This window comes from Symphalangus syndactylus, chromosome 11, assembly GCF_028878055.3.
Source record: "Symphalangus syndactylus isolate Jambi chromosome 11, NHGRI_mSymSyn1-v2.1_pri, whole genome shotgun sequence".
Taxonomy (NCBI): domain Eukaryota; kingdom Metazoa; phylum Chordata; class Mammalia; order Primates; family Hylobatidae; genus Symphalangus; species Symphalangus syndactylus.
In genome coordinates, this window is record NC_072433.2 from 26,519,917 (window position 1) to 26,756,505 (window position 236,589).

General features: G+C 48.8%; 14 protein-coding genes across 52 annotated transcripts; 5 read left to right on the top strand and 9 right to left on the bottom strand.

Moving 5' to 3' along the window:
• Positions 1 to 1,669: 1,669 nt before the first annotated feature.
• Positions 1,670 to 6,620, bottom strand: ELMO3 (engulfment and cell motility 3). 3 transcript variants are annotated; one of them, XM_055298544.2, is made up of 20 exons: positions 6,243 to 6,620; positions 6,054 to 6,094; positions 5,891 to 5,963; positions 5,646 to 5,696; positions 5,286 to 5,455; positions 5,097 to 5,196; positions 4,847 to 4,998; positions 4,687 to 4,765; positions 4,222 to 4,272; positions 4,015 to 4,137; positions 3,784 to 3,915; positions 3,579 to 3,680; positions 3,374 to 3,482; positions 3,125 to 3,261; positions 2,868 to 3,031; positions 2,654 to 2,766; positions 2,446 to 2,550; positions 2,270 to 2,352; positions 2,096 to 2,182; positions 1,670 to 2,009 (listed from the first exon to the last, which is right to left on the bottom strand). In XM_055298544.2, the coding sequence occupies exons 1-20, from the start codon at positions 6,477 to 6,479 to the stop codon at positions 1,797 to 1,799; spliced, it is 2,322 nt and encodes a 773-aa protein (XP_055154519.1). In that variant the 5' UTR covers positions 6,480 to 6,620; the 3' UTR covers positions 1,670 to 1,796. The 3 variants fall into 3 exon arrangements, with proteins under 3 accessions (XP_055154519.1, XP_063467812.1, XP_063467811.1); XM_063611742.1 differs by having other exon boundaries at positions 6,195 to 6,620; XM_063611741.1 differs by having other exon boundaries at positions 2,270 to 2,550; positions 4,015 to 4,272.
• Positions 6,621 to 6,726: 106 nt separating this feature from the next.
• E2F4 (E2F transcription factor 4) lies at positions 6,727 to 13,502 on the bottom strand. Of its 6 annotated transcripts, none has more exons than XM_055298581.2 (10): positions 13,265 to 13,502; positions 12,756 to 12,865; positions 12,456 to 12,617; positions 12,111 to 12,154; positions 11,176 to 11,237; positions 10,652 to 10,946; positions 9,629 to 9,847; positions 7,988 to 8,035; positions 7,723 to 7,767; positions 6,727 to 7,626 (listed from the first exon to the last, which is right to left on the bottom strand). In XM_055298581.2, exons 1-10 carry the CDS (start codon positions 13,397 to 13,399, stop codon positions 7,511 to 7,513), a joined length of 1,236 nt encoding a protein of 411 aa, XP_055154556.1. In that variant the 5' UTR covers positions 13,400 to 13,502; the 3' UTR covers positions 6,727 to 7,510. The 6 variants fall into 6 exon arrangements, with proteins under 6 accessions (XP_055154556.1, XP_055154560.1, XP_063467848.1 ...); XM_055298585.2 differs by having other exon boundaries at positions 9,629 to 9,778; positions 13,265 to 13,468; XM_063611778.1 differs by having other exon boundaries at positions 6,727 to 7,767; positions 9,629 to 9,778; positions 13,265 to 13,468.
• Positions 13,503 to 15,428: 1,926 nt separating this feature from the next.
• EXOC3L1 (exocyst complex component 3 like 1) lies at positions 15,429 to 21,308 on the top strand. 7 transcript variants are annotated; one of them, XM_055298551.2, is made up of 14 exons: positions 15,429 to 15,657; positions 15,944 to 15,996; positions 16,424 to 16,584; positions 16,665 to 16,884; positions 17,770 to 18,382; positions 18,469 to 18,586; positions 18,723 to 18,848; positions 18,950 to 19,050; positions 19,260 to 19,370; positions 20,133 to 20,262; positions 20,365 to 20,487; positions 20,566 to 20,721; positions 20,812 to 20,936; positions 21,018 to 21,308. In XM_055298551.2, the coding sequence occupies exons 1-14, from the start codon at positions 15,641 to 15,643 to the stop codon at positions 21,226 to 21,228; spliced, it is 2,265 nt and encodes a 754-aa protein (XP_055154526.1). In that variant the 5' UTR covers positions 15,429 to 15,640; the 3' UTR covers positions 21,229 to 21,308. The 7 variants fall into 7 exon arrangements, with proteins under 7 accessions (XP_055154526.1, XP_063467819.1, XP_063467818.1 ...); XM_063611749.1 differs by having other exon boundaries at positions 20,563 to 20,721; positions 20,812 to 21,308; XM_055298545.2 differs by having other exon boundaries at positions 15,431 to 15,657; positions 20,563 to 20,936.
• Positions 21,309 to 21,435: 127 nt separating this feature from the next.
• Positions 21,436 to 29,961, top strand: MATCAP1 (microtubule associated tyrosine carboxypeptidase 1). Of its 2 annotated transcripts, none has more exons than XM_055298560.2 (8): positions 21,436 to 22,358; positions 23,923 to 24,014; positions 24,952 to 25,577; positions 25,659 to 25,802; positions 26,055 to 26,187; positions 27,114 to 27,419; positions 27,502 to 27,599; positions 28,629 to 29,961. In XM_055298560.2, exons 2-8 carry the CDS (start codon positions 23,939 to 23,941, stop codon positions 28,791 to 28,793), a joined length of 1,548 nt encoding a protein of 515 aa, XP_055154535.1. In that variant the 5' UTR covers positions 21,436 to 22,358; positions 23,923 to 23,938; the 3' UTR covers positions 28,794 to 29,961. The 2 variants fall into 2 exon arrangements, with proteins under 2 accessions (XP_055154535.1, XP_055154537.1); XM_055298562.2 differs by lacking the exon at positions 23,923 to 24,014 and adding an exon at positions 24,440 to 24,564.
• On the bottom strand, positions 29,826 to 36,445 carry NOL3 (nucleolar protein 3). Of its 3 annotated transcripts, XM_063611786.1 has the most exons (6): positions 36,375 to 36,445; positions 35,358 to 35,477; positions 35,144 to 35,239; positions 31,087 to 31,389; positions 30,611 to 30,930; positions 29,826 to 30,511 (listed from the first exon to the last, which is right to left on the bottom strand). In XM_063611786.1, exons 2-6 carry the CDS (start codon positions 35,446 to 35,448, stop codon positions 30,311 to 30,313), a joined length of 1,011 nt encoding a protein of 336 aa, XP_063467856.1. In that variant the 5' UTR covers positions 35,449 to 35,477; positions 36,375 to 36,445; the 3' UTR covers positions 29,826 to 30,310. The 3 variants fall into 3 exon arrangements, with proteins under 3 accessions (XP_063467856.1, XP_063467858.1, XP_063467857.1); XM_063611788.1 differs by lacking the exon at positions 36,375 to 36,445 and having other exon boundaries at positions 30,613 to 30,930; positions 35,144 to 35,393; XM_063611787.1 differs by lacking the exons at positions 29,826 to 30,511; positions 35,358 to 35,477; positions 36,375 to 36,445 and having other exon boundaries at positions 30,613 to 30,930; positions 31,097 to 31,389; positions 35,144 to 35,237.
• HSF4 (heat shock transcription factor 4) lies at positions 35,776 to 41,223 on the bottom strand. Of its 3 annotated transcripts, none has more exons than XM_055298557.2 (13): positions 41,098 to 41,223; positions 40,387 to 40,495; positions 40,171 to 40,298; positions 39,947 to 40,071; positions 39,622 to 39,697; positions 39,395 to 39,459; positions 38,797 to 38,899; positions 38,421 to 38,545; positions 38,072 to 38,299; positions 36,787 to 36,892; positions 36,622 to 36,687; positions 36,375 to 36,444; positions 35,776 to 36,089 (listed from the first exon to the last, which is right to left on the bottom strand). In XM_055298557.2, the coding sequence occupies exons 1-13, from the start codon at positions 41,218 to 41,220 to the stop codon at positions 35,935 to 35,937; spliced, it is 1,479 nt and encodes a 492-aa protein (XP_055154532.1). In that variant the 5' UTR covers positions 41,221 to 41,223; the 3' UTR covers positions 35,776 to 35,934. The 3 variants fall into 3 exon arrangements, with proteins under 3 accessions (XP_055154532.1, XP_055154533.1, XP_063467841.1); XM_055298558.2 differs by having other exon boundaries at positions 38,072 to 38,195; positions 38,421 to 38,559; XM_063611771.1 differs by lacking the exon at positions 36,375 to 36,444.
• An 88-nt stretch (positions 41,224 to 41,311) lies between these two features.
• Positions 41,312 to 42,067, bottom strand: LOC129492991 (uncharacterized). The gene is made up of 2 exons (XM_055298604.2): positions 41,883 to 42,067; positions 41,312 to 41,585 (listed from the first exon to the last, which is right to left on the bottom strand). The coding sequence occupies exons 1-2, from the start codon at positions 42,065 to 42,067 to the stop codon at positions 41,312 to 41,314; spliced, it is 459 nt and encodes a 152-aa protein (XP_055154579.1).
• FBXL8 (F-box and leucine rich repeat protein 8) lies at positions 41,851 to 43,271 on the bottom strand. The gene has a single exon (XM_063611785.1). It carries the CDS (start codon positions 43,269 to 43,271, stop codon positions 42,204 to 42,206), a length of 1,068 nt encoding a protein of 355 aa, XP_063467855.1. The 3' UTR covers positions 41,851 to 42,203.
• A 244-nt stretch (positions 43,272 to 43,515) lies between these two features.
• Positions 43,516 to 65,549, top strand: LOC134731296 (uncharacterized). The gene is made up of 4 exons (XM_063611789.1): positions 43,516 to 43,565; positions 58,829 to 58,957; positions 59,567 to 59,668; positions 63,880 to 65,549. Exons 1-4 carry the CDS (start codon positions 43,560 to 43,562, stop codon positions 64,582 to 64,584), a joined length of 942 nt encoding a protein of 313 aa, XP_063467859.1. The 5' UTR covers positions 43,516 to 43,559; the 3' UTR covers positions 64,585 to 65,549.
• TRADD (TNFRSF1A associated via death domain) lies at positions 46,104 to 51,873 on the top strand. 4 transcript variants are annotated; one of them, XM_055298599.2, is made up of 5 exons: positions 46,104 to 46,190; positions 49,368 to 49,526; positions 50,389 to 50,666; positions 50,749 to 50,944; positions 51,081 to 51,873. In XM_055298599.2, exons 2-5 carry the CDS (start codon positions 49,376 to 49,378, stop codon positions 51,389 to 51,391), a joined length of 936 nt encoding a protein of 311 aa, XP_055154574.1. In that variant the 5' UTR covers positions 46,104 to 46,190; positions 49,368 to 49,375; the 3' UTR covers positions 51,392 to 51,873. The 4 variants fall into 4 exon arrangements, with proteins under 4 accessions (XP_055154574.1, XP_055154573.1, XP_055154569.1 ...); XM_055298594.2 differs by having other exon boundaries at positions 46,162 to 46,203; XM_055298598.2 differs by lacking the exon at positions 49,368 to 49,526 and having other exon boundaries at positions 46,113 to 46,190.
• Positions 54,998 to 58,077, top strand: B3GNT9 (UDP-GlcNAc:betaGal beta-1,3-N-acetylglucosaminyltransferase 9). The gene is made up of 2 exons (XM_055298574.2): positions 54,998 to 55,324; positions 55,519 to 58,077. The coding sequence occupies exon 2, from the start codon at positions 55,698 to 55,700 to the stop codon at positions 56,904 to 56,906; it is 1,209 nt and encodes a 402-aa protein (XP_055154549.1). The 5' UTR covers positions 54,998 to 55,324; positions 55,519 to 55,697; the 3' UTR covers positions 56,907 to 58,077.
• On the bottom strand, positions 57,639 to 94,485 carry PHAF1 (phagosome assembly factor 1). 7 transcript variants are annotated; one of them, XM_055298575.2, is made up of 17 exons: positions 94,402 to 94,485; positions 94,152 to 94,272; positions 83,207 to 83,289; positions 77,735 to 77,818; positions 72,639 to 72,682; positions 71,130 to 71,209; positions 70,744 to 70,838; positions 69,512 to 69,609; positions 69,310 to 69,422; positions 66,023 to 66,156; positions 65,544 to 65,627; positions 61,794 to 61,876; positions 61,293 to 61,336; positions 60,751 to 60,794; positions 60,542 to 60,600; positions 59,834 to 59,906; positions 57,639 to 59,138 (listed from the first exon to the last, which is right to left on the bottom strand). In XM_055298575.2, the coding sequence occupies exons 2-17, from the start codon at positions 94,213 to 94,215 to the stop codon at positions 59,052 to 59,054; spliced, it is 1,269 nt and encodes a 422-aa protein (XP_055154550.1). In that variant the 5' UTR covers positions 94,216 to 94,272; positions 94,402 to 94,485; the 3' UTR covers positions 57,639 to 59,051. The 7 variants fall into 7 exon arrangements, with proteins under 7 accessions (XP_055154550.1, XP_055154551.1, XP_055154553.1 ...); XM_055298576.2 differs by having other exon boundaries at positions 94,387 to 94,471; XM_055298578.2 differs by lacking the exon at positions 77,735 to 77,818 and having other exon boundaries at positions 94,387 to 94,471.
• An 8,799-nt stretch (positions 94,486 to 103,284) lies between these two features.
• On the bottom strand, positions 103,285 to 179,801 carry CBFB (core-binding factor subunit beta). Of its 12 annotated transcripts, none has more exons than XM_063611793.1 (7): positions 179,443 to 179,779; positions 179,119 to 179,205; positions 178,743 to 178,973; positions 172,212 to 172,328; positions 138,364 to 138,480; positions 121,648 to 121,743; positions 103,285 to 105,624 (listed from the first exon to the last, which is right to left on the bottom strand). In XM_063611793.1, exons 1-7 carry the CDS (start codon positions 179,518 to 179,520, stop codon positions 105,556 to 105,558), a joined length of 795 nt encoding a protein of 264 aa, XP_063467863.1. In that variant the 5' UTR covers positions 179,521 to 179,779; the 3' UTR covers positions 103,285 to 105,555. The 12 variants fall into 12 exon arrangements, with proteins under 12 accessions (XP_063467863.1, XP_063467864.1, XP_055153957.1 ...); XM_063611794.1 differs by having other exon boundaries at positions 121,617 to 121,743; XM_055297982.2 differs by lacking the exon at positions 178,743 to 178,973 and having other exon boundaries at positions 121,617 to 121,743; positions 179,443 to 179,801.
• A 22,532-nt stretch (positions 179,802 to 202,333) lies between these two features.
• CES4A (carboxylesterase 4A) lies at positions 202,334 to 224,521 on the bottom strand. The gene is given in 17 exon segments (XM_055299525.1): positions 202,334 to 202,447; positions 202,731 to 202,800; positions 205,273 to 205,345; positions 205,571 to 205,699; positions 206,704 to 206,857; positions 207,237 to 207,317; positions 207,886 to 208,026; positions 208,555 to 208,593; positions 208,748 to 208,852; positions 208,934 to 208,966; positions 208,969 to 209,040; positions 210,949 to 211,108; positions 211,413 to 211,546; positions 211,606 to 211,747; positions 214,779 to 214,780; positions 216,841 to 217,040; positions 224,464 to 224,521. Coding segments are annotated over 17 exon segments (1,707 nt in total).
• Between the last annotated feature and the right edge of the window lie 12,068 nt (positions 224,522 to 236,589).

Consider the following 236,589-nt stretch of genomic DNA (forward strand, 5'->3'; position numbering starts at 1 on the left):
TACAAAAATTACAAAATTAGCCAGGCGTGGTGGCACATGCCTGTAATCCCAGCTACTCAGGAGGCTAAGGTAGGAGAATCGCTTGAACCCAGGAGGCAGAGGGTATGCTGAGCCGAGATGGTGCCATTGCACTCCAGCCTGGGCAACAAGAACAAAACTTCACCTCAAAAAACAAAACAAAACACAGTATTGGAGCCAGGTGCAGTGGCTCATGCGTATAATCCCAGCACTTTGGGAGGCCAAGGCGAGTGGATCATTTGAGGTCAGGAGTTAGAGACCAGCCTGACTAACATGGTGAAACCCTGTCTCTACTAAATACAAAAAATTTAGCCAGGCGTGGTGGCGCATGCCTGTAATCCCAGCTACTTGGGAGGCTGAGGCAGGAGAATCGCTTGAACCTGGGAGGCAGAGGTTGCGGTGAGCCAAGATCACACCATTGCACTCCAGCCTGGGCAATAAGAGTGAAACTCTATCTCAAAAAAAAAAAAAAAAAAAAAAAGAGAGAGAGAAAGAAGAAAAAGAAAAAGAAAAAAAAGATATTGGAGGTGGCACTGGGGAGAGAAGAGGTGAATGGCAGGGAGAAGTCTGAGGGGCGGTGGCTTCAGCCTATCCTGTGAGCTCCACAGACTGATAGGCTCTTCTTTCCTCAAGGGCTTGGGGTCTGTGATCACAGCCTCTGCCCCTGTGACCAAACCTCCATCTGGGCCCAGTACTCCTCGCTGCTTCTGCCCCCAGGGGCTCTGGCCTGTCTATGGCCTCCACCCTACCCATGGTTCTGAGTTAGGTTTTTAATTTGTTTTTTGAGATGGAGTCTCATTCTGTCGCTCAGGCTGGAGTGCAGTGGTGCAATCTCAGCTCAGTGCAACCTCCGCCTCCCGGGTTCAAGCGATTCTCCTGCCTCAGCCTCCCAAGTAGCTGGGATTACAGGTGTGTGCCACCACACCCAGCTAATTTTTGTATTTTTAGTAGAGACGGGGTTTCACCATATTGCCCAGGCTGGTCTTGAACTCCTGACCTCAGGTGATCGGACTGCCTCAGCCTCCCACAGTGCTGGGATTACAGGCATCAGCCAAGCCCGGCCCTGAGTTAGGTTTTAATCAGAATCCGGGGCTTCCTGCACAGAAGTGGCTCTTGCTGGAATCAGCCCACATCATCCTACCAACATGGGGATCTTGACCTTGCCTTTCTGCCTCTCTCTCTTCATCCCTCTCACCAGAGGCCTCCAAGTCCTACAAAGGACAGCAGGCAGGGCCATGCAAGCTTGAGGACTGAGGTCAGACTGTCAGAAGCCTTCTGGAGATGGCTCCCAGACTACGCCCCTGTTAACACTGTCCAGGAAGGCATCCATTTGAGGCAGTGCCTCCTACCCTGCCATTTCTCCTGCAGCAGGCCGGCAGCTCAGCCTCTCCCATGGCAGGTACCCCCAGACCACAGGCCAACCCTCCCCGCAGGCCCAGCATGGAGGGAGGCTGAGGACTCATCTTAGAGAAAGGCAGCAGTCCCAGCCTCTCCCCACCCCCTTCAGAACACCAGCCCCTCAACCGTAGCTGTCAAAATTTGTGGCCTGGCCTGATGCCCTATCTTATTCACCAGCTAAGTTTGAAGGCAGAAGGGGAAGACTGTCACTGTCACAGGCTCAGCCCGCAAGGTTCAGAGCTGGGTCAACATATCCCAAGAGCCAAGCAGACTTTATTTCTGCAGCAATCTCTGCTGGTCAGGGTGTCTGCACTCCTCTACCCACTGCCCTTCATGGCTGCTGCAGTGGCCACAGCTGTGGCCCGTGGCCAGCCACACTATCAAGGTTCAGCGATGCTGCAGTCATAGCAGAAGTTGAAGTTGGTGGGGGGTGGGGGCACAGGGGGTGGCCGCGCGGGGATGGGCACATTCTCCAGCTCCAGCAGACGCAGCTTGGTCTCCATGGTCAGCAGCTGCTCCAGGTCCAGCCGTGTCTGCTCGCTGCCCATGGGACTGCCCAGCAAGGCACTGAGCCCGTCTGTCCACAGGTAGAACTGGGGGTGGCACAGAGCCGTGAGGGTCTGCCTATCTGCCTGCCCTGCCCTGCCCACCTGCTGACCTCAGCCTGGCGGACACTCACCTCCCGCTTGGAGGGGGCAATGAAGTTGAGGTATGCTTCCTCCTCCCCACGGTCATAGCTGATGGAAAAGGCCAACTCATAGAGGTCCTGGGGAAGCAAGGGAGCGGAGACACTGAGCAGGGGACAGGGCAGGCGGGGGCGGGCAGGAAGGAGCCCCCGGCCCACCGTACCCACCTTGTTCTGCTTCCCGGAGCCCTTCTCCCGGACATGGGGGCAGTCCTTGCCTGTCAGGAGTGCCCTCATGTCGGCCACAGGGACTGCAGGAAGAAGGCTGGGCTGAGCACTGCAGCCCTGGCAGCACCGGGGCCCAGGGCGGTCTGGGGTCTGGCCCCCGCCCCTGCCCGCCTTACGTTGCTCGGGCAGACTCTCCAGGGTAGGTGGGCTGGCGCCCTCCTCCATGTCTCCGTACTGCAGCAGCTTGTGGTTGGGGGACAGGCAGCAGAACCACAGCTTATCTGTGTGGAGAAAGGGAAGAGGGCCGGAGTGCTGAGAGGTCCTGACGCCAAGTCAGCCGCCCTCTGCCTGCCCTCTGCCCCCCGCCCATGCCCACTCAGAGACCCTGGCGCCGCCGGCTGCTGATCTTGCGGAAGAGCGTCCCCTCACAGAGGCGGAGCAAGCGCTGCTGGCGGATCAGGCCCATGAGCTCTGGCTTCAGCTTCTCCCGCAGCTCCCTGATAGAGGGGTGTCACTGAGCACATCTGACCTGGGGAGTAGCCCAGGGGGCACCAGGGAAGGTGGGGCTAGGACTGAGGATCCATCCCCCAAAACTCACAGTATAGGGGGAGCCAGTGTGCCCTCCTGGTGCAGCCGTTCAGTCTGCCGCAGCCGCAGCACCTCCCCATAAGTGAGTGCATTCACCTTTGTTCGGAAGAGCTCCAGGGAGGTGGGCTTCAGGGCCAGAGTGCGGGCCAGCTGCTCCCGCACCACCTGCATGACCTGGGGCCGCCCAAGCTCAGCTCAGGGCCTAAGCTCTGTACCCAGATCAGCCCCCTGCCCTGGCCCAGGCCTCCCAGCTCCCACCCCAACCACCTTGTCGAAGTCCTCCTGTGTAGCCCGCATCTCCTTCCAGGTCTTATTCAACAGCTGGATGCCCACACAGAAGAGCTCATGGAAGCTCTGGTCTTGGCCAAAGAACATGGGCGAGAAGTCCTGGGCTGTCTCAGAGCCTGGAGTGGGGGGGCAGGAGGGGCTCAGGGAGAAAGTGCATGCAGCCCCTGGCCCTCTCTGCCCTTCCGCCCCCTGCTCTTGGCCACGCTGTGCCCAGTCCAGGCCACTCACAGGGCTCCCCAACGCGGAGCAGCTCACACAGCAGCACCGTTAGCTGGATGCTGCCCCGGGCAAAGGGGCACTCGTGCTTGTCCTCGCGGCTGCTGTTCTCCAACACAAACTGGGGGGGCAGAGAATGGGGCAAGGAGTCACAGCTAAGCCCATAGGGACCCTGCCTGGGGGATGCTGCCACCCCCCACCCTACCCTGTCACCGACCCGGCTATACGCGCTGGGCGCGTTTCTGGAGAAGTACAACATGTTGTCCAGGGCCAGCAGACCGGGGGGCACGCGCTCCAGGTCCTGTGCTGGGTTGTTGTTCTGGGGGAAGTGGGCACAGGCAGTTCAAGAAGGGCCACGGCCCCCTGGAACAACAGCCCTGGGCTGAGGCAGGGGTGGGGAGTTGGGTAGGGGGAATACTCACAGAGAAGCCCAGTTTGCGGAACTCTCGGGCACAGAGGGAACGGCGACGGTCAGCACTCAGCCCGGCACCCGAGGACTCCCCCTCCACCTCGAAGGCGGCCTGGCGCAGGACCTGCAGCTGCTCCCGCTGCTCCTGGGGTCAGTGTTGGGTGGCAGGGGAGGGGATCAAGATTATAGATTTAAGGCCAAGCTCCAAGCCACCCCCTGCCTTGTCCTCACCAAAGACACACACCTGGCTGTAGGGGTCCAGGGGCATCCGCATGCGCGGCTCCAGCAGCCCCAGCGTGAGGGCCTGCAGTACGTACAGGTGGTGAGCCATCTCGTCGCCCATTGGTGCTGCACTGTGGATGATGTTCTGCAGGACAGCCAGTCCCTGGTGTGAGCGAGGGCTCACGGGGAGGGAGGGCCGGAGAGGTCCCCCTGGCCCACCACTTCCTACCTTATAGATGAACTGGCGAAGGTTCCTCTGCCAAAGATAGTCAAGCATGTGCTGAGGGGGTAGAAAGAAAGGGGGCTTAGGCCGGGCGCAGTGGCTCACGCCTGTAATCCCAGCACTTTGGGAGGCCGAGGCAGGCGGATCATGAGGTCAGGAGATGGAGACCATCCTGGCTAACATAGTGAAACCCTGTCTCTACTAAAAGAAAAAAAAAAAAAAAAATCAGTTGGGCATGGTGGTGCGTGCCTGTAGTCCCAGCTACTCAGGAGGCTGAGGCAGGAGAATGGTGTGAACCTGGGAGGCAGAGCTTGCAGTGAGCCAAGATCGCTTCACTGCACTCCAGCCTGGGCGATAGAGCAAGACTCCATCTCAAAAAAAAAAAAAAAAAAGAAAAAAGAAAGGGGGCTTACAGGATTTCGCTTCAGGGCGGTGGGTGCTGCCTCCATCTAGCCACCGATCGACACTCACCTTGCGTTCCATAGGGCTGGCCCCCTGCAGCAAGGCTGTCAGCAGGGCCATGGCCTTGGTTTGCAGCTGCTGGTTCATCCTATGGCAAGAAAAGGGCTCAGTGGAACATTCAGGCTCCAGCCCTGCTCCCCACATCTGGACCCCAGCCCCAGAGGCTTACACCTGTAGGTGCACCAGCAGCCTATCCAGGGGCACCTCGCTCTTGACCAGCTGGCCCAGGGCTGGGCTGCTCAAGGTCACACTCTCCAGCAGCCCAAGGGCCAGGGGTGGCACGGAGGCATCCATGAGGTTCATGTTCACGTAGCACACCACCTGTAAGGGGTGGGGGTGTCACCACCTCACCCTCATGGAAGGCCAGGTCTACCACTGCTCCACTGCCCCCACCCGCTGCCCTAGGAAAGCTCACCCACCTTCCTCACAAAGGGGATGTTCAGTGTCTCCCAGGACACCACGCCGTGCTCCATGAGCTCCGAGAAGGCCCTCAGGCTGAGGGCCAGCACCTCTCCTAGGCTGGAGGGGGCACATCTGGGGCTGAGCAGGACCAGACCAGGACCAGAAAGCCCCACCATCTCCCCCAGCCCACACATCCCTGTGCTCACTCGTCCCCATCCTCAATGATGGTGCCTAGTCTCTGGAGCCCATTACGGCTGATGACCTCCCTGGCAAAGGTCATGTCCGAGGCCAGCGGAACGAGGCGCCTCAGGGCGTCCCGGCGCCCTTCACGACTGTCACTCTGCAGCCCACCCAAGAGCTGCTCAGCCTCAAGGTCCTGGCAGGAGCGGAGCAGGAGCAGAGGTGAAGACGCTGGGCATGGTAAGGGTGGGACCTGGAAGTGTGCGGCCCCGGGCGTCAACTAGGTGGCGCAAGGCACGGCTGGGGCGGGGGCCTCCGGGGCAGGGGGCCTCCGGACCTGGGGCAAAGGGGCAGGGATGGGGAAGGCGGGACGGGAGGGGCATTACTGGGGCCGTGCTGAGGCACAGGATGCTGCCATTCTTGATCTCCGCGCGGTTCTGGAGAAGACAGCAGAAAAGGCAGCGAGGTCAGGGAGGGCTCCGAGGACTGATCAACTGGGGTGTCAGTGAGAGCAGCTGGGGGTCAGTAAAAGATCGCGCTCCGGTAGTGGGATGAAGAGCCACAGTTATCGGGGCCAGGTGGGTTAGAGGGGTCGGAAGGCGGAGCGTGGAGCTGGGGCGAGGGGACTCACATTCTCGGTGATGTATCTCCTGTGCCCATCCGCAAACTGCAGGGCGTAGCGCTCAGAGTGCGTCAGGCTCCACCTGCGGGGCACGAGGCTCAGCGAGGCCGGCAGGGGGCGCCGCCCCTCCTGCCCTCCCGCCCTCCGCAGGCCCTGGCCCGGCAGCACTCACGCGTCGCACACCTCCTTCAGCACAGCGGCCAGGGGCTTCGCCTGCAAGTGGAGTGGTCATTCTCGCGGCCTGGGCAGGGAGGGATGGGGAGGAGCCTGGGGGGAGGGGTGGGGCGGGCTGCCCCGAGGGCCAGGGGGCTACTGGGAGGTGGGGCGGCGGGGCAGATGGAGGCGGGACCAGCCGGGTGACCTGGTCCAGCTGGATGAGCTGCGGGATGGCGTCACGCATCTGGATGGCAATCTTCACCACGTTCCGCGGAGGCGCCATGGTCCAGCCGGGACGTGGGCGCCTGCACTTTCCGGAGACGATGCACCTACGGCCAAGGGCGCACCTGGCCTGGGGCCCCTGGGGACGAAGAGGTCTTCCCTTTCCGAGACCTGACCTCGGTGTCCCGCACTCGCTGCCCAGACTGCGGCTCCTGGCCATGCAACGCGGCCTTCCCAAGGGAGCCGAGGTTAGTTCCGGGTTGCAGTCTGGGTGTAGGAAGGTAGGACAGCTCCGCCTGCCCCACCCCGCCGAGTTGGCCCCGCCTCGCACCAAGGTGCAGCAGGTGGGGGCGGGGAGGGCAGGCTGCCGGAGGCCGCCCCACCCCCAGTTCCAGCAAGGTGACCCACCCAATCACACTGCCAATCCAGCAGTCCCAAGGAGGGTCCCGAAAGAACCACATCAGAGCTAGCCTTAGGCATGGTTTTTATTCACTTGAACACTGTACAAATATTACAATTTCCTTTTGCTGCAAAAAGTATAAAAATAATCTTTATATAGGAATCCATTCGTTACTGTAAATCTTTCTAAATCTCTGCAAATGGCTCTAAATGAGGGTAAATGAAAAAGCGGAAATGAAGAGAGGGTTATGGGGCAGCAGGAGGTGGGGCCAATCCTCAGGGCTGGACCACCCAGACTCCTCCCCAGAAACCTCTGTTCCTTCTTGGTAGCCGCCCCCACCACCTGCAGGTTCTAGGGCTAAAGGCCCAGCAGAAGTGGGCACGTGAGAGGGCCAGGAGGAGCTGGAGGGTCAGGGGGTGGGGGACAGCAAAGGAAGCTAGGGGTGGTGCTGGCACGTGCCCAGTTCCACCCCACCCTTCCCTCCTAGGGGAAGGAGCTGGCAGGAGCAAGACACTGAGGCTGGACAAGCTGCCCTATGGGGGGCAATGGCAGCTCCTCGGTTCTGTGCCACTGGGTGGCAGCCGAGCCTGGGCTGGCGAAGGCCGCAGAAAGGGAGAAGCAAACACTTTGGCTCGACGGTGATGGGGGCTGAGTCCCGTTCCCCTGCTCTGCGAACACAGAAGTGCCAGCACAGGAGCGGGAGCTGTGGCCAGAACTGTGCAGTGAGGGAAGGCCGGAGAAGCCAGGTGTCTGTGGCTCTCAAGCTGTGTAGGGTCGGGTGGGGGAGGTCCCCAAGCAACCCCCAGGTCAGACAGTCTGGGTCCCAGCCACACAGGGCATGTCCCTGTCAGTCAGAGGTTAAGAACAGGCACATCAAAGAGGTCACAGACACCTTCACTCTCGTCCAGGTTGTAGATATAATCATGGTCGCCGGGGGGTGGAGAAAGACGGAGCAGCGGGGCAAACACTGCAGAGAGCACTAGTCTCAGGCCCTGGGCCAGGGCTCCCCTAGCAGCAGCCCAACCCCTGCCCACACCCACTCCCACCTTCCAGGGCCACCCACCTTCTGAGGACATCAACTCCTCCAGCAGCTCCGAGCTCATGCACTCTGGGAATGGAGGGAGCTCAGTTACTAACATTCCAGCTCCCACCTCTCCACCCACCAAAGCCCAGGAAAGGGAACCCCACCTGCCCATCAGGAACTTCACCCTTTGCCCCAGTTACCATAAGCGCCACCACAAGGTCCTCAGAAGGGCAAGAAAACAGCCATAGGACCCAATGAGCTGTGTCCCTTACCCCTAGCCCCAGGGAGGAATGCAGCAGCCTACCTCGTGTGGGATCAAAGATTTCTGACAGCTCTTTGGGGAGTTCCAAAACTGAAAAACAAGAAAGCCATGCTCAGGGCACAGAGGTCCAGCCTGGCCCCGCTACAGCCCCCTGGCTTCCTCGGATCCTATACCACCCACCCTGAGGTTCCACACAGCTAAGGAGATGTAGGCCCTGCCTAGGCCAAGCTGGCACTGTCTGTTGGCCTCACTTGCTAAACCTGAATTCCTCAGTGCTGAACCCAGGATACCAAAGGCTCACTGCAGTGATTGGTACAGCTTTTCTAACTTGGAAAGGCCACAGAAGCCTCTTTCTGGGCTCAGCATGCACCCCCTGTCTGATAGAAGGTACCCCATCAGTCCCACCCTTGCGGAGCACCTGCTCTGTGCAAGACTCAGAGACCAGACCCTGGGTCAGGTCACCAGGAAGAGGTGGTGGCGCTAGAGGGTGATGACTCCACTACAAACCTCTGGCCAGGAGGACACAGGGGAAGCAGAAGAAAATGCAACCAGAGAGGACTATGAGGGATTTCACTTCACATGCCAGGCTCAGGAGTTCAGATCTTATCTGGTGGCCCTCAAGGAGCCATTAAAGGTACTTTTGCAAACAGAGAAATGCCACATTTTTCTGTCAGGCCTGCATTTCAGAAAGATTAGTCTGTCAGTCAGGGTAAAGAGAAAGATGCTGAAGAATCCAGGACAGAGGTGGCCAGGGGTCATCCTGAGTGCTGAGGATACCAGAGGATAGGAGAGGACGTCTGAGATAGACCTTGCTTAGCTGGCATGGGGTGGGCAGCAGAAGGAGGAGGGATAGGGAACTGGAACTAGAGTGAGAGCCAAGGGTCAGGCCTGGATAACTAGGGCTGACAGCTGGGTGCGCAGAGGTGGAAAGCAAGCTTCGGGAGGAAACTAAGTTCAGTCGAGGGCACGCAGGAATAAAGTGTCCGTTGAATATACATAGGACGGCAGGTGGACACCGAAGTGTGCAGATCGGGAAAAGATCTAGGCCAGGCGGAGGCTGGGGATTCGTTCACCCACAGCTGCAGCCCTCTCCAGGAGTGGAATGGGACACAGCTCTCAAAAACAACAATGTTTAAGGACACGCCAGGGAAGAATTCAAGAAGCCAGTGAGATAGGAGAGCCAAGAGCTGGCATCATGATGCCAAAGGAGGAAAAAATATTGACATGGACCAAGAGAGCACCAGCAAAACACGCTGGAGGCTGCTGGGCTTGGCAGGCCTTCGGCAGCTTCTCAAGAGTAACACTGCTATAACACTGGGGCTGGGGGGGTGACTGCTGCAACCTGAAAGGTGACTAGGAGACTAATGGAGATTACTTTTTCAGGGAGTCCAGACAGAAAGGAGACAGAGAAGATGAGAGAGACTGATACAGAGAAGTGTCACTTAGTGAGGCGGTGCTCCAAGTGGTGGCAGGAAAGGGCTTGAGAGAGGGCAGGGAGTTCTGTGTTAACCTAGGATGGGGTGCTAGAGGGGGCACCAGCACTGACCCAGAGGTGCTAGCAGAGAGCTCTCGTGTCCAGCAGGGTTGACAGGAGAGCTGGGTTCCATCCCCAATTCTGTTTCTGACCTAGGACTGGACTGAGGCTAGACTCTCTCTCTCTGCCCCTAGGGGGCAGGTACTCACCACCTGTGGGGTCTGCCTTGATGGGCTCAAAGGAGGTAGAAGGGTTGGGTCCGGATGAACTGCTGCTGTTACTGCTGTTACTGCTGCTGCTGCTGCTGCTGCTGCTGCTGTCCAGCAGGGCAGAAGACTGCAGTGGCCGGGTGTCCAGTGCTGTTGGGCCCAGTGGGAGTGAACTGAGCTCACCACTGTCCTTGCTATCAGTTCCAGGGCTGCCACTCACTACAATGATAGCCCCCGAACCCAGTCACACAAGGTCAGGAAGAGGTCGCTGAAACTGGCTGTGCTGGAAGCCCGACACAGGAGGACCACAAGCCTGGTTCCCAGACCCAAGAAGAATTAGGCATTGCCAGTCATCCCAGAGGTAGTAACCTGAAATTAGTCACTACAGGAGACAGGGACACAAGACCTACAGGAGACTCGTGGTCAACATGTCTGCTGTGGCCATACTTCAAGATGGGCTACCAGGGCAATTGAGACACCAGTGGATGTGGATCTGGGGGAGAAAACTGCCACCAGCAATGGCTCTTCCCACAGTCAGAGGTTCCCTGTTAAAAAGGGCCCATTCAGGCAGGCATGGTGGTTCAAGCCTGTAATCCCAGCACTACGGGAGGCCGAGGAAGGCGGATCATTTGAGGTCAGGAGTTCGAAACCAGCCTGGCCAACATGGTGAAACCCCGTCTCTACTAGAAGTACAAGAATTAGCTGCGCATGGTGGGCGCCTGTAATCCCAGCTACTCGGGAGGCTAAGGCAGGAAAATTTCTTGAGCTTGGGAGGCGGAGGTTGCAGCGAGCCAAGACTGCGCCATTGTACACTCCAGCCTGGGGGACACAGTGAGACTCCGTCTCAAAAAACAAAAACAAAAACAAAAAAGGCTCATTCATTACCATATCAAGGGAAGGCTAGGTGGTCAGGAAAAGGACAATCCCCAACCTGAAGAGTCTCTTCCAACTCTGAGCGTGGTGTTCCACAACACAGAGATACTGCCTCTTGGGCCTCTGTCACAAGCTCCCATGGTGCCTCACCTGTGATCTCAGCTGCTGGGCCAGCCATTCCCTGGACTTCTGCACTGCCAGGGACAGCAGTGGGAGTGAGCTGAGGACTATTTGGACGTGGGGCTTCCTGGGACTGGGCTAGGGCAGGCTTGGGCAGAGGTGGAGGTGTAGAAACAGCGGGTGGGCTCTGGAGCAGATCTTCAGGTGGTGGCACAGGCACAGCCACAGGGGGTGAGCTCCATGCCTCCTTGTTCACCAGCAGAACCTCAATGGGACCACTCACACTCTTCAGGTGAATCTGGTACTTCTTCTGCCCATTGAGACCCTAGAGATGGGTGGTAAGGGATGGGAGATGGGTAGAATAGGAAGCAGGCTTGGCTCCTGCCCGACTCTGGGTCAGGACCACAGTGTCCTCTCCCACCCAGGATGCCCACCCTCCTAGATTATAACCCCAAACTCCAGGCCTCCCCCTACTTGCCCCACCCAGGACTTATCAGGCTCCACAGCCAGCATCCGCCCTCAGCTGACCCCGCCTGCCTGGGCTAAGCACCCACCTCTGGGATGGGCACCTCCAGGCTGGTGCCTGATGGGGCCCGGATGGCCAAGAGGGTATCTCCTAGAATGACATGGAGAATGGGTCAGAGCCCATGGGCTCAATCTGAGCTGGGAACAGAGGTGCCTGCCTTTTGGAGCAAGGCAGGAGATCATGGTCCCTGAGGAACTAGACAGTGGGCCTCACCCATCCCCCACAGTGGCCGGGCAGAGCTAAACCTCTTCTCTTCCTGAGAGGCCAGAGTCAGTAACCAGGAAATCTGGGTTCAAGTATGTGGAGTGAAAGATCACTGGCCTCATTCCTCTACCAATGGCTGATCCCTAGGTGAAGGTGTTCTAGCCAAGGCCAACATCCCTTTCCCATGACCAGTCAGGGGGATACAAGATGGAGAAGAAACACATCGGCGGGGCGCAGTGGCTCACACCTATAATCCCAGCACTTTAGGGGGTTGAGGCGGGAAGACAGCTTGAGCTCAGGAGTTCAAGACCAGCCTGGGCAACATAGCAAGACCCCGTCTCTTTAAAAAAAAAAAAAAAAAAAAAAAGAACATATCCTGTATTCACAATGCAACTAAACTAACAAGTTGGAAGTGGGCACCCCCATGCCCTGCATGTAAGAGCCTGCACACAAGCAAATACACACATATCCTCTCTCCCTCTTGTGACTCTATCATACCCAAGAAGCCAAATTCAGGAAATAGTACAGATGGAAACAGACCCAGGGACCCACTCCAGAATTCCTGTACCCTTTTGGTATAGCAGACCTCCACAGGGTCCCAGTGACACTCAGACAGAAGACTTACCCTGTCTGGTTCCTCTCTGAGCAGGCCCCAGAAACCCTCTTAAGAGACAGAACTCTCCTGAGACACTGAACCCAGTGCTCAGCTCTTTGGCTGAGGCCAGCCCACCCCCTCACCCCTACCCAGGCTCTGCTCACCAGCAAAGCATCTGCAGATGTCCTCATGAGTGACGTAGGCCAAAGTGTGAGGGTTAAGGAGAATGGCTGATGCCCTATGGTGACAGATGGCAGACTACAGAAAAGACCCAATTCTTTAGCCAAGGTCTGACACACAGGCCCTCAGAGAAAGTTCTAGGGACTCAGGTCCACCGGGGGAGGGATCACAGGCTAAGAGTGGAAGGGCAGGGGCTCTGAGGAGGGAGTCTGAGGCTGGGCCATGGCCAGGGACTACAAGACAAGCTCCCAAGAGGAACAGGGCCCAGGGCAAGTTGAACCAGAGGGCCCCTTGCCCACTCCCCCCAGCAGGGACCGCCAGGAGGATATCAGCTGTTTTGCACGTCCTCTGTGACGTTCCGGATGCTCTGCTGCACCCACACCTTGTGCTGGTCTAGTTCTTGCTCCCGCTGCTGCAGCTCCTCGATCTCTGCCTTGAGCTCAATCAGCTTGTCGGCAATCTCCCGGGTATTGCAGCCAGGCCCCACACCCCTGAGCCCAGGGAGTGGGGCTGAGAGGGACTGCTGAGAACTCTGGGTTCCATGGCCCCTGCCTTCTTCGGCACCCTCCACCCCACGCCCGACACTTCTGGGTGGGACACTCTACTACCTTCCCACTATCCCCACTCACTTCCACTGGATGCTGTTCTTGGACTTTTTCTCGATTAGCCCGATACCTTCCAAAACATTGGTAATGTCGTAAATCCGCCGCTTCTGGCGTACAGCTAGGGTGTCAGCTGCCTGGCAGAGAGAGTGGAGAATGCTCAGCCCCGCTCTCGGGTGTACCCCCAGCCACCCTGAGACGTGGTCTGGGAAGGGAGTAACCTGGATTCCAACCCTGTAGGGCCTCCCAGGCGCTACTGCAGCTCAGGACCACAGTTCTGTCCCATAGGCAGCTCTTCTCCTCGCCAGCCAGGAAGGGCCACGAGGACGAACACCTGCAGCCCCGAGCCTGGCCCATAGCTGTAGCTCAACGGCCTCGGCCGAATGAATGAAACATCCCCCGGCTTCTCTCCTGTGAGAAAGCACACGATGGCGGCCGGCTCTCGGAGGACCCAGCTGGGCCGCCCCCGGGGTTCCCGCTACCGGCCCAGGCCTGGTCCACCACCCTCCCTTGTCGCCCCTTAGCCCGGGCCGCACCAGCTTGAGGTCAAGCACGCCGTCCTTGGCCTCCTGCAGAAGCGACACGAACTTGGTGGTGAGTAGTCCCAGGCTCTTTTCGTGCCGGCTTGGAGTGCCCGGGGGCGGCGGCGCCTGTGGCCCGGCCTCCGCCATCACGCCCGCCCGCCGCCTCCCCTCAGCCAGGCCAGGCCAGGCCGGCGCCGCCGCCACTTCCGCTTCCGTTCCTGGCCGCCCGGCAGCCGGAGCCAGCTTACTGCTTCCGCTTCCGCCCCGTGCGTCTTCCAGGGAACGTGGCGCTGTTGCTGTCTGTGGGTGCAGCCGCAAAACTTCAGGGACCAGTAGCAAATGTCCAGCCTCCGAATAAGACGAAAACTACCTGGGTAGACCGGGAGTTGGGATGAAGTTGGGGAGGAATGAGAAGGGCGTTAGTGGGCCGCCCTGGCAGTAGAGAAGGGCACGCCATCGGAACTTTCCTTGCCATCTGCCCCAACATCACTAACTCTGCCCAATCCCCATCTTGGGAGAGGAGACCACACTACCTGACTAATCCAATCTGTTCCCTCAAACCCGTTCCTTTTCAATTTTTTTCTCTTTATTTATTCTTTTATATATTTCAAACTCATTTTACTGCCACATCAAACCTGTTCCTAAAGGCTGCCCTACTGTCTTGGGGTCACTCCATCTATTCCTATCCCTCACTTCCTGCCAAAGAGCAAGCACTAACTATATCTACCTTGTCCACCTCGTTCCATCCATGGTCCTAGCCTCATCTTTCGCTCATCTTGTCCTCACACTACAGTGCTCAGAGACTATGGGGTTATGAACACTTCAGCCAATGCAAACGTGTTTAACTATGTGTAAATATCAATAAAGCACTCAGAGTCATTCCTGGCATGTAGGAATGTTTGATAGGGTCATTTTGTTACTTTTAACATTGTTACTATTTATTATTGTTTCTTTTAGGTCAGGTTCTCTGGGACATGGGACTCGAGACAGGGTTTTGCAGCAAGTTTGTGGGGGATCCACACTTTTTTTTTGAGACAGGGTCTCACTCTGTTGCCCAGGCCGGAGTGCAGTGGCAAGATCAATGCCGTCTCAGCTTCCTGGGCCCAAGCGATTCTCCCACCTCAGCCTCCCAAGTAGCTGGGACCACAGGCATGCACCACCATGCCCGGCTCATTTATTTTTAGTTTTTTAGAGATGAGGGTCTCACTATATTGCCCAGGCTAGTCTCGAACTCGTGGGCTCAAGCAATCCTCCCACCTCAGCCTCCCACAATGCTGGGATGACAGGTGTGAGCCATTGCATCTGGTCAGGATCCACACCTTTAAGGGAGTAAGACAAGCAGAACTGGGCAGATGTAATTATATTATAGGCCTCAGCCTATCCCACTAGGATCTCTGAAATTGGGGTGGCACTTCTGAAGAGTTCATGTTCACACGATGGTACCATGCTTTTGCACCCCAATATTGCCTGAGAGACTCAGTGGTGTGATCTCAGTAGCCTACACTCCTGGCAGCTGGAGAACGAGCGCTTCTGTCCTGAAGGGTGGATTTGGGTGGTGGACTGAACATCCACTAAATTATTATCACCTTATAGTCCCTTCCCTGGCTCCCTATAACTCTCAAGATAAACACAGCTGCCCATCTGCGGTGACTCACGCCTGTAATCCCAACACTTTGGGAGGCTGAGGCAGGCAGATCGCCTGAGCCCAGAAGGCTGCAGTGAGCTATGATGGTGCCACTGTACTCCAGCCTTGGTGACAGATCGAGACCCTGTCTAAAAAAAGATAAACACAGCTTTCATGACCCTCTCCTTCCACCCCCCCCACCACACCCCTCTTCACAACAGCCTGCCACCTCTCACTCCTCCGCAGAGGTACACATCCTCCTCAGAGGCCGGCCAATACAGTTTTCATCCTGTGCTGTTGATGTTGTCTTCATCCATATCTGCACACTCTGCCCACCACCCCAGGTTGAGGCCAAGTCTAGCAAATCCCTGTCTCCTCTCCTGAGCACTAAGAGGTTCTGGGTAGGCTGGTCAAGACTGGTTGAGTACACGTACACCCCGCCACCACCACCCCCGCCCCTCAGGGAAGTGTCGCCCAGCCGTCCCCACCCTCCGTGCAGACACTCTTTCCTGTTGGGAATAAAATGCCAGCAACTCAGCTTCCTTCCTTTCTGTCGATGGCCTTGGGGAGGGAGGAGCCTTGGTGGGACGAAGGGGCTTCTGGGCTGGGGAATGGGAGAGAGACTTCCTTGGGGAGCGGAATTCAGCTGCACGCTGGAGTCAGCTGGAGTCGCCCAGGCCCTGTGAGCAAATGGCAGGCGTGCCCAGCTGCACTGGGGAGAAGGCTGTTCTCAAGGCCAAGGTCATTTGTGGAGGGAGAACTGGATGCCTGATCAAATCTGGTAAGTTCTGTACCAAACTGTCCTGTGCAGCTCAGAGCAGGACCAGGGTCCAGTGGAGACCTGTGCCCACCCTGTCTCGCTTGACATCTGCAGGGGCACAACTGGGAAACGTAGCAGGCAAAGCCTCCCAGGTGCCCTCCGCATCACACCCCCTCCCTCTCACTTCCTGAGGGGGCCAGGAAGAACCTCCTTCCTCCTCTCAGAAGGGCTTAGACAGAGGCAGCAGCTCACAGGGCATCTACTCTGCCTGCTTGCCCCGGGCCCACCTCAGCTCTGGCTCCTCCAGGCCTGCAATGGACTCAGCAGCCAAGGATGAGATGCAGCTGGCGTTGTCCCCTGGTATGAACCATTTGGGTGGACTGGGGGAGGAATGATGGCAACAAAGATGGGACTGGCTGGGCTCAGTGGCTCATGCCTGTAATTCCAACACTTTGGGAGGTCGAGATGGGCAGATGACCTGAGGTCAGGAGCTCCAAACCAACCTGGCCAACATAGTGAAACCCCGTCTCTACTAAAAATACAAAAACTAGCTGGGCGTGATGGCACGCGCCTGTGATCCCAGCTCCTCGGGAGGCTGAGGCAGGAGAATTGCTTGAACCCGGGAGGCAGAGGTTACAGGGACCCGAAATTGCACCACTGCACTCCAGCCTGGGCAACAGAGCGAGACTCCATCTCAATAAATAAATAAATAAATAAGAAAGCTGGGACTGGGGGCGTTGGGCCCTCCCTCCCTGACTACATGGCTGCCCAGGTTATTCCTGCCCAGGGCCTGAGTGGCCGGAGCAGGAGCGGGCAGAGCAGCTGGCCCGGGGTGCAGCGCTCAAGTGGGCCTCAGGCGTCTTCTACCGGCCGGAGCAGCTGGCCAGGCTAGGCCAGTACCGCATCCGCGAGGTGCAGCGTACCTGCTCCCTGGAAGCACGCCTCAAGGTGGGCATGGGGCAGGGGGTGCGGGTGCTGGGACTGTGCTGCAGGGCTGACCCAGCCTCACTGGCTCCATCTTTCCACAGTCAGTGGTGCAGTCATACCTGGAAGGCGTGCAGACTGGTGTGTGGCAGCTGGCCCGGGCCACTGAGGTGGTGCAGGGAACCCGGGAGGCCCTGAGCCAGGCCCGGGGGGTGCTCCAGGGCATGTCCCAGGCCTTACAGACTCTAGAGCCCCTGCGGGAGCGGGTTGCCCAGCACAAGCAACTGCAGGCCCTGTCTCACTTGCTGCCTCGGCTGCGGGCAGGTGAGCGTGCAGGGGACCCTGGGCCTCAGCCTCCAATAGTCAGCCCACAAACACCCATCCCTAATCAAGGGGCTGGGGCACTAGATGGGGAACTGCATAGAGGAGCACACCAGGGACCTCCCAGACAGTACCCTGGGCTTCCCATGGCCTGTGAGGCAGGGTGCAAATCAGCTCATCCTGGGATTCCCACATGTGGGATGCTTGAGTCAGGAGGGACACCCAGTCACGTGACTCTGGCCACCTGGTTATCAGTATACTGAAACTCTTCCCTAACAGAGTGGCTGAGCGAGTACTGGCAGGACCCCCTGATTTCCTCTGCCTTCCCTCCAGGATCCTCAGCTTCCTCATATTCCATGAGCTCATGGGTTGACCTCTGACTCACCAGGTCTCTAGGACATTGCCAAGATCTTCTTAGATTGGCCAGTACTCTACTGGTTATTTTATTTATTTATTTATTTATGGTTTTTTGTTTTGTTTTTGAGACAGAGTCTCACTCTGTCGCCCAGGCTGGAGTGCAGTGGTGTGATCTCGGCTCACTGCAACCTCCACATCACAGGTTCAAGCAATCCTCCTGCCTCAGCCTCCCGAGTAGCTGGGATTACAGGCATGTGCCACCATGACTGGCTAATTTTCATATTTTTAGTAGAGATGGGCTTTCACCATGTTGGCCAGCCTGGTCTCAAACTCCTGACTTCAAGTGATTCACCCACCTTGGCCTCCCAAAGTGCTGGGATTACAGGCATGAGCCACTGTGCCCAGCTTACTCTACTGGTTGTTAAATATTTTATACATCACCCCAGCCCTGGGCCTCAGTATCCCCTGCTGTGCACATTGAGGCGGTGGGAAGGCTGAGACCCAGGGCTGTCTCCTTTTCACTCTCGTTAGTGCCAGCTGCAGTGGCCCACACACAGACTCTGATTGATGGCCAACAATTCTTGGAGGCATATGTGAGCCTTCGAGAGCTGGAGCAGCTGCGAGAGGATACGTGGGCACCCCTGGGGGGCCTGGAGTTGCCAGTCTTCCAGGGGCTGGACCTTCTGTTCGAGGCACTGGGCCAGGCTGTGGAAGCAGCTGCAGGGACCGCAGGGAAGCTGGCACGGGAGGACCCAGCCCTGCTGGTGGCTGCTGTGCGTGTGGCGGAGGTGGAGACTGGACGAACAACCCCCCTGGGCCAGGTCCCCCGGGACTGGCGTCAGCGCTGTCTGAGGGCACTACAGGAGGGCCTGGAGCGGGCCCACTTTGGGTCACCTCTGCTGCCTGCACCAGGGGCCCTACCAGGGTGGCTGGAGGCTCTGCGAGTGGCCCTGCCAGTCGAGTTGGTCACAGCTGAGGCACTAGTAGCGCCTTGCTGCCCGCCACACTACAACGTGGTCCAGCTATGGGCCCACACGCTGCATAGTGGTTTGCGCCGCAGCCTGCAGAACCTCCTTGCAGGGCCTGAGCTAGAAGCTGCGGATGCCTTCGCCTTGCTGCACTGGGCACTGCATGTGTACCTGGGGTCAGTGCCTTTGGGGCAGCGGGCCATGGGGGATCAGAGGCTGGGGGCCTGGTGGCTTGGTGTGACACCAGGCCACCCATCTCCAGGCAGGAAATGATGGGGAGCCTGGAGTTGGGGCCTGAGGCTGATGTGTCCCAGCTGGAGCCCCTTCTGACCTTGGAGAACATTGAGCAGCTGGAGGCAACATTTGTGGCCAACATCCAGGTGAGTAGTTGGGGCACAGATCCAGAGAAGTCCTACTTATCTGCTGTGGGCCTTTATCTGCAGAGTGGAACGTCTACCCATCTCCTGCAGGGTCAGATCCTTGCTATATTCCTTTGCCCCTGGCCCCTCCCCCCAGGCAAGTATGTCTCAGTGGCTGCAGAATGTGCTGGATGGGGAGGTAGCTGAGTGGGGCCGGGAGCAGGGGCCCAACACAGACCCGTCTGGCTCCTATTACTCACCAATGCCAGCCATCGTGCTGCAGGTAGGTGGGAAGTGGCCAGACAGGCAGGCAGCCTCCATGGGGCAGTGGGGAGGAGAGGAAGGAGGGAGGCTTTGCCGATGGCTGCTCATTTCTGCCTGCAGATCCTGGAAGAGAACATTCGTGTGGCCAGCCTGGTCAGTGAGTCACTGCAACAGCGAGTGCACGGCATGGCACTGTCAGAACTGGGCATATTCTTGAGGAGGTCTGCTGAGGCACTGACCCATTCCTGATCCCTATCCCTGCTCCCCAGGCAGCCCAAAGGGGCGCTGAGTGAATAAGACATGTCACAGGGAAAGGGCTCTTTCAAACAAGGACTTGGGTATCTTGGAGGTGGGACAGGAGTACCAGGGACTGGGGCTGTGGGGGTTCCAGCATAGCAGCAAGTCCAGGAGCCACCTCTGCCCATTGCAGCTTCAGTGATGCTCTGATCCGATTCTCCCGAGACCACTTAAGGGGGAAATCAATGGCCCCACATTACGTGCCCTACCTACTGGCCGCCCTCAACCACAAGTCAGCACTCAGGTACCAGAAGGCCCCCAGGGAACCCCGCCTTCACTAACCCCCTATTGAGTACCTATTATGTATGGGCTCAGCCCACACTAGGACACTAGAGACTTTGGACTCACATCGCCCTGGGGTTCCAATTCTAGTTCTGCTAATTACTAGTTGTGTGACCTTGGATGAGTTACCTAATCTCTCTGAATCTGACTTTTCTCATTAGTATTATGTGGGTACTAATGGAATGTTCTGAGAATCACATGAGATAAGATGTAAAGTGCCCACCACAGTGCCTGGCTCATGGTGTCAATTGTTCATTCGTCCAGCAAATATTTCAAGGCCCTACTCTGTGCCAGTAATGTCTGGGGTTACAGTTCTGTGTACACATACACACACACACACACACACACACACACACACTCCCTTCCTCTTGGGTGGTATGTTCTTTTTGGTGGGGGCAAGGAAAACAAGTGATGATTTTTTACTCCCTCCTCACTGGGATAGTTCCCTTCCTTTACGAATGAGGAAACAGAAACCGAAAGAATGTTTTGCTCAAGGTCGCACCGCGAATTTGAGGCAGGTCCCGCTGGGCTGTGTCCTTTGTGGCTCGCCGAGCGCCCGCCTCCCAGCCCTGGTCCATGCCTGGGACCAGAAGTGCAGGGAGCCGCTGTTCTCGCTCCCTCCCGTCAAACACTTGCCCCACAAGGTGGCGCCGGAGGGGCTGGGCCACCGAGGGCCATGCGGGCCTTGGCCTTGGTCCTGAAGCCGCAGTTTTGCTCGGTCCAGCTCCTCAGGGTCTGTCCTACAGCTGGACGGAGCGGCTTCAGGGGCCTTGGCTCCAGTGGAAGCTGCGCTGGACGAGTTGCAGAGGAGGATCTACCGCCTGGTGTTCGAGGCGCTGCAGGCGGAGCTCCAGGTGAGGCCTCCTTCAGGTCAGGATGGGAGCAGATGGAGAGGTGGCGTTACAGCTACGTATGGGGGTCTCCAAGGCAATGCCAGGTCTGGATCATTTCCCCAGCCCCTGTTCGCGGATCTGCCCTCGCGCCAATGGCTGTCGAGCCCTGAGCTGCTGGAAAGTGTGTGTGAACGGACAGGGCGCTTCTGCCGGGACTTCTGGCGCGTGCGGAACCCCACAGTTCAGGTGCGTTGGGGGAAAAGGCTGGGGAAGGGGCGGCGCGGGTGAGAGGCGACCTGCACCCGCCTGAGTGCCTCCCAGCAGCTGCTGCTGGCTGAGGCCGAGCGCGCCGTGGTGCTCCAGTACCTGAGCGCGCTGATGCAAGGCCGCCTGGTGTGCCGCGGAGCCGACGAGAGGACACAGGCGGCCGAGCGCCTGCGGCACGATGCTGCCCAGCTTCAGCAGCTTTTCCTCAGTTTGGTGAGAGCTTCTTGGGTGGGCAGACGGGCGTGTCTCAGTGGTTGGGTGGGAGACGAGGGCTGCCGCGAGACCCTACCCCGACGTGCTCAGGGCCTGGAGGAGAAAGCGCACTGCGCGCCGGTGCTGCTCGCCCTGAGAGAGCTGCTAAACCTCCGCGACCCCGCGCTGCTGGGCCTGGAGGTGGCTGGCCTGCGGCAACAATTTCCCGACGTGAGGTGCGGACTGGGGGCCAAAAGGGAGGAGAAGCCGGAGGGCGGGAAGGACGGGGCTGACACGCCTCCTTGGTGCCCCTGCAGCGAGGACCACGTCTCCGCCCTCTTGGGCCTGCGCGGGGACTTGTCCCGGGAGCAGCACCTGGCCGCGCTCAGCTCCCTGCAGGCTGCGCTGCCGCCCTCGCCCCGCGCAAGCAGCCGCGTCCTCTTCAGCCTCGTGCCCGCGCCCGCGCCCGCGGCGGCCTCCTGCCTGCCCTCGGGGTCCTGCGCCCGAGCCCTGCTGCTCGCAGAATAAACCACGGCTCCCGGACGCCTGAGTCTGTGTGTGTTGGGGAAGATGAGATGGAATAAAAGTGCCCACGAGGGTTGAGGGAATTCTTGCAGAGTGACACGCTTAAAGTATCCTGGCTCCAGTCCGGGTACACGGGCTGCGCCCCGCCTATGCAGGCATCTACCCTCTGTGCGGACTGCGTTCCCGAGGCCGCGGGCTACGCCCCCAAGTCTACGCGCCCAGGCTGTGAGCAAGAGTCTAGGCCGCCCTGGCCGCCTGGGAGCCCCTGAAGCAGAGTAACTCGCTGGGGCTTTGGGAAGGGGGCGGGCCCAGGACCACGAACACCACCCCTCAACCCTGCCTGGCTTCGCTCCCAGTGGCCTCGGGGGCGCGCAGCCGGGGAGACTGACGCGAAGCCCCCAGCTTTCGTAAGAGCGTGCGCGCGCCCGAGGACGTACGCCATCGGCGTCGGCTCCCGCCGGCTGGGCGTTCAGTGGCCGGTGTAGCAGAGCGTGAGCGGTGGGCGGCGAGCAGAGGAGCGAACAGGTGGGGGCACGGCACGCGGACGGACCCCCCAAAGGCCGGGAGGAGGCGCGCGAGGCGACCTTTCCTGACCTCCCGGAGAACCCTCCACTCCATTGTCTCCTGGCCCCACCCTCCATTGGGCACGCCCTTCACCTTATCCCCCACCACTTATTGGCTGCAGGTCACGCTCCTCCTCAATTTCTGCTTCCCCATTGGCTCTTCACCTTGTCCTCTCCGGGGCTTCTCGTCGGCACAGGCCACACCCTCTCATTTGTCACCAGACCCCGCCTTAATAGTGGGGGGCTCCTCCCCCATCCATCCTTCATTCATTATGCACCCAGTGCTGGGTGCTTGGTACACGGGGGTGAATCAGACCCCGTTCCTGCCTTCGGGGAGTTCAGGGGGTGGTAGGAGGACACGGACCTAGGCTCCGACAGTGACAGCTCTGAGTAAAGAAGTCGCCGAAGCAGTGGGACACTACACGCGGAGAAGGCTTCCTAGAGGAAGTGAGGCCTAAACTGAGCCTTGAAGAATGATTAAGTTTGCTCCAGGAATATATTGCAAAGGCACTCTTGGCGGAAGGACCCGAGACGTGAAAAAAACAGGCGTATTCTGGTAATTTCGAGGAGGTATGTCGAATGAAAGAAGGGGAGATGGAGGGGACTGGGCCAGGTAGAAACCTGTAAAGGGGTGAGGAGTCCAAAAAAGTGTACAGTTAGTTAAAGGGAGTGAAACCTGGGACCTGAAGTCTTTTCAAGCAGCTGGTCATTAGGCAGGGTAGAGAGGAGTGGAGAGGGGGAAGATGAAGTCTAGATAGGGAAGCAAAGTGCAGGGAAGGAATAATTCTAGTTCTGAAAGAAGGGCTCTTGGATTCATTTATTTATTGAGCAATTGCTGTGGGCCAGGCACTGTTCTGGGTTCTGGGGACCCAGCTGTGAATGTTGGAAAAGATAAAACAGATAACTATCAAATATACCTATCATACAAATATAAAGCGTACTGAAGTACACTCCAGATGGTGATGACTGCTACAGAGAACAATAATTTGGGGAAGGGGAGATAGTGGAGAGGGGAGAGGAGATTTACTGTTTTATAGAGGGTGTGTTAGGCTTTTCTAATAACATGGTATTGATGCAGAGATTTGAGGAAAGTGAGAGAGTGACCCATACCATTATATAGGGGGAGGAACGTCTCAGACAGAGGACATATTCTGTTTGATATGCCTGTTAAACATTCAAGTGATGACACTGCAGTGAAGCTGGACATGATGGCATGTGCCTGTGGTTCCAGCTACTTGGAAGGCTGAGGTGGGAAGTTGGCTTGAGGCCAGGAATTCAAGACCAGCCTGGGCAAATAGACACTATCTCAAATTGCACTGAAATTGGCAACACTGGTCTAAAGTTTATGGAAGAAGTCTGAGCTAATGTATTTAAAACCACAAGAGTGGATGAGAACATCTAGGGAGTGAACATAAATGGAGAAGTTTCCATAGGCAAGTCCTGGAGCATTACAGTGTTAAGAGGTCAGGGAGATAGGGATGACCAGCAAGGTAGGAGGAGAACTAAGTTCGACTGTGTTTGGAAAACCAAGTGGACAGCATGTTTCCAGGATGCAGTGATTTTTTTTTTTTTTTTTTTTTGAGACGGAGTTTCGCTGTTGTTGCCCAGGCTGGAGTGCAATGGCACAATCTTGGCTCACCGCAAACTCCGCCTCCCAGGTTCAAGTGATTCTCCTACCTCAGCCTCCCGAATTAGCTGGGATTACAGGCATGTGCCACCATACCCAGCTAATTTTGTATTTTTAGTAGAGACGGGGCTGTCTCCATGTTGGTCAGGCTGGTCTCGAACTCCCGACCTCAGGTGATCTGCCCGCCTCGGCCTCCCGAAGTGCTGGGATACAGGAGTGAGCCACCCTGCCTGGCCTCCAGGATGTAGTGATTAACTGTATCGGGTGCTGATCAATATGAAGGTCATTGCTGGTCATTGGTGACCTTGATCAGATCAATTTGAATGGAGTGCCGGGAACAAAAGGCTAATTGGAGTGAATTTAAGAGAGAACAGGAAAGAAGGAACTGGAGACTGGGTATAGATGACTCGAGGTATGTGCTGCAATAGGAGCAGATGGAGGGAGATGCAGCGGGGCTGTAGCTGGAGGAGTGTGGGTTCTAGTGAGGGTTTTGTTTTGTTTTTTAAGATGGAGAAATAACAGCATGTGTTTATCCTCATGGAAAGACTCCAGTAGAGAGGAAGAGATTGATGATGTAGGAGAGAGGAGAAATGCTGGAAGTGAGTTACTGAGCAGGCAAGGGAGCTTGGCAGCTGGAGCCTCTCCAGGCAGTTTCTGGGGAGAGATGGGACTGGACTGAGTCCTGGAACAGAGTCGGGGTGAGCGCCCTGACACTGGCTTTGGATGACCACTGGAAAGATCCCTCAGATAGGGGACAAGCCAGAGATTGGCTTGGATTTGCTGAAGCTTCCTTCTGCTCCCCAAAAGCAGATTCTAATTTGGATTTCAACAGATAGCTCAGAGGAGAGAGAGCATTCTAGGGGGTACTGGCATAAGCATGGGGCTTTCAGACATTGAAACTGACTGAGACCAAATGGGCAGGAGGATGTGAGTAAAGCCAGGTGGGTGGGCAGGGGTGGCACTGAGAAGATGCCATAGGCTGAAGGCAGTCCCTGAGGCCTTCTCACCTACCTAATCTGCCCAGGCAACTGAAGCTGCACTGTACCACCTCCCAGATTGAGTGAGCACAGAGGTTAGAATCACGAGTAAGGGGCTCAGTCCTTGCCTTCAGGAGCTCAGGCTGAGAGGATTCCAGTAACCACCATCTAGGTGGGTGTTTAAAACTCTTGCTTTCAGCTGGGTGTGGTGGCTTATGCATTTAATTCCAGCACTTTGGGCGGTTGAGGCGGGAGGATCACTTGAGGCCAGGAGTTGGAGGCTGCAATGAGCTATGATCATTGCAGTGCACTACACCTTGGGCGACAGAGTGAGACCCTGTCTCAAAAAACAAAAACGAAAACAAACGTGCTTTCTCCTGGCCCAGCATACTTGGGTGAGTCTGCTGGAGGCAATGGACGCTGCAGCCAATCAGACCCCTGGTAGCAGAGCCTGGGCCCCTACCAAGGGCCCAGCAGAGGCAATGTGGAGTACAGGGCCTGCTGGTCGTTTGGTCACACCCACTCATGCTGGTCTCCACATGCCCTTCTTTGTTCCCAGAGGTCGACAGTGTGGGGAGTTGGAGTGACCCGGCTGGATGTGACCCCCAAGACAGAATGGTGCTGGACTCGGGGGCTCAGGCGTATGATCAGGCACCCCCCAGCCCCCCTACCAGTCCCCCATCCCTGCGCCATAGGCTGAAGCCCTCAGACCGAGATGGGCCACCACTGTACCCCTGGTCTCAGTCCCTGGCCTTGCCCCTGGCTCTGGCAGTCCCCCCAGCACTGCAGCCCCAGCCTGAGCAGCAGCCGTTCTCACAGATGCACCTGGGTCACCGTGGCCACATGCGTCGCAGTGAGAGCACCTACTCTGTAAATAGTATTGGCCGGCAGGGTCGTGGCACCCTGGGACGGCCTCCACTTGGACGGGGACGGAACCCAGGTGGGGGCACCCTGCGGCCTGCAGCCTCCCTGCCTCACATTGCTAAGACTCAAAGGGATGCAGGCCATATTGCCAGCAAGAGCCCCTGCATGTTGGTGGCTCTGCGGCCAACCAACATGGACCGTGAGCGAGACAAGTTCTTCCAGTCCCATTACACCTACAATCCACAGTTTGAGTACCAGGAGCCCATGCCCACGGCTGTGCTGGAGAAGTACTGTGAGGCCTCTGGACAGTTCATCCATCAGGTCAGTCCAGCCTCCCCACTATATCCTGGCCCTGACCACCCAAGGGCTTGTCCTGACCAGCCACTGTGGCCCCGTGTACAGGCAGTTGGCATCATTGAGGCTGTTCTGGAGAAGTTTGGAACCTATGAACACTTTGAGGCTGCCACTGGGGGGCAGCTGCTCACCAAGTGCCAGATATGGTCGATTGTGCGCAAATACATGCAGAAGGAGGGCTGCGTCGGGGAGGTGAGCTTGCCTGCAGAGCCCTTCCTCTACATGCCCCAAATCAGGGTATCTTGTGGGCGGTCCCAGGTCCAGCTCCACACCTGACCCGCCCCTGCCCCTGCCCCAGTGAGGTGGGAGCTGGTTCTGAGCAGAGGTGATGAAGGGTGGGTGCCCTGGCCAATTGTCTGGCCCCGCTGCCCTGTGGCATCATTGGGTCCACCTGCACCCTGGGCCCAGGCTGGTGGCCATGGCTCAGAGCACTGCCACCTGCAGGTTGTGGTGCAGCTGAGTGAGGACCTGCTGTCCCAGGCAGTGATGATGGTGGAGAACAGCCGGCCCACATTGGCGATCAACCTGACCGGAGCCCGCCAGTACTGGTTGGAGGGCATGCTGCGGCATGAGATAGGTCAGGGTGTGGGTATCCGGGCAGATGGGTAGGCATGAAAGGGGCCTGGGAGCTGGGAGGGGTGGGAAGGAGAGGCCCCAATAACTCCCCCTTTTGTTTCTTCCCCATCCCTCCTGAGGTTGGGGCTTTCCTTTCCTGAGCAGCCACCTCCACCCTCTGGCTCACAGAGGTAGGCCAGAACATGCCTGCCCACACTCTGGGCTCACCCTCATCTCTTGGTCCTTTCGGGTATATTTTTCTCTCTCCACTTCCTCTCCGACTTCTCCCGACAGTGGGGGCAAGGCTGATCAGGCCCTGATAGGCCAGAGGGAGAACCCTCAGGGTCCCACCAGGCCAGCCACCACACGGGCCCTCCAGGGTGGATGGAAGGCCAGGTCCTGGGAATGGACTTGGCTTGAGGACACATGGCGCCTGGTTTAGGAGGGGACTGGTCAGGCTGGGCAGGAGGGTGCAGGGCACTAACCACTATTCCTATCTGTCTGTCCCTCTTCCTCGAGAATCCTGTTGCTCTGGGCAAGAGGTGATTTTTACCGGGGGCATCAGCGTGACTGTTCAAGATGATATGGGCACCCAGGATGTTGGGCAGGGTGGTATATGTATTCTTGTGCCCAGGAGGGCTGGGGGCAATGTCAGTTTGGGAGAGTTCGTGCACGTGTGTGGGTGCGTGGGTGTAGGGTGGGGGGCGGATGGGTGGGAGAGGATTCATGTATGTGAGCCTCTATGGATCCTTGGGTGCCAGTCCACAGGAGGAGGAGCTTCACGCTGCCTGGGGCTGGGAGAGCTTCTGTGCGAGCCTGAGTTCGGGAGCATGAGGATGGAAGTGTCGCGGCCAGAGCCCGGGCCAGATGGAACAGGGCCAGGGCTGGGCTCGCAGGCCGGTCCCCGAACGCCCCGCCCAGCGCCGCCTCCCCTCGCCTTCCCCGCAGGCACCCACTACCTGCGGGGCGTGAACAACGCGCGCCAGCCGTGGCACAACGCGGAGGGCCGGCTGCGGTACGGGCTGCGGCCGGCGAACCCCACGGAGGAGGGCCTGGCCAGCCTGCACAGCGTGCTGTTCCGCAAGCAGCCGTTCCTGTGGCGCGCTGCGCTGCTCTACTACACCATCCACCGCGCCGCGCGCATGTCCTTCCGTCAGCTCTTTCAGGACCTGGCGCGCTACGTGCAGGACGCCGACGTGCGCTGGGAGTACTGCGTGCGCGCCAAGCGCGGCCAGACGGACACCTCGCTGCCTGGTGGGCTCCAGCGCCCGGGAGGTGCCTAGAGCCGGGGTGGGGGCGGGGAGGGGCGGGGCTCACCGCCTTCCTGCCCTCCCAGGTTGTTTCAGCAAGGACCAAGTGTACCTGGACGGCATCGTGCGCATTCTGCGACATCGCCAGACCATCGATTTCCCGCTGCTGACCTCACTGGGCAAGGTGAGGGGCTGCGGACCTTCAGAGGTTCCGGCCAGCTCCCTGCCTCGCTGTAGAATTCCCTGAGCCTCGGATTGGTGCTAGACCGAGGGCTGGGTGTCAGGCCTCTGGTGGTGGGGGGCAGCGTGAGTGGAAGTGAGAACAGGAGATGAAATGACTCTGGCAGCAAAATCAGGTGCTTAACGGAGGCTGCAGGTGTATGTAGATACTGCATCTCAAAGGAGGTGAGCATTCCAGGCCAAGGGAGTGATCAGGAAGGCCAGGGGAAGGAGGCTGCAGAAATAGCCAGGGACCAACTGCTTGGCACTGGCATTTGTGCCAGGCCGAGGAAAGTGATTTCATCTGAAGCAACGGGGAGTGAGAGGAGCTTTAAGCAGAAGAGTGACACTGATATTTGCTTCAGAAGGCTCCTTCTGGACATCCTATGGGAGGTGGATTGGAGAGAGGACTAGGGAAGGGAGTGCAGAGGCATGGAGGAGGCTTTACCTGTCACTCCTGCAGAAGGGATGGTGGTCTGGCCTAACCAGACAGTGGCCGCTGGGTTGGAGATGAAGGGACAAGCTGGAGAGCTCTTCAGAGAGGGGAATGCTTTTAACTCAGTGGCTACGCTGATGGGAGGGTAAGAGTCCAAGCCCCCTCCCTAGGATCTGACCTGGGTGACTGTGAAGAGGGTGGAACTGGCATAAGCTGGCACTCAGGAGTTGACTATTGGACATGAGGCCATCCTGAGGGCTATCTAGGGGAAGACATTAAGGAGGCAGTTGGATGCCCATGTTTGGAGGTGATGGGAGAGGCTGGGCTGGAGAGAGAAGTGGGGTTGTAGGGCATCTATGACAAAAAGAAACTTGAGAGAAAGAGCAAAGATGAAGGATTGAGTCTAGAGGTATAAAACGTTGTAACTAATTGTGGATCAGGAGGGGAGAGGAAGGAGTCCCGGAGCAAAGGGCTGTGAGCTGTAAGCAGTGGGCTGGGACCAGCTACCTGAAAGCCAGGGGCCACTGCCTATGCCTGATGCCCAGCTTCCTCCTGCAGGTGTCCTATGAGGATGTGGACCACCTGCGGCCCCATGGGGTGCTGGATAATACCCGGGTGCCCCACTTCATGCAGGACTTGGCACGCTACCGGCAGCAGCTGGAGCACATCATGGCCACCAACCGGCTGGATGAGGCGGAGCTGGGTCGCCTGCTACCCGACTGATGTCCGTTGAGGGCTGCAGAGAGAGGCCCTGGACAGAAGCTCCAGATAGGCCCCCAGAACATGAAGCAGTTTGCTCTGTGCTTCCATGGCCTAGGTGTTTCTTGGGGGTGTTGGGAGGGCAGGAGCATTCCTTGAGGAGGAGTGGCAACATCAAAGTGTTTGTGTCCCTTGCCAGCCTCCCTGGGGCCTGGGGACCTGCAGCAGCATGTCTGGCAAACTGAGTCACCCTCCTGCCTCCAGCTCCCTGTTGAGCAGAGGGAAGGCACGGGGGCAGGAAGAGAGCTGAGCATTGATGGGGATGGGGGTGATTTGGGAATAGAAACTTGTCCTTGCATGAGATGGCTTTGGTTGTCCAAGTACTCGAGTCTCTCCCTTCCCTCACCTGGCCCCTTGGTGCTCCTTCAGCATTCGTGCAGTCTACCTCTCACTGGGTCCTGGTGGGGGTCGGGATCCCTTCTCCTGGGGTGATTGATGGCCTGAGCCTGGGGTTCTGGTAGTAGAGACCCAGCTGGTCTGGGGTCTGCTTTCCAACATTTTGCCTCTCTCACTGGTCATGTATTTATTCCATATTTATATGGTCTACTTCCTGTGGCTGCCAGCAGCAGCTCCTGAAGGTTCTGTGGGAGGGGGTGGGGGTGGACAGGACACTCCTTCCTGGAAGGCACCAATTTTCCCAGCCCCACTCCCATTACACACACACACACACACACACACAGTGATTCAGGCCTTGAGAGTCAAGCCCAAGAGCTCCCTTGGCCCTGTTCCCCACTCCCTCCACTGGCCTCTGCTGTTCTGTCTTTGCTCACACCCTCACAGCTGGTCTCTGGCAGAAGTTGGCATAGCCTAGGAGCAGCTGCAATTGCACCTGAGGGACAGGCCCTAGAGTATGGTGGCCCAAGTCCTGAACCCCTCTTGGACCAGGTGAGGTGCAGAGGTGGTTGCTGCTTCCAGTTTCCCTTCAGACTTAGCTGTGTGACCCCCACTCCTATCCTTTGGCCTTAGTTTTCCCATCTGTAAAACTCAGAAACGCAGTTGGAAAGTCCTTATTCATTTAGTAAGCGAATATATTATAATATGGATAGAGCACCTTTTGTGTAAGTTACTGGTCAGAATCCTCACTGAGCTCCCAGTCCAGAGGGAAGCCAGACAATTAAAACAGTAATGACAATGATGTGTGTGGCCTCTGTCTTCTCAAGGTCCCTTTCTGCTCCCCTCTTCTAATCTCACTTCCCAAGGCTGTGAGCTCTAAGCCCTCCCTATGTGGAGAGAAGTCACCCTCCCCTTGCTCCATGTTCAACTCAGGGACTTGCATGGGGTTGAGCTGGTACCTACACAAGCTGCCAAGTGGCTCATGAGGGGAAATGGGTTGTGTATGCGGGCACAAGGGACAGGTCCTTGTCCCACTAGGGGGCTGGGTCTGGGATCTCCAGGGTGCAGCCTGGACTCCTAAGGGCAGATTAGGGCTGACGACTGGATGATGCTTGTGGTGGGCTTGGGGCTGCCCAGGTCCCTGGGACTCAGAGGTACCCACCCTCAGTTCCTGGGCAAACAGAATCGTGGAGAGAGCCCAGGTCCCGTCCGACCCTCTGGAGTTTATTCACTTCCAGCGGTACTGGGCTGGACCGAGCCTTGGTGGCATCCGATTCAGCTCCAGCAGCATCCCAGGTCCTATCCAGCATTGCAGGGCACCGCCGATCAGAGCTCTGGCCTTCAGGAATCTAGAGATTCAGGAACAGTGGTCAAAGAGGTGGGGTCCGGCATTCGCTTCCCAGGCCATGCCCTCCCACCAAGCCGGCTCAGGGTTTGGGCGGCCTCACACCTTCGGACTCGTCCCCTTCCTCGAAGTCGGGCTCGGGCTCTGGGTCCGGTTCTGGCTCTAGTTCCGGCTCTGGTTCTGCTTCAGGCTCGGGTTCCAGCTCTGGCTCTGGCTCCGGTTCAGCCTCTTCAGAAGCCTCAGCTTCCAGCTCTGGCTCTCGCTCCTCTGGGGTCCCGGATTGCACCGCCTCGGAGCCCTCAGGGCCCCCGGCCTCATCGGGGTCTGAAGCTCTGGGCAACCCGGGGCATGTGGTCCCCGAGCCGGGTGCCTCCGGCGCCCAGTGGCCTGGGCATGGAGGGTCATAGCTGCGGTCCCGGTAGCCTGGGGCGGAAGTGGGAGTGACTGAGGCTCAATTTACCCCTGTGCGGTTTCACACTCGCCTACTTCTAGCGGAGACGACAACCCCGCCCTCCCCGGGCATTTTGTCTGTCCCAGCCCCGTCCCTACTCTGCTCTAGGCCCCGCCCCGCGCGCTCACCCGGACCCACGTGCTGCCAGTCCCAGGCGGGGTCCGGCGCGCCCGCGGTACGCTGGGCACAGCGCAGCAGCTCCTGGCAGGCGGCCTCGCCCTTGCCCTGCACCAGCAGCAGTAGGCGGCGCACCCTGCGCTCGGCATCAGGCAGTGCATCCAATGCCTCGTACTCTGGCCCGGTGAGCACGCCCCGCGCCAGCAGCGCGTCCAACAGCAGCCCCGAGTCCGCCTGCAGCGTCTCGACCAGGCGTTTCCGCTCGCGGTCGATAGTCTCCGACGGCCGCTCCTGCGCGTTGCCCATTGTCGGGGCTGCATGGGGAAAGGGGAGAGAAGTAATGGGGGGTTGCCCTCCCCGCTGCCCTCGCCGCTCTGACCTCTCTCTCAATGCCCCCAGTGAACACCCGGGCTGGGGTCTAAGTTCACCTCGATCCCAGCCGCCAGTCGGCTCCGCAATCACAGGACCTGGAGGCCAACACTGGGAACTCGGTGTCCTCCTGCCTCTCCAGACGCTCTGTCCTGTCTCCTCCTCAGGCTCCTCCTTCTGTCCCCAAGCGTCAGCCGTGGCTCTCCTCTCCTCCCCTGCCTTTCCCAGGACTGGCATCTACTCTCTGAATGCCCTCTCCAACCAGGACCTCATGAGCTCCAGCCCCGGCGAGTTCAGACCCCGTTTATCCAAACTAAGATCTTTCTCTCAAATCTGCTTCCCCACCTAACCAGGCAGAAAAACCTAGGATTGATGCTGATACTCCACACCCAGCTTGCAGACAAGTCCTTTCCAGTCCGACTGCTGAATATTTCTCTCACCATCCTCACCACTTACTAAGTCCAGCCTTCTGCCTCCTGCTTTGGCCCAGCAGAACCCAGGATCAGAGCTCCCCGCTTCCATACTCTACCCTCCAGTCCCCTCTGCACCCAGAGCACAAAGTGCTGAGAGCCTCGCTGCCCCTCTCCCCTTACCTTGACCCTGAGATCCAACTTTCCAGGACAAGCCCCGCCTCTACACCCTCCCACCAACACCACCACCATAGTGCAACCCCAATGTAGTTTCATGGCCCTTCCTGGTCCCCTGATTCCCGAGCAGAGATACCAGAATCTTCTTCAGGCCTAGCTCTGACCAAGATCTCTTGACATCGCCTGAGACCCACCTGTCTCCCTACTGAAGCCCTAACTCCCAATGTGACTGTCTTCCTGCTGACCCACCTGGCTCCCTGCTGACCTGGGAATGACCTACAGACATTTGTTGTTTGATCTTGAAGTACCCAGGGCCTAGCTCATACAGGCTACCGACAAATGCTTGCCGAACTTGGACTGATTTTCCTCCATGGGTCGCCCTATTTTGAGAGACTTTTTTTTTTTTTTTTTTTGAGATGGAGTATCGCTGTTGCCCAGGCTGGAGTGCAGTGGCGCAATCTTGGCTCACTGCAACCTCCGCCTCCCAGGCTCAAGTGATTCTTGTGCCTCAGCCTCCAGAGTAGCTGGGATTACAGGCGCACACCACCATGCCCAGCTAATTTTTGAATTTTTAGTAAAGACAGGGTTTCACCATATTGGCCAGGCTGGTCTTGAACTCCTGACTTCAAAAGATCCGCCTGCCTTGGCCTCTCAAAGTGCTGGGATTACAGGCGTGAGCCACTGTACCCAGCCTTTTTTTTTTTTTTTTTTTTTTTTAAGAGGTGGGGTCTTGCTATATATATATTTTTGTATTTATTTATTTATTTATTTATTTTAGTAGAGACGGGGTTTCACTATGTTGGCCAGGCTGGTCTTGAACTCTTGACCTCATGATCTGCCTGCCTCGGCCTCTCAAAGTGCTGGGGTTACAGGCGTGAGCCACCACACCTGGCCTGGTCTTGCTATATTGATCAGGCTGGTCTCGAACTGCTGGCCTCAAGCGATCCTCCCATCTCAGCCTCCCAAAGTGCTGGGATTACAGGTGTGAACCACCATGCCTGGTTCTTGAGAGACTATCTCTACCAACAGCAGCTATTAGGGAGAGTCAATCTGCTTTATCCATTTTTTTTTTTTTTTTTGGACAGAGTCTCACTCTGTTGCCCAGGCTGGAGTGCAGTGGCACATTCTCCCCTCACTGCAACCTCCGCCTCCTGAGTTCAAGCGATTCTTCTGCCTCAGCCTCCCGAGTAGCTGAGATTACAGGCGCCCGCCACCAAGCTCAGCTAATTTTTTGTGTTTTTAGTAGAGACGGGGTTTCACTATGTTGGCTAGGCTGGTCCCAAACTCCTGACCTCGTGATCCGCCCACCTTGGCCTCCCAAAGTGTTGGGATTACAGGCATGAGCCACCGCACCCAGCTGCTTTGTCCATTTATTGTCAACCAAGGATTATGGCCATTCCTGTGAGTGGCCTGACCCAGCCAGCAAGATCCCCGGCATTAGGAGGCAAAGACATCAGGCCTTGGACCATGCCCTCAGCCCACTCCCACCCCGATAATAACTTCTCCTCTTCCCCGCCTTGGCTTTGTTCACATGGCATCCTCCCACCTCTTCTTCCCTTTGCTGTCCCTCCTCTGCCTCCTTCTCTGGCTCTAGGAGGCTCGGCCTTCTCTGGGAGAGAGGATTTAGTCCTAGACGCCATCCTGCCTCCCAGGTCTCTCTCAGTACCCTGTGGTGTCACACTATACCTCCCCCATCACTTCACACCCTGGCTTCCTCCCATTGAAGCCCTTCCCCCACGGGGCCAGCTAAGACCAGGACTACCCCCCTGCCCCTCCATCTCCCTTTATGTCCCATCTGTGATGAGTCTTGCTTCTCCACTTCTCAGTGAGTCTCCATCAGCTCCTGCTTTGCCACCCCACCATCGTCACCTCATGTCCTGTAACAGTCCCTCTAAGCCCCTCTTACTCCCATTCCACCAGGCCTGATAGCACAGTGACTTTTACAACCCTCTGGGCTAGGACTGCTGTTCCCATTTTACAGATGAGGAGACAGCCTCAGAGATTCAGTGGTAAAACTGGAATCTTACTTGCTCCAGCCTGAACTATGAGGAACTGAACTATATTTTCCTGTCTAGCAGAATTCCATCCTAAATACCTATCTACCTCCCCCCACACCCAACTGCCCATCAGAGAGAACCCAAAATATCTGGTCTGGCTACTCTAGCCTCCTCCCACCACCCTGGACAGCCAGGCCCTTCCCAGCTTCCCTTCACCTGCCAGGGCTCAGAGAACTCACTATGCCTCTGGCACCTCGGAGCCTTTGCTGATGCTGATCGCTAAGACTGGAATCCTTTTCTCCTCCCTCCGTTCCGTGGACCTATCCATCCTCTAGGACTCAAATGTTCCCTTGTCTACACCAGTGCCTAAGTGTCCCAAGGGCTGGTGGTTCCTTCTTCTGTGTACCCCGTGAACAACACAAGCCCTCACTACTGCATTAACTGACATCATTGCACTGTGTACAGGCAGACTGTCTGCTTTCTTCAACTGAGCTTTCCAGAGTGTCCCTCCAATCGGTGGGCAAAGGAAGGGAGAGGGGGACAGCACCTACTCGGGACAGACACAGGGAGGGTGCAGATTGGATTGGCCCCTCCTTCTCTCCAACCTAAGTTGTTTTCATGTTAGCCTCCTCCTCCTATGACCCCAAGTCCTGCCCTTTATCCTGTCTTGGGGTAGAGACTCCAGCTGGTCCGGGCCCTCCCTTTGAGGCTCTCACAGCTCTCAATACCGAAGTTATTTAGCGGCCAGTCCTTCGAGGGTGACAGGTCCGATGCTTCCCAGAGAGCCAAGTGGCGAGGCATGGAGCTGGGTCCTAGCCCCCAACCCTACCTGGCTGCGCGGGTTCTTTGGCCAGGAAGCCAGGGTCTTGGGACAGTGAAGAGCCTTTGCGCATGTGCGACTGCACGGATTCCCCCTTACCTGCCTCCACCCAGTCCCAGAGCTTGAGAGTCCTGCGGCAGGGCGGGGCCCACAGACCTACCCCCTCCCCTCCGCCCGACCCCCGAGCGCCGCAGCCGGTGGCGGGGCGCTGATTCTGCCCAATCTCGGTTTCCCTTCCCTCCCACAGCCGGGAGTGGGGCTCCCGGTCTGGCCCGTTTTGGGCGGCCCCACTCACGGGTCGAGCCTCGGCGGGCAGGAGATGACGGTGCAGAAAGGGCCGGGCAGGGTGGGGGTGGGTGCAGCAGCTGCGGCGGGGGCGGGGCGGCCAGGGCTGCTGGGAATAGGGAGGGTGAGGGTTCTTCCCCGGGCACTAGGAGCCACACCGCGGAGGCCGCGCGCTGGCTGGGGACGTGCACGTAGTCAGCTTTCCCTCCCCACCCGGGGCGCACCAGGAGATGAGGCCAGGAGGGGGCAGTTCGGCCCGCGGCCCCACACGTCCAGTGCCCACTCAGGGCCTGCCAATTTCCAGGTGCTTTCCATCTATCTTGTCATCGACCCCTCTTCTCTGCCTGTCACAGAGGAAGTCCAGAGAAGGATACCAACTCACCAGGATCACAGAACGCATGCATTGCAGAGCTGACTGTGACCCAGAAGCCCCCGCTTCCCAGAGATTGCAGAGGCCCCGTGCCAGCCCTGGATCCGGACCTAAGCAACGGAGCTAGGCACCGGATCCCCAAGCACCTCCACTCTCCTGGGGTTCCTCTATTAAAGATCTAGTATCTGGACGCTTCTACAAATGCGAAATCACCCCCCACCCACAACTCTTGCGCTCCCTGGTCGATAGAGAAAAGAGACCAGAAACAGAAAAAAAAAAAAAAATGGAGTTTATGTGCAGGGCTCGTCGGGGTAGTTGAGAGAGGCCGTTCAGTAGTGGGGGCTTCGCTCACCCCCGACAGGGGGCGCCAGGAAGCCAAGAAGGATGTGCAGCCGCGGACTGGTTCCAAGCCCCTTCAGAGGCGCGGGGTCTCAGGGGGAGGGACTGGCTTCCGGGCCCAAGTAGGAGGCGGTCCGGCTCTCAGGGGTGCTATAAATGGTTAAAGCCCCAGGCAGGCCCAGGGCTGGGCCTCCCAAGGCTGCCTGGACATCCAGCAGGAGTGGGGCCCCGAGTGTGGGGTCCTTCCCTAGGAGAAGTGGGGCTGCGCTCACCAGGGGAAAGGTTCCCCCTCCTTTCTTCAGGGAAGGAGAGCCCTGCCTGTCTGCCTTCTGCTCAGTTAGGATGAAACATCCATTCTTAACCTCCCCACTCTCGCCCAATGGCGAGGGCATGGGTGGCTCAAGGAACACTCTGCAGTGCAGCCTGAACTCAGGATTTCCCTGCAAATTGCAGATTGCCCCCTCAATCTGCAATCAAGGTAGCTCAGCCCAATCACAGCGTCCTCCCGGGTACGAGTCATCACAACCATTACCTGGGCTTGGAGAATTTAACCCCTTGACCGCCAGCTCAGGCTCACCCCGCTCTGGAACCAAGGGCTGCATCTGCGTGAGAACCGCAGGGAGCAGCTGGGGAGGGGACCTAGCAGCTGAGGGGGACAGCTGGGAAATCACTGTGACAATTCTTCTAGAGACATGGCTCTGGCTTACAGAGAACAGCTATGGACCAGAAGGCTTGACTCAGCCACCCCTGGCCTCTGCCCTCCCCGACCCACTTCTTACCAAGGACAGCTCCATGTCCAAGTCCATCAGGGTCCATTCTCGCCCTTGGAGACTGGGGCCCAGCACCTGAGGAGAGCTCTGGGTCAGTGGTGCCCTCCCCAGGCTCCACAGAGAGCTAGACCCCACCAGGTCTCATGCCCCTGTTTCAGCAGAAGGAGTACTCACATCTAGAGGCCCTGCAGGCTCCACACTTTCTTGAGGGGGCTGAAGCAGCATCGGAGGCAGCAGACTCTCTGGGCTCCTGTCCCCGCTTTCCAGGCCCAGAGGCCCCCTGTGCAGAGAGAACTGCTTTTGGCCTGCAGTGTCCACCCCCCATTAAGTTCCCAAGGAACCCAGATGCATCAAGATTTTAATCCCCCAACATTTAGAAAATGATAGGAGAGGACCCCCATCCTCTCTCTACCCCCAACCTCCCCACCCCTGCCATAAACCGCACAGAGAAAGTGCCTCTGCTTTCTACCTGGGACCTGAAGTTTGGGTAGTGGTGCTGGGGCTTTGGGACTCCTCCCCTCCCTATGCAAATGTCAATAATATCAATGCTTCTTTTTTCTTTCTTTCTTTCTTTCTTTCTTTCTTTCTTTCTTTCTTTCTCTCTCTCTCTTTCTTTCCTTTTTTCTTTTTTTTTTTTGAGACAGTTTCACTGTCACCCACTACGTCACTATGGCACTATCTTGGCTAACTGCAGCCTCCACCTCCCAAGTTCAAGCAACTCTCCTGCCTCAGCCTCCTGAGTAGCTGGGACTACAGGCAAATGCCACCACGCCCAGCTAATTTTTGTATTTTTAGCAGAGGCAGGAGGTTTCACCATGTTGGCCAGGCTGGTGTTGAACTCCTGACCTCAAGTGATCTGCCCGCCTCAGCCTCCCAAAGTGCTGGGATTACATGCATGAGCCACCTCATAGCCACCGATGCTTCTTAAACTATTGTGGGCTGGGCGCGGTGGCTCACACTTGTAATCCCAGCACTTCGGGAGGCCGAGGCGGGCGGATCACAAGGTCAGGAGATCGAGACCACGGTGAAACCCCGTCTCTACTAAAAATACAAAAAATTAGCCGGGCGTGGTGGCAGGCACCTGTAGTCCCAGCTACTCGGAGAGGCTGAGGCAGGAGAATGGCGTGAACCCGGGAGGCGGAGCTTGCAGTGAGCCGAGATCGCGCCACTGCATTCCAGCCTGGGCGACAGAGCGAGACTCCGTCTCAAAACAAAACAAAACAAAACAAAACTATTGTGTACTTTGCAGTCACCCCAGGGAACTCATTTGATATGTAGGTTCCTAAGCCCTTCCACAGATGCTGAGTGCCCTGACTGGGAGGCTCTGCTTTCCACAGAACTCTGATGCTGGGGCCAAGAAATCAGGTGAGTATCATGGAGTCAAATGGCTAGGAAGCTTTGTGGGCTGGTAAGGGTTGTTCTATCACAGGGCTTATGGGCCAGCTGGGGCTCTGCTTACCTGTCAGGTATCTCCCTGGGATCCCCTGGTTCAGGCTGTTGGGCATTCCTGGGCCCCTCGGGGCTGAAGCTCCCTTTCCCTTCCAGGATGGCCTGCACCACAGCCACAGGCAGTGGTGGGGGGGCTGTCACGCAGAAGTCACACTCGTTTGGGGCCAGGGCCAGCCCGGCCTCGCCATCCCCCCCTGGACTGGCCGGCTCTTCTTTGAGCAGTGCCAGGCCCTTCTCCCTGCACCGGAGAAAAGCTTCAACCAGACCCTGGCACTGACTTCTCCCTCTACCCCCACAGCCATCTGGGCTGCCAGGCCCTCCCCCACAGGCCCCCCCAGGGGCAGCCCTGTCCCCCTTACCTCCTGCCATCACTGGAGGGAGAAAGCCTGGTCCCCTCAGGGGATGGAGAGTCTTCTGGGATGTCAGAGATGATGGGGCCTCTGGCCCTGTGAGGGCTGAGGCCCAAAGTCGTCTCTGGGAGGGGCTGTAAGTAGAAGGCTAGGCCCAGCCCTTGGCTTGTAGGCACAGGGAGAGCCAGAACCCCACCAACACCCACTGGGCCAGGTCTAAGGGAGAAGGTTTGAGGGAGGAGGCTCAGTCCATGCTGGAGGGCCTGGGTCTGGTTGGGGGGAAGGCTGGCTTCCATCTTCTCTTCCTTTTAGGGGATGGGGAGAAGGCACAGGATCTCCATAAGCCCAGCCATGTCCTTGGGAAGGGGGAAGAAGACAAACCTACCGACTGGATGAAGTAGGGGTCCTGCAGAAGGGCACCAGGTAGAGGGCAGGTGTTGAACTTGGCAGGTGTTGGGCATGAGCTCCCCTCATCCAGCATCAGGGACCTGTGTGGTCGATCCGGGCACAGACAGGGGTGGGGCAAGGTCAGCCCCCATGCCCCTCGGCCTGCACTTCCCTCCCTCCCTCAGGCCCCAGCAGCCAAGTCAGCAGAGCTGAGGCCTGTTGCCAGGGTGTCAGTCACATGCTAGAGGTGGAAGGGGCTCCCCCAGAGATGGGGGCCCTTTGTGGGTAGAGAGGGGAGGGAGGGAACCTGGTTTGAGCCCCAGGGCCTCAGCTGTTGGGAAGCCTTGTGGGAGGGGGAAGGGGCTGCTGGGGTAGGAATTTGGGAATAAGGTCCTGAATGGGAGGATCTGGGAGTGGGGATACCAGGTGGCAGAGTTGGGGGGAAGTGGATCCTAGATGGGGTGGGGAAGCCTGTAGTGCAGGGGGAGGAATGAGGATTCCTGGTGAAGGAGTTTCCAGAGGAGAAGGGGTCCTTGCAAGGGGACTTCTGGAGGGTCTTGGAGGTGGGTGTGGGCCTTCTTGGCTTTCTCACTCACAGCTTTCTCTTGCCTCCTGCATTGCTCGGCCCCGCCTGAAGTGGCCCAAAGAGACACTGGATCAGCTGAAGAGAAAGCAAAGGTTTAATTCATACTTTGGACACACCCCCTCTACCCCGGCACTTCCAGGTGAGGGAGGGAGGCTTAACAGGGGCGCCGGGGGACTGGGCGGTGGAATGGGGTGTCGAGGAGTTGGAGGGAGAAGCGAGGCATGGGGAGAGCAACACCTTGCCAATGACCCGGTGCTGCTGACCGTGGCTCTGCCGAAGTGTCACCACCTCCCGCCACAAGATCTCGTTCTGCCTGAGGAAGGGGTGGGAGGGTGCTGAAGCATCTGAGAGTTCGCCCAGTCACCACCCCCCACAGAATGGCGAGGCTGGGGACCCAGGAGACCACCGCGATGATTGGCCATCCTAGAGATCGCCCATAAGTCTAGATGGAGGCGCCAAGGCCGGAGAGAGGAAGAGGCTGCCCAGAACAGCCGGCCGGCCAGTTATGGTCTCATCCCGAACCTCCCACCCCTGTCCCCTCTTTCCCCGTCCGCCCCCGCACTGCCTGAGCTCCCGCAGCCGCGCCTCGGTGCTCTCCTGCACTCCCCGCAAAGCCTGCACCTCTCCCAGTAGTCGACCCAGGTCCTCCGGGCGCCAGCGGCCGTCGTCGCCGCGCAGCGCGGGCACCTGCAGGAGGGAGGCACCATCGGGACTGGGTCGCAGGAGCAAGGCAGAAAGTCCCAGCACCCCTCCGCCGCTTTGCTCATTCCCGCAGGCCGCCCTCACCTTGCGCCGCACGCGCTCCAGTAGCTGCTCGCGGCCGCGCACGAAGCTCGGGTGCTGGAACTCGACGTGGTCGCGCTCCGGCCTAAGCAGGCCGCCCTGCTCGATGCTCACCACCTTCCGAAAACCGTCTGGGGAGTGGGGCGTGGGGGCGTGGGTCGCCCCATCCCCGGCACCGAGTCCCCCATCCCCGCTCCCCGCCCGGCCGTAGGGACTCACACATGTTGAGTTGGCGCACGAAGCTCGCCATGTTGCTATGCTTGAAATACTGGGGCAGCACTTCCTTGGCGAAGCGGCTCTGGTCGCTTACGAGGAAACTGGTCCCGCTCTACCAAGAACATCGCCCGCCCACCGTGCGGGCGGAGACCAGGAGGGTGAGCGGTGCCTGCCCACGGCCGGTCCTGCGCTCCAGCGCGCGCACACACTCACGCTCACTCTGGGGTCCAGGCCTGCCACTTACGGGATATGGGTCGAGGCCAGGCCAGAACGGGCTCCGAGGCCTAGTCTGGAGCGACCACAGTGAGTCCTTACCCCCAGCCAGACCCTGACTCCATACTCGGTTCTCAGAAAGGAGAGGCTGACGGGGTTCCAGCCCTGGACAGGCCACAGCCCCGCAATGTGACCCTGAGCTAGACCAGCCCTTCCCATCTCCCGGCCTCTGTTTTCCCATCTGTCAGATGGGGTAGGGTAGTAACTAAATGGCCTCGAACGTCCCTCGGGCTCTAGGTCTTCAGAAGGCAGGCTCCTAACCCTTCTTCGGCCGCAGAGGAAACCCCCCTCTCGCACGCCCCCTCCAAGGTGAACTTCCCTGAATGGCCAAATCCGGGGATCCACGGCCCGGTCTCAGGCGGGGGTTGGGCGGGCATGGGTGTTCACTGATGTGGAGGGACCCCGGGACCACAGCGGGAATCGAGGGGCCCCGGCCCTCACCGGGCTCCAGCGGATCAGGTGGTCTGTGCCTGGGTCCCCCACCAGCGCCCATAGCTTGCCGAGGAAGGCAGGCACGGGGCTGGGGCCTGGCTCCGTGGGCAGCGCGGCTGGCGCTTCCTGCATGGTGCAGTCTCGGCCCGGCTCAGTGCTGGAGCCCGGCCGCTGCGTGCTTGTCAAAGCCGCGGAAAGTGCTGCGTTTGCCGCCTGCTCCGCCCTACTCCGCCCCGGGGCGCCGGGTCAGGCGGGGGCCACGTGCGAGCCCGCGGGGCGGGGCTCGGACAGCGGCCGAGGCACCAGCAGGCAGAAAAGGCTGGCTGGATGGGATGTGTGGAGTGGAGTGGAGTGGAGGGGTGGGGTGGGGGGGGTGGGGTGGGGTGAGATGAGTGGGAGACTTGGGTTCGAGTCCCACCCTTCTCAGTCCCTCTATTTCCTTCTTTGTTCTACGGGAGAAATCGCCGGTGCGCGACCTGGTGTGGGCTGGGCAAGTCCTAGAAGGTAATGGCCAGAGGCACAGTGAAGCCCCAAGCAGGGCAAGCAGATAGGAATGAGGGTGCAGGGAAGCACGCCCCCTCCCGCCGAACCCCGGGACGTAGTCATTCCAAGGGCGCGAGTGCCCCGCCCATGACCCCCCGCAGCTGTGTCGTCCAGAGGACCTTGAGGAAACCCAACCTCTGCCGGGATGGCTCCTCCCGTACCCCGCGCGTTCCCTGCCCTTCCCTTTCAGATCCGACCCCGCCTTTAATAGGACGCAGAAACACTGCAGGATTTGTTTATTTCACACTCACCCCTGAGGCCCGGCCCGCGCCCGTGCCCTCCCTATCCCCGCGCCGGGGCCGCGGAGCTGCAGAGTCCGCAGAGGGGTGGAGGCAAGAGAGGGGGGCAGTGTGTCCAGGACTGAGCGTGTGGGGCGTCTGCAGAGGGTGAGAGCAGCGAGTGGTCTCAGGGCGCCCAGGACTGGTCCGGATGCCATCACAGTTCCCAACTCCGTAAAGACCCGGGGGACAACAATCCCAAAATAAGGCACTAGCAGTCGGGGCGCGCCTGGGCACCCCACTTCCCTCTCAGAGCGCTTACGTCCGCGGGGACGAGAGAGAGAAGTCGCCCAATCACGCCACGAGCGTAGGCCGCCAGGGATGCGGCTCGCGCGTGAGCTTGAGGGTATAGGTGCGCAGGCGCGGGCAGTGCGCGCGGAAGGCGTCCAGCACCGAGTGGCTCACCACGCAGAAGCAATGCACCTCGCGCAGGGCCGCGCAGCGCGCCGCCAGCTCCTGCAGCGCGGCGTTCAGCTCGGCTGAAGCGGCTGCGCGCACCTCGAGCGCGCACAGGGTTGCGGCGTAGTGGTGCGCTGCGAAGCGCACTGGGCCTACGGTGTCGCCTGAGAGGTTGAGGCGCAGCGCAGCCACGGGGACCGCTGGCTGCAGGACGCGCGTCACGCTCTCAGCGGGCAGCGCGGGCTCCAGCTCCAGCTCCACTGCCAGCCCAGGGTGGCGGCGGCGCAACGCGATCCAGGCTTCGTTGGGCAGCGGGGGCGCGCGTGCGTCTTCGGGGCACGCGCACCGCAGAGCCAGGAGCGCGAAAGGCGCGCGGTCTGGCGCCGCCAGCGCTTCGAGGATGGCGTGCGACAAACTGGCTAGGTGCAGGCCGAGAGCGCGCAAGCGCGGGCAGGCCTCCAGTAGCTCGAGCACTGAGCCGGGACCCACGCTGCCCACTAGGGTACTGTTGTCCAGAAAAAGGCTGTGGAGCTCGGGACAGCTGCGCGCCGCCTGCAGCACCAGCGCGTCGTCCAGTGTGAAGGGCAAGCGCCGCAGGTCGAGGTGGCGTAGCTGGCTGGCCGCCCTGCATACAGCGTGCACAGCCTCCAGGACGTCGCGGCCCGCGTCGAAGAGCGGCTTTTCTCCGCGGCACTCCAGGCGCAGGCCTCGCAGCCCCAGGGCACGGCCCGCCAGAGCCATCAGCAGCTCGATGGCCGTCCGGCGGCTCGGCTTCCTCGATGGCTCAAATTCCAGCCGTAGGTTGTGAACGTGGTCGAGGCAGACGGACAGATAAGGTGGCAGCATGCCTTCCAGCTCACATTCGCAACTTGGGTTAGAGCCGTGCAGAAAAGGCCTCGGCTGAGTCCCTGCGACCAGCGGAGAAGCCTCTACCCACCCCTTAGCTGGCGTTCCAGCTGCCATCCCATTTCCTGCCTCCCTCCCCACGTCTCTGTTCAGACCACGACTGTTGCCCCAAAGGAGGGAACTCACATCCTATCCTTTTAGAAGATTTCAGTGGCTTCTGCCACAGGATGAAACCTGGACATGGAGAGCCAATGATATTTTAGGAACTGGGCTTTCTCAGCTGTCTCTAAGGAGTCTTGGCGTGGCCTCCGGACTGCTAGGTTCGAATTCTGCCTCTGCCATTCCCTAGCTGAGTGACCCGTGAGAAGTGATTAAGTCTCTCTGCCTCAGTTTCCTATCTGGGCAATGGAGGTAATGATAATACCTATCTACCACACAAGGTTTTCATAAGGATTAAATTAGTTAATATATGTAAGGCACTTAAAAACAATGGTTGGTATATACTAGGCAGTCAATACATGTCAGTAATTATTATTATTATTATTTTGAGATAAAGTGTCACTCTGTCGCCAAGCTGGAGTGCATTGGCGCGATCTCAGCTCACTGCAACCTCTGCCTCCCGGGTTCAAGCGACTCTCGTGCCTCAGCCTCCCGAGTAGCTAGAATTATAGGCGCCCACCACTACGCCCGGCTAGTTTTTGTATTTTAGTAGGGACAGGGTTTCAGCATGTTGGCCAGGCTGGTCTCAAACTCCTGACCTCAGGTGATCCACCCGCCTCGGCCTACCAAAGTGCTGGGATTACAGGCATGAGCCACCGCGCCCGGCCAGCAATTATTTTTTAATATGGGAGAGTCAACCTGAATATCTACCTAGCCCACGACTCCACGGAGAAGGTGAGTGGGCGGTGGGGAGGGGAGTGTGGAGGAGCAGGCTCACCTGATTTTTGTGTCGTGCCACACGGCACTGCAGGTAGCAGCGGCGGCCCAGGCCCTGCAGACCCTGGCGGCGGCAGCACGGTCTCTCAGGGGCAGGTGGCGGAAGATGAGTGCCAGCACCTCCTCTGGCAGTCCCTCTCCAGGCTCGGCCATGGCCCAGATCCGGCTGGGGTGGGAGGATCCGCCACTCCCAATAGCTCCGGCCTGGAAAGAGAGGGACGTCTCTGAGCTCAGGAAGGCGCAAAGTGTTGCAGGAAGACCGAGCTTAGGTGTACAAATGCTTGTGGCCTAAGGAACTGAGGGCCTCTCAGACAGCGTGGGGCATCAGATAACCCCGAAACTTGTTCACAAAGCAGATTTCACCGCCTCACCTACTAAATCAGGCTCTCTGGAAAGGGTAAGGCCCAGGAATCTGCATTTCAACAAGCCTCCGTGACTCCACAGGTTCCACGTTGAGAACTCCCCTCCCACTTTTTTTTTTTTTTTTGAGACAGGGTCTCGCTCTTTACCCAGGCTGGAGTGCAGTGGCGCAATCACAACTCACTGCACCCTCAGTCTCCCGGGCTCAAGCAATCCTCCCACCTCAGCCTCCCGAGTAGCTCGGACTACAGGGGCACGCCACCACGCCTGGCTAATTTTTGTAATTTTATTGCAGAGACGAGGTCTCGCTTTGTTGCCCAGACTGACCTCGAACTCCTAGGCTCAAGCGATCGGCCCGCCTCGGCCTCCCAAAGTGCTGGGATTACGGGCATGAGCCACTGCGCCCGGCCTGAGAAACCCCATCTTAATCCCGCCGGTTAGTAGAAAGTGACTACAGGGTTAATAAGGCGGGAGCGTTAATGTAGGCTTTTCTTTGTCAGGGACCATGAGCCAATCAGGAAGTGCGGCGTGGGCGGGGCAAAGCTGGATCCGCCCCTGGAGGGGAGGCTCCTTCCCCGCCTCCACCTCGCGGGGGAAATGTCCCGGGTGCTCCCGAAGACAGTCCCACTGGATGAAAAAAAACTTGGGTCTCTTGGACCTGATGGTTCTGGCGCCTGAGGGGCTCAGGATTAAAGTTCCGACCCCTGAGCAGCCCTGGCTCCCACTGGGCAATTTGGGTTCGGCTGAAACTCCGCAGACCCACTCTGGAGCGCAGCCTTTAGAGGGGGATGGGTTATTGGAAAGTGTGCGTCCTCTTTGAAGTTGCCAATCTTGTTTGTTTGTTTGTTTTTGTTTTGTTTTGTTTTGAGACGGAATCTAGCTGTGTCGCCCAGGCTGGAGTGCAGTGGCGAGATCTCGGCTCACTGCAACCTCCGCCTCGCGGGTTCAAGCGATTCTCCTGCCTCAGCCTCCCGAGTAGCTGGTACTACAGGCGCGCGCCACCTCGCCCGGCTAATTTTTGTATTTTTAGTAGAGACGGGGTTTCACCATATTGGCCAGGCTGCTCTTGAACTCCTGACCTCAGGTGATCCACCTGCCTCGGCCTCCCAAAGTGCTAGGATTACAGGCGTGAGCCACCGTGCCCGGCCGCCAATCTTGTTTTAAGGTTCTTGAAGTTTGCGTACACAAGGCTTCACACTACTCGCCAGTTAATGTTCCCATATCTTCCGAGCTAACAGTTTCTCCTGGAATTTGTGCCACGTGTTTCCTGGGGCTTCAGATACGTTCGGCCAGGCTTGTACCTGGGACCCATGGGCACTCTGTTTTGAGTGCTCACTGGTAGCAGCGATCTTGAAGCCGGATCCCCAGGGGTACTAGAAAATTCTGGTCTCCAGGGGGCGCCCCCTTGATCTACCGAAGTCTGGCAGCTCTAGCTCTTACGAGCCCCCCGCCTCGTAAGAATCGCAAACCCCCAAAGTCCCGGTCTTCCTGCCGTCTAACCTTGGGCGCTGGTGTCTTACCTGCTCAACGGACCAGATGGGCTTTACCCGGGGCAGAGGACTGGCAGCAGAGGACAGCGGGCGGGAAGCAGCCACGGGGAGCCCGCGGGGCGGGACGCGCGGGCGGACGGGGCGGCTCAGGCTAGGGCACCGCCCCAGCGCCTCCGCGCACACCCGGAAGCGGCGCGAGTAGAGCGGAGCCTGGAGGGCGTGGGAACCCAGGCCCCGCCGAGGCGGCCAGGTTAGTGCAGCAGGTGGGTGGGTGGGCTCCCCGGTGCGGGCGGGAGAGGAGGTGGATCTTGGCTCCGAAACGTGGGCGCGGCGCAAATGTCACCGGCGGCTGCTCCAGCCAGCTGGTGGCGGCGGCCTATTGAGCTGTTCCCGTGGGAGGCGGGGGGCGGTACGGAATTTGGCCCCCCGCAGGCTCCTCGTCCCTGCCAGCACTTTCGAGGGGCAGTAGGGCCCTGCAGGAGAGAGGGCGGGGGAGGAGGGGCTGGTTCTGAATACTTCCTTGAGCGGAGACCCCTCTGCCCACCCCAACCGATCGCACGTGCGAAACTCCAGCTTGAGGGTGGGCTAGTGGGAGCCTGGGAAGCTCCCCTCAAGCGCTCGGGAGCTGCGTAGCTGAGTAGGGGGTGTGCCCGGCGGGTCGCAAGGAGTCACAGGCTTTCAGTTCTGGGCCACGCCCACAGACTGTCTCTGTCCACCCAGCGAGAGGTGGGTCTGCCCCCGGGACTGTTAGGTGTTCAGGGGGCACCGTGCGTGGCTCGTCCCTGGAAACAGGCGCAGACTTTGTTAGGTCGGTACCCAAGCGCCCCACAGTCTCCGGCCACCAAACTTTCTCAGTACCCAGCCTGGAAGCCTCAGCCCCGCCCAAAAAGGGACGACTCCGGGTGGGTGGGGCGCGGGGCTTCCCAAGGAGGGGCTTCTGTGAAAGAACACGTAAGAATAGCTGACAATCGGCGGATGCGAAACTAGGGCCCTGGCCTCTTTACCCTGTTAACTCGACCTCCAGCCTGGCTCACCTTCCCCATCTGCCTGGTACTAGTGAGGGTGAGAAAGCATCCCCAGTCTCCAGGTTCCCAGTACTCCCCACCTCCCCCCCCCCCCGACCCCCACGGACCTGATGGGCAGACACTGGTCCCGTTCGGTCCCCACTTCCACCCCTTGGGGTGGGACCACAACCAAGTCAAGCACTCCCAAGTCAAGGGGCTAGGAAGACATGAAAGAGGGAACGTTTCCAGGGGAAGTTCCCACTCTCTTCTACTCCCCAGGCCACTTTCGAAGGACTCCCCCCTTATCTCACCTCAGTGGCTGGCTCCCTATCATGGACCCACTTGTCACCTGCAGTTTCCTGTTTTTTTCTTGTTTTGCTTTTAAAGAAAACAAATTTATTTTGCTCTTTTAATACAAAGAAAATGTGTCTACTTCACATAAAGCAGAAAATATTGCTAAATACAAAGAAAGTAAAAATCACCCACAATCCTTCCCCACCCCCACCTACCTTCCTCCATCCTGCCCAGAGATAAACAAAATGCAAACTTCCTGTTACTATCCAGACTGTGGTTTGGCGTAAGTACACAAGTATTAAAATGTTTTCTATGAAAAGATTAGGAGGCCGGGTGTGGTGCCTCACACTTGTAATCCCAGCACTTTGGGAAGCTGAGGTGGGCAGATTGCTTGAGCCCAGGAGTTTGAGACCAGCCTGGGCAACATGGTGAAACTCCATCTCTACTAAAAATACAAAAACTAGCCAGGCATGGCAGCGTGTGCCTAAAGTCCCAGCTACTTGAAAGGTTGAGGTGAGAGGATTGCTTGAGCTGGGAAGGTCAAGGCTGCAGTGAGCTGTGATAGTGCCACTGCACTCCAGCCTGGGTGACAGAGCAAGACCCTGTCTCAAAAACAAGATAATTTAAAAAACAAAAGTCGAGAGTAGTGCCTTACTCCTGTAATCCCAGCACTTTGGGAGGCCAGGGCAGGAGGATAGCTTCCTGTTCCTCATGTAAACAGATGGCAGCTGGGCCACCCCATCTGTCCTGCCCCATAGCTAACACTCAACACTCCTCCTAGCCCACCATATATAAATCCTGATGACTGGAGAGTACAGGAGTGTGATTGATGGGGCAGGAGGTAGGGCCTTGAGCCCATGATTCTAGGAAAAGGGTGGGTAGGAAAAGGGTGAAGTGGGGAGAAAGAGGGAGGGCAGTTTCCTACTTGCTGTCTCATGGGGTAGTAACTGGGAGACCACTGAGCTGTGGGTCAGTGCAGTGATTCCTTGGCTGGGAATTTTGCCCCCGCTGGTCCAGGGCTAGGTTTTTGTCAGAAGATGGAGGAAGGAGATACTATACTAGCACCAAGGGGCCCTGGCTTTTTCTGGACAGGGAAGGAATAGAACGATTTGTGTTGGAAATGACTGCAGCCGAACTCCAAGGGCTTTATAACAAAAAGGAATTATTTAGCTCACAAAACTGAAAATCCAGTGTGCAATGGCTTCAGGGACGGCTGGATCCAGGGGCCTAGTACGGTTAGGAGTGCACTTCTCCATCTCTTGACTCTTTCTTTCTGTGTCAGCTTCATTCCCAGCCAGGCTCTTCCCAAGCAGTGCTAAAGGAGAGCTACCTCTTCCTTCCAGTTCAGCCCCAAGGGAAGGGAAAGTAGTGCCTCTTTCCTATTGGCTCAAACAGAGTTGCAGGGTTGATTCTCACGGGTCCAACTTAAGTCCTATACCCCGCCCTGAACTAATCACTGCAGAAATGTGAATGGAATTTGCAGATTGGTCAGGTCTGGTACACAAGCCCGACCTGGAACTAGGGAGTGGGACACAGGCACATGGATTGAGAAGAGGGAGGAGGGAAGTCCCCAAAGGTAAGTCAGGCTTGGGGAGAGAATCTGGGTAGATGCAAACTACAGGTGTCCTTCGAATTGAAGACAGGAGGTTTAGTCTTAGGCTGAGGTCCTCCAGAGATGCTGGGCTCAAGTCTACTCAGAAGGCAAGGCCAGGATATGGGTCTGGTTGGCTTTGGGGCATGGGCACCATCCTGAATGAAGATGTCGCTTGTCTGCATTGGTAAGAGAGACACACAGGCCTGAGGAGGAAGCAGAGAAGCCCCACTGCAGGATCTGCCTCTGCTCCCCTCCACTGTGACCCTAGGCTCTTTCTCCAAGAAGGCAGTGGAGGGACAGTCCTCACTGTAAGCCTGGGGTGGGTGGGACTCTGTACAGAGCCAGGAGCTCAAGGGGCTTCCTGTGAGATGGTGAACTCCTGTCCCAAGTATACCAACCAGTGGTGGGGACAACTGAACCATGTGGGACTTGAGGCTACTGTGGTGGGGACAGCTGAACCACGTGGGGCTGGATAGTTGTCTCCAGGGTGGAGGGAGGGGGGATGAACTGGATACCTGACTGTCTGCATCTCCAGGAGGTGAGATGGCAGCTGGGCAAAATGGGCACGAAGAGTGGGTGGGCAGCGCATACCTGTTTGTGGAGTCCTCGCTGGACAAGGTGGTCCTGTCGGATGCCTACGCGCACCCCCAGCAGAAGGTGGCAGTGTACAGGGCTCTGCAGGCTGCCTTGGCAGGTGCGTGGGTGGGTGGGCATGTGGAGAGGAAGGGGTGGCCTGGAGCATTTTGTGGGTGGGTGTGGGCTTAGCCACCTTTAAGAAGAAGATTTGGGGTGGGAGGAGCAAGACGGAGGACCCCTGGCTGTGCAGACTCTCTTCTCTGCTTGTGGCATGACCTTGAGGGTAGGCGTGTGTTCTCGAGTCTGTGTATGATTTACCAATTTGTGCACTAACGTCCCTTGCTCGATCCCCGCCCCCCTCCACCAGCCGGCTCACTCCTTTCTACTAATTGTGGACGTCTGTCTCCTCTTTTCCTCTCTTACTGCAGCACTCCTTGCTCAAGACCCCTCCCCAGTACCTACTCTTCCAGGCCCCTCTTTCCCATCTCAGGGCAGAGGCCACAGGAGGCTGAAGCGGGTTGGGGGATCTGTGATCTGTTCGTGGCCTCAGAGCAGCGAGAGCCCCTCTTCTTCCCGAGCAGTGGGAGCCGTGCTTGGTGGAGGCCGAAGACCTGAGACCTCCCGCCCTCCTCTGCCCTGCTGGCCGCCTACCCAGACGGCTTGTTTGCCCAGGGCACACGCCCCCTTTTCTGTGCTTGGAAGTCCCTCTCTTTTGCCGGCCCTCATTTGGGGCGTGAGAGCGGGGGCCAGGTGGCACCCAGTCTGTCTTGGGGTGCTCCCTGTGACAGGTCCTGGTCTTCTTTCTGGGTTGTTGCTGTTTGTATCCCAATTTTGCTTCCCAGCTGGGTACTCTGGGGTAACTGCACCCTAGGTCAGGGGATGGGACGCAGGGCTTCACCACGGGCTTCGCCCCTCCTCCGGCCGCTTGGAGAACGGCCGAGCTTGGGGACCGCCCGGCGTCTGACCGCCCGCCTCCGCAGAGAGCGGCGGGAGCCCGGACGTGCTGCAGATGCTGAAGATCCACTGCAGCGACCCGCAGCTGATCGTGCAGCTGCGATTCTGCGGGCGGCAGCCCTGTGGCCGCTTCCTCCGCGCCTACCGCGAGGGGGCGCTGCGCGCCGCGCTGCAGAGGAGCCTGGCGGCCGCGCTCGCCCAGCGCTCTGTGCCGCTGCAACTGGAGCTGCGCGCCGGCGCCGAGCGGCTGGACGCTTTGCTGGCGGACGAGGAGCGCTGTTTGAGTTGCATCCTAGCCCAGCAGGTGCGGCCGGGCTGGGGTCAGGATGGGGTAGGGCGGGGATCCGTGGCTAAGTCCCCCGTGACGGCACGTTCCATTCCCCTAGCCCGACCGGCTCCGGGATGAAGAACTGGCTGAGCTGGAGGATGCGCTGCGAAATCTGAAGTGCGGCTCGGGGGCCCAGGGTAGCGACGGGGAGGTCGCTTCGGCCCCCTTGCAGCCCCCAGTGCCCTCTCTGTCGGAAGCGAAGCCGCCGCCGCCGCCACCTGCCCAGACTTTTCTGTTCCAGGGTCAGCCTGTAGGTGAGGCGCAGGCGGAGAGGCAGGGTCACCAGCAGGTTGGAGTCTGGGGAGGGGCAGGGGTCGTTGCAAGGTGGGGATGGGTGGGACCGGCGCTGGGGGTCCCCGCCCTCACCCCGCTTCCCCACTCCCTCCGCAGTGAACCGGCCACTGAGCCTGCAGGACCAACAGACGTTCGCGCGCTCCGTGGGCCTCAAATGGCGCAAGGTGGGGCGCTCACTGCAGCGGGGCTGCCGGGCGCTGCGGGACCCGGCGCTGGACTCGCTGGCCTACGAGTACGAGCGCGAGGGACTGTACGAGCAGGCCTTCCAGCTGCTGCGGCGCTTCGTGCAGGCCGAGGGCCGCCGCGCCACGCTGCAGCGCCTGGTGGAGGCACTCGAGGAGAACGAGCTCACCAGCCTGGCAGAGGACTTGCTGGGCCTGACCGATCCCAATGGCGGCCTGGCCTAGACCTGGGGTGCAGCCAGCTTTTGGAGAACCTGGATGGCCTTAGGGTTCCTTCTGCTGCTATTGCTGAACCCCTGTCCATCCACGGGACCCTGAAACCGCACTTGGCCTATCTGCTGGACCTGCTGGGGCAGAGTTGATTGCCTTCCCCAGGAGCCAGAGCAGCACCCACCGAGCCCGCTGGGGGTGCATCATTGGGGATTCTGCCTCAGGTACTTTGATAGAATGTGGGGCGCGGGGGGGACCTGCTTTGGAGATCAGCCTCACCTTCTCCCACCCCAGAAGCGGGGCTCACAGCCAGCCCTTACAGTTTCACTGATGAAGCACCTTAACCTTTGGTATCCTGGACTTCATCCTGGGTGCTGCAGATACTGCAGTGAAGTAAAACACGAATCAATCTTGCCTGCCCCCAGCTCACACTCAGCGTGGGACCTCAAATGTTAAGCAATGATAATAAAGTATAACACGGTTTTTGATGTGAGAAATACAAGTAGTAGTTAGTGGCTTACACCTGTAATTCCAACAATTTGAGAGACAGAGATAGGAGGATTGCTTGAGCTCAGGAGTTTGAGACCAGCCTGGGTAGTCCCAGCCACTTACGAGGCTGAGGGTAGGAGGATCCCTGGAGCATGGAAGGTTGAGGCTGCAGTGAGATGTGACTGAGCCACTGCACTCCAGCCTGGGTGACAGAGTTAGACCCTGTCTCAAAAAAAAAAAAAAAGAGAAGTTGTGGAGGATGGAGGAAGGGGCCTAACCTGGGCAGGGGACAGGGGGTAGGCTTCCTGGAGGAGATGAGTGTGAGTAGGCATAGGGGTGGGCTATCGAGAGAAGGGCAGCGTTCGGGGCACTGACAGTCTCAGGCAAGGGCTTGAGGAAGGTGAGAGAGAGGGACGTTAGAAGGACAGTTAAAAGTGGCTGGATCTGTGGTTTGGTGGATTTGCTAAGACCTGGAGCTGAGGCTGATCATGTGGTGGGATCTGATAAGCCATTTTACAGGGTGTGGGTTTTTCAATGAGGCCAGTAGGAAGCCTTTGAAGGGTTTCAGGAGTTAAGACTGGGAGGTGTTTTGTTTTGTTTTTTGTTTTGTTTTGTTTTCAGATGGAGCTTCACTCTTATTGCCCAGGCTGGAGTGTAATGGCACGTTCTTGGCTCACTGCAATCTCCACCTCCTGGGTTCAAGCAATTCTCCTGCTTCAGCCTCCCAAGTAGCTGGGATTACAGGCGCCCACCACCATGCCCAGCTAATTTTGTATTTTTAGTAGAGACGGGGTTTCTCCATGTTGGTCAGGCTGGTCTCAAACTCCTGACCTCAGGTGATCCACCCACCTCGGTCTCCCAAAGTGCTGGGATTACAGGCATGTGCAACCGCACCTGGCCAAGACTGGGAGGTTGATGAGGATGGGGGTGGGGGAAATGGTGGCCCCAGGCTGGGGCAGTAGCAGCAGAGATGGAGGGAAGGGGATGACCACCAAAGAGCTGTGTGGGTGGAAGAGTAACAGGCCTGGTGACACTGGGTGAGGAATGGCTGAGAGAGGGCCCCAAGTTTCTGCCTTTGCCAGCTGGATGGCGGGTAGGACTGCCTGCTGGGATAGGGCCCCGGGGGAAATGAAGTGCTTGCTCTGTTTGGGACAAGTTGAGCATGATGTTCCTGCAGGGTATCCGGGGAGAGAGTATGAGGGCAGCTGGGTCTGTAGTTCTGAGTTCAGGATGAGGGTTCAATCTAAAGATTGATGAATAGACAGGTGGGAGTGGGTGGGGTGGCCCCAGGGGATGTCCTGAAGGACACCAACCACAATGGGAACAGCCAAAGAGGAAGGAGGAAAACCAGGAGATTTGGAAACCAGGGGATTACCCACCCGCTATAATGCAGTGAGTAGTCAAGACTGAGGAGCGTCTGTTGGACTCAGTTAAAAGGAGCTTACCAGGCAGGGGTCTTTCTGAGTCTTGGTGGAGGCAGCCCAAAGCTTTATCACAGGAAGGAATGGGAGGTGAGGCTGCGGAGAAAACTGGAGCAGAGGACTCCCGATTACTTTGTGACCGAAAAGAATGCGGCTCAGAGTGGAGAGTTGGCTTTTTTTTTTTTTTTTTTTTTGGACAGAGTCTCACTCTGTCGCCAGGTTAAAGTGCAATGGCACGATCTCGGCTCATTGCAGCCTTCATCTCCCGGGTTCAAGTGATTTTCCTGCCTCAGCCTCCCAAGTACCTGGGATTACAGGCACGTGCCACCACACCTGGCTAATTTTTGTATTTTTAGTAGAGACAGGGTTTTGCCATGTTGGCCAGGTTGGTCTCAAACTGCTGGCCTCAAGTGATCCACCTGCCTTGGCCTCCCAAAGTGTTGGGATTACAGGGGTAAGCCACCACGACTGGCCCTTTTTTTTTTTTTTTTTTTTGAGACAGTCTCACTCTGTTGCCCAGGATGGAGTGCAGTGGTGTGTTCTTGGCTCACTGCAACCTCCACCTTCCAGGTTCAAGCAATTCTCCTGCCTCAGCCCTTTGAGTAGCTGGGATTACAGGCGCCCACCACCATGCCTGGCTAATTTTTGTATTTTTAGTAGAGATGGGGGTTTCACCACGTTGGCCAGGCTGGTCTCGACTTCCTGACCTCAAGTGATCCACCCACCTCAGCCTCCCAAAGTGTTGAGGTTACAGGAGTAAGCCACTGCACCCAGCCAGAGAGTTGGCTTTTTAAGATTGAACGTTGGTGGGAAGAAGCCATCAGGAGCAGATCTAGCCCTCGGACAGAGGATGGGGCTGGGTTCTTACAGACTGGTGGAGGCTGTCTATTCCAGGCTCCACCACATGGGCTGGGACCAAAAAAGAGAGCGCTGGCAGCTGAGCTGGGTAAGGACTTAGCTCTCCATTGCAGAGCACCTCTGTCCACCTGGATCCCAGAGCAATCCCTTAGCCAAGGCCTCTGCCAGGAGTCTTCCCAAGCTGTCCCCATCCCTGCCAGCCCAGTCTGACCTGCCAGCCCAGTCTGACCTGCAGCGGCACAGTCCTGATCATTTCTACCTGCAGTAGGCTATGCTGGGGACCAGGGGACTCAGAACTGCACCTGGCTTGGGCTCAGGTCCATTAGCCCCCGGGGAGACAGGCTGAAGTGCTTGCCTGTGAAATTAAAGTAGACTGGGTTGGCCCGCTGTTCTGTATCCCAGTGGATGGATGAGCGGAGCAAGGACAGATAAAATAATCCTGGACTGAATTTCAGAAGACCTGGGGGCAGAGCTTTCTGGCCCTTGGATCCTGGGCAAATCACTTAACTCCCCGAGGAGCCCCCAGTGTCCCCATCTGGGCATGAATGAGAGCTGCTGGCAGGGTTGCCCTGAGGATTGGGTGGGCTGCCTTGTTTGTCCCGTGCGTGTGTTTACGGGGGGTGGGGAGTATGGCAGAACCAGGAGTAAGAAGACAGCCATGTGTCTCAGGGGCAGCGTATGCACCCCGCCTGATGGAATCAGGGCTGCTGAGGAGAGGCCCGCCCGGGATAGTGGCCAGGTTCATGCGCATTTGGAACCGGCCTGCTCAGGGGCTCCTAGCAGCCCAGGCTCCGCCCCACTCCGGAGACGCGGGAGTGGGGAGTGGAGAGTTGGGAGAGCTAACCAGAGGAATTGATGCTTCTTCCCAATCCCCGGAAAGGCGTATTTGGGGTGTGAGCACCCAGACCAGCCCTTCCCAGAGGGACTGACCGTGAGGAGGCTCCCTCTCAGGGATTAGTCCCCACTCGGAGGCCGGAGTGCTCCTGGCGCGCCGGGGCGGAGCTGAGCTCCAGATGTCCGGGCGCGTACAGCTGGAGGGTCACGTGGCACGGCCACCGGTTCCCCCCCTTCCTGCCAACGCTGCATTTGGCTCGGGCCCGGTCCATGGCGGCCCCTGGGACCCTGCGCTGAGCCCCGGAGGCCAGGGCGTCCGGGGCTGCGCCACTTCCGAGGGCCGAGCGTGAGTGTCGGGACTCCAGGGCCCGACGTTGAGGGGATGGCAGGGGTGGAAGGGATTCGGTCTCAGCGCGAGGGAGGCGGGCGCGGGAGGGGCCGAGGCTCCCTGTCACCCTGCCTGGCCCTGGGTCGCAGTCCTGGGCCGGAACTGAGGCGGCGGGGGAGTTGGCTACATGGGTGAATTTCTTGTCCCTTCAGGCTGCCCGTCCCGGCGGTGCGACACGGCCGGGAGGAGAACAACGCAAGGGGCTCAACCGTCGGTCGCTGGAGCCCCCCGGGGGTGGCCTCCCGCCCCCCATCTGGGGAGGGCGGGGCTCGCTGCCCCCTGCCGCCGACTGCGACCCTTACAGGGGAGGGAGGGCTCAGGCCGCGCGGAGATGAGGAGGAGGCTGCGCCTACGCAGGGACGCGTCGCTCACGCTGCTCCTCGGCGCCTCCCTGGGCCTCCTATTCTATGCGCAGCGCGACGGCGCGGCCCCGACGACGAGCGCGCCGCGAGCGCGAGGGAGGGCGGCGCCGAGGCCCACCCCCAGGCCCCGCGCGTTCCAGTTATCCGACGCGGGTGCAGCCCCGCCGGCCTACGAAGGGGACACACCGGCGCCGCCCACGCCTACGGGACCCTTTGACTTCGCCCGCTATTTGCGCGCCAAGGACCAGCGGCGGTTTCCACTGCTCATTAACCAGCCGCACAAGTGCCGCGGCGACGGCGCACCTGGTGGCCGCCCGGACCTGCTTATTGCTGTCAAGTCGGTGGCAGAGGACTTCGAGCGGCGCCAAGCCGTGCGCCAGACGTGGGGCTCGGAGGGTCGCATGCAGGGGGCGCTGGTGCGCCGCGTATTCTTGCTGGGCGTGCCCAGGGGCGCAGGCTCGGGCGGGGCCGACGAAGTGGGGGAGGGCGCGCAAACCCGCTGGCGCGCCCTGCTGCGGGCCGAGAGCCTTGCGTATGCGGACATCCTGCTCTGGGCCTTCGACGACACCTTTTTTAACCTAACGCTCAAGGAGATCCACTTTCTAGCCTGGGCCTCAGCTTTCTGCCCCGACGTGCGCTTCGTTTTTAAGGGCGACGCAGATGTGTTCGTGAACGTGGGGAATCTCCTGGAGTTCCTGGCACCTCGGGATCCGGCGCAAGACCTGCTTGCTGGTGACGTAATTGTGCAGGCGCGGCCCATCCGCACGCGGGCTAGCAAGTACTACATCCCCGAGGCCGTGTACGGCCTGCCCGCGTATCCGGCCTACGCGGGCGGCGGTGGCTTTGTGCTTTCCGGGGCTACGCTGCACCGCCTGGCTGGCGCCTGTGCGCAGGTCGAGCTCTTCCCCATCGACGACGTCTTTCTGGGCATGTGTCTGCAGCGCCTGCGGCTCACGCCCGAGCCTCACCCTGCTTTTCGCACCTTTGGCATCTCCCAGCCTTCAGCCGCGCCGCATCTGAGTACCTTCGACCCCTGCTTTTACCGCGAGCTGGTTGTAGTGCACGGGCTCTCAGCCGCTGACATCTGGCTTATGTGGCGCCTGCTGCACGGGCCGCATGGGCCAGCCTGTGCGCATCCACAGCCTGTCGCAGCAGGCCCCTTCCAATGGGATTCCTAGCTGCCCGCTACAGCCCCAAGCTCCTAACTCAGACGCAGGATGGAGCCGGTTTCCCAAATTATTGCCGTGTATGTGGTTCTTCCCTGATCACCAGGTGCCTGTCTCCACAGGATCCCAGGGGATGGGGGTTAAGCTTGGCTCCTGGTGGTCCGCCCTGCTGGAACCAGTTGAAACTCGTGTAATGGTGATCCTTTGAGCGAGCCAAGGCTGGGTGGTAGATAACCATCTCTTGTCCAACAGGTCCCAGAGCAGTGGACATGTCTGGTCCTCCTAGTAGCACAGAGGTGTGTGCTGGTGGGGTGGCAGGGACTCATGGAATCCTACCACACTGCTGGATTTGGAACCCCTAGGCTGACGCGGACGCATGCAGAGGCTCTCAAGGCCAGGCCCCACAGGGAGGTGGAGGGGCTCCGGCCGCCACAGCCTTCATGAACCTGGCAGGCACTCTGCCACAGCTCATCTGAAAACAGACATTATGCCTCCCACAACCTCTCCTGGGCCCAGGTGTGGCCAAGCACCAGGGATGGAGCAACACATAAGGGACAAATGAGTGCACGGTCCTACCTAGTCTTTCCCCACCTCCTGAACCCACACAACAATGCCAGTCTTCCACTGGAGGCTGTATCCCCTCAGAGAAGCCAAGGAATGTCTTCCCCTGATACGCCACCACTATTAATTTCCCCATATGCTTCAACCACCCCCTTGCTCAAAAAACCAATACCCACACTTATCTTAGTACAAACATCCCAGCAACAGCACATGGCAGGCCATTGCTGAGGGCACAGGTGCTTTATTGGAGAGGGGATGTGAGCAGGGGATAAGGAAGGTTCCCCCATTCCAGGAGGATGGGAACAGTCCTGGCTGCCCCTGACAGTGGGGATATGCAAGGGGCTCTGGCCAGGCCACAGTCCAAATGGGAAGACACCAGTCAGTCACAAAGTCATGGGAGCGCCACACAAACCTGGCTATAAGGCCCAGGAACCATATAGGAGCCTGAGACAGGTCCCCTGCACATTCATCATTAAACTATACAGGATGAGGCTGTACATGAGTTAATTACAAAAGAGTCATATTTACAAAAATCTGTACACACATTTGAAAAACTCACAAAATTGTCATCTATGTATCACAAGTTGCTAGACCAAAATATTAAAAATGGGATAAAATTATACATTTCTCTTCTCAATTCTTTTCAAAAGGATTAATATTTTTAAAGCACATATATGCTACTTTCCATTAGCAAGACCCATGAAGGGACTGAGCAGCCCAGGCTTCCTTGAGCCCCCAGAGGCTTTGAGCCATGAAATGGCCCAGCCAGGGGCCAGTGCCCAGGGTTGGGGCAGGGAGCCAGCCCACAGTGCAGAACAGAATGCTGTAACACAACAAAAGCAGGAAGATGTCTTTGGCTAAAACTTTGGCATTAAATAAAAGAGGCAAACAGGATGGAAACATGCAGCCCTGCCAGCCAGGTTGGGGCAGAGCAGGGGCACAGGCAGTCTTGAAAGCTGACTCCAACAGGGGTGAGAACCAGGCCTGGGCACGTACCTGGATGGTAGAAAGCTGTGTTTCAACCAGTTTGGTGTGCCTAGGCAGGGAGTGCGTGCAAGAAAGGGACAGGGAAGGGCAGGTGGGCCACCCTGGCCACAGCCAGCTCATCAAGTAACTAAAGTGGATGTAGTGCAAATGTCGCAACCAAGTACTATGGACACGCTACCTGCTTGCCTTAAGGGTCATGTGGCAATGTGGGGCCAAAGGCAGGACCTTGTCCTTATCCTGGGTGCCTGTGTCCTCAGTCACAGAAAGAGCCCCAAGTCTTCCCAATGTGCATGGGACAAGGGTTGACGTGTCCTGCCTCCTTGCTTGTTAGTTGAGAGCTCCTGGGTCCAGGAATCAAGGCTCAAACTTTGTGCTTCTCTTTGCAGTCTGTGTCCCTTGCTGGCACCAGCAGGCCAAGGATGGACAGAGGAATATCTGGGCCTCTCAGCCCATGGCAGAGCACCCAGCCTGAGCCCAACCTCAGAACATCGCAACAGCCCTTCAACACTGGCCAGGTGTCCAAGAAAACCCACAGGGTGGTACAGAGGCCCACTGAGCAGGATGTGATGCACAGTTCCACGGGACAGAGAGGCATGGGTGGTGATGTCCCTAGGGGAGCTCTGCTGTTCTCAGGTGGCTACCAGGCCTAGGGGGGCCATACAGGGTCACCGAGGCAATGTGGTTGTTCTGCATGACCTGGTGTGAGAAGAGGACAGTGGGTCAAGGGGGGAGGGGTAGAGGGATGTAGGCAGATCCCGTGCACGAAGGCTGGAGGTTGTGTGACATACCTGCACCTAAGGGCTGGGTTTCCCGACTCCTCAACCTCCCCTGGTTCATGCTAAGGGCCCCCCTCTGCCTGAGATCTGCCTGTTTCTCAATGGTTATACACAGCCTTTACCACGGCCATGTGTCCAGTTCTTCTGGAACTGTTAAGTGTCTGCTGGAGATACTGCATCCACAGGGAAAACAAGGGCAGCTCGCTGTTCTCCCAAGTCAGTGGGGCCTCCAGAGCCACTCACTCCCCTACAATGCATTCGTTCACATGCCACTGGAGGGCCCCCAACACCCTCAGCTGGGCCCCACTTGCCCTGTGGTTCCCTTCCCTGCTATAATCATGTTTTCAGATAGAAACTTGGGATCCGTTACCTACCATCTTGTTGGATACAGACCGCTGCTTCGGCCTCTGTGACCCCAGATTTCTCAACATCATTTCTGAACCTTCACTGGTAAGTGTGGGGAGGCCGGGTATGCAGCAGACACGGTTGCTGAAGAAGGATGAATCTGCCCACTATGGCAGTGAGGCCCTCCCCAATTTCCCTCCATCATTCACCTGGCCCTACCATGACCAGCAACCCCCCAGGCAGTTTATTTCTAGGGCTTCCACAGCTTACCTCAAAGATCATTCGCTGAAGACCAAAGCAGAATGTGGAACCAAATGGGTTGGTGTTGTTTGGGGAGGAAGACCTGAGGCCAGAGAATTCAGAATTAGAGAGGCAGACAGAGGCCACGGCCTTGAAGCAAGGGATCCAGTGTTTTCTGGGGTATGGGATACTGGCCAGTAGTCTCTCATGGCTGTGAGTGTATGTCTGTTTCCCACACAGGCCTGCAAGGTCCTAGGGGTAGGGATGGCCTCACTCAACTCAGAATGATACATACAGAGCCCAACAGGGCAAAAAAGTTACTGTGGTACTGGACTAGGGTGGTGAGGAGTCAAGAGGGCCCTCTCGAGTGAGAGAATCTCAGGCAGCATGGCAACCAGGAATGGGGCTGTGGACTTCAGCAGGCAGCAGCTTTGATGGGAAAAAGCCTAGGCCAGCCAGCCAAGCCCCTTATTGAATAACTAAGGGTGAGAAGGCCCCCATACCTGGAGGTAGGGTTGGGAGTGGGGAGCTACCCCTGGGGATATTCTCTCTATCACAGGTGAACACACAGACCAGTTGACTCAGTCCTAATGTGCAGAGTGGGGCAGGAAGTATGCTTGTGGCAATACCAGAAACTTCTGTAATTTTTAAGCAACATCCACTGTGCCAGGCCTCCCTCGGCTTTCTGGGCTCTGAAGAGTCAGCTGGGGTGGCCAGGGACATCAAACTCCCACTCACCTGTGCAGGACAACAGGCTTCTCCACAGGGTGGCCCAGGAGCTCCTGGATGTTGTCCCACTGCAAGAGGGATAGATGGGAGCAGGGGTTAGTAGGGACATGAACATTCCTGTGACCAATGGCTGGCCTAGAGGACACGGCCCCATACTGCCTGCAGGCTCATGTCCACCTCATTCTCAGGCTGTGCCAGGTAGGAAGATAGGTGCTCACCTTGCTGTAGGTCGTGCATGTTTCTGTCTGACCATCTGCGTTTTCTGAAAAGAGAAGACAGCGGGGCAGATTGGTAGCTGGCCCAGCCTACCTGTGGCCCCAGCCCTAGGTAGGATCCAGACCTGGTGTCCCTTTGCACTGGGGTTGGAGTACATGGGGAGGATTAACAGGCTGTTTTGGAGTTCCAGGGTGGAAGAGGATGGAGGGGTGAAGGGAGGTCAGTCAGGTGTGAGCTACACCAATTGGCAGTGGGTGGCAGGCAACAAGGATGGGCTGTGGGCCACTGGATGATCATCTGTAGATAAGAAACTCTCCCCTCCAGAGGCCAGCAATCCCACAGTCATAGGAAAAGGCCTCAAGGGCCTCTAGGAGACTCAGACCAAGAACACTGCAGTCCCCAGAACAATGAGCCCACCCCAGAGGAAGTGAGGCCATGGGCAGAGGCTCCACACACCCAACCACTGCTTCGATCTTTCTCCCTTCTCACAGTGGAAAACAGACTCTAAAACCCCTCCCTTACCCTGAGAGCTTTCACTACTCACCTTTCTTTATGGCTAGTGGGATCTTGAACTCACAGCGATGATAACTAGAGAGAAGGCAGATGGGTAAAGGCTGGGCCTCCTAGAAGGCCTGGCCACTCCCATATTCCAACCCCACACCCCAGGAGAAACAGAACCAAACACACCTGCCCAAAGCTCTGGCTCTGAGCCCCTGACAGTGTTCACTGGGGGAGGCCAGATTTAGGCACGGAAGTCGAACAGAAAAGATCCTGGCCCTGGGTTCTGGAGAGCCTATTACCTTGGATAAGACATCAAGCTTTCTGAACCTATTTCCCTATTTGTAAAATGGGTTCAAACAGAGAGATGTAAGGCATTGGACCCTGTGCCAGGAACACAGCAAGCACTCAGGAAATTCACTTCCCATGAAACAGCAAGAATTCAGGTGTAGATAAATTAGTGAACACCCAAAGCCACAAGCTCTTTCCTGGGGTTTTCAGCCCAAAACTCACTTCACAGAGGGGAGGTACAGACAGATGTACTCACATGTTGAAATTATAATGCCCAGGGTAATTGGTGTGTAGAACAAACTTCTTCACTTTGTGTGTATTCGCATCAAAGAGGATGTCCTGGGATAGAAAACAAGGGTACTCAAGGAAGGAAAGTTACTGAGGCAGGGTAGAAGCCTTTCCAAAGGCATGTCCAACTTCGGACATCCACTGCACTCCACAGCGAGAATGCCTGCAGGCATTACCTTTCTTCCAGGGGACAGGCCAACCAGCTTTTAGACATTTTCCTTCTTTTTTCTTTTTTGAGATGGAGTCTCACTCTGTCACGGAGGCTGGAGTGCAGTGACACTGTGTCAGCTCACTGCAACCTCCGTCTCCTGGGTTCAAGCAATTCTCCTGCCTCAGCCTCCCGAGTAGGTGGGATTACAGGCACCCACCACCACGCCTGGCTTTTTAAAATTTTTTTTATTTATTTATTTTTTTAGTAAAGGCAGGGTTTCACCATGTTGGCCAGGCTGGTCTCAAACTCCTGACCTCAGGTGATCTGCCCACCTTGGCCTCCCAAAGTGCTGGGATTACAGGTGTGAGCCACTGTGCCTGGCCCCATACCTTATCTTTTCTGTCACGTGTGTTACCTCTCAACACACTGTACTATCCATTTTAGCTCTTTGTCCTGCTAAATGGCTTTCTTCCCTCTGAATATAAGCTCCGTGAGGGCAGGGTTGTCCGTCTGTGTTCTTCACTGCTGTATCCATAACTCTTAGAGTAATGCCTGGCACACAGTAGGTACTCAATAAAGATTAATTGAATAAAGGTGCTTTACAAACTTTCAAGGCAGGTTCCTCTTTAGAGATGAGGAAACCAAGGCCCCAGGAGGTCAGTAAGTCACCTAGCATGGTGCCCAGATGGTAAGCAGCAGAACCAAGAGAATCCGAGGATGCAGACTCAGGACTTTGGGAGGCCAAGGCAGGAGGATTCCTTGAGTTGAGAATACAGGTGCACACCACTATGCCCGGCTAATTTGTGTAATTACTATTAGTGGAGATGGTGGTTTCACCATATTGGTCAGGCTGGTCTCGAACTCCTGACCTCAGGTGATCCACCCACCTTGGCCTCCCAAAGTGCTGGGATTACAGGTGTGAGCCACCATGCCAGCCAAGTCACCTGGTTCTTGAGAGGCTCAAGGCCACTTGACTATTCTGAATTCCATGATCCATCAGACCCTCCTGGCTTCCATTACACCCTCTGTGGGAGTCAGCAACCCCAGGAACTGAAGTTTCAGCCTGACCTCTTTCTAGGACTTGGACCTGGATTTGATGTCACCCAGTGAATACTTCCCTCCTATCCCCTACCCTTCCCAGCTTCATATCCATCCAGCTGCTTGGGCCCATGACCTCAGGGTCACCTCTGACTCTACCCCCATACCCACAGCCAACTAAGTCCTACTGAGGCCAGTCCATTCTCTCCATCTTCCCTGTCACCTATTGATGGCAGCAATGGCCCATCTGGAGTGGCCGCTGCAAGGCTGCCGACTGGAGCAGAAGAAGTGTGGCTGGGACCTCTGTTTTCCCACAGAACTATGCAGAGCCTGTGGGAACTGGGAACAGGTGAGAGCCCTGGCCTCTACTAAGTTGGCAGGGCAGGAGTCCATGCTCCTGGGTGTAGCTGCAGCCTCCCAACTGCAGCTCCAGACCCTGGCATCCCTGCACTCTCAGGGGCCCAGAAGGCCCCTTGCCCCGGCAGGCTTGAAAGTGCCTGCTCCCACTCCCTAGCCTCTCCCCACTCCCGGTGCCTGCTCTGGGGAGGAGCAAAGTTGTGGTTGAGCGCAGGCACTGTCATGACCTGGTTGGGAGTGCACACGCTCAGGGCAGCACTGACATGCTAGCCCCCTTGCCGCCTCAGCATGAACAGCATGGGCACCATGGATGGCATGTAGGAAGCAGAAGGGCTCCTAGGCGGAAAGGGCTGGGTCCCAGGTGAAACCCCACCTTCAAGCCAGGGATGGCCTGAGGCCTGGGAGCCAGGCTGCCAGCTCTGGGTAGTCTGTGGGTGGAGTGAGAATTTATGGTGCTTTTTCCGGGCCTGCTCATGGACCAATCGGCATGCACTTCCTCCCTTCTGAGCCCATAAAGACCCCGGATTCAGCCAGACTTGGACAGACGTCAATACTACCAACTGTGGGAAGGAGCTACCCACTTCAGGTCTCCTTCACTCCTCAGGATGACCTGCCTACAGAAAGAAGCTACCCACTATGGGTCTTCTTTCTGCTGAGAGCTGGACACTCGTCAGGACGACCTGCCTGCAGAAAGGACCCACTATGGGTCTCCTCTGAACTGTTCTGTTGCTCAATAAAGCTCTTCTCCTTTTTGCTCACCCTCCAGCTGTCTGCATACCTCATTCTTCCTGGCCACAGGACAAGAACTTGGGACCCACCAAATGGTGGGACTGAAAGAGGTATAACACAAATAGGGCTGAAATGCCCTGCCCTACTTTCCACATTGCGGGTGACAAGGAGAGAAGAGCTGCAGCCCTTCAGGAAGCCCAGACCTAGGAGCTCCCCGACACCCCAGACACCCTGTTTGGGGCTCTGTGGTTCTTGGTGTCTCCAAGCTTCCGGATGCCACCACGTTCTCCTTGTCCAGATATGGGTGCCCACAATGGAAGCCACTTGCGGTACATGTGATCTAGCCTCACCCTTACATGGAGCTGGTGCCTATGCTGGCGCCTGGAGCTGCCTGCCCCACCACAGCAGTCAGCATGCCTGGCTGGGCACAGTGGCCGGAGGCCACATTCACTCGCTCACACATCCCTTGCTGCTCCATGCCTGACTTGCCCTTGGGAGGCATGGGATCCAGGCTGGTAGCGTGAGCCAAGCGCAGCCTGCCAGGCTGAGTGAGCAGAATGAGCCCAGCGGGACCAAGCAAAAACTGGGGCAAAGGCGCCACCGGCCACACTGGAAAAGTGACACCCTAAGGTTCTCGAGATACCATCATCACTGGCTCTTGAACCAGAGGTGCAGCTGCAACAGCACTGTTCCCTCCTGCCGCCATCCTACTCTCAGGAGTTCACAACCCGACAGCAGCTCCCCTACTACTCTTGGCTCCTGTGTTTGGTCTTTCCCACTTAGGCAGACTCAGTCTCTCCTCACTCCCTCTCTGGAATCTACTGTTTGCTGCCTCAGGACCTCAGACCCTAGAAGGCTCAAAGGTTACAAGACCCATGGTCCAGGCCAGCCCGGCCTCTGAGATGTTTCCTGCTGAAACACTGTTTATACAATAATTTCTCATGTCTGCAACTCACCCACCAGCCGGACTGTCCGCACTGGCCAGCTACCAGCTATATCCAGCTCCCTGGGTCCAGAGCACAGGGCTACAGCAATGCCTCTGGGGTGGTCCTCTAAAAATCTACAAGCACACCCCACTGTCTCCAATCCTTTTCAGTCTCCATTTCGTGACTCAAGAAGAGGGTCCTATGCTTTACAAAAGGGCAGTTATCCAAACAGCTTAATCTGAATAATTTCCAAGACCTCCATCTGTGGAACATGTTTCTCTCAGAAAAGAAGTCAACATGTACCAGGGAACCTAGTGTTCCTGAGCAATCCTGGTTGCAGGAAAGGTCTACTTTGGAGTACCAGAGCCTATGCAAAACAACCCTGGGCAAAGCCGGCTGGGACTAGGTTCCCCAATGCCCAGGTATGGTTCCAGCTGCATGTGGACACACAAATCTGCAAAGGTGCACTGCCCACCCCAATAGAAATGAAGGGCTTCTCTGAGGAATCACAACTTACCACTCCAAGAGTGAAGTAGTTAAAAAAGTAGTCATTGCACTTCGATGGAACTTGTTTATGAGGGGAAGGAGAATGAATTTTCATCTGTAGGGAAAAAATAACCATAAATTAAAATCCATCCCTCTAATAGTTCTGGATTAACTGAAAGTCTACAAATTGTGTTCCATGTGTAACATTAAGCTGTGGTAAAACCAAGAGTGTGGGGAGTCTCAGCTGCTGGTGCTGACCAGTCTAGGAGGAGAGGGGGCCAGCTGTCGTTGACTATGGACTGCCTTGGTCTCTAAGGAAAGGTAGGCACTATGGAGAGGGACAGAGTCAGGGTAATTGGACTACAGGGGTTAGAAAAGTTTTCAATTTACTTTACCATTAGCTTTAATTAGAACAAGTTCTATGGGAAAATAGCAAACAGTTTATACTCAATATTAAATTGGTGTTGATTAAAAAAAAGAGGGAGAGAGACTGCAACATAATTCCCCTACCTTGTCTTCTGATTTATAGAAGACTTTGTGTGGAGAGCCAAGCATGCTAAGAACATCTTGGCAGGAATCACCAAAATACACTGAACGTTCAAATACCCGCATCTTGGCATCTGCTAATAGGCCAGGTCCACAACCTGCAAAACACAAGAGAGAGAGGTTGTCAGGTTATGGTTAGGACCAGAGACCCTCTCTGGGAGCCCCAGAGAAGCTACTGGCTGCATGCTACATTATTAGGTCTGGCGAGGGGCAAGACTGCATGCAATCAGAAACATCAGGTCACCACGGCTTAAGACTGTACAAGAGATCACTGTCTATTCAAAATAATGCCAGGGACTTATTCAATCCCCCACATATGACATGAAGCTCTGGATACTTCATTCACTTATTCATTCACTATTTTATTGCCTACCATGGGCTAGGGCATTGTACTAGATGTTGAAGAAACAAAAGTGAACAAAAGCAGTGCAGTTTCTGGCCAGACGTGGTGGCTCATGCCTGTAATCCCAGCACTTTGGGAGGCCAAGGCGGATGGATCGTTTGAGCTCAGAGTTCGACACCAGCCTGGGCAACATGGTGATACTCCATCTCTACAAAAACATACAAAAATTAGCTGGGCATGGTGGTGGGTGTCTGTAGTCCCAGCTACTTGGAAGGGTGAGGTGGGAGGATCACTTGAGCCCGGGGGGCAGAGGTTGCAGTGAGCCAAGATCACACCACTGCACTCTAGCCTGGGTGACAGAGTGAGACAGTCTCAAAAAAAAAAGGCAATGCTGTTTTTTCCCCACAAGCTTATGTGTGCTGGAGAAGACTTTAATCAGATCATCACGCAACTATGGTAAGATGCAAGGATTTATGTTAAGAGGTACTTCTTGGCTGGGTGCGGTGGCTCTTGCCTATAATCCCAGCACTTTGGGAGGCCAAGCGGGGTAAATTGCTTGAGCTCAGGCGTTCAAGACCAGCCTGGGCAACATGGTGAAACCCTGGCTCTACAAAATATAATATAAAAATTAGCCAGGCGTGGTGGCACACTCCTGCAGTCCTAGCTACTTGGGAGGCTAAGGTGGGAGGATCACTTGAGCCCAGGAGGTAGAGACTGCAGTGAGCTAAGATCACACCACTGCATTCCAGCCTGGGTGACAGAAGGAGACCATGTCTCAAAGAAAGAAAAAAGAAGCAAAAAAAAAAAAAAAAAAAAAAAGAACAACCAATGCCTCAGAGACTGATGCAGGAACCCAATTTATGAATAAATGCTAGTTAGGCAATGAGCTCCATGAAGGTTCTCAGCTGTCTTTATGCGAACAAACTCCACGCTGAAGCTCCCAGTCCCGTTTAGCACGATCCACAACCCAAAGCAGCCGATGTTGGCCACGCATGGGAATGTCACAAAATGAGGAATGGATCCTGGAGGGACCAGGTACTGAAGGTGGCAACTCTTTTTTTTTTTTTTTTTTTTTTTTTGTCAGATGGAGTTTCGCTCTTGTTGCCCAGGCTCCAGTGCAATGGCGCTATCAACGCTCACTGCAACCTCCGCCTCCCAAGTTCAAGCGATTCTCCTGTCTCAGCCTCCTGAGTAGCTGGGATTACAGGTGCGCATTACCACGCCCAGCTAATTTTTGTATTTTTAGTAGAGATGGGGTTTCATCATATTGGTCAGGCTGGTCTTGAACTCCTGACCTCAGGTAATCCACCCGCCTTGGCCTCCCAAAGTGCTGGGATTACAGGCATGAGCCACCGCACCCAGCCAACTCTTTCTTTTTGTTGTTGTTGTTGTTCATGGTTGGCAAAACTCTTGCCAAGGTGTGGCCAAACCACAATTCAACAAGTCTCGTCTGCTTGCCTACGTTGAGAACTTGGCATTAAGGGTAGAAAAAGGGGAGCCAGGCATGGTGGTGTATGCCTGTAGCCTAGTCAGGAGGTTAAGGCAGGATTGCTTGAGCCCAGGAGTTCAAGGCCACAGTATTCCATTGCACACCGGCCTGGGCAATATAGGGAGAAAAGCTGGGTGTAGCGGCTTGCACCTGTAATCCCAGCACTTTGGAAAGCCAAGGAGGGAGGACCGATTGAGCCCAGGAGTTCAAGATCATTCTGGGTAACACAGCAAGACCCATCTCCACATACACAAAAATTAACTGGGCATGGTAGCACGTGCCTGTGGTCCTAGCTACTTGGGAGGCTTAGGTGAGATCACTTGAGCCCAGGAGTTTTGAGGCTGCAGTGAGCTATGATTGCACCACCTCACTACAGCCTGGATGACAGAATGAGACCATCTCTTTTAAAACAAAACAAAACAAAAAAAGGTAGAAAAAAAGGGAGAGCTGGCCAGGTGTGTGGCTCATGCCTGTAATCCCAGCACTTTGGGAGGCCGAGGCGGATGGATCACGAGGTCAGGAGTTTGAGACCAACCTGACCAACATGGTGAAACCCTGTCTCTACTAAAAATACAAAAATTAGCCAGGTGTGGTAATGCGTGCCTGTAATCCCAGCTGCTCGGGAGGCTGAGGCAGGAGAATCGTTTGAACCCGGGAGGCAGAGGATGCAGTAAACTGAGATCACGCCACTGCACTCCAGCCTCGGCGACAGAGCAAGACTCTGTCTCAAAAAAAAGAAAAAAGAAAAAAGGGGAGAGCAATAGCACTGCAACCCACAGGATGCATCTCCAGGAAACACTTGGGAACTGTCACAAAGCTATATAAGCACACAGCAGGCCTATGTGCATGCCGAGAGAAGCAGTGCTGTTGCTTATTAAGATTTGCTAATTATAAGACTATGTGCAGCCCCTTGACAAAACTAAACAAAAGCTTTAACCATAAACATCTGCATAATTTGTCTTCTACCAACTATGTGGCAATGGACTGAATGCTTTTGTTCCCCTAAAATTCATATGTTGAAATCCTAATCGCCAAGGTGATGGTATTAGAAGGTCAGGGCTTTGGGAGGTGATTACATTATGGAAGCAGAGACCTCAGGATTGAGATTAGTGCCATTACAAAACAGATTCCAGCGAGTTAACTAGCCCCTTGCACCATATGAGGACACGGGGAGAAGTCTCTTCTATGAACTAGACTACAGGCACATCCAGATACTGAATCTGCCAGTGCCTTGATCTTGGACTTCCCAGCCTCCAGAACTGTAAGAAATAAATTTTTGTTGTTTAGCAGCCACTCAGTTTATGGTATTTTGTTACAGCAGCCTGAATGGACTAAGACACACCCTAAGCACGTGGGATTTTAGACTATCTCAACATGGGTATAATGCGGAATGTACCAACCTCAAAGCCAGTCACTGACCTGCAGCAAGTAGGCGAAGTCGTAAACCTGCAGGTCCAGTTCCGTCTCGAAGAACATCTACACTCTCAGCATAGACATTGCCCAGGAAACAGCTCAGAGGCATCATGGGAGCCCTGGGGACAGACAGAGAAGGAGCAGAGGCTTGGTTCTTTCTCCCAGGCAGCCCAGGCCTTAGCATGAAACTCATGCTCCTTACACTTACTTGGTATCCTGTAGGCTGTTGCCACTGTAGATATACATTCGTTTTACAGTTGCTCCATGGGGTATCTGGAGAGAAGCCAGGCCATGGGCAAAATTGGGCTGCAAACAAAGGTCAAGAGTTTTACTTAGGGCACTACAGGTCATGGGACTCAGGCTCTGGTCTTCCCTGTCACTCATGGTCTTCAAGAGCTGCTCAGGTCAAAGGGTTAAAGTGCACCCTCAAACCTGGCTCTCTGGCTCTGGGTCAGTACACTCCCCAAAACCATGCAAGTCCACCTTTAATTTCGCTTGGTTTTCCTTTTCTTTTCTTTTTTTTTTTTTGAGACGGAGTCTCACTCTGTCACCCAGGCTGGAGTACAGTTGCATGATCTCAGCTCACTGCAACCTCCACCTCCCAGGTTCAAGTGATTCTCCTGCCTCAGCTTCCCGAGTACCTGGGACTACAAGTGTGCACCACCACAACCGGCTAATTTTTTTTTTTTTTTTGAGACGGAGTCTCGCTCTGTCGCCCAGGCTAGAGTGCAGTGGCGTGATCTCGGCTCACTGCAAGCTCCGCCTCCCGGGTTCATGCCATTCTCCTGCCTCAGCCTCCTGAGTAGCTGGGACTACAGGCATCCACCACCACACCTGGCTAAATTTTTTGTATTTTTTGGTAGAGACAGGGTTTCACCATGTTAGCCAGGATGGTCTTGATCTCCTGACCTCATGATCCACCCGCCTTGGCCTCCCAAAGTGCTGGGATTACAGGTGTGAGCCACCACACCCGCTCAGTTTTCCTTTTCTTCATAGGGGAAAATGCAGAAATGCTTCCTTAATTAAAATAAGCCTCACAAAAGCTTATCATTTTCACAGCCCCAAGGATGAATGAAATGTTTGCAAAAACAAAGGTAACTGAAAATCCAGAGGATGAAATCTCCAAATTTTAGGCCACCAGGAAAACTGTTGATTAGGAGCTTGAAAATAAGGAATGAATGAACTTATCTCTGAAAAGTGAGCCTGACCTCACTCCATTGTGGGAAGTATCCTCTTCTTTGGAATGCCAGCCTGAGCATTGTTCTTCCTCTGTCAACCCACCCACTCTATGACTTTACCCTGTAAAGAGCTCAAATACATGGAAACCAAAGAAAGTCTGCCTATCTAATACCCACTCCTCTATTCCCATCCCATGACACTGTCTGCTGAGCCATACCACAGACACTGGGCAACAAACACCAGGGGACAGGAAGGGCTAACCTCATACTTTGGAGCCTCAGTCCATGAGTCTAACTGAAAAGAGAAAGACAGTCCTCTGAAGTTGAGATGGAAGAGCTGCTCAGCGGAGTTGTACACTGTTGGGGGTGGGGGAGAAGAAAATAACATGGTTGACTGGCATCTGAAATGGCTAACATAAACCAGCCTGGCAGGGAGTAATGACTGACAATACCTTCCTTGTGGCTTATTTCTAAACTGGCCTACTAGGTTGAAAACAAGGGGGAGGATGTTTCCTTCACACCCAAGTACCAACCCCACAATCCTATGGGGGCCTGACTCCAGGAAGTGGGGTGGGATGGCACTACCGGGCAGGTTTATTGCTATGAACTGCTACTGATGACCAGAGGAATCAGATGGACTTGGCTTACCTCCAGGATGGGTTGCGCCAAAAGACTGGTCAATCTGTTCAATGGTAGGAGCTATGGCCTGAGAATTAAAATGCACGCCACTGAAAAACAAAAATATTTTTTAATACTAGGCTTCACAAGATGGGCCCACAGATCATGTGAGATAGTAGCTGGGAGAGTTATTTTTAAGACACAGGCAGGTGAGTCTCTAAATACATCAAAATACAAAGTTTAATTAGACAACTTTTATTATTTTTTTTATTTTTTATTTTTTTTGAGACAGAGTCTTGCTCTGTCGCCCAGGCTGGAGTGCAATGGTGCAATCTCGGCTCACTGCAAGCTCCGCCTCCCAGGTTCACACCATTCTCCTGCCTCAGCCTCTCCGAGTAGCTGGGACTACAGGCGCCCGCCACCACGCCCGGCTAATTTTTTGTATTTTTTTTTTTTTTTTTTAGTAGAGACGGGGTTTCACCATGGTCTTGATCTCCTGACCTCGTGATCCGCCCGCCTCGGCCTCCCAAAGTGCTGGGATTACAAGCGTGAGCCACCGTGCCCGGCCAAGAGAACTTTTAAATAAGAGAATTAATGAGGTCAGGAGAAGGTCAATTCTCATGAGGCTAATATACAGAGTTGATCCTCTGGGGCTTTATGACACCAGTGACTCTTAAGAAAAGGGTAGAGAAGAGAAGCCACCAGACGCTGAGGTATGAAGGCCCTAGTAAAACTAAAAGACAACTAGAACCTGCAGGGGCCAGTGGTACCACACATTTGCTTGTCTACTCCTCTATCAGCAAAACTGCCTGAGCCTGCCCCAGGAATCAGGTCCTCTTCACACCCTCAAAAAGGGAAACGGAAGCCAGTTAAGGAGACTTACTGAAAGGAGTATTCTCTCGCTTGAACCCAGGAGGCGGAGGTTGCAGTGAGCCGAGATGGCACCACTGCACTCCAGCCTGGGTGACAGAGAGAGACTCTGTCTCAAAAAAAAAAAAAGAAAGGAAGGAGTATTCTAGATTTTTAGATGCAGGCATGCTGCCTTGCCATAATGGGGGTGCAACAACTTTGGACTGTGCATGTCATCCCCGCTGTAATTCTAAAAAGTACATTATAGCTCTAAAATGGTGGTCTCTTTGGCATTCTCTTCAGCATAGGCTTTGGAGTCAGACCTATCTGGTTCGTCCCACCTCTATTACTCATGAAAACATGAAAAGAGGTGCCAAGAGAGGCTGTCAGCGGGAGGGCAGCTATGACCCAGGAGACTGTCACATCACCTGTGAGCTGAGGTCTGGCTTTGTTGAGTGGATTAAGTTAGATGACATACACGTGAAGTGTTAAACGCATCACATATTCTTAATGAGGTTTACTGCTCTTCTCCAGGAAACTGAGCAGGCTTGAAGGTTGCCTCAGGAAATCACGGCACCAGGCTATAATTCACATCTGTGACAGATGTGAATCTTTACTAACTTAATGAAGGTAGTAGATATGGCCTGTCTATACCAAGTGTGACATATACCAGCAGGGGAGAAAACTTACCAATATTTTAACTTTACTTTACTCAAATCATATACTTCGATCACCTAAAAAAAAGTTTAAGAGTTGTCAATGCTCTGAAGGTGATAACAGACTAAAAATGATTAAAAATACATTTATAGAAGAAATAGTAAAAAAAAAAAAAAAAAAACTATTACCAGTAGAAATTTTATGGAAGCACTGTATATTATCTTTTGTTCTCATTTAAAATTTTTTTTAAAACTTTTTGTCGAGATAGAATCTTAGCAAAACTAAAAAACTATGTTGCCCAGGCTGGTCTCAAACTCCTGGGCTCAAATGATCCTCCTGTCTTAGCCTCCCAAAGTGCTGGGATTACAAGCATGAGCCACCACGACAGTCCTTTGTTATTTTGAAACCAGGGAGAAAACACAGAGCATAACCTCCTAGCTTCCCTCTCCTAGTGGACTGCTCAACAGATGTCCATGGATGCCCTGGGTCAAGGCTCTTACATGCAATCCACTTCTGGGTCAGGCTGGCACACACACCACCCTATAGGACAATGATCTCTTCCACAGACATGAAGCTTGTTAAGGCTCTGCTTTGGACACTAAGCCCCCTTCCTCCCATCTCATATTTTGCTGCATTTTAAAACCCAGGTCGGGTTGCTTTAGAAAAGCTTATTTTAGCCAGGCACGGTGGCTCACGCCTATAATCCCAGCACTTTGGGAGGCCCAGGTGGGTGGATCTCCTGAGGTCAAGAGTTCCAGACCAGCCTGACCAACATGGTGAAATCTTGTCTCTACTAAAAATACAAAAATTAGCTGGGCGTGGTGGCACACGCCTGAAATCCCAGCTACTCAGGAGGCTGAGGCAGGAGAACCGCTTGAACCCAGGAGTTGGAGGTTGCAGTGAGCTGAGATTGCGCCACTGCACTCCAGCCTGGGTGACAGTGCGAGAATCCCTCTCAAAAAAAAAAAAAAAAAAAAAAAAAAAAGGCCGGGCGCTCACGCCACTTTGGGAGGCCGAGGCGGGCAGATCACAAGGTCAGGAGATTGAGACCATCCTGGCTAACACGGTGAAACCCCATCTCTACTGAAAAATACAAAAAAATTAGCCAGGTGTGGTGGTGGGCATCTGTAGTCCCAGCTACTGGGGAGGCTGAGGCAGGAGAACGGCGTGAACCCGGGAGGCGGAGCTTGCAGTGAGCCGAGATCGCGCCACTGCACTCTAGCCTGGGCGACACAGCGAGACTCCTTCTCATCTCGAAAGAAAGAAAGAAAAGAAAAGAAAAAAAAAGAAAAGAAAGGAAAGGAAAGGAACGGAAAGGAAGGAAGGAAGGAAAGAAGGAAGGAAAGAAGGAAGGAAGGAAGGAAGGAAGGAAGGAAGGAAGGAAGGAAGGAGGGAAGGAAAACAGCTTATTTTGAAGTTGATTTTGTTTACAAAACAAAAAGATGGAGGGGGAAGTCTATCCCATTAGAAAGCAAGCCATAATATTTGTCACACAAGTGTGACAGTATTCAGTTATGTCCCTGATGAAGAGGATCTGGTTGAAACAAGAAAGCCTCAGGACCTTTGTGAAGCTTGCTCTTTAATGGGTTCAGCCTCAGATGAAATTCCAAGAACTCAGGGCAGGGCAGAGATAAAGGAAAAGGCATCACCTAACACTCCGCCATCAGTGGTGCCAAGTAATAAGCACTATGAAGTCCTCCATGCAATGGTGTCAAGGGCTTGGCAGCCAGCATCACAGGTAGGGGCTCAGAGCACCATCTACCATCCTCCAGCTGGGAGGTTTGGCTCTCATTGTGGAGACACAAGCAGAGCTGGCTCAATATCTGTTTGTCCTGCCAATCTGAGCCTGATTGTGGAAGAGGCTGTGGGGCATTGTATGCAGAAACATCTGGCACTGCCAAAGAAACTGAGACATAATAGATAGTAGGTTCGCTTTTGGCCAGAGACCCTATCCCTAACTTTATTTAGAGACCACAACACTGAACCAAATTGGAAACCTCTTGACTATAATGTAGCTCTTTTGATCCTATCTGCTAGAAAGAACTGCTCCCTCTGCTAGGATGTCACAGCACTGGAATGAACCCTTTCCTCCATACTTGTGTATTCTGTTAAGTGGTCCACTAAGTTAAGCCCCTTGAGGGACTCATTAATTTGCATAGGGAAGGTGTTCAATTCATGTTAGGCAGTTTTGCCTGGTATGAAGCTTGAAAGCATGAAAAGAAGTGCCAGGAGGGGCTGTGGAAGGAAGGGCAGGGGAACAGCTATGATTCAGAAGATAGCCAGTGTCCCCTACAGAATATCTGGGCATGGGAGTATACCATGCCAAACTGGCATGCCATTTCACTGAGGCCAGAGCCTTGTCTAGCAGACAGCCTCTACCTTCAGCCAGAAGCCCTCCTGCTCATAGCAGGCGCAGGCACTCACCTCCCTCACTTCTATCCCTACAGCTGGCCAATCATCCCCCAAAGTTTCCCACCACCCGCCCTGTGGAAGTGAGCCTGCACGATGTTCCTCCTGTATCACTGGCACCCCACCTGCCAACAGCTATACGGGTCCAACACATATAGGTGCTTCGACCCTGCCTGATCAATGGGAAAACAGTGGACCAGAGCTAATCATAAGGCACGAAGCAGCACTTGTGGCAATGGACCCAGAGTGCTGGCCATCCTGGAGTCCTTCATGTCACTAGGAGCATCAATAAGCAGATTTCATCTCTTGGAGATTGCTGCACTACAGGGACAAGCAGCTGGGAAGGCTAAAGCCTGTGATTTTCCACCTCTGGGCTATAGAAGCTCCTGATTTCCCCAGAGGGGAAGAGATGTGGCAGCAGCCAAGATAACAATGGAAAAGACAGGTGGCTATAAAGGTTGTGACTTATAAAGCCTCATTCCACAGGGCTGTCTCTCTTAGGCTTGAGGCAAGGGGTGGGGAGCAACTGTAGGAGGCAGCATCAGAACAGGTGGATTCTGAAGGTGTTGGATGGAAGGGCAGGAAGATAGGTCAGGTCAGGCTGGTGCCAATCAAAAACATCTGGGTGATTACTTGCTCAGTTTCCAGAAGACTCAGGCAGGACCCCAGTCTCTCCTTCATGGGGATCCCAAAGAAGGCAGAAGAGGATTGCCAGTTCGATTTTACCTCCTTTCCTATCCAAAGGTACTTCCCATTCCTCACATTTCTGTACATTTCTTCAGCTTTTCTCATTTATTTCCCAGATCCATCAACAGAGCCTAAGTGGTCAGCCACCACATATTGCCAATATCTAGTTAAAAGCCTGGCATCAGGTAGACTACTTATCCTCTCTGTCCCTCGGCTTTCTTGCTAGTAAACAGTACCTACTCACAGGCGTGTTAGGATTAAATTAGAAAATGCATGTGAAACACCCAGCCACGTGCCTAGCATGCCTAAGCACTCACTAAACACATGACATTGTCTTCACCATGCTGTGATTCTATGGGCTGCTGGACATCCCTTTTGTTGCCCATTTAGGTTACTTCCAGCTTCTCATTACCATGAAATGCCATTACCTTCCCCCAGTGTTTCTGGGTTACATTTTCTAAAGTGGACTTTTACCAAGTCAAAGGGAAATGACTACTTGTAAAGGCATTTCCATGTTACCAGATTAATTTCCCCCCAATTTGTGATTATGCCATATTGAAGATCATCCTCTGCCCTTTCCCAGTGTGGAACTTCTGGCCATGGAGACGGGATAGAATGAGGAATTCTAATTCCACGTACTGATTCTCTTTCCATGTTTTGTTTTCTCTCCTTAGCAGTTCACTTGTGACAAGGATGATGAGAACTGGGAAGTACCCAAGTCTTTTGGAAAGGCTACTCCATAACCCAAGAAGGACAACAACTCTGGCATGCCACTGCCCAGGGCCCATTCAATCTCATGACTTTGAGGCATGACTCTGGTGTCACATGACTAACCTGTGAGGCCCAGGCATTTGTAAACAGGGTATATCAAAAACAGACTGGACTGGACGTGGTGGCTCACGCCTGTAATCCCAGCACTTTGGGAGGCCGAGGAGGGTGGATCACGAGGTCAAGAGATCGAGACCAGCCTGGCCAACATGGTGAAACCCCATCTCTACTAAAAACACAAAAAATTAGCTGGGCGTGGTGGCATGCACCTGTAGTCCCACCTACTCAGGAGGCTGAGGCAGGAGAATTGCTTAAACCCAGGAGGCGGAGGTTGCAGTGAGCCAAGATTGCACCACTGCACGCCAGCCTGGGTAACAGAGTGAGACTCTGCCTCAAAAAAAAAAAAAAATAGACTGGGCCGGGCGCGGTGACTCATGCCTGTAATCCCAGCACTTTGGGAGGCTGCGGCGGGCGGATCACAACGTCAGGAGTTCGAGAACAGCCTGGTCAACATGGTGAAATCCCATCTCTACTAAAAATACAAAAATTTAGCTGGGCTTGGTGGCGTGCACCTGTAGTCCCAGCTACTCAGGAGGCTGAGGCAGAAGAATCGCTTGAACCCAGGAGGCGGAGGTTGCAGTGAGCCGAGATCGAGCCACTGCACTCCAGCCTCGGTGACAGAGCTAGATCTCATCTCAAAAAAAAAACCAAAAAAAAAAAAAAACAAAGAAAACCAGACTGGACTGAAACAGGTGTTAGCAAATGGCACTCAAATGCCAATTAAGATAGCCCCACATATTAGTAAGTTGTTTTTTTACATTTCCTCCCCAGGGTTAAAGAATCAACTCATTGCTGGTGTTGTTAACCCAAGCCCCAGCATTCTAGGAAGAACAGTTTCCATTTTCTAACCAAATTACAGTGTTTGACAAAAGAATGAAGTAAAACCATCTTGTTTTCCTACTGGACATGAAAGCCCCCTCCCCATAGCATGTTTCCCAAATCTTCAACACTCTTTCACCTCCCCCTCTGGAGCCTGGGAAAGCAGCCCTTCCCAGCCTCTTTCTGACCATCCCAACCCACTTCCATCTTCCCTTTTTTTAGGGGAACAGGCACAGCTTCAGTTCCCTACATTGTAGTGATCTCTGAACCAAAGAAGTCCACACCTACTTATAAGTTTCTGAAACATCTCACAATAGCACATACTAATTAGCTCCAGAAAGACTGGCCCAGCCGGACATGAAACATTAGTTGTCATTTATAGTTACCTTAAGTCTCTGATTGAAAGCATCAAACATTAGTTTGATCCCGTCCTGAGTCAGGTTAAGAATGAGGTCATGGCTTAGAGGAGACTACAAAACAAAAATAAAACACATTCTGAGTAACTGATTTACTCACTAAGCATCTACTAAAAGCCTTACAATATAAATGCAACACACAGGGAATATCTAAGTGCAGGCAGTCCCTCTCTCCTCCAGCTAATGATGCTTGGAAACCAGAAAAAAACTGCTGCATGAACATATGGTGTTTTTTACTTCTAGCCTGCAGCTGCTGTTTCTTAATATCGGCTGAAAAGAGCCTCTCCCTTCTGGGCTTGAGTAAAAATACCTGGGGAAAAGGGACAAAGTTATATGAGTATACACGTCATTCTCCTTTCAGGCTCCAGGGTCCACATCTGCAGTATGAAGTTCACTGCCATCGAACCTACAGAGCAGTTGGTGAGGAATACAGGTCATGTGAAAAGGCCTAGTCCAGGATCTAAACTCAGCAGATACTGCTTATGCCTATCAGCTGAACCTACATCCATTCACACTCGGGCTGTTCGTACCATCCACAGGGAACACATTTTTATTCTTTGATGGTTTAGATCAAATTCTAGGACAAAGAAATACATTGTGATCTGATTATGAGATGACCCTCTTATCCTTTTTCTCTCTCCCCACAACCTCCCATCCCATTTCATATGTGCTTCTTCCTGAAAAGCCGAAATCTAAGATCTAAAGAGTCACATTTCTGCATTTGCCCCTTCTGAATCCTGGAGGAGGGGAGTAGCAGAACAAAGCAGTAGACAGAACCCTGGTGACCTTAGGTAACTCTCAAAACTTCTCTGAGCTCTGGTTTCTTCATGGGAATACCTTCATCCCTTCCCTCCAGGGTTGTTATGAGGACAGAGATAGTAGGTCAGAAAGCACCTAGCCCAATACCCGGCACACAGCACTCTCCTCTTGTGTCTGCCCCATCTGCGTGCTTCTGGTCCAATGCAATTAATTCAAGGATTCAATGTCTGAAGATTCTCCACAGCCCTGATCGAGGCTGCCCAATGGTAGAAGGAAAAACACCATCTAAAACCCCACCCTTCTTTAACACATGGCTACTCAAAAGGTTTAGTTTCTTTTTTTTTTTTTTTTTTTTTACATGGAGTCTCTCTCTGTTGCCCAGGCTGGAGTGCGGTGGCACAATCTCGGCTCACTGCAAGCTCTACCTCCCGGGTTCATGCCATTCTCCTGCCTCAGCCTCCTCAGTAGCTGGGACTACAGGCGCCTGCCACCACGCCCGGCTGACTTTTTGTATTTTTAGTACAGACGGGGTTTCACTGTGTTAACCAGAATGGTCTCGATCTCCTGACCTCGTGATCCACCCACCTCAGCCTCCCAAAGTGGTGGGATTACAGGTGTCAGCCACCGTGCTTGGCCAAAGGTTTAGTTTCTTTATAGAGCTTCTCAAGTTAGACAAACTGAATGATGGAGATACGGCTATCAGAGACAGAGACACAGGCTGGAAGGCCATAAGCCACTGCTGGTGTTGGCCTCATTGGCGAAATTCTCTCCTAAGAGTCTTTTGGGATTAGTGCAGGTTGCTTCCTTCCATCCCAATGATCCCCACAAGGCAGCAGGCCCAGATAGTACCATCATGCTTGGCAAAAACTAAAGGAAGAATGTTGTATTTTCTAGTAGGTCTATATGAATGTCTAAACCATTAGGTCTCAAGCAAGATAATGGAACAATGAACTCTGAACTTGGATTACCAGTATCAACCCAGAACACAAAGTTCCATTTTGGAGAGAGCCATTCCATGGAATAAGCAGAGTGAAGCAACATTTTAGTCTCTTCCAGGAATCTTGCTTGGAGGAGGAATGTGCCAGGATCTGGATTTTCCTATACTTTCCCAAGATCTGATCTTTTTTTTTCCTGGCATTGTTATAATTCAGGATATAACCTAGCAATTTTCAAAAGCAATCAAATTACTCTCAGAGTCAATGTTTTATTAATACTTTGTATCTCTAAAACCAAAATACACATGTACTATGTGGTATTTAAGCAGGTTCTTCCAGTAACCTAGCTGTCCTTCATATGAAGCAGTTCAGTAAAATCATCTGCTACTAGTTGTTAACATCTTTTCCCTCTAAGAAAGATGGGACGTACTTGACATTTCATTTCCAAGGTGTGATTTGCATAGAGACAAGAAGATATTTCTGAAATGTTTAATGCAGACAAAATGTTTTCTGCATTTGGGAAACAAAGAGACAAATGGGTAAGGACGGGAAGAAAGTAGGCAGAAGAAAAGGACAAGACCCAAATTTAAGAAGCATCACATTGGTTGGGTGCGGTGGCTCATGCCAGCACTTTGGGAGGCCGTGCGATGCGGAATGCTTAAGGCCAGGAGTTTGAGACCAGTCTGGGCAAATATAATGAGACCCTGTCTCTACAAAAAAAATTTTTTTGAGATGGAGTCTCACTCTATTGCCTAGGAGTGCAGTGGCACGATCTCGGCTCACTGCAACCTCCGCCTCCCAGGTTCAAGTGATTCTCCTGCCCCAGCCTCCTGAGTAGCTGGGATTACAGGTGTGCACCACCACACCTGGCTAATTTTTGTATTTTTAGTAGAGACGGGGTTTCACCATGTTGGCCAGGCTGGTCTCGAACTCCTGACCTGAACTGATCCAGCTGTCTTGGCCTCCTAAAGTGCTGGGATTAAAGGCATGAGCCACCGCACCTGGCCAAAATTTTTTTTTTTTTTTTAACAGCCAGATGTGGTGGCGCACACCTGTGGTCCCAGCTACCCAGGAGGCTGAGGTGGGAGGACGGCTGGAGCCCAGGAGTGGCAAAACTAAAGGAGGAAGATTAGGGGAGGTTGCAGTGAGCCATGATCATGCCACTGCACTCCAGCCTTGGTGACAGAGCAAGACACTGTCTCAAAAAAAAAAAAAAAGGGCATCAGATCAGAGTTCTGAGAGACCATCTCCTTTTGATCCTCATCCAAAGATTATCCTAGGCTGGGTGTGGTGGCTCATGCCTGTAATCCCAGCACTTTGGGAGGCCAAGACGGGCGGATCACTTGAGGTCAGGAGTTTGAGATCAGCCTGGCCAACATGGTGAAACCCCATCTCTGCTAAAAATACAAAAATTAGCCAGGCGTGGTGGCATGTGCCTGTAATCGCAAGTACTCAGGAGGCTGAGGCAGGAGAATCACTTGAGCCTGGGAGGTGGAAGTTGTAGTGAGCCAAGATCGTGCCACCGTACTCCAGCCTGGGTAACAGAGCAAGACTCTGTCTCAAAAACAAACAAACCCAAAGATTATTCTATTATCAAGAAACTATACTGTTTTACAGAAAGATAACCAGATTACTTATTAATATGCCACAACTCTCATGAATTAGAAATGAGAAAAGCAGATCTCTAAATCAGGATTCAGACTCAAAAACCCATGTTTTTTTTTTTTTGAGACAGGGTCTTGGTCTGTCACCTAGGCTGAAGTGCAGTGATACAATCATACCTCACTGCTCATGATTCTCCCACCTTAGCCTCCCGAATAGCCAGGATTACAGGTGTGCGCCACCACTCCAGGTTAATTTTTTATTTTATGTCGCCCTGGCTGGTCTCGAACTCTTGGACTCAAGCAACCTTCCTGCCTCGGCCCTCCCAAAGTGTTGGAGTTAGTGGTGTGAGCCACAGTGCCTGGTCAAACCCATATTTGCTAATGTGTTAAAGTTGCTTAGAAGATATTGGGGAAAATCAACTTAATGCTAACACTGTTTATACCCAAATACCGGAATAACAGACAATGATGGTGGTGATATAAGAAATAAATTTTGGCCAGTCACAGTGGCTCATAATCCCAGCACTTTGGGAGGCCGAGGCAGGCAGATCACCTAAGGTCGGGAGTTTGAGACCAGCCTGACGAACATGGAGAAACCCCATCTCTACTAAAAATACAAAATTAGCTGCACGTGGTGGCACATGCCTGTAATCCCAGCTACTCGGGAGGCTGAGGCAGGAGAATCGCTTGAACTCGGGAGGCAGAGGTTGAGGTGAGCCGAGATCGCACCATTGCACTCCAGCCTGGGCAACAAGAGCAAAACTCTGTCTCAAAAAAAAAAAAAAAAAGGTAAATAAATTAATTTAATTAATGAGAATCCACTTTGGCACTGATAATCCACAGTGGTTCAAGAAACCCCTGCCCACCTTGGCCGGGCATGGTGGCTCACGCTTGTAATCCCAGCACTCTGGGAGGCCGAGGCAGGCAGATCACGAGGTCAGGAGATCGAGACCATCCTGGCTAACACGGTGAAACCCCATCTCTACTAAAAATACAAAAAAAAAAAAAATTAGCTGGGTGTGGTGGTGGGCATCTGTAGTCCCAGCTACTTGAGAGGCTGAGGCAGGAGAATGGCAGGTGAACCCAGGAGGCGGAGCCTGCAGTGAGCCGAGATTGCGCCACTGCACTCCAGCCTGGGCGATAGAGCAAGACTCCGTCTCAAAAAAAAAAAAAAAAAAAAAAAGAAACCCCTGCCCACTCCTACAAGTCCCCTGTTCCGTCATAGGCACCACATGAATACTCAAGCACTTGCTTGGAGATTAAGCATGTCTTCTATCAGATCCCTCACATGAGGGTCTCATTAGGCTGGTAGAGGGGTACAATATGGCAGAATGTAATCTCTGGGTATAGGTAACAGGCCCAATTCTGATTCTGATTCAAGTCAAAAAGTGAGAAGCCTCTCAGAAATTTTGCCCACCTATAATTTACAACATTCTTCATGTCAGAAATAAACTGTCATTTGCTTTAGGATCTGAAACTAATTGGAACAAATAGAACTGAAATAAACTAGTACTCAAAGGGTCTCAGAAAAGTCATTGGGGACATCCTTTAGCCTCTGTAGGCTCAAAACTATTCCCTGAGGCTTGTGACACATAGGACACCACAAAGGCTGCAACATGGCAGCACATGGTCTGGTCACAGAACTTCAGGTTTCAGAGAATTCAGTGGTGGGAAGATTGCTCTTTGAGAGAGATAAAGGGGTGAATTATATCTGTTTCCTTTCAAATCTGGTATGCTATGCTAGCTAGAGATCTGCACTGCAACAATCCTGAACACAAACTAACCAACAAAGCAGAAAAGACAACTTTAAACACAGAAGTGGAAGGTAAGCACTCTAAAAGACCAGAGACAGCCTCTGAAGCGACCTACTACTGAAAAGTCCCTGTTTAAGGGCCTGTAGGCAGGTTGAGCACAGACAAAACACAGGTTCAATTATTACTGCTCTTCCAAACCTAGCTGTACTAGATAATCAAGAGCAAAAGTTTCAGAATCAAAGAAAAGGTACTTGGTAACTGGCTGGTGCTAGAGATCCTCCCATTCGAACACAGCTATCCTTGCCAGTCAGCCTATCCCAAAGCATCAGCTCTGGAAGTGACTCACTGCCAAGGGATGCTATTTCAATAAACAAATCAGCCACCACTCACCTGTTCACTGTAGAGAACCTGGACGTTTTTGATGATGCGACAGTGCTTCTGAAGAATGGCTACTGCCTGAGCCAGAGGCATTCCTGAAATAAAGCAAGACACCTGTGTGGTTATTTTGGCTATTCATCTATTGACATCTACTACTTCACTAGGCACTGGTCCCTGTAGTAAAGCCTGGGGATGTTTGGGGGCTACTAAGGTCTACAGATACATGAGTAAATAAGAGTTCAATAAGCAGTAAGAGCTACAATAATGTTAAGCAGCAAGCACTAAGAGAATACTTGGACTGTGCACAGGTGTCCAACTCTTCGAATGCAACGACTCTTTTGCTTATCTGTGGTGGTGGATATCACAAAAATCATGCATGGGCCGGGCGTGGTGGCTTATGCCTGCAATCCCACCCAGCATTTTGGGAGGCCAAGGTGGGAGGATCACTTGGGGTCAGGCATTCGAGACCAGCCTAGCCAACATGGTGAAACCCTGACTCTACTAAAAACATATATATATATATTAGCCAGGCGAGGTGGCTGCCCTTGTAGTCCCAGCTACCTGGGAGGCTGAGGCAGGAGAAATGCTTGAACCCGGGAGGCGGAGGTTGCAGTGAGCCAAGATCACGACACTGCACTCAGCCTGGGCACCAGAGCAAAACTCTGTCTATAAAAAAAAAAAAAAAAAAAAAAAAAAAAAAAAAATGCATATGATGCATGGACCTTTTTTACATTTTTATTTTTTTTAAGCTCATTAACTATCATTAGTGTTAGTCTATTTTATGTGTGGCTCAAGACAATTCTTCTTCCAACGTGGCCCAGGGAAGCCAAAAGGTTGGACATGCATGGAAGGAGAGGGGAGGCACTGAATATACAAAAAGTCTTCCTGGAAATAGGGACCGCCACACTGATCTGACGCAGACAAGCGCCCGGAGAAAGCAAAGTAAGTATGAATCAAAGAACCAAGTGAGAAAAGCACTGACTGCATGATTCTGCAGACCCAGGTTTTGGTCCTCACTCTGCCATGGCTTAGGTATGACCTGAGATAGGTCCTTTCTCTTCCTTTCTGGCACCTGTCTCTGCATCTCTGAAATGAAGGCCTATTATAGAGTACATGACTTGTAAGGAACAATTTTAAAAGTTTAAGATCAGGACTTGGTGTGGTGGCTCATGCCTGTAATCCCAACACTTTGGGAGGGCAGGGCAGGAGGATCGCCTGAGGCCAGGAATTTAAGACCCGCCTGGGAATATAGTAAGATCCTGTCTCTACAAAAAGTAAAAAAATTAACTGGGCATGGTGGGATATGCCGGTAGTCCTAGGTCCTGGGGTGACTAAGGTGAGAGGATTGCTTCAGCCCAGGAGGTTGATCCTGCAGTGAGCCATGATAGTGCTACTGTGCTCCCATCTGGGTGACAGACAAGACCCTGTCTCAAAAAAATAAAAAAAAAAAGTTTAAGATCACCCATCCACCAGAATCAATGAATCAACTTATTTTACCAAGGATTTCACTGGATTTTTACTTAAAATCCCACAAATATCTAGTTATTTTTATTTTTTTGTTTAATTTAAAAATAGCGACAGGGGGCCAGGCCTGGTGGCTCACGCCTGTAATCCCAGCACTTTGGGAAGCTGAGATGGGCAGATCATGAGGTCAGGAGTTCAAGACCAACCTAGCCAACATGGTGAAACCCCGTCTCTATTAAAAATACACAAATTAGCTGGGCATGGTAGAATGCACCTGTAGTCCCAGCTACTCTGGAGGCTGAGGCAGGAGAACTGCTTGAACCCAGGAGGCGGAGGTTGCAGTGAACCGAGATAGCGCCACTGCACTCCAGCCTGGGAGAGAGAGCAAGACTTTGTCTCAAAAAAAAAAAAAAAAAAAAGCAACAGGGGGCAGGGTACAGTGGCTCATGCCTATTAAAATACAAAAAAATGGCCGGGCACGGTGGCTCACGCCTGTAATCCCAGCACTTTGGGAGGCCGAGGTGGGCAGATCACCTGAGGTCGGGAGTTTGAGACCAGCCCGACTAATATGGAGAAACCCCGTCTCTACTAAAAATACAAAATTAGCCAGGCATGGTGGTGCATGCCTGTAATCCCAGCTACTTGGGAGGCTGAGGCAGGAGAAGCGCTTGAACCTGGGAGGCGGAGGTTGCGGTGAGCCGAGATAGTGCCATTGCACTCCAGCCTGGGCAACAAGAGTGAACTCCATCTCAAAAAATAAAATAAAATACAAAAAAATTAGCCAGGCAGCTGGGCGCAGTGGCTCGTGCCCATAATCCCAGCACTTTGGGAGGCTGAGGCGAGCAGATCACAAGGTCAGGAGATCGAGACCATCCTGGCTAACATGGAGAAAGCCCATCTCTACTAAAAAAAAAAAAAATACAAAAAATTAGCCGGGCGTGGTGGCAGGCACCTGTAGTCCTGTAGCTACTTGGGAGGCTGAGACAGGAGAATGGCATGAACCCAGGAGGCGGAGCTTGCAGTGAGCCGAGATTGTGCCACTGCACTCCAGCCTGGGCTACAAAGCGAGACTCCATCTCAAAAAAAAAAAAATAGCCGGGCATGATGGTGTGCCCCTGTCGTCCCAGCTACTCAGGAGGCTGAGGTGAAAGGATGGCTTGAGCTCAGGAGGTGGAGGCTGCACTCTGGCCTGGGTGACCCAGCCAGGTGCTGTCTCGGGAGGGGGAAAAAAAAAAAAAAAGCGACAGGGCGAGGCATTACTGAATATCTAATTCTTAACACTTGGTTCTTTAACTCATGGCCCATTATAAGCAGATTGACATATGCCTCTAGTTTAAGTAATCCAAATTCCAATTCCAATGACATCTCCAACATTCTTTTTTTCCTTCTTCTTCTTTTTTTTTTTTTTTTTTGAGACAGAGTCTCGCTCTGTCGCCCAGGCTGGAGTGCAGCGGCGCGGTCTCGGTTCACTGCAAACTCCGCCTCCCGGGTTCACGCCATTCTCCTGCCTCAGCCTCCGGAGTAGCTGGGACTACAGGCGCCCGCCACCACGCCGCCTGGCTAATTTTTTTGTGTTTTTAGTAGAGATGGGGTTTCACCGTGTTAGCCAGGATGGTCTCTATCTCCTGACCTCGTGATCCACCCACCTCAGCCTCCCAAAGTGCTGGGATTACAGGCGTGAGCCACCGTGCCCGGCCCAACATCTTCAACATTCTAAGGACTCACCGAGACCACCAAAAAGTTTGTTTCCAGGCTGGGCGCGGTGGCTCACACCTGTAATCCCAGCACTTTGGGAGGCTGAGGCGGGCGGATCACAAGGTCAGGAGTTTGAGACCAGCCTGGCCAGCTTGGTGAAACCCTGTCTCTACTAAAAATACAAAAAAAACAAAAAAATTAGCTGGGCATGGTGGCGTGCGCCTGTAGTCCCAGCTACTCGTGAAGCTGAGTCAGGAGACTTGCTTAAACCTGGCAGGCAGAGGTTGCAGTGAGTTGAGATCGCGCCACTGCACTCCAACTTTGGCGACAGAGCGAGACTCCATCTCAAAAAAAAAAGTTTGTTTCCAGAGTCCATTATAATTTAAACAAGAAGAAACATACAAAGAGACAGGTCCTGGACAAAAAACAAAGACTCATAGTTTAATGAATACAAAAACAATGTGTCTGCTGTTCACCACTCTCTGGATCCCTTGTACCCTGCTCAGAGCTAACCACCCAGTGACTGGTTTTGTTTTTTTTGTTTTTTTTGTTTTTTTTTTTTTTGAGACGGAGTCTCGCTCTGTCGCCCAGGCTGGAGTGCAGTGGCGCAATCTCGGCTCACTGCAAGCTCCGCCTCCCGGGTTCACGCCATTCTCCTGCCTCAGCCTCTCCGAGTAGCTGGGACTACAGGCGCCCACCACCACGCCCGGCTAATTTTTTTGTATTTTTAGTAGAGACAGGGTTTCACCGTGGTCTCGATCTCCTGACCTCGTGATCCGCCCGCCTCGGCCTCCCAAAGTGCTGGGATTACAAGCGTGAGCCACCGCGCCCGGCCTTGTTTTGTTTTTTTTAAGACAGAGTCTCACTCTGTCACCCAGGCTGGAATGTAGTGGTGCAATCTTGGCTCACTAAAACCTCTGTCTCCCAGGCTCAAGAGATCCTCCCACCTCAGTGTCCCGAGTAGCTGGGACTACAGGCATGTGCCACCACAACTGGCTAATTTTTAAATTTTTGGTAGAGACGAGGTCTCACTGTGTTGCCCAGACTGGTCTTGAACTCCTGGGCTCATGTAATCCTCCCACCTCCGCTTTCTAAAGTGCTAGTATTACAGGTGTGAGCCACCGCACGTAGCCAATCCAGTGACTGTTGAATAAATATTTACCGAGTGGGACTGATAGATTGTAGAGTGGGTGACAAAAGAAAGGAAGAAAAGGGACCATGGCTTCATCCGATGGCAGCCAGTTCACATTTAAATCAGTTGGCTTCCAGGTCAAAGAGATGCGATATGCAAAAAAGAGCTTCCAAATGAAGAATTAATTAGAAGGTAAAAGGCTCATGGCTGATTTTACATTTAAACAATCTGATTCTGCCCTCATCTGAGAGGCCATTCTTCAGTCTGAAGAAAGTTGAAGGCAATCATCACAAGGCTGACTTATAATCTTTAAAAAAGTACTTTTCAGCCTTCCATAGCATAAAACCTGGCACATAGTAGGGACTCAATAAATGTTTGAGAATATGAACAAGCTGGATGCATCCGTCATCTTTGCCATTCCTAAATGGAGGAACATCTATGCTGTCATTCCCAGGAGGAATGGACAAACATCCATGTGCAGAAGACAGACAAGCTCAGTTAGTTAGATGTCAATGTCAAGAAAGAGGAAGTCCGCATGGCTTCTCTGATCCACGTGGCACATGCCAGTTTCTTTCTTTCTTTTTCTTTTTTTCCAAAGAGACAGGGTCTTGCTATGCCACCCAGGCTGGTCTCAAACTCCTAAGCTCAAGCTATCCTCCCGTCTCGGCCTCCCAAAATGCTGGGATTATAGACATGAGCCACCGCTCCCAGCCCATGCCTGTTTCTTGAGGGAGGATTCCATTTACCACATCAAAGGATGTCTCAGCATCTTAGGATCTTAGGATCCTGAGTCACCCAGGGAGAAACTCACCCAGAGGAGACGAAGCAGCCATGGTGACTCGTCATCACACAGCTACTGGTAAAGGAGCACTACAAAAGATGTCTAAAGGGAACTAACTATATGAATGGCAAAGAAACAGGAGCACTATCCCAGCTCTAACAGAATGGTCAGCCTTCTAAACCGCACAAATCTTTGTCTCACAGATCTCAGCATTTGCCTGCTTATAACCTCTCAATGGCTTCCCATTGCAGGCGGATAAAACCCAAACACCATGTCATCACCAAAGGCCCTGAATATTCTGGATCTTATCCATCTATATCTTCTTTCCACTGTTCACCCTTTGTTACTTGCACACGTCAAGCTCTTTCTCACCTCAGGCCTCTGAATTAGCTCTTGTTGCTGCTGTAATCTGGAATGTTTTACCCAAAGCTGGCTCTTGTTCGCACTTTAGGTCTTGGTCACACCTCACTTCCCTCACTGCCTTATTCAATGAAGCCTCTCATACCATCATTTATTTATCTGTTAGTCTCCCATATATCCTCACAGAGGTAGGACCTTGTCTGTCTTGTTCACCTCAATACCTCCCAGCACCCAATCACTGTGCCTGGCACAACTGTAGGTGGTCATGCACATCTGTGAAACAAAGCAATTAGGTAGAACACTTAGGTCCTATACCACGAATCCTGTTGACCACCCTCCTTCTCTGGAACTCCTATTGTCTCTCCACCAATACTACTCTCCTCTAACTTTTCCGAGTCTCTCCAATAGGCTATGTTTCTTCTGCTCATCCCTGGTTCAACTAACCACCCAGTTTCTGACTCATATCTCCATCTGTTTTCTGTATACATTTAAAGGCAAATAAAAGCCAACAGGTTAAAAGTGATCTTTGCATGTTCTCTGTATTCTAGGTCTCAATATCTATGTTCAACATCTTACAGAGTTTCTCAAGTCAGAAACCTCTAGATTCCTCCTTCTTCCCCACTTCTCCAAATCCAGTTCTTCCTAAACCAATGCCCACAATACACTTCGCTAATACATATCCTCTTTTCCACAGATTTGCACAGATCCCAACACAAAGTATCCCAGGCAGCTATAACCAAACAGAATTGGGACTCTGGGAAATCCATTTTCTTCTTCTACCAGTACATCATGCTCTAATTATAACACCAAATTGCTTATAGTTCCCTGCACACATCATCTACCTTTTCTCCTATGTTTTTTTTTTCTTCTTTCATTCGACTGCAAGATTTCCAGCTCCTGTTGGTTGGCAGAAAGTCTTCTCTGAACCCCTAGGTCAGGTCAAGTCCCTTCTTCCCCTCCACAGTACCCTACACATCTTCTACTTGATTATAATAAAAGGAACTATTTCTATAATCCTTCTCTATCACTAGATTAAGCTCTTCAGGGAATAAGATCACTTCTTTGTTTTTTAATTTTTATTTAAATAGAGACAGGGTCTCACTATGTTACCTAGGGTGGTCTCAAACTCTTAGCTCAAGTGATCCCCTCACCTCAGCCTCCCAAAGTACAAGCATGAGTCACTGTGCACTGTTTATTTTCAATGTTTGTGAGCAGAGTTCACAGAGGTAGATGATGCCTTCAACACAGTGAGCCTTCAGTCTCTGTGGAACAAGGTAATCTCGGAGAAGGTATTTTCTTCACTGACCCTTTAAATCTACCTTTTTTAGTCCCTTTCAAGACTAATTTCAAAAACAAATTCAGAGACTTGCTCTGCATCAATACATTCTGCAACTCTCATTGAAAACATTTCAGGGCCCGGCACAAACGCTCGTGCCTATAATCCCAGCACTTTGGGAGCCGAGGCAGGAGGATCACTTGAGGTCAGGAGTTCGAGACCAGCCTGGTCAACATTGTGAAACCCCATCTCTACTAAAAGTAAAAAATTAGCTGGTGGTTCATGCCTATAATCGCAAGAGGCGGAGGTTGCAGTGAGCCAAGATCGCACCACTGCACTCCAGCCTGGGTGACAGAGTAAGACTGTTTCAAAAAAAAAAAAAGAGGCTGGGTGCAGTGGCTCACGCCTGTAATCCCAGCACTTTGGGAGGCTGAGGCGGGCGGATCACGAGGTCAGGAGATCAAGACCATCCTGGCTAACATGGTGAAACCCCGTCTCTGCTAAAAATACAAAAAATTAGCTGGGCGTGGTGGCAGGCGCCTGTAGTCCCAGCTACTCGGGAGGCTGAGGCAGAAGAATGGCATGAACCCGGGAGGCGGAGCTTGCAGTGAGCCAAAATCACGCCACTGCACTCTAGCCTGGGCGGCAGAGCGAGACACTGTCTCAAAAAAAAAAAAAAAAAACAAAGAAAAAAGAAAACAAAACATTTCAAATCTGCACTGCCTTTACTCACCGCTGGTCAAACCATCAGTGACATTCATATTCACAGAGATTCTGCTTGGCCTAGGTTTTCCTGTCCCTGTGTTGCTGGCATTTCCCTAATCGTCCAACATTATACCACCAGGAAGGCAGCCAAGGAGCTGCCAGGATGCAGCTTCCCATTGTGATGCCAGGCAGATAATTGCATCTGCATTTGCAGATTCCAATAAGAAACCTGGTGACAAAGTTGAGTCCACTCTCAGAAGGAAAGAGCAGTGGGATGCAGGATATGCCTGTTTGGCGACTTTTGTTTATCATCTCTCTCTGAGCCTGTCCCTCACCTGGCAAAAAGAGATAACAACACCTATCTTACAAGCTTGTGGTGGCAAGAGATAAGTTCTTCCTGGTTCACTAGCCTAGGCATGTAATTCTAAATCAGATTCCCTTCCGGGACCTATCCCTAACAGCCCCAAAAGTAGTTTGGATGTGTTCAGGGTGGGGGAGATTGACACAGGTGGAAAATGACTTTCCATTTTTAAAGTCTGATAAAGTTAAATGACCACCATCTCTCAGGCAGACACCATGTAAAAATGAATTTTAAGACCCACGGGACTCATGAAGGCTCTGAGCCAGTCTATGAGCTTCCCCCTAAAATTCAGTTCTGGACCCAATATACAGAAATGCCCTTCTCACTGTTTTTGGTTGCTATTTAGACAGTTTGAAAGAACTATGTAAACCGAAAGAACTATGTAAACCCTTGATTCCTGGGAAACTAGCAGAGCTAGGAGTTAGGGTTAGGGTGTCAAAACAACAGCTGAGAGAAGCCTTGCTCTCTCACTCAGTTTTCTGGAAATCTTGATCTCAATTAATACCCTAGTAACTACTTTTTTTTTTGTCTCCTTGAGACAGGGTTTCCCTCTATCACCCAGGATCATGCCCAGTGGTGTGATTGTGACCCACGGCAGCCTTGACCTCCCCGCCTCAAGTGATCCTTCCATCTCAGCCTCCCAAGTAGTTGAGACTACAGGCCTGGCTAATTTTGTTGTTGTTGTTGTTGTTGTAGAAACGAGGTCTCACTATATCGCCTAGGCTGGTCTTGAACTCCTGGCTTCAAGCTATCCTCCTGTCTCAGCCTCCCAAAGTGTTGGGATTACAGCCATGAGTTACTGCACCCAGTCCCTAGCCACTACTTTTGACCAAGGGACTCTGAATGCTTGTACCACCAAGAGATCCACAACCTAGTCACACTATCAAGCACAGTTTGAAGCTATGGCTGTGGTTTTTATCCAGCCGTGGGAGTATCTTGCTTGGGTAGAAACTGTCAAGGAGAGGGGAGGAAAGGAGTTAACCAGACGCCAAAGAGCATTAGAATGGTATCACCAGCCTCCCAACCAAGATCTCAGTGCTTCACGAGAGAATGGAGCATTTCGTACCAGCTAATATTTTGGAAAGAACTCTGCAGGAGTGGTGTAAGTTACGAAAGAATTTGGCCAAGACCCCTAAATTAAACCGGCTTTTATGGTTGGGCATGGTGGCTCACACCTGTAATCCTAGCACTTTGGGAGGCCAAGGTGGATCACTTGAGGTCAGGAGTTCAAGACCAGCCTGGCCAACATGGTGAAACCCGGTCTCTACTAAAAATACAAAAATTAGCCCATTGTGTTTGCAGACGCCTGTAATCCCAGCTACTAGTAGGGAGGCTGAGGCAGGAGAATTGCTTGAACCCGGGAGGCAGAGGTTGCAGTGAGCCAATATTGTGCCACTGCACTCCAACCTGGGCAACAGAGTGAGACTCTGTCTTAAAACAAAACACCAACAGCAAAAACTAGCTCTTACAACACACAGGACGTACGTAGCCACTAACCATCAGCAGGGCCTTACCAGCAATCTGTACCACCTGGTTTCTCCAATACACTGTCTCCACAGACATAAGTCTGTGTCAAGATAATTTATAATCCTTGACAGAGTCAAGGATAATTTATAATCCAATGGAGCAGCTGATTTAGTCCAGTAGCTCACACTAGAGTGACTAAAGTTCAGGCCTGCACGAACAAACAGCACCAACACCTACCCCACCCCCTTTTCTTAGTGCTGGAACATCAAAGTAAACACACAGGGGTTACTGAATGCAAACATCCTTGTACACATAAAAGCAGTGATGTTGGGAATGGAGAGGGTGAAGGGAGAAGGCTGGGCCAGCAAACCCCAAAACGACCAAACTGCATTTTTTAGAAACTGAATGTTACTTCCCCCTAACTCCTATTTCATCCAACCTTCACCTGTCACAACTGAGGTCTGGGTTTAGGATTACAGCATCCGATACAGACTACATTTCAAAAGAGAGGGAAGCGAGGTCGGGTGCAGTGGCTCACGCCTGTAATCCCAGCAGTTTGGGAGGCCGAGGTGGGCGGATCACGAGGTCAGGAGTTTGAAACCAGCCAGCCTGGTCAACATGGTGAAACCTCGTCTCTACTAAAAATACAAAAATTAGCCGGGCGCGGTGGCTCACGTTTGTAATCCCAGCACTTTGGGAGGCCGAGGTGGGCGGATCACGAGGTCAGGAGATCGAGACCACGGTGAAACCCCGTCTCTACTAAAAATACAAAAAATTAGCCGGGCGTGGTGGCGGGCGCCTGTAGTCCCAGCTACTCGGAGAGGCTGAGGCAGGAGAATGGCGTGAACCCGGGAGGCGGAGCTTGCAGTGAGCCGAGATTGCGCCACTGCACTCCAGCCTGGGCGACAGAGCGAGACTCCGTCTCAAAAAATAAAAATAAAAATAAAAATAAATAAAAAAATAAAAATACAAAAATTAGCCGGGTGTGGTGTTGCGTGCCTGTAATCCTAGCTACTGGGGAGGCTGAGGCAGGAGAATCGCTTAAACACACGAGGCGTTAAGTTGCAGTGAGCGAAGATCGTGCAACTGCACTGCAGCCTGGGCGACAGAGCGAGACTTCGTCTCCAAAAAAAAAAAAAAAAAGAGGGAAGCAAGTCAGCTGTTCCTTTAATACACACAAACTCAACTCCCTTGACCAGAGCCCCAACATCTGATCATAGGTTCCAAGCCTAGGTTTCCCCTCCAAAAAAGGGGAAGGAAGCCACAGCCCAGAAAAGCAGTGGGAGACAAACCACAGGCCACAGTGATGATCAGAGGGGTCAGCCACTTCTCAGCCATTATTTAGTCTGTAAAATGGAAATGGGAATAACAATAGTACCTATCCTCAGGCGCCGGCGAGGGGTACTAGAGAGAATTACGTCCAAAAAGAGCAGGGCCAGGCATTAGGCATTTGGGGAGAGCAGGCTATTATTGTCTTTACTACTAGTGTCCCACTGTCCCAAAAGAGACCCTGCTGAGACCCGAGACGAGCAACTGACAGGCAAATCGGGCCAGTTGGAGAGGGTATCTAGTGCCTGGAGCCCAGCGAGCCGAGAGGACGAAAGAGGTGAGGAGCTGCGGGCGCAGGGGCGTGAGAGACTGAGAACAGAGGTGGGAAGAGCCCAGAAGAAAGCAAGGATCAGCGAATGGGGTCCTGACAGAGGACCCCAAACTCACCCAGCGTGAATTCCCATTGCTCGTTCCCCAGAGAGCGTTCGGGCACTACCTCCAGGTCCAGCATTGGTTCGGCTCGCCTGGCCCGGGCGGCCTCCCTGCGGCAGCGCAGACAGGACCCGAGCTAAGGAGACAAAGCAGCGGCTGACAGGCCGCCCCCGCCGGCCCGCCGCAGCCCCGCTTTCCACCTCCTCCCCGGCGACAGCGGCGGCGGCACCGGCCCAACACCACACCTCACCTTACTTCACCTCACCTGCAGCAGCCGCGGCGGCGGGGGCAACGGCGGCGGCGGGAGCGACTGCAGTAAAAGTGGCGTGCCGGGCCGTAAAGCGCAGGGAGGGCCGGGGGAAGGCGGGAGTGCCAGCGGGAGGGAGGAGCCTGGGGCGGAGTCGCGCACGCGCAAACTCCGGGTCCCGCCGCCGTCTCTGCGGAGGCTGAGCCGGGCAGGGCTGTAACGTTGGGAACTGTTGGGGCTCTAGGAGCAAGGAGCCCAGTACTTCGTGAGCCCCTACATCTGTGCACCACAGCACACATACTTAACGTATCTACACAAAGAAGGGTTCACCACACAACACACACATCACACAGCTGCACAACACCCGTCTGCTGTCTACACATACGTCCCACTCACATTCACTGGTCGCAGAAGGCAAGTACAGAGGGCACGCTGAGGCCCAGCAGGAGGGAGGACGCGGAGTCCCTAAGCCTCACGTTCCCCACCGTCTCCGTTGGGGCCGGAGGTGACGCTGGCCGCAGCAGCTTTTAGTTGTTCAGGAATGACAGCCTCACCCAGTCGCCCCTGGGGCAGGGGTCGAACTGAAAGCGAGTGAGGACTGTGGGCGTTAGGGGTCGGAATTGGTTTGGGGGAGAGGACTGGGTAGAAGGTGAAGGGGCCGGGCCAGGCCTCCCTGCTGACCACATCCAAATGTGCGCAGTCCCCCGGGACCAGGATCCGAAGCCGCCCGCAGCAGCGTGGACCAAAGCTGTGGGGGTCTTGACCAACCCCTTGGCGCTTTCTGTGCCACAGTTTTCCTAATCTGCAAGGGACAGGAAGGTTCCTCTAGCACGTTCAGCCTGAGGTTTTGGCCCGTGCCCCGGGACACCCTGAAAGTAAAGGACAGCCGAGGCCTCTGCTGATGCCAAGCCTTCACGGAGGCAGTCTCTGGGTTCTCACAACCAACCTGAGACGCGAGATTATACTGACTTTACATAGGCGAACACGTGAGGCCCAGAGAGGTTAAAGACCCAAAGCTCCTTGCTTCTAGGCGCAGAACCCAAGTCCTTTCCATTACATTGCCCCTGGAAGAAGGTTTTCAGCAGGAGAGAGAGTGGCATACTAAATTCTCAAACTGGCTTGATACTAGTGTATCTTGGGAGGCTCTATCAAAATTTGAAGTCGCTGTTTGATTAAAATAAACTACATGGAGAAGGTTGTCCACTGCAGCATTGTATGCCAAAACAACAGAACTGGGTCACTGAGATGTCCAGTAGGGAAGTGGCTAAATAAACCCTGATATATATATATATATATATATATATATATAATTAGATATGTTTTTAAAGGTGAATGCTGAGAGCAGTGCTCACAGCTGTAATCCCAGCACTTTGGGAGGATGAGGTGGGAGGATCGGTTGAGCCCGGTAGTTGAGACCAGCCTGGGCAACATAGCAAGACTCAGTCTCTATTAAAAAAAATTAGCTGGTGTGGTGGCAGTAGGTTCGGCCAGGAGTCCTAGCTACTTAGGAGGCTGAGAGGTGGGAGGATAGCTTGAGGATAGCTGCAGTGAGCTGTGAGTATTGAGCCCTGGGGCTCCAGCCTGGATGACAAAGCAAGATCCTGTCTCTAAATAAATAAATAAATAATAAAAAGTGAAGTAGGTCTCTATATTGATGCGGAAGGAACTCCAAGAGAAAAAAGCCAGTTGGAGAAGTATGCATACTATGACTGCCCGCGCCCCCCCACCCAGCCTTTTTTTCTGTAAAAACAAAAATAAAAGAAACATTGGCTTTATCAAAAAGGAAGAACATTTCTGGAAAAATAAAACATTGTCAATCATACCTAATAGAGTAGCAGAGGACAGGAATCAGGGGGTCATTATTCCTTACCATGACAAGCATTAAAGATATGTTTAGAAATGCCTAGTTGGGCAGCTGGGCTAGATAGCTTGGGAAGGAAATCTGGGGAAAAATCTTAAGATTGGTGAGGAGCAATCTTAGTCAATTAAAAGTGTCTGGCTGGGCACGGTGGCTCACGCCTGTAATCCCAGCACTTTGGGAGGCCGAGGCGGACAGATCACCTGAGGTCAGGAGTTTGAGACCACCCTGGCCAAGATGGTGAAAACTTGTCTCTACTAAAAATAGAAAAAATAGCTAGGTGTGGTGGTGCATGCCTGTAGTCCCAGCTACTTGGGAGGCTGAGGCACAAGAATCACTTGAATCCAGGAGGTAGAGGTTGCAGTGAGCCAATTATCACCCCACTGCATGCCAGCCTGGGCAACAGAGCAAGACTCTCTCAAAACTTGGAGGGGACTTACTTCTGGAGGAGAAAGATGGGTGGGGCCTAAATTGGGGTGGGATAAGCCCAGTGGGGTTGTGGGATAAGCCCAGTGGGGTTGTGCGAGAGGCAAGACAAAGAAGAAACCACATCATTCTGGATAACAAAGTGAAAAGGATTTCTAATTTGGGTAACCCCCAAAACAGGAAGAACAAAGTTGTTGGGGAGAGCCCTAAGAAATTCCCTGTTGGAATACTAGGCAGATAGATTTCTGTGAACAATGTCAGTCAACAACAAAAGTTTATCTGGCCAGGTGTGGTAACTCATGCCTGTAATCTCAGCACTTTGGGAGGCTGAAGTGGGAGGATTGCTTGAGGCCAGGAGCTTGAGATCAGCCTGGGCAATATAGCAAGACCCCGTTTACACACACACACACACACACACACACACGCCAGATGTGGTGGCACATGCATGTAGTCCCAGCTACTCAGGAGGCTCAGGTGGGAAGATCACTTGAGCCTGGAAGGTTTTTTGTTGTTGTTGTTGTTGTTTTTTGTTTTTGAGACGGAGTCTCGCACTCTCGCCCAGGTTGGGGTGCAGTGGCGCCATCTTGGCTCACTGCAAGCTCCGCCTGCCGGATTCACGCCATTCTCCTGCCTCAGCCTCTCGAGTAGCTGGGACTACAGGCGCCCGCCATCACGCCTGGCTAATTTTTTGTATTTTTAGTAGAGACGGGGCTTCACCGTGTTAGCCAGGATGGTCTCGATCTCCTGATCTTGTGATCTGCCCGCCTCGGCCTCCCAAAGTGCTGGGATTACAGGCGTGAGCCACCGCGCCCGGCAGAGCCTGGGAGTTTGAGGCTGCAGTGAGCTATGTTCGTGCCACTGCACTCCAGCCTAGGCAACAGAATGAGACCCTATCTCTAAAAAAATAAACAAGTTTATCTTTGCTCATTTAATGTTGATTCACCCAGGTTTTTATCCAAGGTGGGAGTAACAACTTTGGGATGGTGACATTAGGAGGCCTTGGCCCAGAGCCCAATACACAGAATAGAAGCAGAAGGTGCCTGGGAGGAGCAGGCCAATTCAGGAGAATGTCAGCTATAGCCATTCCCCCAAACTGAGGGTGGGGATGTTCAGAAATATGGAATCGGCTAATGAAGAGCATATTTAGGGAGGACAAGTAGTCATGGTAGCAGTCAAAGCCAGACATGCAGGGACAGCTTCAGGTCAGAACATGGTGATTAAGCTCAGGGACTCAAAATTTGAATCCCAGTTCTGCCACTTAATAGCTTTGTGCCTTGACAAGTTAATTAGCTTCTCCATGCCTTAGTTTCTTCTGTAAAATCTGTAACAATCTCACAGATTTGTTAGGAGGTCTGTACTTGTGTGTCTGGCTTACAGGTAAATGCTTTGTGTATAACTAAATTTTTAAAAAATCTAATAGTAACAGACAATTGATGGAATCCACTGGCAGGATTTACAGATTGCATGTGGGAGATGAGAGACTGGGAGTCAAGAATAACGACACAGTTTTCCCAGCTTGGGTAGCTGGAAGGATGGTGATTGGGGGAACTGACATTGGTGTTTGGAAGGATGTCAATCCTTCTGGTAAAACTGTCACATGTGATAACTTGGAAGGGAAGAAATGTAACAAGCTTGAAATCTTACTTGAAGAACTTGGAAAACAATCTTAGTACCACAGTTGTTATTAATTGCATTTGCCAAGTTATTTTTTCCTTTTTTTTTTTTTTTTTTGAGACGGAGTCCCACTCTGTCGCCCAGGCTGGAGTGCAGTGGTGTGATCTCGGCTCACTGCAACCTCTGTCTCCTAGGTTCAAGCGATTCTCCTGCTTCAGCCTCCCCAGTAGCTAGGATTACAGGCACGTGCCACCACGCCCAGCTAATTTTTGTATTTTTAGTAGAGACGAGGTTTCACCATGTTGGCCAGGCTGGTCTTGGAACTCCTGTCCTCAGGTGATCCACCCACCTCAGCCTCCTAAAGTGCTGGGATTACAGGTGTGAGCCACGGCACACAGTCAATTTTTTTTTAAAGCCAGTTTGAAAGCAGGAATGACAGGTAATGTGTACAGCAAATGAAGGATGGGGCTAAAAGTCATGAAAAATGGTGGAGCAGGGAACCCATCCTAATAGGCCTTACAAAGAACACTCCCCTCTGTTAGGGCAGAGGGCCCTCAAATGGTCTCCAGTGTCACTTCATAATTGTTACTGACCAGTGACTTCATTCTTCCCCTTTCTGAAGGCAAATGCTTCCTGCAATTTTTCTGTCCCTGTCCCACCACTGTGTACTGGGTGTGTAGATCCTGGTCTCCACACACAATCTTAGCTCAATTGCCTGACTAGCAGGCACTTTTAGGTTTTCTTCCATGATAAGTGTATTTTCTTGAAGGAAGGAAAGTAAAATAATTGAAAGAGTGGCCTGTTGTAGTCATTAGAGCAATTCACAAATATTCTGACTCGTGGGCAAAAAGTAGGGTTGCAGTTCCCTGCACAACTGAAGTTGGGTGTGGCTGTGAATTGCTTGGTCCATTGAAAACAGAAGTCACGTGTATCAATTTCAGGTGAGTTTTCAAAGCCAATGCCTGTTTCATTACCTGTTTTCTTTCTTGGTTCTGTCACAATGGCTGGCAGTCCTCCAGTTCTGCTTTGTTAGCCTAGGTCAACCCCTGATGAGTATTTAGCATATAAGACATAAATCTTTAAGCCAATAAATTTTTTTTGGTGTTTTAAAGCAACACACCAGCCCAGGTGTGGTGGCTCACACCTGTAATCCCTACACTTTGGGAGGCCGATGCGAGTGGATCACTTGAGGTTAGGAGTTCGAGACCAGCCTGGTCAACATGATGAAACCCCATCTCTACTAAAAATACAAAAAATTAGTGGAGTGTGGTGGCGGGCACCTGTCATCCCAGCTACTCGGGAGGCTGAGGCACGACCGTTGCTTGAACCCAGGAGGCGGAGGTTGCAGTGAGGCGAGATTGCACCACTGCACTCCAGCCTGGGCAACAGAATGAGACTCCATCTCAAAAAACAAACAAACAAAAAAACAAAGCAACATAACCAGCCTATCCTGACTGATAAGAGAAATTCGGAAAACTGTGAATTATGCCTCCTGTGCTGTTTATAGCTTTGAAATGTCTCCATGCCCACAAAGCTACCCTTAATCTTCCTGTGTTACCATACCATATGATCACTGGGACCAAGTTTCTGACTCCAGTCTTATTCTCCCCAAAATTTTCTCAAGCACCGATTCCATCAAGGTCATAAGCCCTCAATGGCTTCCTGTTCACCCTTGGGAATGGTCCAAATGTTTTATTTAACACAGTTGGAAAGGCCAGTCCAGCACTGCTTGTGACTCTTACCCTGCCCTCTGCTGGGTGGGATCTGTCCTTCTGGATTCATCTCACTGCTGCAGCCCCCTTTTCTGTTCCAGTCATACTCAGCTGCTCTTAGGTTCTCAAACTTGCCAAGCTATTGGCTAGCTACCTCCAATACCTTCTCTAGCTAGCGTAAGGTCTGCCATCCTTCAGATCTTAGCTCAAACGTCTCTTTTCTTATTTTCTGAGATGGAGTTTCGCTCTTTTGCCCAGGCTGGAGTGTGGTGGTGCGATCTCAGCTCACTGCAAGCTCCGCCTCCTGGGTGCATGCCATTCTCTTGCCTCAGCCTCCTGAGTAGCTGGGACTACAGGCGCCCGCCACCACGCCCGGCTAATTTTTTGTATTTTTTAGTAGAGACGGGGTTTCACCATGTTAGCCAGGATGGTCTCGATCTCCTGACCTTGTGATCCACCCGCCTCGGCCTCCCAAAGTGCTGGGATTACAGGCGTGAGCCACCGCATCCACCCTCAAACGTCTTTAGGGGAAGCTTTTATTCACCACCCAGACTAGAATAGATGTACTGTAAGAGCCAGTATTTCCAATATAACTTAAACAGTGTTACTGCCTTTGGTCAGCTTTTGAGCTAGACTGTAGATTCCTTGTGAGCAGGGAACATGTTTATTTTGGACACTGGATATTTCCCCCCCTAAATGATAACCATACTTTGTTTTAGTCTCCAAAAAAAAAAAAAAAAAAAAATAGAGCCTCAACATTTTCCATTTTTATTTTTATAGGTAAGATCTTGCTCTGGTGGCCCAGGATGGAGTGCAGTGGCAAGATCATAGCTCACTCTCATTGCAACCTCAAAATCCTTGGCTCACATGATCCTCCCACTCCAGCCTCCCAAGTAGCTGGGACTTAAGAGGTGTGCACCACCATGCCTGGCTAATTAAGAAAAATATTTTTGTGCAGATGAAGGTCTTGCTATGTTGTCCAGGCTGGTCTTGAGCTCCTGGCCTCAAGCAATCCTCCTGCCTCAGCCCCCCAAAGTGCTGGGATTACAGATATGAGCTACTGCGCCTGGCCTTTTATTTTCATCTACTCACATCTCCTCAACATTTCTGAAATCTGAATGAGGCCAATAACGACCTTAATTCTAAGTTGCCTAAATTTTCTAACCAAAAGCTGAGAGTTGACTAAAACAGTGACTTATCTGTTTTAGAATATTCTATATTTAAACAAACTAAACCGCCATTTCCATCCATGATTTCACTCTGTGACTGTCATTTTTTAGCTTTGGAACATTTTTGAAATGCCATATATGAATACATGATGGTGATGCAAGAAAAGGGATTGATGCTATCTAGGGGGAATCATGCATTCAAATCTGCAAGACTGAAATCTTACCTTTAAAGAATGTTTAGATTAAAACACCAAAGGTATCTTTTTTTTTTTTTTTTTTGAGACAGAGTCTCGCCCTGTTGCCCAGGCTGGAGTGCAGTGGTGCGATCTTGGCTCACTGCAAACTCCACCTCCTGGGTTCGCACCATTCTCTTGCCTCAGCCTCCCGAGTAGCTGGGACTGCAGGCGTCCGCCACCACGCCCGGCTAATTTTTTGTATTTTTAGTAGAGACGGGGTTTCACCGTGTTAGCCAGGATGGTCTCGACCTCCTGACCTCATGATCTGCCCACCTTGGCCTCCCAAAGTGCTGGGATTACAGGCGTGAGCCACCGTATCTGGCAAAACACCAAAGGTATCTTATACGTAGTTACATGTATTTGGTAATATCACTGTGGTGGTTTAGAAAGATGTCCACAAATGCTTTGACATCCCTGCCTTCAACAGATGAAGCTTAATATTCCTCCCACTTTGAGTGTGGACCAGACCCAGTGACTTGATTCTAACATACAATATGGCAGCCCAAGATTCAGTTCTAAGACTGTGCTTTTGGCTGGGCATGGTGGCTCACGCCTGTAATCTCAGCACTTTGGGATGCTGAGGTGGGCGAATCACTTGAGGTCAGGAGTTTGAGACCAGCCTGGCCAACACAGTGAAACCCCGTCTCTATGAAAAATACAAAAATTAGCCGGGCATGTTGATGGGCACCTGTACTCCCAGCTACGCGGGAGGCTGAGGCAGCAGAATCGCTTGAATCCGGGAGATGGAGGTTGCAGTGAGCTGAGATTGCACCACTGCAGTCCAGTCTAGGCAACAGAGCGAGACTCCATCTCAAAAAAAAAAAAAAAAAAGACTGCTTTCAACTTGGGCGTGCACTCTCTTGGATCACTTGCCTTGGGGGAAGCCAGCTACCCTGCTGTGCACTGTCCTATGGAAAGACCCAACTGGGCATGAAACAGAAGGAGGTCTCTGTCCAACATCTAGCAAGGAACATCTGCCTTTAATCTAGCAGGCTGCAAAGAACCGAGGCCAGTCAATGACCACACTAGTGGGTTTGAAAGGGGATCTTTCATCCAGCCAATCCTTGAGATGACTGTAGCCCAGGATGACTCTAACCTTATGAGGAACTCTGAACCACAACCATTGATCTTAGCTACTTCCAGATTTGTGACTCACCTGTGGGATGATACGTATTTATTGTTTTAAGTTGCTAAGTTTTGGGGTAATGTGTTATGGATAACACAATGGTTTATAGATTGAAAAGCTCCCCATTGCCAAATGAGGCATAAATCAAGTAAGATATTTTTCACCAAGCAGCCCCAAGCTAGCACATCCAATTATGTTTCTAGAAGTGATATACTTATTAAAACCATGCTGTTACTGCTCAATTTTTTGAAATTAACTCTCAGAGCATGAATCTTACTCTTTAGAATTTCCCTTAATGGTGTCAATTCAGAATTTAAAGGCATTTTTGTCATTTGCAGTAAGTCTGGTGGTTAATGAGTAAATCTGTTTATTATGCGTCAGGCTTAAGGCATACTTCCAAAGAAAAGGGCTTTTCTGTTGTAGGAAAATGCCAGGAGTTTTAAGAATGTTTGATATAATACCAGCACAATCAAAACGGCTGTATATTTCCAAAACAACTAGCTTGAAAGATGGAACTAATTTGGATGTGTAATTTAAAATTCTTTCTCCCAACATCACTACTTTATGGTCATATCTCACAGGATGGGTAAATCAAACCAGATTTCTTGAAAACCATAATATACACTGCGGGATTTGTATACCTTGTGATACCTATATTTAAAGTAGTCTTCTTTGGAATCAACAGAAATTACCACTAGATGCCACTGTTGTTGCTTTCTTAGAAATTACTGGGTTAGGTCAATAAAGAGCCAAGACCCTGTTTTTACTACACGGAAGTTTATTGTGAAAGTAATTAAACAAACAAACACACAGTATGGCTAATGGTGGCAAAAGCAATCTGGTAGCTTAAGGCAAGTTTTAATGGAGATGAATTTAGAAAAGATGATGCAATGATGTAATTTTGTTTAAATATAGATTATGAAAAAATATCAAATTGCATCAATAACTTAATAGAAGTAGTTTTCAAAGCCTGTACTACTGGAGAAAAAGGGCTCATGATCTTAATGCCAGCATTAAGACAGACAGAAGCAGCACGGTGCTAAATGACAGGAAAATCCAGTATTTACATTAGGATGGTAACAGGAACATTTAAGAGCATTTGATCTTATTTACTGGTGGACTGAAAGCCCTTTGCTAGACAATAGAGGAAATGTACCATCATCATGTTATTTAAAAAAATTTAAGTGCAGAAGTAAAAAACCAAGGAGCTCTGTAATAAAGTAACATAAAACACCACCATAAGCATCACTTAAAAAGCGATTCCCTCAGGGGAAATTAGGGCACTGAGTGTGTAAACATGTGAGCTGTACAACACCAAAACCAACCAAATTTATTCATAGTACTTATAGTTATGCAAGATCAGCATGGCCTTTAATGATGCATTATTGTTTATAACAATTTAAACACACTCCTTACCATGCATGATTTCAAATATATAACAAATATTTTTATTCGATACAGGATATCCGTTTATGAAATAAGACCTATATACAATGAAAGTAACACCTCCCTCATCAATCAAGTACAGTTGTATGCTTTTTAAATGCAATGACCTTATTCAGACTTCAGTTCATTTTCTGAATTGACTGTGTCAGTTTTTCATCCTTTAAAATAATGCCATTTTATGATAAAATACATTTTTCAAAAATTCAGAAACGTAACATTTAATAAATGTGATCATGAAAAATATTTGTAAGGAGGTGCCAAATGACTTAGCACTTTTTTCCAGTCTGTATCTAAAAAAAAAGTTGCAATTTGACAGTAAGCCTATTTAAAAAATATTCTTACATTAATTCATCTCAAAAGGTTCTATTAATAGTCCTTTTGCAAAATACCATATATATAACTGTGAATGTTTTTTCCAGAATTAATGGAAGAAAATGTATCCTCTGCACAGATGAACATTTTCTCTCTAAAACTAATCTTTCATCACCCAGCATGTTTTTATAAAAGCATGCAATATAAAATACACATAAAAGCAGCTATCTTAAACATGATTTTAATACAATATTACCTTTGTGGCTGATTCATCACTGTCTCCAGTTTAATATGCTGTTACATACATGAAGAAGCTCCAGTATCCCTTTTCTGATTGACTTTTTAAAAAAATCCCTGAATAAAACAGAAGCCAGCCTGTGACTTCTTTAGGCATTTCAGTAGAAGATCATCTATGGAGAATATCTCCAACCAAACTCATGATTACAGAACAGAAGCTAAAACAATCTGGGGCAGAGTACAGAGTTAATACCAATTTAAAACTTTTATGTTTAAAAAGAAAGAGCCTGTAATCCCAGTACTCTGGGAGGCTGAGGCAGGAGGATCGCTTGATGCCAGGAGTTCAAGACCAGTTTGGGCAACACTGCGAGACCCTGTCTCTATTTAAAAAAAAAAAAAAAAGAAAGAGTGCTGATTACTAGCATTTAAAAGGATACTGCAACTTTAATAACTGTAAACTTTGTCAGAAGGCTGTGGCAGACAGCTCTATGCTACTAGGTTTTTAGCCTGTAAATAATGCAAACAACATCAGCAGTTTTAAAATGCTATAGACTATAAAAACACAAAAGGAAATGGGGCAAACAAAATATAAGAATGCTTATCTAAAATGAAGCTGTATAACCAAAACATCTAGAAGTACCAAAAAAAATAGAAAAAAATGATTAGAGAAAACCCTCTGATATAATTTTAATTTCTTGACCTGTTTTAAATGACATGAACTTTTAAATTAAAGTGGAAGAAAAGGAGCTTTACAGTTGATAGTTTCAACTCCCTAAAATAATGCCAACAAGGTAAGCTTGCATAGAAAAAAAACTTCAAATTATTACTGGCTACATGCTTAAAAAATTAGAAATGCAGGTATTATAATCATAGTGCAAAACCATGGCAGTTTGTGATGTCTATTACTGCCTAAGGTTGAGAAACAGACCGTAGTACCTCCAGTTATCACAGTTTCTGGTCTTTTAATCAATTATTTCTACCAGCTAGAAGCAATGTGTATGTAAAGATGGGCAGCACACATCTGCTGTGCTATTAATTAACGAAGTTTGAGGTCATCACCACCACCTAAATTGGAACCAGGACTAGGGTCTTGCTGTCTTCTTGCCTGCAATGACAAAATCATAATTTGGGGTGAAAAAGTGTTTTGACAATCAAAATGCTAGATATACAAAATACAAGACAGTAGCACACAGAAAAACTTCATAACTAAAAAGTTTTCAACCAATATAGTCACATGTAACAGGCAAAAAAAAAAAAAAAACAATTAAGATTATGTCTGACATATTTTACTAAAGTTTCCTTAAAAATCAAGAATAAAAATCATTTTTATTCAAAAGACAATCACCATAAATATGTACTACGTATAAAAGAACAACAAATCTAGCACTGGGCGCAGTGGCTCACGCCTGTAATCCCAGAACTTTGGGAGGCTAAGGCGGGCAGATCATTTGAGGTCAGGAGTTCGAGACCAGCCTGGCCAAAATGGTGAAACCCTGTCTCTATGAAAAATACAAAAAAATTAGCCAGGCATGGTGGCAGGCACCTGTAATCCCAGCAACTTGGGAGGCTGAGGCATGAGAATCCCTTGAACCTGGGAGGTGGAGGTTGCCATGAGCTGAGATCACACCACTGCACTCCAGCCTGGACGACACAAGTGAGATTGCATCTCAAAAAAAAAAAAAAAAAAAAACAAAAACAAAAACCCAACAACAAATCTATATTTACAGTTTTGGAAAAAGAGGATTTAACTTTAACACATTAGCCAACTGCCTTAGAAACAAACTCTTCCTTTTAGTAATAGCTGACATTTATTGAGTATCAGCTGTCTGCAGGCACTGTTCTAAGTACTTTCCATGAATTAAATAATTTTTTAGACAGATGGGGTCTTGCTATGTTGCCCGGGCTGGACTGCAGCGGCTGTTCACAGGTACGAACATAGCACATTACAGCCTCAAACTCCTGGGCTCAACCAATCCTCCTGCCTCACTCGGCCTCCCAAGTAACTAGAACTATGGGCACATGCCATGGGACCTGGCTAGAACTAATTTAATCCCTCCCAACAACCTATGACAGAAGTGCTATTATTTATCTCTATTTTACAAATAAAAAAAACTGAGTCACAGAGAAGTATATGTTCTACTAATTATATGACTGAAAAATGTAGCACTTTATGATGGATAAAGTATCATCTCATATGTTAAAAATAGAAATATAAAATTAGAGTCCTGGGTGCACTTATATTCCCAGATTTTTTTTTTTTTTTTTTTTTTGAGACGGAGTTTCACTCTTGTTGCCCAGGCTGGAGTGCAATGGCACGACCTCGGCTCACTACAACCTAGCCTCCCGGGTTCAAGCGATTCTCCTGCCTCAGCCTCCTCAGTAGCTGGGATTACAGGCATACGCCACCACACCCGGCTAATTTTGTAGTTTTAGTAGAGACGGGGTTTCTCCATGTTGGTCAGGCTGGTCTCGAACTCCCGACCTCAGGTGATCTGCCCGCCTTGGCCTCCCAAAGTGCTGGGATTACAGGCGTGAGCCACCACACCTGGCCCCAGATGTATTTTTTGTTTGTTTGTTGTTTTTTTTGAGACAAGGTCTCGCTCTGTCGCCAAGGCTGGAGTGCAATGGCATAATCTCTGCCGACTGCAACCTCTGCCTCCCAGGCTCAAGCGATTCTCCCACCTCAGCCTCCTGAGTAGCTGGGACCACAGGCACATGCCACCACACCTGGCTAATTTTTGTATTCTTTGTAGAGACAGGGTTTCACCATGTTGCCAGGGCTGGTCTTGAACTCCTGGGCTCAAGCCATCTGCCTGTCTTGGCCTCCCAAAGTGCTGGAATTAAAGGCATGAGCCACCATGTATGACTCAGATGTATTTTTTTTTTTTTTGAGACAGAGTCTCGCTCTGTTGCCTAGGCTGGAGTGCAGTGGCGCGATCTTGGCTCACTGCAAGCTCCACCTCCCGAGTAGCTGGGACTACAGGCGCCCGCCACCACACCTAGCTAATTTTTTGTATTTTTAGTAAAGACAGGGTTTCTTTGTGTTAGCCAGGATGGTCTCGATCTCCTGACCTCGTGATCCACCCACCTCGGCCTCCCAAAGTGCTGGGATTACAGGCGTGAGCCACCGCGCCCGGCCCAGATGTATTGTTATAACAATATTTAACAATTAAGAAGCTTGACTAGGGCTATAAAATAAAAATTAGAAAAAAATACTTCCTGTTGACCAAATCTGTTTTAAAAAAAGGCTTGACAATTATAAACACCAAGATTTCAAGATTCACTTTGGAGTAAACATTCCTATTTAAACCCCTTATGGTAAATTACTTAATAGAGAGACTCTCTCTCTATATATATATTCTCCTTCACAAGTTCTAATTTGTGGTTATTCTATAAGCTTTCTTTACTGCCTCCAAATGTTGGCCAAGCACAAACATCTGTTTGTATCCAGAATCTGGTACTAAGTACTTTCCATGAATTAACTAATTATTATTATTATTATTTTTTTTTGAGACAGAGTCTCGCTGTTTCCCAGGCTGGAGAATAGTAGCGCAATCTCAGCTCACTGCAACCTCCGCCTCCCAGGTTCAAGTCATTCTCCCACCCCGCCTCCCAAGTAGCTGGGAGAACAGGCATGCACCACCACACGTGGCTAATTTTTAAAATATTTTTAGTAGCAATGGGGTTTTGCCATGTTGGCCAGGCTGGTCTCGAACTCCCAGGCTCAAGTGATCCACCCACCTCAGCCTCCCCAAAGTGGTGGGATTACAGGCGTGAGCCACCATGCCCGGCTGAATTAACTCATTTTTTTTTAAAGAGATGAGGTCGGCTGGGCGCAGTGGCTCACGCCTGTAATCCCAACACTTTGGGAGGCCAAGGTGGGCAGATCACCTGAGGTCAGGAGGTCGAGATCAGCCTGGCCAACATGGCGAAACTCCATCTCTACTAAAATACAAAAATTAGCTGGGCGTGGTGGCATGCGCCTGTATTCCCAGATACTCGGGAGTCTGAGGCAGGAGAATCGCGTGAACCAGAAAGGCAGAGGTTGTGGTGAGCTGAGATTGCGCCGTTGCACTCCAGCCTGGGCAACAAGAGGGAAACTCTGTCTCCAAAAAAAAAAAAAAAAAGAGAGAGAGAGATGAGCTCTTGCTGTGTTGCCCAGGCTGGACTGCAGTGGCTATTCACAGGCACAAACATAGCACCCTACAGCCTCAAACTCCTGGGCTCAAGTGATCCTCCTGCCTCACCTTCCCAAGTAGCAACAGTTTTCCCATGTTAGATAACTGCAACTCCATTTCACCAGTTGTTTGAGCAAAAAGCTTTGCTCTGTCGCCAGGCTGGAGTGCAGTGGTGCAATCTTGGTGCACTGTAACCTCTGCCTCCTGGGTTCAAGCGATTCCCCTCCCTCAGCCTCCCAAGTAGCTGGAACTACAGGCACGCACCACAACGCCTACCTAATTTTTTGTATTTTAGTAGAGACGGGGTTTCACCATGTTGGCCAGATGGTCTCGATCTCCTGACCTCATGATCAGCCCACATCAGCCTCCCAAAGTGTTGGGATTACAGGCGTGAGCCACCATGCCCAGCCTTTTTTTTTTTTTTTTTTTTTGAGACAGAATTTTGCTATTGTTGCCCAGGCTGGAGTGCAATGGCCTGATCTCAACTCACTGTACTTCAGCCTCCCAGGTTCAAACAATTCTCGTGCCTCAGCCTCCTGAGTAGCTGGCATGCGCTTCCATGCATAACTTTTTTTACTTTTAGTAGAGATAGGGTTTCACCATGTTGGTCAGCCTGATCTTGAACTCCTGACCTCAGGTGATCCTCCTGCCTCAGCCTCTCAAAGCACTGGGATTACAGGCGTGAGCCACCAAACCCGGCCTCTTTCTTAAAATTCTGATATATTTCTCTAGCATATTTTAACTGCTTTTGTTAGCAGAATGGACAATGACTAAATTTTAGCACATTCTTTTCAATTAAATAGGTTATAGTGCATAGTCACAGATCGAAAGAGCTATGGAATACATATGCATCAGAAAAGCAATTTATGTTCCATACACAATCAATGCTAAACGTAGTGTAAGGACAGATCAATTCTGCAAAATCAGAGATGGTGATATAAGCATCTGCTTTCAGTCAATGAAGGTTAGAAAGGGGCCAAGCAATGAAGAAACACTGAGAAAAATCAATCCTAATTATATATTTATAAATCACTCTAGCCGTAGTACCAATAATACTTTGTGAAAAGAGTATTTCAGCTTTTGTGTCTTGGGGCAAAAATAATTTTCAAATTATTTTAATAATAATGGGATTACTCCAAATATATGACAAAGAACAGTCATCAGCAGCTGGAGTTTTCCCTACTGGTCACAGCTGCACAGAAATAGCCATGGATTTGTTTAAAATATTACATTTTTGATAAAAGCACAGAGAACAGGAGTAAAGAAAAGTTGTCTTGCTATTATTTGTGGGTTTCGTTTCTATTTACATTGTGAAGGCACTGAGGAAGATGTAAGGAAAGACACTGTGATGAAGAGTCAAGAGTAGGAACAAAAAGGAGGGGCCCGGGCACGGTGGCTCACACTAGTAATCCCAGCACTTTGGAGGCTGAGGTGGGAGGACTGCTTGAGCCCTGGAGTTCAAGACCAGCCCGGGCAACATAGTGAGATCCCCATCTCTTAAAAAAAAAAAAAAGAGGGAGGACGTCTAACAATACAAATGAGAGCACAAGAGGGAAGAATGAGAGATCTGGGAGGACATTTAATGCTAGAAGGGAAGATGTATTAACCGTCATATGAAGGAAACAAATACAGAAACAGATTTAGGTTCAGTAAAATAGCTTCCATAGGACTCGAACTTAACAGCTGAATAAGCAGCTGCTTTAAGAAGCAGAATTTCTTACTGTGGCAGTTTTCTAATGAAGGTTTTTGAAGGATTTCCTCTATGGGTAAACTATACTACATGATGGCAAAGAAACTCTGAACTCCATCATCCTAAAAGCACAAAGTTTGTAATTTCTAGTTTCCTTCTCCTCAGTCATAGGGCCTTGACTCTAACCTTTTAATAACAGTTATTTCAGAATTAGGGTTTTAATATAAAGCACACATCCATGAGTCTGATTTCAGAACACAAATCTGTTCTTAGTATTTATGAAGAATTAATCTCAACATTGTGCTACAGACCTCTTACTACCAGTTGCTCTCCTGTTTTCTCTCAGTATATCATCTCCCAGGAACAAAGCAAATGGAGTTGCTAGGAGGCAGTCATGAGATGACTCCAAATGAGACGAAAGAACAGACACCAGTAGCTTGAGTTTTCCCTACTGGTCAGAGCTATGCAGAAATAGCCACGAGGAGGGGGTATCCAGAATGAAGAAAATTTCCTGGTTGATCTCCACTCTTTTAATATTGAGATTTCAAAAAAAAAAAAAAAACAAAACAAACTGCTGAAAACTCTTCATGGGAAAATTCCCTAACAATTAAAAACAACTATATTTTATTGAGTGTGTACTATGTCCAGATACTGTAGTATTCACTTTTCGTTTGATACTTGGCTAAAAGAACAGCTGGGCATGGTGGCTCATGCCTACAGTTTACAGCACTTTGGGAGGCTGAGGTGAAACAATTATTTGATCCCAGAAGTTCAAGACCAGCCTGAGTGACATAGTGAGATCCTGCCCCTACAAAAAATTTTTAAAAATTAGTTGGGCATGGTAGCACGTGGCTGGAATCCCAGCTACTTGGAAGGCTGAGGCAAGAACTGCTTGAGCCCAGGATATTAAGGTGCAGTGAGCTGTAAGACTGCACCACTTGGCTCATGCCTGTAATCCCCACACTTTGGAAGGCCAAGGCGGGCAGATCACCTGAGGTGAGGAGTTCGAGATCAGCCTGGCCAACACAGTGAAACCCCATCTCTACTAAAAATATAACAATTACTTAGGCATGGTGGTGCACACCTGTAATCCCAGCTACTTGAGAGGCTGAAGCAGGAGAATCGCCTGAACCCAGGAGGCAGAGGTTTCAGTGAGCGGAGATTCGGCCACTGCACTCCAGCCTGGGCAGCAGAGTGAGACTTTATCTCCAAAAAAAAAGATTGCACCACTGTAACCTAGCCTGGGTGACAGAATGACACCCTGTCTCTAAAAAAAAAAATAAAATAAAATTCAGGGGGAAGGAAGGGAGAAAAAATAAATAAAATTCTGAACATAGAATTATAGAATTTTAGAGTGGCAAAGTACTTGAGAGATCTGATTCAACTCTCATTGTGCAAATGAGACTAAGGTTAAGTGATTTCCCCCAAGTAACATAGTTGGAGGCAGAGTCAGAACACAGAATCAGACCTACGGAAAAGATGAGCCTTTAACTTACAATTGGCATTAATGTCAGCCTCCTTAGTCACTAGTTCTCCTTATTGCTAGTTCTCCTTATTGCTAAGTCTGGAGGAGACACAAAGCACAAATTTTAAGTCCCAACATGAGAGAAAGGAATGCACTTTCCCCAAACTCATTAAAAAGGTTAAAAAGCAGCCATAAAAAAGAATGAGTTCATGTCCTTTGCAGGGACATGGATGAAGCTGGAAGCCATCATTCTCAGCAAACTAACACAGGAACAGAAAACCAAACACTGCATGCTCACACTCGTAAGTGGGAGCTGAACAATTAGAATACATGGACACAGGGAGGGGAACATCACACACAGGGGCCTGTCAAGGGGTGGGGGGAAGGGGAGGGAGAGCATTAGGAAAAATACCTAATGCATGCAGGGCTTAAAACCTAGATGACTGGGAGGCTGAGGCAGGAGAATCGCTTGAACCCGGGAGATGGAGATTGTGGTGAGCCGAGATCGTGCAATTGCACTCCGGCCTGGGCAACAAAGGCGAAACTGCCTCAAAAAACAAAAACAAAAACAAAAACATAAAAACAAAACAAAACAAACAACAACAACAACAACAAAAACCTAGATGATGGGTTGATAGATGCAGCAAACCACCATGGCACAGGTATACCTATGTAACAAACCTGCACATTCTGCACATGTATCACAGAACTTAAAGTAAAATTTAAAAAAAATTTTAAAAAGGGTAAAAAAAAGTCAGCAGACAATTATAAACATCTGTCAGATAAGCAGACTGCGAGAGCTGTTCCAACAGGCATGTCAAAAAATATAGTTCTTACAAAGTATGCAACCTAAGGAAAACTTCAAATATAAAGTAACATTTCAAAATGAAATAGTGGGAATTAATCTACATTTCTGGGCTTGGACCATGATGGCTCTACCACTTTAGCTATGTGACCTTACGGAAGTTTCTTATCCTCTCTTAGCCTCAGTTCCTCAAAATGAAGAGGTAACTTACAAGAGCATTTAAAGATCAAATATAAAGCCAAAATTATAATGTACACTGCCTGGCACATAGGATGCACTCATGATGCTGTTATTATAACAAAGATGCCTATCACTTCCCATTTACATTTATGAACTTCTCAAATAACTATTCAAATGTTGAAAAATCCATATCTTGCAGATGGAATAATTTTTAGAAACTAAAACAAGGCTAAAACAAAAATAAATCTTAATAAAGTCTATCGCTCCTCTGATAGAGAACCAAGACTCTCTTCCTCTGGTAGTGGGGGAAGTCAGATTTCGTATCCTTTTCCTCCTTCATTAATCTTCTTCCGATTCTCATTCTCAGTCTGAGTTCATACTCCCAGTTCATTCTCATCTACTGCCATTACCCAAAACACAATCCAGGAAGGCCTAGCACAGACATATTCTCATGTTGATTTATCCATACACAAGAAAGAATACTGGTAGAGTTAGATGATTTGAAAACTGAAGTCTTTGGACATTTAAAATAAATAGAGGCTGAGATTTTTTTCTTGGACCACACAGAACCGAAGGCCCCAAAACTATGCAAAATACAAATACAAAAACCACATAAAACTTTTTGCCTGTTTTTATTTCCAAATAGTTTCCACATAAAATTCTCCTATGATTTGAATTGTATTAAAATTGCTCATAGTAGGATAAACAATAATTTACCCATTCTCTGACATTAAAGACAACCATTTATCTGCTGCCACTTTATAATCTAACCAAATGTAGACATTTTTAAGATAATAGAGAAAATATCTTTAAGCACCCTGTCACCTTGGAGCTGAGTTAAAAGCCAAGAGTGCTATTTTACAGTTTTAGGTCAAAAGGCCAATCAAGTTGAAGGCAGTCTCTGGAAACAGAGACTAGTGTACAAGTTGCTATCTTTCCAACTCAACTATGATCAGAGCATGAAATCTGTCCTTTATTAACCTCAATCTTCCTTCACAAAAGACATCTGAATTAGTTATAGACATATATACCCCAAAAAGAAAGGTCATGGGAAACATGTCAACACTTTCAGATCAAGGAAGGATTCTCAGACAGAAAAGGCGCTAGGATGCTTCTATATAGCAACAGATGCCAATGGAGAGCATTTCACAAAAGTAACATCTGTGATTATTTTTTATTTTTAAAAGCCTTTTTTTTATACAAGTACAGAATAGTGCCCAAATTGTTAAGTATGTAATGATGAATTTTCACAAAGCAAACACACTCACCTAACTAGCACCCAGGTCAAGAAGTAACATTTACCAGAACGTGGGAAGTTCTCTTCATACCCACTTCTAGTCACTACTCAACCCCCAGAGTAACTGGTAGCCTCCAACAGAGCCAAGAAAAGTCCAAAATCCTTTACTGGTTGTTTCAAAAAACCAAACCAACCAACCAAACAAAAAACACCAGAATCTAAAATAGCTTGGTAAAATAGTATCTTCGACTTTCACAGTCTAAAGTTAGGATATGACTACTTTTACTGCTTTCCTGCCACTCCAGATATGTTGTGAGCCAAGTGCACAGAAAGGAGGGGTAAAGAAACTGGCTTTGACTGAGTCCCCATTCTAAGCCTCAGATACTGAGCTCTGCAACAACCTGGGAGGGAGTTTTTACTGATGAGGCTCAATGAGAACAAGCAACTTTCTCAATGCTATGTGCCAACAAGTAGTGGAGCCGGGATGCAAAACCTTGTGCTCATTCCACTACATCGAGAGTCCTCGTTATGTTCTGCCACCCACTGGGTTCCGTAAAAACACCCCCAGGGACACCAGAGGGAGACCAGAACAATCCCTACCCTGGCTTTGCCCAGAGCAGTGCCTTTTAAAAAAACTATTTTATACAGTGGGGCTCTGTATACAATTTCAAATGAAGGAAGGGTTTCACATAAAAAACAGCCTATATGCCAGGGAATAGAGATAGCAAGGTCTAGAATCTTCTGTTTTCATTATTCTGTGTAATACTAAAAGCAAATTTTATTTTCTTCTAAATAGGTAATTAATGATACAAAATTCATAAGGTATGGAAGATATACAGTGAAAAATAGTAATTTGCTTATTTTGTCCCCCAGGTACCTGGTTCTCCCCCATAGTTTCTAGTTCCAGTTTCTTACATATTCTACTAGAGAATGACTATGCACATTTAAACAAAGATTACCCACAGAGTAGGAAAAATACCCAGAGAGTAAGATATTATACACAGTACTCTGTACCTTATGTATATCATTTTAATGTATATCAATGATTTAAGAGTATTTGGTAAAGGTTACTAACATAAACAATGCTTCTTCATTTCACTATAGTTTCTCATTTCAAGTTAGTGATAATCTGCCATTACCCCTGAAAGGTAAAGAAAATATTGTACTACTGAAATAGGCTGTTCCAGAAAAATGAGAAAAAGAAAACACTAAATCCTATCATGAAGGATCGAAAACTTTCTAAATTTTACACATGGTGAAATGGAAGAATGCTCAAGGAATTTTAGAACTAGTTTCAGGTTAAAAGACTCTGTTGAAAATCAAAACCCCTTGGGCCACCAACCACTTGGAGTTCTGCTTCCCCCCTTAGTAATCTTAACCTTACACATAGATTAAATACTCACGAGCACCAGTGTTACAAGTTTAGCATGGCAGGGCTGGAGGCCTCAGAAGTTATCCAAACAGTGGAGGACATCCCTAAGCCTCTGTGCTGCTAGGATCTCAAGCTTCCACAGGCCGTTTACTGACTTGCTGCCACCCACGAGTTACCACTGTTCTCTGGCCCTCCTCTCCAGTCAGGCATCAGGACCACCCACTAGAACCATTATTTTTCTTTTCTGCCTCAGTCTTTTCTATTCCAGGCAAAACGGTTCTTAATCTCTCCTGGCAGATTTTATTTTTCAGCTTAAGCATATTTACAGGTGGTGTGGAAATTAATTTCCCAGCGCTAAGCTGTATTTGTGCAGGCCTCCTGGTTAGGAAACTGGTTTAAATACTCACTTTTTCTTCCATTAACCAAATATTTGAGGGAGAGCAAGTCAATTAATTTTTTGGAGACTCTCAGTTTTATCAACTGTAATAATGTTAGATTAGATGATGTTTGAATCTCTAAAGATATCTAAATCACAGAGGGGAAACAACATTTTTCTCCAATATTCTCTTTTAAGGAAAAAGAAGGTAAACTGCAAGAAAATAAGCTGACATTAGGAATTTTTTATGGATGGAAAAAAAAAAGACAAAGAAACAAAATATATACACGTAAAGTGCCAAAAGACACACAAACCCCAAACTCCCCTATGTGATTGCCAGTGCATGCGCTGGAGTCAGATTCCAGCCCAATTTTCCAGATGACAGTCCTCTACAAGAACTGATGTTTTAAATTACTGCCATAAAGGACTACAAGATCTTAAATCATTGATGAAAATATAACTGTTATCCCTATGCTCTAGTTCATAATGCAGGGAAAGTGCCTTGATACACTTCAGAGAACTAAAAGGACGTTCTTGTTAGCCAAATAATTCAATTAACTGGAACCAGCATTATGGTGGAGCTTTTAGTGCTAAAAAGAAGTACTTTAGAGCTATTATTTACTGTAGGCATACACATACCAAGCATCATACTAAGTGCTTTACAAGCATTTTCCCATTTAATACTCAATTTCTGTGAGAAAATTAGGGCTCTTGAGGCAAGTGATGGAGCAGGAATCTCAACTAGGCCTGACTACAAAGCCCATGCTCTCAATCACTGACAAAAAAACAAATAGAAACAATCTATCTGAGCAAGAAATTATGTGACACTTCATCAACAGACTACATTTCTGTTCATATATACATATAAACTCACATACCAAAATATTCTTCCAACATTTTAAATTAGAAAAATCAAATTAACAATGTATTTATTTCTTTCTGTGGGGTCAGGGAGACAGGGTCTTGCTCTGCTGCCCAGGCTGGAGTGCAGTGTCACAATCATAGTTCATTACAGCCTTGACCTCCTGGGCTCAAGCGATCCTCCCACCTAGCCTTCCAAGTAGCTGGGAACACAGGTACATGCTACCATGCCTAGCTAGTTTTTAAATTTTTTGTAGAGACAAAGTCTTGCTATGTTGCCCAGGCTGGTCTTGAACTCCCAGGCTCAGGCAATCCTCCCTGAGCCTCCCAAGGTGCTGAGATTAAAGGTGTGAGCCACCGCAATTTAGAATAGAAAATTCTTAAGTCAATTAATCTAGAGTTTTATGTAAAGCAAAATACATACAAAAGCTTTCAATAGTTGTTCCATTAATTGTCAAATAGTTAATCTCCAAATATAATGTAGCTGAAGAGCACTTTTTAGAAAATGATTCCTATATTCATTTAAAGCCATGTTAGCTTGCTCCAGAAATACTGACCAATCACACTCTCTGACTTGGCAGGCTCTCTTACTCCTCTATGCCTTTGCATACACTGTTTGTCCTGCCCAGAATGCTTTCCCCAACTTGTCCAGCTGGCAAAACACACTTTTCCTTCAAATCCCTCTAAGTGTACTATCCTGTGAATTTCCCATGCAGAGACAGACTTAAGCTTCCTCTACACTGCCGCTGTCCCCTTTTTGAACCTCCATTATGTACGGTGGTTGCTAAAGTACACTGCAATGATCTGTTTATCCATCATTTTTCCTCAAGACTGATAGCTGATCAAAGACAGAAACGATGCATTTTCATCTATATATTTCTCAGTCCCTAATGCAGAATACAGACCAACACACTTGGGGTTTATTACTTTACTTAACTAGTTAATATAAACCAACAGATTATAAATATTTAGAATCTTTCCAGAGACCATTAATTTGTATTATCTACTTGAACTATCCTAGCAGGCTCTCCTATGATTCTAGTTTTCAGACAGGCAGGATAGGGGCTGTTTTTTGAAGATATCCAATGAACAACTAAGCAGTGTACAAAGCATTGTGGTAGGTAATGTGGAAGACACAAAAATCAGGGGCTCCATCTCATGGGATTGCCGTAAAGCGGAGGGCACAAATGTTTATAACTGTTTCAACATGTTGTTCAATAAGAACACTAGTAGAAATAAAAAGTGCTACAGAATGGAAGGGCTTTATGATTATGACTAAGAAGAGTGAGGAAAGGCCTGACATTTAATGACAACATTCAGGTTGGGCCTTGACGGACAGAAAAGAACATTCTACATCAGGGAACAAAGAGCATGAGCAAAAAGGTTCAGAAATGTAACAAATGTATATTATACATTTTAAAGCTTCTAAATTTTACAGATACAGAAAGAAAGGGCATGGTGTGGAAGTCTTGTATTCACATATATGAAAATCACAAGAATTATAACAGCATCAAAGAAAACAAATATATCACATATATCCCTTCTCTTAGCTAACAAGTATTCTTGGGGACATCCTCAGCTGCTATCAGCCCATTAGATTAACTCACTGACAAAGAGATCTAGCAATCACTAAAAGATACTAAATTTTAGGCTGGGTGCAGGGGTTCACACCTGTAATCCCAGCACTTTGAGAGGTCAAGGAGGGAGAATTGCTTGAGCCCAGGAGGTTGAGGCTACAGTGAATCGTGTTCGCACCATTGCACTTCTGCCTGGGCAACAGAGTGAGACCTTATCTCCCCACCTCCCCCCCCCCCCCAAAAAAAAAGATACTAAATTTTATTTCAAGTCTGGGCACGGTGGCTCACTCCTGTAATCCCAGCACTTTGGGAGGCTGAGGCAGGTGGATCACCTGAGGTCAGGCGTTTGAGACCAGCCTGACCAACATGGTGAAATGTCGTCTCTACTAAAAATACAAAAATTTGCCAGATATGGTGGCAGGAACCTGTACTCCCAGCTACTCAGAAGACTGAGGCAGGAGAATCGCTTGAACCTGGGAGGCAGAGGTTGCGGTGAGCCAACATCGTGCCAACACACACACACACACGCACGCATGCACGCACAAACACACACACTTTAATACACTAACCACCAAATAGGCTTGATTTTTAAATGTATTCTAAGTAAATATATTTTAATACAACTAGAAATTTTATGTAGTACTTTAAATAATATTAACAATAATAATAGCACCTGACACCTAGTCAGTGGCACATACTCTAAAAGTGGTTTCACATGTATTCACTCATTTACTCCTCACAATGACCATATGAGATAGGCAGGATTATTACTCCTATTTTGTAGATGAGGAAACTCAGTCATAGAAAAGTGAAGTAAGCTGTCCAAGCTGACAAAGTAAATGACACAGCCAGATTCAGACTTCTGTCTGGCTGTAGAGTCTGGGCTCTTAGCCACTATCTGCACTCATGCATGCACACAAACACACGTATGCACACACCTGAATTTAAATAATAGTGTACATATAATTTTGTGCTTGGAAAAAACCCACAAATTTTCTTCATTATGTAACATTGACTTTAAAACTTAAAAAAAGGGTAAAATACACATATCATAAAACTTACCATCTTAGCCATTTTTAAAGCATACACTCAGTAGTGTTAAGTACATTCACACTGTTGTGCAACCAACTAGAACTCTCTTCATCTTGCAAAACTGAAACTCTATACTCTTTAAATAACTAACCCCCATTTCCCCTGGCAACCACTATTCTACTGTCTGTAGATTCCAAAAGTATGTAGGACATGAATTTAACAATCTTAGGTACATAATACTGATTTTTAACACCTGGAAATGGTTCTGTTTAGTTGATTTATTATAATTATATTTTAATGTGTTTTGATTATCAAAGATGAATGTGTGCTTTTTCTATTTCTTGTATGAAATGTTCATGTTGATACAAAGTTTATAAACTTGAAGCATGATAATAGTAACATTTGACAACACTCTTCTTCAAACACATTAGTTCTTATCTTGATTATTTTTGCTAGAATATACTTTTTTTTTTTTTTTTTTGAGGTAGGGTCCTGCTCTGTCATCCAGGCTGGAGTACAGTGGCATGATCATAGCTCCTGCAGCCTTAAGCTCCTAGGCTCAAGCTATCCTCCTGCTTCAGCCTCCTGAGTAGCTAGGACAACAGGCATGTGCCACCATGCTGGCTAATTTTTTATTTTTTTGCAGAGATGGGGGCTTGCTATTTTGCCCAAGATGGTCTCAAATTCCCAGCCTCAAGCAATCCTCACACCTCAGCCTCCCAAAGTGCTGGGATTACAAGTGTGAGCCATCACATCTGGCCCTAGAATATAATTTTTAAAGAAAATCTGTATTTCTGAACAATTTATATATACTTTGAATATTAATTTTTATAATTGAGGTCTGTTTAAAGCAGAGTACAATTTTGTGTAAAAAAATTAAAATTCCATTGTCAATTAAAAGACACATCAAAATTCAGAAACCAACATGGTAGATTTAAAAAAGCGGGGGAAAAAAGATCAAATTTTAAAACTGGGAAAGACTAAACTTCAATGGGTACTAAAACTAAAGAAACACAAGAAATAAATTAACTATAAAAATCGAAATAATGGGTCGGACGCAGTGGCTCAAGCCTGTAATCAATCCCAGCACTTTGGGAGACTGAGGTGGGTGGATCATGAGGTCAGGAGTCCGAGACCAGCCTGACCAACATGGTGAAACTGTGCCTATACTAAAAATGCAAAAATTAGCCGGGCATGGTGGTGTGCACCTGTAATCCCAGCTACTCAGGATGCTGAGGCAGGAGAATCACTTGAACCTGGGAGACAGAGGCTGCAGTGAGCCGAGATCACGCCACTGTACTCCAGCCTGGGCGACAGAGCAAGACTCCATCTCAAAAAAAAAAAAAAAAAAAAATCGAAATAATGATTACTTTTGAGCAGAAATCATGAGAAAGTCATGATTAGATGTATATATGGAAGGGGCTGCTGGGGTAGCTGTCAAAGGTTTATTTATGTATTATTTATTTATTTCCTAGAGACAGGATCTCACTTTGTCATCCAGGCTGGAATACAGTGGCACAATCACTGCTCATTGTAACCTCAAACTCCAGGGCTCAAGTAATTCTCCTACCTTGGCCTACCAAGTGACTAAGGCTACAGGCATGTGCCACCACACCCAGCTAATTTTCTTACTTTTTGTAGAGACAGAGTTGCTCAGGCTCAAAGTTTTATTTTTTGACCAAACCGTGGTTGTAGGGATGTTAACCTTATAGTAATTCATTGGGCTATAGATTTTTTTATTTATTATTATTATTTTTAAAAATTTATCCTAAGTAAACCAGCAAAGGAAGCTATAGATTTGTTAATGTTGATTTCTGTTTCTGTATTTTACAATAGAAAGGCTAAAAGAAAAAGTTTAATTCCGTTCTTTGAATAGTTTGAAAATATTAAATTTTCCTTTAGTTAAAATCACACAAATGACCGACAATTATAGTTATAAAATCAAGACAAATATTCATAGAAAAATGGAAAGTAATATTATTCCAGAGTTTTAATAATGTTCTAAAAATATGCAGTCTATGTTAATATAAGCTGATTTTTACAAATAATTTGAAAAATAAGAAAACAAAAGAGGTGAGATTTTGGGTAAATGAATTAAGAGAAAATATACCTTATTATAGTAAATGATTTTTATGAAGACCAATGAATGAGGAATTAATGTACAACTTTAAAATTAGAATAAATTTCTTTACAGCAATTATATTTAATAAATACAAAGTCAGAGAGTACAACTTTTTAAAAATGAAAGACAAAATTAAACTATTAAAAAGCATTATGCACAAAAATCACAAACACAGCCTGAGAGTTTGGGGGAAAGTACTAACCAGTTACTGCCAGCAGCTGTGAAACTCTCACCTCCATTTCCTCCCGATGAGACCTGTCTCTATCTTCAAATTCGCGTGTCCTTCTCCGAGCCTCTTCAAAGGCCTGTTGTGCTAATGCATCCTCCTGCTGTCAGAATACATGAAACACCTATTTTAATTTTGATTTATAAAAAAAAAAATACAAGATTTGGGCTTTTTTTTTTTTTTTCTTAAACAGTGGCCAGGCGCAGTGGCTCACACCTGTAATCTCAGCACTTTGGGAGGCCGAGGCAGGCAGATCACTTGAGGTCAGGAGTTCGAGACCAGTCTGACCAACATGGTGAAACCGCATCTCTACTAAAAATACAGAAATTAGCTGGATGTTGTGGTGCATGCTTGTAATCCCAGCTATTTGGGACGCTGAGGCAGGAGAACAGCTTAAAACCCAGGAGGCGAAGGTTGCAGTGAGCCGAGATCATGCCATTGCACTCCAGCCTGTCTCAAAAAAAAGGAAAAGAAAAGAAAAGAAAAAAAAGAAACAGCATCCTGCTCTGTTACTCAGGCTGGAGTACAAGTGCAGTGGTGGAATCATAGCTCACCGCAACCTGAAAATCATAGGCTTAACCCCATTACAGCAATTCTCCTGCCTCAGCCTCCCAAGCAGCTGGACTACAGGCACGCACCACTGCGCCTGGTTAATTTTTTTTTTTAGTTTTTGTAGAGACTGGGTCTTGCTATGTTGACCAGGCTGGTCTCAAACTCCTGGCCTCAAGAGATCCTCCCGTCTCGGCCTCTCAAAGTGCTGGGATTACAGGTGCAAGCCACCTTGTCCAGCCTTTTTTATTCCGACGGAAACAAACAGCAGAGTATTTCTGAAACATCAACACCATTAAAAAAAATGTCAGAGGTACTTTTAAAAGAAAATTTCAGTATTTCACATTTTATGCTACACCTTGGAAACATGTCATGTTAATCATATTCTAACAATTGAATATGCTCTTCCGTTTTCTTTACCTACTTAATCCTACTCATCAAAATAAAATCTTGATCAATACAATATTTAAGGCTAAAAAATGTGGTAAATACTTCTATCATTTGGGGAAAAGAAAGGCTCTATGAACTAACGCCAGAAATATAAATGAAGATGAACAGCACTGACTACACAAATGTTGGAAACTTCCGGACAACAAAAAGCAAATAAAATCTCAAGGGAAATTATTAAGGAAAATATATTTATTAACATATAACAAATCTGTCTTTTGCCAGTTAGTGGCTAAAGATCTGCACATGAAGGAAACCCAGATACCTCAGGACTCATTGTGTCTAAAAAGGTAACCAACTTAAACTTTCTCCTCTACTCTTTTTTGGTCTCTGTTGGTGGCACAATTTTTTTTTCTGCGAGAAATCTGAGCCATCATCTTTGACTCTTCACTCTCTCCTTGTCTGCACAATCAATCAACCGCTAAGTCCTACCCACTTGATGTCCTATACATTTTTGGAATCTTCAGTCTCCTCTTCATTCCTATAAAAAATTTCCTAGTTCAGGCCCCTAAAATCTCACTTGGACCATTGCAAAAGTCTCCTCAACAGTCTCTCCTTGCTTCCATTTGGTCACTCCTCAACCCAATCTACCACACAGCCATTGGAGTATGCCTTTAAAGCACAATCTGACCTCAATGCCCCCAACTTAAAAAAGCTCCCTCACTGCATACAGCCCAGGATGCTTGGCCTTTGCCGCCACACACTTCTGAATACTAGATTTTTTTTTTTTTTTTTTTTTGAGACAGAGTCTCATTCTGTTGCCCAGGCTGGAGTGCAGCAGTGTGATCTCTGCTCACTGCAACCTCCCAGGTTCAAGCAATTATCTTGCTTCAGCCTCCCGAGTAGCTGGGACCACAGGTGTGCATCACCATGCCCGGCTGGTCTCGAACTCCTGACCTCAAGTGATTTGCCTGACTTGGCCTCCCAAAATCCTGGGCTTATAGGCATGAGCCACCGTGCCTGGCCAGAATACCAGGATTTTTGATGGTACACTTGAAGAAACTAAAAGATCCGAAACAATACCAGAAAAGTCATCAATACTACTCACTTTCCTAGATTCACTGCAGCAAGGGGTGGCCACGTAACTCAGTTGTAGCCAATGAGACAGAAACACAAGTCACCTAATGGGGCTTCCAAGAAAGTTTGAGACATTTCACCATTCCACCTTCTTAGGAACTGATGCAGTGCTCAGAGATGCAGCAGCCATCTTGCAAACATAATAATGAGGACATAGTCACACAATGAGCATGGTACAGCAGCAAGATTAAAAGACCTCATATCACGTCGGGGTCAAAAAAAAAAGACCCAGGGCCTCCGATAACATAATTAAGTGCTATACCAGGCCTGTGTACTGCTGGATATCTTGTTCTGTGTGATAAATCCTTTATTTGTCACTGTCAGTGGGGTTTTCTAATACTCAAAATTTTCAGTGACAATGTCTATAACGTAAACAGAATGGAAAGATGTAATCAAATTCCCATTCTTATGATGCACTTACTAGCTTTATAACCCAGGGCAACGTTATTTCATTTCTCTAAGCCTCAGTAAATTCACATGTAAGAAAGGCATAGTAATACTTTATAACAAGACTGTTGTAAAGATTAAATAACACATAAAAAGTGCTTAAGCATACTGACAGCATTCAGTAAATGCTATTATTCAACGAGCACTTATGGATACATAAAATTCAAACATTTGACTGAACATCATAACATGGACCTACTATATTCTCAGGACATACTATATGAGCCAGAGGTATCTGCAAAAGAATGCTGTTCCCAATTTCCCACGGCTTTCTATGCACTTAGGTATCAACTGGGACACATCTGCTGATGACAGGAAAAAACTGTGGGCCTGGTGTGGTGGCTCACACCTATAAGCTCAAGCACTTTGGGAGGCCAAGGCCGGTGGATCACCTGAGGTTGGGAGTTCAAGAGACCAGCCTGGCCAACATGGTGAAACCCCGTCTCTACTAAAAAACAAATACAAAAAATTAGCCAGGCATGGTGGCAGGCCCCTGTAATCCCAGCTACTCGGGAGGCTGAGGCAGAAGAATCACTTGAACCCCTAAAGGCGGAGGTTGCGGTGAGCCGAGATCACTCCACTGCACTCCAGCCTGGGCAACAAGAGCAAAACTCCATTTCAAAAAAAGAATAAAAAGTATTATTATTAATATTTGCAGCAAAATAAGCCTGGAGATATTTAGTAGCCTTCACTTTCTTGTTCCATCTTCTGTTTTGATCTTTTCTTTACTCTCTTTTTTAGAGAAGGGGTCTCACTCTGAAGCCCAGGCTGGAGTGCAGTGGCGTGATCACAGCTCACTGCAGCCTCAACCTCCCAAGCTCAAATGATCCTCCTGCCTCAGGCTCCCAACTAGCAGGGACTACAGGTGTGTGCCACCAGAGCTAATTTTTAAATTTTTTATAGAGAGATGAGGTCTCGCTGTGTTGTCCAGACTGGTCTTGAACTCCTGGTATCAAGTGATCCTCCTGCCTCAACCTCCCAAAGTGCTGGGATCACAGGAATGAGCCACCGTGCCCAGCTTGTCTTGGTACTTTCTTTTTTTTTTTTTTTTTTTTTTGAGACGGAGTCTTGCTCTGTCCCCCAGGCTGGAGTGCAGTGGCGCAATCTTGGCTCACTGCAAGCTCTGCCTCCCGGGTTCACGCCATTCTCCTGCCTCAGCCTCCTGAGTAGCTGGGACTACAGGCGCCCGCCAACACGCCCGGCTAATTTTTTTTTTGTATTTTTAGTAGAGATGGGGTTTCACCGTGTTAGCCAGGATGGTCTCGATCTCCTGACCTCGTGATCCGCCCGCCTCGGCCTCCCAAAGTGCTGGGATTACAGGTTTGAGCCACCGCGCCCGGCTTGTCTTGGTACTTTCTAATGACATGTGAGATGTATGTGCAGTGAACAGAATTCACACTTTAACAAATGGTAAAATGGAAAGACAATCAGCAATTACCAGTATTATCCTGATCCTTTCCTGCTGCAATCTAACACCTCCCTTTCAAGGACAGCATAAAGGGCAGCTGCTAATAAAAACCACGTGCTCACCCACAAAGTAGGCTCAAATGGCTAGGAACAACCAACTCCATTCAGGTTTGGGTAGGATAAGGTTTTCAGTTCTTCCATCCCCACCAGCCACTTGTTACACTACTAGTCTGTTACTCCAAAGTCTATACCACAACCTGCACAATGTAGCCAGGTGGGGTCATCATAAAACATGGTTGGGTGTAAATGAAATCCATGTGGAAAATAAAGGCTTAGCAGTTCTGTCATAGAGCATACACAGAATATTCTGACCACTCTTGTTGTAGTAATTCTCTCTTCACTGTATTTAAATTGTCTTTATTTACTGACTAAATCTACAACTATATATATTTTACAGTTCGGTACTCTTGTTGTAGTAATTCTCTCTTCACTGTATTTAAATTGTGTCTTTATTTATTGTCTAAATCTACAACTATATATATTTTACAGTTCGGTCGGTAACACTTACCTTTCTGCAGCAGAGTTTAAAAACTGGAAGTTCATGCTTAATTAAAAAATTAAGAATCAAATTTGTTTCCAAGAAAGTTGATGATGAACATCTAATTTGCACAAAATATCGACATTTACTATTCTCTGTGGGGACCAGAATATCACTGATCACATGAAAACCAAAAGAAATAAATCTGCTGAAGGAGCATCAGTATTTACATAAAAGACAATCAGTATGTGCAGCTGCAAATGGTACATTTAACACATCAATCTGTAGCACGTAACTTTTCACTTAAATGACTCTTCCAAATTAATTTCACCCACATTTTTGTGCATATGTAAAAAGTAAAGCTGTTTATACGTTGCTTCATGAACAGAAAAACCTTGCAAACAAAAAGACACTGATTTTACAGCAGTGTCATCAGGTACTTCAAATAGAAAATTCATCAATTCCAATAATGGTTCAATTTTTCTAATCCAAACATGGAATCAAATAAAACTTTGCAAGGTCATTATATTGAAGGTGAAATATTGTTTTGTGATTGCCAAAACAAAGTCATTTAAAAAGTACAACAATGAAGATAAAATTGTTGGCTTATATTGGTAATACAAATGTTGGTGGAACACATATTGTATAAGAAAATACCACTCTCATTGAATTAGAAATCTACTAGGAACTAGTAGTGGTACACATATAATTTATAACTGCATCCAAAGAAATGAAACATTCTATCCTTTAGAAGTTATAGTTTATATGACTTACAAATATCTTTATATATCCATAGTTAAAGTAACTGAACTGCAGAATTTTGACAAAGCTGATGATGAATTAAAAAAATAATCTCATGACAGTACACACTGGATTTTTAGAAAACTTGAGTCTCAAGAACTATGCTAAAACCAACCTAGTTCCTACAATAATACTGACCTTCTTTTGGTAAATGAGTCTTTGTAGTAACGTTTTGTTTAAAATTAGTTGGAAATCTCTGATTATTCAATGGTAAATTGCCAAAATCTTCATATTTTTCAAGCTTTTAGAGAATTATATTAAAAAAACCAAGTGTGGCAGATCACCTGAGGTCAGGAGTTCGAGACCAGTCTGGCCAACATGGTGAAACCCTGTCTCTACTAAAAACACAAAAATTAGCTGGGCGTGGTAGAGGGTGCCTATAATCCCTGCTATTCGGGAGGCTGAGGCAGGAGAATGGTTTGAACCCAGGAGCCGGAGGCTGCAGTGAGCTGAGATCGTGCCACTGTACTCCAGCCTGGGAAATGGAAAAAGACTCCATCTCAAAAACAAACAAACAAAAAACAACCAAGTGTGTAAAGAACACATTCAAACTTAAACTAAAAGATGAAAATACAATTTAAATTTGAATCTTTATAACAGTACTCAGAAATATCTTCATTTATAGAAAAACCTTTGAAATATTTTATTGCAGTATTTTACACATATAAAAAAAGTGTATGTATCTTAAGGCTATGCTGTCCAATATGACAGCCACATGCCACAGATGACTACTGCAAACTTGAAATATGAATAGTCTATTGGGTACAGTGGCACACACCTGTAGTACCAGGCTGAGGTGGGATGATCACTTGAGCCCAGGAGTTTGTGGTATAGCGAGACCTTGTCTCAAAAAAGAAAAAAAAAATTAATATCAGTTGAGAAGCAATGTAACTAGACTATACACCCTGAATTTCAAACACTCATTACCAAAATAATATATCTCAATACATTTTTATATCGGTTATATGTTCAAATAATACTTTTGGGTATACTGGGTTAAATAAAATGTAAAAATCACACTTGTTTCTTTTTCTAACTTTTAAAATGGGCATCTAGAAAATTTTATTTTTTTCTAGAAAAATTTAAATTACAGTATATGGCTTATATATTAATTCTACAGGACCGCACTGTCCTAAACTCAGCTTGATAAATTTTCACAAATTGAACTCGCCCATATAACTAGAGCCATATGAAGAAACAAAACAGTATCAGCATCCTGGAAGCCTCCTGCTCCATTCCAGTAATTAGCCCCCTCCACCCAAGAGGGCACCATAACCCTTACTTCTAAAGCATGTGTTAATGATGAATAGACTTTGGGCATTTCGGTTTCTGTGCTGCTCTACCCTGTTTCCCTCCTGTTCCTAGAGGTGACCACTATCCATAATTTTGTGAATACTACTTATGGCTTTCCTATTACCAAGAGGCGTTTTGCTTAATTTTGCCTCTTTTTTACTTAGTATAAAAAGAAACAAATGGGGGGAAAAACATGTATCGGTTTTACCTGATTTTGTACTTTTACATAAATCGATTCATATAACATGTGCTGTTTTTTAAATCATTTATTTTTTTGAGGCAGTCTGTTGCCCAGGTTGAAGTGCAATGGCGCAATCATGGCTCACTGCAGCCTTGACCACCTGGGCTCAAGTGATCGACCTACCTCAACCTCCCAAGTAACTAGGACTACAAGTGTGTGCCACCATGCCTGGCTAATTTTTAAAATTTTTTTGAGACGGAGTCTAGCTCTGTCACTCAGGCTGGAGTGCAGCGGCGTGATCTCGGCTCACTGCAACCTCTGCCTCCTGGGTTCAAGCGATTCTCCTGCCTCAGCCTCCCAAGTAGCTTGGACTACAGGAAGCCACTACCATACCCAGCTAATTTTTGTATTTTTAGTTGAGACGGGGTTTCACCATACTGGCCAAGCTGGTCTCGAACTCCTGACCTTGTGATCTGCCCACCTCGGCCTCCCAAAGTGCCGGGATTACAGGCATGAGCCACTGCACCTGCTCAATTTTTAAAAATTTTTGAAATTTTTAAATTTCAGGCTCTTCAACTCCTGGCCTGAAACAACCCTCCTGCCTTGGCCTCCCAAAGTGCTGGGATTACAAGGGTGAGGCACCATAACTGGCCTGTTCTGTACCCTCAATATTTTCGAGGAACTCACACATATTGGTGTTAGTTGTAGCTTTTCATTCTCATTGTATTTGTGTGACCACGCACTTTATAAATTTCACTGTTAATGGCCATTTGCGCAGTTTACAATTTCTAGCTATTACTAATAATACTGTTATAAATGTCCTAGCACATATTTTCTGATGAATATGCAAATTCACTCCTGTTGCCATCATGCCTTGGAGTAGAACTGCTAGATCACAGTGTATATGTATATATGCATGCGCAGCTTGCACATTTACAGCCAGTTTTCCAAATGTTGTGCCAATCTTACATAACCAACACACCAACTGCTGCTCTATATTCTTGTCAATGTTTGGTATTGTCTTTTTCATTTTAACCATTCTGATGACTGTGTGGTAGTACTGTAGTTTTAATAATTATTTTTCTGATGACCAAGAAAGCTGAATCCTTTTCATTTGCATAGCCTGTTTGTGAACTGCCTGTTAAATGTCTTTCGCCAATTTCTTTTAGGTTGTCTGTGTTTCCTTTCAATGAAAATATTTTCTCACTGAAATGTAAGAGTTCTTTATATACGCACACACACACACATATATATGTATTTTTTTTTTTGAGATAGAATCTTGCTCTGTTGCCCAGGCTGGAGTGCAGTGACGTGATCTTGGCTCACTGAAACCTCTGCCTCCCAGGTTCGTGGGATTCTCCCGCCTCAGCCTCCTGAGTAGCTGGGATTACAGGTGTGTGCCACCATACCTGGCTAATTTTTGTATTTTTTAGTAGACATGGGGTTTTGCCATATTGGCCAGGCTGGTCTCGAACTCCTGGCCTCAAGTGATCTGCCCACCCTGGCCTCCCAAAGTGTTGGGATTACAGGCGTGAGCCACTGCACCTGGCCTCTACATATTTCATGTAAGTCCTTTGCCAGAAAACATTTTCCACCACTGTTCAAGTTGCCTTTACATTCTCTTAATACTGTCTTTTGATAAACAGTTCATGGTTTTGCCATAATTCGTTATTTATCCATTTATTTACAGTTTAGCATCTTTTGTGTCCTGTTCAAGTTTTTGCCTACTCCAAGGTCACAAAATGATCTTCTCATTTTTCTTTAAAAAGCTTTACTATTTCGGCTCATGCCTGTAATCCCAGCACTTTGGGAGGCCGAGGCGGGTGGATCATGAGGTCAAGAGATCGAGACCAGCCTGGCCAACATGGTGAAACCTCGTCTCTACTAAAAATACAAAAATTAGCAGGGTACGATGGCACGCACCTGTAGTCCCAGCTACTCGGGAGGCTGAGGCAGGAGAATCACTTGAACCCGGGAGGCAGAGGTTACAGTGAGCTGAGATCATGCCACTGCACTCCAGCCTGGTGACAGAGGTAGACTCTGTCTCAAAAAAAAAAAAAAAAAGCTTTACTGTTTCACATTTTATAAACTGCTATCCATCTGAAATTGATTTTTGTGAATGGTATTAAGCGGCTCTGATATATTTTCCCCTCACAGAAATGTTTTATTGTCCCAACGCCATTTATTGAAGAGACCTACCCCCTGCCCCCCAACCCTTGTCTGCACTGCAGTGTCACCTTTGTCTTTGTTTATTGCTGGTATATAGAAATGTAACTGATGGTTACTGACCTTGTATTACATCTAATGCCCTGTGAAATTCACGTGTTAGTTTTCTTAATAGTTTGTAAATTATCTTAGATTTTCTAAGTACATGAATCTTCTGCAAATAACAGTTTGGTGTTTTTTTTTTTTTTTTTTGAGATGGAGTCTCGCTCTGTTGCCCAGGCTTGGAGTGCAGTGGCACAATCTCGGCTCACTGCAAGCTCCGCGCCTCCTGGGTTCACGCCATTCTCCTGCCTCAGCCTCCCAAGTAATTGGGACTACAGGTGCCCTCCACCATGCCCGGCTAATTTTTGTAGTTTTGGTTGAGACACGTTTCACCTTGTTGGCCAGGCTGTTCTTGAACTCCTTACCTCAGGTGATTTGCCCGCCTCAGCTTTCCAAAGTGCTAGGATTACAGGCATGAGCCACTGCGCCCGGCCTCATGTTTTTTTGAGATGGAGTCTCACTCTGCTGCCCAGGCTGGAGTGCAGTGGCACAATCTCAGCTCACTGCAACCTCCACCTCCTGGGTTTAAGTAATTCTCCTGCCTCAGCCTCCTGAGTAGCTGGAACCACAGGCACGTGCCACCATGGCTAATTTTTGAATTTTCAGTAGAGATGGAGTTTCACCATGTTGGCCAGGCTGGTCTCGAACTCCTGACCTCAAGTGATCCACCTGTCTCGGCCTCTCAAGAGTGCAGGGATTACAAGCATGAGCCACTGCATCTGGTCACATGTCTTCTGTTTCTTTTTGGGAAAAGAATCTTGGATGGAATTCCATTTTTAACTGGAAATGATTTGATTCTGAAGTAACTGAACTTGGCAAAATTTTCAGAAGAATGATAGAGACAGAATCATAAATAGAGACAGCTTCGACAGGTATCGTCTTATACCAAACTTGTCAAAGAAAGGTACTCTGGACAAAAGCAGAGACAACACCTGTGAAAATATTTCAGCTGAAATAGTTATACAATTTAATATTTCAAAAATGGAATTGACTCCCTTCCATTTAGCTCTTAGTTTACCAGATACTTCAGCATTTGTTATAGAGTATTTTGTCAATTTTTTGCATAGTTTACAGACACTCAATTGAAGATGTCAGCAGTTCCAAATTTACTAATATGCAACTCTGAAGCGTATTGTGGGCACTTTTATGAAGAAAATAAAAGGGGCTAGATGCAGTGGCTCATGCCTACAATCCTAGTGCTTTGGGAGGCTGTGGCAGGAGGATCATTTGAAGCCAGTAATTCAAGACCAGCCTGGCCAACATGGTAAGACCTCATCTTTACAAAAAATAAAAAAAATTAGCCAAGCACGGCAGGAGCTCGAGGCTGTAGTGAGCTGTCATTGTACCACTGCACTCCGGCCTGAGCAACAAAGCAAGACTCTGTCACAAAAAAAAAAAAGAAAAAAGAGGCTCATGCCTGTAATCCCAGCACTTTGGGAGGCTGAGGCGGGCAGATCACCTGAGGTCAGGAGTTGAAGACCAGCCTGACCAACATGGAGAAACCCCGTCTCTACTAAAAATACAAAATTCGCTGGGCATGGTGGCACATGCCTGTAAACCCAGCTACTCAGGAGGCTGAGGCAGGAGAATCACTTGAACCCTGGAGGCGGAGGTTGCGGTGAGCCCAGATTGTGCCATTGCACTCCAGCCTGGGTGACAGAGCAAGACTCTGTCTGAAAAAAAAAGAAAAAAAAGAAAAACAAGACCATATTGAAAAATCTATATATTCTTCAGAAAAATATTAGATACAGATATAAATAAGAGACTAATAAAGTGCATAAGTATCAAGACTAAGTATTCTGCTTATTAATCTTAATATTCAGAAGATTAACGTAAAGATATAACTTTTATTTTGCTTTAATGTGCACATGTTATTTTATTTAAAAACATATTTTTGAAAATGTTTTTTGAATGAAACAATTTTTCTAGGGCTAGCAATATAATAAAATCGATTTGTTGGTCAATAAATTTGTGGGTCAAAATGTTACATAATTTCAGTTATTTTAAACATGATCTTATACTTTTAGGAGTAATACAGTGACAATAAGTAATATGGTCACTCTCATCCTGTATCAAATTATATTACATTATGAATGATAAAACATTAACCATGAACTTAAATAACTTTTCAAAAAACTGTTTTTTGGTTAATTCAGAAGAGTTATTTCTGCCTGTGTGATCAGCAGAGAGAAACAAAACCGTGCTGGGCCATGGAAGTGAGGCTGCCACCAGGCTCACTCGCTAGAGATGGGGCCTATTCCAGCCCAGTGAAAGAGGGCTGAAATCCATGCTTTGTGATTTTACACACTACTGCACAAGACAGACATCTGGAGAAGAGTGGAAACCCTAAGTATAAAATGCTAAAGTACAAGCAGTAATAAACAAGAGTCTTCGTTTAGGAACTGTACTGCACGCTAGATACTGTGCTAGGCACGGCCCTTTACATATGTTATCCCATTCAACTGCCCAGAATCTTGTGGGCAGCATTATCCTATCTTAGGAAGGAGAAATCTGAGGCCTGGAGAGATTTAATAACTTGCCAGCATCACACAGCTAGTGTTTTAGTCATCTCAGGATGCCATACGAAAATATCATAAATGGAGTGGCTTAAACAACAGAAATTTATTTTCTCACATTTCTGGAGACCAGCAATCCCAGATCAACGTGCCAACCAATTTGGTTCCCCGTGAGGAACCTCTTTCTGGCATGCAGACATCCATCTTCTCACTGTGTCCTCATATGGCAGACAGAGAGAGAGAGAGAGAGGGAGAGAGAGCTCTCTCCTGTCTCTTCTCATAAGGACACTAACCCTACTGGATCAGAGCCCCACTCTTACGCCTTTATCTAACCTTAATTACCTCCATAAATGCCCTATCTTCAAGTACAGTAACAATGGGAGTAGGGCTTCAACATATCAGTTTGGGGATTGGGTACACAAACATTCAGTTCATAAGAGCCAGTAAGTGGTGGGGCCAGGATTCACATTATACAACTATGAACTCCTGCCCCTAGCGTCTACATTTCATTGCCTCTTTAGTTATATTATCTTGCAGATGACCTGGGGACAAGAGCTACAGGGAAGTACTGATTGCTGCCTAAATAGTTGGAGTCACCTGCTCTGAATTTTTTTTACTATACATTGTATAACTCCTGTTATCATAAGAGTTATGTAACTCCATTGTGATAGCAGTAAACTATCACAACAGATGGCACTTAATTTGTAGTGATATAGTTCAATTTGGGGACTATGGAAATAAGGCTTGGAAAACTCCAAGTATAAAAAATGTTAAAAATTTTAACCTATCATCTTAATAAAATAGTTTTTGTTGGTTGTTTTTGAAACAGGGTCTTGTCTTGCTCTGTCACCCAGGCTGGAGTGCAGTGGTGCAATCTCGGCTCATTGTAATCTCAGCCTCTTGAGTTCAAGCAATCATCCCACCTCAGCTTCCTGAGTAGCTGGGACTACAGGTGCACACCACCACAGCTGGCTAATTTTTTTTTTTTTTTTTTTTTTTTTTGGTAGAGACAGGGTTTTGCCACATTGCCCAGGTTGGTCTCAAAATCCTGGGATCAAGCAATGCTCCCGTCTCTGCCTTTCCAAGTGCTGGAACTACAAGCGTGAGCCACTGCACCCTGTCAAAATACTTTAGTTTTAAAAGTCAATCCAATCTGAATTTTCCTTATATAAATAAAGTCTGCTTTATCACTTCTTAACAGAAAATAGACTTCTAGATTGCTGGTTATTATTTTTCTGAAAGAATTGGAAACTCATTAGCATTGTGGAAATCAGGGTAGTTAGTGCATGGATTCTTTCTTTATTTTTATGTTTAGAGATGAAGGTCTCATTATGTTGCTTAGGCTGGGCTGGAACTCCTGGGATCAAGGGATCCTCCCGCCTCAGCCTCCCAAGTAGCTAGGACTACAGGCATGTGCCACTGGGATGGCCTGGGCCAGACCAAGGATTCTTTCTTAAGAATTTTAACTTTGAATCCTAAACTTTTCACTAGAAAGTTTTAATTTTTTGATCCCCTTTAAAGAAAATTCTTATATTTCCATATATAAAGAACTATATGGGAAGAGACAACAAAGAAACAACTAAGAGTTTCTTTATATTCCTGTTATTATTTTAACTTTATTAAGAAGGTTAATATCAGGCAACAATTAAAAGACATTAATACCTGCTAAGAATCAGGTGCTTTTACATTTTCTTTGTTTTTAAAGAGACAGAGACTCACTCTGTCACTCAGGCTTGACTGCAGTGGTACAATCACAGCTCACTGCAGCCTCAAACTCCTGGGCTCAAGTCTCCCAAAGTGCTGGGATTACAGGTGTGAGCCACAGCACCCAATCTGCTTTTACATTTTCTTTTGGTGCTTTTAATATGTCATCCCACAATTTTCTAGCCTCTATGATTTCAAGAGAAGTCAGCTGTTAATCTTACCGTGGTTCCTTTGCATGATGTGAAGAATCCTCTTTCTTGCTGCTTTCATGATTCCTTGTCTTTCAACAGTTTATAATGTGACTAGGTATGGATTTCTTTGTGTTTATCCTACTTAGTGTCCATTGAGCTTCTTGGACAATGTGGATTAATATTTTTCATCAAACCTGAGAGTTTTTGGCTACTACTTCTTAAAATGTATCTTCAGCCTTTCCTTTCCTGAAACTTTCATTACATTTATGTTAGTATGCGTGCTGGTGTCCCACAGGTCCCCAAGACTCTGCTAATTTTTCTTGTTCATATGTCAGCTCTTATCTACCATTTAGTCTGTGAACTTTTTGTTACTACTGTACTTTCCAACTCCAGAATTTCTTTTTTTTTTTTTTTTTTTTTTTGAGATGAAGTCTTGCTCCGTCGCCCAGGCTGGAGTGCAGTGACGTGATCTTGGCTTGCTGCAACCTCTGCCTCCTGGGTCCAAGCTATTCTCCTAACTCAGCCTTCTGAGAAGTTCGGATGGCAGGCATATACCACAACATTTGGCTTTTTTTTTTTTTTGAGACTGAGTTTTGCTCTTGTTGCCCAGGCTGGAGTGCAATGGTGCAATCTCGGCTCACTGCAACCTCCACCTCCCGGGTTCAAGTGATTCTTGAGCCTCAGCCTCCTGAGTAGCTGGGATTACAGGCATGCACCACCACGTCTGACTAATTTTGTATTTTTAGTAGAGACGGGGTTTCACCATGTTAGCCAGGCTGGTCTTGAATTCCTGACCTCAGGTGATCCGCCCGCCTTGGCCTCTCAAAGTGCTGGGATTACAGGCGTGAGCCAACCACAGCCAGCCTCAACTCCAGAATTTCTATTTGATTCTTTTAATAATTTAGATCCCTTTATTGATATACTCTACTTGATTAGTCACTGCCATCATAATTTCCTTTAACATTAAAAGGAAAGAATTGTCCTTTAGTTCTTTCAGCATATTTATAACAACTACTTTGAAGTCTTTCTCACTAAGAACCAACATTTGGGCCCCCTCGAAGACAGTTTATATTGCTTGCTTTTTCACCTTTGTGTAAGTCACATTTTCATAGTTGCATGTCTCATAACTTTTTGTTGAAAATTAGGCAGTTTAGATAATATACTGTAGCAACTCTGACTTCTGATCCTTGCTTTCAGCTTGTTGCTGATGTATGTTAGTTTAGTGACTCACCCGGACTAATTCTGAGGAGTCTGTTTTCCTCAGCAGTTCACAGCCTCTGATGTCACTGCTCAGTTTTTCTTTTTTTTTCTTTTTAGAGAAAGGATCTCACTCTGTTGCCCAGGCTGCAGTGCACTGGCATGATCATAGTTCACTGCAGTCTTGAGTTCCTGGACTCAAGCAATACTTCCACCTCAGCCTCCTAAGTAGCTAGGATTACAGACACATGCCACCACACCTGGTTAATTTCTAAAACTATTTGTGGAGATGGGGTCTCACCATGTTGCCCAGGCTGGTCTTTAACTCTTGGGCTCATGTGATCCTGCCATCTTGGCCTCCCTAAATGCTGGGATTATAAGCATAAGCCACTGCACACAGTTGTCTTTTTAAGTCTTGCTTTCTGGGGGGGTTGTTCCTGGATCAGCACAGTTCAGCTGTCAGCCAATGACTGGCCAGAGGTTTTACCCAAACATCCTGAGCCAGCAGACTTCCACCTTTTGCCACTAGACTTGTGCGTAGCTTGGGGAAATGCTTTCAAAGTTCAGGGAGTTTGCCAGTCTACCTTGTGTTCACCCAGGGAAAAGTAGCATGCAAGGGCCTTCTGTGTTCTCTTCAAGAGAGCAGGTGTAAGGCCGGGCGCGGTGGCTCACACCTGTAATCCCAGCACTTTGGGAGGCCGAGATGGGCGGATCACGAGGTCAGGAGATCGAGACCATCCTGGCTAACACAGTGAAACCCCGTCTCTACTAAAAATACAAAAAATTAGCCAGGCACGGTGGTAGGCGCCTGTAGTCCCAGCTACTTGGGAGGCTGAGGCAGGAGAATGGTGTGAACCCAGGAGGCGGAGCTCGCAGTGAGCCGAGATTGCGCCACTGCACTCCAGCCTGGGCGACAGAGCGAGACTCCGCCTCAAAAAAAAAAAAAAAAAAAAAAAAAGAGAGAGCAGGTGTAGCCTTGTACATGCACACAGCTTTCTGGATGACATGAGTGTAATCTTAGTAGGGTCTACTTTACCTATCACTTTCCCTGAAAAATTTCTGGCTGGTCTGCCATTTTGTTGCTTTCTGCAACATTAGCTTTGCCAGATTGTTAGCAAATGAGACCTCTATCATTTTAAACAATATGCCTGGGCATGGATTTTTTTTTTTCCCAAGACCTGCTTTTAATAAAGTCAGCTCTCTTTGACAGGACAACAGATCTACCAGTGCTCATGGCTTACCCTGCCTGCCCAGGGAAGAACCTGAGGGACCACAGAGCTGGGGAACGGGAGCAACTCCTGACTAAAATGCCACAGACTGTCACTGATCTTACTGAGATTCAATAGCTTCCATGAGGCCTTAAATGGGCATGGTTTGTTGTTGTTGTTGTTGTTTTTGAGACAGAGTTTTGTTCTGTTGCCCAGCCTGGAGTGTAGTAGCGCGATCTCGGCTCACCGCAATCTCTGCCTCCTGGGTTCAAGCGATTCTCGTGCCTCAGCCTCCCAAGTAGCTGGGATTACAGGTGTGCACCACCATGCCTGGCTAATTTTTATATTTTTAGTAGAGATGGAGTTTCATCATGTTGGCCAGGCTGGTCTCGAAATCCTGACCTCAAGTCTCAGGTGATCCGTCTGCCTCGGCCTCCCAAAGTGCTGAGATTACAGGTGTGAGCCACCACGTCCAGCTTTTTTTTTTTTTAAACAATTTTTGTGAAGTTTTATCATTGCTTTCTTGGGAGAGGACTTGCTGAGCTCCTCACTCAAGCATTCCAAAAGCACGGCTCCTACATTTTATTTTGAACTGTTTTTTCTTTTTTCCCTATTCATGTTCTAAAGATCAAGAACAAATATTTTAAAGAACTACTTACTGGACTTCGAAGCCCCCACTGAGCAGATACGAATAACCCACGAAATTTAGAACTGCTGAAGAAAAAACTTTCCCAAAATCAGGATCAGAATTTGAGTCAACGTTTTCAGGATTCTTTAATATTGCTTCAACATAATACTTTCTATACTTACTCTTAAAGATTGGGTAAAATAGGTCCCCAGACAAAGGCAAGATTAGGGACTAAAGGGACCATGCTCAATAAAGCCTGATGTCACCCTACCTGGGCTCGCTCCTCATCAAACTCCAGACAGCCCATACCATCCAGTCTTTGGAGATCAATCCAGCCTTTCCAGATAACACAGACTCCATTCAGAATCATGGGAGCCTTCAAATATACCTAAGACACAGAAAAGGATGAAAATAATTGAAAACCATCAGACACATGAAAATAAAAAGATTAAACTTACTTATATAAACTCTGTAGAAAAGATGAATAAAATTATGATTGACTGATTGATTGAGATGGAGTTTCGCTGTGCTCCCTAGGCTGGAATGCAGTGGTATGATCTCAGCTCACTGCAACCTCTGCCTCCCGGGTTCAAGCAATTTTCCCGCCTCAGACTCCCCAATAGCTGGGATTACAGGCGCTCACCATCATGCCTGGCTAATTTTTTTTTGTTGTTGTTTTTTTGTATTTTTAGTAGAGATGGGGTTTCACCATGTTGCCCAGGCTGGTGTTGAACTCCTGAGCTCAGGCAATCTGCCAGCCTTGGCCTCCGAAAGTGCTAGGATTACAGGCGTGAGCTACCATGCCCGGCCAGACACTTTGATTTTAGAATGTTGGGTAGAAAGATGGAAAACAGGCCGGGCGCGGTGGCTCACGCTTGTAATCCCAGCACTTTGGGAGGCCGAGGCGGGTGGATCACGAGGTCAGGAGATCGAGACCACGGTGAAACCCCGTCTCTACTAAAAATACAAAAAATTAGCCGGGCGTGGTGGCGGGCGCCTGTAGTCCCAGCTACTCGGAGAGGCTGAGGCAGGAGAATGGCGTGAACCCGGGAGGCAGAGCTTGCAGTGAGCCGAGATTGCGCCACTGCACTCCAGCCTGGGTGACAGAGCGAGACTCCGTCTCAAAAAAAAAAAAAAAAAAAGAAAGATGGAAAACAATTGGAAGCCACCACCCTCTGAAGACAGCATGCACTGCTTCCCTCAATGTGGGTTCCTGGAGCCATGTAGGATCAGGCTCTTGATACTCCCTTCAGTTTTATAAGCTATCTCATAGATTCCTGATAATTAATCTTTTTTTCTTTTTTTTTGTCTTATTAGCCAGAGTTGATTTCTACTGCTTTTAACCAAAGAACTTTAACTGGTATAATATTTACTATTATATCACATTAAGTAGTATGTGGTTATCTTTAGGTGTCCATAAATAATTCGGAACAAAACACTGCTATCCTTTATATGGGATTTATGAAATTTAATTCAAGCTATTTCACAGTCTTTTATTTATTTATTTTTTACTTTTCCCAATAGGCAAGAGTAAGCTGAATCAGTCTTTTAAATATAGTAGAAAATTTTAAGGTCACAGGGTTTGACTACATGTATGAATCATTTATCTAGAAACTGGTAAGTTAACCCAAAATCTACTTATTTCAGCTCCCTGTTGAAATTATTAAATACTATAACAAAATCAACTAAGACAATAAGGCTAGGCACCAGTGGCTAATGCCTGTTATCCCAGTACTTTGGGAGGCCAAAGTGTGAGGATCACTTGAGGCCAGGAGTTTAAGACCTGCCTGGGCAACATAGACCTCACCTCTAAAAAGTAAAAAAATAAAAATAATGAATAAACTTAACCAAACATCTTGAATTCTTAATAAATGGAAGTGTGTTTATTCCTTACACATAATACCTTTAGATGAGAAATTAGCCAGACTTCGTATTGTATCACATCCAACAAGTATATCTACTTATACATTAGAGAAATATCGAAAATAAGTATCCTAGGATATGGTAATGTCTCACATCACTGACAAATTAAATATGTTCACTATACTTCATGCACTGAGATTTTAAAAAGTACCAATAAATTTTAAAAAGATCTTCAAGACTGCTGAAACCAAAAGTATCTCTCATCTGGTGAACCTTCAGCTTTATGAGAAAACTCCTACATCCTGGCTAGGTGCAGTGGCTGATGCTTGTAATCCCAGCACTTTGGGAGGCCAAGGCGGGCGATCACTTAAGTCAGGAGTTTCAGACCAGCCTGGCCAACATGGCAAAACCCCATCTCTACTGAACATACAAAAATTAGCCAGGCATGGTGGTGCAGAGCTATAATCCCAGCTATTCAGGAGGCTGAGGCAAGAGAATCACTTGAACTCGGGAGGCAGAGATTGCAGCGAGCCGAGATAGTGCCACTGCACTCAGCCTGGGTGACAGAGTGAGATTTGTCTCAAACAAACAAACAAACAACAACAACAACAAAAAAGAAAACTTGTTTTACACTTTCATTAACTTTTCTTCTGAAAAAAACCAAAAAACCAAAAAACCAAAAAAACAACAAAACCCAATTTCTTCACCATACTTTTTCAAGTAAATAAATAACTCTAGGATAAAAATTGCTTTAGGTATACATCATACCCAAATTTAGATCATTTTTGATCACCAAATTAATTCTCATATTGGCTCAAAATACAATTGTTCCCAAGAGTAACTATCCACCCAGAAAGGATGATGCTAATTCTATCATCTGAGGTGAATATTTTATTGTGATAGAAATAAACAATATAAGAGAAATTTATTACAGTTTCTACAATCTTCCCACTCCTAATACCACACTAACCTAATAGTTACTTTGAAAAACATAATTTTAGGGCCGGGCACGGTGGCTCATGCTTGTAATCCCAGCACTTTGGGAGGCTGAGGCGGGTGGATCACAAGATCAGGAGTTTGAGACCAGCCTGGCCAACAAAGTGAAACCCCATCTCTACTAAAAATACAAAAATTAGCTGGGCGTGGTGGCGGGTGCCTGTAATCCCAGGTACTTGGGAGGCTGAGACAGGAGAATCGCTTGAACCCAGGAGGCAGAGGTTGCAGTAAACTGAGATTGCACGACTGCACTCCAGCCTGGGTGACAAAGCTAGACTCTGTCTCAAAAACAAATAAATAAACAAGCAAAACACATAATTTTAGGTCTTCTCTACCTTGTTTAACATGAGTTTCTGAGTAAACCAGCATAGGTTAATATTTACTGCCTTGAACAAGACATTTTTACTGCAGAGGAAGCGGGAATTCTTTAGTGAGTTTTCAAAACTGCAGATTATCAAATATATCTTTACCAACGAGGCTTTTCATTTACCTGCACCAAATTTATTTTCTTTGGGAAATCCAGTGCTTTGTGAGCTAAAATCTGGCATTATTTATTACCTGTTTAATTATATAAAAATTTGTAAAACAGTTTCTCATTTTGAGGAAAAAGCTGGAAGCATCTTTTTTTTTAAAACTCGTATCAGTAGTCTCTTCAGACTCTTGGATTCTTTTTGTTTTTAGAGATGTTTATAAGAATAACTGACTGCCAATAATTATAAATATGATAAAAAAATTTTCTCTGAGATACCTTTAAAATAGTACTTACAGAATTTATACCCTCTGGCTGGCCACAGTGGCTCATGCCTGTAATCCTAGCCCTTTAGGAGGCCGAGGCAGGAGATCATGAGTTCAAGATCAGCCGGGCCAACATGATGAAACCCTGTCTCTACTAGAAATACGAAAATTAGCTGGGCGTGGGTGTGTGTGCCTGTAGCCTCAGCTACTCGGGAGGCTGATGCAGGAGAATTGCTTGAACCCGGGAGGCAGAAGTTGCAGTGAGCTGAGGTCGCACCACTGCATTCTAGCCTGGTAGAATGAGCAAGACTCTGTCTCAAAAAAATTAAAAAAAAAATAAAAATTTACGCTTTCCTGGTACATATTTGTATCATTCCCCTTCACTACTGAACCCAATAATTTCTGCTAAGGGCTGCAATAAACCACATTGAACCAATTTCTACTTATATTGGAAAATAACCAAAATACAAAAGGTTCCATTTCTCCTCCTATTTGGACCAAGGGAAATAGTCTTCAGTTACAACTGAAACCGTTTAACCACACATTTCCTTCTGTTCTGATAAGTGCTCATTCCCTTCCATATGTGCATTTAAAACTCCACCAATGTGCACCAAATCAAACAAGTGACTATGCCGACCTCTGCTCAACCCCTCACAAAACCTAAAAACAATAACCCTTATTTCATCTCAGTGAATCTTGATTTACCATCTCTCATGAAGATTTCCATCCAGAAATCTTCATTAATCTTAAATCCTGTTAGAAGGCTAACAGGGGGACAGAGTAGCATGCACTGGGGATTGTCATCTCACCTATTAGCACATCTCATTATAAATTCTAATCATGGAGACATCTTTTCTAATAGCAAAGTCAACTTTATACCACTTTAATTGGATTTTATATTAGTCATCAATGATTTATATTCTTTAGAACTGAAGATTCCACATTCTCTTAGCTTATTCTTTTTTTAAAAATTATTATTATTTTTGAGACAGAGTCTCACTCTATCTCCTAGGTGGAAGTGCAGTGGCATGATCTCGGCTCACTGCAACCTCTGCCTCCTGGGTTCAAGCGATTCTCCGTCTCAGCCTCCCGAGTGGCTGGGATTACTGGTACACGCCACCACGTCCTGCTAACTTTTCTATTTTTAGTAGAGACTGGGTTTCACCATGTTGGCTGGGCTGGTCTCGAACTCCTGACCTCAGGTGATCTGCCTGCCTTGGCCTCCCAAAGTGCTCGGGTTACAGGTATGAGCCACTGCGCCGGCCAGCTTATTCATATTAATGTCCATAGTCAAAAATATTTTGCTGGCTGGGCGCGGTGGCTCATACCTGTAATCCCAGCACTTTGGGAGGCCAAGGCAGGGCGGATCACCTGAGGTCAGGAGTTCGAAACCAGCCTGGCCAACATGGCGAAACCCTGTCTCTACTAAAAATACAAAAATTAGCCAGGCGTGGTGGTGCGCACCTGTAATCCCAGCTACTCAGGAGGCTGAGGCAGTAGAATCACTTGAACCCGGGAGACGGAGGTTGCAGTGAGCCGAGATCGTGCCATTGCACTCCAGCCTGGTGACAGAGCTAGACTCTGTCTCAAAAAAAAAAAAAAAAAAAAAAAAAAAAAAAAAAAAAAAAAAAAAAAAATTTCCTTATAAAATTACTAAATTTTTTTTTTTTTTTTTTTTTGAGATGGAGTCTTGCTCTGTCGCCCAGGCTGGAGTGCAGTGGTGCAATCTCGGCTCACTGCAAGCTCCGCCTCCCGGGTTCACACCATTCTCCTGCCTCAGCCTCTCCGAGTAGCTGGGACTACAGGCGCCCGCCACCACGCCCGGCTAATTTTTTGTATTTTTAGTAGAGACGGGGTTTCACCGTGGTCTCGATCTCCTGACCTCGTGATCCGCCCGCCTCGGCCTCACAAAGTGCTGGGATTACAAGTGTGACACCGCACCTGGCTAAAATTACTAAATTTTTTAAAAGCCCATTTATTATTTATTTATAAATGTTCTTTCATGACAAAGAAAACCAATGATCTGTTTTGGGAAATTTCTAAATGGTTTCAGAAAATGAGTAAAATTCTTTGTTTTTTGAGATGGAGTTTTGCTCTTAACGTCCAGGCTGGAGTGTAGTGGTGCGATCTCGGCTCACTGCAACCTCCACCTCCCGGGTTCAAGGGATTCTCCTGCCTCAGCCTCCCAAGTATCTGGGATTACAGGCACCTACCACCACGCACCGCTAATTTTTGTATTTTCAGTAGAGACGGCGTTCACCATGTTTGCCAGGCTAGTCTTGAACTCCTGACCTCAGGTGATCCGCCTGCCTCAGCCTCCCAAAGTGCTGGGATTACAAGCGTGAGTCACTGCGCCCAGCCAGAAAATGATGACAATTTTTAATCAAGACTAATGTCTGCAATTGTAATTAAAAATAATATTTAGATGATCCTACTGATTTATTTAGATGTTCTCATTTAAATAAATACAGTTTTATGTGTACATCTTCAAAGTAAATGTTTGGTGCTTTCATGTATTCATGAATACCAAACTTCAAAGTATAAAGAAAATAAAATTCTGTCTCTTAACAGTTTGGCATTTTATAATGTAATTCAATAATGTCATTTAATACACAGTGAAATGCTTCTGTCAAAAAAAAATGTCATTTAGGCACAAAGACAGTTTTTCACTGAAAATGATTCCTTATTTCAAACTTTAAAAAGAAAAGTTATTAGAATATGAACTAGGGATTAAATCCATTGTCCTAGAACAATGAAATATTTTATACAAAATGGATTTAAAATGGGTAAACAGGCCGGGCGCGGTGGCTCACGCTTGTAATCTGTAATCCTAGCACTTTGGGAGGCCGAGGTGGGCGGATCCCGAGGTCAGGAGATCGAGACCATGGTGAAACCTCGTCTCTACTAAAAATACAAAAAATTAGCCGGGCGTGGTGGTGGGCGCCTGTAGCCCCAGCTACTCGGAGAGGCTGAGGCAGGAGAATGGCGTAAACCCGGGAGGCGGAGCTTGCAGTGAGCCGAGATTGCGCCACTGCACTCCAGCCTGGGCGACAGAGCAAGACTCCGTCTCAAAAAAAAAAAAAAAAAAAAATGGGTAAACAGATGCAGCTAACCACACATGAGAAAAACAAGAAAACAGTTTATCTTTCCAAAAGTAAAATATCACAAATATGTTTGAGACTTCACAGCAGGTTAAAAAGTGACTATAGTGTCACATCTTGTGTTCTTCCGGAAAAGCAAGGGAAAAGCTAGTTTAACACAATTTTAATCATCTCAAGCTCTAAATATAAGTATTTGTGATGTTATATTCAATTTAAATTATACATGATATCACCTAATTTTCACATTCTGTAGCTTTAAATTTCCCACCACTCATGCAGTAAAGCTTCAGCAAAAACATGTTTGTACCATCAACTGTGGTATCACCTATACAATGGAATATTATTTGGTCATAAAAAGGAATGAAATGTTTATACACACAACAACACAGAATGAACCTTGAAAACATAATACTAAGTGAATGAAGCTAGAAAAAGGTTACATATTATATGAAATGTCCAGAAAGCTGGCTGGCATAGTGGCTCATGCCTGTAATCCCAGCACTGTGGGAGGCCGAGATGGGCGGATCATCTGAGGTCGGGAGTTCCAGATCAGCCTGACCAACACGGAGAAACCCCATCTCTACTAAAAATACAAAATTAGCTGAGAGTGGTGGCACATGCCTGTAACCCCAGCTACTCGGGAGGCTGAGGCAGGAGAATCATTTGAACCCGGGAGGCGGAGGTTGCAGTGAACCAAGATCGTGCCATTGCACTCCAGCCTGGGCAACAAGAATGAAACTCCGTCTCAAAAAAACAAACAAAAACAAAAAACCCCCCAGAAACGTCCAGAAAGCTAAATCTAGAGCAACAGAGCGACAGGAAGGAGATAAGTAGTTGCCAGGGGCACAGGAGAGTGGCAAATGGGGAGTAATTGCTACTATGTATGGGATTTCTTTACGGTGTGATGAAAATGTTTTGAAATTAAATGGTAATGATGGTTGCAGAACTCTGAATGTACTAAAAATCAATGAATTGTACACTCTAAAAGAGTGAATTTTATGGTATGTGAATTATATCTCAATGAGCTGTCATTTTTAAAATTTGCTGCCAGGAGTGGTGGCTCACGCCTGTAATCTTAGCACACTTTGGGAGGCCACGGTGGGAGGACTGCTTGAGCTCAGGAGTTTGAGACCAGCCAGGGCAACATAGTGAGGCCTCATCTCTACAAAAATTTTAAAAAATTAGCCAGGTGTGGTGTCACACAAATGCAGTCCCCGCTACTCTCTGCAGACTGAGGTGGGAGGATCACCTAAGCCCAGGAAGTTGAGGCTGCAGTGAGCCATGATCGTGCCACTGCACTCCAGAGTGGGCTACAGAGTGAAACTGTCTCAAAAAAAAAAAAAAAAAAAAAAGAAGAAAGAAAGAAAGAAAAAATAAATTAAAAGTCTGCAACAATTTTTATCTGCTACATATAAGTGACATCTATGAGATATCCAAATCAAGATTTTGAGGAGGCAGTTACATAGGGGATTCCAGCATTCTGAGAATAGATCCAGGCTGTTATAAATCTGGCAGCCATCAATAATACCATAGTATTTAAACCCAGAGGAAAGGAAGAGATCCCCGGAGCAAGCAGGGGAAAAGAAGGAGACCCAGGAAGAATCTGGAGGAAGTCCAACTTTTAGATGCTGGGTAGAAGAAAAAACCCCAGCAGGGCAGGCTATGAACAGCCAGTTAAGAAACCTGAAGGAGGGCAGGCTAAAGGTTGTTACAGGCCCCATTTAAAATTTCCCCTTTGTTGGCTGCATTAGATGGAGTTCAGAAAACCTACAGGGGTTTGGGCTTACAGATATGTTTCAAGAAGACCAGAAACTTCTCTGTGCAAAAATGTATGTGTTTGAGCCCATGTGCATTTTTCTAATGAAGTCCATTGCTTTCATCAGATGCTCCAAAGGGGTGTGCAAGGCAAAATGGATTCAATTATGATAGAAAAACTCCATTCTTCCCTTTCTCTCATAGACACAAAGATCTTTCTAATACAGAGCCTGAGATGGTAAATGTTCTTCTTTTAGTAAATGAACCAAATTTAAGTAGCTAAATATTACTAATCCTGTGTTTTGAAATTTAAGTATCAAAGGAAGAACCTAAGTCTACTTCTCATGTATTAACCTGTACAAATAGTTGAGAGTCTGGAAGCTACTTATTCTATGAATATCTAAATTTGGAATAAGCAGTGGCATCCTTACCTGTCTTTTCCTCTACAATACTATATAACTTACAGAAAAGATCATAGTTTCTAGGTAGCCGAGATGAGAGAGACAAAGGTACAAAGGGATGGCAGAGTTCCCTTTTTTGAGTGATTCTAAAGAAGAGAATTTCAAGGCAATTAAAACAGAGTAACTATAGATTTGCAAACAAGACCCCCATGCACATCAGTACTGAGCCATAAAATCAATACACACAGAAACCAAGTGTCAAAGCTATTGACAAAAGCAAGAAGCTGAAACTTCACTGTCAAAAAATCCCTTTCGATTGGAAAGGATATCTCGATTCTCTGTAATAAGTTGTTAGAGCTTAAACACTTGTGGCTGTAGTCTATAAATTGATGTATTAAGAAAACGTAAGAGGGTGTGATCATTCATCACTCCTTAGGTTCTCAGTAAATATTTAAATACTGATTAATAGAAGAACAGAAAACAGCTAGAATCCAGAATTTTTTTCTTGTAAGTTTCCTATAATAATTTCCATTTGAAAAGATCCACCTATTCCACAAATGTTTATTATCTGTTAACTATGTGCAGGAAATGTTTATAAGGGCAGTAGGGATATATGATGAGTTAAAAAAAAGATTTATTTCACCCACCCAAAAAGAGATTTCAGCACTACAATAGCTCTGCTCATTAAGTTAAAGTTTTTAATGAGGAAGAGCTGAATATATAAAAAAAGAACTGTAGGTCGGGCGTGGTAGTTCATGCCTGTGATCCCAGCACTTTGGAAGGCTGAGGCGGGTGGATCACCTGAGGTCAGGAGTTGGAGACCAACCTGGCCAACATGGTGAAATCTGATCAATGCTAAAAATACAAAAATTAGTTGGACATGGTGGCGCGCACCTGTAATCCCAGCTACTCAGGAGGCTGAGGCAGGAGAATCACTTGAACCCAGGAGGCAGAAGTTGCAGTGAGCCAAGATGGTGCCACTGCACTCCAGCCTGGGCGACGGAGCAAGACTCCATCTCCAAAAAAAAAACACAACAACAACAAAAAAACGATTTGAGTAACTGGTGTGATGTCATATTCATGAATGGAAAGACTACAAATGACAATTTATCCCAAAGTAATCTTTAACGAAATTCCAATGAAATACGTGAAATATCAAAATAATGTTTTTTAGAATTTGGGAAGTCTACAGTTCACATAAAAGAATCAGGCCATCCATGAAAAATTAGAGAAAGAATAATCTTTTGTCCTTTCAGATATTAAAACACATAACACAATCAATAAATATATAGGAATGCTGTGGCAGTCAGCTACAACTTAATGGAACAAAACCAAAAATTTCAAAAATGAAACCAAGTATATAAATACTTAATTTATGAAAAAGGCAACACTTAAAATAAATAGTAAAAGGATATTTTATTTAACCAATGGAGTTGAAAAAACTGGCTAACCTTGTGGAAAAGAATAGTTTAGAACAAAATTAACATAACTAACCAAAAATTATGAAAAAAGTTCACTAACAAATATATTAAATCAGAACAAGATAACTATTTTAAAACAAATATTAAAATAAATTGAAAAACATTTTAACAACATGTATCAGGAGGGAAAACAGGTTATATTACATTGTCGGGGGAGGGTAAACTGGCTAATGATTTTGGGAAGGCAGTTTGGGGGAATAAGAGTGCATTTTCCTTTGACCCAGCAATGCCACGTCTGTGAATGTAGCCTAAAACTTAATCAAAGATGTACAGGAAATATTCTGTTGCAAGAATGATCATTCTCAAGGGATTTTTGTAAATAATGGCAAATGATCAGAAATAACCTAGACGCCCAATGATAATGAGCTGAATAAATAAACTTCCAAATTGAACACTGACCTTTAAAAAGCCTGCTAGAGGCTAGGGGCGCTGGCTCACGCCTGTAATCTGTGCGCTTTGGGAGGCCGAGGCGGGCGGATCATCTGAGGTCAGAAGTTCGAGACCAGCCTGGCCAACACGGTGAAACCCCGTCTCTACTAAAAATACAAAAATTAGCCAGGCATGGTGGCAGGCACCTGTAATCCCACCAACTTGGAGGCTGAGAAAAGAGAATTGCTTGAATCCAGGAGGCAAAGGTTGCAGTGAGCCAAGATTGCACCACTGCACCCCAGCCTGGGTGAAAGAGTGAGACTCCATCTCAAAAATAAAAAGCCTGCTAGAGGCCGGGCATGGTGGCTCACGCCTGTAATCCTGCACTTTGGGAGGCTAAGACGGGCAGATCACGAGGTCAAGAGATCGAGACCATCCTGGCCAACATGGTGAAACCCCGTTTCTACTAAAAATACAAATTAGCTGGGTGTGGTGCCACGCGGCTGTAGTCCCAGCTACTCAGGAGGCTGAGGCAGGAGACCTGCTCGAATCCGGGAAGCCAAAGTTGCAGTGAGCTGAGATCATGGCACCGCACTCCAACCTGGTGACAGAGCGAGACTCTGTCTTTAAAAAAAAAAAAAAAAAAAAAAAAGCCTGCTAGAATCCAGGCAGGTCTGCTGATCCTTGACCACCAAAAACAAGCATCCCTCACCACCAAAAACAAGCATGTTACACGGGATGTTTACATTATGCTGTTAATGGGAAAAAAACACAGTAAAATACTAGGTAAAGAAAACCATTAAGCCTACACACACACACACACACACACATACACACACACACACGACTTGCCATTGTTATACTCTATCAAATCTACATGAACACTGAATTAGTGAACACTAAACCACTGTACCTAGGGGAAATGCAGAGGTAGGTTCCTTCTAGCCTAACATCTTCCTCAACTGATCAAGACATAATCTTGTTTTATGTATGCTTCTGTTCAGACATCGTCTTCAATATATATTGCTGATTCACTAACACTGAACTCAACGGCCGACAGCACTGTAACTCATGACTGAAGGGAACTTATCTAACATATACATTTTCTCCATAAGGCACATTACAGCCGTCTTGCATTTAAGGAATACTAGACAGCACTTTAACATTATGCTTGTGGGCCATTTTAAACAGTGAAATCACCAACAAAAAGCACAAAATGAATAGACCTCGAAAAAGACACATATTTACAGTATGAAAGCTGAGACAAGAAGAAGGCAGCGCACCACTTTTGTTCTACCTCAACTGGGAACATGCTCTGAATGTTACTCATTTTTTTGCTACTCTGTGTAAGTTTGCAAATGGCTACCAATGATCCTCATTCTTTGTGGATTCTGTACCTGCAAATTCATCCACTACAATTTCTTTGTAAACTCAAACTCAATACTCACAGTGCTTTCACAGTGATTCACAAATATGCCCATGTGTATTGCATTGCACTGCATTGTATTTCACTCTGTCACCCACCCAGGCTGGAATGTCATGGTGCAATCGTGGCTCACTGCAACCTCAACTTGCTGCCTCTCAAGTAGCTGGGACTACAGTTGCATGCTACCATGCCAGCTAATTTTTAAATTTTTTGTAGGGACAGTGGTCTCACTATGTTGTCCAGGCTGGTCTTGAACTCCTGGACTCAAGCAATCCTCCCACCTTGGCCTCCCAAAATGCAGAGATTATAGGCGTGAGCCACCATACCTAGCTATATATGTTTTGGGTTTTTTTTTTGAGACGGAGTCTTGCTCTGTCGTCCAGGCTGGAGTGCAGTGGTGCAACCTTGGCTCACTGGAACCTGTGCCTCTCAGGTTCAAGTGATTCTCCTGGTTCATCCTCCTGAGCAGCTGGGACTACAGGCACCCACCACCACACCCAGCTAATTTTTGTATTTTTAGTAAAGATGGGATTCACCATGTTGGCCAGGCTGGTCTTGAATTCCTGACCTCAGGTGATCCTCCCACTTCGGCCTCCCAAAGTGCTGGGATTACAGGTGTGAGCCACTGTGCTCGGCCATGTATTTATTTTTAAAAGAAAGAAAATATTATCCACTATGCTAACCTCAAGACAGCATGGGAAGAGTGAAAACAAAATGTGCTTTGGAATAAAAAAAAATGTGAGTTTAAATTCTAGCTCTATTAAATGTGTCTGGGGCAAAGATTTCTTACATATAAAAAAATTGGGCTAAATAATACTCCTTCATAGGTGATGATAAAAATTAGACAAGTCAATATACAGAAAACTTATAAAACATAGAGAACATCACAGCAACACTGACAGTAATTTCTTTCCAAAGGAGAGATGCTGTTTTTTCCCTGACAATGAAGAGTTGTTCCTACCCACAGACCAACAAATCAGCCAACAGTAATACTGGGATGGCCATAGGCAACCAAGAAAACAAGATATTCCACTGAAGAAGTATGCACCCTGTCGTTTGCTGTAATCATTTCTGTAGTCTATTCAACAGATTCCTTTAGAAGATACTTGGTTCTGACTCATCCTCCTTTAGCCGCATATACCTCCCTGTTCATAAATGGACAGTCAGCTGCTCAACTGCCAGATAATCTCTACAGTCATTCAATCTTGTTTGCCTCTGAATCATAACTGGGTTGCGTGTATGTGTAAAAATAGCTTCTTCTATAGTGATTTAATGTAATGTACTGATCTTCTTACAGTTCAAAAGAGAAATCATAAAATGAAAAACTAAAGAAAGTGTCTGGAGGCCGGGTGCGGTGGCTCACACCTGTAATCCCAGCACTCTGAGAGGCCAAGGCAGACGGATCACGAGGTCAGAAGATCAAGACCATCCTGGCTAACATGGTGAAACCCCATCTCTACTAAAAAAATACAAAAAAATCAGTCGGGCGTGGTGGCAGGCACCTACTCAGTAGGCTGAGGCAGGAAAATAGCGTGAACCCGGGAGGCAGAGCTTGCAGTGAGCCGAGATGCACCACTGCACTCCAGCCTGGGCGACAGAGTGCGACTCTGTCTCAAAAAAAAAAAAAAAAAGTGTCTGGAATTCAATAGATTTAATAGACTGTGTGTGTATACACATATAAATACATATTCAATAAATGGATACTAAACTCAGACTTTTGTCAAGAATTAGACATTCCGAAGTCATAAAAATGTATTAACTTGTCACCAATATGCTCTCCACATAATTATTTTAATTTGGTTTCACTGTATTTCTCTTTTCTTAAATGAAAAGCTGAGCCAAGATAAATTCTGACTTTCACACTTCAGTTGTAGCCCCCATTTCCTCTGAAGTGATGTAAAGTGGTAAAAATCTACCAGCTAGATTCTCAGATAAAATGCACCCAATAAACAAGAAGAGGATACTAACAAAAAAGGAACATTTGTAGCACACACAAAAAAGAGCTCTCGGTGAAACACTGTCTCTACTAAAAAAAAAAAAAAAAAAAAAAAAACAAAAAATTAGCCGGGCGTGGTGGTGGGCACCTTTAGTCCCAGCTACGCTTGGGAGGCTGAGGCAGGAGAATGGCGTGAACGCGGGAGGCAGAGCTTGCAGTGAGCCGAGATCGCGCCACTGCACTCCAGCCTGGGTGACAGAGCAAGACTCCGTCTCGAAACAGACAAACAAAAAGCTCTATTGAAATATGATAGTAGAAATTAAGACCCAATATAAGACTTTGAAGATAAAGTAGAGGAAATCTTCTGGAAGGCAGACCAAAAAGACAAAAGAGACAGTAAGAAAATAAGGTAACAGGATTATTTCTGTGGGTCTAACATCCAAATAGTAGGTGTTCCAGAAAAGAATAGAAAAAATATAAGGAAGGAAGTCATCAATTAATATAAGAAAATTTCCTTACGAAGGACACAGCTGCCATACTGTAAAGGGCTGGCAAGTACCCTGCACAAGGAATGACTGTGGACCGACACTAGGTTACATCATAGATAAATACCAAAACATGGAGACAAAGATTTTACAAACTTCCAAAGACGGGGGAAATTGGTCACAAACAGATCAGGAAACAGAATGACTTCAGAGATTTTCAACTGCAACATTTAAACCAAGACAATGAAACAAGGCCTTCTTAATGAAAATAATCTCTAACCTCAAGCTCTAGAACAAGACAAATTTACAATAAAGTATGGTAGAATAAAGACACTTCAAACATGCAAGAACTCTGTTATCCACGAAGAGACCATAAACCAAGAAACAGACAGAAAAACCGAAAAAGAAACAAAAACAAAAAAACAAAAAAAGAAGCCCTTCACAGCAGAGGATGAACACAGAAGCCAGTATGAAAGCAGTGCACTGGATATAGAGGACAATCAGTCTAGACTGAAGAGATGGATGTTCTGAGGATGGTCATCACCAAGATCCTGAGGGCAAAATGCTCATATATAAGCCATTCCCACTGCTGGGACCAGCTAAGGACACTCATTTGAGCTGACAAAGGTGATGTGCTTTGACTTACTCCTGTGAAAAGAAGGTAGCTCTGGAATGAGACATCAATTTTGACAAAAGAATTAAAAAAAAAAAAAAAAAAAAAGGATAAAAGAAGATAGGTTGGCCGGGTGCGGTGGCTCACGCTTGTAATCCCAGCACTTTGGGAGGCTGAGGCGGGCGGATCACGAGGTCAGGAGATCGAGACCATCCTGGCTAACATGGTGAAACCCCGTCTCTACTAAAAATACAAAAAATTAGCCGGGCGCGGTGGCGGGCGCCTGTAGTCCCAGCTGCTCGGGAGGCTGAGGCAGGAAAATGGCGTGAACCCAGGAGGCAGAGCTTGCAGTGAGCCGAGACCGAGATAGTGCCACTGCAGTCTGGCCTGGGCGAAAGAGCGAGACTCCGTCTCAAAAAAAAAAAAAAAAAAAAAAAAGGTAGGTCATGGTGAGCCTAGAAGCAGAAAATACCAGAGCAGCTGACTCCCTCTGACTATATTCCTCCAGATCTCTGGCACACGGTGAGCAATGGTTTCACAGTGTGCCAGATGCCCTAACTCCAGTGTGAGCCCTAGGTTTCCCATAATCCACTCATGACTGTGCTCACAAGCTTCCCCAGGGAGGCTCTAAAAATTCACAGGGAAGCTGAATCCAGACTTGACTCTAAGATTCTGTTCAGCTCATCTTCTAGGAGCTGCATCTGAAAGTGACATTAGAAGGCCGGGTGCGGTGGTTCACGCCTGTAATCCCAGCACTTTGGGAGGCCGAGGAGGGTGGATGACAAGGTCAGGAGATGGAGACCAGCCTGGCTAACACGGTGAAACCCTGTCTCTACTAAAAATACAAAAAATTAGCTGGGTGTGGTGGTGGCGGGTGCCTGTAGTCCCAGCTACTCGGGAGGCTGAGGAAGGAGAATGGCGTGAACCCGGGAGGCGGAGCTTGCAGTGAGCCAAGATCGCGCCACTGCACTCCAACCTGGGTGACAGAGCAAGACTCCTCTCACAAAAAAAAAAAAAAAAAAGTGACATTAGAGTCCTTTGTTTACACTGCCCTGAAGTGTGTGCTTCATATTTTCATTTTTTTAAAACTGAACAATGCATTATTTAGAGACATATGCACAGGAAATAAAATGACAAAGAAAACTAAGGGAACAAATACATCAATCAGGATAGTGATTATTTTGTAGGGGGAGACGGGTTGAGGAAAAGAACTGTAGGCCGGGCGTGGTGGCTCACGCTTGTAATCCCAGCACTTTGGGAGGCGGGTGGATCACGAGGTCAGGAGATCGAGACCATGGTGAAACCCCGTCTCTACTAAAAATACAAAAAAATTAGCCGGGTGTGGTGGCAGGCGCCTGTAGTCCCAGCTACTTGGAGAGGCTGAGGCAGGAGAATGGCGTGAACCCGGGAGGCGGAGCTTGCAGTGAGCCGAGATTGCGCCACTGCACTCCAGCCTGGGCGACAGAGCGACACTCCGTCTCAAAAAAAAAAAAAAAAAAAAAGAACTGTAAAGTTTTCTTTTTTCTTTTTTTTTTTTTGAGATAGCATCTTGCTCTGTGGTATGAACACAGCTCACTGCAGCCTTGATTTCCAGGACTCAAGGGATCCTCCTGCCTCAGCCTCCCAAGTAGCTGGGACTACAGGCCTGTATCACGACACCTGGCTAATTATTTTATTTTTTTGTAGAGATGGGGTCTCACTTTGTTGCCCAGGCTGGTCTGTAACTCCTGGGCTCAAGCAATCCTCCCTCCTTAGCCTCTCAAAGTGCTGCAATTATAGGTGTGAGCCACCATACCTGGCCAACTGTGGAGGCAGTACTGTTCAATAGAAATATATAATGTGAATCACAAATGCAAGCCACATATGTAACTATAAATTGTCTAGCAGGCATTTTTTTTTTTTTTTAAGAGACAGGGTCTCCCTCCTTCCCCCAGGTTGGATTGCAGTGGCACCACCACAGCTCACTACAGCCTTGAACTCCTGGGCTCAAGCAAACCTCCCACTTCAGCCTCTCCAGGAGCTAGGACTACAGATACACCCCACTATGCCCAGTCACTTAAAAAATGTTTTTATTTTGTAATGACGGGGTCTCACTATGTTGACCAGGCTGGTCTCGGACTCCTGGCTTCATGCAATCTTCCCACCTTGGCCTCCCAAAGTGCTGGGATTACCAGGTATGAGCAACTGCACTCAGCCCAGTAGGTATTTTTTAAAAAGTAAAAAGAGGTGAAATTAATCTTAATAATGTTACTTAACTCAAAACATCTAAAATTTTCAACATGGTATCAAGCAAGCAATATCTTGGGTCAGGCACAGTAGCTCACGCCTGCAATCCCAGCACTTTGGGAGGCTGAGGCAGGTGGATCACTTGAGCTCACAAGTTTGAGACCAACCTGGACAACATGGGAGGAGGGCTTGAGCCTGGGAGACAGAGGTTGCAGAGAGCTGAGATCGTGTCATAGCACTCCAGCTTGGGTGACACAGCCAGAACTTGTCTCAAAAAATATATATATATTCCTATTGCTATACATATATATTCCTATTGCTATATATATGTATGCATGTGTGTGTGTGTGTGTGTGTATGTGTGTGTGTGTGTGTATATGCCTGTAATCCCAGCTACTCAGGAGGCTGAGGCAGGAGAATAGCTTAAAACCCAGGAGGTGGAGGTTGCAGTGAGCCAAGATCACGCCACTGCACTCCAGCCTGGGCAACAGAGCGAGACTCCATCTCAAAAAAAAAAAAAAAAATCACCAAAATCATATAATACATTTAACGTAGACTTGAAATAAGGCTCTCAGCTTAAATATTTTACCTACATATGTTGGACATTTAGACATTTCTCACGTTTTACATAAACGTGGCAGGTTATGCTATTCATGATGACACTTAGAAAACTAATTTAGTAAGTTGATAGAAACAGGTACAAAAACACACTGCAAAACAAACCCAGGAAAAAATAATGAGTATAAAACTAGATCCATATATGTATGTATGTGTGTGTGTGTGTACATATATATATATATATATATATATAGCAACATATTACATTATTTTGGATATGTATTTTGGATCCATATATATAGCAATATATTACATTATTTTTGTTTTTCACACCAGGTTTCAAAATCTGGTTTGTGTTTTTTTCACACACATCACATGTGAATTCACACTAGCGACATTACAAGTGTTCAATAGCCACATGTGGATTGTATAATAGCTACCATACTGAACATCAGTCCTAATATACCTATGTTCCTTTTATTATTATTCCTAAAATGTACATGTTTTTATCTGTTCTTTGTAAGACACATCTAACAAATGAAAAATGACTTAGCAGAATTCTTAAAAGAAAAATGCATCAAGTACAGTAGTCCCCGCTTAGCCGCAGTTTTGCTCTCCATGATTTCAGTTACTCACAGTCAATCACGGTCAAAAAATATTGTATGAAAAACTCCAGAAATAAACAATTCATAAGCTTTAAATTGCACTCCTTCTCTCCAGAGAGGTGAATCATCTCTTTGTCCAGCACATCCATGCTTTATAAGGAATGTGTCCATTACTTAGTAGCCATCCTGCTGCAGTATGGCAGTGCTTATGTTCAAATAACCTTAATTTTACATTTATTATAGTGTATTGTTATTAGTGTTCCACTTTATTTTTTTAAACTTAGTTTTTTGGAGACAGGGTTTTGCTCTATGCCCAGGCTAGAGTGTCATGGCTCAATCATAGTTCACTACAGGATCAAACTCCTAGGTTCAAGCAATTCTCCCACCTCAGCCTCCCAAATAGCTAGGACTACAGGTGCATGCCACCATACCCGGCTAATTTTTAAACTTTTTTGTACAGACAGGGTCTCATATTGCCCAGGCTGGTCTCAAACTCCTAGACTCAAGCAATCCTTCTGCCTTGGTCTCCCAAAACACTGGGATTATAGCTGTGAGCAGCCTTGCCCGGCCATGTTCTACTTTATTATTAGTCATGGTTGTTAATCTCTTACTGTGCCTAATTTATAAATTAAACTTTATCATAGATGTATATATGTGTATCTATATAGGAAAAAAACAGCACATATATAGGATTTGGTACTATCAACAGTACAGGAATCCCTGAGAGTCTTAGAACATTATATATATATATGTGTGTGTGTGTGTGTGTGTGTCTTAGAACATAATGCTGTATATATTAATACTTATGTATTATATATTTATATATTATATATAATTTATGTGATCTATATTGTATGTAAATTATGTGATAAATTATATATATCACATATATTATATATATCACATATAATTTATATATGACATATATGATACATATATGATATATATATCAGTAGAGTAACTTGGTGGACCAAAATAACTTTAAATAAGGCTTCGGAAGGTGGTATGTGGAGTTTGCATCAACTTACCTATTACTTATTAGCAGTAGTGTAGTATGCAAAGAACAGACTTAGGGGTAAAAAATAAGTGGGTCTGGGTCCTGGCTCTACCAGGAAACAGGTAACATGACTTTTGAAGGTTAACTTAGCCTCTCTGGCCTCTGTTTCCTCAGCTGTAAAATCAAGCTATCACCAGATATGTTCTAAAATTAAACACTTCTATACAGTGCAGTATTAAGAGAATTAGTGATAACATAAACCATTTAGCACAGTGTCTGGTGGCAGCGATCACCATAAAAACTGCTTTGCAGTTCTCAAAAAGCATTTAAAATGGTTCATGGGAGGCCAAAGTGGAAGGATCACTTGAACCCAGCCAGGAGTTCGAGACCACCCTAAGCAACATAGTGAGACCCCCGTCTCTACAAAAAGTAAAACAAAACAAAAACAACAGCTAGTGCGGTGGCATGTGCCTACAGTCCCAGTGAGGTAGAAGAATCGCTTGAGCCTGGGAGGTTGAAGCTGCAGTGAGCCACGGTTGTGCCACTGCATTCCAGCTTGGGCGACAGTCTGTCTCAAAAGTAAACAGAATGGGGCCGGGCGTGGTGGTTCATGCGTGTAATACCAGCACTTTGGGAGGCCAAGGTGGGCAGATCACCTGAGGTCAGGAGTTCGAGACCAGCCTGGCCAACATGGTGAAACCGTCTCTACTAAAAGTACGAAAATCAGCCAGGTGTGGTGGCGGGCTCCTATAATCCCAGCTACTCAGGAGGCTGAGGCAGGAGAATAGCTTGAATCCGGGAGGTGGAGGTTGCAGTGTGCCCAGATAGCACCACTGCACTCCAGCCTGGCAGACAACAGACTCTGTCTCAAAATAAGTAAATAAATAAAAAATAAATAAAATGGTTCAGAGTTCTGAAATATTCACAAATTAGATAATGGTGATGGTTGTGAATATATTAAAAACCACTCAGTGGCCAGGCCCGGTGGCTCACACCTGTAATCCCAGCACTTTATGAGGCCGAGGTGGGCATATCACCTGAGATCAGGAGTTCAAGACTAGCCTGACCAACATGGAGAAACCCTGTCTCTACTAAAAATACAAAAAATTAGCCAAGCATGGTGGCACATGCCTGTAATCCCAGCTAGTCGGGAGGCTGAGGTAGCGAACTGCATGAACACGGGAGGGGGAGGTCGTGGTGAGCCGAGATCGCTCCATTGCATTCCAGTCTGGACAACAACAGTGAAACTCCATCTCGGAAAAAAAAAAAAAAAGGCTAGATGCGGTGGCTCACGCCTGTAATCCCAACACTTTGGGAGGCCGAGGCAGGCGGATCACAAGGTCAGGAGATCGAGACCATCCTGGCTAACACAGTGAAACCCCGTCTCTACTAAAAAAATACAAAAAAATTAGCCAGGCGTGGTGGCGGGCTCCTGTAGTCCCAGCTACTTAGGAGGCTGAGGCAGGAGAATGGCATGAACCCGGGAGGCAGAGCTTGCAGTGAGCTGAGATCGCGCCACTGCACTCCAGCCTCGGCGACAGAGCGAGACTGTGTCTCAAACAAACAAAAAACACCATTCAGTTGTGAATTATAGCTGTGAGCAGCCTTGCTTAAGAAGCTGACTTTCGTTTCAATTTTTAACTTTATGTAATATCTTATTTTAATATTTTATAAATAGCTTTTAAAAAAGTAAGTATAGTCTCATTGAGAAGATGTGTTAGGAAGAACCAAAGACCTTAATTCTCTCCCCTGGTCAACTGCCTTTCTTTTTTTCTTCATATCCAATGTTTTCATACAAAATATTCAGGATGGATATTTTAACCTTGGCCAATACATTTAAGGAAAATAAAAAATCTTTTAGGGTTTTTTTTTCTTATTTGTTTGGAGATGGAGCCTTGCTCTGTCACCCAGGCTGGTGTGCCGTGGTGCCATCTTTGCTCACTGCAACCTTTGCCTCCCGGGCCCAAGCAACTCTCCCGCCCCAGCCTCTCAAGTAGCTGGAACCAGAGGCATGCGACACCACGCCTGACCAATTTCTGCATTTTTATTTTATTTTATTTTTTGAGATGGAATTTTGTTCATTTCCCAGGCTGGGGTGCAGTGGCGCGATCTCGGCTCACTGCACCCTCTGCCTCCCAGGTTCAAGTGATTCTCCTGCCTTAGCCTCCGGAGCAGCTGGGACCACAGGCACCCGCCACCACGCCCAGCCAATTTTTGCATTCTTAGTAGAGACGGGGCTTCACCATGCTGGCCATGCTAGTCTTGAACTCCTAACCCCAGGTGATCCACCCACCCTGGCCTCCCAAAGCACTGGGACCACAGGCGTGAGCCACGGCACCTGGCCCAGTAAAAAATGGCCAAGAAATGTTCTGAATAGCAAAGGGATGGATGGAAACTCAGGACTAAAAAGCTGGTGTGAATAAACAATATCCTAAAAAAAAAATTTAGAGGGCTCTCCCAAAGGGCTCATTACTTAGAACACTGTTCTGCAAAAAGGGCCACACGATTATTAGAAACTATCATTGTTATTATATGGAACAAACTTAGAACATCTATGATATGGGCAGAAGATTTGTTTATTTGAAAACATCTAAATTCTTCTAATGTAAATGTCAAAGTCACAAGTTTCTAGGCCATCCTTTTGTTTTCATCTGAAGATTAACCTGCCTTTACATCTGAAGTTTTAAAACACAAAAAGGCTCAGTACTGACTGCATACATGGGTAAAAGGTTTCTTCATCCACAAAAACAACCTGCCAACCATCCCCAGACTCAGCCCTTTCCTTCTTAGGTACAGCCTGCATTAGAGTCCTGAAAGCACGGCAGTACTGCCAAGAGGCACGTTTTATTTTTTTAATAGTATCCACACACGGCACTGAAGCACATTTCAAATGGTATTTATTTATTTATTTATTTTTTGAGACAGAGTCTTGCTGTGTTGCCCAGGCTAGAGTGCAGTGGCATGATCTCAGCTCACTGCAACCTCCGCCCTGCCAGGGTTCAAGCGATTCGCCTGCCTCAGCTTCCCAAGTAGCTGGGACTACAGGCGCCCACCACCATGGCTGGCTAATGTATTCCTTTTTTTTTAGTAGAGACGGGGTTTCACTATGTTGGCCAAGCTGGTCTTGAACTCCTGACCTTGTGATCTGCCCGCCTTGGCCTCCCAAAGTGCTGGGATTACAGGCATGAGCTACTGCGCCCGGCCCTTCAAATGTTATTTAAAATTCTGAGTTCCTAAATACACATCAATTTGAGGAGGTCCAGCTTAAACTGAAAAGCTTATAATAGATAATTTCCAACTGTTCACATTGTATACTTTCATAAAAATAGGAACAATAATTAAAGTCTACCATATCACTATTATACTTTAGCTTGTCTGTAGCTTCCAATCCTCTGTAGAAAACTAAGTATCAAAGAATAATATTGAAGAAACAAAGTCTCTGCACTGAAGGTAAACAGCATTTTTATGCTGTTAAAAAGAAATGACAAATGTTTTCTCTTCCCTGTAAGATGAGGATCACAAAAGTATCAGTGCATGTATGTCTGCATCAATTAGAACACTACCTGCAAGGGGGCATAAGGGAACTTTCTGAAGCAATGGTGAACTTTGGTGGTGGTTATACTACTGAACACACAGTTGTCACAGACTTGTACACTTAAAATAGGTGAACTTTACTATATGTAAATTATACCTTAATAATGCTGACTGAAAAACTACAAGTGAAAATGGGAAACAGTAAAACTAGGGCATAGCAGTGCTACAAAGAAATTAACATCTTCAGTCAACAACATTTCAATAGTCTTTATCCTGGCAGCATTTGAATTAACCCTTAAAAAAAAATGATGGGTACTGTCAGGCCCCTGAGCCCAAGCCAAGCCATCGCATCCCCTGTGACTTGCACGTATACATCCAGATGGCCTGAAGTAACTGAAAATCCACAAAAGAAGTAAAAACAGCCTTAACTGATGACATTCCACCACTGTGATTTGTTCCTGCCCCACCCTAACTGATCAATGTACTTTGTAATCTCCCCCACCCTTAAGAAGGTTCTTTGTAATTCTCCCTATCCTTGAGAATGTACTTTGAGAAATCCACCCCCTGCCCCCCAAAACATTGCTCCTAACTCCACCGCCTATCCCCAAACCTGTAAGAACTAATGATAATCCACCACCCTTTGCTGACTCTCTTTTCGGACTCAGCCCGCCCGCACCCAGGTGATTAAAAGCTTTATCGCTCACACAAAGCCTGTTTGGAGGTCTCTTCACACGGACACGCATGAAAGGTACAACATGCCTGTAATCCCAGCACTTTGAGAGGCCAAGGCGAGAGGATTGCATGAGTCCAGGAGTTTGAGACCGGCCTGCGCAACATGGTGACACCCCCGTACCTACAAAAAAATTATTTGGGCATGGTGGCGCATGCCTGTGGTTCCAGCTACTTGGGAGGCTGAGGTGGGAGGATCACTTGAGCCCAGGAGGCAGAGGCTGCAAAAAGCCAAGATCACACCACTGCACTCCAGCCTGGGTGACAGAGAAAGAGATCTAGTTTCAAAAAAAAAAAAAAAATCAGGCCAGGCACAGTGGCTCAGAGCACCTACAATCCTAGCACTTTGGGAAGCCAAGACAGGCGGATCACCTGAGGTCAGGAGTTTGAGACCACCCTGGCCAAAATGGTGAAATCCCATCTCCAATAAAAACACAAAAATTAGCCAGACGTGGTGGCGGATGCCTGTAATCCCAGCTACTTGGGAGGCTGAGGCAGGAGAATCGCTTGAACCCGGGAGGCAGAGGTTGCAGTGAGCCAAGATTACGCCCACTGCACTCCAGCCTGGACGACAGAGCAAGACACCATCTCAAAAAAAAAAAAAAATGTAGAAAGTAGAAGGAAGAAGGGGAAGAGTGAAGGATGCTCTTCTCAGACATATTATTTCTGCCTTTCCTCACTTGGAATATGTAATTCAGGAAAGGTCATGAATCAGAATTTCACCTTTACACTAAAATGGAAATAATGCAATCCAAAAGAAGGGAAAACGGGACTTCACAATCTTCAAGTGCTTCAGAGGTGCATTTACCATATATGCAGATTCATGTACTCTAACTGGAAGGTACTATGACATACTAATTTTAAAACATTTTAATTTTTTTTTTTTTTTTTTTCAGACAGAGTCTTGCTCTGTTGCCTGGGTTGGAGTGTTGTGGTGCAATCTCAGCCCACTGCAACCTCTGCCTCCTGGGTTCAAGCAATTCTCCTGCCTCAGTCTCCCGAGTAGCTGGGATTACAGGCACATGCCAGCATACCTGGCTAATTTTTGGTACTTTTAGTAGAGGTGTGGTTTCATCACGTTGGCCAGGCTGGTCTCGAACTCCTGACCTCAGGTGATCCACCTGCCTCGGCCTCCCAAAGTGCTGGGATTACAGGCATGAGCCACCCCACCTAGTCAAAACATTTTAATTTTTTCAGAAAGTCGACTTCCTCTCTTAGATTGAAAAATAACTAAAATAAAAACTTTTCTTTAAAAATACAAATGCTTTTCCAGATACAAAGGTGTAAAAAAAAAATATATATATATCTAAGCTCGCAGCTACCAGTTCTAAATTTTATGATTCAGTTATTAATTACAGTATATCTAAAACATATTTTTAAAAACCAGATTTCAATACACTAAACTCAATAACTAAGTGCTGTCAATTCATATTTAGGTTGAACTGAAATACTTAAAATCCAGATGTAACAAGGTATTTGTAAAGTTGTCTCAATTTCTCTTGAAGAAAATCACACTCCAAAGCTTTACCATACAGATCTTTTATTTGAAATGACTGGGCTATCTATAGAAAAGGAACTTCTTGAGCTTAAATAGGGATTTCTCAAAGCTAACATCAAGAAGTCCTGTAAACTCTGCCAAATTGTGGATGGTATATAAACAAACACAATATTTATTTTGGGACAAAGATCCTGCAGGCAAGTCCGTAAATGGTTCCAGAAGAAACAGAGTCATAGACCTTTATTACAAAAGGCCATTTAAAATAAAATTCTGTCCTCACTCATTAAATCCAATCTTGTTAGATTTTGCTTTATTTTATGCTCATAAAAATAAATTATAAGACTTTTAAGTATAAAGTCCAGAAAGAAAAAAAATACAACTTATCAAAATTTTTAAAAGTAGCTACTCTAATGACATATACTTAAAAAATACTTCTCGATGTCTGATATGAATGTATTTGACTATCAATTAAAATCATAAGCTATAAACAAGAATGTAACAACCATAAAAAAGTTTAACCTCTCTTTTTCTGAGGTCACCGTGGTAAAAACTAGATAGCATACACAATTTCCACAGAAAAAAATGAACAGTAGCACTGTAAAGTTCATTTTTTTCCTTTTATGAAATGATTTTCATACCCCTTATCTTTAAAGTCATAAACTGGGATCGCAAAGTACATCCAATCATTATTTCAAAATCCCAATGAAGCTTTATGAGACACAAATACATGTAAAAACCATCAATCTGACCACTCAAGACTAATAATTATGGTCAACCATAATCACTTGCATTTATTTGAAATAAAAGTAATTGGAAATAAGTCTTAAGAAGAAAGATCAAAGGAATTGGAGTTGCCTGGTCTATACAATTTTAACTTAAGAATGATTTAAATTCTGATTAGTTGCTTTTCCCTTGTCTTTTGACAGCCAAATTAGTTTAAAGAATTAAGAACATTTTGGCTGCCAGTGCAACACACCAGGATGTAACACCTGGGAAAGATGTAGTGTTCCAACATTGTTCAACTACCTGACATGAAGCTTACCTAAGGCACGCTGTAGCACAAACACTCTTATCAATCAGTTAGCTATAATCTCACCCTACAGAACCAACAAATAGCCTAACTGTGGATAGGGGTTTACAATTTAAAAGGCATTTTCACATATTCTGGTACTACATTTAATTCTCACATGAGGCACATGAATAGGGCAGACATTCTGATCCTCATTTACATGTTAAGGAAAATAGTTATGATTGTCTAGACTCAAATCTAGAGCTCTTTCTACTATACTGTATTAATTTAAATCATTTCTGAGAAAGATCCTTATTAAGAGCCAATATAGACAGCTCACCAGGTACCTGGGTATAAAAGTTTCAAATATATTTGAAGGATAGATTATAAAATTCTGTGCTCTAGCCAGGCGCAGTAGCTCATGCTTGTAATCCCAGCACTTTGGGAGGCCGAGGCGGGCGGATCACGAGGTCAGGAGATCGAGACCACGGTGAAACAACTGTGAAACCCCGTCTCTACTAAAAATACAAAAAAAAATTAGCCAGGAGTAGTGGCGGGCGCCTGTAGTCCCAGCTACTCAGAGAGGCTGAGGCAGGAGAATGGCGTGAACCCGGGAAGCTGAGCTTGCAGTGAGCCGAGATTGCGCCACTGCACTCCAGCCTGGGCGACAGAACGAGACTCCGTCTCAAAAAAAAAAAAAAAAAAAAAAAAAAAATTCTGTGCTCTGACTTGGTCATATGTAAGGTATATACTTATAATCAGTCACCCGTTAACAGACCTTCCTTATGGAAGCTCTTGATTTGAAAATATTCTACAGCCACATAAGCAACAGAAGGAATAAAAGGACTGATTTCTATGAGCCCATTTTCTTAAATCATAAAACTGTATTTCAAATAATAGACAATATAGAGCTTTTTGTTTCCGCTCTATTAGGATTCTAATTTTTTCTGAGTTCACTAAATTTAAGTGAGTATTATTATAGCTGGCCTCCAAGACGGCCTCAATGATCCCAGCCTCCTGGTATTCATATCCCTGTGTAATCCCTCCCTCCCTGTTGAATGTGGGCTAGACTTAGTGACCAGCTTCTAATGAACAGGCTAAGCAACAAGTGACTCAAATAATAGATCATAAAAGGTATGAAAGTGACTTGAAGAATGGATCATAAAAGGCATGGTGGGCCGGGCGCAGTGGCTCACATCTGTAATCCCAGCATTTTGGGAGGCTGAGGCGGGCAGATCACCTGACGTTAGGAGTTTGAGACCAGCCTGGCCAACACGGTGAAACCCCGTCTCTACTAAAAATACAAAAATTAGCCACATGTGGTGGCATGTGCCTGTAATCCCAGCTACTTGGGAGGCTGAGGAAGGAGAATTGCCTGAACCCGGCAGGCAGAGGTTGTAGTGAGCTGAGATTATACCACTGCACTCCAGCCTGGATGACAGAGCAAGACTCCGTCTCAAAAAAATAAATAAATAAATAAAAGGCATGGTGGCTTCACTCTTTTTATCTCTATGAAGAGGCATGACTAGCAAGTGAAGCCACCTACCAACAGGCAGATCCTTCAGTTCTAGTCAAGTCTTCAGAGACTGCACAGCCCCAGGCAAAAGCTTGACTGCAACCTCATGAGAGACACTGAGGCAGAACCACCCAGTCCAGTCAGTCCCAGGTTCCTGCAAAGGGGCACAAGGAAACCTTTGCGGGGTGACTGAAATATATCTTCACTGTGGTAGCATCTACACGGGTGCATACATTTGTTAAAACTCAGGCTGGATGCAGTGTCCCATGCCTGTAATCCCAGTACTTTGGGAGGCCAAGGTGGGAAGATTGCTTAAGGCCAGGAGTTAGAGGCCAGCCTGAGCAAAATTTTTTTCTCTACAAAAAAATTTAAACATTAGCCAGATGTGGTGGCAAATACCTGTTGTCCTACTCAGTCAAGAGACTGAGGCAGAAAAAATAATGAAACACTTAGAAACAAATGATTTTTTAAAAAGCCTGGGCGTGGTGGCTCATGCCTGTAATCCCAGCACTTTGGGAGGCCAAGGCAGGAGGATCACTTGAGGTCAGGAGTTCGAGACCAACCTAGGCAATATAATAGAACCCCATCTCCACAAAAAATACAAAAATAACTTCAGGCATGGTGGTGCTGGGGTTATAGGTGAGATGCTGTGGTCCCAGCTACTCAGGAGGCTGAGGTGGGAAGATCACCTGAGCCTGGGACATTGAGGCTGCAGTGAGCCATGACGGCGCCACTGTACTCCAGCCTGGCAACAGAATAAGACCTTGTTTTCTTGGGGATAAAAAAAAGGCAGGAGGATCTCTTGAGCCTAGGAGTTTGAGGTTTGAGGTTACAGTGAGCTATGATTGCACCACTGCACTCCAGCCTGGGTGACAGAGTGAGACCCTCTCTCTTAAAAAAATAAATAAATAAATAAATAAATAAAAAATAAAGAAACAAGCTGCAATAACAAGCTCCCACCACAACCTCACATGCGCTAAACTGACCTAACCTGCTGCTCAAAATTGTTCCAGCCAGTTTTCCCATCCCGATGACAGTAACCCCATAGTCCCAGTTTCTCTAGCCAAAAAGTTGGAGTCATTCTTTTTTTTTTGAGATGGAGTTTCACTCTTGTTGCCCAGGCTGGAGTGCAGTGGCACGATCTCAGCTCACTGCAACCTCCCCTTCCCAGGTTCAAGCAATTCTCCTGCTTCAGCCTAAGTTAGAGTCATTCTTAATTCTTCTCTTTCTCACACACCATATCCAATCCATACGCAAATCCTGTTGGCTCTATCTCAAAATACATCCAGGATATGACCATTTCTCACTACCTCTACTGCTACCACCCTGGTCTCTCACCAAGATTACTGCAATAGCCTGCTTCACTTTTGCCCCCTATAACCTATTATTAACCTAGCAGCTAGCATGTCTGTCAAAACCTAACGTAGATCATATCATTCATCTGCTCAAAAGCCTGAGCCAGGTGCAGGAGCATGCCTTTACTCCCAGCTACTTCGGAAGTTGACCGAGAGCATAACTTGAGTCCAGGAGTTTGAGTCACCCTGGGCAACATACCAAGACCCTGTCCCTAAAAAATAAGCAAACTAAACACTCAAAACTATTCCCCATCTCACTCAGAATAAAAATCCCATGTGGTTACAATGGCCTACCATGGTCACATGAACTGGCTCATTGTTATTTCTGATTTCATCTACTACAACTTCTTTCACAGTCTACTCCAGCCACAATGGCCTGCTTGCTGTTGATCAAAAACAGGGTGCCACTCTGGGGCCCTTTATAATGGCTGTTTCCTTTGTCTGGAACATCTCTCCTCCACTCCCAACCCCTGTAGGGCTCATCATTCCCTAACCTCCTGTGTGTCTTGGTTCAGGTATGATCTTCCTTACCCAGACCACTCAATCTGAAACTGCAAACTTCCTGGTCATTGATCATCCTTATCCTATAATACCTTTCCTTTTTCCCAAAGCTATTGTCACTCTGTAAGCTATTACGTAACTTATTATGTATATTGTCTATTAAGGAAGATCTCTGTTCACTGATTGTATCTCAAACACCTAGGACAATGCTCAGTACACATAACAGGTGTTCAACAAAGACCTTCTGAATGAATAAATTCTTTGATAACTGTGACAAGTACAGTAGTGGTCAAAACGCTTTACATACACTATTTCAGTTACCCTCAACAGCAACCCTGGGAAGTACCCATTAATCTCATTTTACAACTGAGGATTATAATGATTAAACAACATGCCCAAAGTTACATCGTAGTAAATGCAGAAGCCAGAACTTAACTCAATTTTGCCTAACTCTAAAGCCTTTACAACTACAGTTCCTCAAAACTGCATATGAACGGGACGAGAACTAAGCTGCTTCAGGAGGTAACTCAGTTGAGAATATGGAAGAAGGAATCCAATATAAGGAACAGAGGCAAATAATTAACATTTGGAGAAGTTCTTTCAATTTTCTTTGCTTCCAGTCCTAGTCCTGTGGGGACAGAAACAAAACCTAATGGTTATAATAAAACAGACCATAAAAAGAGAAAAGAAATTCGAGACCCCACAGTCTGAGCTCCACGGATGAGAAAACACAGGGCAATGCCTTTTCTCTAAATTCACTGGATAATTTTATTACAGTGGCATGGAACAGTACAGTAGGAGTTTTTGCCTTAAAATGCTTTTTTTTCTTCTAGAAAAAAAGTAGTACAGAAGTAGTACAGATGTTGGCAAAATTCTATTTGAAAAATACATGACCTATGCATAAACATTTATAGATTTACATCTGAGGGAAAGATACTGATTTCTACTAGTGTCACCATTTATGGAACACAGCCACACTCAATTGTTTACATATTGTCTAGGGTCCCTTTCACACCACAACAGCAGAGTTAAGTAGTTACAGAGATGAGTAGTTGTGACAGAGACTGAAAGCCCGCAAAACTGAAAACATTTACATTTGTCCCTTCACAGAAAAAAAAACTTCTAAAACCAGTATTAATAAAAGGTACATTTCCTGACAGCCTGCATCAGTTCTATCACTCTTCCTAATAGAATTAAAAACATATCTTTTTAATACATTCATGCATTGCTTTAACGTTTCAGCCTAAAATGGATCACATATATGACAGTGGTCCTGTAAGATTATAATGAATCTGAAAAATTCCTATTGCCTAGTGACACCATAGCCATTTTAACATTGCAGTGCAATTGCTTAATTTTTATAGATTTAGTGTGGCCTAAGCGTACTATGTTTATATAATCTACAGAATCACATTCATTCACCACTTACTCAACTGACTGACCCAGAGCAACTTCCAGTCCTGCAAGCTCCATTCAAAGTAAGTGCCCTATACAGGTATACCATTTTTTTTTTAATATTGTATTTTTACCATATCTTTTCTTTTTTTTTTTTTTTTTACCATATCTTTTCTATGTTTAGATACATCAAGATACACAAATACTTACCCTTGTGCTACAGTTGACTATAGTATTCAGTACGGTAACATGCTGTACAGTACAAGTTTGTAGCCTAGGAGCAACAGACCTATACCAGATAGCCTAAGTGTGCAGTAGGCTATACCATCTAGGTCTGTGTAAGTACCCTCTATATATACACAATGATGAAAATCACCCAGCAACACATTTACCAGACCATATCCCTGCCACTGACACATGACTGTACTAGAATAAACCATCTCACATTTTTGTTATTTTTGGTCATATAACTAAAAACATCTCAATGGTTTAAGTCCAAGGATAATGTGGTCTTCACACTAGTGAAGCAGTATCATTAAATTAATTCAAGCAAACTTAACTTCTGGTAGAGTTAACAACCCATTTACTAGTTATTAAATACTGGAAGACTTCAGTAACACTGAGATGTTGCTCTTGAAGTCTTAAAATAATTTTGGGCTAAAGCTGACAGAAAACAAATTTTTTTTTTGGTTTATGTCTTTAGTATCTGAGCTACCACGTTAAACAAACTTTAAGGAAGTATTCAAACAAGAAAAAAAAAATTTCTTTAGTCACACATACACGCACCAGGAGCACAAAAAAAACAATAATCCTACAAGGACTTCTCAAATTCTTCCTTATATACTGTGTAAGAATTACCAAATAGTAAAATCTGGACATTCACTTTTAATTTTCCAAGCAAACAAGCTAATACACAGGAAAGCAAACTGCTTGCTTATTACTCATTTTTTAAAATCTTATAATCTATTTTCCCTTTTCCAATCCAAAGATTGTTTTGTCATGCACAAAAGATCAAATCTAATTCTATAGAATTGGAGAAAACATTCATTTTATATATACATATATATGCATATACATACACATATATACATATATACACACATATATACATACACATATATACATATATACACACACATATATACATATATACACACAAGATTAAAAATCTTTTTCTTAATACAAAAATCTTTTAATTTTCTCAAAGGAATATTTAGACATTTCTCACATTTTACATAAATGTGGCAGCTTATGCTATTCATGATGACACTTAGAAAATTAATTTAGTAAGTTGATAGAAACAGGTACAAAAACACACTGCGAAACAAACCCAGAAAAAATGAGTATGAAACTGGATCCAAAAGGGTGTTTTGAATATAAAACTATATTTAAAAGAGTGTTTCTTCTTTAAAAATTTTATTTCTAGAAGTCAACTCCTTGACTTCTCAATTAAGAATCAACCAATCCAAGATGCTATTCATTAAAATTTCACCAGGCGGGGTGCAGTAGCTCACTCCTGTAATCTCAGCACTTTGGGAGGCAGAGGCGGGTGGATCACATGGTCAGGAGTTCAAGACCAGCCTGACCAATATGGTGAAACCCCGTCTCTACTAAAAATACAAAAAAATTAGCCGGGCGTGGTGGCACACACCTGTAATCCCAGCTACTCAGGAGGCTGAGGCAGGAGAATAGCTTAAAACCCAGGAGGTGGAGGTTGCTGTGAGCCAAGATCACGCCACTGCACTCCAGCCTGGGCAACAGAGGGAGACTCCATCTCAAAAAAAAAAACACACACACACACAAAAAAAAACAAAACAAAAAAAACTTCATCAAAATCCTAATACATTTAACGTAGACCTGAAATAAGGCTCTCAGCTTAAACATTTTACCTATATTTTTGTATCTTTAACCTAAACTTCTAACATCAAAACTGTAAGACATGTTCCCAGAAACTTTTTCTCAAAACAAAACAAATGTATTTCCAAGTAAAAGTTTTCACATTTTTTTTTTTTTTTTTGAGACAGAGTCTCGCTCTGTCGCCCAGGCTGGAGTGCAGTGGCGTGATCTCGGCTCACTGCAAGCTCCGCCTCCCGGGTTCACGCCATTCTCCTGCCTCAGCCTCTCCAAGTAGCTGGGACTACAGGCGCCCGCCACCACGCCCGGCTAATTTTTTTGTATTTTTAGTAGAGACGGGGTTTCACTGTGGTCTGGATCTCCTGACCTCGTGATCCACCCACCTCGGCCTCCCAAAGTGCTGGGATTACAAGCGTGAGCCACCGTGCCCGGCCACATTGTTTTTCTCAAATGTAAATTTGCTCTGTTAATGGAATTAGAAAGTTACCTATGAGCTATTTCTAAATACTATTAATTTTTAAATCTAGAGGGCTTTTTTCTGTTTTCCTCTTAATTTTATTTTTATAGCACTATACTTACATATATTTTTGTAAACAAAATATATCTTGTCAAACTTTTAAAGAAATTGTTCTGTTACTTTCCTTAAGGGTTAGAATGTTCTATGACAAATATTATGTACATGAAATTAGGAATGGAGTGATATAAAATTTTAACAGTGGTTTTAAAAAATTATATTGGCCGGGCACAGTGGCTCCTGCCTGTAATCCTAGCACTTTGGGAGGCAGAGGTGGGCGGATCACAAGGTCAGGAGTTCGAGGCCAGCCTGGCCAACATGCTGAAACCCCATCTCTACTAAAAATACAAAAATTAGCCAGATGTAGTGGCGGGTACCTGTAATCCCAGCTACTCGGGAAGCTGAGGCAGGAGAATCGCTTGAAACTGGAAGGCGGAGGTTGCAGTGAACCGAGATCACGCCACTGCACTCCAGCCTGGGCAACAAGAGCGAAACGCCATCAAAAAAAAAAAAAAAATTGTTTTACATCCTTATAACATGGAATGAAAACAAATCTGAGCATATGCCGATATAATCAGATCTGTGATCTTTATTAAAATGTAAATTACCAGATAATCTCTAACAAAACAACCGACAGTATTTTAAATTGCAAAGAAACGTTTCCTACCTTGCCTGCTTCTCTTTCTAAGTCGACATACTCTCGGCTAGGTGTTTGTCGTTGTTCTCCCTGCCAGCTGGCCGGAAAAAACTGGAGAGACAGATTGGTTCCTGTGGCCACAAAAGCCTTTTAGAAAAATCAATACAAACAGGATCAGGAGCAGGACATTACATAAATTATGCAGGCAGTCATTTATTTTTACATCAGTTTATGTCTTAAGCCAGGCAGCACAGAGAATACTTAAAAGTAAAAAACACACACTCATCATTTTTCTTAAGTATTAAGTTACAAACATCTGATTCCATTTTGAGGACATTTGCCATTGGCTGCTTAAATATAAAATCAGACATGGAATCAATACTTTCTTTCAGGTCATTTTTTTGCTGATGTTAGGATCTCACACTGCTAATGTCTAACCAGAAGCCACCATCCATCTTTGCATTTAAAAACTTCTATTTTTAAATGTAAAAATCACTGAAAATCTAAAGATTTTGAATTTTAAAGACCACCACAATTTAAAATTGTATAAATGAGACACTTTAATTTTCCTTGATTTCCCTTGCTGAAACACTGCATAGCAGGCAGTACATAAAAAATGCACTTGGAATTGTCTGTCCTCTGATAAACCATACATTGGCATGGGATGTGACAGTACTCTATAAAACCCTAGATGATTTTTAAAAATATGTCTTTTCTAACATTTGACTTTAGGAGAACTTGATCTGACTACAACAAAGAGAAAAGTATTCATCTAATATTTATAAAAGATTTGGATGTTAGAGCTCAACAGATGAACAATCTAAAACCACTTCAATAAAGTGTCATTTTATGTAGCCCTTGAGCAAGTTACCTCTATATTTCCCTCATGCAAAAAAGACATTACCCCTTTCCCAAAGGAAATTAAGAAAAAAAGAAGTAAAAGCATTTTTGAAAAAATACACTTTTCATCATCTAAATGTAAACTCTTCTTTGCTGAAACTAGAAAAAGTTTTTTGTTTGGTTTATTCTACTAATTAAGTTCTGAAGCATAATTTGTTTCCATGCATAGAGTCTTCATCTCAAATCAAGAGGTTCACTTTTGGGGCAATTTGTTTAAAGCCATCAACCAAGTTAGCTATCCAATAGTTCCCCTGATGGCTAACAGCTTAGATTCTTTAGAGGTAAAAATTATACTTCCTATTTCTATTACTGGCACTGTCGGTACACTTGTCAACCTAAATGCTAAATCTCTAAACCTCTTTGATGGCATTTCCCTAATCAATTGGAGTACCATTTTCATGTGGTAAATGTTTTATACGCATAGAAACTGAACTAACATCAATATTACAACATCATTTTAAAAAATCTTTCAGGCCAGGAGCGGTGGTTCACACTGCTAATCCCAGCCCTTTGGGAGGCGAGGCGGGTGGACCAACTGATGTCAGGAGTACAAGACCAGCTTGGCCAACATGGTGAAACCCTGTCTCTACTAAAAATACAAAAAATTAGCTGGGCATGGTGGCAGATGCCTGTAATCCCAGCTACTTGGGAGGCTGAGACAGGAAAATCACTTGAACCTGGGAGGCAGAGGTTGCATGCAGTCAGCCGAGATCGCACCACTGGGCTCCAGCCTGGACAACAAGGCGAGACTCCATCGCAAAAACAAAAAAAACTTCCCATGCACTATGAGCATAAGTCTTAACAAAAAACCCCCCAACACTAGTTAAAAAAAAAAAAAAAAAGTTTCTGGGAGGGAAACTGCCCAGGCTGTATGACCTGAAGCGTACCTCAGTTTCCTCACAAATTAATTATTTGTAAAGTGCTTAAAACAGTACCAAGTAAATGCTATGAAAGTATTTGCTGAATGATATGAGAAATAACTTTAAGCTCAACAAGAAAGCCAACTGTTTCAGCTTCAGATAATGAAATTCTCAGAGCAGAGTAGTGGCAGAAAAGACTCAGCCCATGAATGAATGCCCCGTGTCAAAATCCCTGTGGCTTGTTTCTTCAGTACTCACCTAGTAGCAAATCCTTCCACCTCCAATGTACCCCAAATCAGTTCTGTGCTAAGACACTGTGCAGATCGTATTACCTCATCTCCTGTCTTGATGCCAACCTCAGAAGAGATTTCCTGCATCACTATATGCCCATTATCTCATAAAGATCCCTCTCTGAGACAGAAGTGGTAAACACAGATCATTCTAGAATAATATTTTCCAAACTTATCTGACCATGGAACTCTTTTAATGAAATACCTACATATACGTAAGAGTTGGAAAAAGTCTGTTCCAAAATATTAATATGGTGTCAACATTGTCATAGGAAAATAAAGAAAAAAAGAAACAAAATGAAAACATTAAAATGCTACACTAGTATGACGCCTATATTTAAGATTTCCACGTTGTCTTATGTTTTATAGGTTTCATAAATTATAAAATAGCACACCTTGTGCCAATCCAACATACTTTTTACCAATCTTTAGAAGTAGAAATATGTATTAGTTTTTACTCTTCTCACCATAGAGCAACCATACTTCTTATATTTTTTCTTTAATTGATTATTAGTGTTGAAGACATCTCCAACATTCTTACTACATAAGAATTGGCAAGAACAGGCCAGGTGAGGTGGCTCAAGCCTGTAACCCCAGCACTTTGGGAGGCCAACACGGGCGGATCACGAGGTCAGAAGTTTAACACCAGTCTGGCCAACATAGCGAAACCCCACTTCTACTAAAAATACAAAAAATTAGCCGGGTGTGGTGGTGTGCGCCTGTAATCCTAGCTACTCGGGAGGCTGAGGCAGGAGAATTGTGTGAACTCAGGAGGCGGAGCTTGCAGTGAGCCGAGATCACGCCACTGCACTCTAGCCTGGGCGACAGAGCGAGACTCTGTCTCAAAAAAAAAAAAAAAAAATGGTGAAACCCTGTCTCTACTAAAAATACAAAAACAAAATTAGCTGGGCGTGGTGGTGGGTGACTGTAGTCCCAGCTACTCGGGAGGCTGAGGCGGGAGAATGGTGTGAACCCAGGAGGCGGAGCTTGCAGTGAGCCCAGATGGCGCCACTGCACTCTAGCCTGGGTGACAGAGCGAGACTCCGTCTCAAAAAAAAAAAAAAAAAGAAACAAAGAATTGATAAGAATAAATCAAGGCTGGGTGCAGTGGCTCACCGAGGCAGGCACATCACTTGAGGCCAGGAGTTGGAGACCAGCCTGGCCAACATGGTGAAACCCATCTCTACTAAAAATACAAAAACCAGCCAGGTGTGGTGGCAGGCGCCTGTAATCCCAGCTAGTCAGGAGGCTGAAGCAGGAGGTGGAGGTTGCAGTGAACCGAGATGGCACCACTACACTCCAGCCAGGGTGACAGAGTAAGATCCAGTCTCAAAAAAAAGAATAAATCAGATTCTACCACAGATTCTTCTACCCGTGTTCACTTTTATTTAATGCTGACTGGGTTTTACAGTTAAAATCTCAATTGGCATAAAATAAGGAGGCTGAGTTTTATAGTTAAAGAGAGATGATCAACACAGCCCTTAAATTATTTCACATCTAAATGCAAAATGAGGCTGGGAGTGGTGACTCACACCTGTAATCCCAGCAGCACTTTGGGAGGTGGAGGTCGGTGGATCACCTGAGGTCAGGAGTTCAAGACCAGCCTGGCAAACATGGTGAAACTCCGTCTCTACTAAAAATACAAAAATTAGCTGGGCGTGGTGGTGTACACCTGTAATCCCAGCTACTCAGGAGGCTGGGTCAAGAGAATCACTTGAACCTGGGGGGCGGAGGTTGCAGTGAGCCGAGATCGTGCCACTGCACTCCAGCCTGGGCAACAGCAAAATGAATTCTTCATTAACCTCACTGATACATTAAGGAGATGTTCCAAATAAGAAGAGGAAAATTGGGGCAGGAGAAAGGTTGGGAATAGTTTTGAGAACTATAGATATCCTTGCCATTTATGGCTGCTGTCAAAACAGGCAAAATAATGCCTTTTTCCACAGCCAAATAGAAAGAAACCACAGCCTGTTCGTAAGTCATAAGATAAATTTCAGGCATTAAATTAAGTAGCCTCTAAATTCAAATAATCAAGTACCTCTGATATAAAAGGTATTGTGAAAAACAGCTGTATCCAGAGGGGTTTATACAGAATTAATGAGGTCTCTACCCTCTAGGAGCTAAGGATCCTGTAATTAAATGTGGGTTAACACTGAATTAAAAGAGGGAAACTAGAAAGAGAGAAAACTAGGAAATATGAAATTCCTCTCCAAATACCAATAGTTACATTATTTAACAAAATAAGACATGAGCCGTCTTAAGTGCAAACCTCACACAGCATTCAATCTACCTTCTTTAACCTTTAATACTTCTCAGAAATTTAAAACTTGTAAAATCTGTCGGATCAGATATTTGTTTTATTTTTGGAGACAGGGTCTCACTCTGTCACCCAGGCTGGAGTGCAGTGGTGCCATCATGGCTAACTGCAGCCTCGACCTCCCGGGCTCAGGTGAGGATCAGATATTTGGAAGCGGGGAAGGTCTAGAATGTCTAATTCATCCTGGAAATAAATTCATGACAAACACTAACCACCTATAATACTACTATAATATTACAGCATTTCAGATATCCTATGGGTTGAATTCATAATTCCATTCAGCAGTCTGAGATGACAGAAAACACCCTACTAGCTATGATCCACCAAATTTCCAAAAAAATTCAGTTTTCAAAGATAGTGATAATAATATAATACATGGGGCTGCGTATGGTGACGCTGAGCCTGTAGTCCCAGCTATTGGGAGGCTGAGGCAAGAGGATCGCTTCAGCCCAGAAGTTTGAGGCTGCAGTGCCTTATGACTGTGCCTATGAACAGCCACTGCACCCCAGCCTAGGCCACACAGCAATACCTCTCTCTTAAAAAAAAAACGAAACAAGGCCAGACGCGGTGGCTCACACCTGTAATCCCAGCACTTTGGAAGGCCAAGGTGGGAGGATTACTTAAGGTCAGGAGTTCAAAACCAGCCTGGCCAACATGGTGAAACCCCGTCTCTACTAAAAACACAAAAAAATTAGCCGGGCATGGTGGTGTGTGCCTGTAATCCCAGCTACTCAGGAGGCTGAGGCAGGAGAATCGCTTTAACCCGGGAGGCGAAGGTTGCAGCGAGCCAAGATCACGCTGCCGTGCTCCAGCCTGGGTAACAGAGCAAGACTCCGTCTCAAAACAAACAAAAAAGCAAACAGTAAGAATACAAGTACTTTGTATCTTATATTTTATACTTGCATCCTTTACCTCCAGGAAATTCTATCGTCAGGTGTACCACCTTCCTTTTGCAAAAGGTAACCCAGGCAAAGGATGACACGATCATCGCACCAGCTAATGAATTCTTTTCTTATACCACTCAGTGCCAAAACCTAAAAGTATGTCTTATGCACTTCGATCATATAAATACTACAATTAAGAAACTTGCAAGTGGGCTAAAAGCTTGAGACTGTCTTTCATAACATGCACTAATGACCAAATATTCAGGAGCTCCTCATAAATTTAACCAGTATCTTCTCACTATTACAACTCTAAAAAGCCTTCACTTAAAATATCAAAATATTCTTTAAAAATAGAGTTCAGTGATGTAAAGGGAGAATTTTATGGCATATGAATTATATCTGAATAAAAATAAACTGGTTTTTATATAAAGGGGGTGGGAGGAGTAAATTTCCAATGTCTTCCTACTGCTAACCCAAATTCAAATCGCACCTAGCTTCAAGCCTCTAACAATGCAATGAGTCCAAGTCACCGAGCAGAGAGTAACAACATTCCATCAGACAGTGCTTCAACTTTTTAAAAAATAATCAGGCCAGATGCGGTGGCTCACGCCTGTAATCCCAGCACTCTGGGAGGGGGAGGAGGGCGGATCACTTGAGGTCAGGAGGCCAGCTTGGCCAACATGGTGAAACCCCGTCTCTACTAAAAATGCAAAAATTAGCCGGGCGTGGTGGCAGGCACCTGTAATGCTACCTACTCAGGAGGCTGAGGCAGGAAAATCGCTTGAACCCAGGAGGCGGAGGTTGCAGTGAGCCGAGATCGAGCCACTGTACCCCAGCCCGGGCAACAGAGCAAGACTCCACCTCAAAAAAAAAAAATAATAATCAACCTCTTTTCTTGGTTTCTTCCTACCATTCCCTCCTCATCAGCACCTCCAACAACGCAAACCAAAAAGAGATGAGAGGAACTAGGACCCTTGGATTTTTTTTTTTTCAACCCAAAGTCTGGTGAAGACGCACCAAATCTGCCTCCTAAAACAAGGACCTCGAGATCAACCATGGGTTTCGCCCATCTGTGCAGTTTTTAGGAACGGCAGCCCTACTCAGGACATGGTGATAATGGTTTCTTTCTGATTCTCCTGAAGCTTAACATTCTAAGAAAATGACACTTTTAGGGCCTTTTTCCCCCCCTCCCCTCTCTATTAGAATAAATAACTGGAGGAAAGATTTCTTCTCGGCGATCTGGCAGTGAGACCGCTTGACATAGAGAATTATCGACAGATCTACCTTCTAAGAAACAAACTATCGCCGACCTTGAATGAAGCTCCAGTTCTTTTTCCGAATGGGGGTTTGCTTGCTACAAATACCCTGAACCCTTCTTCGGTGTCGCCGCCTAAACAATGCCCTTCGCTTGTTTGGTCTGGCTCGGGTTCGAGCTCCACTCGCGGTGCTCCGTTGGCCGACATGCGCCACCGCGGCGAGCCCCAGGGAAAGCGTCTCCCCGCGAGCACCGGCCCGCGGCACCTGGTTTCGCATTTTGAATCCTGAGTAGGAAGTAAGACGGCGCCCACTCAGTTCCGGGAGCCGCGGCAGCCGCGCCGCCGTCCGGAACCGGCCTGGGCCGAAGCGGCCCCGCGCAACAAGTGACCCGCGCGCGCCCCGGTCTGCGCCCCGGGCCAGCCGACTTACGATTTCCGAGCGGCCGTCGCGGCAGGCGTTCTGGAAGCGCGCCTGGCGTTCCTCGTGGGGCCGGTCCCTGAAGCCCGTGTACTTAATCTGCAAGGCAAGACGGCCCGAAATCAGGGGCCAAATCTGCGGCGCCGCCCGCGCGCCCGCCCTCCCAGCGCGGCGCCGATAAGGGCAAGCGGAGGCTGCGGGCGATGGCCGCCCCGGCAAGATTGCCCCTCCGCGGGCGCACCGACCGGGACTCCCGGGGACCGCGCCGCCCAAACTTTTCTCCGCCGGGGCCCACTCGGGGCGCGCTGCGGCCTCCTAGCCGCCCGCCCGCCTCACCTCACACTCGCGGCTCAGCTTCCTAAAGAACTCTTCGTTCTCGAACTTGCTTCTCTGGTCGGGCACGACGCGCGGCATCTTCCCGCCCTGAGGCCGCGCCGGCCGGCCGCGCTCGGGGCTTGCGCGGGCACCCGCTCGCTGGCTCCGCACTGACCGACTGACCGCCCACCCGCGGCGCCCGGACGCCCGCTTCCCTTTGTTTCAGGCGCCCGCCCGCGTGGGCTCCCGTTCCGGGGAGTCTGAGGCGCCGCCGCCCGCTCGAGCCCAACCCACGCCGCCGCCGCCGCCTCAGCCGTTGCCTGCCGCCCGCGCAGCCCCAGCTCTCGCCGCCCCCAGCCGCCGCCGCCGCCGCCGCCGCCGCCGCCGCCACTTCCTCTCACCGCCCACCCCGCCCCCGCCGGCCCCACCCCTCCTCCTCGCGCGCCCGCCTCCAACTCCGGCAAACAAGACGCACCATTCACAACTCGCGGCCCGCGCCACGCATGCGCCACCCGCCCGCTGGCGGAGCTGCCCGGCTGTGGCGCCCCGGGGCTCCTTCCGCACCGTGGCCCTTTTCCCCCTGCTCGCCCGCGGCCACTCGGCGTGGAGCTGCCGTTGGGGGGTCCGCCTGGCCTTTAGCAGACGGGAGTAGCCAGCGCAGGCCTTTTCTTCCGCCCTTCCTCGGCCATCTGGAACTTCTGGGTTCCCCAGGTGCGCGGAGTAACCCCAGATTGTCACTTGAATGCGAGGAAACCTAAGTCCTTGGGGACTTTTCGTCCCTACACCGGCAGGGCTGTAGGCTGTGCACGTTGAAGACTGAGGTGGAAACGGACCAAAGAATCCAACCGAGTCATGGTGGAAAGGTCGTGGCTGTTGGAGTCAGATGGGTCTTAGATGGGATCCCACTCAGCTACACTACCTGCTGGCTGGGGCCTTAGACAAGAACTGGACCACTAAACCTCAGTTTCCTTATTTCCAAAATGCAGACACTCCTAGGTTTGCAGTGTTAGCGTGAGAACCTTTATGTGGATCTAGCACACAGTGGGAGCCCAATAAATTTAAGTTTCTAAAGAAGAACAAGCTGAGTTAAAAATGTAACCGATTGCCAGTCCATATACTTACTCAATGTGCAATCAGCTGCAAAAAATAAGATCCATAAATTCTAGGGAAGTTGTTTAGCCCAAACTGGAGAAAGTCTGACATGGGATTTATGGCAGAGTTTGATTCAAAGTTAGTCCTGTGGCCAGGCGCAGTGGCTCATACCCGTAATCCCAGCCTTTTTTTTTTAAACAGTCTTGCTCTGTCGCCCAGGCTGGAGTACAATGGCGCGATCTCGGCTCACTGCAACCTCCGCCTCCTGGGTTCAAGTGATTCTTCTGCCTCTGCCTCCCGAGTATTTGGAATTACAGGCGCCTACCACCACGCCCGGCTAATGTTTTTGTATTTTTGGTAGAGACGGGGTTTCGCCATGTTGGTCAGGCTGGTCTCGAACTCCTGACCTCAGGTGATCTGCCCGCCTCGGCCTCCTAAAGTACTGGGATTACAGGCATGAGCCACCGCGCCTGGCCTAATCTCAGCACTTTGGCAGGCCGAGGCGGGCGGATCACGAGGTCAGGAGATCGAGACCACGGTGAAACCCCGTCTCTACTAAAAATACAAAAAATTAGCTGGGCGTGGTGGCGGGCCTGTAGTCCCAGCTACTCGGAGAGGCTGAGGCAGGAGAATGGCGTGAACCCGGGAGGCAGAGCTTGCAGTGAGCCGAGATTGCGCCACTGCACTCCAGCCTGGGCGACAGAGCGAGACTCCGTCTCAAAAAAAAAAAAAAAAAAAAAATGGCAAAACCCCATCTTTACTAAAAGTACAAAAATTAGCGGGGTGTGGTGGCACACGCCTGTAGTCTCAACTACTTGGGAGGCTGAGGCAGGAGAATCGCTTGAACCCGGGAGGTGGAGGTTGTAGTGAGCCGAGATGGTGCCACTGCACTCCAGCCTGGGCCACAGAGCAAGACTCCGTCTCCAACAGCTACTCGGAAGCTGAGGCAGGAGAATCGGTTGAACCCGGGAGGCAGAGGTTGCGGTGAGCCAAGATCGTGCCATTGCACCCCAGCTTGGGGGACAAGAGCATAACTCCGTCTCGGGGGGAAAAAAAATCCACGAGGAAGCACTCTTGCTCCACAATGGGTCCAAGGAGGGCTCACAGACCTCCAAGTTGATCTTGGCCAAAGACTCTAGCAATAATTGTTTCTGCCATGGGAAATGTGGAATAAATAAAAGTTGAAAGATCTCTAGAATGGCCTTGATGGCCATGAGCTTAGGCAAGGAAAAGGTCAGGGTCAAGGGAGCTAGACCTGGAGGGGTGAGAATGCAGAGCAGAGCAGGGCAGGGCGCTCTCATTGTCAGCCTCATGGAGGGGAGGAATGATGTCCTAAGGGAAAGGGACAGCAAAGCCTGCCAAGCAGACCCAGAACAGCAACCCCACAGACAGCCTTGGGCAACTCCAGGCCACAGGGTAACCCACACTCGGCATAGTCTGGCATCCAACAGCCAGGATGACCGGGAAATAAGCCACAGGCTGAAGGAGGCCATCTCCTCGGCTGACCTCTATATGCCTTTTTGGTTGTTAATTTTTTTTCACTTATTTTAAAAAACGGAATTAAAGGAAATTTATAAAGGAAATTTTCACCCATGTAAGGTACACTTAAGTCTGTGCTCCTAACAGCTTTGGCAGCTGTTGAGTTGGGTATGGGTTGGCCCAGACACCATGCTATGGGTGTTTGCTAAGGGGGTTTGCTAAGATCCAGCTCTACTAAGGCCCACTCATGGAAGCTTAGAGGTGTCTCTTCTGTGCCAAGAAACATCTGCCCCCACCGTCCCAAAACCTGACTGAATTATCTGAAGTCCTGTCATCTAGAATCTTCCTTTCGTAGGGATTCAAGCCAATCAAGGGCCTCCTCTGAGTATCTCCCTAACTTCCTAGGTGGGTGGCTGCTCCTGCAGGCTCCTAAAGCTGATCTTGGGTGGGTAAGGAGATAATACACAATGAAGCTGAGCAGAGCGCAGGAACCCTCACTTGCCTAGTGCAACTGTGAAGCTCTATTCAGGGTGCCTTCATGCACCTTATCACAGTTAATTCACACAACCACTTTCTTTCTTTTTCTTTTTTTTTTTTGAGACGGAGTCTCACTCTGTTGCCCAGGCTGGAGTGCAATGGCGCGATCTCGGCTCACTGCAACCTCCGCCTCCCGGGTTCAACCGATTCTCCTGCCTCAGCTTCCTGAGTAGCTGGGATTACAGGTGCCTGCCACCACGCCCAGCTAATTTTTGTATTTTTAGTAGAGAAGGGCAGGCTAGTCTCGAACTCCCAACCTCAGGCAATCTGCCCACCTCAGCCTCCCAAAGTGCTGAGATTACAGGCGTGAGCCACCGCGCCCGGCCCACACAACCATCTTCTAAGTCAGGTCTTCTGTCTCCTGAGAGATGAGGAAACAGACTTTGAAAAAGTAAATAAGGCCAGGAGTGGTGGTTCACATCTGTAATCCTAGCACTTTGGGAAGCTGAGGCGGGTGGATTGCCTGAGCTCAGGAGCTCGAGACCAGCCTGGGCAACACAGTGAAACCCCGTCTCCACTAAAATACAAAAAATTAGCTGTGCGTGGCAGCGTGCGCCTGTAATCCCACCTACTCTGGAGGCTGAGATAGGAGAATCACTTGAACCCGGGAGGCAGAGGTTGCAGTGAGCCGAGATCGCACCACTACACTCCCGCCTGGGCGACAGAGCAAGACTCTGTCTCAAAAAAAAAAAAAAAAAAAAAAGTAAAAGTAAAAAAGGACAGTGACGAGACCCTGATCCATTTGAAATATCAAAATGGGGCTGGGCATGATGGTGCACACTTGTAATCTCAGCACTTTGGGAAGCGGAAGTGGGAGGATCACTTGAGGCCAGGAGTTCGAGACCATCCTAGGCAAGAGGGTGAGACCCCCCCTACACACTCTAAAGAAACTAGCTAAGCATTGGGATATATCATCTTCATTCCTTCCTCACCACAACCCTGTAAGTTTAGTATTATTGATCCTATTCTACAGATGGGCCAACTGAGATTCACAGGGGCTAAGTGACCCCAGGGTACTGATTTTAATCATTCTACTCTGAGACCTAGTGGAGATACCAAAAGTCCTGCCTGCTGCCCTCACTGAACTGCAAACTCATAGAAGGCTATGTCTGGGGTTATTCCTCTGGGAGCACCCCACCATGTTGTAGAAGGGTCCCCACAGGTTGAAGAAAGGGATTCTATTGTGAGCCTTGGGGCAGGATGTGGGTCTGCCCTTGAGGACTGTGCATTCCTATCTCTGAGCCTGTTTGTCCCTTCTTGGCTTGGAAGGTCAAAGTCTAGGTGTCCTGCCTCCGCAGGCCCAGCAGAAAGGATGGTTTTATCCAGGTCTGGTGTCAGCAGCCACCCACCTTTGCCTCTCCTCACAGAGGAAGTCTCTGAGCCTCTGATGCATTTTTTCTAAGGAAATAGTTTCCCTTCAGTTACTGAGAAAGTATTGTACCATCTTGAAGCTGAAATAGGATCTGGAGCCACAAATGAGACTTGAGAGGAATGGGAGACAAAGAAAATTAGTGGCTGGCACATTGCCTAAAACCCTGGCTCCACTCAGCTTCTAGTTTTTAGAAGGCGATGGGCCTTAATCCAGGATAAGGGTGTCATCTGCCCGAGTGTGGCAGTTTCCTGGGCCCTAAAGAATTTTTTTCTTTTTGAGATATAATTTATATACCGTAAAATCCACCCTTGGGCCCAAAGAATCTGCCCTCCCTCCCAGGAGCATCTCCCCCTTCTGAGCCCTCCAGCCACCCTCCCCCAGCTCAGCCATCCCATAGGGAAAGGAAAGCAGAAAGGAGCAAGTTTCCCCAGAATAGCATTTCTTTAGTGTTGGGATCAATAAACCCGTTTGCTTAAAAGGAACCAGATGATTTCATCCTTGTAATTATAAGTTTGACGTTTGCAAATCTTGCCCGGGCTCCAAATGAGCCTCTTTGTCATGGGTGTTGGGGGTGGAGGAGTTTGTCTGGGTGCCTGGGGATGGCAGGACTGAGCCTACTGGTGGGAAGAGGGCCAAGCTGGGGTCAGGAAGCCTGGCTGATGATCTTAGAGGGCTGCCTTGGACTGCTCCCCTTCCCCTCTCCTGCTCTCCTAGTTTCTGACAAGTGACGGGAAACAGACTAGACTAGGGGGCTAGGGAATAATAATAATGGTAATAACAATGATAATGGTAGTAATGATAATAATATAATGTGATGAGAGCTGGGTTGAGCTCTAACCACACCACCCTTTTGCTTAAGACCCCTCCCCCAAGATTGAAGAAACTTGGGGCAGAAAGACAAAGGCCCTCAGCCTAGCATTCATGACCCCCTGACAATCCCTACTTTCCAACACTATCTCCCATCGTTTCTCCCCATGGCATCCTGCAATCCAGCCATACTGGCCTGTTTCCATTCCCCACATGCCCATACCATGACTTCCTCCTGTTTCTCTACTGGGAAAACTCATCTTTCTTCTTTCTTTCTCTTTTGGGGCAGGGTCTTCCTGTTTCACCCAGGCTGGAGTGTAGTGGTGCAATCATGGCTCACTGCAGCCTTGACCTCCTGGGGTCAAGCAATCCTCCCACCTCAGCCTCCTGAGTAGCGAGTAGCAAGTTGCTGGGACTACAGGTGCCACCATGCTTGGATAATTAATAAAAAAAAATTTTTTTTAGAGATGGGGTCTATGTTGTCCAGGCTATACTTCTTCTTTAAATATTTTCACGGGCCTCTGATTGTCCTCCATGGAATGACCGCCCCACAGCATCCATTTATTCATTTGGCTCCATGCTATGTGCCAAGGAGATGGTCAGCCCGCCTGGGACATAGCAGTCCCCTGGATTCTGGGAGGATTTAGTTCTACACTAATTTGTTTACTTTACTGTGAAGCCTTCATATGAAGGTCTCTCCCCTCACCCTTAAGACTTTTTAAAGTTATTTAAAACTTGTACTTTTTTTTTTGCAGAAAATTTAGGACATATAGGCTGGGTGCGGTGGCTCACGCCTGTAATCCCAGCACTTTGGGAGGCCGAGGCAGGTGGATCATGAGGTCAGGAGATGGAGACCATCCTGGCTAACACAGTGAAACCCTGCCTCTACCAAAAATACAAAAAATTAGCCGGGCGTGGGGGCGGGCGCCTGTAGTCCCAGCTACTCGGAGAGGCTGAGGCAGGAGAATGGTGTGAACCCGGGAGGCGGAGCTTGCAGTGAACCGAGATCGCGCCACTGCACTCCAGCCGCCTGGGTGACAGAGCAAGACTCTGTCTCAAAAAAAAAAAAAAAAAAATTTAGGACATACAGAAAAAGAATAAAGGAATCCCACCATCTCAAAGTAGTCATTGCCAACATTTTACTGTGTTTCTTTTGGACTCATTTCATCTGTATTTTTTTCACTTAGTTATGACATTCCGTATGTGCAGCTTTGGATGCTCTGTTACCACCCTAAACCTATGGCATAAATATTTCCCCATATCATCATTTAAAATTCCTAATGATAGCTGGGAGTGGTGGCATGTGCCTACAGTCTCAGCTACTTGGGAGGTGAAGGTGGGAGCATTACTTGTGTCTGAGAGTTTGAGACCAGATTGGGCAACATAGGCAGACGCTGTCTCAAGAACAGACAAACAAGCAAACCAACAAACAACGCAGTACAATTCCTGATGGCATCTTTTTTTTTTCTTTTTTTTTTGAGATGGAGTCTTGCTTTTGTCGCCCAGGCTGGAGTGCAGTGGCGCGATCTCAGCTCACTGCAACCTCCGCTTCCTGGGTTCAGACAATTCTCCTGCCTCAGCTTCCTGAGTAGCTGGGACTACAGGTGCCTGCCACTACACCCGGCTAATGTTTGTATTTTTAGTAGAGACAGGGTTTCACCATATTGGTCAGGCTGGTCTCGAACTCCTGACCTCAGATGATCTGCCCGTCTCGGCCTCCCAAAGTGCTGGGATTATGGGTGTAAGCCACCGCACCTGGCCCCATTTTTTTTTTTCAGACAGAGTTTCACTCTGTTACCCAGGCTTGAGTGCAGCGGTGCAATCTCAGCTCACTGCAACCTGGGCCTTTTGGGTTCAAGCAATTCTCCTGCCTCAGCCTCCCGAGTAGCTGAGATTGCAGGCATGCACCACCATGCCTGGCTAATTTTTTTCTTTTTTTTCTTTTTGTATTTTCAGTAGAGACAGGGTTTCCCCATGTTGGCCAGGCTGGTCTTGAACTCTTGGCTTCAAGTGATCCACCCACCTTGGCCTCCCAAAGTGCTGGGATTACAGGAATGAGCCACCGTGCCCAGCACCTAATGGCATCTTTTAGCTCTACTGTTACTTGGCAGATCCCCTATTGTTGGGCATTTAGGTTGTTTCCTATTATTCACAAATTACTAATTAGGCTGCTGTGAATGCCATGGTCCTTAAGGCTTTTTCTTAAAAGTTCTGAGCCAGGCGCAGTGGCTCACACCTGTAATCCCAGCACTTTGGGAGGTCGAGGCGGGTGGATCACTTGAGGCCAGGCTTTCGAGACCAGCCTGGCCAACATGGCAAAACCCTGACTCTACTAAAAATACAAAAATTAGCTGGACGTGGTGGCACGCACCTGTAGTCCCAGCTGCTTGGGAGGCTGAGGCACAAGAATCGCTTGAACCTGGAAAGCAGAGGTTGCAGTGAGCCCAGATCATGCCGCTGCACTCCAGCCTGGGCAACAGAGCGAGATTCTGCCTCAAAAAAAAAAAAAAAAAAAAAAGTTCTGGATAGTGTTTTTAGGATCAATTTCCAAAAGTAGAACCACTAGGTCAAAAGATATGACATTTTAAGGTTCCTGATGTATGTTGCCAAATTTCTCTTTGACATCACCTCTTCTCTTTTCTTGAGTCTTAAGAATCTGTTCCTCCTCCTCCTCCCATTTCTCTTATCAGTGTCTGAGACACAGGAAATGCCAACTAAGAATAAACCGAGAGCTGCAGATAGAGATCAATGGATCAATACAGGAGTTTGAATAATTCAACACTCACTTCTGGCTCATTATTGACTCTGGAATCTAAATGCCTCTTTTACCTTCTCTCCTTTTGTGTCCCAGCTGATAACGCCTTGATAACCTGCCATGCTCTTGGATTCTTTCCCAAACTTTCCAAGCTCGGAACCATCAAAACAGGCAGGGTTTCTCATCATGCTGTAATATTACCTTGTAAATAAGCGGAAATAATTACTAGCCCACGGACACCTCACCAGCCTGCTTCCCCTCCAGGAACACAAAAAGGGCAATTTAGAAAGCAGACAATCGTTCTTTTCCCTGAGATGACGACACTACTGAGTAAATAGGCAAGGAATTCAGCTTTGGTCTGCTCCAGCCCTGGCTAACTTCCCTCTGTCTAGCTTGTCTTTCTCCCCTTTCTTGGCCAGACCAATTCACATACTTCATTAAGTGTAGTTCAGAGAGGCCAGGCTCAGTGGCTCATGCCTGTAAGCCCAGCACTTCGGGAGGCCAAGACAGGTGGATGGCTTGAGCCCAGGAGCTCGAGGCCAGTTTGGGCAGCATGATGAAACCCATCTCTACAAAAAAATACAAAAAATTAGCTGAGTATGGTGGTGCAAGCCTGTAGTCCCAGCTACCCAGGAGGCTGAGGTGGAAGGATCATCTGAGGTGGGGAGGTCGAGGCTGCGGTGAGCTGAGATTGTGCCACTGCAGCTCTTCAGCCTAGGCAACAGAGTCAGACCCTGTCTAAAAAAAAAAAAAAAAAAAATTCCAGACGCGGTGGCACACACCTGTAATCCTAGCACTTTGGGAGGCCAAGGCGGGCAGATCACCTGAGGTCAGGAGTTCGAGACCAGCCTGACCAACATGGAGACACCCTGTCTCTACTAAAAACACAAAATTAGCCGGGTGTGGTGGCCCATGCCTCTAATTCCAGCTACTTGGGAGGCTGAGGCAGGAGAATCGCTTGAACCCAGGAGGTGGAGGTTGCAGTGAGCCAAGATCGCGCCATTGCACTCTAGCCTTGGCAACAAGAGTGAAGCGCCTTAAAAAAAAAAAAAAAAATGTAGTTCAAGCCAGGGCCGTGGCTCACACCTGTAATCCCAGTACTTTGGGAGGCCGAGGTGGGCAGATCACCTGAGGTCGGGAGTTTGAGACCAGCCTGGCCAACATGGTGAAACCCTGTCTCTACTAAAAATACAAAAATTAGCTGGGGGTGGTGGCACATGCCTGTAATCCCAGCTACTTGGGAGGCTAAGGCAGGAGAATCACTTGAACCTGGGAGGTGGAGGTTGCAGTGAGCTGAGATCGCGCCACTGTGTTCTAGTCTGGGCAATGGAGTGAGACACTGTCTCAGAAAAAAAAAAAAAAAGTGTAATTCAGAGGCCCCTGACAAGGCTTTCTAAACTATGCTGGGCAGAATGATTGCCCCTCAGCATGCCCTCACCAATGCCTATGAGACAAGACTGGACTCAACCACCTCAAAGGCATCCCACAGGCTTGATAGCTTCCCTAGTCCCACCTTATGCTAACTTCATCTTGCTCCCTCCTGCCCAGGGGGAGCTCCCAGCATGCTTTGCAGTTTAGGTAGTGTTGGTGACGGAGATGGACACAAAGATGAACAACCCAGGTTTCCCTTCAGTGAATAACTCCTTTCTTTTCTTTTCTTTTCTCTCCTCTTCTCTTTTCTTTCTTTCTCTTTCTCTCTCTCTCTTCTTTCTTTTCTTCTTCTTCTTTTTTTTTTTTTTGACAGGGTCTTGCTTGGACAAGTGCAGTGGCATGATCCTAGCTGATTGCAGTGTCCAACTCCTGGGCTCAGGCGATCCTCATCTCAGCCTCCTGAGTAGTTGGGACTACAAGTGCACACTGCCACGCCTGGCTAATTTTTACATTTTTTTTTTCAATACAGAGTCACATTCTGTTAGCCAGCCTGGGGTGCAGTGCTGGCATCATTGCTCGCTGCAGCCTCAAACTCCTGGGCTCAAGTGATCCTCCTGCCTCAGTCTCACGATAGCTGAGACCACAGGCACACACCACTCCACCTGGCTAATCCATACTTGCTTGCTTGCTGCTTGCCTTCCGTCCTTCCTTCCTTCCTTCCTTCCTTCCTTCCTTCCTTCCTTCCTTCCTTTCTTCCAGAGACGGGGTCTTGTTACGTTGCTCAGGCTGGTCTCGAACTTCTGGGCACAAGTAATCTTCCCACCTTGGCCTCCCACAGTGCTGGGGTTACAGGCATAAGCCACTGCATAAAGCAATTTTCCAACCACTCTCTCACTGGCCTCTCCTTAATTTCTTCAAGATAAAGAGGGAAGGCCGGGCGCAGTGGCTCACGCCTGTAATCCCAACACTTTGGGAGGCCGAGGTGGGTGGATCATGAGGTCAGGAGATTGACACAATCCTGGCTAACACCGTGAAACCATGTCTCTACTAAAAATACAAAAAATTAGCTGGGCGTGGCACATGCCTGTAGTCCCAGCTACTCTGGAGGCTGAAGCGGGAGAAACGCTTGACCCCAGGAGGCAGAGGTTGCAGTGAGCCGAGATCGTGCCACTGCACTCCAGCCTGGGTGACAGAGCGAGACTCCATCTTAAAAAAAAAAGGCTGGGCGCGGTGGCTCACGCCTGTAATCCCAGCACTTTGGGAGGCCGAGGCAGGCGGATCACAAGGTCAAGAGATCGAGACCATCCCGGCTAACACAGTGAAACCCGTCTCTACTAACAATACAAAAATTAGCCGGGTGTAGTGGCGGGTGCCTGTAGTCCCAGCTACTTGGGAGGCTGAGGCAGGAGAATGGCGTGAACCCAGGAGGTGGAGCTTGCAGTGAGCCGAGTTTGCGCCACTGCACTCCAGCCTGGACGACAGAGTGAGACTCCGTCTCAAAAAAAAAAATAGAAATAAAAATAAAAATACATAAATAAAAAATAAATAAATAAAGGATAAAGAGGGAAAGAATTACTGTCCTATTTTATAGCTCTTGAAATTGAGACTCAGAACAGGTGACTGACTCATTCAAGGGCATATAGCCAGGTAGACTCAGAGAGAGAGAGATCCCAGAGAAGTCCTGCAGTTGAAGAAATGCAGTCACTTAACTCTTTAATTTTTTTTTTCTTTAGAGGCAGGGGGGTCTTGCTATGTTGCTGCTCAGGTTAGTCTTGAACTCCTGGCCTCAAGTGATCCACCTTCCTCAGCCTCTCAAAGTGCTGGGATTACAGGTGTGAGCCACAGCACCCAGCCTATTTTATTTTATTTTATTTGTTCAAGGCTGTTTCTCAGTGTGAGCTATTTCATTTCACTATTCCTTTTTTTTTTTTAGAGATGAGGTCTTGCTATATTGCCCAGGCTGGAGTGCAACAGCTACTCACAGGCACGATCCCACTACTGATTAGCACAGGAGTTTTGACCTGCTCCATTTTCAACCTGGGCTGGTTCACCCCTCCTTAGGCTACCTGGTGGTCCCTCGTTCCTGGGAGATCACCATATCGATGCCACACTTAGTGCAGACACCTAATCAGCATAGTGAATTACAGCCCAGAACTCCTGGGCTCAAGCAGTCCTCCTGTCTCAGCCTCCGGAGTAGCTGGGACTGCAGGCACATGCCACTGCACCTGGCTAGTTTTCTGTTTTACATTCCTTCACATGCTGACTCACTCTCAAGCGGTAGCCATTCTCTTTCCTGATGTTTCTACAAAAATCTTGAGATTGAGCTTAATAGTCCAAGTCTGGGTTATCTGGTCATCCCTGAGCTGTGGTGTGGACACGGTGAATTGCTGAGGACAGGGTGGAGTCACGGGAAAAGGAATGGCTGTACTGTGCAGGCAAAAACATCAGAAGGTACCTGGGTTAGTGTCCAGCACAAAGTTGTAAGTTCTCAAAGAACGGTGGCTATGACAGTGTTTATGGTCCCTTCTAGCTCTGAAATGCTATGAGTTGTACAACGCTTTGGTTGACACGAAGCCATCTGTAAACGTTGGCAGTAAGGGAAGCACAGGGTAACAATTTGAGTTCACATAAGGTCTAGCCAAAATGCCATACAATGAGCTGAAAGGGTGCCTGAAACCAGGCACAGTGGCTTACACCTGTAAGCCCAGCACTTTCGGAGGCTGAGGCAGGTGGGTCATCTGAGGTCAAGAGTTCGAGACCAACGTGGCCAACATGGCGAGACCCCATCTCTACTAAAAATACAAAAATCAGCTGGGTATGGTGGCTAATGCCTGTAATCCCAGCTACTTGGGAGGCTAAGGCACGAGAATAGTTTAAACCTGGGAGGTGGAGGCTGCAGTGAGCCGAGATCGTTCCGCCACACTCCAGCCTGGGCGATAGAGCAAGATTCCGTCTCAAAAAAAAAAAAAAAAAGGGTAACTGCCTGTGGCCTGCCTCCTTTTCGTTTTTCTTTATTCTCTCTTTTTTTTTTTTTTTTTTTTTTGAGATGGAGTCCTACTCTGTCACCCAGGCTAGAGTGCAGTGACGCGATGTCGCTCACTGCAACCTCTGCCTCCCAGTTTCAAGGTTTCAAGCAATTCTCCTGTCTCAGCCCCCTGAGTAGATGGGATTACAGGCGAGCACCACCATTCCCGGGTAATTTTTTGTATTTTTAGTAGAGATGGGGTTTCACCATGTTGGCCAGGCTAGTCTTGAACTCCTGACCTCAGGTGATCTGCCCACCTCGGCCTCCCAAAGTGCTGGAATTACAGGCGTGAGCCACTATGCATGGCCTGGCCTGCCTCCTTTAGTAGTGCAGCAGGGACTGTGGCAGTGCCAGAACCAGGGCATGGCCTGGAAAGGACTTCCTGAGCCTCTGGGGCCTGCTACATCCATAGCTCTTTCAAAAGATCCTGCTTCTATCAGCATTAAATGATCTGGCTGGACCTGGGACTGGACCTGCTCTGGGAGCTGAAGGGAGCCATGCATAGCTAGAGCGGAAGCGCGGGCTCCAAAGCCTGACCAATGTGGATGCTTTAGGTTAGGTGGTGATCGTGATCAACCAGTTAGAGCCTTCTCTGAGGCACGTGTGTGATGTGAGTGTGCCTAAGGATACCAAGCCCAGAGGAGGCAGTCATGAAGCTCAGGTCACATTCAGGCCTCATTCAGACGGTAAACCATGGAAATGGTGCCCCCTGGAGGTGTATGCTGCAACAGCTATTCTGTCGGCCATACCTGGATGCTGGCAGGAGGGGCTGCTACCAGAATAATGGGTTCCACATTCAGGCTGCCTCCCTGCTTCGCACGTGAGACCTCCCACTACCAATGATTTTTTGGGTATAGTTGCATCCTCACTCTTCAGAAAAATATTCTTGTCTCAGATATACTGAGTATTGTGGATGTATTGGTCGCCTAGAGGCCAGGCAGGTTAGGATTTCTCCTGGCAGGGAGTATCAGAGAAGCCAACTGAGTGTCTGAGATCACACAGCAGAGGGAAGAGTTATATTAAAACCCAAGACCCCCTACTCATCAGCAGCCTTTCCTAGCACTGCAGAATCCTGTGATTTGGGAGCAGCAAATCCATGGTGGCACCCCTGCCAGGTGCTGAGAGGCCCAGCAACAGGGCCAGGGATCTGGGGTCTCTAGAAGGCCCTAGAAGCTCCCAGCCCTTCCCCCAGGTCAGAGGAGCTGCCTCTTTGGCAAGAGACACGAATCGGCCACAGGTGCCTCCGCCAGGTTTTGATGAATTTTCCTGCCACTGGTGCTAATTTCCTGAAAGGCTTTTTCTTTCACCTTCAGGCTCCCCCTCAAAAGGGTTCTTGCTCTTTATCGGCAGGGGATCCATAATGATCACCCAGCAGCTCCTTGGTGAGGTCACCAATGTGCTCCGCCAGCAGCTTCTGTGGCTGAAAGGGTTGGGAGTGGACAGGGGTCCTGGACGATGGCTAGAGGGGGCTGAGGCCAGAGTCCTGTCCTAAAACAGGACTTTCTTTTCCCAAAGAAAGTCTGGCCCAGAGAGGCAAGTGGTCTGCCTGAGGACACACAGAAGAACAGGCCCAGACAGGAACACACATCTCCCTAAATTCTGTCTAAAAGGCGTGGTGAACCCTGCTCTGTGGGCCATGTGATCTCAGCCTCTGAGTTCTTTGTGGGCTCAACTGGGCCCTCCTCCCCTACCTACTGGCTCCCCAAATAGACCCAAGCCTAACCCCTCATGGCAGTGGAGTCATCATCGCACAGAGGGCTGGTGGTAGGAGTTGAGAGTGCTGTCTTAACAAGCTTTCTGTGGGGTGGGAGGTCTGTTTGTGCCTCCGCCCTGGACTGGACACCTCTTGGGGCTTTTCCTGGGCCCAGTGGGTAGATGCCATGGTCTCCCAGGCCTGGGGAGGGGCCAAGTGAGTTCCCAGACTTGGCTGGGTTGGAGTGTGCTAGGCCAGAGTACACCAGCGGCCATCCTGTGAGTGGGGGAGGTGAGTGATCAGAGCTGACTTCCCACCTTGGCCTAAAGTTCCTTGGAAAAACAGGACACTTGCCCTTATGCGTCACTAGGTCCTGACCATCTACTTTGGGAACTTGCTTGCCTGATTCCACGAAGGACCCACTGTCTAGTTCTCCGCCACCATCCCCTGGTCTGCCCACTTCCACTCTCTCTTCCTCCAGTATCTCTGTACTAGGTAACCTCAAAGACCCTTCTGGAAGGTAAATCTGACCAAGACATGCCCCTCCCATGGCTCCCTAGTGCCTCAGCATAGAGTCCATGCTCCCTCCCAGCTTACAGGCCTGGTGCTCCAGTTCTGGGCCATTTCCTCTTTCAGTTTTTCTGTGGGGGGGGGGGCATCTGACTGACACAGCTGCTGGGACTGAACAAGCCAATTCTTGCCTCTAGGCCTTTGCTCCTGCTGTGCCCTCTGGCTGAGATAGCTTCCCCTCCACTCCCACCTTCACTCCCTCCACTATTCCCTATAGGTCCTTTCAAAGGCTCCTCCAGGAAGCCCTCTCTTTCCACTAGCCTCCCACCCCAAGGTGTCTCAGTGGTCAGACAACTGTGATGAAAAACAGATCCCTGCCCATGGCTACCTTCTGAGTGTCCAGGCATGCCCCCTCTCTTGTCTGAACTGCCCCAGCACTGCCCTGGCTCTCTTTCCATTTGTCTGGCTGTGTGTCCACCAGCTTCTACCTCTTTCCTCCACCCCTGACTTTTTTTTTTTTGGGTCTCACTCTGTCGCCCAGGCTGGAGTGCAGTGGCACAATCTTGGCAACCTCTGCCTCCCAGGCTCAAGTGAGTCTCGTGCCTCAGCCTCCCGAGTAGCTGGGATTACAGGTATGTGCCACCACACCTGGCTAATTTTTGTATTTTTAGTAGAGACAGGGTTTTACCACGTTGGCCAGACTGGTCCAGAACTACTGATCTCAGGTGATCCACCTGCCTCGGCCTCCCAAAGTGCTGGGACTACAGGCATGAGCCACCATGCCTGGCCTTTTAAAAAATCTTGTCTCACTGCAACTTATTTTATTTATTTTATTTTATTTTTTTTTTTTTGAGACAGAGTCTTGCTCTGTCGCACAGGCTGGAGTGCAGTGGCACAATCTCGGCTCACTGCAAGCTCCGCCTCCCGGGTTCACGCCATTCTCCTGCCTCAGCCTCTCCGAGTAGCTGGGACTACCAGCGCCCGCCACCACGCCCAGCTAATTTTTTGTATTTTTAGTAGAGATGGGGTTTCACCATGGTCTCGATCTCCTGACCTCGGGATCCGCCCGCCTCGGCCTCCCAAAGTGCTGGGATTACAAGCGTGAGCCACCATGCCCGGCCCTCCCTGCAACTTCTGCCTGCCAGGCTCAAGCCATCCTTGCAGCTCAGCTTCCCAAGTAGCTGGGACTGCAGGGGCATGCCACCATGCCTGGCTAATTTTTGTATTTTTCGTAGAGATGGGGTTTTGCCATGTTGTTCAGGCTGGTCTTGAACTCCTGGGCTTAAGCCATCTGCCTGCCACAGCCTTCCAAAGTGCGGGGATTACAGGTGTGAGCCACCGCGCCCAGCCAATCCCCTGACTTTCTTGGCTGATTGTTCCATCGTCTCTTACACCTGTCTCTGTCCTTTTCCTCATTCTTTAATGCAGCTGCACCTCATTCCACTGGACTCAAGGTGGTGTCATTGTCGCTATGTTCCTTCATTGTTCAGTCTGCATTCTCCAGTTTCTGACAGGGGCTCTCTCTCTCTCCACACAGTTAATGACCTTGGTGGAAAGAAGCAGTTCTGGTTCTTTTAGAGACATGGTCCACACTTTCCTAAAGAAAGTCTGGCTCAACAAGACCTGAGTAAATGGGCCGGGCGCAGTGGCTCACGCCTGTAATCCCAGCACTTTGGGAGGCTGAGGCGGGCGGATCACGAGGTCAGGAGATCAAGACCATCTTGGCTAACGGTGAAACCCCGTCTCTACTAAAAATACAAAAAATTAGCCGGGCGTGGTGGCGGGCGCCCGTAGTCCCAGCCACTCGGGAGGCTGAGGCAGGAGAATGGCGTGAACCCGGGAGGCGGAGCTTGCAGTGAGCAGAGGTCGCGCCACTGCACTCCAGCATGGGCGACTGAGCGGCACTCGGTCTCAAAAAAAAAAAAAAAAAAAAAAAAAAAAAGACCTAAGTAAAGTTCCAGAGCACGTAGCAGGCTCCCAGCCCTCCAGACCTGAGGGAGCAGAGGGAGAACACACAGAAAAGGCCACTGCATCCAGGACTGGCCCAGCCTCAGCCCTTCTACCCCAGTCCCTTGTGGCACTCATGGGGAAAGAGCAGGATCTCTTTGGTCGACCTCACTTGTGGGCCTTCCTACTGAACCCTCTCCCACTTCTTGTTCTAGAAACTTCTGCCTCCTGCAGAGGATGTACTGGGCTCAGGCCACTTTGTCCCTTACTCCTGGGCCCCAGTGTGACCAGCTTCAGCTGGAAGGGGGTTCTTTGGGGGAAGGGGAAACCTTGACAGGTGGCATCTGTCCCCTACAACTCCCTCTTCCAGCCCCCCCCCCATTTTTTCACCCGATGCCTCCCTCCCTGGACCTCGGGGCTTTCTTTAGCTTGGGGTCCTAGCCAAGCTCCTGGAGCCTCTGCCCATGCAGCCTGCAGGCTCCTGGAGGGCAGGACCCATCCCTCTTGGGTCTCCCAAAGCCTATAGGTGGGTAAGTCAGGTTGTGCAGGGGAGGGACCCAGGGGAGGAGGTTCATGCATTCACTGTCAGTAATGAGTGCTTGTGTCCCTGTGCTGCCCACCCCCTATCCTGCCTACGTGCCTGTCGCGGGGCACGATCCAGCACTGGCCGTGGGTTTCCAAAGCCTGGCGCTGCTGTAGCCACCAGTGGGGAACTGCTCCAGCTCGGCTAGCCCAGAACCTGGCCTTGGAGGTCCGGAAGAAGCAAGGAGGGCCATGAGAAGGCAAGAGGGCTTGGGCCGAGCCGCCCCCGCCTGGAGACTGCTGGCGGGCGCCAAGGCGCAGGCTGTCGGGGGCGCGGGAGCCCTCGCAGTGGGGCGCAGCCCACTAGCCCCCACCACCCAGCGGCGGCGAGATTCAACTCCCGGCGCCCGCACGTCCGCCCCGGCTCTGAGCTGGCGCCAGGCGGCTGGATCCGTGACTGCAGCTGGCGGGAGGCCGGACGGCGCGTCCCCCGGGGCTCCCAGGCAGCCAGAGCTGTCGGCCAGGCCAGGAGGGCTGTGGCAGGCGGGCGGGCGGCGGGAGGCTGGGGGCCCGCGGCAGAGGCAGCGCTGCGTGGGCTGCGGTCAGCAAGGGCTCCGCAGAGGGGCCGCGTCTCCTGTGCTAATTGGCCCTTTCCCAGCCGCCTGGGCCGATAATTGCTGCTTCGCGGGTGGAAGGTGGGGGCGTGGCGGGGGAGAAGCTGGGGCGCTGCTTCCGGAGCCTGGAGCCAGGCTCAGCCCCAGGTGGGCGGCCCGGCTCGGCCCGGCCGGCAGGGGGCGCGTGTGTGCGCTGTGCCTGCGTGAGCTTAGCGCCCGCACTCTTTCGTACCCGCGATGGCGCCGGCGGGTGGATGAAACCCGGCGGTGGGGAGGGCGGCTGGGGGCAAGACTCAGAAGTGTCCTCGGGCTTTCACCAAGATCCAGTCTGTTCTGCGCACCGATCCACGCAGGATGGGGCCTGGCAACAGCTTCAGGAGAGACTCCAGGTGGCCGTGGGAGGACCTGAGTGGGGACAGGAAGACAAGGTGGGACGATGGGGCAGTAGTAGGTAGCCCTCCCGTCTCCGTCATCCAGCAGTGCAACCCGGGGAGGAGCTGACGAGAAGAGGGACACCTTCCTGGGTGTATGGGGAGGGTGTGGAGCTGGGGCTGTGGGAGGCAGGGGCCAACCCAGCATTCAGACTGCCCACTGGGGTTCTCCCAGGCTTGGATTCCTATGGAGGGTCCTAGGGTTTCCTCAGAGCTCTTTATGATTGTCACATCTGCTACAGCCAGCCTGGACCCGACTAAGCCCTGGCTCCTGCTCAGCTGCACTTCTTCCAGTTGGGGGAGGAGGGCCCTGGGCAGGTGGCCGTTAGAGGCAGCTGCCCTCCCCACAGACCCGTGTGAGAGAGCATGAGGAGGGGCGTTCAAGAAAAATCATTCATGATCCTTGTTAAAGCTCAGTAAAGCAGACTTTATTCAGGAGCATCGAAATAGGCATAGGGGCTGAGCCGTTAGCTTGTGCCTGTAATTCCAGCACTTTTGGAGGCCAAGGCGGTAGAGGGGGTCTCACTCTGTCACCCAGGCTGGAGTGCAGTGGTGTGATGATCATAGCTCACTGAAGCCTCGGCCTTCTGGGCTCAGCGATTCTCCCACCTCAGCCTCTTGAGTAGCTGGGACTACAGGCATGTGCCACCATACCTGGCTATTTTTTTTTTTTTTTTTTTTTTTGAGACGGAGTCTCGCTCTGTTGCCCAGGCTGGAGTGCAGTGGTGCAATCTCGGCTCACTGCAAGCTCCGCCTCCCGGGTTCACGCCATTCTCCTGCCTCAGCCTCTCCGAGTAGCTGGGACTACAGGCACCCGCCACCACGCCCGGCTAATTTTTTGTATTTTTTAGTAGAGACGGGGTTTCACCGTGGTCTCGATCTCCTGACCTCATGATCTGCCCGCCTCAGCCTCCCAAAGTGCTGGGATTACAAGCGTGAGCCACCGCGCCCGGCCTAATTTTTTTAATTAATTTTTTTTGTAGGGATGGAGTATTGCAGTGTTGCCCAGGTTGGTCTCAAACTCCTGGGCTCAAGCAGTCTTCTTGCCTCAGCCTCCCAAACTGCTGGGATTACAGGCATGAGCCACCGTGTCAGGCCCAAAAATTAAAAAAAAATTAGCCAAGGCTGGTGGTGGCTATCTGTGGGCCCAGCTATTTGGGAGGCTGACGTGAGAGGATTGCTTGAGCCCAGGAGTTTGAGGCTGCAGTGAGCTGTGTTCGCACCACTGCACTTCAGCCTGGGCAACAGAGGAGACCCCGTTTCCAAAAAGAAAAAAAAAAAAAAGAAATAGGCATAGGGACTGCCACAGTGGGGTTTTGCAGTCAGGCAACTGGGGAGAGAGATTGGGCTCAACTCTGAATACAGCATGGACAAGTGAGAATTTATAGCCAAGGAGCAAGGTGGGGTCAGTGGATGGAAAATTACTAAGAGGAAATATCAGAGATAAAGGGGGGAATTCTGGCTAAGCCCACCCAATAGGATTCTTGCTGCAGGCAGGCCAGGGTGACCAGACATCACCTTGGGGATAATAGAGGCTAAAGAACTTTTATTTTTTATATTTTTGAGGCAGAGTCTTGCTCTGTCACCCAGGCTGGAGTGCAGTGGCACAATTTCAGCTCACTGCAACCTCCTGAGTTCAAGTGATTCTCCTGCCTCAGCCTCTCAAGTAGCTGTGATTATAGGCACCCACCACCACATCTGGTTAATTTTTGTATTTTTAGTGGAATGGGGTTTCACCATATTGGCCAGGCTGGTCTCGAACTCCTGAGCTCAAGTGGTCTGCCTGCCTCTGCCTCCCAAAGTGCTGGGATTACAGGCATGAGCCACCGTGCCCGGCCGAGGCTAAGGAACTTAATTAGATTATGGAAGATGATCAGATATCAAAGGTGGGGGGCTCTGGTTAAACTGACTTAGCAGGAATCTTGCTAAAAAGTCAGGCCTAGCTGAAAAAGTTCAGGAAAGTCTGAGTAGAGTTTGGTCAAGGAGAGAATCTTTGTCAGGGGGAGAAATCAGGGGAAACCATCAGAGGCAGTCCTGGGCTAGCTCCTGGGCTGTGCCAGCAGGCCCCAGGGTGAGTAGCCGAGGACCTCCAGGTCAGGTTGTCCCTTGTGGACACTGGAGTGAAATCAGGCTCAGTTGGAGCTGAGCTCCTGCTGCGTTCTGCACTGGCTGCCCCAGGACCACCTTCCAGGGGCTGAACTAGCAGCCCTCACTCTGGCTCCTTACTGATGAGTGGCTGTTTGGTTGCCTGGGACATCCTCCGGCTGTGCTTCCTGAGACCAGAGCTGCCACATCTCCTGTGGTAGCTACCCTCCTCAGGGATTGCTCCAGGTCTGGATGGAGGTGGCAGGGTGCCTCAGACAGGCCTGGATCCAATTCCTGCTCTGCCTCCACCAGCTCAGGCCCTTGGGCAAGGCTTTTTAATGTCTCAATGCCTGAGTTTCTTCGTCTATAAAATGGGGATAATAAGATCCACGGTTGTTGTGAGGATTAATGGTTGCTTGGAAGGGGCTTCGGCCCTCTTCCACCATCCCTTTGCTTTGGGGGTTAGATCCTGGGGTATGGGGAATTAGATGTGCCTCATCCCACAGATCTGTGCAGCTTCCATTTGCCCCAGAGACTTAGGAACCTCTGGGAATAAAGGGCCTAATCAACACTAGTTTGGGACAAAAATACCGTGGGACACTATGCCAGTGTTCATAGCAGCATTATTCACAATAGCCTAAAGGTGGAAAGAACCCAAATGCCCATCACTGGACGGATGGATAAACAAAATGTGTTATATACCTGCAATGGAATATTATCCAGCCTTAAAACGGAAGGAAATTCTGATAGATGCTACAGCATGGATGAAACTTGAAGACATCATGTGAAGTCAGATAAGCCAGACACAAAAGGACAAATACTGCCTTACTGTACTTATATCAGGCACCTGGAAGAGTCAAGTTCATAGAGACAGAAAGCAGAATAGGGGTTACTGGGGGCTAGGAAGAGGGGGTAACAGCAAGTCATTGTTGAATGGGTACAGAGTTTCAGTTTAAATGATGAAAAAGTTCTAAAGACAGAATAGTGGTGATGGTTGTGCAATGATGTGAATGTACTTAATGATATTGAACTGTACATTTAAAAATAGTTAAAATGGGCTGGGCACGGTGGCTCACGCCTGTAATCCCAACACTTTGAGAGGCCGAGGTGGGCGGTTCACGAGGTCAGGAGATCGAGACCATCCTGGCTAACATGGTGAAACCCCATCTCTACTAAAAATACAAAAAAAAAAAAAAAATATTAGCCGGGTGTTGTGGCAGGCGCCTGTGGTCCCAGCTATTCGAGAGGCTGAGGCAGGAGAGTGGCGTGAACCCGGGAGGCGGAGCTCACAGTGAGCCGAGAACGCGCCACTGCACTCCAGCCTGGGCGACAGAGCAACATTCTGTCTCAAAAAAAATAAATAAATAAACAAAACACAAAAAACAAAAATAGTTAAAATGGTAAAATTTGTCATGTGTATTTTACCACCAAAAAGCCCACAGTGGCCAGGCATGGTGGCTCATGCCTGTAATTCCAGCACTTCGGGAGGCTGAGACCGGCGGATCACCTGAGTTCAGGAGTTTGAGACCAGCCTGGCCGACGTGATGAAACCCTATCTCTACTAAAAATACAAAAATTAGCCGGGCATGGTGGTGGGCATCTGTAATCCCAGCTACTTGGGAGGCTGAGGCAGGAGAATCGCTTGAACTCAGGAGGCTGAGGCTGCAGTGAGCCGAGATTTCGTCATTGCACTCCAGCCTGGGCGACAAGAGCAAAACTCTGTCTCAAAAAAAAAAAAAAGACCCACCAAACAACGGAACAAAACTGTGGGACAGGCTGGGATGCACATGGGCTGCAGGAGAGGCTAGACGAATCTGGAGGTGGCACTAAGACCTAAACTGATGGACAAGTGAGCGTGGAGTGTGACTGTCCTGCTGTCCTGAGGGGTGCACTTGAGACCATGAAGGCAAAAGGCAAGTGTTTTGTACCCCAGGCAACTTTGCAGTAGCACCCTTTGACTGAGTGTAGCATCCAGGCACAACCCACTAAGGAACAGGAAGCAACACTTCCTTTCTCTCAGGGCTCAAATTGAGACACCATTCACTTCACGCACCCATTTTATAGGTGGAGAAATTCAGGTCTAATCAAGACTTCTTTATTGAAGAGACCACCCCTGTGTATAGACTTTGGAGTGGCCCTGGGGGAGATAAGTGTGGCTGGGAGAGAAGATCCCAAACTACCAAAAGTTTGCTCCATGTCACAACCTGCCCTAGGCCTCCAGGCCAATGTGAACAGACAGGCACAAGGTTGAGCAGGATGGATGGTAAATGCCAAGCTGGGTGCAGTGACAGGGGCAGTGGCAGTCTGGGTGGACCTCCCATAAGAAGGAGCCACAGGGAGACATTGAAGGGTGGGAGGATTTGAAGAAGGAAAAAAAAAGAGGTTGTCCTGAGGCTGGAGAGCTGGGCACAGTGTGGTGTTGACAGGGCCTGGCCTAACTGGATGTCAACAGTGAAGTAGGGGGACATCATGGGATGTCAGGCTGGAGAGGGCGGTGCAGGTCCCACACAACAGGCAAAAGCTCTAGCTTTGGCCTGGAGGCAGCAGGGAGCTCCTGCAGTTCTAAATTGGGGTAGGTAGAACTCCTGTCCCCAGGTATGTCCATGGCAGGTCTCCCCAGGGCCTGGGTGGTGGGGCAAACCCCTCTTTGGCTCCTTCCTGCATAGCCACCTTTAGAATTGCCTCTGCTTCTCAGGTCTTTGAGACTGGTACAGACTCATCCAAAAAGCCATCTTCTTCTCCTTGAGCTTCGTGCCCACTCTCGTGGTAAAATCTAGCTGCAGGTACTTTTATTTATTTATTTATTTTTGAGACGGAGTCTCGCTCTGTCGCCCAGGCTGGAGTGCAGTGGTGCAATCTCGGCTCACTGCAAGCTCCGCCTCCTGGGTTCACGCCATTCTCCTGCCTCAGCCTCTCCGAGTAGCTGGGACTGCAGGCGCCCGCCACCACACCCGGCTAATTTTTTTGTATTTTTAGTAGAGACAGGGTTTTATGGTGGTCTCGATCTCCTGACCTCGTGATCCGCCCGCCTCGGCCTCCCAAAGTGCTGGGATTACAAGCGTGAGCCACCGCGCCCGGCCTGTACTTTTCATCCTTGTCGTAGCGTGGCCAGTAGGGCAGATTCCCATCATTGGGGTTTCTGCCCAGAAATAAAAAAGAGAGGATTACCTGTGTTCCTTTTCATCCTTCTTCTTTCTTTCACCCTTCCCTCATTTAATTTGCCCTTGGGAATTGGGGTTCCAGAGGGCTTTACGGAGATGATACTTAGAACTTTAAGAAAGAGTAGGAAAGTGCAGCTGGGCGCGGTGGCTCACGCCTGTAATCCCAGCACTTTGGGAGGCCGAGGCGGGCGGATCACGAGGTCAGGAGATCGAGACCATCCTGGCTAACACGGTGAAACCCCGTCTCTACTAAAAATACAAAAAATTAGCCGGGTGAGGTGGCAGGCGCCTGTAGTCCCAGCTACAAGGGAGGCTGAGGCAGGAGAATGGCGTGAACCCCGGGGGGCGGAGCCTGCAGTGAGCCGAGATCGCGCCACTGCACTCCAGCCTGGGTGAAAGAGCAAGACTCCGTCTCAAAAAAAAAAAGAAAGAGTAGGAAAGTGTGTATTGGGGTGGGCCTTCCAGGCAGAGCAAACAGTATGTGCCAGATTGAGTGATATAAAAGACCTAGGCTTTTGGAGGAAGCACAAGTCAAGAGTTAGGTAAAAACAGAGTGTGTGTGTGTGGCCAGGCGTGGTGGCTCACGCCTGTAATCCCAGCACTTTGGGAGGCCGAGGCGGGCGGATCACGAGGTCAGGAGATCAAGACCATCCTGCCTAACACGGTGAAACCCTGTCCCTACTAAATATACAAAAAAAAAAGCCGGGCAAGGTGGCGGGTGCCTGTAGTCCCAGCTACTCGGGAGGCTGAGGCAGGAGAATGGAGTGAACCTGGGAGGTGGAGATTGCAGTGAGCCGAGATTGCGCCACTGCACTCCAGCCTGGGTGACAGAGCGAGACTCCGTCTCAAAAACAAAAACGAAAACAAAAAAACCAGAGTGTATGTAAAAGGGATCGAAGTGGAAAGGAGATGACATAGGAAAGATTTTGAAAGGCCTTTCACTCAAGGTTGAGGGGCTGGGACTTTATCCTGGAGGCAGAGAGAAGCCATGAAGAGTTTTAAACAGAAGAGTGACTTGGTCAGATGTTATTTCAGAAAGACCCCTTGGGCTGGGTATGGTGGCTAACGCCTGTAAGACCAACACTTTGGGAGGCATAGGTGAGAAAATGGCTTGAGCCCGGGAGTTGGAGACCAGTCTGGGCAAAATAGTAAGACCTCATCTCTACAAAAAATAGAAAAATTAGGCCAGGTATGGTGGCTCACACCTGTAATCCCAGCACTTTGGGAGGCTGAGGCGGGCAGATCACAAGGTCAGGAGATCGAGACCATCCTGGCTAACATGGAGAAACCTCGTCTCTACTAAAGATACAAAAAAACTAGCCAGGCATGGTGGCAGGCGTCTGTAGTCCCAGCTACTCAGGAGGCTGAGGCAGGAGAATGGCATAAACCCAGGAAGCAGAGTTTGCAGTGAGCTGAGATTGCACCACTGCCCTCCAGCCTGGGTGACAGAGCGAGACTCCGTCTCAAATGAAAAAAAAAAAAAAAAATTAGCCGGGCATGGTGGTATGTGCCTGTAGTCCCAGCTACTTGGGAGGCTGAAGTGGGAGGATTGCTTGAGTCTGGAAGGTCAAGGCTGCAGTGAGCTGTGACTGCACCACTACACTCTAGCCTGGGCAGCAGAGTGAGACCCTGTCTCAAAAAAATTAAAAAAAAAGAAAAAGAAAGACACTTTGAGTGTCATAGGAGGATGAATTAAAGGAGAGAGGCCGGGCACAGTGGCTCATGCCTGTAATCCCAGCACTTTGGGAGGCCGAGGTGGGTGGATTGCTTGAGGTCAGGAATTCAAGACCAGCCTGGCCAACGTGAAACCCCACCTCTACAAAAATACAAAAATTAGCCAGGCGTGGTGGCCTGTAATCCCAGCTCCTCGGGAGGCCGAGGCAGGAGAATCGCTTGAACCTGGGAGGCAGAGATCGCAGTAAGCTGGGATTGCGCCACTGCACTCCAGTCTGGGTGACAGAGTGAGACTTTAAGAAAATAGTCACAAGGCTGGCCAAAGCTCTCTTTACATGTCGCCTGCCCCCCAGGCTGGGCCAGACACCTCCTCTATGCTCTCAAAGTGCCTTGTGCTCCCCCAGTACAGCTCTCAGCATACCAGATTGTAATTTCCTGATTTTATGTGGTGAGCTGCTGGAGGATGGGGCTCATGTCTGCAACATCCTTGAATTCCAGCTCCCAGTACTGGGGCTGGGCCCAAAAGAGTGCAGTGGTGAATGACTGTGGAATGCTTGAGTGAATGAAGAGTGTGGGTCATGGATCAAGAAGGACACATTCTAGAGACATTTAAGATCTGGTGACTGACTGGGGAAAGCTGAGGAAGAAGGGGCACTCTGGTTGGGCCAACTGGGCAGTTCCTGTAGGACATGCTGGGGCAAATATCTGAAGCAGCTGGCCATCGGGTCCAGCACTGGGCAGGTAGAATGCCCAGATGTGCTGGGGGGCAGACTCACCCTGTGCAGGCAAAGTTGGCCCAGTATTTCATCATCCAGAGGCTAAGTGCCTTCTCCTTACCAGTGGAAAGGCCTGGGGGCAGAATGGGATGTGGGATTTCGGACACAGCAGGGGATGCTGACCTCCCACCCTACTCCTGCTGCTTCTGCTGCTTCCGGAGCAGAAGACTTTCATTTGGGAGAGCATCACAGATTAGGAACTGGTGAGCTCCCTGTGGCCAGCCGATGGAGGGATGGGTCTGCATCCAGAGGCGGGAGACTGGACACCCAGTAGGGGTATCAGGTGGGGCCTTTGCACCTGTGGCGAAGGGGCCCCCACAGAGGAAGTACATCTCATCCCCATGGTCTGCCCCATCAGTGCGGGGTTTGACGATTATTCCATGAGCGTGGTGCTCAAATTCATACAGGTAGACAGGGAGGCTGGCATCTGTGAATAGGGAAACTGAGGAGGGATGCAGGAAAAGCCTCCGCCTAGACTTCTCATCCACCCCATACCTCCCACTCACCTGCACCAAGCAGGAAAAAGAGCTTTGGCTTCAGAATCAAGGGGGCAGACTTGAATCCTGTCTCCACTACTCATTCGCTGTGTGACCTAAAGCAAGTTGCTCTACCTTTCTGAATTGTATCAATAATTCCTTATCTTCAGACTGAGAATACTGAAACCTAATTCACAGGATTGTGGCCAGGATCATGGAAGCCTTCCTTTTCCCTGTTCTGAACCTTCCTTTCTTGGCCTCATATTGAAGGGTCTTTGGTGTCTGCATTTTCCAGCCCACCCTTTAACCTGTTACCCACATGTTCCCCTAGCCCCAGTCAGCCTGAACTTTCAAAGTGCCCCTAAGCCTGTCCTCTCAGCCAGGAAGCCTTCCCTGACCACCCCAGGCTTCTCCTCTGGACTGTTTGAGGTCCTGCCCTTGTTCCTAAGGAAGAACAGTTCCTCTCTTATACTTTTTTTTTTTTTTTTTTTTTTTTTTTTGAGACAGAGTCTCACTCTGTTGCCCAGGCTGGAGTGCAGTGGTGTGATGTCGGCTCACTGCAACCTCCCCCTCCTGGGTTCAAGCAATTCTCCCGCCTCAGCCTACTGAGTAGCTGGGACTACAGTCATGCGCCACTACACCTGGCTAATTTTTTTGTATTTTTAGTAGAGATGGGTTTTCACCATGTTGGTGAGGCTGGTCTAGAACTCCTGGCCTCAAATGATCTGCCTGCTTCGGCTTCCCAAAGTGCTGGGATTACAGGCATGAGCCAGCGCGCCTGGCCCCTTCCCCTCTTATAGTTGATAGCATGCTGCCTCCTCTGTGGCATCTTAGAATCCTATACTAGCCCAGAAGTACAGAGAGGGTAGGGGAGCAGTCGATAAGCCCAGTTGGTAAACAGCACACCTGGAGAGTGGACGGGGCCAGTGTGGCCACTCTTGGGGACCCCGCATACCTCGGTGGTAGTGAGCAGTCTGCAGCGTGGCGTACACAAAAGTGGCATCTTGAACTATGTCCATCATACGGTTTCGTAGCATCTTCCAGTCATGCTCATTGACATTGTCCAGGCACTCCTCCACCACAAGTGGTACCTGCTCCTTGGTGATATTCTGGGTGGGGAGGCCACACTTACCTGAGGTCTGGGTGCCAGCTGGGCCAGAGGTGGGCCCACCAGTGACTTGGATCCACGCTCAGCCTCCCCGCCCCCGCCAGGAGTTTTTGGCCTGGGAGGGGGAAAAAAGGGAGCTTCATGGGAAAGTTTCTGTCTCTGCTGATTGTAACCCCTGATTTTGCTGCGTAACTGCCCCTGTGACCCTGAGCACCTTACCTATAAGCAGTCATCTGATCCCACACCAAACCCCAGACCCTCCAAGAAAGATCCTTACCCTGGCTGGGAGCCCCTTTGCAAAGAGCAGCTACTAGGTTAAAAAAAAAACGGGGGGGTCAGCCCTGTCCAAACTGAGCACCCCTGCCAGCTGGGTCCCTCACCAACAGGGTGCGGGTACTCCAGAGCATCTTAGTGATGATTTCCTTTCTCATCGCCTGCCGGTTTAGCAGGAACTTCATGATCTGTTCACAAGACAAGGACCCCAGTGTGGGTCAGGCCTGAGCATTAGGAGAGATTCTGGCCAGAGCCACAAAGGCCCCAAGGGTCTTGCCCATCTAATGATGAGTTATCAGACACAGCACACAGCCCAGGAAGGGCCCATGACTCTCTCTTGCCCCCCTGCTCCCATTCTGCTCATCACTACCACCTGGGCCAGAGCTGAAGTGGTACTGAGCGGGGGTCTATCTTGAGTTGGGGCATCTACCCTGACCCAGGAGCAAGGGAGGGCTTCAGGATTTGCAGTTGCCTAGAGGCTTGGGAATGAACATCATAACCCATCTAAACTACGATCTGAGAATTTGTGGCCCTCAAATCTCCAACAGGCCATACTTCTCCCTTCTTCCCCTCCATCATTCATGGCCAGTTTTCACTGTACAGGGACTACAGGAGGCTCCCAAACATAGGGCATCCACAGAGGGGCTACTGGCATCTGACCTGGTGCCCAGCACCGTCCAAGAGGCATCCTTCCCTGCCTCCACTGTGGTACTCACTTACGTAAGGCAAGAGCCAGTTGAACTCCTATTCACTTACATAAGGCAAGAGCCAATTGAACTCCAGGTTGTTGACACCTAGAAGGTAGGGCACAGATGAAACCTGCCCCTGGGTCAGGAGCACCAAAGGGTCATCTGGGATCACCACACCATCCACCACAGGGCTCATGGACCAGATAATCTACAAGGCAAAGGACATTTCCAGCCAGTCTCCTCAAGTATCCTCCCAGGGTCCCTGCGACCTTGGGTGCCCCTTCAGAGGCTGCTCTAGCCTAGGCTCTTTGATTGGGAAAAGGCTGGGGCTGGCATGGTGAGCCCCAGGAGGATGGGTGTTGGAGGGGAGCAGGCTAGGCAGGACCAAGTTACATGGAATTGGGATGGCCGCGGGTATCTGTATAGCTCACTCCTTCACCTCTTGAAAATCTTTGCTAAATTTCACTTCATTGAGTCCTGTCCTAGCCATTCTATTTAAAAGTCCACACCTCCCAACATGTCCAACTCCTTTACCCTCTCCATTCCTTGCTATTCACTTATCACCTTCTAAGGTGGTGGACAATATATTTATTTATAGTGTTTATTCTCCTTCCCCACTGGAACATCAGCTCCACTAGGGAAGGGATCTTGGCCTGAACAATTCCCTAAGTATCCCAAGTGTCTGGCAAAGTAGGTGTTAAATAAATACTCAAATTGCAGAATGTGGCCTGATTACCTCTTCAGAGTCTCTCTGGAAGTTCAGTTGGAGGAATCTCTGTGGGGGAGAGGAAGGGATCAGAGTTAAAGGAAGTCTCTCCCATGTGCTCTTGAGACAGGGTCCCTGGGGAAGTAGTTGGGGGTGGCTGGGTACCAGGATAGGAGGATGGCCTTCAGGCAGCCAGGTCAGGCAGCTGGAATGTTCTACCTACCATCTTGTTGGACACACGCATCACCTTGGCCCCTGATAGTGCCCTCAGGCAGTTTACCAGGATCTGTGTGCTGTTGTGGTTGCATCCAGCCAGGTGGGCAACCTTCTATAGAGAGAAGAAGGGATGCTCAGGGGTGCTTCCATCCTGCCCCTCCTTGCTGAGCCCTGGGGAAGGAGAGGCACCCACCTTGGCCACTTTCAGTGGGTTACGAGTGATGAAAAAAGTCTGAGTAACGCGGTGCCACTCTGGGAAATGGCCCGATGGAAGAGACCCGAGGCTAGGGGTGACATCATCTGCAAGAACAGGGAGGAAGACACCCATGAGATGCCCAAGTAGGGACACCTGGGCTGTTCTGGGCTTCTGTCTGGCCATGGGCAGGCAGCCTGAGTGAAGCCAGGAAGGGCAAGTAGCTGGGAGGGAGTCAGAAGTCCTGGGGTGATGTCCTAGACCTAAAGCCAGTGGTCTTCCTGCCTCTGGTCTGTACAGTGGGCCCCAGCGGGTTCCAAAGGGGATGTGAGATTGTGGGAGGGAATCTGCTGGTGTGGAAAAGGGGTCTCCCTCTGCTTTGGGGCTAGAAATGAGGGGTAGGTGGAAGGGACATCATGGTTTCCCCAGGTTGTTACCTGTGCTGACAGCTGTTAGTCTCTCTCCACTGCCCAAGTTGGGGGAACAAGTACATCTAGGGCCTCCCATCCTGTCCCTTGAATACCTCAGACTTCATGTGCCCCAAACCTGCTCCAGCCAATCCCTGTCTGGGTGGCATTCCTTACCCCATACCATCCCCCAGCCCCAGGGGCTTTCCCTATCTTTGCTAATTACCACACTCCAGCTGCCCGAGTCCTGCCCACTTGGCCTCCTGGATCACGCTGAGCCATCCTCTGCTCTCCATCTTTCCTGCCCCTGCTTTACAGCCAGCTCCCATGATCTCTCCTAGGATATATCCTATCCCCATCCCTGCCCCTCCCAGTAGCTCTCCGAGTCTCTGCTCCTGTTTCTTTTTTTTTTTTTTTTTTTTGAGACGGAGTCTTTCTCTGTCCCCCAGGCTGGAATGCGGTGGCACGATCTCAGCTCACCGCAACCTCCACCTCCTGGGTTCACGCCATTCTCCTGCCTCAGCCTCCCGAGTAGCTGGGACCACAGGCGCCCGCCAACACGCCCGGCTAATTTTTTTTGTATTTTTTAGTAGAGACGGTGTTTCACCGTGTTAGCCAGGATGGTCTCGATCTCCTGACCTCGTGATCCACCCACCTCGGCCTCCCAAAGTGCTGGGATTACAGGCTTGAGCCACCGCGCCCGGCCATCTGCTCCTGTTTCTTGCCAACTCAGTCCCATGCAGCAGGCTGAGCCATCTCTCTAAATGCACATCTGATCGTGTCACTTTGCTGCTTAAAATCTTTCCCTGCTTTGGAGAATCGCTTGAACCCGGGAGGCGGAGGTAATGGTGAGCTGAGATCGCGCCATTGCACTCCAGCCTGGGCAACAAGAGCGAAACTCTGTCTCAAAAAAAAAATTTTTTCCCCTGCTTTTTAGTGAATTTTGGATAAAGTTGCTTAATTCTCTGGGCCTTCGTTTCTTTATCTGTAAAATGGGGACAACAGTATTTTTCTTTTTGGACTATTGAAGGAATTACATGGATGACGACACATAAGGTGCTTAGAAGAATGCCTGGCACACAGGAAGTGCTCAGCTATTGAGTATTATTATGACTGTGGCCAGCAGGGTCCTGTGTGATGTGTTCACTTCCCAGCCATATGCCCCTCACAGGGCACCTTACATTACACCCACATTCCAGGCACATCCCGGGTCAGCAGTCACACAGGAGTCAGGGGCAAAGCCCGCCAACTCATGCCTCTGGCTCACAGGCCTGGTGTGAGGTCCTAGCCTTGTCCAGGGGGCAGATGGTGGGCTCTGTTCAGGGGATAGAGTTCTGGGGGAATGTGGAGAGGCAGGAGGTGCTGGGTAGCACCTGGATTCACTGATTACCCCAAGCCTCAGCACTACCCTTCAGTTTTCTCATCAGTGCTATCCCTCAACAGAGGAGACATCCTTGGCTGTGAGGGGCGGTACCTTGGCAGGGGCGAGGGCATTTTTGTGGCAGGCACGTTCATGTGCACGCAAATCTGCACATGGCCTGTGCAGTGGAGGATACATTTGTGGGAACGCAGGAGCCTAAGTCTGTGCTGGGTCCGTCTGGACATTGCTCTCAGCAGTCCTGAGATGCTCATGGCCCCCGCCGACTGGCCGAACAGGGTCACATTTCCTGGGTCTCCCCCGAAGGCTGCGATGTTCTCCTGCACCCAGCGCAGAGCCGCCATCTGGTCCAGCAGCCCCCAGTTCCCGCGCGCGTGGCTGTCGTCCGTGCTGGGCGTGTGGGGTTCACTGTCAGGGTCCCTGGCCTCGACAGTCGGGGCGCATTGGGCTGCCCTCCTGGGCTTCCTCCACCCACCCCAGCCTTGCCCCTCTAAGACCCAGTCCTGCGACCACACCCCCTTCCTTGGAGTTAGCTCGCCCCATCCGGACAGCATGGAGCGCCCGCCCCTTCCACCGAGCGCCAGGCCCCGCCCCCGCCTCGCGGCCCCACCCCCCAGGCCCCGCCCCTCCCTTCCCACCCAGTCCCCGCCGCTCCGGCCAGAGCTGCGGTCCCAGAGGGTCCCGGCCCCGCCACCTCAGGAAGCCGAAGATGCCAAGCCTGTGCCGCAGAAACACCAGCATCACTTTCTCGCGGGCAGCCAAGTCAGAGCCCTCGTACGAAGAAGCAGCGCCCACGATGAAGGCGCCTCCCGGGAACCAGACCATCACCTGGACGAGGAAGGCCGGGGCCTGAGCGGGGCAGTGGGCGGCGGTGGGACCGCGGGCGCGGGAGACCTGGCACTCACCGGCGCGCGCGCCGGCGCGTACACGTTCAGGTACAGACGGTCCTTGCTGAAGCGCAGCCACTTGCACCGTTCCCGCGTGCTGACGTACGTGGAGGCCAGCTGGCCCCAGGACTCCTGCAGGCACCTGCGGGCACCAGGTAGCGGCGGCGGCCGCGGGGAGATCGTTTCAATCCAGGGTCCGCAGTGAGAGGACAGAACCCAAAGCAAAATCCAGGCAGCGTCTGTGCGCGTGCGTGTGCGTGCGCATGTGCGTGCGTGTCCGTGTCCAGGGGGCCTCCGCCAGCCCTAGGGCCCAGGACTGGGAGGCAGGTTGGCCTCTCAAGAACCATCCCCTCCCTGCCCGGCGCCTCAGTCCGTGGAGAGATTCCTGCTCCTGTTGGTGCTGTCAAGGCAGGAACCAGCCTGCCCTGGGCACCTCCCTGTCTTTCATGCCCCACCCTCCCCTCAGTCTCCCTTCTGCCTCCCAAACAGCTCTGGAATATGGTCCCTCCCCTCCATCCCCATCTCTGGCGAGATATCAAGGCCATCACCATCTCTGGTCTGGACAGTACCCCAGCCTCTTCCCACTCCTCCTATTCCTCGGCCACACTCTGGCGGACTATGTCACTCCTCTTCTTCATATCTTCCCTAATATGTACAACTATGATATATCAATAAAAACAAACAAACAAATCAACAAAAATCTTCCCTGGCTCTCCACTGCCCTCAGGATAAAGTTCAGATACCCAGAGTACCCAGGCCCTCCTTTCCATCCAGTCATCTCTGTCCCAGTCACCCTTTGCTGTAGATACATGTGGCCCCTTGCCTCCCACCTCCAAGCCCCTGGGCCTCAGTCCTCTCAAGCAAATGTCTCTGCCCTGCCCAGCAAACTCCTATTCCTGTTTAAGGCCCAGCTCAAGTGGTGTCTCCTCTCCTGGTCACTTCCTCTTCTGTGCCTCCCGATATCCTGTCTACTTTTTTTTTGAGACAGAGTCTTGCTCTGTTGCCCAGGCTGGAGTGCAGTGGCACAATCTTGGCTCACTGCTACCTCTGCTTCTAGGTTCAAGCAATTCTCCTACCTCAATCTCCCAAGTAGCTGGGACTACAGGCACGCGCCATCACGCCCAGCTAATTTTTGTATTTTTAGTAGAGTCGGGGTTTCACCATGTTGGCCAGGCTGGTCTCGAACTCCTGGCCTTAAGTGATCTGCCCACCTCGGCCTCCCAAAGTGCTGGGATTATAGGCATGAGCCACCATGCCTGGCCTCCTGTCCGCTGTTGACCATGTCCTGGTTTTGGAGTTATTTCAGTTGGCTGTTTTTCTCCCCAAGTGACCATGCACTTCCCAAGGGCAGGAATGGAGGTAGATTCATCTGAGTACTGGCACCCAGCCCAATGCGTTATACTGTGTGGATATTTGGGGTATTTTTGTAGCATGAGCTCTCCAGCCATCTCACCTTTTCTCCCTGCTGGCCCAACCCCTAGGTGGCTATTCTCATAACAGCTGGGCCTGGACCATTTGACTGGGCGCAGGACATCCTGTTTGCCTCGCCTGTTCCTCTGCTCCCTTCTGCTCTTGTCCTAGCCTAGCCTGTTCCCAGAGCATTACTTGCTCCCTTTCACCAGTCCTTCCCTACAGCATTCCAACACTCCTCTGGCAGCAGCTAATGTGGTATTAGAATGCTGTCTAGTAAGCCACGTCTAGCATCTCACCAGGAAAGCCAGGGCTCTGATAGCCGGGAACTGGGATTATGAACAGCCAAGGCTTCTGTGCCCATCCCACCATCAGAGCCATCCTGCCATGGTCACCAGTGACATCCATCTTGCTAAATCTCTGTCATTATCTTTCTTGCCCTGACAGCCCTCAACATGGTTGACCATATTATATTCCCCTTTGCTCCGTCTCCTTCTCTCTTTCTTTTTGTTTGAGACGGAGTCTCGCTCTGTCAGCCAGGCTGGAGTGCAGTGGCACGATCTTGGCTCACTGCAACCTCCACCTCCTGGGTTCAGGTGGGAGATATCAGCTCACTACCTCAGCCTCCTGAGTGGCTGGGATTACAGGCACATGCCACAACACCTAGCTAATTTTTGTATTTTTAGAAGAGACAGGGTTTTGCTATGTTGGTCAGGCTGGTCTCGAACTCCTGACCTCATGATCCACCCGCCTCGTCCTCCCAAAGTGCTGGGATTACAGGCGTGAGCCACCGTACCCGGCTTCCTCTCTTTCTTTAGAGACAGGGTCACCCAGGCAGCAATGCAGTGACATGATCATAGTTCACTGCAGCCTTGACCTCCTGGGCTCAAGTGATCCTTAACCTCCCAAGTATCTAGGACTACAAGCACTCACCATCACACTGGATAATTTTTAAATTTTTTGTAGAGACAGGGTCTCACTATGTTGCCCAGGTTGGTCTGGAACTCCTAGCCTCAAGAGATCCTCCCACCTCAGCCTCCCAAGGTGTTGGGATTACAGGTGAGAGCCACCGCGCCCGGCCAGATTATCTTTCTCGAACAGCTTTCCTTCTCTGAGCTTCTGTAACACCCCGCACTCCTGATTTTCCTGCCACCTCATTGGTGGTTCCTCCTTCTCTCCAGTCCTAAGCATGAGAGTGCCCAGTCCTCAACTCTCAGTTGTTGTTTTTTTTCTGACCATCCTTTCTCCCATTATCCAGGCGCAGGGGCTTCACACCACTGATGTGCTGATGATCAGTTTGCCTTCTGTCTCCTCTCTCCAGCCACCTTACCGCCCCTCCACATGGAACATCTGTCAGCACGTCAAATTTAACAGGCCCCAAAAGGAACTCTGTCTGTGTGTATGTGTGTGCGTGTGTGTGTTAGATAGGGTCTCACTCTGTCTCTCAGGCTAAGTGTGAGTGGCATGATCACAGCTCACTGCAGCCTCAACCTCCCAAGCCCAAGCGATCCTCTTACCACAGCCTCCCAAGTAGCTAGGACCACGGCACTGCGCCCAGCTAATTTTTTAAATTTCTTGTAGAGACAGGGTCTCACTACCTTGCTCAAGCTGGTCTCAAACTCCTGAGCTCAAGTGATTTTCCTGCCTTGGCCTCCCAAAGTGCTGGGATTACAGGCATGAGCCACTGCTCCTGGCTCAAAATGAATTCCTATTTTGCCCAAACTTGCTCTTGCTCCAGTTTTCCTCATTTTGATAAATGGTACCCCTATTTCCTTGTCTGCTGTGGCCAAAAACTAGTCATTAGCAGTGATTCCTCTTCTTTCCTTGTGGCTTATATCCAGTTCTCCAGCAAATCCTGTCAATTTTACTTTCAAAATAAATTTGGAGTCTGATACCTTCCTTCCACCTCTCCTGTAACTACCCAGGCAGAAACTATTATCTTTGACACATCCTCCTCTCCTGCTGCCCACCCCAACCACCACCCCATGGGCTATTCTGAGCAATCCACAGATTCTTACACCTGACACTCCGTTTCCAAACAGCCATTGTTCTGACAGCTCATGGTCAGTTTCTGACAACTGATGCCCAGACTTCTATACAGTGAACACCCTAACCTCTAAATCTCTGATCTCCAGGGTTCTAACAGTGGCCATCCCATGTTCTGTCACCTGATCTTTGGGATTCTAAATAAGTCACAGAATGTTCAGGATAACTGGGATCTTTTTTTTTTTTTTTTTTTTTTTTTTTTTTTTTGAGACGGAGTCTCGCTCTGTCGCCCAGGCTAGAGTGCAGTGGCGCGATCTCGGCTCACTGCAAGCTCCGCCTCCCGGGTTCACACCATTCTCCTGCCTCAGCCTCCGGAGTAGCTGGGACTACAGGCGCCCGCCACCACGCCCGGCTAATTTTTTTGTGTTTTTAGTAGAGACGGGGTTTCACCGTGTTAGCCAGGATGGTCTCGATCTCCTGACCTTGTGATCTGCCCGTCTCGGCCTCCCAAAGTGCTGGGATTACAGGCGTGAGCCACCGCGCCCAGCCGATAACTGGGATCTTATCAGTGACAGCCAATATTCTGACAATGAACACCCTGGTATTTTAGTAACTGCTGGTTGTGTTCTAACAGTGGACAACCTGATTTTTTTTTTTTTTTTTTTTTTGAGACAGGGTCTCACTCTGTGGCCCAGGCTGGAGAGTGCAGTCAGTGGTGCACTCATGGCTTACTACAACCGTGACCGCTTGGGCTTTGATCAAGTGATCCTCCCACCTCAGCCTTTAGAGTAACTGGGACCACAGGTGCTCACCACCACCCCCAGCTATTTTTTAAAATTTTCTGTAGATATGGGGTCTTGCCATGCTGCCCAGGCTGGTCTTGAACTCCTGGGTTCAAGCAGTTCTCCCGCCTTGACCTACCAAAATTCTGGGATTACAAGTGTGAGCCACTGTGCCCAGCCAACAACCTGTTTTTAACAGCTAGACACCTGGGGTGGTCTTTGTATCTTTTTATATCAGCTGATACCCAGGTTCTCAGACATTATTCTAAACCCTGTGCTTTAACCAACTGATGCTGAGCATTGTTAATGATTGCCACAGAATGTTCTGGACAGTGGATTACTCAATAGTCTGAAAAAACAGTAAATACACTTGTTCTGGGTAAATCGCCAAGCCCAGTGCTTCAAAGGGCAGTCATTGTTCCAATTATGCTTCTGTGACTCAGGGCTCAGCCCCCAGAGAGAAGGAAGAGCTCAGGACTGGGTCAGGGGGGTGATGTGAGAGTGAACACTGCCCCTCAGACACATTTAGGAAAACGCAGCTCCCCAGCAGGTGCTGGAGCACGGTCAGTGACAGCCTCCCCCTCGCCTGGAGCTCTCCTCTAAGAAACCAACAACAAGGCTAGGCGCGGTGGCTCATGCCTGTAATCTCAGCACTTTGGGAGGCCAAGGCAGGTGGATCACGAGGTCAAGAGATCGAGACCATCCTGGCCAACATAATGAAACCCTGTCTCTACTAAGAATACAAAAATTAGCTGTGCGTGGTGGCATGCACATGTAGTCCCAGGTACTCGGAGGCTGAGGCAGGAGACTCGCTTGAACCCAGGAGGCAGAGGTTGCAGTGAGCCGAGATCATGCCACTGCACTCCAGCCTGGCGACAGAGCAAGACTCCATCTAAAAAAACAAAAACAAAAACAAAAACCAACAACAGCATTGTCAGCCCCAGGCCTGCCTGTGATCACACGGTGAGTTCTTCTCAGTGAGCTGTGCAAAGCCCCACCCAGATGCAGGCATAGGCCCAATGCCCCCTCCCAGTGGACAGGGCTGTGACTCTTATACAGGCGGGCAGGTGGTAGAATCTCTGATTCCTTTCCAGGGCTCTGGGGGTTCTGGAGGTGCAAACCTGAGGACACCTAGAGGAGGTCTGGAGAAGGGGACTCCTAAAAAGACTTGGATGGGTGTCTTCTCCACATGCATCTGTTTTCCTTGCAGGGTTCCATATTTGGTGACCACTTGAGGCTTCTTGGTGTGCAAGGCACCTGGGAAGAGAAGGGAAAAGGGTCACCTCTGCTCAGCCACCCAGCCACAAATGGGACCCTGGCTCAGCCACTCAGCCACAAATGGGACCAAGGCACCTGGGAAGAGAAGTGAAAAGGGTCACCCCTGCGCAGCCACTCAGCCACAAATGGGACCCTGGCCCATCTGTCATGGGAAGCAGTGGCTGCTTTTCATAACAATTGATCATAACCATTGTGTGTCTGTCCACTTTTTCTTGCGCTTCTCTCAGAATTTTTTCTCTCCTTTAACGTTTCATTTATTTATTTATTTATATTTATTTATTTATTTTTTGAGATGGAGTTTTGCTCTGTCGCCCAGGCTGGAGTGCAGTGGCGCGATCTCGGCTCACTGCAAGCTCCGCCTCCCAGGTTCACGCCATTCTCCTGCCTCAACCTCCAGAGCAGCTGGGACCACAGGTGCCCACCACCACACCCAGCTGATTTTTTGTATTTTTAGTAGAGGCGGTATTTCATCATGCTAGCCAGGATGGTCTCGATCTCCTGACCTCGTGATCTGCCCGCCTCGGCCTCCCAAAGTGCTAGGATTACAGATGTGAGCCACCACGCCCGGCCCTCATTTATTTATTTATTTATTTAGACGGGGTCTTGCTCTATCGCGCAGGCTGGAGTGCAATAGCCCAATCTTGGCTCACTGCAACCTCCACCTTCCAGGTTCAAGTGATTCTCCTGCTTCAGCCTCCTGAGTAGCTGGGACTACAGGCACACAGCACCACGCCTGGCTAATTTTTTTTTTTTTTTTTTTTTTTTTGAGACGGAGTTTCGCTGTTTTTGCCCAGGCTGGAGTACAATGGCGCGATCTCGGCTCACTGCAACCTCCGCCTCCCGGGTTCAAGCCATTCTCCTGCCTCAGCCTCCCGAGTAGCTGGAATTATAGGCATGCACCACCACGCCTCGCTGATTTTGTATTTTTAGTAGAGACAGGGTTTCACCGTACTAGCCAGGATGGTCTTGATCTCTTGACCTCGTGATCCGCCCGCCTTGGCCTTCCAAAGTGCTGGGATTACAGGCGTGAGCCACTGTGCCCGACCTCATTTAACATTTCAAATCCCTATTGGTAAGCACATAAAAGTTCATGTCGGCTGGGCGCATTGGCTCACGCCTGTAATCCCAGCACTTCAGGAGGCCAAGGCAGGTGGATCACGAGGTCAGGAATGGTGAAACCCCGTCTCTACTAAAAATACAAAAATTAGCTGGGCGTGATGGCACACACCTGTCTGTAATCCCAGCTACTCAGGAGGCTGAGGCAGGAGAATTGCTTGAACCTGGGAGGCGGAGGTTGCAGTGAGCCGAGATCACACCACTGCACTCCAGCCTGGGCAAGAAAGTGAGACTCCGCCTCAAAAAAAAAAAAATAAAATAAATAAAAAAAAAATGTATGTCTATTATATGGGCTATTTCTCTGCGTCATTTAATGGCAATAAATGCATTATTCATTTTGATTTCTGTTTGTCTGATATTAATGTAGCTACACCTCTGTCCTTTTTTTGAGACGGCGTCTTGCTCTGTCGCCCAGGTTGGAGTGCAGTGGCACGATTTCAGCTCTCTGCAAGGTCCACCTCCCAGGTTCATGCCACTCTCCTGCCTCAGCCTCCTGAGTAGCTGGGACTACAGGCACCCGCCACCATGCCCGGCTAATTTTTTGTATTTTTAGTAGAGACAGGGTTTCACCATGTTAGCCAGAATGGTCTTCATCTCCTGAACTTGTGATCCGCCTGCCTCGGCCTCCCAAAGTGCTGGGATTACAGGCGTGAGCCACCATGCCCGGCCTATACCTCTGTTCTTGTTGTTAACATTAGCCCAGCATGTTTCTGGGAAGAAATCACACACGCATATATGCATTCTTACTCATATGCATACTCACATCTAATACTCACATGTACATGCTAATTTATGATATAGGTACATGTGAGCACAGCTCATCTACAAAGGAACATGCAGAAAAAGGCCAGGCGCAGTGGCTCACGCCTATAATCCCAGCACTTTGGGAGGCCGAGGTGGACAGATCACTTGAGGTCAGGAGTTCGAGACCAGCCTGGCCAACATGGTGAAACCCCTGTCTCTACTAAAAATACAAAAGTTAGCCAGGCGTGGTGGCGGGCGCCTGTAATCCCAGCTACTCGGGAGGCTGAGGCAGGAGAATCGCTTGAACCCGGGAGGCGGAGGTTGCAGTGAGCCGAGATTGTGCCACTGCACTCCAGCCTGGGTGACAAAGCGAGACTCCGTCTTAAAACAGACAAACAAACACTCCAAGAAACATGCAGAAACAGAAGAGTAAAATGCATGTCCATGTACATACATACATATGCATGCAAGTGCAGTTGTAGATAGGTGACAACAAATCTGTCTACCGCATACTTATTACGCACACACACAAGCACACATACACAGTGCAAGCAAACTTACACCATAGCCAGCTCTTGGCATAGATATGAAATAGGCCAAGTTGAATCCAACTTCCCATGGATACTCTTTTCTTCCTCTTCCAGGCTGTCATCCTGCCCCACTCCTATTGCCAAGAGTTGTTGAAGTCTCACATCCACTGTCCCTTCCTGAAGTGCCCTTGTCTATTTCTTCCCCCTCCTCCTTTTATCAAAACTGAATTGGGCTGGGCGCTGTGGCTCACGCCTATAATCCCAGCACTTTGGAAGGCCGAGGCGGGTGGATCACCCGAGGTCAGGAGTTCAAGACCAGTCTGGCCAACATGGTGAAACCCCATCTCTACTAAAATAATAATAATAATAATAATAATTAGCCAGGCACAGTGGCACAAGCCTGTAATCCCAGCTACTCAGGAAGCTGGGACAGGAGAATCTCTTGAACCCGGGAGGAGGAGGTTGCGACGAGCAGAGATCACTCTGTACTCCAGCCTGGGCAACAGAACAAGACTCCATCTCAAAACAAACAAACAAAAAACCAAAAAACAAACAACAAAAATCCAAACTGAATTGTTCTGTGCTCCGGTCCTATGGAGCTCATTCTGTAAAGTGACAGAAAGCAGACCTGATCCAAGTAATTAGTGAACCTGGCTGTGCATCAGAATCACCTGGAGGATCATTGCAAAAATATGTATTCCTTGGCCCCACCCCACACTCTCTGATGAGAATCTCAGGGTTGCAAACCTCCCCAGATTTTGATGCAAATGGTTTTTGGAATAGGATTTGGAATTGATGCAATAGAGCACACCTTCACACTCCCAGCTGCAGGTGGCCAAAAATGCCTCTTTGCCCACGCTCCCAGGTCTCTACAGGTCTCACATAAGCAATATCTGGGCACAAAGAAGTGACTGCAATGGAGACCCTTCAAGCATGGAGGCAGGCCAGCAGGGGTAAGGGCCAGCTCAAATCTCCCGTTTGTGCAGCCTTTGCAGTTTACAAAGCTCTTTCACATGGGCTTCCCCACTGGCCTTGGGAGGAGCTGGGGGAGGCCTAAAGACCCAGAGAGGGGCCGTGACCAGCCTGTGGTCTCATAGGACACAGCCAGGAGGCCAAGGTCTAACCCATTACCTGGATTTGCCCTGAATCCAGGGTCCACTACTATTGGCTATTGGTGGAATAGGCAATAGCTATCATTTACTGGGCCTTCATTATAGCCTGGCACTGTGCCAAACATCTTAAATGATCTCATTTTTTTCTTTTTATTTTTTGTAGAGACAGGGTCTCACTTTGTTACCCAGGCTGGTCTTGAACTCTTGGCCTCAAGTGACCCTCCCACTCTGGCCTCCCAAAGTGCTGGGAGTACAGGCATGCATGAGCCACTGCGCCCAGCCTCACCTCATTTTTCTGAAAACCTTATAGGGCAAATGTTATTGTTATAAAACTATACAAATGTGGAAGCTGAAGCTCAAAGGGGTTATATAAGTTGGCCGAGGTCACACAGAAAAGTATCTTACATCAGAGCAGTGCCTTAAACCATGTTTTTCTGTTGGCTCCCCAGCCTCCAAGGGGCACCCAGCCATGTAGCAGAGTTCTCTAGACCCCTGAGCAGGAGCTGCCATGGAGTAGTCCCCATCCCAGCTCTGCTACCCAGAGGCAGCATGTAAGCACCTATGAAAACAATATTCCACCTTACTGGTGGTCATAAAGTGCTAACTAAAACCAGGAGTTACAACTTAGACCTAATAAATTTAAAAGTGATGGCATCTAATTCTGGTGAAGATACAGTGAAAAGGACATTCACATACACTGTTGGTGGAGGATAAACTGATACAATGCCTTGGGAAAATAATTTGGCAAAATGTATAAAAAGCCATGAAAAGTTCATATGCCAGCCAGTGTGGTGGCTCACGCCTGTAATCCCAGCACTTTGGGAGGTCAAGGCAGGTGGATCACTGGAGGTCAGGAGTTCGGGACCAGCCTGGCCAACATGGTGAAACCCTGTCTCTACTAAAAATACAAAAATTAGCTGGGCGTGGTGGTGCATGCCTATAATCCCAGCTACTCGGGAGGCTGAGATAGGAGAATCGCTTGAACCCAAGAGGTGGAGGTTGCAGTGAGCCAGGATCACATCACTGTGCTCCAGCCTGGGAGACAGAGTGAGACTCCATGTCAAAAACAAAACAACAACCAAAAAAAAAAAAAGAAAGAAAAGAAAAGTTCACATGCCTTCACTCAGTAATTCCACTTCTGGGTCTCTCCCCTGTGAAAATAGTCAGAAACACATGAAAACAAAGACCTTTCTGAACTAAATTTATCTATGCCATAGTGAATACTGGAAGCATCATTTATCTCTGGGGACCAAGCAAGGCCAATATAACAATAGACTCAAACTTTAAACTGCTTTTGATAATAACTTAAATTAAAAAAAAAAAGAGCCGGGCGCGGTGGCTCACGCCTGTAATCCCAACACTTTGGGAGGCCGAGGCGGGCGGATCACGAGGTCAGGAGATCGAGACCATCCTGGCTAACACAGCGAAACCCCGTCTCTACTAAAAATACAAAAAATTAGCCGGGGGCCGGGCGCGGTGGCTCACGCTTGTAATCCCAGCACTTTGGGAGGCCGAGGTGGGCGGATCACGAGGTCAGGAGATCGAGACCACGGTGAAACCCCGTCTCTACTAAAAAAAAAAAAAAATACAAAAAATTAGCCAGGCGTGGTGGCGGGCGCCTGTAGTCCCAGCTACTCGGAGAGGCTGAGGCAGGAGAATGTCATGAACCCGGGAGGCGGAGCTTGCAGTGAGCCGAGATCGCGCCACTGCACTCCAGCCTGGGCAACAGAGCGAGACTCCGTCTCAAAAAAAAAAAAAAATTAGCCGGGCAAGGTGGCGGGCACCTGTAGTCCTAGCTACTCAGGAGGCTGAGGCAGGAGAATGGCGTGAACCCCGGGGGCGGAGCCTGCAGTGAGCGAGATCGCGCCACTGCACTCCAGCCTGGGCGACAGCGAGACTCCGTCTCAAAAAAAAAAAAAAAAAAAGAAAAAAAGAAAAACTCCAGAGTATAAAATTGTGTTTGTTCATTCATTCTTTCTTTTCTTGTCTTTCCTTTTTTTGTTGTTTTTTTGAGACAAGGTCTCCCTCTGTTGCCCAGGCTGGAAGGCGGTGGCATGATCATAGCTCACTGCAGCCTCCACCTCCCAAACTGAAGTGAGCCTCTCACTTCAGCCGCTCGAGTAGTTGGGACTGCAGGCATGCACCACACCATGCTTGGCTAATTTTTAAATTTTTTGTTCAGATGGGCTCTAGTTATGTTGCCCAGGCTGGTCTTGAACTCCTGAGCTTAAGCAATCCTCCCACCTCAGACTCCCAAAATGCTGGGATTATAGGCATGAGCCACCACATTTGGCTTAAAATTGTGTACATTCTAATAGTACAGCTATAGATAAATACACAATGAAAAGGTGAAAAGAGGCTGGGCACGGTGGCTCATGCCTGTAGTCCCAGCACTTTGGGAGGCCGAGGCAGGTGGATCATCTCAGGTCAGGATTTTGAGACCTGCCTGGCCAGCATGGTGAAACCCCATCTCCACTAAAAAAATACAAAAATTAGCTGGGCTTGTGGTGTACGCCTGTAGTCCCAGCTACTTGGGAGGCTGAGGTGGGGAAAATTGCTTGAAACCGGGAGGTGGAGGTTGCAGTGAGCGGAGATGGCACCATTGCACACCAGCCTGGGTGACAGGGCGAGACTTTGTCTCAAAAAAAAAAAAAAAAAAAAAAAGATGAAAAGAAAATACACCACAATGTTAAAAGCGGAGTAAGCAAAGTTTCCTTCAAATTTAAAAAAATGGATATATGTATATACAGGCAAAATTTATTTATGATAGAGGTCAGACTAGTGGTAACTTTGAGTATTGACTGAGAAGGAGTACATGGGATGCTGGAGATGGTTTTTTTTGTTTTGTTTTGTTTTTGTTTTTTTGAGATAGAGTTTCACTCTTGTTGCCCAGGCTGGAGTGCAATGGCACGATCTCGGCTCACTGAAACCTCCGCCTCCCGGGTTCAAGCAATTCTCCTGCCTCAGCCTCCTGAGTACCTGGGATTACAGGCATGTGCCACCATGCCCGGCTAATTTTGTATTTTTGGTAGAGACGGGGTTTCTCCATGTTGGTTAGGCTGGTCTCAAACTCCTGACCTCAGGTGATCTGCCTGCTTCGGCCTCCCAAAGTGCTGGGATTACAGGTGTATCCCGGTAAGTTAAAAAAGCTTTTTAAAAAAAAGGTTTTTTAAAATAGAGACAGAGTCTATCTACCCAGGCTATGTCTCACTATTTGCCCAGGCTGGTCTCAAACTCCTGGGCTCAAGTACTCCTCCCACCTCAGCCTCTCAAAGTGCTGGAATTACAGGCATGAGCTACCATGCCTAACCCACTGGAAATGTTCTAAATCTTGATCTGGATAATGGTTATCATATATATATATATATATATATATAATTAGTATAATAGATATAATTATACAGTGAAGATGTGTGCATCTTGCTGTATACATCTTATACCTCAGTAAACTTTTGTTAATGTATTAGATCGTTTTCACAGTAAAAAGTGTAGTACTCACTTTAAAAAGAAAGATATTAGGGAGAAATTTGAAGGTGGTAAAGAGGTTCATGTAGCAGAGAGCGGGCAGAGACAGGCCTCCTGCTTAGGAGAGGGAAAGAAGGATGGAAGGAAGTAAAAAGGTGAGAAGGAAGGAAAGATGTGGCCATGTTCTCGGACCCCTTCACTGGTGCCTGGAGGCAGGAAATGCAGAGAAGCCCTGAGGTTCAGAAAGGCTAAAGGACTTGTCCAGACTGCCAGCTGGTAGATGGTTTAGTGTCCTGAAACCCTACCCTCCATTTGCCCAGGCCTTGTCTAAGTGCTCCTGCCCTGCTGTCCCCAGGAGAGGTTGAACTGGGGCCTGTCCCTGCATCCCTTGTGCCCGTCTTGCCTGACACCCTCGGGAAGGGGTGGGGGTCTTACCCAAGGCCGTCTGCGCCATCAGGCAGAGGGTGAGGCTCGAGCACAGAATCCACCTCATGCTCCAGCCAGCTCCTGCTGTGGGCAGGAGTGATGGCAACACTGTGGATGGCATGGTAGCCGTGTCTACAGTGTGTGAGCACACTTTTATCTGCTCTTAATCCCTGCCAGCAAGTACTGGGGCGGGAGGAATCGTAACCAGCTTCTGACCAGCCCACAGCCTTGTCTCTGCCTTGGGCAACAGGTCACGCTAGCTGATCTTGGCTCTTCAGACAAACTGATCAGCCTGCAATCTCTGCCCCGTTTGCTTATCTGTGCAGTGGCTTAAAGCTGAACATGTGTGAGTCAAGCTCTAAGCATACAGTGGGTGCCAAGATTGAAGTAGAACACCTGGTTACTTGGCCCTTCAGCCAAGGCTTCCTGTCTGTGGATTTAAGGGTCTTGGGCCTCTCTGCTCCTCAGTGCCTTGTGCAGCCTCTTCCCTGCCTTTCCTCGCACATCCTGACCCTTGGCTGTCCTCACAGGTTCATAGTCCGCATGGGGAAGCTGGACCTGAAAGCAACCATAATGTGGGAGCCCAGAGGGGCACCCGAGGAGTGAGCCCAGGGCCAGGTGGTGGGAAGGAAGATTCCCTGGAAGAGATCTAATCTTCTAAGTAAAGGATGAGGAGGAGTGGGCCAGGCAAAGAAAGATCCTGTTTGAAGTTTGGAGCCACAGGAGCAAGTGTGGGAGGTGGAAGCAAGGAGACAGCAGTCCCATCTTCAGTCAAAGGTAAGATGGGGCTGGGTGTGGTGGCTCACGCCTGTAATACCAGCACTTTGGAAGGTTGAGGTGGGCGGATCACCTGAGGTCAGGACTTCAAGACCAGCCTGGCCAACATGGTGAAACCCTGTCTCTACTAAAACAAAGAATACAAAAATTAGCCGGGTGTGGTAGTGTGTGCCTGTAGTCCCAGCTACTCAGGAGGCTGAGGCAGGAGGATGGCTTGAACCTGGGAGGCGGAGGTTGCAGTGAGCCAAGATCGAGCCGCTGCACTCCAGCCTGGGTGACAGAGTGAGACTCTGTCTCAAAAATAAATAAATAGGCCGGGCACGGTGACTCATGCCTGTAATCCCAACACTTTGGGAGGCCGAGGCAGGTGGATCACGACGTCAGAAGATTGAGACCATCCTGGCTAACACGATGAAACCCCGTCCCTACTAAAAATACAAAAAAATTACCCGGGCGTGGTGGCAGGCGCCCGTAGTCCCAGCTACTCAGGAGGCTGAGGCAAGAGAATCGCTTGAAACCGGGAGGCGGAGCTTGCAGTGAGCCGAGATGGTGCCACTATACTCCAGCCTGGGCGACAGAGTGAGACTCCATCTCAAAGAAAAAATAAAAAGGTAAGATGTTTCCTCTCTCCGTGTACCCCCAAAGTCTGGGGTCCTGGCCCATCTTTGTGAAAAGAGGGTCTGTTGGGCTTCTGTGCTGGGGAGGGGAAAAGGCAGGGGAACAGAGAACGTCTCCCTTGGCCCACAGCCTCTTGCTCTATAGGCCTGACAGATGGTTAAAGCCTCCTCCTTCTTTCACAGTCAATTTTCTGAGTTCTTCGGAGATGCTCTTTATTTGGGACTCCTCTCCCACAGTTCCCATCCTTGTGACCCTTCCTCAGTCCCAAGGAATGTGGCATTCACTGCCCAATCATTACTGCCTGGGCTCTATGCTCCTCTAATGAAGGCTCAAGATGATCCCCCACCCCTGCCTCTGACACTTATCCTGTGGGGTCTACATGAGCAAACCTCCAATATCCCTTGCCCCACCTCAGCAGAGGTGTGGCCCATCCCATTGCAGCCCCTTCCGCCCCACTCACGATGGCAGGGTGGAGTCAGGCTCTGGCTGGCTGAGCCTCCTATGGTGGAAAGCACCGCTCATCCTCCCCGTGGTCTCATGCCCACACGCTTGAGGGGAAAGAAGTGGGGTGAGAACTCACAGCGAGGTAACAGCTCTCTACAAAGAAAATCTCTCTCCTAACTCCTCCCCAGCATCACATGTTAACTTGCGGTGGCTCACGCCTGTAATCCCAGCACTTCAGGAGGCCAAGGCAGGAGGACCACTTAAGGCCAGGAGTTCAAGGCCAGCCTGGACAACATAGTGAGACCCTGTCTTTACAAAAAATTAAAAAGTCAGCCAGATGTGGTGGTACAGGCCTGTAGACCCAGCTACATGGGAGGCTGAGGCAGGAGGATCAATTGAGCCCAGGCAGTCAAGACAGACTAAGACTCTGTCTCTAACCAAAATACCCCGAAACAAAAAACAAAAAACAAAACCCACTTTTATTATTTATTTATTTTTTTGAGACAGAGTCTCACTCTGTCGCCCAGGCTGGAGTATAGTGGCACCATCTCGGCTCACTGCAAGCTCCACCTCCCGGTTTCAAGCAATTCTCTTGCCTCAGCCTCCTAAGTAGCTGGGACTACGGGCGCGTGCCACCACGCCCGGCTAACTTTTTGTATTTTTAGAAGAGACAGGGTTTCATCGTGTTAGCCAGGATGGTCTCAATCTTCTGACCTCGTGATCCGCCTGCCTCGGCCTCCCAAAGTGTTGGGATTACAGGCAAGAGCCACCGTGTCTGGCCTATTTATTTATTTTTGAGACAGGGTCTCACTCTGTCATCCAGGCTGGAGTGCAGTGGCCCAATCTCGGCTCACTGCAACCTCTGCCTCCTGGGTTCAAGCGATTCTCCTGCTTCAGCCTCCCAAGTAGCTGGGACTACAGGCCTGTGCCACCACCCCCGGCTAATTTTTGTATTCTTAGTAAAGACAGGGTTTCACCATGTTGGCCAGTCTGGTCTCGAATGCCTGATCTCAAGTGATCCACCCGCCTCAGCCTCCCAAAGTGCTGGGATTACAGACGTGAGCCACCACATCTGGTCAAAACCCACTTTTTTTTTTTTTTTTTTTTTTTTTTGAGACGGAGTCTTTCTCTGTCCCCCAGGCTGGAGTGCAGTGGCGCGATCTCGGCTCACTGCAAGCTCCGCCTCCCGGGTTCACACCATTCTCCTGCCTCAGCCTCCCGAGTAGCTGGGACTACAGGCGCCCGCCAACACGCCCGGCTAATTTTTTTTTGTATTTTTAGTAGAAACGGGGTTTCACCATGTTAGCCAGGATGGTCTCGATCTCCTGACCTTGTGATCCGCCCGCCTCGGCCTCCCAAAGTGCTGGGATTACAGGCTTGAGCCACCGCGCCCAGCCAAAACCCACTTTTAACTCTCTTTCAAGCCTTGAATGGCTGAAGGGCCCAGAAGTTGTGGAAATGGTTCTCAGACCATTTTCTAGAAAATTCTCATGTGCTGAAGTAGCACTTCAAGTTCAAGTTCACTGCATCCTGGGGTCTGGGATGACACATCAGTGTCCAGTGTCCCCGCCGTGGTACCCTCACAGTTGGTGAAGCAGGTGTCTTGGTTTTCTGACGGCAGGCGTGTGAATCATGCGGTCCTTCCTATAGTCATTGAACGACGTAGAGCAAGAGCCCGAAACCCACCTGCATCCTTTGACTGACAAATTTGGTTCAGAAAACCATCCAAAACACACACACACACACACACACAATTATTCACATGATTGGTGTCCTACAGCCTTGTTGATAATGGCCTCACCCGAACACAAATGGAGGGGATGGGTGAAGAAAGGATGTTACATCTACAGAATATAATATATGCTGCAGGGTCAGTTAGTAGCATGTTCTACAAGATTCCACAGTAGCAGATGGCTTAGTGTGGTGGTTTGCCCATGTTGGAATCCCATTGCTGCCACTTACTTTGACCTTGGGCAAATCACTTAACTTCTCTGAACCTCAATTTCTCCATCTGTAAAATTAGTATAGTAATAGGATGTATCTCACGAGGTTGTAGTGAGGGTTCATGAGTTAATGCAGGTCAATATACTTTAAATGCAGTATACTATGTTAGCTGTTGTCACCAGTACTTGAGAAAAGTATTGGTTTTGGTTTGTTTATTTTGAGACGGAGTCTCGCTCTGTTGCCCAGGCTGGCGTGCAGTGGTGCGATCTCGGCTCACTGCAGCCACTGCCTCCTGGGTTCAAGCAATTATCCTGCCTCAGCCTCCCGAGTAGCTGGGACTACAGGTGTGTGCCACCATGCCTGGCTAATTTTTGTATTTTTAGTAGAGACAGGGTTTCACCGTGTTGGCCAGGCTGGTCTCAAACTCGTGAGCTCACATGATTTGCCCACCTTGGCCTGCCAAAGTGCCGGGATTACAGACGTGAGTCAACTCACCCAGCCACAGGTCAACTTGGAAAAGATAGAATTTGAAATTGCATATTGAGTACGACCAGATTAGGCATGGAACGTACACATCAAAATACTCCAAAGTGGGAGGCTGAGGCAGGAGGATCGCTTGAGCCCAGGAGTTGGAGGCTGCAGTGAGCTATGATCATGCCAGCAATCCAGCCTGGGCAACACATCAAGACCCAGTCTTTAAAAAACAATCAAAAACACTCCAAAGATGTCTAAAACAACAGCAGACAGGTAGGATTGATAATAAAATGGTATCTGTGAGGTTGGTCTAGGGTCATAAGCTACCTTGATTTTTCATTTCATTTTTAAAATTTTATGTATTTTCCACTTTTAAAAATATAATTTTTTTTTTTTTTTTAGATGAGATCTCACTGTCACACAGGCTGGAGCGTGTGGCATGATCTCGGCTCACTGCAACCTCTGCCTCCTGGGCTCAGGTGATTCTCCCACCTCAGCCTCCTGAGCAGCTGGGATTATAGGTACATGCCACCACACCCAGCTAATTTTTTTATTTTTTGTAGAGACAGGGTTTCACCATGTTGGCCAGGCTGGTCTCAAACTTGTCAGCTCATGTGATTTGCCCGCCTTGGCCTGCCAACGTGCTGGGATTACAGGCATGAGCCACCACGCCCGGCCACATAGTTTCCATATTTATTTATGTATTTATTTTTTGAGACAGAGTTTCACTCATGTTGCCTAGGCCGGAGTGCAATAGCATGATCTTGGCTCACTGCAATCTCCACCTCTTGGGTTCAAGCGATTCTCCTGCCTCAGACTCCTGAGTAGCTGGGAATTCAGGTGCTCACCACCACAGCCAGCTAATTTTTCCATTTTTAGTAGCATGTTTACCATGTTGGCCAGGATAATCTCGAACTCCTGACTTCAGGTGATCCACCTGACTCAGCCTCTCAAAGTGGTATTTTCCATCTTTAAAAAAATGAACATTAGTTGAGGGTTCAGTCAGTGTGAGGTTTAAAGGGGCAGGGATGGGAGGACAGGGCGGGCAGGACCAGGAAAGCAAGGACTACCAGCAGCTCCACCTGGCCTGGACCACATCTCTCTCTGTTGACTGCCTGCCTATCCTCACAGCCTCATTCTGCCAGGTTCTCCTATAGGCTGTGGCCACATCAATAGAAGTATGGATATTAGGCTGTGGGAGGTGAGGAAGCTGCTTGTTTTGCTGCCCAGGATCTGACAAAGTTCAGAAGGCACAGGACAAAGTTCAGAAGGCACAGGACAAAGTTCAGAAGGCACAGAACAAAGTTCAGAAGGCACAGGACAAGCTGTCGGGCAGAGGACAGGGGAAGGGGGCAGTGGGGAAGACAGACAAGATTGTGAATCCACCTGCTAGGCCTAGGGGCCAGCCACACATAGACTCCCCCACTCAGCTATGCAGCTCCTTGGCCACATCTGTGTGGGCCTCAAGGACGAGTTCTGCCAACCTCTGGCTCTACTCCTGCCACCTGTCCCTGGGGAAGCAACAACCTTTCACCCAGCCCATATGGGAAGCAGTCGTGCCAGGCCAGGTACCGTGATGAGGTGCCCAGGACACAGGTGTGCCCCATCTGATGCTCACACGGGGCACAGGGGATGTTGAGTGGGCAGCCACGTCAACCACGTAGTCCTGGTACAGTATCATATTTTCTGAGAATCAGCCTTTTCTCAGAAAGCCTGGGTGTTATTTGCCTGAGTCTCTTAGTAGAATTTTCTTGAGAACATTCCTGTGTATCTTGGTTGAGCAAAGGGAAGGAAGTCGTGCTGTGGAATAAGCATTGATCTCTGAGTCTGACTGATGTAGGCCCCAACAGGCCGGGCACGGTGGCTCACGCCTGTAATCCCAGCACTTTGGGAGGCCAAGGTGGTGGATCACCCGAGGTCAGGAGTTCAAGATCAGCCTGCCTAACATGGTGAAACCTCATCTCTACTAAAAATACAGAAATTAACTCGGTGTGGTAGCACACACCTGTAATCCCAGCAACTTGGGAGGCTGAGGCAGGAGAATCATTTGAACCGGCAGTGGGGTGGAGGATGCAGGTTGAGATCGCACCACTACACTCCAGCCTGGATGACAGAACCAGACTCCATCTCAAAAAACAAAAAAACAAAAAAACAAGATGTAGGCCCCAAGCTCACTTAGTCTCTTACCATCCATGTGTCCCAGAAGACCCTTCTGAGCTTCAATTGTCCCATCTGTAAAACAGAGCTAACAATGACTAATTGTGAGGGTTGTTGTGAGGATTAAACAAATTGCTGTTAAGTGGGAGGGACTGCACGGGGCACACCACAGCATGGTGGAGATTGTGATGTCTGCGTAATTCCCCATATCTGTGGCTCTTTTATTGCTTAAAGAGGAAAGTTGTAATTATAAAACACAGAATAATTTTTTTTCTTTTTAAAAAACCTTAACTTAAAACAGCAATTTATAAAAGATTTAAAGCAAAAATTGACCAAGGCAATTTATAAAAGAACATGCATAAAGTGTATTATTGGCCTGTAACATGTAGAAATTTAATATATTTGCCAATGACAACACAAAGGAGGTGGGTGAAAGTAAGCTGCATTGGGCTAACAAAATGAAAACAGTAAAATAACAATCGTACAAAGTATTTTTGGGCTTGTAACATTAATAGATGTAATACATATAACAATAATACCACAAAAGGGTGAAAAGTGAATAGGGATATATAGGAATAATGTTTCTATATCTCACTGAAATTAAGCTAGTAGAGATAGGGCCAGGCACTGTGGCTCACACCTATAACCCCAGCACTTTGGGAGGCCAAGGTGGGTGGATTGCTTGAGCCCAGGAGTTCAAGACCAGCCTTGGCAGCATGGTGAAACCTTGTCTGTACTAAAAATACAAAAAATAATTAGCTGGGGGTGGTGGTGCACCCCTGTACTCCCAGCTACTTGGGAGGCTGAGGTGGGAGGATCACCTGAGCCCAGGAGATGGAGGCGGCAGTGAGCCGAGATCATGCCACTGCACTCCAGCCTAGGCAACAGAGTGAGACCCTGTCTCAAAACTAAACGAAACAAAACAAAACAAAAAAAAACAAAAAAACCTCTGAAGCTGATTCTCTTTAGGTAAAATGTATATGGTAAGCCCTAAAACAATCACTAAAAACAACAATAACAACAACAAAACTAAAAATATACAGTGATATTAATTATTAAAGAAATTTAAATACTTCACTAGAAAACATTTACTTAAAACAAAGAAAGCAGTAAAGGATAAATAGAAGACGAAAAAGACACCAGACACATGGAAAACAAAAAGTAAAATGACAGCAGTAAATCCAACTATGTCAGGAATAACATTAAATGTGAGTGGATTAAACAATCCAGTCAAAAGGCAGAGACTGTCAGATGGGATTTTTAAAAAAATTTTATTTATTCATTTTTTGGAGACAAAGTCTTGCTCTGTCACACAGGCTGGAAGTGCAATGGCACGATCTTGGTTCGCTGCAACCTTCGCATCCTAGGTTCAAGTGATTCTCCTGCTTCAGCCTCCTGAGTAGCTGGGATTACAGGCATGCACTACCACGCCCAGCTAATTATTATTATTATTTTTTGTATTTTTAGTACAGATGGGGTTTCACCATATTGGCTAGGCTGGTCTTGAACTCCTGACCTTAAGTGATCCACCAGCCTTGGCCTCCCAAAGTGCTGGGATTACAGGCGTGAGCCACCACATTCAGCCCAGATTGGATTTTTTAAAAAGTCCCCTATATGCTGTCTACAGGAGACAGACTTTAGAGTCAAAGATACAAATAAATTGAAAATAAGAGAATGGGAAAAAGTATATCATGGACACAGTAACCACAAGAAAGTTGGAGTGGCTAGGCTAGTATCAGGCAATGTAGACTTTTAAAATATTACTAGAGATAAAGAAGAGTATTTTTTAATGATAAAAATGTCAATCTATCAGGAAGACATGCAATTATAAACATATATGTACCAGATAACGGAGCACTAAAATATATGAAGCAAAAAGTGACAGAAGTGGCCAGGCATAGTGGCTCATGTCTGTAATCGCAGCACTTTGAGACACCAAGGCAGGAGGATCACTTGAGCCCAGGAGTTTGAGACCAGCCTGGGCCACATAGTGAGATCCCTTCTCTACAAAAAATAAAAGGAAATTATCCGGGTGTGGGTGGCACATGTCTGTGGTCCCACTTCAAGCAAAACAATCTTGAAAAGGAACAAAGTAGAAGAACTCACATGTCCCTACTTCAAAACTTATGAGGAAGAAATGCTATTAAGAGAGTGTGGTACTGGGCCGGGCGCAGTGGCTCACGCCTGTAATCCCAGCACTTTGGGAGGCCGAGGCAGGCGGATCACGAGGTCAGGAGATCGAGACCATTCCTGGCTAACACGGTGAAACCATGTCTCTACTAAAAATACAAAAAAAAAAAAGAAAGAAAAAGAAAAAAGAAAGAAAAAAATTAGCTGGGCGTGGTGGTGGGTGCTTGTAGTCCCAGCTACTGTAGCTGTGACTACACTTTGGGAGGCTGAGGCAGGAGAATGGTGTGAACTGGGGAGGCAAAGCTTGCAGTGAGCTGAGATGGTGCCACTGCACTCCAGCCTGGGCAACAGAGTGAGACTCTGTCAAAAAAAAAAAAAAAAAAAGAGAGAGAGAGAGAGTATGGTGCTGGCATAAGACAGATATACAGAATTGAGAGTCCATAAATAAACCCATGTCTCTATGGTTAACTGATTTAATTAGTTTATTTATTTTCAGAGATGGACTCTCACTGTGTTGCCCAGGCTGGTCTTGAACTCCTGGGCTCAAATGACCCTCTTGCTTCGGCCTCCCGATGTGCTAGGATTACAGGTGTGAGCCACCATTCCTGGCCAAGGTGAACTGATTTTCAACAAGGGTGTCAAGACCATTCAATAAGGGAAAGAATAGTCTTTCCAACAAATGATGTTGGGAAAACTGGATCATGCCATATGCAAAAGAATAAAGTTGGCTCAGGTGCAGTGGCTCACACCTGTAATCCCAGCACTTTGGGAGGATCGCTTGAGCCCAGAAGTTTAAGACCAGCCTGGGCAACAAAAAGTAAAAAAGATGAGCCAGGCATGGTGGAATGTGCGTGTAGTCCCAGCTACTGGGGAGGCTGAGGTGGGAGGATTGCTTGAGCCCAGGAGGTTGAGGCTGCAGTGAGCTATGATTGTGCCACTCCACTCTAGCCTGAGCAACAGAGCAAGATCCTGTCTCAAAAAAAAAAAAAAAAAGACCGTTATATCACACTATGTACAAAAATTAACTCAATATGAATCAAAGTCCTAAATGTAAGAGCTAAAACTATAAAACTCTTAGAGGACATAAAGGTAAATCTTCACGGTTTAGTGACGTATTCTTAGATATGATACCAAAAGCATGAGAAACAACAACAAAAATAGGTAATTTGGACTTCATCAAAATGAAAAACTTTTGTGTTGCAAAGGCCACTATGGAAAAATGGAAAAGACAACCCACAGAATGGGAGAAAAGATTTGCAAATTATATATCTGATAAGGGACTTATATCTGGAATATATAAAGGTATCTTACAATTCAACAACAAAAAGACAACTTAATTTTTTTAAATGGGCAGAGGATTTGAGTAAACCTTTCTCCCAGAAATATAAAAAGAGCCAGCAAGAACATGAAAAGATGCTTGACATCATTAGCCATCAGGGAAATGCAAATCAAACCAATATTAGACACTACTACTTCACACCTACTAGGATGGCTAGAATTAAAGAGTCAGATAATAAGGCCAGGCATGGTGGCTCACGCCTGTAATCACAGCACTTTGGGAGGCCGAGGCAGGTGGATCACTTGAGGTCAGGAGTTCGAGACCAGCCTGGTCAACATGGTGAAACCCTGTCTCTTCTAAAATTACAAAAATTAGCTGCGTGTGGTGGTGGGCGCCTGTAATCCCAGATGCTCGGGAGGCTGATGCAGAAGAACTGCTTCAGCCTCAAAGGCGGAGTTTGTAGTGAGCCAAAACTGTTCCACTGCATTCCAGCCTGGGTGATAGAGCAAGACACTATCTCAAAATAAATAAATAAGTCGGACGATAAATTTTGACAAAGTGAAGAAATCTTATAGATCGCTGGTGGGAATATAAAGTGGTGTAGAAAACAGTGGTTTTAGAAAACAGTTGGCAGTTCCTCAAATGATGAAACATAGAGTTGCCATATAACCCAGCAATTCCACTCTTAAGTATATAGTTGACCCTTGAACAATGTGGGTGTTAGGGGCGTTGACCGCCATGCAGTTGAAAATCTGCATATAACTTTTGACACCCAATAAACTTTACTAATAGCATACTGTTGGCTGGAAGCCTTACTGATAACATAGTCATCGATTAACACTTTTTTTTGTTTTTTATTTTTGACACCCAGGCTCGAATGCAGTGGCATGATCTTGGCTTCACTGCAACCTCCACCTCCCGGATTCAAGCAATTCTTCTGCCTCAGCCTCCTGAGTAGCTGGGATTGCTGGTGCCTGCCACCATGCCAGGCTAATTTTTGTATTTTTTGTTAGAGACGAGGTTTCGCCATGTTGCCCAGGCTGGTCTTGAACTCCTGGCCTTAGCTGACCTGCCCACCTCGGCCTCCCAAAGTACTGGGATTACAGGTGTGAGCCACTGCACCTGGCCAATTAACACATATTTTGTATGTCATATGTATTATATAATGTATTCTTACAATAAAGCAAGCTAGAGAAAAGAAAATGTTATTAAGAAAATCACAAAAAAGAGAAAATATATCTACTATTCATTAACTGGAAGTGGATCATCATAAAGTTTTCATCCTTATCTTCATGTTGAGTAGGCTGAGGAGGAGAAGAAGAAAGAGGGTAGGTTGGTCTCAACATCTCAGGGGTGGCAGTTCATCTGCCAGTTTTCTCAATTGGTTACAAATCTCCATAAATGTTTAATAAATTTCTTGAAAAAAATTTGTGTATAAGTGGGCCCACGAAGTTCGCTATAAACCAACTGCCAATTTACTTCTTCTTTTCCATGTGTCTTGTGTCTTTTTTGTCTTTTATCTATCCTTTACTGCTTTCTTTGTATTAAGTAAATATTTTCTGGTATGTATTTAAATTTCTTTCTTTTTTTTTTTTTTTTTTGAGACAGAGTCTCACTCTGTTGCCCAGGTTGGAGTGCAATGGCACCATCTCAGCTCACTGTAACCTCCACCTCCCAGGTTCAAGCGATTCTCCTGCCTCAGCCACCTGAGTAGCTGGGATTACAGGTGCGCGCCATCATGCACAGCTAATTTTTGTATTTTTAGTAGGATGGGGTTTCACCACGTTGGCCAGGCTGGTCTCAAACTCCTGACCTCAAGTGATCTGCCCACCTTAGCCTCCCAAAGTGCTGGGATTATAGACGTGAGCCACCATGCCTGGCCTTATTTCTTTAATGATTTATTTCACTGTGTATTTTTAATTTTGTTTTTGTCATCATTGTTTTAAGTGTTTGTTTTAGGGCTTACCATATACATTTTACCTAATCAGGATAAGCTTCAGTTTTGTTTTTTGTTTTTTGTTTTAGACAGGAAGGAAGGAGAGAGAGAGAGAGAAAGAAAAGAAAAGGAAGAAAGGAAGGAAGGAAGGAAGGAAGGAAGGAAGGAAGGAAGGAAGGAAGGAAAAGAAAGAAGAGAATAGAAAAGAAAAGAAAGGGAGAGAAAGAAGAAAACACAAAGACTCAAGCCTGGGTGACACAGCAAGACCTTGTCTCAAAAAAGAGGGAAAGAGAGAGAAAGAGAGAGAGAGAGAGAAAAAAACACAAAGGAAACGGGTAGGGGGAGTTTTGTGGAAGGACTGACTCCTGACAGAGCG

Excerpts from the sequence above, each read along its gene's own strand:
- ELMO3 (XM_063611741.1), bottom strand. The coding sequence starts at position 6,479 with ATGGCCAGGAGCCGCAGTCTGGGCAGCGAGTGCGGGACACCGAGGTCA. Across the intron at positions 5,456-5,645 it reads TGTGCCTCAGCACGGCCCCA|GACCTTGAGGCTGAGCAGCT; the intron begins GTAATGCCCCTC and ends CGCTCCTGCCAG. Across the intron at positions 2,183-2,269 it reads GCTCCGGGAAGCAGAACAAG|GACCTCTATGAGTTGGCCTT; the intron begins GTGGGTACGGTG and ends TTGCTTCCCCAG.
- E2F4 (XM_063611775.1), bottom strand. The coding sequence starts at position 13,399 with ATGGCGGAGGCCGGGCCACAGGCGCCGCCGCCCCCGGGCACTCCAAGC. Across the intron at positions 11,238-12,110 it reads CATCTGCAGATGCTTTGCTG|GAGATACCCTCTTGGCCATC; the intron begins GTGAGCAGAGCC and ends ATGTCATTCTAG. Across the intron at positions 8,036-9,628 it reads CAAGGCAGACCCCACAGGTG|TTTTGGAACTCCCCAAAGAG; the intron begins GTGAGTACCTGC and ends CTTGTTTTTCAG.
- EXOC3L1 (XM_063611745.1), top strand. Across the intron at positions 18,383-18,468 it reads GCACTGCATGTGTACCTGGG|GCAGGAAATGATGGGGAGCC; the intron begins GTCAGTGCCTTT and ends ACCCATCTCCAG. Across the intron at positions 20,263-20,364 it reads CGCTGCAGGCGGAGCTCCAG|CCCCTGTTCGCGGATCTGCC; the intron begins GTGAGGCCTCCT and ends TCATTTCCCCAG.
- MATCAP1 (XM_055298560.2), top strand. The coding sequence starts at position 23,939 with ATGTGTTTATCCTCATGGAAAGACTCCAGTAGAGAGGAAGAGATTGAT. Across the intron at positions 25,803-26,054 it reads AGGAGGGCTGCGTCGGGGAG|GTTGTGGTGCAGCTGAGTGA; the intron begins GTGAGCTTGCCT and ends TGCCACCTGCAG. Across the intron at positions 27,420-27,501 it reads GACGGACACCTCGCTGCCTG|GTTGTTTCAGCAAGGACCAA; the intron begins GTGGGCTCCAGC and ends CTGCCCTCCCAG.
- NOL3 (XM_063611786.1), bottom strand. The coding sequence starts at position 35,448 with ATGGAAAGCACCTGGAAATTGGCAGGCCCTGAGTGGGCACTGGACGTG. Across the intron at positions 35,240-35,357 it reads CCTCCTGGCCTCATCTCCTG|CCCTGGCCGCCCCGCCCCCG; the intron begins GTGCGCCCCGGG and ends TATTCCCAGCAG. Across the intron at positions 30,931-31,086 it reads CTGGCAGCACGTGGGTCCGG|GCTACCGGGACCGCAGCTAT; the intron begins GTGAGCGCGCGG and ends CTTCCGCCCCAG.
- HSF4 (XM_055298557.2), bottom strand. The coding sequence starts at position 41,220 with ATGCAGGAAGCGCCAGCCGCGCTGCCCACGGAGCCAGGCCCCAGCCCC. Across the intron at positions 40,496-41,097 it reads ACCTGATCCGCTGGAGCCCG|AGCGGGACCAGTTTCCTCGT; the intron begins GTGAGGGCCGGG and ends TGTTCTTGGTAG. Across the intron at positions 36,445-36,621 it reads TGGACATGGAGCTGTCCTTG|ATGCAGCCCTTGGTTCCAGA; the intron begins GTAAGAAGTGGG and ends GTTCTCACGCAG.
- LOC129492991 (XM_055298604.2), bottom strand. The coding sequence starts at position 42,067 with ATGGCATCCGGACCAGTCCTGGGCGCCCTGAGACCACTCGCTGCTCTC. Across the intron at positions 41,586-41,882 it reads GCGCGGGCCGGGCCTCAGGG|GACTTGCCCAGCCCACACCA; the intron begins GTGAGTGTGAAA and ends ATTACCTTCTAG.
- FBXL8 (XM_063611785.1), bottom strand. The coding sequence starts at position 43,271 with ATGGCAGCTGGAACGCCAGCTAAGGGGTGGGTAGAGGCTTCTCCGCTG.
- LOC134731296 (XM_063611789.1), top strand. Across the intron at positions 58,958-59,566 it reads AGCCCTTCAACACTGGCCAG|ATAGAAACTTGGGATCCGTT; the intron begins GTGTCCAAGAAA and ends TCATGTTTTCAG. Across the intron at positions 59,669-63,879 it reads TCATTTCTGAACCTTCACTG|CCCATAAAGACCCCGGATTC; the intron begins GTAAGTGTGGGG and ends CTCCCTTCTGAG.
- TRADD (XM_055298599.2), top strand. The coding sequence starts at position 49,376 with ATGGCAGCTGGGCAAAATGGGCACGAAGAGTGGGTGGGCAGCGCATAC. Across the intron at positions 49,527-50,388 it reads TCTGCAGGCTGCCTTGGCAG|AGAGCGGCGGGAGCCCGGAC; the intron begins GTGCGTGGGTGG and ends CCGCCTCCGCAG. Across the intron at positions 50,667-50,748 it reads GTTGCATCCTAGCCCAGCAG|CCCGACCGGCTCCGGGATGA; the intron begins GTGCGGCCGGGC and ends CCATTCCCCTAG.
- B3GNT9 (XM_055298574.2), top strand. The coding sequence starts at position 55,698 with ATGAGGAGGAGGCTGCGCCTACGCAGGGACGCGTCGCTCACGCTGCTC.
- PHAF1 (XM_055298575.2), bottom strand. The coding sequence starts at position 94,215 with ATGCTGGACCTGGAGGTAGTGCCCGAACGCTCTCTGGGGAACGAGCAA. Across the intron at positions 66,157-69,309 it reads ACTTCGCCTACTTGCTGCAG|GTTGTGGACCTGGCCTATTA; the intron begins GTCAGTGACTGG and ends TGTGTTTTGCAG. Across the intron at positions 59,139-59,833 it reads TTCAGCGAATGATCTTTGAG|GTCATGCAGAACAACCACAT; the intron begins GTAAGCTGTGGA and ends TTCTCACACCAG.
- CBFB (XM_063611793.1), bottom strand. The coding sequence starts at position 179,520 with ATGCCGCGCGTCGTGCCCGACCAGAGAAGCAAGTTCGAGAACGAAGAG. Across the intron at positions 138,481-172,211 it reads TAGAAAGAGAAGCAGGCAAG|GTATATTTGAAGGCTCCCAT; the intron begins GTAGGAAACGTT and ends TCTGTGTCTTAG. Across the intron at positions 121,744-138,363 it reads TTGATGAGGAGCGAGCCCAG|CAGGAGGATGCATTAGCACA; the intron begins GTAGGGTGACAT and ends GTATTCTGACAG.